The sequence below is a fragment of the Calypte anna genome, chromosome Z (genome assembly GCF_003957555.1).
Source record: "Calypte anna isolate BGI_N300 chromosome Z, bCalAnn1_v1.p, whole genome shotgun sequence".
Classification (NCBI taxonomy): Eukaryota; Metazoa; Chordata; class Aves; order Apodiformes; family Trochilidae; genus Calypte; species Calypte anna.
In genome coordinates, this window is record NC_044274.1 from 14,832,585 (window position 1) to 15,065,530 (window position 232,946).

The 232,946-nt window shown below is 38.9% G+C and overlaps 5 protein-coding genes across 11 annotated transcripts; 2 read left to right on the forward strand and 3 right to left on the reverse strand.

The window, feature by feature from the left end:
* Positions 1–93,158: 93,158 nt before the first annotated feature.
* PTGER4 (prostaglandin E receptor 4) lies at positions 93,159–104,099 on the forward strand. 3 transcript variants are annotated; one of them, XM_030467410.1, is made up of 4 exons: positions 93,159–93,221; positions 93,784–94,102; positions 94,223–94,638; positions 102,234–104,099. In XM_030467410.1, exons 1-4 carry the CDS (start codon positions 93,198–93,200, stop codon positions 102,825–102,827), a joined length of 1,353 nt encoding a protein of 450 aa, XP_030323270.1. In that variant the 5' UTR covers positions 93,159–93,197; the 3' UTR covers positions 102,828–104,099. The 3 variants fall into 3 exon arrangements, with proteins under 3 accessions (XP_030323270.1, XP_030323269.1, XP_030323268.1); XM_030467409.1 differs by having other exon boundaries at positions 93,159–93,302; positions 93,723–94,638; XM_030467408.1 differs by having other exon boundaries at positions 93,784–94,638.
* Positions 104,100–107,856: 3,757 nt separating this feature from the next.
* TTC33 (tetratricopeptide repeat domain 33) lies at positions 107,857–144,996 on the reverse strand. Of its 4 annotated transcripts, none has more exons than XM_030467778.1 (5): positions 144,960–144,996; positions 143,757–143,985; positions 126,955–127,036; positions 115,978–116,109; positions 107,857–110,611 (listed from the first exon to the last, which is right to left on the reverse strand). In XM_030467778.1, the coding sequence occupies exons 2-5, from the start codon at positions 143,975–143,977 to the stop codon at positions 110,261–110,263; spliced, it is 786 nt and encodes a 261-aa protein (XP_030323638.1). In that variant the 5' UTR covers positions 143,978–143,985; positions 144,960–144,996; the 3' UTR covers positions 107,857–110,260. The 4 variants fall into 4 exon arrangements, with proteins under 4 accessions (XP_030323638.1, XP_030323635.1, XP_030323636.1 ...); XM_030467775.1 differs by having other exon boundaries at positions 143,757–143,987; positions 144,904–144,990; XM_030467776.1 differs by having other exon boundaries at positions 144,901–144,990.
* Positions 144,997–146,396: 1,400 nt separating this feature from the next.
* On the reverse strand, positions 146,397–170,043 carry PRKAA1 (protein kinase AMP-activated catalytic subunit alpha 1). Of its 2 annotated transcripts, XM_030467234.1 has the most exons (9): positions 169,875–170,043; positions 163,743–163,884; positions 161,313–161,406; positions 159,483–159,627; positions 158,077–158,164; positions 156,818–157,042; positions 152,854–153,340; positions 152,306–152,432; positions 146,397–149,602 (listed from the first exon to the last, which is right to left on the reverse strand). In XM_030467234.1, exons 1-9 carry the CDS (start codon positions 170,002–170,004, stop codon positions 149,358–149,360), a joined length of 1,683 nt encoding a protein of 560 aa, XP_030323094.1. In that variant the 5' UTR covers positions 170,005–170,043; the 3' UTR covers positions 146,397–149,357. The 2 variants fall into 2 exon arrangements, with proteins under 2 accessions (XP_030323094.1, XP_030323095.1); XM_030467235.1 differs by lacking the exons at positions 159,483–159,627; positions 161,313–161,406; positions 163,743–163,884; positions 169,875–170,043 and adding an exon at positions 158,804–158,822.
* Positions 170,044–180,766: 10,723 nt separating this feature from the next.
* On the reverse strand, positions 180,767–182,971 carry RPL37 (ribosomal protein L37). Its single transcript, XM_030467670.1, has 4 exons — positions 182,869–182,971; positions 182,003–182,138; positions 181,665–181,749; positions 180,767–180,883 (listed from the first exon to the last, which is right to left on the reverse strand). Exons 1-4 carry the CDS (start codon positions 182,869–182,871, stop codon positions 180,814–180,816), a joined length of 294 nt encoding a protein of 97 aa, XP_030323530.1. The 5' UTR covers positions 182,872–182,971; the 3' UTR covers positions 180,767–180,813.
* A 16,300-nt stretch (positions 182,972–199,271) lies between these two features.
* Positions 199,272–222,622, forward strand: C7 (complement C7). Its single transcript, XM_008493470.2, has 18 exons — positions 199,272–199,481; positions 199,767–199,822; positions 200,457–200,532; positions 201,470–201,611; positions 202,425–202,566; positions 203,463–203,601; positions 204,882–205,016; positions 206,082–206,325; positions 206,972–207,085; positions 207,496–207,662; positions 208,642–208,870; positions 209,429–209,600; positions 209,944–210,031; positions 212,182–212,314; positions 213,307–213,498; positions 215,249–215,345; positions 219,108–219,292; positions 221,249–222,622. The coding sequence occupies exons 1-18, from the start codon at positions 199,476–199,478 to the stop codon at positions 221,434–221,436; spliced, it is 2,505 nt and encodes an 834-aa protein (XP_008491692.1). The 5' UTR covers positions 199,272–199,475; the 3' UTR covers positions 221,437–222,622.
* Positions 222,623–232,946: the final 10,324 nt, after the last annotated feature.

A 232,946-nucleotide genomic window follows, 5' to 3' on the forward strand; every position in this document is an offset into this window, starting at 1 on the left:
AAGATTATCATTAGGGTTACAGAGAATTGGCAGTAGCACAACTTCTGCACTGTCCTCAGCATTCTCACCATGATGGGCATGTTTAGACCTGAGCAAAAATCAGTCCCTTCATAAGCATCCCCAGAGAATCTCATGACCAGTCAGATGAGTGAAGAATAATGGAGAGTTTATAGACGTGGAGCAGACAAGATAAGGGAAACCAGGGAGCATGGCTCTGCTACTGCATGGGCTATCTGCAGTTCCAAAATACCATCATCCCCAAAGGGAGTACAGAGGAAGGAAGGGCTGACAGGCTCAGGACCACATTGTGCCATAGACAAGGACCCTCTCTAACCCCGGGGAAGCTGAGACTGTCTCCCTCAGGAGCCCTCTGGCATCACGCTCAGCAGTCTGAACTTGGACAGGATGGGAAGGAGGATTAGTCCCATTTGTTTGGCTCTAGACAACGTTAGAATAAATAGCTGCTCAGCCTTCGAACTAAAGCACAGATGTGCCTCAGCCAGTTTGTTATACACATCTGTTTCTATTCTCTTGTTTTGAATACAAACCAAAGCCTCTAGAAAGGAAAGATAAAGACTGCCCACAAAAAAAGCTATCTGTGACCTTTGTGGCATATTGACTGATCACTGAAAAACAAACAGCTCCATGAGCAACAGGAGCACAGATGAAACTTGATTCCCCACAGCTTTGTGTCCCATGTTTGCTTGCTAATGCCCTGACTCCAGCTCTTGTCCCTAGACTGTATTTACATTTATTTTCCTCTAGAGAAGAGACAGATGCTGTAACCTGGTGAGGCTGGAGCCAAGCAGTATGTATGGTCTATGCACAGCTAGGATAGCCCTGCAAACTGCACAAGGCCAGGTACCAGTGATTTTTAAATCTCTTCTCTACCAGGTATGTTTGAACCTGGTCAAAGACTAAGTTCTTGGAAACTAAAATACCAGAAGGACAGCACAAATGAACTGAACTCCCTTAGAAAATGGGATATGCTGCTGCAACCCACCTTTCATTGAAAGCACATCTTTGTGTTGTGTTAACAATGGGTGACTGTATTTTAACTGTCCCTAAGGACCTCATGAATTCCCATAGCTATGTCACACTCCTTTTCACAGCTGTGTTTTATGACAGAAAATACACATTTCTATAAACTGTATTGATACGGAGGACTGAAGTGTACTGATTATTTGCAGTGAAATAATTAATTTCTATGAAACCATTTACAACAAAAAATATTGTGGATAGTCTATATTACTTAATTTAGGAAGGACTATATAATGTTCACTCACACCAATTAGACATGTACACAGTAATTGAATTATTCAGAGAAAATCAGTATGATTGTGGTAACAAGAGAAATCTTCACTCTAAATCCCTGGTTCAAATTTGGCTCAGTGCTTGTTTATGCTGAACCATGACTATTCAGTCACTGAAGTTATTCTGTAACTCATGCAGGAAGAAAACTGGGATAGCAGATCAGTTATTTTCCCTTTAAAATCTGTAAATATGAGCCTGGAAGTTTTAGGCTATGCCCATGCAGCTGACATGCCAATGATGTCAGGAGCAATATCAGGGTTTAAACACAGGCTAATTTAATGTTTCTCAATCCTATAACAAAGCGATGTATGCAGCTTATGCTGTATGTCCATTCCGTGACTAAAGAAAGAATTTAATTCTTTAGGCCTGAGTCACGGAGCTTTATAATGCAGCAAGAAAAACATCACTTTTACATTCCCCAGACATCCTATTCTTTGGAGACAACTGTCAGGCAGACATCTCAGTAAGGAGGCAAGGCCATTGATGCTCTGGTAATTTCAAAGTTAAATATCTCTTAGCCATAGACCATGAGAAATACAGACATAGGAAGGATCCATGCCATGAGAAGAGGGAGACATAATATTTTGCTCATCTTTCCATCACTTTTTTTTTTTTTAATGTTGTAACATTCTGCCTTCTTTCTCTCCACCTCTTCCATATTCTCTTCCTCAAGTTAAACACCTAAGGTCATTCAGCTGTACCTTGTAAACCTGTAATCATTCTCATTGCTGTCCTTGGTAATTCTTTCAGAAAATCTTCTTTAACTGCAACAGTAGCAAGTAATAATGCTGCTGAGGCCTTAGTAAAACTGGGTGAAGTACAGGTACAGCTTATGCCTTGCTTTACATAGCCCAGTCTGGCCCTTGCTTTTTCACAGACACAATTTGATGTCTGTGTTTAGCTCAGGATCCAGTGAGACCCCCAGATGTAAAAAATCCAATTTCAGCAGTTGGTATCATCCTGATTATTAAAACCTAATTGTTTCATTTGTACTCACAAATTTGTGTCCAGATCTTTATGTCTATATGTCCTTTTTTTCAAGTACAGTTTGGATTGTGACCCAGTTCTGTAATCTGGCCACTTCTCAATGTTCTCCAGGAGCTCGTGACAAAAATCTTAAGCTGAAATAAAATCAATGCATGAAAAAAACCCAAAACTGTCCTAAGGAGAATCTTGAAAACATAATTTACCCCCACTGCAATTAAAAAGTCCATGAATTCTATTTTACTATGATTTGTGTCCCTGTTGTGATTTGAATAGCAAAGAATAGAAAACACAAGTTGAATAGCCTTTAACAAAAATTTCTATGATAAAAATGAACAAAAAAAATGTCTGAGATTCTTGACGCTACAAAACTGATGTGTCTGGAATAAGAAGCTATATGTAGAACAAATATTTTCTAAATTCAGCTTGGTTCCCTCATTCCAGGATGCTTGTTGGACAAGGCAGCTGGATAATACATGATTACTCAGTTCATAATCTGGCCCTGTTTTGTAAACAAATATAGAGAAATATGTTTGTAGGTTTTGATGGTTGCTGCTTAGCTACAGTTCATGGTCTGTCAATTGGAAATTTCTACAGGACCTCTGAAGAAACAGGCTGGCGGGTTTAGTACTAGACTGAGCAATAAAGACACCTGATTTCTTCCACTGGCTGATTTCAAGTTAATCTATTTTAGAAACACCCTGAAACCATTCAGAGCAGAGTTTTAGAGATGCTGAGCTGCTGTGAAAATATAGCAGTTATTGTGGATGTTTAGCTGGTTGAAAGGTTGAAAGTCTTCTTCAGTTTGTAGAAACTGAACCCAAATACTCAAACTTTGCATTTTTTTATGAAAGGGACTTACTGCAGATCACATAGAAGTAGCTGACATTTGGGTACTTTGAAAATGCTGGCCTTAACTCTCGAGATATTCTTCATCTTTAAAATAGGAAGAATGGACAAGGTCTGGTAATAATATCAACTATTCTCATAATTACTGAATGTGGCTATATAAATAAATCCAACTTCAAAGTGGGAGTTCTTCAAAAATTTTTTCTTGAAATAATTTAATTTATGAATACAGAGGTAGTGGTTGTAAAAAAAATGAGGAATCTAGAGAATTATTTTTTTTTTTATTTGACTAATATTTTGTACATAGCATCCCATTACAGTTCCACAGAACCTGCATGACTCTCTACAATATGAGAGCTTCTTATCATAAGAACTGAAAATGGAGATCAGCTGGGAAAACTGTAGAGTACTTCTGCCTTCAGCTAATATTTTATGCTGCCCAGAAGGCACTTCTTTCTTCCTAAGTTATTTTGGCACATGCTGCTTGCCCTCTAGTACATAAAATGCTCCTGGTTCGTGCAGTGTACTTGCTCTGATTTTCCAAACATTCCACTTTGTTTCCACATGATTATGACAAAAGTTACTCCATGGGCAAAAAAAGGTAAGCACTGCAAAGGAGAATATGCATCAAAGTGGAAAGACACACCAGACCTCTATAATTAGCACATTATTTGTGCCTCAGCTTCTCTGTATCCAGGCCCTAACTGTGTGGCACATGCTCTGCAGTCAACAGGAGGTTCACAAAAAACAGGCATGTTGCAGGAAGCCTTCTGCTTTTAAAATGTCCCTGAGACTATTTTCTGTCTGCAATAATTAGTCTTAAATTTATTCTTTTATTTTTCCCCTTTCCTCTTCTGCAGTTATCTTGAATACTGTTTTCTACCTGTGGAATTTATTTTAAGTTTAAAACCTTATTTTTTTACATACATATGAACACATGGAGTTGTCTCTGCCTCTTTCACTTCAGTATTTTCGTACTCATCTTTTCTTCAGAAGTAGCCACTCTTGTGCAATTCTGGTCATTCAAAATGAGGTCTACCTTACTTTATGCTGGCTCAGCATTGCTGAGGCGTTTTTGTTTATTTGTTTATTCTTATGTGTTTATTGGTTTTATTTGTTAACGTTATTTGTTCTAGGCAGCTGCTGAAGCTGCCATTACAGTCAAAGAAAGGAGGTGGATATCCAGTACCAACAATTCAGACCATGCTTGGAGAAATACATATAAAGTTTTGGGGGTAGATCACTCCCCTGAGAGCAAGCCTTCTGCACCTATAGTAAGAGAATTTCAGGACAAAAAGAAATAAGAAATAAGTAAGATGAACATTGCGTGGATTGCCAGGGACTTATCCTAATGCACAGGCTTTCTAGTGCAAGGATGCTTTGAAAGAAAGTATAGGAATGAAATTATTATAACCTTTAACACAGAACAATTAAACCATCTCTATAATGTTAATAATTCATACATATATAACAACTTCATCTGTGAATATATAGTTTTGCTAACCACCAAGCTGTGTATCACATTGTGATGTATAAGAGTAGCTGAAAATTTTCATAGAACAATTTGCAGGAAAATGATCAAATAATTATTTTCTTTTATTTTTGGAAAAATAGATGCTGCTGTTTTGAAGTGTAGGGGAAAATTTCAGATCTTTGTCAAAAATGTAATTTTATATATTTCCCTTTTCCTTCTCCCCAAAATCACTAAGAATAATTCTGCCTGGGCTCTGATTAAGTGTAAGCAGTGGATGGAAGGGACTGAAGTATCTACTTGTGTTGGAAGCAAGCAGAAGTCTGCTTGAAAAGAGTAATTTTTGTAAGGAACAATCAAGAAGCATGGTAGATGATTGCCTCATTAGGTTAAATTTTACAAAGGCTTCATCCATCAATATGTGTTTTAAAAAATCAGATTTATAGAATCCATTTTCATTGTTGAAACTCAAGAATTTGTTGAAAGCAAGCTTCTTGCTCAACAAATCCATTCTTAAATAGACAATCTAATGAACAGTGATCAGTAAGATTCTTTTTCACTTCTCTTCAATACTCTACAAACTAGTACCTTGACATTGTTATATAGGATGAAGAAAACAAAATACGGGACACCAAGATGAAGATACTTCTTCCATTCACCACTGACTGATTTCTAGTCATTTAAACCAAACACAGACTGAAGTTACAATTTATTTATACATGGGATGTTTTTTTCTGGTGTTTTTCACAAGGTTAACAATTTTCAGATCCCAGTAGGAATTAATAGTGTTTAGAACATGGTGATAGGAAAAGGATAAGGTGTTATGATGAGTGCTTTTCTAGTTGTAAATATGAAGGCAGTTTGCAGATAACAGCATTTACTACATTGTTTTACAGAATACCTAAAGGATATTATTGTCCTTAATGTAAACTAATTTTGTCACATGATAGTGTCACCTGGGGCTGTATTCTCATCCTCTGGATTTTTGCTTTTCAACCCTTCTATGAATTTATTTACATAAAATAGACATAGCAAAAAACTTCTGATCTCTCTTGTTTGCTGTTACCTAAAAGTAAAAGTGGTGTTAGTCATACCACTATCTAGGGACTGTCTAGGGTTTGTGAACATATCACACAAATCAAATCTTTTTGTTGGCATTTGGTTCAAGATTAGACCACATTATACATCCTCTACTATATTATGTGATATTACATTGTACATCCATTCTGCAGACTTCTTCAAAATCCACTTTTAAACCACAACAGCCTGTAAGGGAATGAATTGTACGTTGTGGATATAAGAGCACTGGAACATCATGAGTTTTTCATAGAGGGTTAACACCTACTGCAAAACAGTTCTTGTAGATTCAGAAACTTCATTTGAACAGAAACCTCTTCATATAGAAAAATAAATAAAATAAATAAGAAAAAAAAGGGGGGGGGGTGTATGCAATTTCCAGTAAGTAAGTGAACTAAGTGCCTTGAGGTGAACATCTTCCAGCTCAGCAAAGGCAGAGGACAATTCTCCTGCGGCAGCAGCTGAGGCAACAACCCGCTCACTCACACACCCACGCACGGGCAGACCTGGCGTGAGGCCTGGATAGCTATTCCAGAAGCATGCAGCCAACGGAGAGATAAAAGGATCCTGGCACTGCTTCCTCTACAATGGCTGTATCCTCAGCAATGACTTCATTTATGACCTCTTAAAGTGAGTTTAAAAGACAAATTAGCTTGGCAATCAAATTCTTCTCTGATGGCAAGGAGAAAAGAGACAAGCCAGTGCAGAAAAGTTGGTCTGTCTACCTGTCATTTCCCTGCACATTCGTGCAATTTTTTTGTCTTTCCCATCTCCCTGTGCAAGAATATAAGCTAGAAGCCCATCTAGAAGCCCCTAGGGTATAATTACTCCCACATTTTTTTGTTTACAGGAAAGCTTGTCCATAAGTATCTAGGCTTATCAGACATCCAAGACTTCTCTCAGTTCTGCACTTTACACCCAAGGGAAAGGGAAGCTTGACAGTGACTCACAGTGCCAGGCCTGCCCACACGTGGGCTGCTCAGATAAGCCAGCAGCCAGTCAAACCTGCTTGCCAGCTCTCCTGTGCCCAACTGCACAGAAATGCAATATCCAAAAATCTAGTCTCAAGTATTCAGCACTTGTGGTCCACACTTCTTTATTCAAGAACTTCCTAGCTATGACGGCTAAGTTTACACCTAGACATCACCTTGAACATTTAAAAATTGTCTCTTGAAGCAATAGGGAAAATATTACCCAGCACAGAGGGGACATCCAGGACTGGATATTTTTGTAGGCCCTTACTTCTTTTGGGTAAGGAATGTCTAGTGAAGTGTCATTAATACATGTTCTTCTGAAACATGTGACATTTCAAGTGTATTTCTAATATGTGCTTATAAATGTTTTTTAATGAGGCAACCTCACAGACCCAGAACTGATGCATTAGAGTAACTGCTTGGTCAAATGCCCTTACATGTCCACAAGGCTGACAGAATGCCTCTGTGCATTTGTTTTATTTGAAAGACTATCCACATCAACACTGTTTATTTTGTTAGTATACTGATTAAGAACACAATTTCATCTGCTCTTTTGATCAGCTAACTTCTTTGCTTTTTGGAGACCAAAAATGACACTGAAAGAGAGAACACAGTGAACTCCTTCTACAGCTGCTGTGATCATGGTGGTAATACAGCACACTTCCTTTGCACCATTGCCACTTCGTTTACTGAGAGCCTGCATCAAAAGGAAGAAGACAAGAACATATTCTACAGCCCTGGAGTCAATAAACTTCCATTCCTCAAATCAGCATCTGATTGAGGTATGTGTGTCTGGCTTAGAATGTCAATCAGACGTCATTGCTCAGTGTTTTTTCCTTATCAACTGACACCGCAAGGTCTGATGCACTTTGTCACAAACCACTGCTTAAAGAAACCACAGTGACAGGAAAAGCCACCTACAAATGCAATGCTTATTAAAATATGAACATAAAAATTGTACTCCTTTACATAGCTTAGAGATCAGTCAGAATGAAGCACTCACCACAATACTGCAAACATTTCATACATTATTATATTTTTACTTCTCCAGCAAGTAAACTAAGATATCACAGTAACAAGTGGCCTTTAGAAGGACTTCAGAAAAAGGCTTTAGGAGAAAAAGCAGGTAGGTGTTCATCAGCAAGTCCATCAGCAAGAACTTTGCCACACACCCCACTCACCGTTAAAATTAATCTTGTGACTTCCTGGAAGGGAAGCACTTTTCCAGGTTCTTTCTCCCATGCTTTTATGACACAAACCAACACCTAGCAGAAATGCTGCTAATCCATAGATTAGGCCTCAGGCATTGTAAATCTGAAGCAAAAAACAGACTGACTTGAGTTGCCAGAGCTGTCTGAATATGTCTGGGGGATTGGTACTCCTGCAACTATGCTGCAATATGTAAAATGGAAGAAAGAGTGTAGGTAAGACTGAAAAGAAGAACAATTGATAGTCTTCATTATCTGTCTCAGTTGTTTTTGTCAGAGGGTTTTTTTTCTGTGTCCACAGCAGAAAACATTCGAAGTGGAAAATGCCAGAAATGAAGAGGGGGTTGTAGAACTGAGGCGGTGAGGCTCAGAATAAATAGGGCAGGAAGCAATAGAGAGTAACAACATATGAAAATGCAGTAAATAAGGTAACAAAGTTCCAGTGGGGGAAGAGAACACACCCTGCCACCAGAATTTGGTTTTACTGGACCAAGCCTCTCAGTCCCAACAGAGGTGTCTGAGATGCCCATGAACTTTAGGGTGCAATAAGAACTTATCCAATTATTATCAGTAATAATAATAGTATTATTATTAGCTGATAATTGGCTGACCATTCCACCTTTCTGAGACATAATTTGAGCTCAGATTGTCTGTAAAAGAACACTTGTCTGTGTTTTTGACCATACTGTAGCTAACTTTTCTTTTATGTGCTAGCCCAGCACTTTAAGTTTCTGGCGAGTGTTTTTTTTTACCTTGCCTTGACCTTCATAGTAGAAGAACCAAAAAGCTTTCAAATAACAGTACTGTAAATATGCAAGAAAAAACAAGTTGCACAAAACATCTATATAGCCAAATATTATTGCCTATTCAAATGTCTGCAATTCTGTGCCATTGTAACACGCTACATCCACCAAAGATCTCAGCATAACTCTATTACTCTCGCATAATTCCCAACTCTGTATGATGTCAGACATCTCCACTTGGCTGAGTTTTGTCTTTAGAAACTTCCTAAAGATCTCTGCTTCACAGTGCTTAAAAAGAATTCCTGACAGTAGTCAGAACCACATTGCACATCAGTTTAGAAACAATGGAAGAAAGCAGTCAAAGGCCAAAAATCTTATTTCTGGGCAAATTGTCAAACATCCAGGTGAAACGAGGCCAGAATGCAAATGTTTTTACAAGATCTGTTTTCTAAGAAGCCATTTCTACTGTAAAGAAGGACTCTATCATCAAAAATTAATTGCAGTTTTCATGTCAGAATAAACCAAACAGAAACATAGAAAGAAACTGATTTTGGATACCACAGAACATGCTATCAGGACCTATATTATAGACTAGGGTTAAAAAAGTCATTTTTTCCCTTGATATCATTAAAAGAGCATCCAAGTCTTCAATGTTCTTGCTCCATTGCTGCTTAGACTCTGATATTTTTCTTTAATCACAAGATTAATCTTATGATTCCAACATATCGAAAATCCATGAAATTAAAATATTAACTGCATTTGCAATTGCTATAAAAGGTATTAATTATTTTTATTTGGGCATTAGATATGTCTACACTTAAATAATAATCTGCTTCATCTCAGTGTGATACATATGATTCTATAATTTTTTACTCAGTAATTCTGGAAACAAAGCCACTTAATTTACAGGTATTTATATAATGAATGTTAGATCAAAAACTTCAGCTGTAAAGCTCTTTTTCATTAAAGCAGATTAATTTAAACATGATTAAATCAATCTTGAATGAATAAAGTTTAACACACAGAACAAGTATGGTAGGCTTGTACTTCATTGTGCATGTCCAGAATCTGAAACAAACAGAATTAGTCCAATGTTGTTACACAGATATTAGCTTTGGTACCACAGTCCCTTAAAGTCAATTTATAACAATATAACTTCAGTGGACTTTGTATAGATTTATTCCAATGTAACAAATAGATAAGTTGCAGCATTAGTTAAGATAAAAATCCAGAGATGGAAACAGTTTGGAAATGGTCTGGCCGGACTCCTGTAAAGCCTTCAGCAAGTGCTCAGTCCCTCTGAGGTGCTGTCACCTTTACCTATCCCAGTGCATCCCCACACCATTTCTGTGCTCCCACACCAAAGCAAAAGAGAAGACTCTATATGAGTGCTGTAGGGACACGGGGAGCAGCAGTACCTTCTCCTCATGTAATTGTGGCTATGGGTCTCCCTGCCTAAAAGTTAGACATTGCAATCCCACTTCTCCAAGAAAGAGGACAAAAACAGACAACCAGAATCTCCATTCTGTAGATAGAGTGCAGTGTAAATCATAAAATACTATATAAATCAACAAGAACTATATATGAAAGTGAACCTAATGGCATTAGTAAGTATCAGTTTATGGATTGACGGAAGGTAATGATGGAGCTGTCCACTGAGGGCCTATAAATCTAAGTTTTTAGGCACTGTTGCTTTTATGATGGTAAATTAACTTATTCTTTTACTACGGTAAATTAACAAAATCCTTAGTATGTTACTACTTAATAATAATGCATTTTAATGATTATAGTAATTTTATAAGAAAAGTGAATTAATGTTGCCCCAGGAATATTGACAACTGCCATCCTACTTTAGAGGTTTGAGCCAGAAGATTTTCTGTGCCATATCGGCTGACAGTTGAAGAGATTTTTTCCTTAATAAGCTCTAGGATATGGATTTGAACTTTTCAAATACAGTGTTTTGGAAATTTCGGTAGTGCATTATTGACTTTTCAATTATATTCAGTTATCAATCATATATGAGACTGAAGTCCATCTCCCAACTCTTTAAAGCCGTAGCCAGAGATATCAACTTGTGCCTACTGAAAGTACATTTCCAAATGATTAATAACATGGACATCAGAGCGTACCCAAGGCTATGAGCTAAAAATAGTGGAAAATAAATGACTTTTTACTACAAGGATTGTAAAAATTTTAGAAGTTCACATGCTTTTTTTGAGTATCAGCATATCAAAAAGAAGTCAAGCTTTCTTCTAAATTTTTTTAACATAGATAAAACTGGGAGCAGCTGAATAGAACAGCTTGCATTTGTAGCATGCAATTAAGGTGTATGTCTCTGTTTTTGTTGTATGTCCTGATTTTTGAAAACTGGAATTTTTAGCCATGACTTGCTTCTACATTAGGTCCCATTTTACAACCAAAAATATTTAAATGTTTGTGCAGTCCAGAAGGGATCATGTAGCTGTTCTTTTACAATTCCATCCATTTATGGCTGCAACACTTTTATGTTGGGATATTACTCATAACTGAAGGATTTGGACTCAGACATAGTTTACCAAAATTCTTGGGATTACAAGAAACTTTACATTTTGCTTTGCATGTTGATCCTGACAATAAGTAAATATATATATATATATATATATATATGTGTGTGTGGGAGCATGCTAATCTCTATCAGCATGGCATGGACTTGGCATCATTATGAGACCTTCTCATCTCCATGCATCTGCTTTCATGGAAGTAATTTTTTATCAGAGGGATTATTTTTCACTAAAACTGCAGCTCTTTCTTAATTGTGTCATATCTGTATGCAAATGAAGTGTTGTAAAATGTGTGGATGCACAGGAATGCCTTTTCTGATGAAGCAACACCCCAGGTTAGAAACTTCCTTTTATGGTCAGAGGCATAATCACCTGTGAGGTGCCTGTTTGTGAAATGCCAGAGGAAAGGCACAAGATCATAGGGGTTCAGCTTGGGCTAGTAATCCTGCTATGTTGGAGGAGCCTCTTCCTCATCTGCAAAGAATGAGTCTGTAAAGTCAGAAAGAATCATAAAGGCTGAAAAGGGCCTCTAAGATTACCAAGTCCAACCATCAACCAAATATCACCACGTCCACTAAACTGGAATTGACACATTATGAAAATAATTTGTAAAGTAGAAGGGATGTTGCAGGAGGATGGTGCAGCCTTGCAGTCTAACAATCAGTGGTTTCTCTTTGTAGAGGGGAAACCTGGGTCTTGCTCCCTGCTCGCAGGATGACTGTGCAAAGGCACAAAATGTGTCCTGGAGCCCCAGGATCTTCCCTTCTTCCCTCTTCTAAGGGGTACTAAAGCCTACATTCAGCCCCTGTGCTTCACCAAGCCTGGTGAGAAATTACATTTTTATACTAATTCAAACATCTTTTTCTTCTGACTGTTCAACTACACTAACTAGCACATTTATGTTGTTTCTTTGCTGTGCTGCCAGACAAGCCTTCAAATCTTCAGCATTTAACCTCAACTCCCACTCTTCACTGTCAACATTTGTGAGCTAAAATATTTCTTCTGTCGCACTAGGCAGCCTAGAAGGCATAGCCTCACTGGAGGACTTATATTGCATACATGATTTGGTTATAAAATAAATCTGAATATTATTCCTTACTGCAAGAGTCTGCTCCATAGGATTACTTAAAAGTGTAGCTGCTATTGTTTCCAAACATAAGGAGCTGGCCTAAGTACCATTTAAAAGCTTTTGTCATCTTTTTATGAACTTAGTTTCAGTATTAAAAACTACCCCTCTTGTGTTAAAATAGGCCAAACCAGTGTGACGCGTTCTTGTGCCAGTTCATGGAACTTGTAGTTCTTGTTCCTTTGCCTGGGTTTGCACAGTTGCACTTTCCCTGCTCCCTGAGGGGTACAAGGATTTTGCAGCTCTTTGACTCATCATTAAGGAATGGTGGTGATTTCTGGAGAACTCCATCTTCCTACTTATCGCCACTGTGATGCAAGGAAGATCTGAAAGTGGAAAAGTTAACATGGTTGGCAGCAATGTCCTTGGTGATCCAATCTCATACTCAGAGGCACCAAGTGGTACTTGGGTATTCTTGCTCTTCTTCGTTCCACTCCCAAATCTAAAAGGAATTTGATATCTCAAAACAAAATTATCCATTTTTCTTTAAAACCAGAGAGAGATTCTCATGAACAGACAGACTTTTGGACCAGAAACAATGGTACATAAAACAAGGGGCCAGTGGCCCTCCCTAAACACTCAAAAAGAAAGGAAAAACCTGTTCTCAAATTCATATTGTAAGAGGTATCAGTTACATATGATATTATTTTTTGAATTGTTATTTTTATTATTATTTTCAGGATGTGTACATTCTGAGGCAAATAATACTGTCAGGAATTGTCAAGAATATTAATTCAGGGAAAGTAACAATAATTTTTTCTGTAAAAAAAATACTTAACTGTTGCTCTCTTCCAAGCTGATAATTATTTATTTCTTGAAAATTATGTTGCTAATTATTTTCCAGTGTAAAAAATTGAAGGACCTTACATCACATTTAGCTCAAAGGAGATTGGCTTTGTATAAGGAAAATGTTTGTCATATACCATAACAACACCCTATTTACAATGTCACACACTGTAAATACATGTATTTAAAACAAGCAGATTAATTTCTTCTTCATTCCTATCTGGTTCTGTAATATGCTGAATCTATTATGCACTAAAAAGTACCAGTAGACACATAAAATAAAGCATACGGGCTGTATTGATTCCTAATAACTCAAATATTCTCTGTACCTGAAAAACTAGAATGCAAATAGCCATGTACAGATCAAGCCTGCCAAGGGATAGATTTTAGCAAAAACCTGCAGATAAGATTTGAGAAATTAATCCAGTTTAAAACTGAAGACTTCTTCGATACTGTTCACCACTAGTAAATATTGTGCACTTACATGTTTTCAGAAACTGAAACGTAAAAGAAGCATCCAGACCCTTACAACAGGCATTATTCTACTGTTTGAATAAACATTTCCTTTTCTAACCACAGTCCATTCATTTATTCGCTTGTGCTCTTATTTCCTTTGGAATCTCTAACTGTTATGGAAAAATCCAGCTCTAAAAGGGAGGCATGAGGAAAAAATTACAAAGTTTCCACACAGAGCTCTGTCATTGGTATGGCATGTTGCAAACCTCTGGGTATCCCTAGAGCCACCACTGTCAGCAATATCAGCACTATCTGTGGTATTTATAGAATGCTGATCAGTATCTCAGCACCAAAGGAAATATTTTTTAAAAGATAGATAGAGTCAAAACCCACTCTGGTATCATCTTTGCAGTCAAGTCCTAAAATTTAAAGGCCTTCTCTCCCTCTTTCACTAATCTTTCACATCTCCTCTTTAATTTTTCACTTGAAACCTTTGGTAATACATTTATGGGGGAAAGATATGGGATTTGCCATTAGGTCTTGAAAGAAACTGTCTAGTATTTGTCTCAACTCCCCTGGCAGAGATGCAACAGAAAGCCCTATTTGGGACTTCATTGGCTAATTCAAGGCTGGGAGGTTTCTTCTCAAGGGAATTCAGCTCTCCCCATCACATTCAACAAAGTCAGCTTAAATACTTGCAAAGAGTAAATGTGTTTTGAAATGGTAATAATGTGGACTTTAAATCTACTTGTATATATGTGTTTGTGTGCTTTTTATGTTTCTTCATAGGGAACAAAAACTGCTTTCTCCAGCTTTCTCAAAACAATCTTCTTTTTCCCATGCACCACATCCTAAAAACAGCACAATATGCTGAACAATTACCTCACTCAGAAAAGTTCTCAAAAAGATAATAGAAATGCTTTTAGTGCAATTTGGCTTCCCAAAGGATATATCTACGTGGACAGACACTTTGCAAGGCAGGCAGGCCTTGAAACAAGATGAATCAGAAGGATCTAGAAAATATGATCCTTCCTCAACTGATCTCCATTATGCTGTTCCCTGCTCCTTACATATGGAATTTGCAGCATCATGGTCCAAGCAAATTTTTTGACCAATCTTTGCTATTGTTTTAACACGCTATTATTTTACAGTAAAATGCAAAGCAACAAGATTCCTTAAAAACGTCTTGTGATATTTTTGGTGCTAATACCAGTAATTACTGTCATGCCAAAGACTGTGATTATCATAATGTACTGAAACAACAGCACTGTTAAGAAAATATGTATTAGGATGTCCAATCTGATTTTCACCATGTGAAGATCAAAGCTCATGCAGAAGAACAGATACCTGCACCAGAATTATCTTAAAAGAATTGTGTATGTATGTATGTATGTAAGTACATGTATTTTATTTATTTATTTACTATACTTTAGCACTTATGTAGATTACCCAGAAAGACATTATGAATTTCTTGGCTTTGGATGGACAGCTCAGATTTTGGTGGAGGAGATGTGAAAGTGGTATCTCCACTGTGTTCTGAAGTTGAGAGTTATTTGCTACAATAGAAAAACACTCCTTGTTCAATAGGAAACTCAAAATTTTTTGACATTTTCTCACATGTCTAGTTAGATTGCGTTTTTTTAAAACCCGTGTTAAACCTAGAGGGAGCATTCTTACAAGCCCAGCTTGCAGCAGAAGAGGAGACAGTGATGCATCATCCTGCAGAAGTGGACTCACTCATCTCCTAAGCTCTTCTGAACAAACCCTTTGCTCCAGCATGACTCGGAGCACTGGCTTGTCAGTTATCTTTCCTGCTCTTGTCCTTCTGCAAATTGCTTTGCTGTGACTTTTGAAAGTTAGTAGTAAGGCTCTTGACTTGTTAAAGGGCTTCAGAAAATGCTTTGTGAATAATGGACTGCAGAAGGCTGCGACACACAGGAAACTTTTCCCATGTCTGATGGGAAGCATAGACTATTTCAGTGCTGAGGCCACTTCCAGTCTGATATTACTATTCCAGCTGAGACGCCATTAAACATAAACTTGATCTTGTCTGTACTACATGCTGACTAGTGATACTATCTTTTTAGCTGAAATAGGTTAGCTTTGCAATTCAAGGTCTTTTGTCTAAATAGATAAGTTCCCAGCAGCTGAAGGAGGCAGAGGTATTCTTTGAGGTCTGCAATCCATGGAAGATGGTGTGCTTCAGAAAACAGCATGCTTGCTTTGAAGCAAAAGCCCAATAATTCTGATCTGCAGTTTGTGTATCTTTTCTCAACCATGATAAAAAGAAATCTGTGTCATGTCTTATGCCCTTTGACCCCAAACTTCCCTTTTTTATTCACTGTTTATGACTATCTGAAACCTTAGTTGTCTTGCTCTACAAAGAACAATTTATGCAGTCCTTAGAAAGACCTATTGTTCAGGAGTTAGTGATAGTGTTTCCCACAACTGCCAGAACCATGTGCCATATTCTGCCCACAGAAGTTTTATTACTAGTAAAACAAAAGCACCACAGTCTCATCAAACAGATGGATCAAGCACAACCCACTTTAAATGAAAACACATAAACCAGGAAATCTGGGCTTTTTACAAGGCTGAGCTGTAAACTGATTTAGTAGAAACACATATCAAAGTTTAAAGATACAAACCATAAACATGTCCATAAATTCCAGAACAGTCTTTGATCTCAGCTGACAGCATTAGTATGTTTGGCATTGACTGCCTTCAAGAAAGAGCACCTTTCCCACTTGTCTCAGAATTGTGACCACTGTCAATACATCTAGCAATAGTAAATTAAAGTTATAAATGCCTGCTTGATTCTTTGTTTTTTCTGAGTGGAGTAATAATTAACTAGGCCTTTGGACTTGAAAATCTTAAAGAAATTTCCAAATGCCAGTTAGTGTCACCATGATCATAAAGAGATAATTTTTCCTTTTGATTCTTCTATGTGGGATGCATTTCCCTGTTCAGTCTCCACACTGACTCTTATTTGCCACCTGTATTAAGATGAGCAGAGGAGAGACAAGTGATTGGAATCTACACACAGGGTGATTCACAGCTTCTTGCCATGTGAGCAAGAAGTATGCTCAAAGTAGAAACAAAGTTTTCCATTTACAACTTTTAAAATCTGTTGTTAAAAACAACACACTGATAAAAGCACACTGCAAAAGTGCAAATCTGGATCAAAAACTGTGAAGAGATCTTCACATAAGAACATAAAAATCCTTTTTTTACCCCCAAAAAATGTGCAATTAGGGCTTTAAAATTAAATTTGGAGATTGCAGCAATTCAGGAAATTAGAAGAGTAACGTAACTCAAATCATTGGGAGAGGAGGGAAATCCACATTAAAACTAATTCTTCCCAATGTACACTTGCTATTTTTGTGAAAAAATGTTGTTTCAAAGGTTTTCTAAATGCAAAGAGATTTTTTTCCTCCATTGCTTGGATTACACACAGCATTTCTGGTAGATGGTCCAAGGCAGCAGCAGCTATGTCAGAAGCATAGGAGCACATCCATAAGTCAAGGTTGAATGTTCAAAAACTTCCTCCTTAAACAAGGCCACATGCACAGCATTTTAAAGAAAAACATGCTTGTGTTAACATTTTGAGTCAGAGATACCATTTGCACATGCTTCTGCTGAGATCTTCATGAAGATGAATTCTGCCAAAGTGAACAGCGCTTTCCTGGCCCCACTGCATTTAACTTCGATACAAAGCATTGCCAAAAATGGTAACAGCTCCAAGAGCTCTCATACATCACAGTGTAGAAAAGAGATCAGAAAAAGAAAACAGAGTCTAAAATTCTCCTGAATTAAACCTGGGAATAATTATGTGTGTGCGTCTTTAGAGATACCCTCAAAATTAACTTAGTCCTTCATGTATTCAAAAGACCAAACTACAGATGGTAAAGGATAACTTAATTGTAAAATGGGGTTTTTTACAATAAGTCTTCCCTGGTCACCACAAAACAACATGCTGAAGATTACAGAATATTTTAAAAAGGTCATCAGACAGTTCAGAGTAGGCAGAGTTCATCAAGTTTTAGGTGTGATGAATATAAGTTAAAGCTCTGACATTTTGCATCTCAGAATCCATGTTAGAAACTTCCACAGGTCATCTTCTATCAGCTTACTTCAGGTCTGACTTGTGATGAAACCAGTACAGAAACTTTTGTTTATTTTTTTATCCTCAGCAAGTACATTTGTCAAACTTGAGTAGAGACTGTAAGAGACAGCAGCACAGTATGTTAGCTTTCACAGCAGTTGGCAGAAGCCAGGATATTCATCTGCTGTAAAAGCAGTTCTACTGAAACCCTACAAGTTGCTACAAACAAGTCTGATTACAATATGAAGTTAATGTGAGGTCAGTCATGATCAACCGTAAACCTTGGCTGTTACTATGTCAAGGTAAATAGCAGTAAACTGTGTCTATATTAGACTTAATTTGAGGTTCAGCTAGTTAATCTTTCTCTAGCCTCATCCCGCAGTCCTACAATAGACCAACACTAACAGTCCATAGAAAACTTTTATGGGTTTGTGACATGCAAGCCAGCAATTTCACCTTGCTAGTATACAAATGCAAAACATGCTATTGTATTTTCTTTCAAGAGAACTAGTTACAATGAAAAGAAAAGAAAGAAAAAAAAAAAAAAAAAGAAAGAAAATGTAAGCAGTCATTTCTTCAAAGATAAGAATGAAGAGATCCCTGCAGAAAGCCCTATACATTTTCCTCAGCAGTTTCTAATTCTGTGCTACTGTTTGTAACACATTACCAAAAAGCCCAGGGGCATCAGATGAAATCCATTAGCATTTACTGTCCATTCAAACAGAGATTCAGGGACAGTTTCCAACTGGAGGGCCTGCTGATCTAAGCAGACATCACAGACAGAGTCTAGGGAGAAAGGAGACATTATTGCTGGAAGGTTAAGAGGAAAGCCCATCTAAATATTTTTAGGCTCTAAAACCTAATAACAAGTACACTTCTTGGATCTGCAAGTGCATATCTGTCCATAACTCCTATGTATCCACAAAAGCATGACAATAGGTGACTTGGCCAAAGTTGTAGAGTGTCTATAGGAGAACCAGTTGTGGCACCTTGATTTCGACAATGTCAGTCAGCCTGAATCATTTCATTGTCTTACTGTTTGTTGACATCTTTATCCAGCAATTAATTGTGTATTTTTATCACAGTACTGGAGTTAAGACCCATCTAGACTTTATCTTCAGAGAATCTTGTGTCTTCCCCTGGCCCCAGTCAGGGACACAGTACGCTAACGATTCCTTTTTCTACAAAAAGGTTGAAGATTCTCTGGATGATTTGGCCTCTTGAAAAGCTGGTTCTAGTTATGACTGTCAGAGATACTGAAAATCTAGTCTTTCATGTGTGAAATGACTTCCCTAGGAAAAGAGGGAATTTAGGATATGTACATGTTCACAGAGGACTAGGAGGATATTGTGGGGATTACAGACAAGTAGCCCAGGGGGGGAAAAAAAGAAATACCATGGTTCCTGGGCATCTAGTTTGTACTTTTCTCTGGTACGTGGACAAGAGGGTAAACTAATTCAAATTTAATAACTGTTCAAGTATAGCCTTAGGTAGCATTCAGGAAGCATTTTCCCAAGCACTCACTGGAAGCACTTCTGTTTCACTGGACAGCAAAATGAAGTACCAGTGCATGGTGAGAAGCACATTCTTCTTTGGGGCTGGGTGTCTAACACTCTTCTAAACTCTGTTCTAAGCAATGATCCAGACACAGAAGTGCCAAAAAATTGGGTTTTTTCAGAGTGTTGTGACAGGAGGAAAAGCCAAATACTACCAATCTTTAAAAAAAAAAAAAAACAACAAAACAAAACAAAAAAAACCTTTCCATGCTCAAGATCCTGAGATGGGATGGTCTTGAAGCCAGGTCTGGTTTCAATAGGGCTCCAAATAGAAGACAAAGTGTAGAATTAGTCCTGAATTTATGTTCTGATTGGCACCTAGCTGTCAGTGGTCAGTGTTTACAGATCATTCTTCAAAGGCACCAGAGTTAAGTGGTAGTCTGCAAAACCTTCCTTATAAACATTATCTACTTTTTTAGTCTTGAAGAGCTTACACTGAGTATCAGAAGGAGATGTTCCTCTAACATCTTTTGTACTTGTTTCTGCAATCTTGACCCCCAGGCCATTTGTTTCCCTGATGGTTTGCAGCATTACAATGGATCCACTGCAAGTGGTTTGATATGATATGCCCCAGCCACACCAATTCCTTGTAAATTCTGGAATGTCCTGTTCCCAGGAGTCGCTGGGGGAATGTATTGCTATCATCACATAACAGGACTCTCCAGGAGAGATAAGCCAGACTAAAGGGAACACAGATTCACTGGAAAATTACATTTTTGCATGAGGCCACTGCAGGAGGTCTGACGCAAGAGACTTTGAGACAGCTTAGGTCTCGAAATTTAAGAAGCAGTCAGAAAATATTTTGCCATATAGATGAGACTAGGGCACAGAAAACTCAAGGGCATTGCAGCACAGCCTGCATTTCTGCAGTTCCATGCAGAAAAACTACCACAAAGCCTAAAAGCTATTTTGCCATATTGCCAAATAGCCCTTTTTCCAGTAAAGTTAATTAGTTTTAATCAAGTATGATGCAGACCTGGCTATGCTTTCCAGTGGTTGGACTGGCTTTTTTTACTGCTGTCCTGCACAGAGTTGCATAGTAGGGTTGACATAGCCTAAGAATCCTGTTCTTTCTCAGGTGAGGCCTCTGCTACAATAAGCTTGTTCTCGAAGATGTTCTCAGAGAGGCTGCCAACAGATAAGTAAGGATGAGACCACTGCATGATTCATGTGTGAACCTTCCCACGATCACCTTATAAAGCAAGAGGATTAAGGACAGGAACTATGAATACAGTTCTGGTATGCATTCCCAATATCCTTGTTTGCCATACTGCTAGTTGTTCTTCTTACATGCCACACTCATCCCACACTGTTGTTAGGAGATTAAAGAGGTTTTTATTACCAATTAAATGTTAATAATGACCTGAGCCAGGCACAGTGTCAGCATTTATTATGCCCAATTGACACACTTCTGCCAGTATACATGCACATCTGCAAATGCACATGCTAGTCTAGGGAGGGTGTGGGCTAACACTGAAGATGATGTCACAATGAGAGACCAAATGTTGATAAAAAGGAAATAAACAACAATAACAAAAAAGCACTGAGTCCCCAGCTGATATCTTCATGCAGAGTTTTCACTCATTGTGAGGCTCTCAAGTGAATAGAGAATTTATGTAAAAAAAATAGTGCATGGACCAAATACTTCAGAATTCTTTATTCTCAATTACTGTTGTAGTATCAAAGAATCTTTTACTTTAAAAAAAAAAAACAAAACAAAGGCTTCAAAAAATTTACAGTTCATTTGAGTTTAATATGGCAGATGCACAGCAAACAACAAACCAAACACTATGTATAGTGAAAGACTATAATGCCAAAATAACTGAAGAATCTGCAGCCCAACAACACTCCCTCCTCACACACACACAGAATTTAGCCATATGTTTCAACACTTTCTTTTGGCTATCTCGCAGAAGCTTATGGATATTCTCAGGCACTTGGTTGTCCCCACACATTGTGCAGGGATCTTGAGTACATAAGTACTTGTCCATACAGAATATCACTGTGGGATCCAGATGCTGAAGAAGTAAGCTACTTGGCATCAGACCTGTGGTTATCTCAGTCTCATACTGGTTCTAGTCCAAAATTCTCAGATGCAGGAAAAGAACTTAGCACAGTTAAAGTCAGAAAAATTAATCTGAGTAATGCCTGCTTATACAGGTGATACAAAGAGCACAATATATCACCTAGAGATTTTAGAAGTCAAATGGAGTCTTTCCATTGAATTCAACAGGCATTGAATCCCAAATTCTGAGAAAAGAACATTGCTAGGTGTATTTTTAGCAAGTCTTTTCCTCTCTATTACTTAACACCATCATTAAAATCTGAACAATGACTGTGTTTTTATCAGTTTTATGCAGTGAAAAGTGGACTCCACACTTGCCAAATTAATTCTGGATTTACTGTAATGTCTCTCAAGGGTACACAGGTGGCATGACAGCTCAACTGAGTGTTACTTTTCACTTCCTTACACTGCCAGAAACAGGAAAAAATGCAAATCTGCTTACATTTTCAAAATAGTGAAGTAATCTAGCAGCACAACAAAAAGGATTTGGGAAGAAATAATTAGAAAAATAAAACACTCCATAGATTAATCTCTAATTAAGAGAGAGGTCGTTTCCTCTTTCAGTCATTATAAAATGATCAGACAACATCTACTCTTGTGCTTGTCCTTATTTGTGTACTGCTTTTAGAAGTGAAAGTCACTATTTCTGCTGCAATATTTGTCTTCTGGGTGGGGAAGTCCCCAGACTCGTGCTGATGATGCTGCTCTCTGACTGCTGGCTTTTTTGGGACACCATGCAATTAGATTCCTCTGGGGCTAGTTTAAGACTTTTTTATTTAGACTTACATCATAGGAATAGGTCATGAATGACCTTTGGAGATATGTGGTATGCCTCGCCATATGTTTTTCTATGCATAAGGACTGACTGCCATCCACTTCATCAGTTGTAGTCATTATGCTCAAGAGTTTTGCCTTAGGGCTAGGTGTGCTAGGTTTAAAAGACTTGACTGTCACACCTCAAGAGAACTGGCAGAGCACACCATTAGCTCATTCACTGCTTTTCCTTTCCTTTGCAAGCAATTTAGCCTGTATCTGGTAAACAGATACACGTTGTACCAAAGAATGTTGCAGTAACGTCTTTAGAGTCAATTCTGAACTACATTCCAGTTTAGAGCACAGAGTTCTGCAGAGCTGATTTAACAGTGTGATGAGAGGCTGATGGAGAAGACAGAAAGTAAAATATTAAGAGGAAGACAGGATAAAGAGTAAGGGGAGGAAGCTGAACCAGTTACAGTTACCAAAGTCAATAAAACATGTAGATGTACATCACTGAGTCACACTGAGAAAACAGCAGTTCCATACAGCGCAGACAATAAACTGCTCTTCATGACCATGGTTGTCCCAGCTTTTCCCTTCCTTTTACCTCTATGCACTCTTCATGTACCACTGCAGTCTTTGCCTTTTCTTTGTGTGATTCCAGTTGACATAGATAAGGAGAGAGAGCTTTTCCCTTCCTTTTACCTCTATGCACTCTTCATGTACCACTGCAGTCTTTGCCTTTTCTTTGTGTGATTCCAGTTGACATAGATAAGGAGAGACACAAAGCCAGGGTCATTCTGTCATTCTGCTTCATGTGTTAGTGTAGAGTGCACAGAACTCTCTATTGCACATGATTGTGCAATCTGTGCACTTACCTCCTCACCTATACAAACCAGTCCGTCCCATCAGATGTGCTTACTTTTACTGAAAGGTCTGGATGCCAGGAGATGCTGAGAGGCTACAGCTCCCAGTGTTCAGGCTGTGGGTGCTGTCAAGATGACGTTTTGCTCTTTCTGAAAATGGACTTTATCATCTTGCTTGCCTTCTGTTAACAGAGGAAACAATAGCACAGATTGTCTATCTAAGGGCAATAGATTTCATTAGAAACAGAAGTTCATGTTAAAGCTCTCCACTCAGCACTGCATTGTACCAAACTGCCTGGACAGACGAGCCAGGACAATCATCAGTGCTGTAACAAGATGTATAAAAACATATAAATAATTCGGCATATAAGAAAATATGTCATACACAATTAGCTTGGCTTTTGCACAAAGTTCTGCACCTGAGATGAATCACTTCAGTGCGTAATCTAGTAACATTCTCTCTTTTTACAGTTCTGTTACATAAATGCTTTCACAAGGTGTGGCTAAGCCAGGAACTCTGTGAGGGTTGAATGTCCAGGTGTCTTCAGCATGTTGTGCTCCACTGAGGTTGTATGCAAGTAAAAACAACACCTAGTATTCCAGCAAAGACTTATTTGCACTCAGTCAAACAATGGGATAATTAGAGAAAGTTAACATCAGCGTAATTTGAGTGTATAGAGCTTCTGTGTAGAGCTGGGCAGAGCCCTTTGAACAGAAAGCATGCCTGCATTGTGCAAGGGTGTACAAAGCAGAGATCCTGAGCTAGCACATACCCAAACTGGTCTGTCTACATGGCATAGCAGGGTGCCAGGTTACCAGCTTGTGCCTTGGAAGCAGGATAACAGCATCGGTGTGATACCACACCCAGGTAATGAGCTTGGCATCGCTGTGCTGACGTGGCCATCCTCCTCCAGATTCCAGGGCACCATTAGCTCAAGCATGGTTGCAACGTACTGTGTTGCACAGTAGGAATAGTGAGTTACATGGAGCTTTGGACCATGTGCAAAATGAGGCATTTGAGAGGGTCATGAAAAGTAGCTGCTCAAGTGTTGGAAGAACAACATGAAAATTAGAGCTGACTTTGAATGAAGAAAGACATCAATAGAAAGGGGAATTCTTAGGATGGGGAGATTTTAGGTCTGCATATGCCCATGTCAAATATCTGCACATACACAGCAGATAAGTAGTACCTGGCTTTATGCTGGTTTACCACACCAAGGAAAGCTTCATCTCCAAAGCAAAATTAAGTGAACCCATCAGTAAATCAGCATATTTTAAGACAGCTCATTTGAAGTCAAGCAGTAGGAGAAACTTACTCTTTGTTCCTTTCTCTGTTGCACATTCTGAAATAGAGTATTTGCAATGCTACCTCTTAAAAAATAAAAAATAAAAAAAAATTTAAAAATACCTCACAGATGATTTAAAATTTTACTTAATATGTCAGAGCTTTTGGGAACTTGAAACTTCTCATTCTTTCCTGACTAATGCAGAGAATCTTGGTTTTATGAAATCTAAGGCCTCTTACATCCTCCTACATGAACCTAATTCAAAATGCTGTGGCAAAAGATAATCTCACTGGTTAGGGTGGTTTTATAGGCTGATTAAAGCCATATTTAGATTATGGAGCATCCTTTATGTAAATGAATGCCAGTGCACACAATGAATGAATGTTGTAACACTTTGTAAAAATCTTGTTAGTCACTGCTAACCTGCAGCTACCTCTGGAACAAAACTATCAGGAGTATACACTGGAAGTTCCATATGAGAGGAGAAGTAAAAGGCCCCTCACCATTGGAGCTGGAAATCAGACAGCTTTTTTTTTTTTTTTTTTTTTTGGCTGCAAAGTAGTTAACACCTATAGTTATGGCAGAAATCATGACTTAATAGGTAGGGGCTGTGGTATACTTATCTTGGCTTAAAACCACCCCTTTGCATAGCATCACAAATAGCATGAAAACACCTCAAAACCCCAATTTTTGTCCTTATGTGTATAGGAATAAATTTACATATGGACTTAACTATCTCTTAAGAGACAACATAAGCTCATACCCTCAGTTCTCTTCTTTGCAAGCCACTTAGAACAATGAGAAACATCCAGTATTTCAGCAACTCTCATCCCGTCTTCAGCCCTGAAAATATATTGCTAGCAAAGAACTGAGGCACTCACGTGCCAAAATTACATTTTTACTGAGTGGGGATGGGCTGCTATCCTTTAGCTCTCTGAACCACCCCCCCAGACAACAAGTTATAGTCTCCATATCACTGCTGAACTTATATGCTGAACTGAGTCTGCTATAAGCAGGGATGTGAATAGCACAACATCACTGCATTTTCTCTGTTACTGAAATCAATGTCTCAGATTTGGAAGTCTTTTGCTACAAAATGTGAAAAAAACGAGAAGAATAGAATTAAAAGGTCACATTTCTGTCTACAGTGGGTCCTGTTTGTCACTTCTTACACTACTTCCTCCTGCCATCTATTTATAACTTCCTTGTATGAGCTGTCATACCACAAATTTATATGACCCAGTTAACATGTATACAATTGCTTCAAAGATTGCATTATTAACCATCATGGTTTTCTAGGTCATAAATTCAGATCTTATTTTTGTATTTGCCTTTGTTCTACTTAGGAAAATGACCAGACCACTTGAAGCACAGTGCGTAAAACACACAGATGCCTGTAATCTGGATTCTGCATAACTTGCAGTGTTTAAAGGAGCTTTCTGAGCTCTGCATTGCTTCCCTGTACATGGCTTCTCTGCCTTCTCACTTAAAATGCATAACTTAAGCAACGTTTTAAGGGCAAGATTGAAGCAACCAAAGGTAGCTGTAACCAAAGTAGAGGATGTGGGTCTTGTTATGTACTCAAGAAAATGTAAACAGCTGACAGATCTGGCAAATCCACATCTCTGCAATCAGGGGAAAACTTTAACGGAGAAAATTCTACTGTTGTCTGATTCTAGAGGTTCCTACAATGTTTCCATCATAAGTCACAGTGGCATCTTCTTGAGTTTCCTTTGAGACCCTGTAGAAACTCTACCTCATACATATTATTAAAACCCACTTTGAAAGCTCTGCTCAAAACACTATGTCATAGTGCTGTGGCTAGCAAAGCAAAAGGAGACACCATGTCCAAGTATACCTAGCATACAGAAAGGATAAAAGGGACAATTGTGTTAAGGCCTTAGAACATATGTCCTAAAGCCACTATATGTATTACTCGACAAGAGGTAACTTCATTGCAGCCGTAACTTCAGGCTGTCCAGTTGTTTTTTTACAGAACTCGTAACACTGTTCCCATCATGAACATCCAGCACACTCTTCCATTACAGGAGGAGATTTTACACTTTAGAAACTATTTCTTTACTGTAGATTTATCTCGTCTCGAGCATGGCAGTATTCAGCACAGCTGAAAATAGATGTTGGTCAGCAGTGCTCTGGTTACCCCAAGATAAACAGAAACTAAGCTCAGCCCAACTGCTCCAGGAAACAGGGTGTGAGCAGTGTCTGCTTTCTATTTCAGTGGTTCCCTCTGTCACAAGTTGACACATGCTGCTATGATTCAGTTTATGTCGCAGCCCCTGTGTGGGCCCTGGCAGAACAGGTAACTAACTTGGGAGACAAACTGAGCTGCATTAACAAGCATCCTTTACATAGAATGGAACATTCCGTATTGTACTGAACCATACCAGACATGTTGTGCAGCACAGATGCATCGTCTTTTGTCCAGAAACACATTCTCTTTGCCAATGACAGAGATTGTGACCACTGATGGGAATCACTGTATTAGCAGGTAGCATTTATTTATCTCATCTGCATTGCTGTCTTTGGTCCTACTGAGGAACCTTCTGACTCTAGATTAAGGGAACCAAAAAGAGCTTCAACATTACCAATTTATGGTCAAGTGCGTCAAAAACAAGCACAGCTCACAGCTTTGTGAAATAGGAGACTGAAATTCTAAACATAATAATACAATTAAACAGCATTGAGTATTTGACAACCTGACTGGAGACTGACTTGCTCCTACATGCCTACAAAGGACACCATTCATTTGGGAAGGCAAATATCAGCATTTCACTTGAAGCATGCTAGAATCTGATATTTAAACTTCTTTCCCACAGAAATACATTTACAAAGTCATTATAGTTGTGTTACACTATGGAGACCCACACAAACACACCCACAATCTCACCCAAGCACACAGAAAGAGCCATGGCATCCCATCTAAAACTGCCCTACTCTTTCAAGTCCTATTCTCAGCCTGGAACATACAGCAGAGCACACATCACCCTCTCTCCCAAACTAGGAAACAGGCTAGGAAAAGCTCCCAGAAAACTGAGCATGTTGTTGGTTTTCTTCACCAAGGGATGCCATGTTCAACCAGATTTTCCTCATAAGAAATCCACATGATCCTGATCACTATCAGCAGAGCAGATTAAAAACCAATATTATAAAAATAGAGTATTTTTACTTTATTCTATACTCATCAACTTATCCAGGTACTACATGACTCTTAGAAGAATAATATACCACTGTGTATTCAACCCATACGGGCTATGAATATTTTCAAACAAGTTTCTTGGGACTTTATTTTCTTAAATCTGTGAAGTGTGTCAGGACATGATTCCATTTGTCTACAAAAAATAAATCTGTACAACAGCATTTTCAAGATAATTAATTTCTTAGAATAGAAAGTCTTTTAGAAACATTAAGAAGGAACAGACCCATCCTTTACTACAAGCTTTTTCTGTTGTCCAAATGGCTTATTTTGCTTGTTTCAGTCCTGCTTTTATCCCATCTCCCAACATTAAGAAGTGTAATACCTGCTTCTGCTATTCATTTTATCTGTTATGATCTGTTTTGCTTGTTCCTTCCACAAACAAAACCACTTCCGTGAAATAAATATGATGCAGTTATTTTTTTGCATATTCTCCCGTAAGTGTCATTAACAGTATTTGCAGTATTTGAAAGCCTAGAGATCTTACAAGAGTGGATTTTTTTGAACATTCACAGAAAAGTTGAACTTAGAAATGTTCTGATTTTCTGATTACATTGGTCCAGTTCAGTCCTATTTTCAGCATTTGCATCTTTGCAAAGTCATGCTTTTGCAGCAGCAGAACTGCATAAAACTTCAAAATGAAAATATCTCGAGGCAGGATTTATTCCAACTTAAGTTTCAAAGACATGTTTCAAACTTTCCCCAAATGCTGCATTCTCTAAAAGGGTTTCTTTTTCCACAATAATAAGATAAAATTTTGCTAATTTTTTCCATAATCAAATGCAGTGGGTTACTTTTGCTTCCCATCTAGTCCTAATCAATAGAAAGTGCAGAACCATGCAAACACTAGCCACAGAGAAGCATGGTACTTGAAACAAATTAAGGTCAGGAATGCCTGACTCCTGATTCTGATGTTTCAAGCACAACATGAATGAATGAGATGAATATCCTGTATCAACTTACTTAGAGTCTCTCTAGCCCTCTGCTGAATATCTAAACTACATAATACTTTATGTTATATAATTTTTAATAATTACACTTCCATTAAAATGTTGAATTGTTACTTTAAGTTGGCTTTTGCAAAATAAGAACCAAGACTTGATTATATCACTGATGGTTGGTGCAAAACTTAACAGTACCCCTTTTGTGTCAGTGCTGCAAATATAATGAAGTCTCTTTCCAGCATACACATAACTAAAGTACACGCTTAGCTGAACAGCAAGAAAATATGATCACACTGAGATAACCCTGATGGAGCTGCCTCTGTATAAAAAGAGCCTTCTTGGAGTACACATGGGTGCAAGCTAAATTAATGCTAACGTTTCCAGAAAAGAAAGCTGCACCCATCCAACTAAACCATGTTTTATTCTGAGTTACTTAAAAAAAAAAAAAAAAAAAAAAAAAAGAAAGAAAATTATACTATTTTATTCAAATGTTAGTTGGTTTTTTAGTATTTTTTTTTAAGTACAGCAGAGCCCCCAGTGTCTGATATTACAATGATGTACAATGTATTTTTAGAAATCTTTAAACCTACATGTAGCAGAATGAGTTGTAGGTGATATCACTCAATTTTAATTTTTTATTTTTAAGAAGCAAAACAAAACATCACAGTGAAACACAATGAGGAGAGCACAAGTTACAGGAGTCTGAAATATGTTTGAGTGCAATAAATACCAGTTACAGCTTGAAGGGTTTCAGTCACTGGTACAGATTCAGGAATCATTAATGTGCTTATAAAACGTCACCAATGATTTGATATATTTTTTTTGCATGAAATGTTAACTATTATGCTTTGCTGATACAGTAAGAGGTACCTACATTTTTTAACCAAGTCATTCTGGTTAGTTCTCACAGAAATCACTATTTGGAAAAAAAGGAGAATTCAGTGAAAAACATTGTGAAATGCCACAGTTTCTGTCATTCCCTCGGAACTAAAAATCATGCAGACTGCTTGTAAAAGATTAAAAGCTCTTCTCATTTACACCAATAAAAGTTAGAAAATATTTGAAAGAGAAAGAAACAACTGAGATCATCTTCCCCCAGACTTTCATTAAAATGAAAGCCAAGTCAAGAAGCCTCCTCTTGATGCTTGCTAATTCCTGCTAAAAATATAAATGAAAAACAAAGGGAAAACAAATATGAATTATGTTAAAATTAGACTACCTAACATGCCCTGTTTATTCTTTGTCCATTAGACCAGTTAAAGACAGGAAAGAGAGACTTAGAATCTGATTTCTTCTTCACAATACAAATCAGCTTCTTTTTGTTGTCGGCTTTTGGGGATTTAGGTTTGGTATCTATCCTAGGCACACAGTGAGGTTCTTCTTCCAGACTTATATTCCAAACTTGACTGATAGTAAAAACAAGTTTCTGTACTTCAGCATGTATGGAATGAACCCATGCATGCAAAGCAAGGTCATGTTTTCTTTGAGGAAGGGAAAGTGTGGCACAGCCTTAGCACAAGTGCTGGTACATAGATCACCTGCCCAAGAAGAATGGACTCAAGTCTAGATCTGGGCCTCTGACAGCAGCAGGGCAAAGAGTCCCTGTGCAAAGCAACCCACTGCTGTATTACCCTTGTGAGTCAAGCAGACTCTTAAACATTTGAGCTTGGGCTTTAATGAACTTCTTGATTTATCGTGGGTTTGGTGTTTTTCCCCCATTTGCACAGTAGAAGGTGATTCTGCCTCTAACTAAAAGTGCAGGCTTTGTTTTGTTGCCTTTAACCAATGGCAATTTCTCCTGGACCTCTGCAGATTCACTTTTAAGCCTAAATTGTAAACTATAATAACAGGAATAATTAGAAAAATCATTTCTGTCTGCTACAGTGAAACAGAGTAAGGCATATTGTTCAGCTGTGCAATAAATACATAAAAATTTCCTCTATTGGTAGGTGGCATTGTCTATGTAGACATACACCACAGCAAATCTAGATGTGCTACAGCACTCACAGTGCAGAGCAGCAGCTAGCCAGACCTTGGTTCTTATTCTTGCTTCATATTTTTTAGATTAGGCAAGGCCCCAAGATTTCTTCGATCAGCATGCTGTGGTTTGGGCCCTACCCCAAATGACTAACATCTTGGTGGAACTATTTTCAGTCAAGGGATTATTTGTATACTCCCTCCTGAATACTGAGCCTACCACATCCACTTTGTGTCACAGCCCCAAACAAAAGGAACAGATCTGCTGCCAGCATTTCTCCTGTGATTTTTGCGTGAGCACCCCCATCTAAATTGCTGCCCACTCACTCTTCCTGGCACTGAGAAACTTCTCTGGGAATTTTACAGCCCTTGAAATGGCACCTTCACACACAAACCAAAAACAGCTTCTGTTTCCTCATGCCTTGTTTCCAACATCATCCCATTTTCTTGTTGTTTTTCTGGGAAGAACCCCCTTGGCTTTCCCCTGCTGCTGAAGTACTTAAGTAGTACATCAGAACTAAAGCCTCTTGTTAATAAGGTGGCAACACATTCAATCAGCAGCTGCACTGGTGCCATGGGTACACACACTGACTCAGGGGAAATAGGAAGAGTACTCTAAATCCTTCCCTGTCAGAAATAAAATTAATCCTTCACTGGACTCTGAACTATTAGGATATTCACTATTGTTCCCATAACATTTAACAGCAAATGGCTGCAGCCACACTGCTCTCCTTAGACTTCCAGCCATATGATGCACATGTATCCATGCTCAGTGAGCTGCTGTGTATCAGTCTGACTTTGAGGAACTTGTTCCTCCATTTGCATTGCAGAGGGAACCCAGGGCCATGTTCATCTTTGGACTCCACTGCAGAGATTCTGTGCCTCAACACCTGGCATTGTAAGACTCAGTATTGCAACACATAAATTCCTCTGTGTATTAAGACCTAAATTGCTGTACAACTCCTCAAGGCTAGAGCACTATGTTGGTAATATATTCAGAAACAATGACCAAATTTCTATGTCTGGCAAATACATTATAAAATTTCTTCTTGGGAAAGCAGTCTGAATTTTCACATAGAGAAGAAACCCTGGCACATTTTTACTCTCTGGGATTCGGAGCCATACACAGATTTTTCTTCTGGGCTTCAAGAAGGTAAGTGGACCAAAAGACGTTGTCTGCCCTCCTAAGTGGTATGAAGCAGTATGCAATGCATATGTTTATATGGGCAAGGCGTAGGCAAAGTAACATGCCTAGATTTAGAGCTGTGGGTGTTGTGTTATAGCAGTGTAACCTTGATGCACAGAGGTTTGGCTGAGGCAAATCTCTGCAGGGCACACTGTCAGTTACAGATCTCAGCTTTATGCACGTACCTCTCTCTCTTCAATATATGCAAAGCCTCAGAGTCTAACTCAGGTTTAGAATAAAAAGCGAAGTGTGGTGGCTTAAATTTCACCCTTTAACAGTAAAGGCACATAAACAGGCACATTAGTCACTCTTCACTCTCTGTGCAGACCAGGGAGTCAGCTAAGGGAACCAGCAGGAATCAATCAGATCCCAAGTGGGCTGAACTACCTTCTAGAGATGCTTGCTTTATGCCAATTAGACATGGAAGGCAAATTTAAGTAGGTTTCTATTTAGGATGCCTCAGATAAATTCATCCAGTTTAGACTGGATGAATCCAGGCCTAAGTGCTATATCAGGAGAAGGTGACGACACACTCAGCTCCAATGTGGACATGCAGAATGTTGAGCATCGTTTGTAAATTGGCACTCTGATGTCTTCTTCCATTCTGCAGTTCTGCACTCTAGACTTTGATTGCAATTTATCCCACTGCAACAGCTGCCAAGTCTACATCAAGATTGCCTTAATTAAAAGCAATTGTCTTAGATAAGGACAGGTAAAGACACATCACACAAAAGAGATCAGACAGAAGGAATAATCTTAAATATGTCCTAACTTAAAATTACCCTGAAAATTGCTAAGTGGGCTAAATATTGCAGATTTCATTTTTATTGTGCCTGTGATATGATGACAAAGTTTTAGTTCATAGCTCCTTGTCTGAGAAAAGCCACTCCAAATGCTTGGAGACATTTGTCCTTGATAAGCTTCTTTTTTGCTAGCTACTTGAAATTGCATTTAACTTAACATTACTCCTGTGTTTCACTCTGGCTAGCTTTCAAAAGCAATTGTAAGGGTTTAGTAACATTTCCTCTAACCAAACCAACATCGTTGCATGAATAACTGATTGTTCTCTTTTTCCTCCCCTGAAAGTTGTTTGCTCAATATAAACAAGCTTTTTTTTTTTTTTTTTTTTAAATACTCCCATAAGGAAAGCTAATTTGGCAAGGTTCTGCAGTGACTGTCTTGGAGATAGCCTGACCTTCCTTGAGTGAGCAATGCAAGCTAAATCTCCCGGGGTAAAGTAGTTACGTATGTACACAAACAGATGGAATTCAGGCATCTTGTGCACAGTTCATTTCTCACAGAGGATCAGGACCAGCTCTAGAGAAGGCAAAGACAGCCAGTTAGGGCAGCTTCCTGAGGGCAGTTGTAAAGCAGCCACCCTGTGCTGGAAAGGCAAAAATGATGATTCTGCTGCCACCAACAACTCCAAATGGAGATTTGATGAGAAACACAGAGACCTGTGCTGAAAGCAAGGTCTCCTTTCTCTTTTGCTTACACCTGTAGCAGCAAACGTAGCAAAACCAAAGATGATTTCACTCTCTCTGTCTTGGCTTTATTCCCTTATAAATAACAGGGGAGAAGCCTGAACAGAGCTTGCCATACCTTTGGGTGGCAAAGTTCAGCTGTGACCAGCCTGAGACATTTCAAGACAACGCTGCCTAGAATAAGTCCATTTATTTGGAGAAATGCAAGGAAAAATGAAGGGAGAAATGCAGGGAGAAATTAAGTTTGAAGAACTAGTCGAGAGCTCTAATCCAGAGCTAAATCGAACAAAATGAAAGAGATGAAAAATACATGGAAATCCTTTGGGAAGGTGTTCAATGAAATTCTACTTCTATGGACATGTGTTTCTCCAGAACATTTGGAGAATTTGTCTTGCTCTTGCTCGCTATTTCAGCTGCATGTTAGCCTAAATGTTACAATCATCTCCATCCATGCAGGTTCACTCACCTTAGAATGCTGTTGGCTGCCTTACTAAGCATGCTTAGGATATAGCTCCTGAATTATAGAAATAATACAAAGGTCTGTGCTCAACAGACATTTAGATTTTAAGATATGCAAAAGCAAGTTTCCATTAAATAGCTAACTGGATTAAAAGACAGTTTCTGTGAATAAATTCTTCTACCGAATCATGTTGGCTTTCATCAGCATGTGATAACATAACACATGGATCCTTGGAGAGCAGGGTGGCCAGGGAAAATCTTGCCAAAGCTCACTCACTCTATTACAAGAGAAATGTCAGTATTTCTAGGAGAAGGTTGAATGCAGAGATAACAGTTTTAGTACCAAAGCATTTTATGATAATGGAATGAAACACACACATAAACATTACATAGGTAAATATACCTTCATGTGAATGAGCAGACTTCAGGTTTACATGCATATGAACTGAATAAACATAACTTTATTACAGTTAACTGTAGTCTTCCTTAATCTCTTCTGTATTTGCTTATAATAACTTAGGTCCTAAGTACCATGTGAAAACAGCTTTCTTCCCATCTGGAGGTCCAACCCATCTCACAAAATATTATCAGTATGAAAGGTATTCACCCAGGATAAACTACTGTATTAGTTAACAGGGGACAGACTTCCAAAGACAACATGTCCTACCTACCTACCAACATGTCTATTTCATTTTTTGAAACAGGCAGATACTGTCAGTCAAGAAAATCTGGGGATCTCAATTTTCTCCTTCATGGAAAGATATTATATACTTACTAGAAAAATTCCAATATTGCTGGTTAGATTAGATACATCATATCAGCCATGCAGTGCTGACCCAAGGATTTTGCAGGAAGATAAATTATTTGAGGAGGGGGGTTGCTAATGCAGTTTCAGAGAGGGACTTACCAGTCTTACTGTAAGCCACATTATTTTCTTTAACATGAAGAGTTTTTTTTTTATTTTACTGCATTTTGATCTCAAGAGAACATGTAAATTATTAAATAATTTGCTTATTTAATTAGCTCTCTGACACCCCTTATCAACAGGAGAAGTCAAAACACTAATGGAAAGTAAATTACAAATCAAGAGATTAATATTTTGAAAAAGCATACCAAATCTGATTAAAAGCTCATTTGTACTCCAGTCACTAGAGATACAAAATACAGGATGAGAAGCTGAGGAAGGGGGCGTTGGTTTGTTTTTGTTGTTTTTTTAGTTAACAATTCTTTTAGACACTGCATATCAGCAGATCAAATTTATCCAAATTCATCAGCCTCATTGGTTATTGCTACAAAGAATGATAATGCATTTATTCTTCTTGGGTTTGAGCAGAATCAAAAGCAAGAGAGCAGAATACAGTGTCCAATTTTTTATTTATTGGCTTCTTCTAGAATCTGTTTGAAAGGATTTAGAATTTCTAACTGAATTAATTTTATATGTTTATATGTTAAACAATTATGCAAATAACAATTATTCTCTTGCAGCTCAGTCACATAGCCCACATTAAATGTATAAGACCAGCAATGTGTGAAAATTACTGTTATAAAAATCCAATAAATCAATCCATATAGCCCTTATTTAAACATATAAAAACAAGAAGTGACAGCTATCTTATTAAAATAATGTTATTTTCTGAGCAGCCTGGTATTCTTGTATGAGGGTACCTTACCAACTGAAGGTGCTGATTTTCAAGATACACTTTCTGAACAATCCCAGCTCACCTGTGTGAGTTATGTAGGGCATATCAATTTTCTCCTCACGTCCTCACTGTTCAGGAAAGAAAGACATCCAATTTGGTGGAAGAAGTTTTTATTTGTCTTTTCAGTTTCTTTAAACTTTCCTAAATGACTGTAGGTATCATTAAAGGTCTAATCATGTAATCTAAATAGATAGTAAAAGAGGTCATTGGTTCACTGAATTCTAAGAGCAAGCTTGGTTTGTTTACTTAAACCTAGGCTGACTTTCATATTAGCAACAAGACCATGCAATCCTGCGAACAGATAGCATGATATGTATGCACAAGTCTGAAACTGCAAGAAAATACCCTGTGTCTTTAAATATTAAGCAGTCTTGCTATCCTGATCTCAGAGTAAATTCAACCCTCTAAGCAACACCACCTGGCTAGTAAGTTATGTTCAACAACGTTTGCTCATAAAGTTTGCTGAAGCTGAGCTTGGTTCCCCACTTCCTTGTTTCTCAGGCCTTGACTTACCCATTTTCCCTACAGATGAAATACATCAACCAGCTGAAATGCTGGGCTACATCCTGAATCCATCTGAGATTTCTTAAGCAGCTTCTTGGCAAATGTAATGGAAGAGGAGAAAGAGATGGTGGTTGAAACATGGATTGGGAGAGAGTGTGGAGTGAGGGCAAGCAGCAAGATCAGACTGCAGAGTCTGCAGCAAAGAGTCAGATGAACTCCAGCAGCCCTACAGCTGGGGTGAAACATCTGCTGTACCTCTTTTCATCAAGGTCTGATGTGGCAAGTGTCCATGACCCAACTGATCATGTTTAGTTTTGCATAATAAAAACTGAACAAATTTCTTATTCAAATTGAAAGTCAGGACCTACAGCAGCTGACAGGATGATAAAAAAGATTCATTCAAATGGAATCATCTTCTGGCACTGCAGCTACAAACTCAACATAGTTTCTTTTTCCTTCTCCTCATAAATAACTTGTGAACCTGGATGAGAAAAAAGTTAACAGAGCTTTAGCAGTTCCAGGGAAACATATCTGCCTGTTATCCTCCCAGCCTTCTGTTTCCTGTTAAAAGTTTTCCAATTGTCATGAATCTAATGATCTACAGTGAAATAGAAATGTCTGCATTTACTAAAACCCAAGACAAGTTAAATAGCATGCCTCACAACCTAGCAAACCAGATTACTCTGAGGAAAGCAAACATGTTGACATAAGTCCAAATCACAACGTTATCAATTGCATTTCACTGCCACTCTGCAAAAGGCTTTGTTCATTACAACTTCACCTATGCCAGTGAAATCTGAAAGCTTTATCATGCCTTATTCACACTGGCACTGAGATCAGGGGAGCATCTCATGACATCATATAAAAAAACACCATGCTTCCCTGTCCTTCTCTAGTGACAAGTCACTTTATGAAAATATTGCCAAAAGCTGGTAATTCAGAGCCCATGATGATCACACGTGGATAATGACATATTGACATTTTTTCCTCCCCTCTTTCTGCTTTCACTCTCTTGAGAGCTAAAAATGTTCTTTTATGAAATGGGAGCTGAAACTCTAAATCTACATGATTCAAAACCAACACCTGCCAAAAAACGCATTTTAATATCATAAAACAATCTGCACAAATTACATGACATGTAAGATTATTAAGATTATTATCATAATTTTCTGTTACAATTAAAAAGGCAGCATAAGGCTTTGCAGTGACCAACCAACTCTTCTGAAAGAAATAAAAAATGTGTAACATGTTCATGAGTACTGAATAATGAGGCTGGTACTATAACTATATATGTTGGCTTGCATCCTTTGTACATGTGTACTCACCCAGTTTGACAGGCCTACTGGAGAAACAAGAGACACATTTAGGTAACAAACCACTTTGCAAGCACTGGAAAGTAACTATCAGACACCAGCTTACTTCCAAACTCTAACTCAATATTTGATCAGATTTGGAAGCCTAAACATGTAGGATGTTGAGACTTAGATTTAATAAAAACTAAATGCTAGTGGTTTTGATTTTCAGATACCTAACTTAATCTTTGCTAGGTCCATACAAATTAAGAAAAATAACGACCTCAGTCTGTCTGAACAACCAACAGAGAGGCAAACATATCTCTCCTGACTGAAGGCTGCTGAGTGGATTCACACTAGAAAGCACATGGGGCACAGTGACACCTGAAGCCATTAAAATATTCAGGAACACACCTATCCACAGGAAGGCAATATGGAGAGCAGAGATGCTGAGCTAATGGAAAGTCCTCTACTCACATGGCATCCTGCTTTATGAAGACTTGAATATGGAGGGTTGTGATGGCTCTGGCTGGGGTAAAGTTAATTTTCTTCATAGTAGATAGTATGGAGTTATTTTTTTATTTTTGCTGGGAACAGTCTTGACAATACAAGGATTTTTTAGCTATTGCTGAGAAGTGCTTACACAGCATCAAGGTCTTATCTGCTTCTCAAACCTAACCCTAACCCTAACCCTAACCCTAACCCTAACCCTAACCCTAAACCCACCAATGAGAAGGCTGCACAAGAAGCTAGGAGGGGACACAGTAGGGACAGGTACCCCAGTTGGCCAAAGGGATGTTTCACACCATATGACATCATGCTCAGCAATAAAAGTGGGGTGGAGTTTGGCAGGGAAAACCCTGCTGGCCGTCAGTCAGTTGGTGGTGAACAATTGTTTTCACCAGCATTACTTGTCTTTCTCAGATTTTATTTCACTCTATTTTATTTTTTTTTGCTTGCTTTTTTTTTAATTTCAATTATTAAACTGCCTTTATCTCAGCTCACAAGTTTTCTCATTTATATACTTCCAGTTCTCTCCCTCTTCCCACCAGAATGAGTATCTGTGTGGTGCTTAGCTGCCAGCTGCAGTTAAACCACAACAGAGTTCCCTTGTCCTGTGTATTTGCATGGGTGTGGGTTCAGGAGTTTGTTTTCTGAATGAAACCCAAGCACCAAGTTGTTGAGTGTCCTCTTCCTATTGACAATAGATGGAATCTCTTCTACATGAAGTAGGTGTAAATAAGTTTTATTCCATTCTGAAAGTTCCCCTATGGCACCTCCTTTCTCCATGAGTCACCTAAATGCTTCTGCACAGACATACCACTACCTGAGGTGCTGAGGGCCCTAAAGGCAGGTGTCACAGAGTACCAGAGGCTTCTGGTTGGATTGCCCTTTTAATAACAATAAAGTACACCACTAATAATGAATTCAAGATTTATTCGAGGATTTTTCTGCTTCTACTTAATACTTTCTGACTCAGAGTGCACAAGGAAAATAGACAAAAACTCTGTGTTACAAGGAGGAGAGGAGATCTTTTGGTGTACCCTATTGAGATTCTTCTGCAGTATCTGTAAAGTCTGGAGTAATATCATTTTTACACAGGAATCATTACCCATTATTCTAACAGCTCATAACTATAGCTTTCACAGTAGCTGTTCCAGTATGGACTTTACTGCACACTTGTCAAGGATATGCAAAGCTTCTTTCTGCTTCTGGACAGTTTTTATCATCAGGAAAGCTTTCACCCTCTAGCCTTACTTCAAAACTTACAGTGTGCAAACTGTACCTTCTGAAACAAACTCTTCCATTGAGTTCACTTAACAACACTTTCCTTATCGGGGCATGACCTTCCTCTATATCTCTGCTTTTTGCATCAAAACTGAACGTACTGTCCTGGCCCCTCTCTCCTTTTACACAAATATATGCATTTTTCATATTTTATATTTTATATTTTTTCATATTTTTATGAAACTTTCTGGAAAATTTTACAATAGTGAGAGTTAAATTATATGTGTTCCAAAAGACCTGGAAGAAATGCATACAGACTTTGAGAAAAAGAAAAATTGGCATTGACCATAAATAATGTGGATAAATTGCAATTCTCAACCATGTAAACTAAGAATACAGAAATTCTGTAAGAATTTTACCAGAAACTATAAGTTCTGCAGCATCTTTAAAATAATATTATAATAAAATAAAAAATTTTAAAATAAATAATTTTAAATAATACTGGAATAATTTATACCATCTCCCTCTTTGTTTTAAATTCTATTAATATGATTCAAGGTTGTTTTTCTGTTTTTTTATTTAGTACCAGTTTTAAGATTCAACAGTAATACACTTTTTATAGAAAACTATATTGTGCCATAATGTAAAAGTTCTTCCTGTTTTCCTCCAAAAAAACCAGTACAAAAGCTTCCATAAAATTAAAAGACAATTTTGAATTTCTTTTCTTTTTACATTTATGGAATCTCAAGTAGAAGAAGGACCAGAAGCTTTACTAGATAAAAATAAATAATTTCTGTAAATGGAGATAATTTAAATAAAACAAATAACTAATCAAAAATCAAACTTGCTTCGGAAAAAATCCCCTGTGAAAAATGCTCAACCCATTTCAAAGTAAATTATCAAATGCTTATTTGAGCTGGGTAACTTAGCATCTTGAGGAGTCTGAGTATCTTGTGAGATAATCAGCTGCAACAGAAACTCCAGATTTTGCAGGAAGTGCTCAGCTCCCATCTAGAGAAATGTCTTTCTATGATTAAACTTATGGTTTAATCTTGGGTTTTGTTGGTTTCGTTATTATTAAAGAAGAACTGGAGCAAGTCACTGGTGGCTTAAGGTGTAGTATTTGCTGTTTCTCTTTCCCAGATATAACACTTCTGTGAGGATTTAAGCCAGATAGCTATTATTTAAAGAAAGAAAAGTATTCACATTTCCTTATTATATGAGTGGTATAAAATCAACAGGAAAAGTATCTCTGGAGAGTTTAAAGTAGTCATGCTAGAAGTTGCTTAAGAACCCTTTAGAGCTGTAGATTTTGTAATAATCAGCTTACAGTCATTTAAAAATTCATCCTGCAAACTTTTGTGAGTATAAGCAACTCTTACTTATTTCAGCAAAGCCCTTGATGTCAATGGCCCTATGGACATGTATAAGGATTTACAGGATCAGGGCCATTGCTATCCTCTCTGTAACCCCAAATATAAAACAAATATTGTGCAATATTAAGTATAGCCAAAATGAAATAACATATTTTGTTGTGGCTTTTTTCTTTCTTTTTTTCCCCCCCCTTTTTTTTTTTTAATTTCTGATTTCAGTGGACATAGTTAGGCTTTAAAAGCTAAACCAAAAAGATTAAAGAAACTGCATTAAAGAAAGATGGAGTAAACATAATGATGTTTTGACACAGTCATCAACTTCCAGTTAATGAAAATCACTCACATCACTGAAGAAAATATCCAAAATGTCTCATTTTACAGTTGCTAAGCAAGAAGAGATATTGCCAAAATATAGAATTATTATTAGCATATGTTAGAAAATTACATTTTTTTCATGAAGGTTTTGTTTATTTGTTGTCAATTGTTGTTTTGGTTCTATTTGTCCATTTTATACAATCTGGGCCTTATTTCTATGTACAAAATAAACAAATTGCAGACTTATTTATGTATTAGCAAAATCTGAATCTGATATTATTTTTTCTTGAAGAGCAAATATTGATGTTAATAATCAATATGTGAAATAACCTTCTGGACAGCTCTAAATGTGTTCTGCAGAAGTATTATTGCATTGAGATATGTGTACCATTGGAGAATTTTAGGAAACATACATGCATTCAGAAGAGACAGTGGTCAACTCCTAGTGTACATCAGTAAATTCTATGCCAGAAATTTTAAAGATTACAGATTTCAGTCTATGTGGGGCCTTGTGCATATAACAATCCATTTCCCACAGACAAGGATGCTCATGGACCTGCTTGCTAGCAGAAGATGAGGTTCATGTGTGGAGGGCCACTGCTGCCTATGAGTTCTTGCTACCTTGAACAGTGAAATGCTTTAGTGTTTCAAATTAGTATGGCACTTATGAGCTACAGCTGCACTGTTTGCAATGCTCAAATTAAGTGCCAGTTAGTCTCCATCAGTACAGGCAAATTGGTTTAACTGCATGGTCTGCCAGAGAACTGGGGGAAGTAAGTCCAGATGATTAGAGGAAGTCACACAGAAATTGTGGCTGTGAAACAGAGAAGAAAATTAAACAGGAAATGAGCAGAATGCCTTCTTAATTGTATCTTAGTACCTTCTCCGTGCAGTATCTGGATGAGATACTTTTACTTGAAGTACTTTGAAAACTTTTAAAATTAATGGGTAATTTTGCAACTGTGAAGCAGTTCACTGCTCTCTGAAGTTTTTTTTTTTACTTCAGTTTAAAGATTATTAGTTTAAAGTTTCTGATTTAGTTTAGATATTGCCCAGGCTTTGGGGTTTTTCATCCACCACAGAAATGCAACCTGGCCTCAGCTGCCATCCTTCTATGTTGCAGTTATCTGTGGATGTCCTGGGCAATAGGACTTGATCAACTATCATTTGGGAAACTATAAGATCAAGCACTCAGTATGATCTGTTGCTCCTAAGCACAGATGAAGAGCAAGTACTTGCGATTCCCAAGAGGCACATTGCATACAATGTGTTCTGAAATTAATTTAATGCCACAAACATGGATGTATATATTGGTTGAGCCCTAATGCAAAAAATTAATCAAGAGAAAGTTTAATTAGCAACAACAGATATAACCCCTGCTTGTTACTTTAGACTGGGTGCCATTAGGGCACAAAACTGTATTGCCTCAATAAAGAGAGGAGTATTCTAATAAATTTGTTAAAATTTGTCTAGTTTTACATTATAGTAATTATACATTATAGTAATTAAACACAGAATTTATTCCTGCATACTATTTTAATTTACTTTACTTTAATTTAATTTAATTTAATCGCATACAATTTCAACTATCTCTACAACAGGAACAAAATTTAAAGTACATTTTTAATGAGTAAGAAGAAATCCTGCAAGACTAATAAAAGCACAAGTATTAGTTTTGCATATGCTATCAAAAAATTAATTAGAATCCATAACTAGAAGTACATCCTGTTACACAGCATTCTTGTATCCCCCACAGTCACTGGGGGATTCTTTCTGGATTCTTTCTTTATATTTGAATTGCCAAATAATATATTGTTTCCTAGTTGGGGTTTGCCAGACCTGTTGAAGTCCAGAATAATACTAGTATGACATGAATCTAGCAAGAACTAGGTTCAAAATAAACAAAGCCTATGAATCCTCACACAACAAGTAACTGCAAGGGTTGCTAAAAGGATGTTTAGGACACTGAAAGTTTAAATGGATTTAAGAGTCACCAGGCAGTTTTACGGTAATCTTAATGAAGATTACTACATAGAAATACATGTAGCTCATGAAGTCCCTGAGCTGAAAATGTCTGGAGGACGGCTCAATGGTAAGAAATAATATCAGATCTACCCACCTCATTCTTACACTTTTCTATCCTATACTTAACTTGTGGCCACTACTGGGACACAGCATACACTAAGTGAGTAGGTATCTCCTTCACAACTAAATCTTGTCTGTCTTGATTCTGAGAAACATTTAATAGATACTGTGGGGAAGATCCATACACTTTGTAAATGTAGCTCAAAGTAAAGTCAATATTTCCTCCTTTATCATGGACTGAAGAGTTCATCTTGCAGTCTAAACCAGATGCATTTCCTCCTGTGCCTAAGAGGAACTAATTTTCCCCACCAAGGCAATGCTCTAAATACGATGATGTAAAGATGTTCTCATGTGTAGCTTCCTTAATTCGCTTTGAATTTTCTCTGCCTTCTAAGAGCAAATTAAATATTCATTGATGCAGTAAAATTTAGTTCCACTCCCTGTTGCAATGTGTGTTTAATAAGCTTTTATGAAGCAGACAATTGGGATGCTAGGTTGTACAAGATCTCTCATTTTCCCTCTTTCATCAGTTATTAAAATTCTGTTGTGCACTATAACAGTGGATTTCCCCGGAGAGTGAGGTGCTGCAATGTCCAGCATTGCAACATCTAAGTCTGCTAGCTCTGAGTGACTATCAAGCCTGCTCACCAACATCAAGGAACATACCAGGATCAGCCTTGACACAGTACAGCTTGCTGCTGTCAAATCTTGTGCCTGTGTTGCTAGGAGCCTCAGTGGGTGTCACTGAGGCAAGAAGAAGATCCCAGATCTGCATTGGTTTTGGTTAATATAAGGAAAGAGTGAGTTCTGCAGAAGTTCTACACAGAAAGTTTAGACAACAGATGTGCGTGTTTCCCATAGCTTTCCCAGGCGTTCAGGAAAAGGAATGGCTGGAAAAAGCTGATCAACTTCCAAACTCAGCCCCATCACAGTACACTGCTTTCACCAGGCAGGGTTGTGTCCAGTCTAATAAATTACAACTCTTAGAGTAAAAATCAAACAAACAAACAAACAAACAACAACAACAACAAAAAGAACAACAGACACTAATGTTTTTGGGGATGCAGCATTCTAGGACCAAGTAATGCTACAGATGTCAGACTACCGTACCTGAACTGAGAAAAGAGCGTTTTTTTTCATTTAATTAAAACTAAATACTATCAAGATTTCCTCTGAATCAGACTCTAAGCCCTGAAGTGAAAAATTCAGTATATAAGGACTGTCTCATATAAGATTATCCCTAGGGATAAATCTTGTTTATGTGTTTTGTCCAAGAATAGATTATAGTGAATCACCAACTGAATATGAGTCAACAAAGCAATGCTCTTGCAAAAAAACAGACAAACACCATGCTCAGATGTTTATCCATAGATATTGCTTTCTGCTTTACTGATCACTTGTCAGACCTTTGATGGAATAATTCATTTAGTCCTCAGAAGAACCCTTCAAAAACACTGTCAACAACCTGCACAGGACCCACAAGAGAAGAATTAATATTATCAGTTATAAAAACAATGAGAATGAGAAAGGACAGAACTGGAATTATTTAACCTGTAATACATGCTGCAGATGAGAACAGTGTTTAAATACATACAAAGTTACAGGGGGAAAAAAAAAAAAAAAAAAAAAAAACCAAGCATATACATCTCTGTCAGAAACACTGGATAATCTCTCCTTGAGGTCCCAATGAATGATTTTCCAAAACTGAAAAATACATAGGAATTCCTGGAGAAAGAGCACAAGATTATTTCTTTTCCTTTGTATCTATGTGACAGTTTATCACTTTGCTATAAAAAAAAGAAACCATTTTGGTCACTGAATCTTGTTTTTTTTTTATGGGTTATAAGGCAGCTCCAACTGAGCTGGTAGGTTATTACACCTTGCTGAAGGGTAACAACTGGTTTTAAGTTTTTCCCATCACAAGAAAAAGTCATAGAAATCATAGTATCTCCCACCATCTGTAGGAGTATGATTTTTACCCCATTGGAAACAGTGCAAACAGTGTTTTTTGAGAAGTCATTCTCATGATGAGTCAGTGTGAAGCCAGACTAGACCATGTTTTCTTGAAGCCTAGCGTGATACCTTCTACCTCCTTCCTCCAACAGCCACTTAACAGGAGATGTGCAGCTGACATCACGTCTGTTGTGCACAGAGCAGAAAACAGCTATTTCTTCTTTCTATAAAGAGGGAAAAATACCAAAAAACAACCAAAACAAACAAACAAAACAAAACAAAAAAGTTAGCAAAAAAGAGATCCCTTTAACTCCTAGAGTTGAGAGTTTTATTTTCTATTGCCTTACATGTGCTGTTATCAAAGAGTCTGGAGTTACAAGGTCCCCAGGACTGAGTGGGGTAGGAAGCATTCTACAAAGAGTGTTCTTTCCCTGATCTTTCAGCTAGGTAAATGTTTACTGCTAATGCTTTTCTAGATAGAAAAGGTGCGGCACAGCCCAGACCTGCAGAGACTATCCTATCTACTTCTGTTCTGAAGAACTTGGGGCTGAAAGGAATGAGACACCACATGCTGCCTGGTCCTTTCGTGGGCAAAAATAGGCAAGTGAAAGGAGCTAATTGCATCCTCGTACTCACACTGAGCATCTTTTTAGGAGCTGGCACTGTCTAGACTTTACAGAGTTTCCAGCCTTATTCTGTGTCATACTTAATCGAAAACAAGAAAAATAACATTTGCAGATGGTTTTATATGATCAACAATATCTATTTTATGAGCTGTGAGGTTGATCTCACGTTTCCTCAGATGTGTCTTGTTAATTCCTGCCATACTGGATTGCACAAATCATACTGGATTGCTGGATCAGACAGAAAATGAAGTGGCTGCTGTAATTATGTGTAATACCTACATGGTTTTCCAGACATTCAACAGACTGAGAGCTTCAGCAACAGAATAGTACTGCCAAAACCAGGGGAATAAACATTCCAGAATGCTTTGGGTTTTTCTTTGAATCAGTGACAATTTCAGGAATAATAAAGGAAGCTGGAGACCCCTTGAGTTTTAGCTTTGTTTTAACAGCTTCCATAGGGAGATACTGTTTTCAGAAGTGGAGATACAGGGATCAACTGCACAAAAAGAACTCATCCACAGACAATTTGCTACTGCTTTGATGGCACTCCATTGCAAGGCCATCCAAAGGACCTTCCTGTACTACTGCTTCATAGAGATGCATTGACATATAGTGTTGGGAATCGTTTGTGCCATAGGCTCAAACAGCTCTGTGAGCAGTTTTACTCAGTAGTGCACTCATAGCAGGAGTGGTGATTTTTCATGAGTTTGTAAGTTGTCATTGAGGCATCTGCTGCAGAGGAGAATTCTTTCCCTCCATCTTGCTGTGTTCCACAGCATTTTCCTTGGACCAAAGCCATTTTACATGTTCTCTGTCCTACTTCTTGGGCCTTGCTCCAGAAGTGACCAGAAAGATCAGTTTTAGACACAGGAACACAGGATTATTACCACACAACACCTAATAGGCAATAATGGAACATATATCTGTGTATCCCAAATGTAAAGATATAGACCTGGCTGTAAAAGCAGATAAAAATTCAAGCCCGCCAGCATTTGTTTACAAAGCTGGTGTGTATACTATTCAGCCCAACATGGTCTGATTTACTAGCTGGAAAGAGCAGCACTGTCCTTTTCAAAAGACTTAATCAAATGAGTCAGAAGAGCAGATAATTATGAGACACACAAAGAACATCTTCCAGCTGAGACAAGCAAAGAAGCAATGACTCAAACACAGCACTCAGCAGGAGTATTTGCTACACAAAGCAGAAGTATAGTATGCCTGATATAGTAGCTTCAGCAGAATCAAAATTGAAAGTAAAAATTAAAATAAATTAATAATTTTTTTAAAAATAAAGACATTCTGAATGGATTCTGAGAGCTACAGTTCCACATTAGGAGTATGGTTCTTGTTATAAAGTGGATTCACAATGTGGCTCTTCCTGATAGTTGATTTACTAGAGTGACAAAGTTACAGCTTCTGAACTAGTCACCACTTGAGTTTCTGCAGGCTGTGGGAGTCCACGAAGTCTGAGGCACACACAACACCTCACTTGTGTCAGACTTTCTGCATCTCCTGCTCTAAATTCCAGCATGATACAGAAATTCTTAAGACAGCTTGAAACCATGAAGACTTTATATTTCATTATAAGAAAAAAAATGCAACATGGACATATACCCTTTATGTATGTTATACATCTACTATATGTACCATACAAGCATAAGGGTGTACTTGTAATATACAATATTTTAAGATGACACAAATATTTTATTGGAAAAAATACAATTAGCTTAGCTAGTTGTAAAATACAATCTCTTAGCTACAATCAATGGGAAAATGTTTGCATTTTAAATAAGGAGGAGGGGAAAGAAAATGAGAATTGAATTAATTATTAGGAAAATAAATAGTGGTTTTGACCATTTTTCTGCAGAAACTGCCTAATTTTAATCTCATCCACTTGACTGAGTCACAGGATTGAACTTAAGCATGTGCCGAACAGGAATTTAAATCACTGTAATGTCAAAATCCTGATTGACGTCATTTGTGAGAGTGCCTTTACTTACGTTGTCCAGAACTTGATACACTGTATTGATTCATTGTTCTGTGGCTGACTGTGTGACCCAGGCTTTGGCTGGGAAAATCATTACCGCTTCAAATATTTTCTTCTTCAGAATCTTTCCAAACAGGGACATATTCCCTATTTCTTGCCTTTTAGAGCTTACCCAAGGCTGCCTTCTTTAGTTTAAGCTGCTCTCCTTTCTATGTTGCTGTTGAGGGAGATTTAGTTTGACTGCAGTTTTTTTTAACATAAGTTAATAATTAATTAACTGGTGATTCTCCAGTGCTGATTGGATTAGGTCAAATGCCAGAATCTGTTGCTAATAGAACAATTCTTGAACAGCTCAGAGTGGAATACAGGTGTTAAACAAGAGCTCGATCATACAATCACCAGTTGTATGCTCAAAAATTAAACAGCTCCAGTGAACAATCTCAGGAAAGATTCACCTGCCTATCCTGTTATGGTCTGAGCTATTTCATGTAAGCTAGAGCTAGAGAGCAGTCCTAGCATTTCAATATACTCACACACATTTGTGCAACTTATTCATGTCAAATATTTATTCACAATACTCTGTAGAACAGTTTTCAAGCTAAAAGCACAGAATAAACTTCTAGAGTTCACATAAACTTGGACAATATAAACACTGAACAGTATACAGATCTATTATCTGCAATTTGATTTGCTGATAGGATAGACCAGAATGGATGTGAAAGAATTAGTAAGATATCTCATTATTATTACCTCTGCAAGATCTACAACTTCACGGTTTATTAAGGAGCAGATACGATTGTTTCTTTAAAACTCTGAAGCACATAGGAGAATTACCAACTCTTATTTTACCAAAAGATAACTAGCAGGTAGTTCTGCAGCATTTTGAAGTACTTCAGAGTGCCACTGAAGACTAGAAGTATTTCAGCAGTTACTGAAAAATACTGTGATTAAATTTTCAACTCATAAATCAGTAACATGACAAAGAAAGGAAGAAGATATAGATGCTTACAGATCACTGTAAGGACTAATATGAAAATAGTATTTAATTATATTAACTCCAGTTCTTCTTGTCCTGTATTAGGAAAATGAAGAAAAAATTAAGTAGGAGGAAGAGGACAATGAAATATGTAGTACAAAAATAGATTTCAGCCAGATTTAAATTCTTCCCATCTTGTGCAAACTGAACCTCAGAACTAGAGCTATTCCAGTTCATACTGAGGGTATTCTAGCACTTGACCTGTCAGTAAAACATATTCCTAAAACGAACTGCAGAGAATTTTGAATCAGCCCCAGTTAAAGAACAGTTGCAATGATGTGCAAAGGATCTTTTCGTCTTCCATTTGTATCTTTCGGGAAAAAAAAAACCAAACGCACACAAAAAAGCAAACAAAACAAGCAAACAAATATGCACACACAGTCTAGAAGTTATCCACGTCTCCCATTACATTTCATGCTTTTTTTCTGCCCAGACAAAATTGTGATGTGCCCAAAGAGTCTTCCAGCCAGGCAAAACCAAAACACGTGCATTAATGCTTGTACAGGAAAACCGGTTCAGTACTACTCTCTCTGAGGTCAGGGGATGATACAGCAGAAAAATACCCCATGAGTCTTATGCAACAGTGTCTCAGCTCGTTCAGGAATGAATCCAGCCAAAACCACATGTTCTACGTTCTCAGCCAATGAAACATCGTAAATGGGGGCAGTAACACATCAAGACTGCCAGGATGAACTAAAGACAAAAAATGCTCAAGGACCTAAGATATAGAAATGAGAGCACTTGACTTTCAAAACTGGTTTCTCTCAGTAGAGTATTAAAATATTAAAAGCAAAAATACTTTATTATTATTATTATTATTATGAGTTACTATGGGGATCTCAGAATTAAGCATACACATATAGGATAGCATTTAACCTCACAGGTCTGGGAAACATGCATCAATTTAATAACAGCTGTTTAAAGATATTTTATGCAGTTACAGTTACTGCAGTTACTTGCACTTGCTGATTTAAAAAATCAGCCAAACTACTAGAAACCGGACTTATGAAAGAATTACTTAATAATTCTTGAGGAATAAATCTTGTGAACTAATGCCAAGAACTTAGAAGATGACAGCCAGAACACATGGAATTAAACTATAGCCAAGGAACTTTTCAACTGATATATTTTTGACAACAATAGAGAGAAAATGTGAGATGATGCAAAATAAAATTCAAGTCTAAATAACAGAGTAGCAATGTTTATTTCTGAGGAGATTTCACTGATGGAAAGAAAAGTTCAAGATCATGGAAAGTTTGCCCTAGGTGCATTGACAAGGAAAGAGTGAAAGAGAAGAGCGACGAGCATTAAGTCTCTTTCCTAATGTGGTATGTCCATTTACTAAGAAAATAAAGACTACCACAAAATATATTATACACTGCTGAGTGTTTGACAGTGAGGCTTTCTTTAGCTGTGCAAAACTGAACACCTTCAATTCCAGATATTCTTTTCAAACTACTTCAGGAGCTAACTAAGGGATTTAAATTAGAGTGTTTGCTAGCATCTTTGGTGACATTTCACTTCTATGTTTTTGAAATTTTTCAAAACTACTTACATAAACAGCTATACATGTACATATTTGGATGCAGAAAATTGTGTATTTGTACATTTGATTTCTACAATTGATTTGGAGAGAAAATTGTATATTTCTGTCTGTAATGTTATGGGATTAACACAAAGTAACATCCACTAGACCGGGACTCAAGCAGTAAGTGCACTATGTAACCAGAGAGACATTTTCAGGCAATTCAGCCACCAGGATTTACTTTACCTTGTCGAATTCCATTTTGTATGAGAGCCTTCTACCCTCATGCCATCCCTGCATGCTGTAACACAAAGGGGTATGTTTGCTTAGTACCAACAGGCTTGTGTATACAATAGCCATGCATGTGAAGTTTCTTACAGCTGTTAGAAGAGACCTTTAAAACTGAAAATACTGTCAATTAAAATATGTATCCCATCTCTACATTGTATCTTTAGAGTGACCTGATCCTGAAAACCATGATGCAAGAGGATTTAAAATAAACTGCAAGCCACATAACATGTGCTAACAAGCTTCATATGTCATTAAAATGACATAATATAAACAAATGTTTAACACAATTGTAAATGACTACTCATAATTAAATACTTTTTAGGTTCTTAAGTATTAAAATGAAACTTTGTTGGTTAACTATAATATCTATTATACTAATTTTATCATTAAACAAGTTAGGAATCTCTGTTCCCCAGTTAGTATCTATACTGTGCCAATAGGGAGTCACACTATCTAAAACTGTGAAAAAGTGAACATCACCTAACAGAAACTTTTCTTCAGGAGTGTTAATCCAAAATTTGCAGAGGCCAGCAGGAGTCTTTCTGTTGCATCCGGTTAAATTGTTCTTCAGTGGTTTTCTACTTAAGCGGCATCTTTACATAGAGAAAATTATATACTGCATTTTCTATGCAGTCCTACAAGTTTTATTTTCACAGGCAAGCACTTCTTTAATACAGGTCTTGTTCACTTTCCACAGAAACACTTTGGTTGCCCTCGTTTGTAAATCTTGAAGAACTTGGATTCCTTGTGCATTAGGCATGAAAGGATTTATTTCCTGTATTCCTCCAAGAACACTTTTAATATTCTCCTCATATTGACTGTGTAGGCTTATTTGTTCTGTTACATTTTTACATTAATTACTGATTAATTTTTTGTTATTATCTGAACCCTCTGCTGCAATAGAAATTAATCTCATTTAAGATTCTATTCTAGCACATCTTCTCTTTTATGAGTTTCTTGTAATTAAAGACTAGTCCTTGGCTACTGGAGTACAGAATGAGAGATACAATGTGAAGTGATTTAAATTTCCCATAATTCTCTCTGATGCTGTCTTCTGTCAAATATTTGCTTTTCAACTAGGAAAAGTACAAGTTAATGGTTCAGAAATGGGGTTCTAGTATTTTTACCAAGAGTGTCAGAGTTAAAACATTGACATAAAAACATAATTGCAGTTAAAATTATGGAAGTATTACTAAAGTAATTTCTTTGTAGACTGTGTTAATCATTGATTTAACAAAATTAATGTTATTGTTCAGTAAACCAAAATATTTTCCTATCACATACTGAACAAATGTGACAGGAACTGTGTTTAGCTATAAGCACTTTAACTGTATACCAAATAATCATGGAATGCCTACAGTTGGTCAAGATATTAAAAATCACCCAGTTCTGCATGGGCAGGGACAACTTCCACTAGATCAGGTTGCTCAAGGCCCCATTCAACCTGGCCTTAACCAATTCCAGGGAGGGGATGGCCACAAGTTCCCTGTTCCAGCATCTCACCACCCTCACAGGAAAGACTTTTTTTCCTAATATCAAAACTAAATCTCTCCACTTCAGAGTTTGAATTTTGAAACCATTGGCCTTTATCCTGTCACTACACACCCATACAAAAAGCCCTACCCTAGCTTTCTCATAGGCCCCCTCCAGGTATTGGAAAGCTGCTATAAGGTCACCTTGGAGCCTTTTCCTCTCCAGCATGAACAATCCCAACTTCCTCAGCCTGTCTTCACACGGGGGGTGCTCCAAGCCTCTGATCATTTCAGTGGCTCTCTTCTGGACACACTCAAGGAGCTCCATGTCCTTCTTATGCTGGGGACTCCAGAACTGGACACAGGACTCCAGGTGGGATCTCAGAAAAGCAAAGCAGAAGGGGAGAATCACCTCCCTTGACCAGCTGTCTATGCTTCTTTTGATGCAGCTCAGGATATGACTGGCTTTCTGGGCTGCAAGTGCTCATATTAAGCTACTGGTCCACCATCACCCCCAAAATAATACATGCTTTTAACAGGGAAAATATTTATTTCACATAATGTGAAATCAACAACTTCTAACATATACTTTTTCCAATTCCTAAAGACAGATATTCATAATGAAAACTATAAATAAAGCTATAAATAATTATCAAATCTAACTAGTAACCAAACAAGAAAAAAAATTATATGCATAAACTTCCCAGTAATCCCTTATAAAGTATTCCTCTCTTTCTTCCTGCTTATTGAGATATTGTCTTGGTTCTTCTGTACTTACAATCCAGACTTCATTTTTCAGGATCATTAGCTAAACTTTTTGAAGTTTAACTCCTGAAAGTCTAGAGCACACAAATTCAACAAAGCAGGTTCACACACAGACAACTTTAAGCCCCTAATGATTCCCAGTATCGCTTGTTGGGATATCACACAAAACAAGTTGAGTTAAGGTTTTGGTCTTCCAGTTGAGCATGCGATAATACTGCTGACTCAAGTGCATCCACTCCTCCAAGGATCAAACCTGTAAGCAGTGTATCTACTTTAAAAGAGCCTGAACTATGTGGGAGTGGGCACCATCTTGTGATATTGGTTTTGATCATTACAATTTTTTTCTCACATGAAGAGAAAAACTTCTTCTATGTGAAGAAGTTTTGAGAAGAAGAAACTTCTTCACTTCATCTATGTGAAGGCCTCTTTAGTAAGATACCAGCATTCCTCTTTCACCTGGCATGATCAGCTGGTTTCTTCATGATATGTGTGGCCTTCCCAGTTATCTCTTATCTCTTCCATGGAGACACTGGGATTACACAGAAAAATGCCAGAGGTTATTAACCAATAAGAAAGGGTAAAAGAAGTTTAGAAGAGATTCCCTGCAGAGATACAGGAACATTTACATTATTTTTCTACAGAAGGTAAATATAACTCCTTGGATTTGATGCATGGTCCGAATTAGGACTTAGGTCTGTCTGGTGCTAAAGAAAGGACTAAATCTGAAATCCAACACTTAGACATATGGTGAAAAAGGCACAGTCTTCTAAGGCTTGACTTAATCTGAAGATTACCTCAGAAATTGTTTTATTTCCATACTCAGATGTAAAAAGAGGACATGGTTGTTGCTGCAATCATGCTTGAGGGTAGTGCATCAATCAAGAAGAAATTATAGGTTATCTTTTTTTAAGAACAAGATGCCAGTGATCTTCAAATGCCAATCTGAGGTGTGTGCAATTTTAATGGTTTGTGTCCTTACCTGGGAACAGAGAGCAATACTTCTCCACTGCTGAAGGCAACAGAAAATTGCAGAATCAGGGAAAGATCTATTTGGAGTTTGTTACAATATCACAAGTCTATTTAGGAGGATAAGAGGAAATTGCTTACTCATATTGAAAAACTGTGAAGGTAAAAAAATGGTGAAAGGTATCACTCTATTGGGAAAAATATGAAACTAAAAGTACTTTTTCACTCACATACTTATAAAAAAACTCTCGGTGAAAAGTTTCAATTGGTTTAGGCAACAGCATTTGCCTGTTGTTCAAACACAGAAAGATTTCTAGAATTAAATTTTTACTTAGTTTTGAATGATCTATCATTAAAAGTCAACTACATTCATTAAAATTTAAATTGTATTATCACTGTGGCAAATATAATCTGTGTCTCATTTTAGAATTGAGTCTTCTTAACACTTTCTTTCACTTTGGATTCAGTTTGTTCCTTGTGAACATCCTACCTTGGTGGCAAGGACTTATCCAAATGTGAAGTACTGAAGTGTTCCTTGGTGCCAGGCAGTGACCTTTCATTTTATTAAGAGGAAAATCACATTCACTCACAATTTTGCTCAAACATTATAGGTCGTATGTATGAAAATATTCAATTAAGTCATACCTAGTTCTTCGTTAATTTGACATCTTAGGCAAGCAGGTAATTATGCTCAAATAGTACAACAATTTATCTTTTGCTTGTGAGTTCTTGCCTTCAAAACCAAAAAGAAAATCTCAGGTAATCGAGAAAAAAACAGAAAGAGATAAAAGAAGTTATGGGGCAAATGAGGGAGCTATGTATGTTTTAGTAAGCATTTTGTTCATGTGGATTTGAGATGTGAATCTCAGAACAAAGTGACAGCTTGGGAATCCGATCCAGACAGTTCCCAACCTCTCATTGGAAAAAAACATTTAAAGTAACAATAGGGTAAATTACTTACTGGTATCTACAGAAAAGAATAATTTATCATTCAGACTTCTCCTACAATAATCCTATTGAAGAATCATATTCAACTTTTATAAAATGTGCCTTATAAAGACAAATGGCAAAAAGACGATTCCAACATCTCGTCAGTCTCCATGATTCACAATCTAATTTGAACAAGGCATGTCTCTTGATCAAGAAAAGCAAAAATTTAACTTCTTTGGATTAATTGGAAATCACTCAGTAAAGGTTAAATCTTCACAAAGGATGACAGAGGGTCTGAGACTTCTTTTTTAACATCAGTTTTTATAGAACTATAGGTATCTGATCCAGGACTTAATCCAGGAACTGACCCATTCTTCATTATGAAAACCAGCCCCTACCTTCCATTTCTCCTTTTGCAATGTGCAAAGCTCCTTAAGCTTTTCCTTCTACCACTCTGCTTTCACCCAAGAAATCTACTTTTTTTACCTTTTGCAATATTAATTATCTTTTCCCCTACACCTCCTTTCCCTTTACTTTTTCAGCTGCCTTGCAGAACGCTCAGTATGTGCTCTGTCGTCATTTCAGTTGTGGATAAGGCCTCATTGTTTTCCACTCAGACATCCAATTGCTTTCCAAAAACAGTTTGAATTTTCAGCCCTCCCAGTCTAATTTAGTATTAAACTTTCCCTTAATCACTGTCTTCATGTGGTTTTTCTCCTGTAGAAATTACTATTGTCAGGTCTCAGGAGAGCTCAGTCGTGCCACAGCACCTTTTTCAGCTTGCGTCACTAAGAGCATCATAGTCTGGAACCAGTTTTCCATCTTGCGGTTCACCCATTTTATTTCCTCTGCCCCCTCTGAATTCTCAGAAAGAAGTTTTTTTTTCTTTTCTTAACTGTGGGGCTTAAGGGATAACTATATTGCAGTTATTTGTGGCTTGGCTTTTTCTCTATTTCTCTCATTTTACAATGTCGCCCTCCCACCAGTTCAAACTTCTAAGGTAGTTAGTTCTCTCAAGTTACAAAGCCAAGAAAAAAAGAAAGAAAAATATTTTCTTCTTCTACTTTCTGTTCGCATTTAAAGCAATTAGAAGCACCAGTCTTGCCTTTGGCAGTTAAAGAGATGGAACTATATTGTAACTACCTTTGTTATTCTCAAGCACAAAAAAAATCAAAAGGACACAGCCATTTCTGTGAGGTTATGTATAAAGGCTAGCAGTGGACTAAGGTTTTTTCAGAGACATTTGTTCTACTCACTGAAATCAAGCTTATCTCCAGTGCTGGGACTGAATGCTCTTGTCTGCTGAATGCTGCATCATCTGCATAGGACATTCCCCATGTAAGAAGGTAGTAGAGAAATAAATATAAGCACGTAAAATTTTTAAAGATTTCTAAATCTTCACATACAATTGTTACTATTTATGGATTACATTTTGGTATTTTCACAAAAGTCAATTTAAAGACATTCTCCACCAAATACTAAAGCAGAGGCAAATTCTGTATCAGTGAACTCCATAGCTATACTGGTTTTTGTAAAACTCTTGAGCTCATAAGTTATGACACAATATGGTCTTTAAAGATAATGAACATAGTGCAAGTTTCATGTATGTCTGTTTCTTAAGAAAGAGTGATTTTAAGATTTTACTATAAAAATAGCTTTAATGCTTCTGAAAAACTAGTTTTAACTTGATAAAATGAAGTTACCTAGCTTCACAAAGTTCATGAAGATAATACTGTTTAGAAGTAATACAGCCTCAGCTGTTTTGGCAAAATTTCAGTATTATCAGAAATACTCATGTGATGAGAGATTGAGATGAACATAAAGCCTGTGGAAAGGAAATGCAAACACTAACTTCCGTAACACATCAGATGTCAGTTTTCAATCTAATGATAAATAACTAACTGTGGAATTATATTTATACATCTTGAAAGATTAAATATTGCCATACTCTTCTATTTTATTTTCCACTACAATTAACACAGTAGCTAACACAGCTACACTAGTTTAAGATGTCAAATAAGCTCAGTTTGTTACTCTATTTTAAACACTATTTAAGCGGTGTATTTTATGATGCATAGCAAGACAAATGTTCTCCCCATTTTTCTGAAGTGTGCAGTCCATTTGGTTGCACAGTTAAGAATTTAAATTTAAGGCCCTTAGAATGCTACCCACAAAGCAGACTCTCAGCTAGGCTTTATCCTTAGAAACACACACACCATGTATTTCATTTGCAGTGTTAAGCCCCTTTCAGACAATCACATTTCTTCCTCAGCTTCAATAAGGGTTGGACTTCATCCTTAAATATAATCAGTTACAGAAACTGGAGTCTATAATCTTGGCTAATATCAGGAAGAAAGTGTACATCAGTGGAATCATGGCAGACCCAACTTCTCTCTGTTGCTTCACAGTGAAGAAAACTACATGCACATCTCCTTCATGTACATTGTTGTCATTTCTTCCAGGAACAAAATACAGAGGACACAGCGACTGCCACACAATAAGTAAATATGAAAATTATGATTGTCTCATCCCCAAAGCTTCTTCTTTTTCATTTGCAATGCCTGAACTCTTTAAAATGCTCTTGAAATACTTTTCTCTGTTTTCTTCCTGAAGCATCAAATGATGGCTAGAAAACAGCGGACAGTTTTTCAGCCTGAAGATTATTTCCTAAATTTAGATGTGCTGTGAATTATAATAAATTTAAAAGCAAAACATAAGAACATATCTATCCATTATAAGGAATTATGCATACTAGAAGAGTGTTTCACCTTTTACAATTTGTATTCCTTGTTTATAAATTAATTTGTCAAAGTCAGAGGATGATATTCTCTCCTATAAGACACTGAAGTTTTCTAGAGACCTTCATACTAAGATGCCTGTGGCCTTTTCAGAAAGTTGTGAAAACTACTGGATGCAGGAAAGCTGTGAGGAAGTTTCAGAATCAATTATATCTGCTGTGGTATTGCTGCTTCTAACAGACAGGACAAACCTGGCACTTTGCGTCACTGTTTTTATTTCTTCTCATACTTCTCAATTTATGTTGGTGTAGGGGAACAGGGGAATAAAATAATCTTCCTTCGTGAAAACAAAATCTTTTATATTTTTGACATGCATGTTTTCCACTCCCATTCAACCTGTCTAAGAGATGTCGGTTTCATACTACCAATTATAAATCAAGGATTATTTCATGGTATTTAAAGTTTCCTTAAATTTTTTCAAAATTTAGAGCTGAAATGGATAATGGGTGTGCATTAATCATCATTCTGCAAGCTTTTCCATTGCCATATTATACCACATGGTCTACCTTTTTTTTTCAGACTGTACTCAACAGGCCCTTTTTATTGGCATATTTTGGTACTGCTCCTGAAATAAACTGAGCTGGTCCTTTTGCCCAGTATTCCTTGTAACACCAGAGAATTGGGAAAGAATGGAGATTCCTTTAGTTGACCACTATCTTATGCCAGACTAAAATGTTCATGCATTTACAGCATCAGTTTTCTATTCTGCTACATATTTTTAGATTTGGTACTAGCTAAACTACAGTTGTGAATTATACTTGCTTTATAAAAGCCATATATATATATATGTATGAAAGCAGAGCATTGGAGCAGGCAACCAAAGAAGGTGTGGCATCTCCACCCCTGCAGGTTTTTTAGACAGACAAAGAAAATCATTGCTCACATAATGTTAGTGATAGTATTCTTCTGAGTACAGCCTTTGACTAGAAACCTTCAGAGGTCCACTGAAATTTCAATGATCAACACTCTGAAGTACTGCCATAAAGCTGGTAAGTGCCCAGTCTATCAAAAAAATATATACAAGACTGTCTGTCTTTGTCTCTGTAGGCTGATAGTCTCAGCTTTTACCTCTGAAATTTTCTCTATCCTGCCAATGCAGGTTTTCAAAACACTTCATAGCTAGCAAAATGGAAAGTTGTTTATGATGGTGAGTGAACAAAATTGAGATTACTTTGAATTATATTGCCTTTTCCTGATATTTGAAAGGCTGGCAGGCAGAAAATTGGCTTCCTAACTTGGCCTTGTACTCTAACTAACCTGCTCTTACCTACTCCACACATAGCTAATTACCAGGTAGCTTCCTACTTATGAAAGCCCAGCCTTAAAAATGGGCTTAGGAAAAGGGACACTGAACACATCATTGCAAGAAGCCCGACAGAATATACCTTCAGTGGAAAAGTAATGACTCATCTACACAAGCAACAGCTGGTACATGCATATACAGAATGCAGTCTAATTCCATAAGGACCTCAGACTGTGCAGTGGGGAGTAAGGGGAATATGTGAAGAAAACAAAAATAATAGGTCCTGGATAGAACAGGATGCATAAAGGCAGAACAGCTGTAAGGCACTATTATTGCTTACAGAATATGCCACTGTAATGGATCTCCTTTTGTTTTGTACTTGAGGAAGTATTGGGTATTTCTAATTTAAAATGCAAGTGAGCCATGAGCTAGAAAAAAGGAGAGTTATTTAATGTTCTTAATTTAATTGTTTGGCTGAGGCAGAACCTTTCTCAGGTGGCAAGGCTATATTGCGTTACCCAGGAAGGCCTATGGAATGATGTTCATTAACAACCAGAAGCTCATCTTAGCCTCAGAGCCCTAAGACTCCAGCTAGCAGCTTGGAGCTCAGGGCTTAGATTTTTATCTTGATTGTTCTGTTGACAGAGGAATAACTTAAAGCATCTGAGCAATCTCAGTGAATTTAATGCAGGTACTCAGACTTTTCCTTAAATTGACTTATAAAAGAACTAAAGACCAAAACTCTGAGCATGCTAAGTATTGACATAAGACCCTTCCTCTAACAGTGCTGATAGACTTAACAGTGCTGTTTTCAAAATACCACTATGCCAATTTCTCTAGGAGATTTCTTGAATAAATACCTTACAAAGTTTATTCTGAGAATTTCCTATTTGTGGTATTTTTTTTGCAGTAAGCTTACTGGCACTCCATTTAGTTAAAGCAAACTCTTTACCTGTGCACGCACTTAGCAAATATCAAATCATACATTTCTGTAGATACAACTTAAACCCCGTGACTGCATGGGTCACGGACAGAATCCACCTTACATTTTTTTAGCTTCAGGATGCACCATTTCTACTAGTACTACATTTCTACTAGTATCTGTATATATCCAGTTTATAATCTGTAGATGTCATGAGCAGAAAAATTACAAAGTACATTTTGCAGAGCCCAGTCAAAGAGGTTTTAAGTAGCTTTTCACAAACTCTAGATTAATATGCTTAAAAGTTTCAAAATAATGATTTTGTTATCAATATCCACAGTTGGGAAAAAGGAGCTGCCACATTATAGGAACTTGTATTATTTAGGCTGATATTAATTTTTACCTTCTTTGAGTTCAGTATGCTTATACCACCTTTTAAACAATAAATCATGCAGAGCATTTTAAGACAACACTAAATCCCAGGAGCTCCAAGTTTATGTTTCATTACTCTCAGTTTGACTAAATGGATTGACATTGCTATGCACATATAATCCCAAGGAGCAGAATATATACTGAAATTAATGGTGAAATTTGTTATTAAGTGAAACTGCGTACAAGAAACAAATTTTAGTTGCAGCAGCAGAAAAACAAAAGCAAAAACCAAACAACTTCACCAAACAAACTAACAAAAAAACCCACAGCTGGTAATTAGGTAACTTTTCTTATTGGTAGTTTCCTGGTGATTTTAAGAACTATAGTAAAAACTGTCTACCTACCTATCTTCAAGCACCTACCACTAGGACCAGGTTGTTGAAAGCCCCATTCAGACTGGTCTTGAACAAGTCCAAGGATGAGCCATTCACAAGTTCCCTGGGCAACCTGTGCCAGTGCCTCACCACTCGCACAGTAAAGAAATTCTTATTTAACCTAAATCTGCCCTTCTTCAGCTTAAAACCATCACCTTTTGTAGCCCTTTCATGTACTGAAGGTCTCCAGATGGTCTCCTTGGAAAGTTCTCCAGGCTGAACAACCTTAAGTGTCTCAGCCTGTCTTCGTAGGAGATGAATGAAGTATCTCCTCAGACGCTTAGGTTTCTGCAGTAGCATTACCTGGGAACTACATACTGTAATAGTAGTATATAAGCAGCTATATTTATAATGGCCTGTTGTGGCTCACCACAATTTTTTTCCCCAAAAATAATAACACAAAAGATATTTAAAAGTCACAAAAAATATATTTAAAACTGTACATCTCTTCTTACCTGGTTAAATATAGTTTGGAAATATTAAAGGAAATACTTTTTTCTGATCTTCCTCCCACTCAAGAAACTGCATTATAAAGACCACTGTAAGACCTTTTAATGTCAGGTTAACACCTCTGCAAATTACTGGAAAAAGATAGTGACGAATTTATGCTACAGGAAGTATCTAGATTGCCTGAGCTGATAACCATCACATGTTCCAGCTGTATTTTATCTTTGGCCTCTTCTCAAATACTACAAACCAGAACTCAGATGGCTCTCTTGGACTTTTCATATATTTTACATAAAACATATTTCATAAAGATCAAACATTTCTTCTGTGAAAGTCAGGGAATTCCTATGCTTACTGCACTGGAACATTGTACTGCATTCTTAGAAATTAGACTATATAATTGCCAAAAAATATTCACCTTGATTGACTAACTCACCATCAGTCCTAAGTAATGATCTGATTTTAAATGATCTTACTTGTCCAGAATTTCTCATAAGAAGAGTAACAGTGGTATTATAAGCCCTTGGGGGAAAAAAGGTAGCTAAATAAGGAGTTTATGTATTGATCGTTTGTGGGCGTCAGTGTTTGTAGGTTTATAAACCTTTTGATTTCTGTAGCATTTTACAACAGCAGACAATCTAGCCTATGTGCTTTCTAAGGCAAAATTGGAAATCTCTCATAATTAACTCAGGAATCCATGTCCTATTATACTGGACTTAGTAACAAACAGTATAAATTATACTCTAGCAATACATGGTTGAAGAAAAGTTTACAGAGTATATTCAGTCTTCTACTTGTTTAACAAGTGGACTTATCATGAATGATGAGCCCTTCCAATATTTATTATTATAAATGTCACAGTAAGACACAGGAGTAACCCTGTCCCCAAGGAGTAAACCAGTTCTTCGGTTCTCTTTGGAAAAAAATGGTAAAATTAGTTTTTCCATCCCAGGAAACAACAGAACAGGAATGGACATATGCATTGTGTTCTACTAAAAAAAAAAAACAAAAAACAAACAACCCATGTTTCTTTGCTTATCTCTATGGACAACTGTTATGACATTCATTTTCGAGCACCCATAGACCTAAGGATTATCAAACTACAAGCACAGAAGTCAGATTTCCTTCTCAGGATAAATACAACCTAATTTTAAGGAAGCAGAGGGTCATTAAGATATTGAGAGAAATAAAGATGAGTGGAACAACCTAAGTTCATACTATTGTGTAATACAACATGAAGAGGATAAAATCCTACAAGTCTGATGATTCCAAAGTTATTTAGTTCTGTGCTTTTTTCAGAAAACTGTTATTGTCAGCTGCTGTTCAAACCAGTTACCCTCACTGGTTGGCTCAACAGGGACTTCACATCATTCTAAAATTTTAAGGACTTGTGTTCCTCTTGCCTGGTTAGAAGCAGGGCTACTGAAATAATTAGAATTAAATTAATGTGAAAGTTGGTAGATACAAAATGAGATTCACTCTACTTATTTAGACATTGGCCATTAACTCTCCCTTCAAATGTCAGATAGCTTTCAGTATGGAAAACAATCACTTGATATAAAGAATGAATATATCTGTGAGACTGCCCATACACCCCAGTGTAGGTAGATGCTGGAACTATGTGGGTGTATGTACTCATGAGCTTTATATCCCATTATTCATCTGTTAATCTTTTTATTAATTTGATTAAGCAACTTCCATCTCATACTTTTTGGCATGTGCTCAAAATACCTATACTTCCTTCAATTAAATGAGGAAACCAAACCTACTTACATAGATAAACTGTACCCTAGGCTTGACCCACTTAAGCAGCATCAGCTCAGTGGTTTTCCTTGTTTCACATTACAGCTACAATCAAACAGGAATGACACTGACAAGGTAAAACCTAACTACAGAATCCAAACAGGTACTCATTATATATGCATTTAAATATGAGTGATGCCTACTTAAGGAATGAGCTGAGAAATTAAATTCCTCTACAGGCTTGTTATTTTTCATGCAAAAGAAAGCCACTGTAGCGCTCAGGGAGAACTCAGGCTATTTGAATCCTATCAGCATTCTGGGAGAAAGACCATTTGCATAATGCATGTGACAGCAAGCTCCAGTCATTTTTCTCACATTAATTTTAAATAACTTTTACAGAAGCACATATTACTACTGAATATTCACCTTATACCAGCAAGGTGTTTAGCTGACATGTCAGGAACAAGAAGATAGGAACCTGTCAGTAATGCAAGTTAAAATTAGATTACTCATGGGCCAAAAAATGAGATTACCATCTCCTTTGCCTCTCTGTAAAACCACTACTCCTCAGCCTTCTTAAAGGCCTTTTTGTGTTAAAAAAGTAAGGTTATGAATGTCAATAATTTTCCACAAACTCGTCACATACATGCTGCCCAGGAAAGTGGTCACAGCACCAAGCCTGCCTGAGCTCAAGAAGCATTTGGATGACACTCTCAGACACATGGTGTGATTCCAGGGGTGCCCTACACAGGGACAGGAGTTGGACTTGATAATCCTCATGGGTACTTTCCAACTCAGACTCTGTACCTTTCTGCATTCACCACTGATGCCCCTTCTGTTTGTAGAAGACTGTTGCATTACCGTAGTATTTCAGAATTTGTCCTTCCTGGTTCTTCACAAAGCTGAACAGCATCCACAAGGGCTGCTTCTCCCAGTTTAGCAAGTCCATCTTCGCATGTGTTCTACACCCTATTTCCACACTGTCCTTGGTTATCACTCCAGTTTTTAGTATAAATTCTGAATTACCTGTTACCTGGATTTGCTGGTTGTCATTCCATGACCAGTAGTCTAGCATCACAACTGATATCAGTACAGATATCAATGAGCAGATCAGGAATTTTTTTCCCTCAGGAAGGAGAATTAATATTCCTGCACAAAACAAACATTTTTTCTGAACTGTTGGCTCATCCTCAGCCCCAGACCTTGTCATTCCACTTTCTGTACAGAAGGCTCCATTTGTTTAAGAGAGAAATTCTGCCTCATGTTTCCAAATTAGTCTTACAAGTATGAACATCTGTCTTAATGGGAGTAAAACAAAGGAAAAAGCACCCTCTGAGATGGATGGACATCTGAGCATAGTAGTGCAATAAAAAAAAAAAAATTGGCCAAAGAGTTGAACAGATGTTGTGTAAGCTATGCTTACAAGAAAAACTAAAACAGCAAAGGTATTTTCTTTTGGCATCATCATGAAACACATCATGGCAAAAAGTATGGAGCTGAAACAGAAATTGTTCAAACAGTTTTTTTATAGATATTTCTTATCTTTGAGGACTGTTGTAATGACATGGATTTCACATCCGAGTTTGCTCCTGTACCCTACATCTGAACTTTTCAGCATCTTCATCTTAAGCCCATGCACTGACATTTATGTTGGAATACATTGGTTAAAAAATACTCTTGGCTGAATTAATTTTGCACAAACAGAATGAAATAGCTGTTACACGTGACAGAATCAACCCTCTCCCAGGCAGCCACAGGATTTTATAGGATGATAAAAGGATTTCCCAGGTTAGGCAGAGAAATACATATTAATAAAGTCTGGAAAACACAGGCTGAATCAGGTATTAAAAGGAGCAGAGAGGTCCAAAAAGTATATATACACACACACACACATATATATATATACATATAGACAAAGCAGTGGCATGCAGAGAGAAGTGAAGTATCTCCACATGAGATAACTCCATTCCTGGAAGAAGTGTACTGCTCTGCCACAGTGTGTTGCAAGACAATGTTATAATTCATACCAAGGTGGTAACCACTGCTACTTTAATAACATCTTAGGTAACATCCTTAGATGTACCTTAAAGTGCCTTTGCTCAGCCATAATTACAGAAGGCTCTTAGTACAAAGGGAAGAGTTTTGAGACCACAATTTGACAAGGCTAGTTGCTAGAAGTTAGCTGTAGGAAAGGAAAATAGAGAGAGACCAGCAGACTTCATAAATCAGAGTCATCTCCTGAAAAATAAGTGTTGAATACTTTGGGTCACATCCTCAATAACTGTAAACTGGCACAGAGCCACTGAAATTTCAGAGCTATGCAAAACACCAGCAGTTGAGACATGGTCACAAAATTAAATTCAGTGCTGAGCAGTTACTTCTGAATGTGTTTACTTGTGCATTATGCACTGGACCCTCCTTTCTTAATTACAGTAATCACCTCTGTACCTGCCAAGATATGTTGCATAAGTATGTTCCTTAGGCATAAACATCTCATTTCAAAAAACATTGTCCTAAGGGTGAGAAATAAATACAGACAACCAAAATTCACAGATGTTCAAACTGGTGAAAAGTGGGAGAATTTTATCTTTGAAAAGGCATCTCTGTATATTTAGTGGGAGCTAATAGGTGATAAAAATCACCTTTATAGTTAACACAGTTAACAAGACTAGCAGGATACATTTAGAGAAAGGAGTGGAGACTTACGCACAGAAAACCAAGGAAGATGAAGCTGCTTTTCAGACACATCACCTGATTATGGAAGAGGAAAACAGATGGGAAATGTTACTACAAATGGGCTTATAAACAGCATATCATAATAAGCAAATCTGTACTGTGTAGCATGTGCAAAGGACAGCTAACCTATATTATCCATGCTGTAATAGCAATGCTTTGGGTGTAATACAGTTCTTACATACTTTTCATATCCTAGTGTTGTGAGCAAAGACATGTGCATGTCAGTCATAGCTGAAATGCAGGATATCAGAAGCTACCTAGCTGAGATTATGTATACACCACAAGCCCATGGAACAGATGGCAGAACCACAGTACAAACTTACCAAAAAAACCGACTACATATTTTTTAAAAAGTTAAATTTTATTATGTTGTGCTAATACAAATCATCTGATACTGCTACCAAAGGACTGCATGGTATTTAGACTGCATTTAAAAGACTTATTACAGCTTATGTACAGAAACTAGCTGGCTTGGAAATAGAATGATGACTGAGGTAGAGAACTACATTATGGTGGTTGGTCATTTTATGTTTATATAGCTTCCCAGACATATTTTGCATTGCGTGCTCAGCTCCACACTACCACAGTTATGTGGTTATCACCATCACAAATATTTAATTCAGGTTGGGCATGTTCATGTGAATTGCTGTCAGACTTAAGGCTTCAATGCAGATACTTCCACCTCCCAGTCCCCACAAGAAAGAAAAACAATTGATGAAACTTTAGAGCCTAGTCTAATTAACCTTTGCAATCCTAAAATCTGTGTCAATATCTGAGTGGCAGCAAAATACTAATTCTACCTTCTAATTCTTCTTTACACAAGTCATCAGAAGTTTCACACAGACTGAGCAGCTGGTAAAATTCTGGCTATGTTACAGACAGAATCTGACAAAAGAAGGACATAGGAAAGAATAATACATTAGTAAGTTGGAGGTAGGACATCCAATATTCTATATGAAAATGAGTTATTTGAGAAAAGTTACAAGAAATGCAATAGCAAAATCTACAGATGACACACAGTGTTGCAGATTAAATGCAGTGAGAACTATTAGAGGATCTTCACAAAGCTAGGCAAATGGAGAGCTATAAATAAAATTCATGCTCTTTAAACCAAAAATTACCTAACTTGAACATTTCTGGTTTTCAGTTGACTGTCATTCAACTATTATCACTTAGTTAACAATGCTGGTCACTGTGTAATAATCTCTCAAACAGCAAACAAAAAGCAACAATGTTCAAAGAAATATTGTAAAATCCTTGCAGAAAGCAGCACTGCATTGTCACCTGCAAGATAGTCATTAGTTCTCTTTACCTTGTTGCAAAAATTTAAAAATAAACAGCAAAAGTTCAGTAAAGTATTATACTTTTAGTTTCATCCTCAATGTGTGGTCCAGTTGACACCTTTGGCTGGGCAAGGGATAGTATTCATTTAGAATGAAATCAGAACACCTGTCACACAGACCTGTCATTCAGGATCACAGTAGTGTTCCTTCTTTGCTTCATTCCTTTAACTTTTTCCTGTGTACTGCGCTCCTCTGATGCCTCTCTACAAACTGTATCTTTGTTGTGCCATTCCTCCCTTGTCAAAACTCAATGTACTCCACAGACAGCTTGGTATTTGTGCTTGTAGACCTCTTACTTGAATTATAAAACAGGTTTAGCTCATTTGAGTCTAACTACAGTGAATGTCCAATGATTCTACAAATTCTGATGCTTCTTTAAAATTAGAAATCCAAAAATACACCACAATCTGTACCAGATAAAACCAGCATTCTGTTCCACAATTTACTGAATTCTCTTTAAAGTCAAACTTGATTATGTGGGACCTGTAAAATAATGGCCATATATTTTATATATTTCCTGCATTACTAAACTCAAATATAGCAGATGTGTCAAAACAGCAGATTTGGGGCATTCCTGCTCATTGACACACACAACGGTTTTGCTTGAAACAGCCTTCCTGAGAAAAGTTTATGTGATTACCTTTTTTGTCTCCGATCAACATTGAAAAAGAAAAATGTCAGCTGTGTCCAGCCTGTGGAGCTGCGTTTTACACAAGCTGAATATGAGCTGCAAATGGTACAGCATGGAACAAAAAAATTAGAGACCTAGATAGAGTAATCTGTAAAAGAAAGATTGAAGAGGTTTACCCTAAGGAAGAAAAGAGTGAAGGTGAAATTAAAAACAAAATACAGATATTCTGATTAAAATTTAAAAAAAAAAAAAAAAAAAAAAGAGAGAGAGAGAGAGAAGGAATAAATCTGCCCTTTGTGTCTTTGATGGACAGGCAAAGAAGCCATTCTTTTAAGTTTCTGGAGCCATGATTAGGTTTAAGTAACAGGACAGCCTACAACAGCTCAAAAAAACTTTGTAAGATTAACAATGGTTTAAGGTCTGAGACAAATGGTCAACACGTTAAGGTCTCAGACAAATGGTTTGAGAGCATCATGAGAGCTGTCTAAAAACAGCTTAGACAATGTGAATGACACATTTCTAGCCACATTTTTCCTTGTCCCCTGTAACTGTCACGTACTCTACTACTGAAAGAACTCTTGCCTCCCTTGAAAAATATGAGAAAGGGGTTACAGTCAGAGAAGTGGATTCACTCGGCAACAGTCTGAGAAACAAAGAGTTAATGTTATAAATCAACAGAGAGGAGAATGAACAAGCTGGTTGGTACTTAAAAAAAAATCAGGTTTTGAAAAAATCCCTTTCAAACTGTCATCAGAGAAACAGTATATTAAATAAGTGAGTTGTGAAGTATTGTCATAAATAAAAGTCAGCTAACACACAAAAATAAAGGAGAGGTAGTAAGTGGTTGGTTTTCTTTACTGAAAAACTTAGTTGATCAGTATAAGATCAAGATGTTTGCTTCTTTTTAAGTATAACTGGAACAGAACTCGAACAAAGGATGAGTAGTAGGCAAGAAAAAACTGCAGGTGCTTCAAAGTTAGTTAAGATGGTCAAGTCCAGACAGGACTGTGAGAAGTTTACAAGAGAAACCAAAGTAATCACCAAAATGGCAAATGAAACTCAGTGTTCGTATATACAAAATAACCCACATTGGACAGAATTAAAAAGGAAGCAAATACTTTCATCATCCTAAATTAACTGTGTGAACTTGGGAAAACAGTCTGGTATCACTGTAGAGAACTCATTAAAGACCTCAGCTCAATGCTGAGTTGTGGTAAAAAAGCAGACATGATGTTTTGAAGGATAAGGAATAGGATGGTGAATAATACAGAAAGTATTGTAATGCCATGATATAAATCAGTGGTAGAGTTTCATCTGGAATGCTGTATGTGCTTCTGATTACCCAGTCTCAAAAAGGCTACTGCAGGACTAGGCAGGATTTAGGAAAAAAAAGCAATGCAAATTATCAAAGGACTGGAAACCTCATGCAATAATCAGAGGGATGAAAAATAAAATTCTCTGCTTCTGAAAGAAACAGACCATCAATGAAAAATTAACACTGTGAGGAAGAGAGCGATCAAATGAATGTTTTCCTTCTTCCTGCTTTATGACACAAGAATAAAGTCAATGATTGACATAAAAACATTTTTTTCTAAAAAATGAGATATTTCATATTTAACACATAATTAATCTGTATAATGCAGAAATGTGATTAAAGCCAAGCATCCCTACTCAGTCATTTTCTTTCTATATGCCATGAAGCAATTTTTTTAAAAAAAAATTAAGAATTACAGAGTGCTGGCAAAATTTGGATAGAACAGTAAACCAATTAGGAATGAGGAGTTAGCCAAACCTAGGAGGCAGATAACTGTCTGTTTCACAAGCAGCTCTGTGTACTTCCTCAGCTACTTGGCAATGGCCAAATTAGACTGCAGCTTGCTGAACCTAATTAGCTAAAAACCAGCCTTACCATGGTCTCTTCTCTGTGTCTGTGAGGGATGAAGGAGGGATGTGCATTGTGCATCAGCAATGGGGACAGCTAAGAGAGAAGCTGCTAGGAAATGGCACACCACCACTGGAAACAAACAGGGAAAAACAGTTTGCAAGAGATTACAATTAGCCATTCATCAAAGGTGAATGTTAAAGTTGCTGATCATGTAAAGAACAATGATGTGCTGAACACAACTATAAAATCTAGATAAACATGGGGAAAGCAGCTTTACTAAAATAGAGATGTTAATGTGCAACTGGCAGAGGTAAAACCTGAGCAAGGAAGATCATTCTAGGCTTCTCATAGCATTAACCAACCTACCGAAAGGTGAAAGCACAATCATTATGCTTTGTTTAAAATACTGCTCTGCATGAAAGGAAAGGTATGCTGGCATAGACCTCAGAAAAGGCACACTTACAACCTTCAAAACTGAGGTATCCTGTTTTAATAAGGTGGGAAAACAGGAAATCAGACCAGAAAGTGGCCCTAGGAGGGACTGCAGTTTAAGGCTCCACAAAAAGACTTCTAGGTACAACTTTCAAGCACATTAACAGGACTTACACCTTTAGATCCCACCAATACTCAAAATAAATTGCTAATTGCATATGAAGCTTTACAAATTTCCGTGTGAAAGAACTCAGATTCCTTGGCTATATTTGTGGGGGGAGGTGGGGTGTGCATGCATGTGCATGTGTGTTCGTTTATACGTGCATTTATATGTAAGTATGTATTAAATGTGACCATTTATTTTGATGTATCTTGGCATTCTGACACTGACACAAACTGGCAATGAACCTATTTGGTTTCTACAGCTAAAGCACTTTAGACTGCAAAACAGAGAAGGCACAGCTTAAAAATGGATTTTGGGTAGTACCAGCTCCCAAAACATACCCAGAAATTTCTGGGAGAGAGACAGCTGGCCTGGGCCAGGGTGCAGTGGTGCTATTCTGGAAATGAAGCAGCAAAGACTCAGTTCTATTTCCAGGAAAATTCACGAGTACTGCTTGTTAGGCTAAAGCAACTCCTAGAGCCCTGTCTTTGATTACCAGCACCTCACCTGGGTTCTTCTTAATTTCATTGTTTTGGTTTTTCTTTACAACCTAGGAAACATCAAATACTTTTCATTAGTGTCCTTAGAATAAGAAAATCATAGAATTACCAAGACTGAAAAAGACCTTTAAGATCAAGTCCAACCATCTGCCCTACAACCCCTAATAACTGACCCATCCACTGTAGCACCTCATCTACCCATCCTTTGAACACCTCCAGGGACAGTGCCTCCACCACCTCCCTGGGCAGCCTGTTCCAATGTTTAACCGCTATTTCTGTGAATAAATTTTTTTCTAATATCCAACCTAATATAATATCCAACATAATAGAAGTCCCAAGTGGATACATATTTTTCCCTCTTGAAGCAAATCCCTCTCAGGCACTGACTTCACACAAAATGAAATGCATGGGACATCCAGGTGATGTCAGAGATGGTACATGGCAACAACATAAAAGCCATATATGGACATGGAGGCCAACCAACACCTTCTGCTGCGCAAGGACTTATGACAACATCACACTGCAGGATTTGCATGACTAAAATTAGGCAAAATATATTCTCCATGAAAGCAAAGCAAGGCAGTCTATAAGCAGTAGCCAGAGGCAGCTTCAGATGTGTCAATTCAGCTGTGTAAAGAATGTGCCAGTCTCACTGTTGGAACGGTTTCCACATTTAATATACAGAACGAGTCATTAAAAAATGAGGGAGAGTAACATGAAAAGGTGAGGCATATGGCACACAGTGTGCTACCACAGCATACCATATGTTCCAGACAATAATATGCATCAGAAAATCCATTTACACTTTCACTGCTGACAAGTACAGCTAATGCCAATTAACCTCTCTCTCCACCTCAGCCTCAACTTCTCTTTCAAGGTGAATTCCTGGCCAAAATGAATCAATGGGAAATTTGCCATAAAAGTTACCAGGAACAATATTTACATGTTCTGGATTCTGGAAGCGTCTATACTCTCCTAATTCAGATATGAATACTTATTACATCTTTCACACTGCTTGTTCCACCCCTGACATTTCTATCCTTGTTTTTTTGTAAAGAAAGCAAAGGCTGGAAAACACTCAACCACTCAGATTATTATCAGGAAGAAAAAAAAAAAAAAAAAAAAAAAAAAGATGGGCAGCTGGTTAAGAGGCAGAGTTCCTGTCCAGTAGAACATTTGATTTCTAGTTACAATCCTCCTTCCAGCTTTATGTTGAGTGGATGCCCCATGAAGTGAACAAGGTGAGACATAAACAGCAACACCAAACTCAGTAACTGAATGCCTGTGTAGCAAGAGTTCAAAGCTGACAACACATGTGAAAGATTTGCTCAGTGTAATGACAACTACATTTAGATGGTAGTCCTGCTTCACAAACACCAATCCAAACCTTGACTCAAAATTCCTTTGTAACAAGATTTGACCATAGATTACAAGTGACATCCCACTCCTTGAAAAGAAAACAAGTACTGCTAGTTCGTATGTCATAGCACTGGTATTCTAAAGGATTTATAGTGATTCCAAAAGTATATGAAAATTACAATATCCCATACCAGAGGGATGGTACAATTTGCTCTTCCAGATTCTATAGACTCATGACTGATTAATATTGATATTCAAGAGCCACACGCACCCTTTAAAGTATTCCAGTGCAACAGCAAATCACTTTGATGCATTACACCAGAAAGTACATCTGAGCTCACCCAAGAAAAAGGAAGAAAGATCATGTTTGAGTTTTAGTCTGTTTAAACTTTATGTTATGCATGTAAAGGCTCTGGATGAACACACAGCTGCCAAATGATGAAGTTGCCAATATGTACACACAATTCCTGACCTCAGCCAGTAAGTACATTATGCTGCACAGGAAAAAAACTAGCTTATGCCCCTCAGTGCAGGACAGTGCATTTTGCTAGAAATTACTGCTAAAATCCTCCTTTTGAACAAATTCTAGTCCATCTGACTCCTTCAAGGGCCATCTGTACAACACTTCTGAGGGTGAATAGTCCCACCGATGACACTAGTACTATTATAGTACTTTTCACTACAGAGAATGCTATGACTCAGTTTGGTCTGCCTTTTTATTACATTTAACCATGTGTCTTACTCACAGAAATACAATTTCATGAGTTTTAAGTTCATAAAGAGAAAAGTGCTTATTTTCTTGCAGTTAGTATGTAAAAGCCACAGGAAATCTACCCATTCCAAGATGATTTCACACATCTTCATCTTGGAAGATGAAGAAATATTTTTAACTCATTTCCTGTGTGAGATTCTGCTCTTTAGGGGAACATTAAGTGCTGATATTCAAAAGCAATCCACCTTCTGGGTGAAAAATCTTTAACAATCCACAGGTTTAGGTACATTCTCTAACCAGGAGTTAATTTTCTATTTACATCACAATATATATTTTTATAGACATAAAGAAATTTTAGTCTAGTCACTGCCAGTCATTAACTAAAACAAACCAAGAAACAAAAAAACAAACAAAAAACACAACAAAACCCTTCTGATGTTATTTTGTTCTTTCCAGCTTCTAAGAATGAAAAAACCTTGTTCTAAAACTTAATTAGTCTGGTGCCTCTGTACTTGGTTTTTGTTTCTATTATCCCATTTTCCTCATTGCATGAATAAATTCATGCTACATGATAATAAATAAGCTACATTTGCAATAAGACTGATGAAAAGACTTCTTGCTGAGAGTGAGGCAACCAGAGGGAAGATCCAAGGCTACAATGCACTTCCCAAGATGTAAAGTTATAAAAATTGTGTGATCTAATGCTCCAGTGTATAAATTAAAGTGGGGAAGGAATGAAGGGGAAATTAGATGTATTGACAGGGCTTTAACCTAGCAGAACCCACATGTGCTAGATTCATAAGCAACTCAAGTGACTTCAAAGATGCAAACACCAGCTATGTGTTGGCTGTTGAATCAAAAGCCTGCAAATTCAGACTGTCATTTCTTTTATTCACAAGAAACATTTGCTATAAAAGGAAAGTGGAACAAACAGCAAACCTGTCTAAGTCAAGTGCAAAGTTTGTATACTTAATGTTTGTCAGGCTTTATTTGGCAATCTTCTTTCCATAGTAGCTCTCCAAAATGAAACAAGAATTAAACAATGCTCATAGAAACAGTTGTTCTGTTAAATAACTCCTTTATTGCATTCATGTCACTCTTTTAATATTGGGACACTCATCCTCAGGCTGAGCCATTAAAAGAGAAAAAGATTAAAGCAACATAGCTGTCAAATGAAACAATAATCTAGTAATACCTAAACAGCACATTAAAAATGGGAAGAAAAAAAAAAACAGACAAAAACTAAGGAAAATCAACATCTCTACTAGATATAAATATGTGCAACATATGAGAGGTAATTTTGTTACCTCTCAAATCTCTACTAATGTTACCAGCCACAAATGGCATTTACCCAGTGTGGGAAATGGGTGAACAACACCCTAATGATGACTGAGCCCACCAAAGATAATCAATGAATGTCAATAGTTTAATTCTAAAACATCAACAAAAAGAGTTTCTTCTATGAAGCATTTTCCATACTTATCATGTACTAGAATGGCTTATAAACAAGAGAAGTGTCTATCAAGAATGTTGCCATGCAGCTTAAAGAGGATGAAATATATCTCTGGAATGTTCAGGTCCAGACCCAGACTAAACTATTTTCTTTATGTTCCACTCTAGCATTCTGTGCTGATGCGTAGTAAAATTCATTGTGAAGAAGAATTTTAAGATTATTCCCAAGAGGATGCTTATGTTGAAATCTTGGTCCCATGACAGTTAAAAGCTGTAGCTGCTGTTGCCTCAGTAAAACCAGGCTTTCAGACAATTTTTTGTAAAGGTATTTCTGCCTGTCATCAGAAACAGAAAGATAACATAGACAATGGCTGCTAACACATCATAAATAAACAAGAATATAATAGTTTCAAAAACTACAGTTTTGTGAAGTGTAGTTGCAGCTTCATAAACCTAATGAAGCCAGAAAACATCTATTTAACTATAAATGTATTTTGAGGTGAAAATATCAGTTGCTGGAACAACTCTTACTTTTCAATGAAAACACATATAAATTTTGTGAGGCACAAAATGGTAATACTTTCTGGGATCTAAGGTAATACTCTCTGGGATTTAATGCACTTAACTTCCTAAAAGGCATAGAATAAAGATTTTCTCTGCCAAAGAAACATCTGAGAAAATCCTTTTTTTCTTCAACAAAATAGAACAGCCACACACGTTTTAGTATCATTTGAACAAATGGATCATCAAATGGATGAAGCAATTCAGTATAAATGGCAACCATAAGCTGGCCCAAAGAATCAAACCAATTTATATTGAACAAGAATTCAGTTCTTGTAGATAAGTTGCTGAACATGTGGTTTTTGCAGGACCACTGTAAGTTTGTGAAGATTTTGGACAAGAAAGATTTGAATCAGGATTACCACAAGAGGTACAGTATTTAAGAGTGTTGTCTATTGATACTGAGATAATGTTTTGGTGAGATGTGTTTAATAACAGGACACTGGAAACAAAAACTATGAACAAATCATCGCTCTGTGCCTTGGCATAGTCCTCACAGTATTGTATCACTACAATTATTTTGACCTCACAGACTCATTTTCCATTTTTTCATTTTATTACCCAGTGCTTCAATGACATTTCTTTATTCTTTAGTACGGTGAAAACTGGAAGCTCTATAGTAGCTCTCTTCAATTCAAAAACATGCTTCTTTAAGCCTCTTTTTTCCTTTACTTTGTTTCTCCAGAATGAGCAGTGAAAATAAGAGCCAAAGCACACAGACAGTTTACCTCCATGGTAAAAAAACATCTGGCCAGAAGACATGTCTGTACAAAAAGTTCCCAGTCTATTCCCTTTCTGTTCCTTGGAAGAGGGTTGCAGTTCCAGACACTGATTAATGAGTAATATCTTGATAGTGCTTACAGTACAAAAAAGACAGGTTTTTAAGTAAAGGAATACTATATCATTGTTTTATTCAGTGATTGAAGCACCGTCACATTCTTACTATGATCATGAAAGTATTTTTTCCATTGAAAAAAAAGATAAATGTTCACAAACACTTCTTGGAAAAATATATTGTCGAAAACAAACCCACAACTTTTTCTTCCTATTTTGTTTCAAATGTTGCAGACTTCTAAAAGCTCCTAGAGAAAGGCTGAAAGAAAAAGTAACCAGCTGGGAAATTAAACCAAATTCAGTGAGGAAAAACGAGTACAAAACACAAAAAGATTGAAGGAGAAACATGAAGTGCAGATATCTGAACTAATCTAGTGTTTTCCCCCGTTATAGACAAAGACAGTAATACTGAAGGCACTGGATTCAACATCAGTTCTTTAAAAACAGAGCTCATTATGAAGTCTGACACAAATTTTCGAGCTGTTCATTTCATTTCATTACTCACATGGGTGAATTTTGCAGAATCAAACACATTCTCCACAATTTCATTGGAAGAAAACCTGAATTACTATAAAATCATATGATTTTTTACCACAGAATTTTTTAAAAGATAAATGAAATTACATAAAATAAGAGAGAAATCAATTAAACAGATTACCACAGATGCAGTGCTTTCTTTTGATTCAATTGAGTTTATTTGGCAATTCAGTGAAATCAGTTGTGTTAGTTTATAGAATAAAGTTGTAAGCAACAAGTGAGATTAATCAGCAGATGGAGAGTAAAACAAGATTCTTCTTTTGTTCTAGTCTGATTTACAGCTGCTTCATATTGTGAAAAGACATACTAGAGAATTACTGCATAACTGACTCCAAAACAGAAACATTGAGATTGACCCTTCACAAAGAATTCTAAGTATTAAAAAATAAAAAAGAAACCTCCCCAAATCAAACATAGAATTAAAAAAAAAATTTTTTTCTTTTAACATCTCATGCCTCACAGAGCAACAGCAAGTTTAGAAAATGTAATGGAAATTGATTTATAAATTTATGCTGTTTTCTTACAGATATCTGCCCATATCCTACCATAACTTCTCTTTTACATAATACAATTAAAACACAGGATTTGGGACCAGAAATAATCACACTTAATTTCCCATTTAGGAATAAAGCATATTGTTTCCATAAGTTATCAAGTTTCTTTTTCTGGTCAGAGAATGCAGACAGGCACTCTCAAAATACAATTCCTCATGCCTTCGTGGGATGTCTCTGTGGCACTCAAACTCTCAGCTGAACACTTCTACAGGCCTTTTTATGTTAATATTCACTGAGATCAGGAAACAGATTAAGGTGAAAATTATTCTCTAAACTCAAGTGAAAGCACTCCAGGCAACAGTCTTTCAGAAAAATAAAACCTGGCGTGAGTCAACAAACACCTATGGAAAAAAATCTGTATGTAGGAAAAAGGAGCCTGCACCTAGTTTAATTGAAAATGGTGATAAAACCATAGCTTAAAATAGAAGGCAGTTCCAGGTTGCCCCTTCATTAGAGAAGAAACCTAGACAGCACCATACAACTAGTGAAATCATACGAAACCTGCTTAAATATCCCTAATTTCATATAGTCTATAGGATATAATATGAGATTTTTTACCACAGTGCTTGTGGAGAAAGCTGTTTCTGGCATACCATTCAATTGCCTGAGCAAGGCTGCTTTGTAAACAGCATAGAGAGCTTCTGAATGTAATACACTTTTGTCCTTGCTGTTATTGCATTACTGCAGCCAGCTGGGTCCATCTTTAAAATTTCAGAAACCAAGATCATAAACTTCACGTGCAATTGAATCCCACCTCAGCTGCTAGATTAACAGTTTAATAAGACTTTATATTGCTTCTACAGAATTTATGCTTGTGGAACCTAAGAGCTGCAAAAAAAAAAAAAAGCACTTAATGACTACTGTATAGAATTTCTGAAGCCCTGATGATAAGTTGCTCCGTGACATTTTTTTTTTTGTTAAAACTTTAATTATGTTTATTATTATTAGTTCATAAATTTGAAAACCCTGAAAGCTGATCCTGCAGAGTGTCTAAGTACAATGAGGCAACCTCCACAGATTATTCTTAGCAAGTAACTCCATGCTTTTGGAAAAAAAAAATTACTACATACCAGGAAATACTGAAAATACTCTGCTACATCTTTAAGACTTCAAATTCTAAGTAATCTAAGACTTCTGAAAAGTTAAACTCTTCACTTAAAAAAACAAAAAACAAAACAAACAAACAAAAAAACTAAAAAAATGGTGGTTTCTTCTACTTAACACTACACCTAATAATACAGTGTCCCCAGAAAAAATCTTTTTTGTAAAGAGATTAGATTTAATATCACAGGTGAATGTATAGACTTTGGGTTTTTCTAAGACTGAGGATACATAAAAACACACAGAATAAAACCTTTCTGTAGAAATTTCCATTTCCATAATTTATGTATCAGTTAGGATTTGTTTAATATTTCCTAGAATGCTTGCAAAGCTTGAGATGACAGCTTCAGGTCTTCCAGATTTCTTATAGATGTTTAGCATTACCTCGGTGCAAAGCAGGTAATAGACAGGACATTATTCCTTACATGAATTTATCCTATAAACTGGTATGTGGCTCACTGCTGCAAGACCCGTTGTTCATGTGGTTACAGCTACATTTTGAGCTATTTTCATGTCTTTCCAGTAGTTAACTCACATTTTGAGACCTATTTCCATGAGCCAGTCTAATAACACAAAGACTAAATTACTTCTGTGTCCTATAGCTAACAAACTACAACTTCCTGGGCTTGTGCCACACTAACTCCTGGTTCTACCAACCAGACTCATAATACACCCCTGATCTCCTTTCTCTTTAATAGAAAAGAGATTTTAAAATCCCCACAATAAAACCACAAGTTATTTGGCTCGTATATCAATGAGTATGATGGTTGCTGAGAAGGCCTTGTAAATGTCAAGGACATACTGGTAGATTTGCAAGAGGACAAATTACCCTAAAGAGGGTTGTAGTGAGATGCAATTCAGTCTCTTCTCCCAGCTGCTGGCATGGATAGAAAAAAATGGCCTCAAGTTGAGCCAGGGGAAGTTTAGATTGGACACTAGGAAAAATTTATTTAATTAAACATTGAACAGGGCATTAGAACAGGATGTCCAAGAAAGTGGTGGAAACCCTGGTGGTGTTTAAACAAATGTGCAGATGTGACACTTCAGGACATGGTTTAGTTGGGACAGTGGTGTTGCTTTGACAGAAGGACTTAGGCTGATGGTAGGACTAGATGATTTTTGAGGTCTTTTCCAACTTTGCCAGACTGTCACCCTGACCTAAGTATTATACAAAATATATTATAATTGCTATCAATCCCCATGGTATAGATATGCATAGAGTCATTATCTGGGTGAAATTTCCATATTGGTAAGTTTATTATGATCTAACATCTACAAAGACAAAGGTCTGTCTTTCAGCAATCTAAAGCTGAAAGTTTTAAATTATCAATGTAAACCAACAAGTCAAAAGTTTCTGAACTGTAGATTTCAGCAAGACATCAAGTAAATCCTTTGTTAAAATTTTCTTAAAGCAAAATTTTCTTTAGCAAAAAGAAAGCACGGAAAAGGCTCAGGAACAAGTTGAAGACCAAACAGCAAGTGCTAGTTGAGAAACAAAGAGCAAGGGTAAGAGTACATAGTCCTTTTGAGAAGACATTCTACTAAGGTTTGATCTCCCTTCTTAGAAACTTGCAGCAGCATCATTTATTATGCTATTTAAGCACGGTTTACAAAGAATAGGAAAAAAACTACACACTTCTAATCCTGAGGTTATAATCTCCACAAGTAATCTGCCAAGTCTACTATGTCTACTGGAAATAACGCTACTTGGTTGATCATTTCCCTAAACTGTACATCTGCTGTCAGTCTAAATCTCTTGTGCAATATTTGAGCCTTCCAGTTACTGTAACAGCAATTTTATCTTTAGAAGGTTTCCTCTTCCTCTTAAAGACTGAAATTTGTTTTGCAATTCAGTTCATTTTATTTATAAATATTTAATTTTTCATTTGCCTTCTTAAAAATTGTTCTGAGTGGATAGTAACATGAATTTATTATGAAGTGAATTTATCTTTCTGTACCTCATTAGTGCTCAAGAGCCCTGCTGCCTCTACTAAGCATTCTGCTAAACAAACTTCTGAAGGCTAGATTCAAGTGCATGGAGGAAATATAGTGTAAATTCAGGATGTAGTCCTTATTTTATGCCCCTCTGTAATGTTTCTCAAAACCACATGCCCCACTGGAGTTCAGCAATGGCATTAAAACCAGTGATCTCGAGACAGGACATATGATCCAGTTCAGTTTTAACTCCCCTGTTCCATACACAAATTGCATTAACAATACTTCCACGAACAACCCAAAGTAGCAGTTTCAGGAGTTATGAATCACATCCAATATAAGATAAAGAGTGGAATAAGTCTTTAAAATGAAACAAGAAACTCTGTGTCAGGGCTTGTAGTTGTTATACAATGTTACTTTATACTAGATTAACATTACTTTCTATTAGGTTTGCTCCCTGTTCAGGTCCCTCTGAGATATGAATACAGCTGAATGAATCAGAGAGTAAAAATCAAATTTGTGGCTGCTTGAAAGAACCAGAAGTGAAGTATTGCAAGAAGAACACACAGAAAATTTATATAAAAGAAATTCAACCCCTAACATACAGCTTGTGGAGGAATAACTGGCAAAGAAATAGAAACTTTTATAGAATAGAATAGAAACTAGAATAGAAAAATAATAGAAACTTTTAGCCAATCTGTGCATCTCATCACAACAATGGCTGATAATACTTTCATCATATTGTCAATTAACCACAGTTAGCAAACATTCCAATAACATAAATATTCTGAAAACACCAGCTAGGAATAGCACTGCACAATTTCAGCCTATTTTGCATTACGTGTATGATAGAATCACAGAAAGTTCAGGGCTGGAAGGGACCTCGAAAGATCATTGAGTCCAACCCCCCCAGCCAGAGCAGGGTCACCTACAGCAGCTCACATGAGCAGCCTGTTCCAGTGCCCTATCACCCCCACAGTGAAAAAATCTTCCTAATATTTATATAGAACTGCCTGTGCTCCAGGTTATAACTGTTGTCCCTTGTCCTATTATTAGTCAACCCTGAGAAAAGCTTTACTCTGTCCTCCTGGCCACTCTCCCCTTACATATTTATAAACATTAATGTGGTCACCCCTCATTCTCCTCTTTTCCAAGCTGGAGAGCCCCAGCTCCCTCAGCCTTTCCTCATAAGGGAGATGTTCCATGCCCTTCACTATCTTGGTTGCTCTGTGCTGGACTCTTTCAAGCAGTTCCCTGTCCTTCTGGAACTGAGGGGCCCAGAACTGGACACAATATTCCAGATGCTGCCTCACCAGGGCAGAGTAGAGGCGGAGGAGAGCTCTCAACCCGCTGACCCCTTCCTGAACCTGTACCCCCCTTCTAATGCACCCCAGGATGCCATTGGTCTTGTTAGCCACAAGGGAACATTATTGGCTTGTAGTCAGCCTTCTCTCCATCAGCACCCCCAGGTCCCTTTTCCGTGTGCTGCTTTCCAACAGCTCAGTCCCCTGTGTATCACTACAATTTCAAAGAAACAGGTCACTATTGATGGAATTTTATTTGTCATTTTAAAACCTTTATGATGAAACTTTCCTGGCTGATTCTCAAAAACTCTCTGATCTCTTCCCTGCTGGGGGTAAATTAGAGAGAAGTTAGTAACTGGGCAATTCCAAGCATATCTGCATACATTTTCCATTTAAGACCAGCATTTTACATGGTACTAGTAGGTTCACAAAATGAATCACATTTTCTCATTAGTACTAAATTATTTGGGAGCTGGAGAGTAAAAAATGTAGAAGCATTTTCTTCTGATCTGACAGCTGAAAACAGAAAATCATTGCAATGCTAAACAACTTGACTACAGTAACTGAGTACATTAGTCTGAATGAAAACCATGTTACACTTACTGTTGTTGGGCTAATGCAGTATGGAGAGAAAAATTAAATAACACTACAAACATTTAACAAAAGTAATAAAAGAATAAGTGCCCCTTATTGTCTCTGCACAGCTAAAAGAGCTAGATAATATCTGTTCGGGCTGAATGCAAATGCATTACATTCTTACTTCAGTGGGAAAGCATTTAGTCAAAACTACCTCTACTGGCGCTATTAGAATGTCATGATGAACCATTTTCTTTAAAATGGACTAATACTAATATCTGTGTGTGCTGAGATAAAATGACTAGTATTTTGAAAAGTTCATGCTGGTCTACCAAAATAGATACTGCAGTTCTTCATATTACTAAAATGCCCATTAATCTCACACACTGTGACATTTCAGACATCTAAACATTTTTTCTGATTACTGTTACAATGGACTTATGACCAGATTTCATAGTTTATAAAATGTTAGTTATTGCTCTAACACATTCTCTTCTGATTCCCAGACAAAACACTATGCTTAGAACTGCCGGTAAGGTCCTGCAATCACAGACACACTTTTTCAAAATACTGGTCACTACAGATGCCTCTGGCATTTATGATTCCTAAGTAGGAACTACTCCAAAAATTCACAGCTGCAACCTGTGAATTATTAATTCACCTTTTTTTTTTTTTTTAACTATTTCTAGATACTAGACATTTACAGAAGTCACACATTTTATTACAGAAATTTCTGGTTTTATGTGGGGTTGTCTTAGATACTGAGTCTTACCAAGAACACTGTCACAATCTAAGCCTTCAGACACTGAAAACAAACTACTATGACCAGTTTAGCCTTCCTAACTATTTCTGGATTCTGCTAAAAAAATGTGGGTTGCAGTAAAGTGGTCAGTGTTATATGCTTAGTACATTAAAACTAAAATGTTACCAGATTGAAAACACAATTCAGCTGTCACCATAGATCTTTAAGAACCAGTAGTAGAGACAGGAGAAAAAAGTATTTTTTTCCTAATGATCATAATTATTACTAAAGAAATAGAATTAATTCTTATAATCCACATAGTTCCCAAACATTGGAAGAGTTCAGATAAGTGATGTGATTGGTACAGATAATTTCTATTATTTCAATCTTACACATTTTTGTAAGATACCTGATGACCCTTTGCTCTTTCAAAAGATAATTATAGATTACTATCTAAAAAAATAATCAACAAAAACTAGGATAATAATTCAGATAAAATAGATTTACTAGTTCCTGCAGGAAACAAAAATTTAACAGAAAAAACAATGATACTATCATTATCGCGTTAGTCAAGTTTGTTAATATGGTGTTAGAATGTGATGAGAACTAAAACTAGAGAAACTAGTCCTAGGATAATCAGCTTTGACTACATAAATGATGTAGCATTTTTAAAGGACCAGTTTTAAACATGGAATATAGCAAAAAGGAACTGAGCAATTCTTGCAAGAATAAATGGCAACATTTATGGAAATGTGAAGTGGTAGAAATAGAAGCTACAAATAGGAGGTTTGAGACATGCATACAACACTAAAAGGATCAAAGCAGGGAGATCAGCACAAGAAATTACACAGGATTTAAAAAATATCTTATATTTTCAGCATTGCTGTGCATGGCTAGATCTGTATAACTATACTATAGGTACAATTTAGCTCCTTTCTTTGGTGCCTAACTTCCAAAATTAGATACTCAGCATCACCACTGCTACTCAATCCTGAATATCAGCACACATAGCTGATATTGCTCAAGATAGCTCACATCTCCAGTGCCATCTTAATTTCAGTCAGTACCACTTCTGTTCATATCTACATATAGTTCCACATTCCTCAGCTTCCCTCAGATGTGACATTCTAATCAAGGACATCCTCAGAAAACCAGGCTGAAGACAGATAGCAAGACTAATGACAAGTATTCCCTGGAGCTAGGGCTTAAAACCCATGTCTCTGGACTCCCAGAGGTATGAGCTAATCTGTAAACTAATCTTCTTGTGCACACTCAATTAATATTTAATTATTCCATGCAAAGCAAAACACCTTCAAAAGGAGACACTTCAACCATCCATCCTCAGAGTATTTTATAGCCAGTAAACTTTCCTGGGAGATAGGAGACACTGACTACAGATCCCTCAGGCAGAGGAAGGAACCAAACACAAGCCTGCTGCCTCTTAACTGCTGAGGTAGCACATAGCATGCCTTGGGAGTGGCAAGTAAGGAGCAGAACAGAGCTTTTGAACAAAAAAGGCTCTATGGTTAATTTCAGGAAAGGGATCCTGAGCTGGAGACTTTGGTATCCCAGGACTTTTTTTTTGGTATCTGCAGGACTTTTCAAGATCTCTACCAAGCAGCTTGTTGGGATTTGCTATGTAACTCTCCTCTTCAGAGGGGCTGCCTAAGCAGCTAAACTTAATGATGTTAATTAACTGAGCACATAGGCACTGCACAGCTCAAAGGTGCAGCAACATGTGCTTTTCTATGTGAGAGTGGTGCCCACTAAGTTAGAGATCCAGAAGCACTGAGAGCATTTACTGTGATTAAACAAAGTCAGGAGGAAACAGAGTGAAATAAAAACTTATGAAGTTAAAAGCAGTGAAGTTCAGAGGGAAAGAAGTGAACAAACAAAACAAGTTTTTCTTCAACTCTACTTCTCCACATGGTCCCATTGTGCTCTTCTGCTCCTTAATTTCCAGCCTTATCACCAAACTTCCCACAATTTGTAAGCCAAACCATCTGTCTTCTTGAAAGCTACCATCTTTTAACAGGCTTAGAGATTATATCCCTTCTCTCATCACGCTAGTAAAATTAACATGATTAACCATTGATCATTAAAATCAAACATTCTATGTGTATATCTCTCTCTGAACATATTAAAATTTAGATTATTTGCAACACATTGTAATTTCCCCTAATTAGGGATGATACTGGGTTAGATGCTCAGCTGTGATACATATCAGTACTTTTCCAAGAAACTCTCTGATTTACATCATAGGAACACATTGCTTGCCTAATTAATATGCATCAGGACAGCATGTAGGAATGCTTTCCACATGGCATACATATCCACAAACTGAGTGATACATCACATACATTCCTTCCAGATCTGAGATGTCAGAGAGGGTGTCCCACAGCACTGCTATACTTGCACCTGTTCAGGTAGGTGTGGTTGAGGCATTACTGCAATAGGCATATTACAAACAGACATCCAGAAAGCAATTAAAAATGAGATAGCATAGACCTTTAAGATCTCCATAGGGTATTATCATCCAACAAGGAACATTGGTCCTTTGCATTGTTTTCATTTTTCTTTCTTGTCAGTGTGTTTAAGGGAGTTTCCCTTAACATAGAAACACTTGGTATAAAACCCGATTATGAAATGGCATTTTTTTCTGAAAACTGCCCAGACACTTACAGGATTAAACAATGCATCATGCAAGTGAAGTCTGTATAGATGGGAAGCACAGAGACAATTAACCATACTAAAACAAACTGTCCTAAAGTGTGATCTTTTACATGACATCTTGGCTGCTTCAATTTTCTTTCTTCCTTCTCAGATTATATAAGGACTGCAGCCACTCTATTTCCTAAATCCATCCTCAAGTTCCTCAATAATTCTTCCAGTTGAAACCAAATACAAAAACCCACAACAATAAAAACAGTTGTGAAGCACTATAGAGACACTGTAGGGCAGCTGACTCTTTTCATGCTCACTAACTCGAAAAAAAATCACGTAATGTTCCTTGGAAATCTTCAGACCTCAGCAAACAACCTTTCTAAAATTAATACAAGGCTCAGCAACACTGCACAAGATATCACAAGCCTGCATGATCACAGGTAATTACTCATCCTCAGTGTGATTTGAGTTTTCATCACAATACCAAAACTGTTACAGCTGCATACAGTAGCTTGTAGCAACTGTTTAGTCAAGAATACCTAGGTTATCTAAATGTCTCATCTGAAACGTGCACACATGTAAAATTCAGCTACAATTTAGAGATATACATTCTGAAATTACACAGAAAAGAGCAGCAGCAATGCCAAGGTATATAAACCTTTATCTTATGAAACGTTAGGATTCTTGTTGACATGTGGAAGTTCAGGCTGTTGCAATCAAAAGGCATGTTTTCAAGTCTAACATTTATAATTACACAAACATTCCCCCACCCTTAATGTCAAACACACTGAATGCCTTTCCGACAGTGAGAGGCTCTCCAGCTGGTGAAGAAAACAGCATCAAGAATTCAATTTTTATATTATTTAAAACTATTATTTATCTACATTTCTAAAGATAATAGAGCTCATTTTTGCTTCAGTCTGTTACTCTGCTGCAGCCAGATGCTAATAATGAATAGCCTATATAAATGCCAATGTATATATGAAGATTCACTTATAAACTGGTAAAAAATATTGCTAAGGTAAATGCATACCTTTAATTAATGGTGCATTGTGTATATCAAAATGCAGTGGTTCAGATTTTATTTATGCTTATTTAAAGTATATTAATTGCTATATATTCTCTACCTGTGGCAAGCTTACAGTCTTAATTAACCAGACATTAGCTTTTTGCAAGCTGCTTACCAGTGAAACAGTATAAAGTTCAAACTAAATACATTAAATCAACTATAAATGGGTCTAACTCCTCCAGATAAGACTATTTCCACTTTGCAAGGCAACAGTCAACTGAGATTGTAAGGGACAGGCAAGTAATGCTGACACTAATGCTTTGTGTGACTAGAAAAGCTGTCCCAGGCTCTTCTGCCTTCTTTGGCTGTCAGGCATTTAGACAACAGAAGCCTTGGATCAGTACTCAGGCCTGGTATTACTGTCTGTAAGTAAGATATGTAACCAAAGGGCCTACCCTCAGAGATTAATTTCCAAGGCTTCTTTTATAATCAGTGGAGAGCACAACATAGATCTTTAACTTATGCATATAAAAGCTTTTCTGTATTCCTTTGATCCTGTAGAATATCAGCTTAAAAGTGTAATCAAGGTAATTGGTTATACCTTTACTGCTCTAAAAACTTTAGTTACATTATTAATCCCTGGTAGTCTGGTGTGGTTTTCTAACCAATAAATAGAAACAATAGAATGCCATTTCTAAAGGCAAATGCAAAACTAGAAGAGGAAAAAAGGTTTTAACAGACAGACACAGATAGATTTGATTTCGATTTGCAGGCCTATCTAACTAAGACAAATATTTATTTTAATAAAGAAGTCCCATATACCACAGGGAAAACTCAGAGTGATCGTTACACCAAGATCAAACTGGGCATGAAATCACTTCCACAGACATGACTAAAACTAACCATGTTCCCAGGTTTCCTAAAGGAGTACTTCTTTTCCCTTTTTAATTTTTATTTCCAGGGGAAACTATACAGATATTCAAAATTAAAATATGCATCATGGTACTGACTAGATAAGGATTCTGGCTAAAGTGATAAATATTAGTTGTTGTTCTGTTATTTACTATTCAGTTAGGTGATTTAACAGTGGCTGTGTTGAAAATTTGTTCTGCCAGCTGCAAATTCCGCAGGGGCCCAAAGTAGCATGAGGTGCAGACTCAAACTTCATTTTATTCTGCTTTCAGATCACAACCTGCCTTTTCTTTCCACAACCAGTGGACCAAACTACTTTTTCTAGGATCTGGGTAGAAACGCAAATATCCACAAGGAGTTGAAATGCTGCTTTGAATGGAAACAGATTCTGAGTAACAGGGCTTCTCTGAATCATGGAAACAAACAAATGTGGATCCAAACAGCTATTCTCTCATCCTTTCAAAGATTAAGTGGCCACTGCACTCCTCATGCTCCCACAATCAGAAGAGCATCTGCTGTACTTCAGAACTGTACAGCCACAGAAGTTTATCAGAAGGACTCCTTCATGACAACTGATTCATAGTAAAATATCAGAGAACAGAACCTGGAAAGTGCATCCCCCTTGCCACCACATACAATCAGTACAACAGCAAGCAGACGTAGGCAGATACTGTCACAACAATCCACAAACATAGATCCTCCTTAACATCAGCTGCAGCAGCAGTGGGTGCATTGGCAGAAAGAAGGGTGAAAGATATCACCACCAGCAGAACTACTCTCAGCTTTGCACCAGGCTCTGAGTGGTGTGTCTCACTACTGCATCTGTGAGATCCTTGCATTAAGGAGCTAAAATAAGCCAAAACTGCATTATTCCAGATGTTAAAGAGTCTTTAAGAAACTCCAAATAAGTCATATGCTCTTCAGCTGGAGCAATTCTAGGCATTCAGCATAAAAAATGTTTTACTTTCTATATTCTTTACTAGCTGACAAATGAAAATCAATAAGCTCTTATGCATTTCAGGCTCCTAAGGGAACTGTTCTCAGCATAAGCAAACTGCAATAATTCTTAAAGGGCAAATGAAGCAGTGGGTAGCAGAACAGAAAACAGGACTACTGCTGAATTTGGCTGCCTTTTCCAGTTCTTAAGAACTGGAACCTAAGAACACACCTTAACTGTACAGCATGTTTCAGCATTGGTAAATCAGATGAGGTCAGTCTGTTTAAGTTAATTTTTATTTCTTATCTCAAATAAAAGGAAATGGGAATCATTACGTTACCTTTCCTTCAACACACCTAGCTTCCTAGAGGATAAACTACCCTCTGCTGGAATAACAGAGAATTTACAGGCAAGAAACTATTTCCTTAAAAACTTCTTACAGACCTTCTTAAAAGCATTCAGCTGCAAATACAGTTCGTCATTGGCTGCAGGCTTCCTAAAGCTGGGGTTTATTCCAGTGATTTTGCAGCCAGTGTCCTCTTAATGAAAGATAACTGGCTTGCCTAATTCATTAGTAATTGCCACCAAACTAGTCTTTTTTCAATAAGCTTAAATAGATTTTTCTAAAAACCAAGTTTTTTATTTACACAGAGTTATCCAACAGCTTGTTGGTTTGTATTCTTTTTCTTGCTCATCAAATCTTTCAGAATGCAAAGTTTAAGGTGATATAATTCACCTCATGCAAGATTTGATTAAATACAGTAGCTATATAGTGTCCAAATCTTTCCAAATAATTGCAATGGCAAGCATTTAGAAAAAAGAATATTTATAAAAAGGCTTATAAAAAGCCCAGCCTCAGCTCATTCCAACAGGCAGTGAAAAAGCCATTGCATTGCACTCCTAATTCTTAATCCATCCTGACAGCTGGAAACACTGTCAAGCCCAGCCCCAGAGTGGGCAGGATGGTACAAGAAGAAACTTCTACTAAACTTTCAGCTGATCATAATTCACATCTAGCTTCAAATCTCATGCCCAAGCCAGCCTTTTGCTGCAGAGAAAGCATACTGTCTCAACATATATTATAACTATATGCATTTCTGCATATATCCCATTTCTGCAGATAGTCCAAGTTCCTTCAGAAGAAAACAGATTTCACCTCAAGATAACGGAGTCTTCTTGCAGGATAGAAATGGAGAACACAGTTTGTGCAGAAGTAGTAAATTTTCCAGAGAAACTTCACTTGATTTTACAAGAAGGTGTTGCCAAAAAAAAAAAAACAAAAATTACAAGGAACAAAGGAATGTTACAAAACCATCTCATGAGTTAAACCACTTCCATGACTGTTAATCTGGCTGCAAAAATCACAGGTCCACTGATTTCATCACAGGTGCCTTTGGTACACAACTTTTAACACTTGATGAAAGTCTCAGCTTTCAAACAGAAATGCATAGCTCCAGTTCTGTCTTCAAAGCTACAAAACAGGACTGTTTAACACACTCCCAGGTCTCCTTTTCACCCCTCAAGAAAAAAATTAGTAAGAAGCCTGCTACTTTGTTGGAATTTCTGGCACACAAATACAACCTCTGGCTACAGACAGGATCCTCAAGAGCCTTCAGTTTTCCCATGGAAACTGCAGAACAGCTAGGCTCAAATAGGACCTGCTGGGTAACTGCTTCGTGTGCACTGCTGGGTTGTTTCTCCTTCCACCACAGCTGTGGTGGATTGATTACTGTGCCTCGTCACAACAAATTGAACCACCACACAAAGCCAAGAGCAGAAAGCTAAAACAATAAAAGAATCTCCAACTACTTTTACTTACAAAATATATTTTCTAGAGATTCCTTTGAAATCAACCCAGCAAATGTTATAAAAACATACTAGATTACTTCAGTGAAGGAGCTACAGCTTCTGCACAAGAAGAGTTTAATTCATAACACAGTTTTCCTGCATAGGATCTGATGTAACAGTCTACTGATGTTACATATCAGGTAAAACCTGATATAGCCAAAATTATTTTAAGGATTCTAAAACAAGAAAACTTTGACAACTAATTATTAGTGCTCTTCTATGAAATCCCTTTTTATGCTGTTGGCCTCCGACAGGCAAGTAAGAACTGCCAAAGCTAATAAGAGTACCAGAAAAAACCAACAGTTTTTGATGAAGCAACAGTTGATGAAGATGGAAAATTTAATCTATAATGCTCTAAAGAAATGGTTTGCAAAAAATAGAAGTATTTTAACTTTCATTCAAACTTCCTAACTGCTAAAATTGAACTACATACTGCTGCACCAACAAATGTGCCAGAGGAAAAAGTCATTCAGTATAATATAAAGATTAACAGCATTGTTGAAACAGGAAAAACCCCCAAACTTCAGTAGTGTGATTGACTAATACAGAACACATGACTGTGGAGTAAATTACAAAGCTGTGTTTTTTGGCATGATAGTGTCCTTTTGGAGTGCAGAGGTGCCTCACATGCTTGTGCACCACCAGATCTATCAGCAGTGGCAGTTCGCAGTTCTCTCCTGAACAGTCATACAGTGAGAAGAGCAGAAGGGAAGACTAACTGCTCTCAACCCCCAGAGAATTTCCCTGCCCAGTAAATCCCCCCATTCATCAAGATGTTTTATCAGGTACAATGGAAATTTGCCACAAGTACTAGTAATATTGCTAGTCATAGTAGTAGTAACCAGAACTCCTAAAACAAATTTTAAACTGTTGATATCTGCAGTGATTTTATATGAAAATATGTGGTCTAGAAAATATTACACTCTTTAAAATACAGTTTTATCTGCTTACAATGCTATTTCTACTGAATAGCCCACTGAATATTCTACAGAACTGAACAGTCTACAGAATAGCCCACTTAATGACACTTTTTCAACTTACTTATTGTATCTTTTTCTTTTTAATGATTAATTAAAGACTATAATGTAACATTTGGTGCAGTCTGTTTCCATCGTTTATTAATAATTATTTTATTTTGGCAGAGAGATCAGTCTAATGTTTCATTTTTTCCTGAAAAATGTTGTGTCAAAAGCATGACTACAGGACAAAAACTAAGAAAAAAAAAAAAAAGTTGATAAACTGCTGAGTACATCAAAAGTGTTACTGAACATCAAATATTTAATGGGACTTTAACATCCATACATTTTTCAGACCTGCAGCATGTGAAGAACAGTCTGAAATTTACAAAATTTTCTCTATATTGTATACCCACTTTTATTGCCTCTGAACACATAGCTCCTCCGGAAGCAAAGCAGGAAAACACCCCTCGATCGGCATGCCTGCATGGAAACTTTGGTGTTAAAATCACAGTTACATACAGCAGAAACACCTTTGTGTAGTTTATTTGTCTGTATTTCAGCTGCCCCTGAGCAGTGCAAGTAAGGTTTTGGAACCATTGGCTGGCTAAAGGATATCAGCTGACAGCTGAGCCATGCTGAATAAATGTAAACCTCTTACCACACCACAGAAGAAGAAAAAAAAATTCAAACATGCTAATTTAAATCTTTCACCAAGTTAGAAATATGACCACAGCTACTTAATTAATCAAGCTCTAGTAGTTGGGTATATTGGCTGTATTGCTATAGTTGGCTGCATTTCAGTGTTGATCTTATAAAAAAATAGCAATGTTAAAATCAGAAAAAGCTTATTCTGAAGCAATTAAAAGCTCATTCTAATGATTTTGTTTGTCCATGGTTTTTAACCTACTGTTTTTAAAGTCAGATGTTTTGTTTTGTTTATTTTTTTAATATCTGATTATCACACCAAAGCTTTCATTTTTTTCTTTGTGATATTTTGACTTCCCACTAAGTAGTTTTCACACAAATGGAAGTCCTTTGATATTTACTCAATGCTATGTGTGACATTGCTGCTATGACATCATGAGTACTCATGTTGCAAGTGGAATTTCTGCAGGTTCTCAGTTCTGCTTTAGGCCTCTCCTTTGTTCTGGAGTTGAGGGTTTTGGTATGATTTTGCTTCTAATCTTGACTGTGAGATCTAGATATCAGAACCACTTGTTCAAAGGGAAATTCCCAGAATTACTGAGTTGTTCTAATAACTCTGGTAGTTTTACAGAATTGGTAGATACAGTAAGCTTGTATGAAACTTCTGTCACAATTCAGTCATTGATTTCTACCATATTCTCTGTAGAACAATTTCACAAAACTGACCTCGCAGTCCTTGTACTCAAAACTATACTTCTACTGCTACTTCATTGACTTTCCTGGCTTTCCTGCATTTTTAATTAATTCCTTAAGTGGATCCATTATAAAATACTTCTTAGAGAATGAAAAATAGCATTCACTCCTTCACATACACACACATCTATACACACCCATGTATAGGACATGAGCACTCTCTACTACAGTTCAAATTTTCTGAAGACACACAATCTGTTACGAGAAGGTCAAAACACCTTGTGAGACTGCATCTGCAGGTAGGAAAAACAGTGAAAAAGAGGCAGCAACAAAAAAGCACAAAGCATTTCATCTGCTCTCAGTCATTAAAAACCTTTGTACCACTTCAGGGAAGAAAAGTGATCCTTTTTCCATACTAGTAATGACTGCTGCACCCGCTTTACTCCCACCTATATCCTCTAGTACCTGAGCACTCCTGAGTGTGTAGAAAGAGAGCACTGAGAAAGCATTTAAACTGCCTGAATTCAGAGTCTGTTCTGTACCTGGGTTAGCTTTCCTGGAATAGCTAGAACTGTTAAAAAGAAAAGAAAAAGTAACTTTGTGCTATGCTTTCCTCTGAAAGTATTTTAAAGTTTCTGATGTTTTTTTACAATTAGGCAAACCTAACTGAGCAACCGAAATTCCCACCTGTAGCTTTGTGTTTCTGACAGAATGATCTTCCAGTTTTGTGAAAGATAAAGAACTGTCAATACTAGCAAAACTTTAAAAAAAGTCTGTATATTTTCTCTGAGCATATCGAACAGCCACCACCATAATTTAGCTTTGCACACATAATTTCAGCACCAACTATTTTGCCTAAAAGTGAATTTTACTTTTCAAAGCAGCTAGATAACAACACTAAAAAACTGATAATTTTTTTTAATTGCCTTTTTCTTCCTGTTTATCCAGCATTGAAAATGGAAAGTTTTGGTTCTCTTTCCCATATTACATGCTTGGTGTCTCTCATACATTTTGTTCTGTCAGTAATTCTATTGTCTGTATGCTAGGATATTACTGTGACTTTACCGATTGCTATTAAGTCCGCAAGCATCACTTCCCCAGGCTTGAAAAATGAGGAGTGGAAGAGGGCAGTAAAACTGAAAAAAGATGAGGCTTTTCTAATACATTTTACCTTTATGTCAGAGGGTCTTGTAAGGATATAAAGGTCATGCTTAGGGATACAGATTTTGTGTCACTGGTAGCAACAGGGGACACCTGCTTGAGAACAGGCAGTAGATCAGCAGGATCTGGGAGTCCAATACAGTACAACGATGTGAAGTTTCATCCCTCACCCAACAGCACTAGCTCGGGTCAACAGTCCTTTCCCCACCAGCAGAAACAGCCATGTGTGTACCTGTTGTGTTGGTAGGTTTGGGGGGACATTTCAGGACCAGAGACTACACCAGTACCACTGCCTGGTGTCCACACAGGCTTCGATCGCATAAAAGTGACAGCTTACCGTCAAAACAAAGAAAGTTCTTGAAACAAACGTGGGAACACTTCCCTCGAACCTACACGCACGTTTCCTGTGTTCAGCAACCCCACTAAGAGAAGGCAGACACAGGCCGGGCAGCAGCAGACCTTCTCTTCAGCACCGGGAGGCACGGGTCGTGATCGCCTGATGCAAAGCGCCCGCTGCCAGCTGTCGCGCTGTGCTATCACCTGGCTCTACCTGTCCTTATCTTAGTGATAAGCGGCTCGGCCGCTGTCTCTGCTATCCGCAGTGTGGAAGGCTCCGGTGCAGCACCCCTGTCCTGCCCTAGGGCATGGGTATGACAGGAGCTCACTCCCAGCGAGGCCCGGACCCCGCGCTCCCATCCACTACAGACAAGGGACGGGCCGAGGTTGGCAAACGAGGTCTCCTGGCGGCGGGGGAGCAGACGGCCAAGCGGGGGTTGCGCGGCCAGGTGACGCGGCACGGCGGGACCCCCCGTCCCCTCACACACTTGCCCCACCACCGCCAAGGGCCGCACCCCCCGCCTGGTCCCGCAGGCAGCCCCGGGCGGAGTTGCCCGCGCCCGGCCCCACGCAACCTGCCCTCCCCGGCGCGGCCAATGGGGCGAGAGGGCGGGGAGGAGCGGCGGGAGCTGCCCGGGCCGCCTCCGCCCTCCGCGGCGAAACTCGGCGGGAGCGCGGCGAGGAGTTAGACGGAGCCAGCGCCCCAGACCGCACCGTACCGCCGCGCCGGCCGGCGGGAGGGGATGAGCGGCGGCTATCGCGCTCCGGTACATTGCCGCGCCGCCCCCGGGGATACCTGGAGCCGCCACCAGCCCTCCCACCGCCGCGCTGAGCCATACCCGGCGTAGGTGCGAGAGGAGGTGAGGCGGGTGCACTGCGCTCCGCTCCGCGTTCGGGCCGCCCCGATCCCCCTCCGGGCAGGGCGGAGGAGCGCTGCGGTCTGCGGGGAGAGCAGCGGCAGGAAGAGGCAGACTCGGCTCCTCGGGCTGCGGCCGGCCGCTGCCGGACGGAGCCTCGCTTCGGCTCTTTTTGCGACTTCTATAACAAAAATATACCACTTTTTTTCCCCTTGTTTTCTTTCCCGTTGTTGTTTTTTTTTTTTCCGTTTTTCTTCTTTTCCTGGTTTTTTTCCCCTTTTTTCCCCCTTGTTTTTGTTTTCCTTTGTTTTTTTTTTCTTGGTTTTATTTGTTTGTTTCTTTGCTTTGTTTTGCTTGCTTGTTTTTGGTTTTTTCCCTTATCCCTTACTTGAATATTTATTTTCACGCTAGGGTACCTTCTCCTTTCTCTTACTCTGCCTTTCTTTTCCAAACTGCTCTTACCTTCATTCAGTTCCCCAACAGCAGCGTGGGCACCATGTCCTTCGACCCCACCATCCTGACACCTGCAAACAGCTCTGCCAATGGGACCACCAGTGGGGCCGCGGGCGGGAAGTCCGTCACCATCCCCACTGTCATGTTCATCTTCGGTGTGGTGGGCAACCTCATAGCCATCGTGGTTCTCTGCAAGTCCAGGAAGGAGCAGAAGGAGACCACTTTCTACACCCTGGTCTGTGGACTGGCAGTCACTGATCTCTTGGGGACCTGCCTGGTGAGTCCAGTCACCATTGCCACATATTTACAGAACCGCTGGCCAGGAGGACAAGAACTATGTGAGTACAGCTCCTTCATCCTTCTCTTCTTTGGACTTTCTGGCCTCAGCATTATCTGTGCCATGTCTATAGAGAGGTACCTGGCCATCAACCATGCCTATTTCTACAACCATTATGTAGACAAGAAGCTGGCAGGGCTCACGCTGTTTGCCATCTATGCGTCCAACGTGCTGTTCTGTGCCCTCCCCAGCATGGGACTCGGCAGATCCACCTTGCAGTTCCCTGAAACTTGGTGTTTCATAGACTGGCGCACAACAGAAGCCACCCATGCAGCATATTCCTACATGTATGCCGGCTTCAGCTCCTTTCTGATTATGGTCACTGTGATCTGCAACATCCTGGTGTGCGTAGCTCTCATTCGCATGCACCGCCAGTTCATGCGACGCATGTCCTTGGGAACAGACACCACCTCTAGCCGTTTATCAGACTTTCGCAGGCGCCGGAGCTTCCGTCGAATGGCTGGAGCAGAGATCCAGATGGTTATTCTGCTCATTGCCACTTCCCTGGTGGTGGTCATCTGCTCCATTCCTTTGGTGGTGAGTAACGTTGTACAACCCTTCTTCTTTTCCATCACCCACACCACTGAGTCTTGTCTCCTACTAGTCTATGCTTGTGGGGCAGACTCCTGTTTAGCTGGTGCTGCAAACTGTTATAATAACTTAAAGGCTATTAACATACATGTGTGGTGATAGGAAGTTCTATCAATTTATATTTAGAAGAAAAGAAGCACACCTATCCCAAATCCCGGGCTCCTCTGATTTCTTAAAACACAGTGCCAATTCCCAATAAATTTTCCACTGTTCGTCTGGAATCCACACAGTAGAAGTCTTGCTGAGAGGTAAAGGCACTTTAAAGTTCAGTTCCAAAATTAATTTGTGATGAGTGAGGTTTGGGTCTGAACTGTGTTTCTGTATGTTTATTGTGTTTAAAAAATGTGCTCCCTGCTCTTGAAGGGCACAGAGGTTCTTGATGTTCAGAAGGAAGAGAGAGCTCAGTTCACTTGGCACCAGAAAAGTGCAGTGCTTCACACTGAGCTTCCCCCCTCTGAGGGATTCGTCTACCATGTCTGAGGTAATCCCCACACTCTTAAATCCCTCCAGCAGCTCCCCACTGTGAGAGCTGTAAACTCAGGGGAACCACCCAGTGGTGCAATTGTCAGTTACATGAGAGTTGGAGGAATCTGGCCCACATAACCTAGGGATCATACTAAAAAGACAGGCAACATAACCACAAACCATTTGCTAATTTTCTGAAATGGCTGATACAATTATTGTAATTGAATTGAACATGCAGGATTTTCTATAGGATTTCTATTCTAAGTCTTTCCTCCAAAGAAAAAAAAAAAAAAAACAACAACCCAGACCCACCAACTGGAGGCTTAGCTCTCACTTGCCACCCACTGTAATAAAAGTTGGCAAACTTCTGTCGCTCTCTGGTTCAGAGGCATAAAACAAACAGTTGGCTTGCATTATTTGCCACCTTCCAACATACAGCCCAGGAAGCCAAGCACTAGTTTTCAGACAGAAAGTGTTTTTAGATGCATTGTTTTAAGGGGGTTGTCAGCAGGGTGATCCCTCTGTGGTAGAGGGGCTAGAATGTGCGTCAATACTGCTGCCCAGATGGAGATGCAAAGCAAATAGCATATACCATGGCAAAGGAGGTTAGAGAAGTACATGTGAACAGGACTTTGGAGGTTAGGGAATCTGTCCCTCTGCATCACAGGAGCTGTAATTGCAAGGGTCAGGCCAGTTTTGCCACATTACTAACATAAACAGGAGCCAGTGAAGTGTGGCTCTGCTGTCGCCAAAGTCTGTCCTTTAGTGCTGTCACTTTGTGTTGCACCGTGGTGTGACCGAGCATAGTGCTGCATGTTCATTGCTTGACATCTGAAGGAAGCTGAGAGGTGCTGCCTGAGCTGCAGGCAGGGTGGCTTTGGGGGTGCACGTGCCTTAGATGAAAGAACCGAACTGTGCGCAGCCCGCCCCAAGTCCAGCTCCAGAGACTGTGGGGTAAGTGGCACCAGCAGACATCAGGTCACGGAGCAGCCAAAAGCCCAACATAGCAAGGACTGACAGTACTTAATGTGATTAAACTGTCATCATAGCAGTTACTGCACATAATAATACCGTATTCTACAAAGAGATGCTGGTAAATGCAGAGAATGCGCTCTGGGATTGAAATACTGTCTTGTAACATGATACAGGATATCAGCTGATGGAGTTCAGTGAGGTTTATAAAAAAGCCAAACCTTAACCTGTTGGAGAAACAGCTAAGGAAAGGCTTAGAAGGATGAAGGTAAACTGCAAAATGAAATTGTCCATATGGAGGTAGTCAGTCTTTTACAGAATATAAAAAGAAAAAACAAAATCAGGAGTGAGAGGCTACCAGAAAGGGATCTGGATTGTTGACAGTTAAATTAACAGAATTGGGTGTGGCAAAAAGTTTGTTATTTAAACAGTAGCTAGTGAAGAACTTATATATGGCAGAAGCTATTTGTGAAAGCACAGGTGATGAAGTTGGATAGCACTCTCAGACCTTGATTTCATTACTTTAAAAGGCAGTATTACTTTGGGAGTGTTCACAGAAGTTAGCTTTTCCCTGCTAAAGCAGCACATCTTTTCTCTATCTAAAGTTAGATAAGACACTGTCATTTCACTTAAATGTTTGACTAAGAAAAAAAAAGGAAGCTTTCTTTTAAAAAGCCAGCACAACCACAGATGTACACATCATCAGACTGTTCTCTGTGATTAAATTTCTTCACTAGTAAGTAGAGTTTACAAGTCATTTGCCTCCCACTGTGGGAATAAGCTATAGCCATATCTGCTTTTTTTGTGCCATATAGAGCCTTTATGCTATAAATCCCTGTAAAAAGCCACTAGCACAGACAGGTAAATAACTAATCCTGACATTTTCATGACTTGGAGGAATTTTAGGGAGCCCTCACTGAGCGAGAGGCTTTAACAGGACAGCCCGGCAGACATCAAGCACATGAAAGTGGTGGCAGCATCATGATTCAGATGCAGAAAGCTGGCTCAGAGGGGTGCTTTGTGGGAAACTGAAGTTTCCCGATGAGCTGATTCCTACTGATGATTTCAGCTGAATAAACCATCACTTAACTGGAAGCAAAGCAATATCTGAAAGAGAGACCTAGCCCTCTAATATTTTAGAGTTCATATTTTCACAACATAGTGAAACAGCAGACAGAGACAATTCAGCAAGCTGCCTTTATTATGGTTTGACAAAAATTTTCAAGTCTCAAAATATTAAACAGCCCTGGAATAAAAAGCAAAGGCTTGTCTTGATTTAAACAGTGGTTAAAGAACAGCAAGATGAGTCACAGAGAACAGCAGTTTTTAATAATGGGATGCTCCAGGACTCATTTCACAAGTCGGGTTGTTTAGTTTCTTAATGATTTATTTGTAAAATCACCAAAATCTTACAGTGCTAAAGTACTAGAACAAAATCAGAATGGATTATCTAAAGCAGAGAATGAACCTGACGATACTGATGGCTGATCAAATTTATTAAGGAAAGAAACACTGAATGAAAAACATTAGTGAAAGAAACTTTATATAAAACGTGGTATGTTCTTCATTTGCAGAAAGTGTTATGAAAGCCATGAAGAAGAATATGACAATAGTTTAAGAATGAAATGAGGAAAATACATAAATTATGTGTTTACTGTTGTCTGCACTCCACACTGGTTATCTCATCTTTTAAAATATTGTAAATTGTTAGAAAATGTATTTGGATGGAGATAAAGTAGAGACTAAGTTATATTAGGAGACATTTTGCTAAGAATAGAGTTGAAATCATTATCTGGCCTTTAAAAAAAATCAAGAATAAATGGGTATACACTAGGCAAAGTCTGTAATTCACTCAGCAGTCTGTCAGATACTGTCAGATCTGCTGACAGTAGTGATCTTTCACTTATCCTGGCCACTTAGATTACAGTGAAGTAAAAATAAAATGAAGTGTTTCAATGTGATTGACTGCATGAAATAAGGAGCTTATAACTTGATGCTTTATTGATCTAAAAGTTTGGAATTTCTTTTGGCTTGTTTTTTTTTTCAACTTTTTAATGATCAGGGATTGTCCACAGGCAACAGCAATGTAGCAGGCATGATTTTTTAGCAATGGAGTAGACACCAAGCCTTTCAAGGGCAAAGGTTATTGGCTTGTAGAGCTGAAAAACTTGTTCCTGCTTACTACCACATGGGTTTTAAATTTATCCTATCGGTATGTGGGGAGATTTTGAGGGCAGGTGGAAGCTATGAAGACAATTACCAGTGTGACTGTAATGATACAAGTCATTTCACAGTACTTCATAGGATTAGAAATCATGACTTGCGTCTGTAGCTACTAAAAAGGAAAAGCAGCACAAAGGACTCTGATCCAAATACCTATCACTGAGCATAAACTCAACATACCTTGGAGCTGTTCGCTTCTTAATAAAATTGCAAACAAACTGCTAGTATTTAGAAATACGTAATACATATCTTAGAAGATATGTTGCGGGAATTCTACAGCTACAATGCTAACATAGATAATTCATTCTTTTGAGATTTGAATTGCTCTAGTTCTCTTCTTTCTTTAATTAGAATTTCAAATTGCACAAACTCCAGCATCAGGTTATCCAGTTTAGCGGTGGATTCCACTTCCTTGGCACATACTTAGAAGCTGCAAAACAATATGCTTTATCATGCTACATCCTTCAGCAGAAGACTTGAAGGATGTATTTCTTGCTGTTCTTGTAGGTGATACAATAATCAATGGTGTTTCACCAGCATGTAAAGAAATTATAAAACTGGCATTCCAATGCAAATTAATTTTTAAATTACTATGATTAAAATGTAATCCCACCAATAGCTCTTAATTGATAGACACATTAGACCTTCAGGGGGCCTTCTAATAAAACACACGAGACCATTCTAGGAAGTAGAAACAGTTTTGTACAGTTTCCACTAATAGGTCCATTTTATGTATCTTCATCCTGTATGCAGTGTACCGGTAAAAAGGAAAAATCTACAGAGATAACAAAGCAAGCTGTGCTGTGCAATTAGCAGTTGTCCTTTTCAGTCACAGAGTCAGCATTTAAAGACATTTTTGTCTTTCCATAAAGTCTTCCAGGTAGACGGAGAAATGTGAAACAGGTACCTCAGTTTCATAGGCTGCTTATCAAAAGAACAATCCCGCTATTAAACCACTGATGTGTAACTATAGCTCCAAGTTTGAAAAAAAAAAAAAAAAGTCAGTCTCCAGAGTTGGACTGTGTACTTCTTCAGCTATCTTCAAAGAGTGCCTTCTGGTTCTGTGATCTGGATGAATTTATCAGCAAATGTTCCTCCCTGTCACACCTCTGATATTCCCGGTATCTGACTGCGTGTAGCTGTATGAGCTGCTGGAAAGCCTCCACTCCTACAGCGCTGTCCTTTGGACCCTTGGCTCTCAGGGCATATATTTATCCAGCCATCAACTCATCAAATATATAGACCAGCATAAAGAAACATTGTTATGACAGGTTAAGTCCTGTGGGGAAATTTGACTTTTGGCTGTTCATATATTTTACTTTTGTATACTTCCATATTTGACCTCTTGACAATGTCATGTCAACTCATTTTTCAGCCTTCCAGGTTCAGGAATCCCAACTGCCTTTCAGGTTCTGTGTGGGTGTCACGAACAGCAGCTTTACTTGCACATGCTCATAACTCGAGTCACAGAACTTTTCCTCACCTGCAAACTTAACCCATCGTTTCCCGTTTCAATTCATTACTCTCCTCTGAGATACAGGTGGTACCTTGACTTTCGTACAGGGTGCTATGACCGTGGGGCATCCGTGTGAGGGCTGACAACGGGATGTCCGTTCGGGATGCCGTGGGACGTCCGTGGAGGTGGCCGTGACTGTGGGACATCCGTGCCACCTAGTGGTGCCCTCAGGGAAAGCGTTCTCGAGTCAGTTATCACTCCCACCATCCTCCCTCACTCCTAGTAAATGGCGAGAGATTTTTAATTAAGGGCATTTTTTAAGGAATCATCAAGAAAAATAGTCAAATTGTAGGTAGTTAAAATTTTTGGCTTCTGGAGGGGCTGGTCTGTCAGACAGTGATACTTGGAAGTGTGTATGTCGCTAATGGATATTGAATAGGAGGCTAATATAAAATAAATAATTAAAAAAATTAGAATCAAAGAATCTGCTGAGTTGGAAAGGACACATGAGGATCATCAAGTCCAACTCCTGTCCCTGTGCAGGGCAGCCCCAGAATCACACCATGTGCCTGAGAGTGTCATCCAAATGCTTCTTGAGCTCAGGCAGGCTTGGTACTGTGACCACTGCCCTGGGGAGCTCGTTCCACAGCTGCAACTGCCCTCTGGGTGAAAAACCTTTTCCTAACATCTAACCTAACCCTCTCCTGATTCAGCTGCCTGTGGAATCATACTCTAAAGCAAGTCAAGCTTAGTAAAATAAAAATGCTGAAATAAAACCCTCTGAAGTACTTGAATTGCATGTTTGGCTTAAAAGAAAAATAAAGTAAATAAATCAGTTGTCAGAAAGACACATACAGTATTAGAAATCCCTAGAAGAGTAACTGGTAATAAGGCTTGGTTATTCCTGTATAAGTTCAAGATTTCACATATTTTGAATTCTGTGAGCGGGTTTTGTTACCCATAAACCTAGATAAAAATACTAAGACAGAAAATATCAGCAATTATTGATTTGACAGTAATTTTGAGAGAGACTGTATGCATAGGATTTCCAAAGAGGTACTGTGCATTATTTTAAATACACCTCATGGACAGCACATGGAGCTCAGCAACTGCTTTCTGACAAGCTGAATGCCACCACATTGCCCTGCTGCAGGAAAATTTCTCCAAATTGATTTTTTTTTTTTTTTACCAGATTTGTCTTGACACACAGAACTTCTAATAAAAAATACTTAAGAGGTCTGTTCTTGACTGCCTTCTCATCAATAACGTTCAACTAGCTCGGCAAGGCTTGATTATTTTTTGGAATCAAAGGCCATGATTTAAAAAACCCTTGATAATTATGCTACTGGATCAAAATAAGAAGACAATAAAGGGATTTATTATGACTCACCTTAAGGAATTGGAAAAAACCAATATCACAGGCTCTTCTAGCCCTTTCTGTAATTGGACACTGTGTATGCCTTGCTAAAATGGAGAGCAGCTATGTGAGACTGATCAGCATAACAAAATCGTATGTTTTCATCCTCCTTAGTGACATCGAAAACATGGCAATTGATTTCAAAGAATTGAACTGTGCATTATTCACAGTAGTATTTATAAAAGTAGCTGCTAACCAGGATAGGGGAGCAGTTACTGGTGTTACCTTGGATTCAAAGGAAGAACCTGAATGAGGGATTTCTGTGTAGAAGATAAGGACCTAATTAGTTTTAAATTTTATGCATGATAAACTAAAATTGCTATTTAATATAAACCTAATGCAGCTGCTCAACACCTTAAATTCTTGAATAATTCAGCAATATTATTGTGGTTTTGTAAGCAGGACCAAAATGCTGGCTCATGTAGGAGAGCACTCTGGTCCAGTGTTGCAGTCTTAACCTATTGGAAGACTCCTGGCTGGGGGACCTGTCCTTTTTTGGTTTTTCTTCTTTTTTTTTTTTTTTTAATTTTTTTCCCAAATCATGTTGCAACAAGCAACAGATGGCAGCAAATGCATTTCTAAACTTGGGAATCAACAGCTCTGGACTTGTTTCCAGAATTAAGTGTATTTGAATTATAATCTGTGTTCTGGCTTGGTTCTAAAAAAACAATTATTAGATCTTTGCTAGAGGAACAGGTAGTCCAGATCTCCTCAGTCAGATCTCTTTGCGGACAGTGTAAGACTCAAGGAGGGAAAGGAGACAAACAGCCATTCCTTCCTTGCTGATAACAAAGGTGGCCAATTTACAGCAGATAAAACTCTCTGATTTTTTTTGCGTTTTCCAAAAGTAAATCCATGGCTGCCAATCTGAGATCTGTGACTTTGCCACCCTCCTCTCTTGTTGAAGCTTGCAGTTACAAACCTGGATCTCTGCTTTGAAACGCAAACTTTGATTTCTTGATGGATTTGTATAATTGTGTCTTTCTCCTCCCCTATCTCCTTGGGTAGGTCCGTGTCTTTGTGAACCAGCTGTACCAGCCAGCGCAAGTGGAGGATCCAAAGCAAAACCCTGACCTGCAAGCCATCCGCATTGCCTCGGTGAACCCCATTTTGGATCCATGGATCTACATCCTGCTCCGCAAAACCGTGCTCAGCAAAGCCATTGAGAAAATCAAATGCCTCTTCTGCCGCATCGGAGGGGCTCGGAGGCAGCACTCGGGGGCCAATTTCAACTGCGTGGACGGCCACAGGACCTCCTCTGCCATGTCAAGTCAGTCACCCTCCTTCATCTCCCGTGAGCTGAGGGAGATCAGCAGCACCTCACAAACCCTGCTCTATCCTCCAGAGTTGAGTGAGAGCAGTACCGGGGGGCGCGTGCTGCTGCCCGGCCCCGGTGCCAGCTTGGCTCAGACTGACACCACATCCGTAAGGACACAGCGTAGCTCTGAGACCTCAGACTCCTCACAGGGGCAGGACTCTGAGAGCATCTCCCTGGTGAATGAGATTAGGTCTGGTGGCAGGGCCAGCTCTACATCCAAGGGCAGTCCTCTCCAGGTCACCTTCCCTACAGAGACATTGAATTTATCAGAAAAATGTATATAGATAGCTATGAAAGGCATCAACCTTTGGGGATACTTCCTGGTACATTGGAAAAAACTGGTGCAATAGATAGGTGTTCTGTGTATTCAAGGGGAGAGGGGTTCAGCTGTGCTCCAAAGGGCTATTTTTTGCTTGTTTTGTGATGGGTACATTTATTTTAGACTACTGAGGACTGTGTACAACTGACACTGCTCTTGGGGATATTTACATCAAAAATGGTACAAGGCAGGTCTATTGGGACTGGAAACATGAGCTGCCTTGTCTTGTTCTAGGACACAGGATAGCTACTGGGCCTCTGGAAATAGAAAGACCCACCATTTCATGTTTTCTTTCTTTCACTTTCCACATCTGGTAGAACTGTTTTATCTCCCCATGGTTGCTCAGCTATCAAGAGGTGTAGCTTTTGGTACCAGAGCTGAATGTGAGGCAGCTGCTACGAATGGACAGAGCTACTCTGAGAGCTGCCTGGGGAAGGGTTTTAAAGTGTCTCATTAAAGCATGAAAATGTGAATTTTTACCATTGTATATATATCAGGATTCAAAATATTGAAAAGTCTATTCTTCTCTGTGAGAAGGTTTTTTGTTAATACAAGGTATATAGAAATGATTGCCAGCTTCCTCTTCCCCCAGAATTTCCTGCTGATAAGATATTCTTGGTTTTAGATTTGTTGCCTATGCTAGATTCACAGCTGATGAGGTAATTCTCTAGGTGAGAATACATATGCACTTTCTGAGTGAAATGGGAATATGTATGCTTATTAAGAGAGAAAAAGAAAACATGTACTTTCAGTTAAAAATACTCATTTTCAGTATATGTAGATACTAAAAAGACAGATTTTATTTATGTGCTGAGAATGTAACATGTCTGCACCTCTCTGAGTACTTTGGCCCACGTTCTGCACACACTAAGGCACACACCTAACATCGCCTACCGGAGTTGTCCCTCTGCTGCCAGGGAGGCTCCTTACATGTAGACTTAAGGATATATAGAAGTGTTTTCAATATAAGGGCCGAACTTTCAACCCGTGGTTAATAGTCTTAATATTCACATTAGTCAAAGCATCACTGATGTAATAAAAGGCATTTTTTCATAATGTTTATTATTTTACTTTAAATAGTAAATAGACTTTCATGAGTGTGTAATCTGATACTCCATCAAATAGGTGTACAAAACCATGGAAGACTCTTCATTTAAAAGTATAGGTTATATAGAAACATATACTGGTTTTGCAGCTCTTGGAAATTGTTTGTTCCTAGAGTTTTAATGGCAAACACATCACCAAAAACAGCTGTTAACCACTGGTATAAAGGAGTTTTGTGTTTTATGTCATAAGGGTTAGATCTTGTTCCAGAGACACTGCTCATTAAAATAATGCTGTACAGGTATTTGGAGGATGTTTTGTCGAATACTAAGCATGTTACGCTGCTTGAAGTGTTTTCATGTGAAATGCTTTATTGTAATCTTGAGCCGTATGTTGATATCTTTAAGCAATTGTACTGACCAAAGTAATTTTGGAGATCACAATTAAATGGAAATGTTCTGCTTGATCTCAAAAGTTTATGAGTCTGCCTTCAGTTCCAACTCATCAACCATAACAAGCCTTCCATCTTGGAATGCTTTGCACTCAAATGCTGTCAAAACACATGTTCTGTAAGCCTCCAAAACAGCACAGCTTGATCATCATCATCAAGGGGCAGTCATCTTCAAAAATGTGCCTAAGACCACTGACACAGAAACATGAAAAATCAAGCAAAAGAGTACACTCAATTAAACCTCAAGCTTGCCCTATTACTTGCCTTCAACAGGGGAGCAGTTGAGGTTATTTGCCTTGATACATGACGTTAAATCTCTACTCACAAGTATTTGCACCAAGTGCCACCTTTCCACCAATGAAGCTGGAGAACAGTATTACTTAAGTTACTACTGCAGCTGCAGCTACAGATAAAAGATCTGCCTGAATTCTTTGCAATTAAACCACTTAAGTGTGTTGCTTACTAGTGACCAACAAATAGAATACATTCATCTCATATCACAAGACAGGAAACTACCTGGCAGAGCGGGATGGTGGGACTGCCACCTGTACCAACACTGGACCACACCTCTGTAGCTATCCCAAAGCAGCAGACCAATGTTATGGGTTCTGTACACAATGACAGAATTAAATACTTACAGTGTAGAACAACTATTTAAATAAGGAATGGCTAGGTTTAATTGTTTGGGGTTTTTAAAATTTATTATTTTATTAAACTTATAATTCCTATTTCCCACCAGTAATGATGAGAAATGTGGTCTAGAAAAGCTGAAAGCAAGAACAGACCTTTTTAAATAGCTAACCTACCTTCCCTAAGCAAACGCATACAGTAAGACTGAGGTGTTCCTCTTGCCCACAGCCTTGGTGTGTCAGCAGCAGACTGGACTTAAAGCAGGTATCACCAACACCAACTCCCTCAGTAATGGACTCAGGGATTCCCAGCCAGCCCACAGATAACAAAGTCTCCTGAGCAATGCTGGAATCATCTGCCACAACTCAATGGCAGATAAATGTACAGAAGGGAAGCACAACTGCTACCCAATTGTGAACACAGATGGCTAAAAGGACTGAGCACATGTGCCTTTATTTAGGGTCACAGACTGTAACATCATCTTCACCTGCCTGCCAATCTTGCACGACTTTGGCACTCTCCTCCATGCTGACCACAAAGCCATTATTGAATTCTTCCTCAGCCTTCTTAAGCATAATGAGCCTCATAAAATACAGGTACAAATTTTGCCACAGGGAAGAGGTTACTATCCTGATAGGTATGATGAGTAGTTTCCATATAATCAAAAGGGTTTCCCTCCTCACATATAATAGCTCCCTTCCACTCCCAACCCTCAGAGATCCAATATACACCTGAAACAGACTGTCCTCAACATCTGTATCCACTTTACCCAGCCTTCTGTGTTCACAGAAAATGCACTAATTGGCCATTCCAAAATTTCTCATACCAAAATTACATCTCCCTGATTCCATCCTGCCAGTCCTGTGACTGGCACTGCTACTCCCTCACTTTCAGAAGTCTGTCCTGCCCACACATCCCAGACCACCCCTTCACAGAACCCTTTCCATCCAGGGTAATGCCAAACCTCCCACCCCAATGCCATGCCCCAAACCGCAGCCCTAATGATTTAAGCCTCTGTATTTTGGTATGGATAATCTGCCCTCCACAGGCAGGATGGCAGCTAGTATATGCAGGAGACAATAATTTTTATAGACATTTGTAGATTAATTTGAATCTCTGATCAGTAATATAAAATAGTATTACTATTGGGCCTAGGACTGGGGCATATAGGCTATACTGACAAAGAGCTTGTACCATATGGTTGGGCTATAGGATCCTGTTTTAAATCAAGTTTACATCTGTGCTTTGCAACTAGTGCTGCCTAACCCAAAAGGGTGATATAGGCACAGTGCTTAAGCACTAAAAATCAATGTACTCCTCTGTCTTCTAATGGCACCAAACATCCTCCTAACCATGAAATTTGTTTAGTTCTGCTTCTAGACACAACTGCATATCTATTCTACTCATGGCAGATTTACTACATACCACCAGACCTTTGCACTCCTAAGCCTTGTCTAGACCTTCCACCTGTACCAGATCTGGAAACCAAATGAAGTCTAAATCACCTGCTTTCTGAACCCAGTCAACTCACTCCTCACCTCTAATCCTTCCCCTTGACCCTTTTACCCTCTTTACATGGTTCTAGAGTTGTAGCTCTTAGAACATCAGCCCTCAAAACCAGCCAGCCCATCTGGAAGGATCCAGCTATCATCCATGCTCTTAAGCTTCTCCTGCATCTCAGCTATCCCTGGCTGGAGATGCCACAGGCCAAGGACACCAGTCCTTGGGAACATGATGTTACCTTGATACCAACTTACAATAAGTACTGGGTACCTGCAATCTGTTAATAAACCAAGCCCACATGCTTCTGCTTTCCTGTACCCCATTCTTAATTATACTTATTACACAGCTATTATATGACATCAAAATAAACACCTGCTCTCAGCATTAGCTTTTACCTCCTTCACATTGGTTTTAGGATCTGGGGAACACTTACCTTGTATGGCCAGGTAAGTTTCCATTGCTACTTCTCTCATCTTGAACCCCAAACACCAATAGATATTCCAAGACAAATTTCAGGAACTAGAAATTTTTTCTTCTCCATAACAACTTTTAAAATCCAGTCTCTTATGGTATTATTAAATTAGAGCCACTGTTGTGTTACCTGATCCATACTTGTTTTAATTCTAGCTTTAATTGTAGTATTGTCAAAAAAGATTTATTCTCTCAGTATAATCCATGTTTAGTTTTTTAAGATACCTATCTGCCCTGTTTTATCATTTGAAGTTAGCTGCCAGTCAGTCACCTGCATCTTCCTTTGTAGTCAATGCAAATAATCAGGCACCCTGGGAGGCCAATTCAACTCGTTCTAAGATACTTATCTAGTACAAGGTATACAAATGACCATCTGAGGCCGTGCATATCTTTCCACTGCATATAAAGGGACTCAAAGGGAAAAACTGTATTTAAATGTTTAATTGTAGATTTTAAATTGAGTAAAATTAATCCACCTAACCTGCTTCTATTACCGGGATTTCTTCTTCAACGACATAGCAACACTTCATTTTAATAAATGATTCATATGGAAGGCAAATAGAAGCTACTGCAGCCACTGCCAGCAGTGATGATGAAGAGCCATAAAAAATAAATTCATGATGGTAAAGTGAGACTATGCTTCACAGACAGACACTGATGGCAATCCTTTGTATTCCTTTCATTTGGATACCTCAGAGATTTAAAAGCACAGATCAATACCTGTTACTAAACTTTTCTCTCTGAGGTATTTCTTTATTTTTTTTTACTATAATACTTTAACATGTTCAGCAGGGATAGAAGATGCCAACTGATTAAATGAGTAACATTCTGAATCGGCCAGTGTTCATCTTTATTTTTGTTATAACCAAAAGAATAAATAGGCATCACTACGCAGCAGAGAAGACAACATTTTATTAAAACAGATTGAAAAAAAATTCCCCAACATGCAAAACATGGCATGCTATACAAAAAACAATGTTTAAATCACTGATTATTTCACTTCTTTCCAGTTTGAAAAGAGCAGTGTAGTGAACTTAGCTGCTCCAGAGTGCTCTACAAGACTCTATGGTCCTGACAATATCTAGAATTCATAACATAATCTAATCAGAAGGGAAACACATTTAGTACAATGGATTGAAACAACCACCCCTCAAAGCTGCTACAGCCATTCTGCCAGGTGGTTTAGACACCCCTCCATTAGTCTGCCCAAGCAGTGCTGAAATCAATAGGAATTCTGTGAATCATTTCAGTGGAAAGAGATAAAGTGGTAACGCGGATCTCTGGAGGGAGCAAGGCAGTCATTCCCATACAAGTCAATAACAACACTGAAAAGTAAAAAGCGCAGAAGGAGAAAATGTGCTGGATTATAGCTGAGCTCCTTCAGAATGAAAACATACCTTACCACTTCTCACAGGTTTCGCTTTCTAGCCAGAAAATGTCTTTAAAGAAATCTGTCCAAATCCTTCTCATACTAACTCTTCCTACAGCTGAACAGATTGTGTTACTTAAGTTGTTAGGAAAAATATGATTAAAAAATTCCTCAACTGGGGCAATATAATCCATCTATCAACCAATATCTTAATCAAAGTCCTGTTCAGTAAGTATTTAGGATCTATTTCTGAACTGAGTAAACAAATAAAACTGTTGCATGGTGATGTTTTAGATTTCTTAATATATTTTATTCATTGTAATTATAATAATTTTGAATATGCAGGAGCCATTAACTGTAAATTTTTTGTGTCTGTGGGCAAGCAAGCAGAGATCTAAAAATTCACATCTATACAAAAATATATTCAGGAATAATCTTGCAAAAACTAGTGAAAACTTAATAAAAACATGACAATTAAGTTTTTCAAAGGGGTGATTAATTTCATCAGAGATTGTAAGTGTCCTCTTAAAAGAAGACATTCAACTGTAATTATAATTCGAGATAATTTTTCTACAATACACTTTCTATTGTGAAAATCTCTATACTTCTGAAGTGCATTATTTCCTGTAAAAACATGTTCTTTTCAAAATAGAAATCAGATACGAAAAATGCAATAGATAATTGATTTCAAAAGGTTTTTCTTGTCTACAAAACTGTTATTCTAAAATCAAGAAGAAATAATGTGTTCTCAATCCTGAATTCTCCAGGAATTTATTCCAGTCCTGTTAGGAGGTGACCATTTCTATCACATCTCCAAGACAATCAAAAGAGACTAGTCTCAGCACAGAGCACAAAGAAACATCCTGACTTTGTTTCCCTGAAGTGTTTACGTGAGGAACCAGTGACCACCTTCCTCCTAGGAATGATGAACATTAAATAAATCTTCTGTGTTGTGCCTCCAAGTAAGCGCAGTGTGAATACCCACCACAGCCCCCAAAAGGATAAAGAAGGAGCATCAGACAATGCTGACCTGAAAAACTAGTTCAATAAGAACATACTTTAAGTAGCAGAGCAGAAGAATTAGGAAAAACAAATGGGTTCCCTTTGTCATATTGGCTGCACTTGGACAGAAAAGGTAATATATCAAATAAAAATCTAATATAAAGATCTAATACCTATTTCCAACTCCCTCCATTTTACTTTTGGTGATGCCTGGCACCAGCACTCAATATAAGTAATGGCTTGTTATAGTCTCTGAATGTTTGTTATTCTGGTGAAACATTAGGTAATAACTAAGCATTCAGGGGCTTGTTTGGTATAGCATTTCCTTTCATCTAATCAGAAAGTATTTAACTCATTCACCAATGAAAGCAATGCAAAGCCTTCCATTGGTTTCATTCAGCTACAAATCAGATGCCAAGTCACAGACTCTCCCCAGAATAATCCCTCTCTGCTTCACAGGAAACTTCCTCATAAAAAAGTAATCTTAATGAAAATAAAGACTTCTGATAAAAGAGAACAGTTCACACTTTACGTAAAACTTAAATAATGTTAAAGAAGAAGAACTGAAACAGGTTTTTCTAAAATACCTTTTGCTTCTACAGTTTAAATGAGACCATATTAATGACTGGGAATATACAGACATTAGTTTGTAAAATTCTGAAAAACATAAAGATAAAAATAGTTGTTGAAATGCAGTTAAGCATTTAGCATTACAATTGTTCATAAGATTTTTAAAATCTTGGCTTTCCTCTCCAAAAATATGGATGGAACAACAATTCAGGTCAGTACTTTTTCGATTTACAAAAGAAATAAAAGTTCAATTCCTTAACTTCTGTAGGCTCTCCCAGTGTTTAAAAGCAAAACCATTGATCCCCATACAATAAATAACACTAGTTCTTAAAACAGCATGGCAACACATAAGATTGCCCTATCGGGCTCTGATGAAAAGGGTTTCATCAGGATTTGTAGGACAATTCTCTTTCTCAGTAACAGTCTCCACTGTGCCTGAAGCAGACACAATCACCACCGTTTTAGCTGCTGAAAGAGCTTTCTCCTTCTCTGCAATGGCAGCACAGACTGCCACTATTTCATCACTTTCAAAGTCGTAGTCTGGGACTGATTCTTGTGCAAGCTCATTTTCTTTTGCCAGTGCCTGCCCTGTCTCCATCTGTGTTGCCTTCTGTTGTTGATGTAGTTTTCTTGCCCAGGAAAGGTCCTCTTTCCACACTTCAGGGTTCATTGGAAAGATGTGTAAGGATACCTGGAAACTTCGGATTGCCTATAAACAGAGAAGGGAAGAAACAAGAATTGGAAACTTCACAGTCTACGCACTTCATCACACAAACCAACTGAGAAAAAATTATTTACATCATTCAAGCAGAAACAAAAGGGATTTTACTCCAGCCTGTCTTTAGTGGAATAATCCTCCCTTAGCTGTAAATTCACTAGCAATGTTACCAGAAAACAGCTATGCATTCCAGAGTCTGCAAGTACCAAGAATACATGAACTAAACAGGTATGTGGTGAGAAGCACAAAAATAACAGTTCACATGCCAAAAATAATATTGTTAATTAAGAAAGTAAAAGCAAATGTAATTTGTCATTGATGTTTTTCTGTCTTGCTTTTCTCCTATCATCAGATGTATGGGAAAGCAAAAGTAGATGGGGATAGTGTAAGGAAACACAGGAAAGGGATAATTAGGATTTGCAGTATCACTAATATTGCTGCTTTTAAATAAACATGTAGTCATTTCATGTACAGACTTCATACTACAGCAATCCTAGCCTTGTGATAAGCATTTTCTGTAACAGGCCTGTGGCCTAAGGTAGCAAACACACTGAGATAAACAGGCAAAAGTAGAAAAACTCCCAACTTGACGAATTGTTCTAAGAACAAACACCCATTGTACTGCTACAATACTGGAAAAATGCTAGACCAAGAAACCTAACAGTGTGGAATTTACAGTAACAGTGAAAAGGTCAAGGCTGTCTATGTACACAGAGGCATGTGTGTATTTCACATTTATGATTGTATGGTCAGTTACAGACTGGCCAACTGTGTAACCAAAATCTTGTGTGATTATCTACAGAAGCCTTCTTGTAAGGCTTTCTTGTAAGAAAACAGTAATGATACAGATTTGCATTTTACTTGAGAAAAGTTCTGGCAATAAAGACACTAAAGATTAATTCCATCCAGTATTGTAATGTGTAAACATTTACAGTACACAAATGAATTTGAAAAATGGCAATTTCGCCTGTCTTGATGGAATCTGCCAATTAATCCTTCTGCTGGCACCGAGTAATAGAAGGATTTCATACTATGCAAGCTCGGCAGACAAGAGATACAAATCAAATTACAGAAATGGTGATTATGCTATCAGTATTACTGTTGCTGTAATAATAGGCAGCCTTCTCTTTCTTCACAGACCTGTCTGCTTTTGCACCTGCAAGACACTGCAGATGCTCTGCAGAAGTCACTGCATCAGGCTGCTCTGCCACAGAGATCTGTACACCGTGCTTGTTGACTACATGCCTGGACATAACCCAGGATGATAGAGGGAACAAAAAATCGCTCATCCTACAAATAGACATATTTAGCCCAAGAAAGTAAAGCCTGAAGTGATACGAGTGCTCTTAATTTGTAAACCAGGAAAATCCAGAAAGACATTTACCATTCTATTACCAAATTATACTGCTAAAATTATTACAAGGAATTTTAAAATAATAATAAAACAAATGTGGCCCTAATTCCTCTTTCTAATGTAATTTGCATTTGGTTTAGCTCAAACTTTTAATTATATGGTATAAATCTTGAGAAGATGGATTTTATATCATGGTACAGCCTCAAAAGTTCTGAGCAGATGACACAGGTAAATAACAGGAGGCAGCAGCTATGTGGGAAATGCTTACAAGAACTGAGTGCCCTGGCTAGAAACATAGCAGAAAGGGCATTTAAACTTTTGGACACTTGCTTGCCCTTCTGCTTTCTTGACTGAAAATAACACCTCTGTGCATAAGATATTTTCATTAATTGAAAAAAAAAATCATTAGGTAGGTTATCAAAATATATTTATGGCATCCACTCTAGACTAGCTGGGGACTGCAGGTCTAACACAGGACCTTTGGGGAAGTTGATATTACTGGACAGTACCTGGTATTACCTATGATTGGGTAGGACTGTTAAAAGCTGTTGAAAAGATTTTAACACAACCCCACGTTAGCTGACAAAACATTTTGTTTCTCTCTTAGATAATACTTCCCAAATACTATGCAGTAGAATGCGTACATGGCTGGAGTATAGTTCAAGATGGAGTTGGCAGGACAGAAACACAAAAAAAGCTGTTTATTTCAAAAGAAATAAAAGGGCTGATTTGAGGATTCATATTGTCAAGGCTTGATTCCTTTTACAAAATGTAGTATCACACTTAAACACTGCTAAACCACTAACTGCTTAGTAGCAATACAGCAAACCACATCCTTCAAAACATCAAACAAAAACATGCACTTGTTCATATTCACATATCTGCAGTTTTGTAAATTTCAACACTACAGAGGCCCCCACCCCACAATAGGGTAAGCTTAAGTCACAGACTGACAGAAGGGATGAGATTGGCAAGGACCTTCTGAGGTCATGTGTGCCCACCCCTTGCTCAAGAAGGGCCACCTGGACCCAGCTGCCCATGTTGGATGGCTCATGAATTTCTCCAGGGTGGGAGAATCAGTCACTTGCAGTTGGTCTTTTTTTTTTTTTTTTTAAATGCTGATTTTTTAATTTTATTTTTTGTTAAGTTTGTTTAAAGGAAAGTGAGAGACTTGCTCTCTCTCATGGGAAGAATTTTCTCATGAGGGTATCAGTGTGAAATTGTTACTGCTCAAGCTGTCATCATGAATACAATCAATAAAGTTTTAAAAAACAAATATTTAGAATGAAATGAGAGAAATATTACAAGCCTGGCTACATTTCTACAGTATATACTTTCATGTTGCAAAGTGTACTTGGGTATGCATTTGCAGTTTGATATGTAGAATTTAAGGAATTTCTGCCTTTACAATAATAAAATTCTGCCTGATCACATTTAAGTATTACTGCTGAATTAACCTGTTAGTAAATTCAGAAAAAAAAATAACCAGCTTTTACAAAAGATAAAAAGAAGCTAATTCATCTCACTTCTTCTGTCACAAATTTGACAAAACCAAACCAGGTCTACCTTTGTTGGCAAGAAATTAATATATTATGCTGCAGATAATGTGAATTGGAAGCCTAATATTAGACCTGGGAAAACTGAAATTTAAAAAACAGTAAATTGGTTTTTTCCTAAAGAGAAATGCATCGTTCATTGTCAAGTAATAAAAATAGTTATAACAGGCCATTTGGCAGGATGTGGGTAGAGAAGACACACTTTTGCAGAAGAGAAATAAAACAAAGAAACAGAAGAAGCTGCTTGTGAGAAGGGTAGTAATTCCCAAATCACAAATATTACTGAAAAGTCCTGGCATTTATGTGTTGGCAACTTTTCTTTGTAAAAAATATAATGCAGTAAAATATTAGAAGAATCACAGTAATGAAAGACTAATGGAAAAAGGATAATTATGACTTAGATCACATGGTCTAAGAGCCTCCACAGGTTCAATAATTATGAAATCATTGAACCTTTTAAGACTCCTCCAATCGTAACCTTTTAAGATTCCTTTAAAATTGCTTAGTTCAAAAATTAATAGTAACATTATTTACAATTAGGAATAACTACCGAAGTTCTTTCTTTAGCAGGACGTATTTATCAGGATGTTCAATATGCCCTAAAGACAAAAAGGCCAAAAAGTACAAACAATCAGTACTAAAGCACCAGAGACAACAAAAGTAGCTTGCCTAGCCATGGGCTCCAAAAACATTCAGAGGGCAAACTAGCTGGTGATAACTGCTCCTCCCTCTACACAGAGAGTGAGGTCAATATAGCAATTACAGGAGCACCTTAGCAGTGTTTTTTCGAGTTTTTTTTTTGCTTTGATGCAAATCTCTGACATTCCCAGTTAAAATGCTTTGAAGTGCATCATGGAATCAGACTACATAAACTAGATTCCTTTCTGATTAAGGTTGACAACACAGTCCATGAGAGCACCTGAAGGGCTACTCTGAACTAAACCAAGATGAGTATATTGTGAACACTGGGTCCCCAGCACTCTTAACTCAAGATATCCACTCCTATTGGTATGACGGAACTTGCCAAGGTAGACAAAGCTGACAGGATTTGCTGAACACACCTGGTGTACACTTTGTATGAGCATACCAGTATCTATAATTCAACATTATGGTGACAAAAGACATTTTTTATAGAATAAGCAGCATCGGTTACCTAGTAAATAAAACTTTGAGTATTACATACTTCTAGAAAAACAACTTCAGAAAAAAAGAAAGAGATTTCTAAACAGGAAATCAGACTGGGAAGATCTAAACTTACCTATTTCAACACAACAGCAACAGAATGCCACCAGTTATCTAATGTAGGCATGCATAAATTTCTATTAAATATTTCATATTATGATATTATAAAACCATGAAGCAACACACTATTCATCTGCAATGCAGCTTTTGCTTAGGTGATTTTCATAATTATAATGTTGGGGCGGGGTTTCTTTTTTTTGTTTGGGTTTGTTTTAAATATTGTTCCTTACTATATTCTAAAAAGAAACTGGTTTTGCATGATCTGTTATCCTATCTCAAAAAAAAATAATTTTGTTTTATTTTTTAAAACTTTTGGTCCACACATTCTAACTTTGCAAAACACCCTAAGTGAATGACAATTTTTTTTGTATCAAAGCAACACTCAACTGTTTTATTAGAAATAAATACAATCAGTATCTCTTTTTATCTGAGAGTTCAAAGATTATTTTTCTAATGGTATCTGTGAATGTGTCTGAATTTGAAAGTTCATTCAGTATGTTACCAGACTAAGTAGCAGACAACTGTTACCTTATATAAGTTACATTATCTAAGTGAGGGTGATTTGACAGGGGGAAGACTCTCCCTTTGCATCACATCATGTAGCCAACCCAGCACCATTGTGTACAGCTGCAGCTAGAGAAAAGATGCCTTCCAGATACTGCAGCACATTCTTACCTTCTTCTGTCTTACTAAGCACAGAACCAACTTCAGTCAACATTTGTGGTCAAGAAACAGGTGAAAGCACAAATGAGTACACACTATTTGATGCACCTGAAGCATGAGTGTGGGAGATAGGGAAAACATCTTCTTAGCATGTTATTAGCAGACATGTATAAAGCTGAGTAATAGCTGGAACTACACAGGAACATAATCTTTAAACTACAGTGAGCTGTGCTGCAACAGCACAGTGTCTAGAACGTAGTATGTGCAGCTATCAACATAATTATTTTATTGCATCAGGTTACCACATAAATATTTAACACAAAAGGCTTCCACGAGCCCAGGAACAAAACCACACAGGATGCATCTGTGAAAAATAACAAAGTGAAGGACACACCGGGGATAAAAAGCAATCTCTAAATTGCCTACTTTCTAACCTGAAAGGATATTCAGCTATCTTGGTATTTCTGTACTTTCATTGTTTCACATACAGCTCAAAGGATGTGGGTACACATGTAGCATATTAATGTTGCCTGCTTTCTTACCAGTGCTATCTCTCCTAATCCAAGCTGTGCACGTCCCAAAGTCTGCCAGGCATCCCAAGAGCGTGGGTTTCGCTGGACAGCCATTTCTGCTGCATGCACTGCTGGGAACATTTCATGTAAAGACATCAGGACCTATGACAGAAAAATAAATACGAGGAACAAGAATAAGCAAAACTGAAAGCAGATTTAAATTTTCCATGATTACCCAAGCGACGTCCATTTTTTTCAGCAACTAAGGAAAGGTTCATCTCACCTAGAATTTTCTAGTTTATAAATTAGTTGTCTAATCTCAGATAGTCACCCAGACTCATTCCATAGTCCATGGAGAGAAACTCATATGCTAGGAGATGATTCATCTGAACTGTTTAAGCAACTCTATTAGGAGCAGATTGATTGCTTCTGAAGGTGTCCCTCCCTCTCCCTTGTCCCTACAAACCCCACACTCTTTAAAAGCACAACAATATGCTGAAGGACAAACATGGACAAGTAAACACTGTAAGTAACCAAGTATTGTTGAAAAACTCGATGGGTGTATTTTTTTCTTTTTTTACTAGAAGAACAGAATCTACCAAATGCAGTTGCAGTGCACAATAGAATTAAAGAAACAATCTTTGTAATGCAGCATGGAAACAACTTTTAACAAGGACTACTGTATTTGTACGGTAAGCATTCTGCAACAGCAAAGCCTAACTTAAACATGATGTCACCTGCACTACAGAACATGTAAGAAGTGGTTTCCAAATGTGAAAACTTCTTTTACTCAGCAATACAGGTTACTGCCAGCCTGCTACCATAGTATTCTATTCCTCACATTTAATCTCCATAACTAAGCCTTTAAATTATATTTAGCAACACATAACATGTCTCAAGTATTGCCTTATTTTTCCAAGACCACCATGAGACTGGCACATTACCTGAAGACCTGCATCACTCTGAGATCATGATTTCAGACACCCACATACTATGGTGATAGATACCAGTATAAGAAACAAATGACAACTGCATACTTACAGTATGATGAGAATGTCAACCACAAGAGTAAGACTCATATGTGGGCACCCACTTTCATCGTAACTGACCCACAAGCATGATGAATAATATTTGAACATATTAGGACTACTGCTGAAATGCAAAAATCCTTTATTTAACCTTACTGTTCTATGGTATGTTCAACAGACAAATATAAGTTTGGAGTGCAGGAGGAATCAAATGCAATAATATTCAATATTTGATTAACATAAACTTCTCAAACAGTACTGGGGTGAGTAAAAAAAAAAAAACTTTCTTCCAGAAAGTAATCCTGAGCCCAAGAAACAAAGGAAGCCTAACTTCCTATAAATCCCGTGAATCCATACTCCTGATGTTTTAGTAAGACTAAATTTTTTCTAAAGACTAGTCCTATGGCTTCTCTTTAATTCTATTTAGTAGGATGTGCACTGTAAATTACAAGTACACAATAATCTTTAAAAAACAACCCACAGCTGTACCTCATGTAATCTTCCTCAACAATTCTGACTGTGCCTTGTAAGCACATTTGTAATTGATATTACATATTTTTCTAAAACTTTCAGTTCAACTTTATTTTTTTGTGCGGTTTCTCTTACCCACAAGTCTTTGAATTGCACCAGATTTTTACTAGTGGATAGGTGCATATGCTGCCAAAGTTAAATTATTCTGCAACTATCAGCCAGCTTTTAATGTGTTTATTCTCACAAGAGCAAACAAATAAGTATACACTCATCTGAACATTTTTATGCATCCTGAGTATTCAGGTTTCTCTACCATTACTTTCTACTGTGACACAATTCCAAAACATCTATGTAAGTATTTAAGAAATCTTCTGCAGTTTTTAATTAATTTTACTGCTTTGTTACCCAACTGTGACCTCAATAATAAAAAACAATTATTCCACTTTCATCTACTAATCAGTGTCATGTTTACGAATTTAGAAAGCTGATTTCAAAATGCTTTTCCAGATCCTTGTGATAATTGCTGTATTCCAAGCAACTATGGCATTGGTTTCTCAAGGTACATACAAACCAATAAAACCTGAATGTATATGTACACTATCCAGCACAGGTGTTTTCTTCAGTTATTAATAAAATGACTCAGGTATACTTGCCAGTCATTGCAAAAGAATAAACTTATTAATGCACACTATTGCCTAAACTTTTTTTTTCATCTTAAGAGATAACAAAAATGAACAGACAATAGCAGCCATGATTTATCCTGATGGCCTCTGTCAAAATATGCATTTCTTATCCTGAACTAGCTTAACATATCAGTTAAAAAAAAAATAAATCATACTTCTAATTCCACAGACAGTGTATAATTCTTGTACAGCATATGCTTCAATGTTTATACATACTTGAACAAAATAATAATCTTGAGGTCTGCATGACAATACAAGATGTGAGGCTTGTTTTTGAGGATGCAATCACTGTGAAATACTACTTCATTGCATTTCAGATCTTCCTGCACAACTCATCAGTAGTTTAAACATACCTTGAACTGAACTCCTTGTCTCCTTCAGGATATCAGGTAGTGATAGGATGAGGGGGAACGGATACAAACAAGAGGTGGGTAGCTTTAGATTAGATTAGATATTGGGAAGTTCTTCACCATGAGGGCGGTGAGTCTCTGGAACAGGTTGCCCAGAGAGGTGGTGGAAGCCCCATCCCTGGAAATTTTTAAGCCCAGGCTGGACAGGGCTCTTAGCAACCTGATCTAGTGGGAGATGTCCCTGCCCGTGGCACGGGGGTTGGAACTAGGTGATGTTAAAGATCCCTTCCAGCCCTGAAAATTGTATAATTCCTTTCCAAATCATCTTATTTCCTTTCATCTGTCATGCTGTCATTACTGTGACAGTATAAATTTTAAGAATCTATATTATTTGTTTCCTTTCACTCACCTCGTTTTGAGTAGCATACTCTTATTCTATGTGCTCCTAGACAGCACCAGCATGATGGTCCATTTTTTCTGCCTTTGTTACCAAGATGGCCCCAGGTTTTCTTTCACTTCAGCCCATATGCTTGAAATATTTGAGCTCATCAGCAAACTATTATCTTTTTATACTCGCCTATCTTTTCAGGTATGCAACTGAAGCATGAATCTGGAAACCAGTAGCAGTTCCTACACCCAACCTGAGCAGCTGCTGCTGCTTTTACCTCTGCTCAGTTTTATCTCTTTGTCATCGTAATTCATTTTCTTTACAAGTTTGTTTACACTTAGACATATAACTTCAGTAGCTGTTTTGAAATAAACATTTGAAATTCTGTAGAAAGCAAAATGAACAGACAAATATCCTAAGGGCTCCTTCCAAAATAAGGATGTCCTTTAATTTGGTTGAATTACTTTCAAAAGAGTAAAGCAAACTCCTCTGCGTGGGGAGCTATTTGCAACCTCTATTGTGCTTGATGCAACAAATCCTTAACCCTCATTTAATCTTTTATGGACTACTTTAGTATAATTGACTCTACACTGCAAGCCATCCCCAACAACAATCCAAGCTGGCACACAATTACATTACTTTGTCAGTAACTTTGTAGAATATCTTCTTATTCAAGTTACATTCACACCTATATTAATGTGGTTTTGGTGAGGTCTTTTTGATAGCAGAGATAATTGTTATCCTCTGCTAGTTACTTCTTGCAAAATATTCAGATTACTAGTAAAAATAGAAGCAATGAAGCATTATTCTAAAAAGGTCACAAACCCTTGCAATACAGTTCTCAAATGGAACATCTCTTTTTTAAACACAAGTTTGCTTCTTAGAGTAGCTAGTTCAGGTGCACTAAGGTATTTTTCAACAATCAGACAAATAGCACAGTGTTTCACGGAGGAACTATGTGCCACTGAAAACTCAATTTAAATGTCTTCCTCATTGTTTTAGCACCAACTTAAATGGATTCAGGTAGTCACACATTGAGAAAAATGCACAAATATATCCTTGTCATTTGAGGGTAGGAAGACATTAAGCTTTGACTTAACAAAATTATGCTGCAGAAAGATTTCATAATTGAAACAATCCTAACAGCCAAATAGGTCTTTAATCTATTTTGAAAAAAGTTATGACAGAAAGTTATGACATTTTGCCAGCATTACTTGAGGTGAGGATGTATGCTCTGCTTATGAACACCCTTTTAACAGCTGACACACTAAGATTCTATTCTTTTCCTGTTGCTCTCACATTAGTTTGTCAGGCTAATTTTGTTTTGAAAACTTCATTAGCAGGATGGACTCAACTTTCATGACTAAGTAATCTCACTGCATATTTATTTCCCAATTGTAGTGATAACACTTCATTAGAAAACATTCATAAATTGATCAAACAATTCGGAAAAAAATATCTTACAATTCATAAAAACCATCTCCAGACTGTCATGCACTTATGTATTTAAAATTACTACAGAGGAATGTCTTGAAAAGATGTTCAGCAGTAGATTTGCAAAACTTCTTTTATTCCACCACAGACTTACCATTATCTCATTCATTAAATCAAAGAACATCCATGTCACTACAATGAGTTAGTTTTATAATAGGGCTATCTTAAAAAAAAAAAAAAAAAAAAAAAAAGAAAAAAAACCACCATATGACACAGATTAAGGATTAGAAGAAAACAGTGGCAAAAAAAGCAATTAAACACAGCAACTGTCATCAGGAGAAAGAACAGGTATTAAAAATCCAGGCAGTAGAATGACCCATCCTGCCCAACCCACAATATTTTGGAAGAGTTATGAAACTGAGTAATTCTTCGGTTTAGATGAGATCACTGGCTTGAAGGTGAATCACTATGTATATACACACTCAAATTCCAGTGAAACTGACCCAATTTCTTCTTCCATCCAGAAACTCATTTCGAAACACTGATGAATAAAGTATTTTTATAAGCAGTCCCACTTATCCATGCTATAAAACAACTATGGCTGCTCCAAACAGCAATGTTTTTTGTTACACGGATTTCTGGAATTTACACCAATGGTTTGAAGGAAAGCTATTTTCATTACATCCCACTTAAAAAAAGAAAAAAATTAAAAATAATCAGCAATTATCAGCTGATTTGTTATAAACTAAACTTAGGCTTGGGTGTCTGGTCACATCTTCAGAACCTTGAAACCTTTCTTAAGCAGGAACAGGGATGGGTGGAAGCTGATTTCTTGACTGAGTTAAAGATTAATAAAAGCTTTGAAGAGGGGAAATGGAATGATCAAATATGAGTATGAAGGATTTGGCCCATTTTTTTAATTAAAAAAAAAAAAAAAAGAAAAAAAAAAAGAAAGAGACATATATCTGAAATGCTAGTCCCTGTTCAATGAATGCAAACTGAGGGTTGTACAGATACTAGATCCTCAGACAACTGATGACAAACATCCAAAAAGCTTATTGACTGGAGATAAACCTGACTGGTTTTATTTATATTTACTTGTTACTACATATATCTATAAACAACTGTATTATGTACATTAGGAATCCTAATATAGTTGTACTGTGTGTTTGACAGTATTATATGAGACCTGAGGTGGAAGTATCACTGGATGAGCAGCACTAACCAAGTAAATTCTCCCTGCTTGTGTAGAATAGCAGAGTGCCTAATTTCACATAGAGTTTAGTAATACCTATGATAGAGCAAGTCCCTCCGTTTCTCTCTTCACCCAAGAAGGGTCCCACATGGTCCTGAATACAAACCTCAGACCCAAATTCAAAGAACTTCTCAAAAGCTTGTTCCTCAGTCTTTGTAATTCAAAGCAGCAATAAACTGATACAGTCAAATGTTTAAGAAACTTAGCCCACAATCAATTTCAGGCAGTCTTAGTGATTCATTAATAAAGGCAGTCTTCATATATTCCTTTAAATATACTTTAAAAATTAGTATCTCATGCTGGAATCAATGCTACGGTGTTGCTGTTGGGTTTTTAAGCTTTGGTGGTTTGGCTTTGTTTTGTTAACAAAAATAGAGATATTAAATGCTTGCATAAACATTTACTTGCCATTGCTCTTGCAACAGAGGAGCAGATTAGGCTAGTGACAGAATATCAAGTACATATACTGCAAAGAACAGTCCACCCCTAACCTCTCCATACACCATATTAATCTGCTTTTACATGGATCAAAGAGTAGCTGAGAGTAGTGGAAAAAATATCAACTTCTAAGGGTTTTTGAAGCAGTTGAGCAATTCTGAAATTCCTATGTTTTTCTGGAAACACAATTCTTGCAAGTGTCATTGACAACTGGGAACTCTAAATGCTATTTCTGCTCTTCAGATATGCTGAAAGACATTTGTCCTATATCTGTTAAAAACCAGATCTTTAAGAAATTATCACAAATATTTACAGACTCTACTGTGTGCATATTTAGCTGAGCTGCACATTAAACAATAGAGTATTCAGAATGTTAAGTCTGCTGCTAAGAAAGGAAATACTAATGAACTGGTAAGTTGCCACATCACACAGTATAAGATTATCTTAACAAATGTAACAGGATACTCAGATATTCAAGACCATGCAAAACTCCAGTCTTAATTCTCAAAAATCCAATCTTAATTCTCAAAAGAAATTACTTCCCCAGGAGACTTATCCTTGCAGAAAGAAAACTAGTATAGATGACAGTGTCTTCACATATCACAGTCATTTTTAACACAAATTATCTCCTCTAGTTTGCAATTCACATACCACAACAGGCATATTTTCAGAGGCCCAGTGCTGGTTGAGTCCTTGTTCAAGTTGGTGTTCAGTTCTTCCAAATCTGGGCTACCAAAACTTTCTCATTTAACTATACAATAGCAGCTGCAGTACCTGTTCTGGATTGTAATAGCATAGCCAGCTCTATGACATTATAATTTAAATATTATCCAAAGTATTTATTTAATTAATTAGATATTCCTATTTCGTCAAAAATAGATTTTTACAGCTCATTTTAGTGCCTTCAAAAGTAGAAGGCTACATTGCACAACACACTAATTAGCATCCAGTAAGCGTAAGTTATACTGCAAAAACCATATGTAATAGTAATTAACTGTCATTACTAGTAATTAAACATCTGTAAAAAGAAACTAACTAGTTTATTCTAAAGAGACGTTCCCAATCTAAAGATTAGATTTTTTTTTTAACACATTCAAGAAATAATTGTATAAATGCAAAATATTTTGTGCGTTAAATTTTCGTGTTCATTCACAGTGTAGCAAATATTATGCAACATCAAAAAGTGAAACCAAGAAGAACCCAAGAAGGGCAACTGCCCAGCACTGCTCTCCTCTTCAGGAAAGGAAGCAAAAGCATGATGGAAGCATAAGCCTGAGTTCCTTTATTATTTCAGCTATCATGACCCTACAATGGTTTCACTCAAATTTAATGCCTGCCATTTTACAAGATGAATCTAGAGTCACACAGCTGGTTTCTCACCTCCTCCTGGTCAGCATGAAAGCTGCATGACTTTTTTTTCCAACTCACCTTTGCCATTTAGCTGAAACACAGGCAGGGGGAGGCAGGATAACCAACCACCCCTCAGTATGAAGTATTGCAGATGCATCACTGATTGAAGAATGTTGTAGTCTGCATCCACCTGCATAAATCACTGCATCATAGTTCAGACTCTGGTAAACTAACATAATTCCCTGTTCCCCTTGAATTCCCACTCTGAAAATATTTAATTCTTTATTATATTTTCAATTAAATAGAGTACTTTTGGAGAGCTAGCTTAACTTCTGCATTCACATAAGACTATAAAAATGATCTGTTACAAGACAGCTGTTCACTAATTTGTCCAACTGAGCATAACAGTACTTTTCAACAGCTTTCTCCTGATTTTAAGAAAAAAAAACTTAATTGCAAAACAAGGCTCCTTGGCTACTTTAAAAAAAAATATCTGTGTTAAGAAGCCAGCACTTCCTTCAGAACTAAAAGAAATCATAATAAGTGGTTTGTTTATCACAGATTGAGATAATCTTAAAACTATAGTAAAAAAAATTCAAGGACCAATACCATTTTCACATCTTAGATGAATTTATTTCCTACTGGAGTTAAAAACTGAATATACAAATGAAAGGAAACAGCCTTTACAGAAACCATAGAACCATGGCTTGAATATGGGAAGCTGCTAATTAAAGATTTATTCTGTCTCTTCCAACAGTGCCCAATTAAGATCCATAACTCCTTGGCACATAGCTCTGCAGATGCTAAAAGGTTACATGACAGCAGAAAGCTATGAGACAGATTTGTTGAAGAAAAATCTTCCAAGCACTTCTAAACACTGTGAAGTCCTAGGACCAAAGTTTGCTGGAGGCTGGGAAATGTACCATGACTACACATGTTGTAACATTTATATGACTCCTTCCCATACATCAACTGTTGGAAGCTGTCAGGATACTAGGCTAGGACAGACAGATCTTTCATTTAAACTATCATTAATTTAAAGGCATCCAAACACAAGTAAATATTCAATGGAGGTTTACATATTTAAGATGTTTTGTTACCATAGAACTCTAGAGGTATGTATGAGTCAAGAACCTAAGTCATAAAGATCTGTTAATACTAATATAGTCTCTCTAATCCTAAGTATGTCCAAATTAAGAGAAAGGTTTTTTTTTTCTAAAAAGAAGTATTCCTGCTGGTTTAGAAGTTAGAAAGAAAGTGACTACCAATCTAGCTGGTGAGAAAGTGGGGAGCACAAATGTCTACTTCTCAGTACAGTGTAAGAAACAGAATGAGAGAAAAATTTAGCACTAGAAAAATTTAGTAATTTGCAGTAAAACAATTACTTTATCTTATTACCAACACTATTCAAATTAACAAACTAAGTCAGGAATAAACACTCCATATACACCCCTCTAAGTTTTTGCTTACATGTCTGTATCCTTTATATACATATTCTGTGTTGACAAAGCAATCCAACATACGCTTCTAAAATAATTCATGAAGTGTCCTGGTTTGGACCAGGATAAAGGTGATTTTCTGTCTTGTACTTTTGCTTTTAGCTAAGTTTCTTGTAAGTAGTTGCACTTGCAGAAATTAACAGCAAGTTTCTCAGACAGTGTGTGCTTCTAGGATTGATAACACTTGATGTTTATAGTTACTGCTAGAGACTGGTATGCAGAGCCAAGGACACTGCTCAGCTCTGAGAAAAACATTTTACCATCCAGGAGGATACAGGGGTCCCACCTGAGCCCTCCTTTAGGGAGGAACGGACAAGATAGATGCCAGAATTGACCAAACAGAGTATTCCATCCCATATACGTCACACTCAGTATAAATTTGAGGCATCACGAGGGCCGAGCCAGATCTTTTCCGGATTTCCTGATTTCCTGCTTCCCTTCCTTCACTCGGTATCCTGGAAGGATCCTGTCCGTTCGTCTGCCTGTGGTCCTGATCCGTGCCAGCCCATATCTGTGTGTTCCTGCCTCCGGTTCCCGACTGCTGCCGACTCCAGGAGTCCAGACTGGACTTTCCCAGGGCTGCCCTGCAGCCTCGATGGTGACGTGAGAGTTATTGGGGGAGAGGGGGGAGGAATGTGGTATCCATTTTCCTGTATATTTGTATATATTTAGTAATTTTACCTATTTATCATTACTGTTTCATTAAAGTTGTGTAGTTTAGTTTCCAACCTCTCTCCCTTATTCTCTCTCCTTTCTCTATCAAGGAGAGAGAGATTAATAGAGAGCGTCTGTTATTCGGTTTAATCGCCGGGCCAGTGTTAAACCGTGACATGAAGAAAAACCCTTAAAGCCATTAGGTATTTCTCAAACCAAAGACAAAACCAACTACAATCTAAACCTGCAGCTATATAAAATGAAGGCCTCCTTCAGCATTACTGTACTAAAATGTGCTTATGATACTTTGGCAGAATCAGCTTTCACAGCTTCATACTACTTCACAGGTAACATGACTATGAAGATGAGGAATTATCCAGGGGAAAAAAAAAAACAACAAAACACTCAGGACACCTTGGAAAATATTTGCTTCTTGGGGTTTGTTCTGCATTTTTGGGGCTTTAGATTTGTTGGGTTTTGGTCTGGGTCTTTTTTTTTTGGTTGGTTGGTTGGTTGGTTTGGTTTTTTGGGGAGCTTTGGGGGGAAGTTGTTTTTTATCCAGGAAAAGATTTACAATAATTATTTAAGAAGTACCAAGATTTTAATTCTCCTAACTTTAACCAATATATTTTTTCAGCCATTGTATGAGTAGCTACCTTCCTAAAAATATTTTTCCTGTTCTGATTTGTCCAGATGGTTGAAAGAAGCCATAATTCTCCTGTGGTCACTCTCAATCCTTAAAGTAAGTTTTGCAGAAGACCTTTTTTATTTAAAACAGGGAAAAAAAGTATGGGTTTTTGTACAGTTAAATACAGATGAAGACAAAAGCTTCCCAATGCAAAGAAAATAATGGATCCAGGCACTTCTGCAATCTAAGCCACACAAAACCACACCATAATTACAAGGTGACCTCATAACTTAAATGAGGCATTGATGGCTTCAAGTCTTTTTCCTCAAAAGAGCTTTAAGATAAGGGCTCAGATGAACAGACATCATAAGTATACTGTGCAGTGCTCTTTACCAAGACTATTTATCTATGTAATACTTACTAAAAAAACACTGGACCATGTTCTTTTGTACACAGTATCCCTGTTTAGTGTTGATAAGCATTAAGACAGCTCTTTAGAAAAAGCAAGCTGATTGTCAAATTTGCTCATCTATCACAGTGAAGCTCTCTTTGCTCCTCCCACTAGAATTCTTAAATATGTCTGTTGCTTTTTCCACATCGTTACATCATAAGTCGTGTCTTAACAAAGATACTGTTGATTGTCATTGCCTGTGATAACAGCATTATTTTATCCCTGTTAAAAGATACCCTGTTGTTTTTGGGAAAATGTAAAACCTGAACTGTGCTATAATACTCGCATAATAACTGCACAATGTTGAAGAGTATTTGTTCACAAGTTTGATCTTTTCTATTTTAATTTCTAAACTGATAAAGAATTGCCATGCTTTACCTGTGATTTCATCTCATAAAGAGTAGCATCTTCTGGAGTTAACTGAAGTGCTTCATCCCACTTGTGAATAGCTTCTCTGTACCTGTAGTTAAAACAACATTACAGTCACACTGTATTTAAATATATTATATATTTCTATTTATATCTTGACACTGTCCTAAATAAAGTGCCATAGTACCTCATTCATATTAATGATTTTTCTAACCACTTATCTGTAAGACATACAGATGTCTTGCATACAGACAGGCAGACAGTTCTGCTCTAAGGAACTGGCCTATCTGTTCTCCTGACCAGAAGGATGCTAACTACTACTGTACAGCTGGCCTTAAGCAAATGGCAATGCAATAACTTCAAACTAGAAATCCTGCACAAAGTCCAGTTCCCCTCATGGTTAAAATCATCCTTTGTCAGGCATAAAGAAACATAAAGTGCACCCAACACATCAATGTATGGGTTCATGGATGACCCATGCATGACCCTTTAAAATTTGTTTTCAGTCTGAAAAGGCTGAAACAGAGAAGCTGTCCTTCCGTATTTCTGTATTGTAAGACATTAAGACATCTGAGTAACCTGGATATATAAGAAGGAAGTTGAAAGTAAACAGCTATTTTGAAATCGCTTAACTTCATAACCTTCCCAGAAAAAAAAAATTTGGAACAGTTGACCAAAACCAATAAAAAACAGGTCTTTTGTCTTCAACAAATGTGAAATTTCGACAAATGCATACTAGGATATTGAACCATAACAAAGAACTGTAACAGAATATTAAAACCTTATTAGTTATAGGGGTGCAGTCTTTCAGCTTAAAGGTGGTCTCAGACTAACATTATCGAGCCTGTGGGATGCCACCTGTTCTGATTCAAAATCCTCCTGTGCTATACAGCTCCTATATTTGTATTAATTTCACTTCAAAGGTATGAAAACACTCTTAATCGACACACACACAGAAATTTTCATGTAGTATAGACTAAAGTAGTTTTTCACATACAGTTCATAAGGAAACAGTTTTTCTCTTCCCTTACTCCCTGTTCTACCTTCACAGTCCCTTCCCCATTTTTCAGTCCTCTAACTTGTGCTATGCTACAAGATTTTCCAGAGCAGTCACATGAAAATTTCAGAAAGTTCTGAACCAACCAAGAATAGAAAAGTAGATTGGAAAAGCAATGCAATTAAAGTCAGTATCTCATTATGATTCAGTTATTCTTACTTGTTTTTGTTATTATTATTTTGTAAATGACACCCATAACTACATTTAGCACTCAAACATGAAAGAATATTTCAACAAATTTTTACATTACCTCAAAGCTTAGCCACCAGTTAAGTATTTCTCATCTCAGATCATTCTCCATGGGCAGGTGATCACACTAAGGGAAACCTCATTTTTTTCTAACATCAGTAGAAGGTGGAAAACTATAATTTAGCTAGCAAGAACTACTTTTTTAGTAGTTCAGTTTTAGTAGTACAGTTTTGTTCAAGACCTAGCAAAGACCTAGCAAAGCTGTATATACATTGTAACCAAGCTTCTGAACACCAGTGATATATAGCATTTTTAAGAAAAGACTACCCTACCCCTTGCAGTGTTGAATGTACTTATGTGAGTACAGAGATACAGTACACTTAATTTTATCTATCCACAGTGATTTCAGTATAATACTACATCTCACTACCAAAAAATACACAATGATAATGATAACTTAATTAATTTTTTCTCTTCTTTATTGTGATGTAATAAAAAAGAATAAGTTACTGAGAATTGTATACATCTGGGATGGTTTCAGTGTAGAAGATTTGATGGATCTTACCACTTTTTATTTAACAGCATATGAAATCCCGTAACTTCCCTAAATTACTGAAAATGCTCTTTTCAGACGTGCTGCTGAACATATGGGAGCTGTAGAGACCTGGAACATTTTACTACAGCTTGTTAAACTTTGGAAATAAATATCTCATGCTTACTCTTCACTTTTTCAACACCACTTCTGGGAAAACATGATCACTTAAACTCTGCAACAAAATAAAGTGAACTCGTATTGCCATTAGAAATATTTAATTGGGGGCTTCTACATAAAAAGAAAAAAAAAAAAGAAACAAACCCTGTTCAAGTTACACGAATATCAGGTTTTAATCATAATACATTTATGTACACACATATACACATATATGTATAATACTAAAAAATATCCCTGTACATCACACAGGATCTAGAGCCTTATACTCCAACATCTTTGCTTGAATAGGGACAGACTGAGACAAGGCATGCTTAGAGTGACACTGAAAATATCTGAAGATACACTGAAGAGATGAGGTGGTTATCAAATTCACACAAAATGAGCAGTGTCAGGAGAAGGGATGAGGCAATGTAACTCCTGGTTACTCTTAAGTAGTTGGAGGGACACTCCTATGACCAGATGTTTCAAAAGGATAGGAAAAAATACTGTTAGTGCTAAGGAAGAAAAGAGAAAACATTTTAAAAAGAACATGGCTAACTGTGATATACTCATAGTAGAAGATGAACATGAGTGGTCCACGGACACTAGAAACACCAGAAAGAACAATTATAATCTACTGTGGGGGCAAATTCAGACTTTAGTGAAAAACAGACAAAGTCAGTAGAGAGTAATTATACAATGTACATAAAAAGGAATGAGGAATGAAGAAAAGAGAAAAAAACCCCAAAAAACCAGAATTTGACTACAGAACAGACTTCTCTTTTTAAGCTGGGAGATGATGCTGGGCTGTACTGAGGGGCAAAAAAAGGAAAAATAATAAAGGAGAATGAACATAATGTGGCTTAAACACAGAGAAGAATAACTATCTAAAAAGGCAGTTCTAACAAGAGCTGTTGACACAGAGGAAATAATGGCTGTAACAAGTCTTAGGAAGAGCAGCTGAGGAAATTAGGGCTGTTAAGTGTGAAGAAGAGGAGGCCAAGCAGAGACCTTATCACTGTCTACAACTACCTGAAAGGAGGTTATCGCAGAGTGTGGGGACCACCTCCCAAGAAACAAGTTATAGGATGAGAGGCAATGGCCTCAAGTTTCATCAGGGCAGGTTCAGATTGGAAATTCAAATCAAAGACACTGATACAAGTTTTACTATTCCTGAACTTGCCAGAACAAACTCTAATAACCTTACAAGTTTCAAGAGAGAAGTTAGTGTATGGTTTTAGTAAAATCAATTCACAATTTTACTACCCCAACAAAAGCTGCAAATTAATATAAATCAAGTATCAGATATTGCAACTTACAATATATCCATAGAGAAGCTACATATTTTTTACTGCTGACCAGAAGTTTTATATACAAGCTTTAGTTCCTCAAAATAGTTTCAGCAGCAGTTCCTCTGAAAGCAGCAAGGAAAAAAAAAAAAAAAAAAAAAGTAAAAGAAAAACTATTAAGCTGAATTTAAAGCAATTTTGACATAATGATCTGGTCCTGAGAATTACTTACTCAGATAGTCTTTAGAAACATAGTTGTACAGCTACAAGTACCATCTGGTTTTTTTTTAGTTAGGCTGGTATTTAATCCTTTTAACCTTTTAATTACTTGCCCACAGATAGCTGACAGCTCGCTCTCTCTTACTTCATGTTGTGTTCTTACTGGTTCTCAGAAATCACTCACAGAAACTAGGGCAAGAAGTTAAAAGCTGGCAAGAGTACTGAAAGAAAAGTATCACAAAAGATTTCTGGGAATCAGATACCAATATTTCTCTGTCTTTCTCCAAATGATCTAAGTGGCCAAATATGATGCTCAAGGGTAGAGTATGAACATGGCAAAACATTTTTGGAAGAAATGACACACAAAAAGCAATACTCTGCTTATATTCTACTCTGAGCAGTTCCACTGCACCCAGTTAACATATTCTTGTTATCTATATCAAATAATATCATTCCCCTGCATTTTCTTTTCTGCTATTACTTCTGATCTCTTTACAATGTTTGTTCATATTGACCCATAAGTAATAATATTCCAGAGCAATAATGACAGAAATTACACACAAAAACAGAGAGAAGGAGATAAAGACAGAGAACACACGTAGTTCTCCATGGCATTTTGAGACTTAAAGGGCAATTTTCATTTCTTTTTGATGAAAGTACCAGTAAGTTAAGAATGAAGGTCCTATAAAACTCCCCATAAAGATGAAATAATCAGAAGTACTGATGGAGAACTGTTCCAATAGAACAACTACTACAAAGTACCAATGCAAATACTAGTCAGCAAAAATCAAGTACCCTGATATAAGTGAAGCACAGACATGTAATAAACAGTTCCATCTACCCCCAAGGACATAGTATATACATATGCAGATTGTATAGAGACTGGATGTTACCATCCAGAACTGGAAGGATGGTTCTAAGACTTTAAAATCCAAGATCAATAACATACAAATAATAAACATACAATTTGAAAGAAGACTTCTGAGAACTCTGACTACCAGCACTGCAGGAACCAAGACTGGTGAGCTTGTGTTATGAGACAAAAATCCTCTGCAAAGGAGCAGATTAGACAAGTTTATACTTCAACTTCCACAGCACAGATAGTCATTTACAATGCTCTTACATTTCTACTGATAAGCAACCTCACAAGAACCAATTCAGATTGATGACTTTCATTGGCAGTGTGATTTTGCATGCACATAATAGTGATTATCAAAAGTAACAGCAAGAACTCATTTGAACTACCTTCTTCCATTTTCCCCATAGCACAGCATGAGAAGAAAAAAAAAAAGGAAAAAAATAAAAAAAATAATAAAAAAAAATAATAATTTAAAAAGCCCCACACAAACCTAGATTCAAAACCAGACAAATATTACAGATTTCTTTATCTAGATGAATTACTGGGGAGGACTATTTAAGCCACTGAGTTCACAGTATCCTATGCTTCTGAACCCTAAATTCTAACATTAATTCCTATTATTATTACTTAAATCCCATGCTCTACTTATCAGGGGACATTTACAGAGAATATTTTGAGTTCTGGAAGGACTCCCTTTCCCATTAAAGTACTCCCAGATTTGCAACACAGAAAAGTAAGCAATAATGTATGCAGCTGTAATGTACCTGTGAAACATAACATCTCTTCTGGAGGAGAAAAAAAGGAAGCAATCAAATGTTGATAGCTTCAAGAGTTCCATCTGGACTTTTATTCCAATTTTGATGAGTATTTAAAATGTCTCTCAATCTCAATTTAGTATCAGAATATGATGATCAAAACTAAACAACTTGTGCACCCTCATAATCAGTTAAAATATATACAGGAACTATAAATTACACAGGAAAAAAAAAAAGATAGGTTAAAGGTTTCTCCCATACTCTCCACATAATTTTTCAATTTGTCCATAAGAGAAAGATGGTCTAGCAAGAGACAAAATTTGTCTTCTATATTGGAAATTTTTTATTTCATTCTCAACATGTGGTACTACCCTGTAGAACACAAAGCTTTCCTATATTAAGTCCTCATTTAAGTCCGTTTTTGAAGTCTCAATAGTTGTCATCAAATTTGGACCAGAAATGACCTTTAAGACTGAAAAGTACTTCACTAGAGTACAATTCCATTTTAAAACATGAAATAGGTCCAGTAAAGTAAGTTACATGTGAGCAATACCAGGGAAAGTCAGCCTTCTGATAAACAGAAAAGTTTCACTGACAGCTCAAAGACAATTAGGAACATCTATGTCAACATCCAAATCCACTGAATGTTAATTTATCAGTGCCACAATAGCAAACTGCCCAGAAAAGGAAAGCTTGCATTACAGCTTCCACTCTATCAGAACTTCCTACAGAAAAGCCCTTGGCTACAGAACTCCTTTCAGTAAGTTTAAGGTATTTAGCAGGTGTCTGCCATCTTTAACAGTAAAGTTGGATTTTGAAGCCAGCTGAATACAAGCTGTTATTCATAAGCAACATCTCTTGTCCAGAAAATGTAGTTTTTAAAAAAATCTCAAGCTTTAAATGTATTCTTAATTTTTGCAGAAGTCAAAAAGCTTAAGCATGAGTCTGCTACATTAGATTTCTATTACAAGATGACAGGTTGAAGACAAAACAAAGTTATTTTAAGATCTGACATTTGGCTGCTAGAGGCAGTAATATTCCTGAGACTGGTGTGAAAACATTTCCCATACACACTAAGAGTGGCAGCTTGTAAAAAGTGTCAGTTTGAACTGGCTTCAAAATAGCAAACTTCAGTTCTTCATGGCTCCCCCCAGGGTAAAACAAAAACATGGGACTACTGCAAAGCAGTTCAAACCAAACTAGAGCTTTGGGTCGTGCTGACCTTGACTAAAATTGGCTTAACTGGTGATGGAATTGCAACCTTTGACTGGATACTTAACTTGAGAACTACCAAAGCTAGGTATCCTGTATACCAGCCCCTGCTTTCAATTAACTCAAGACTGATAAAATTTAACTATTTAGTCTACTTTGTGGACAACTGTTAACTCCTATGTAAATAAATGAACAGACCAAAAAGCAGTAGACAAAGACCTACAAGAAATTAGGGTAAAATTTCTAATATGATTTTTAATTGTATTAGAAAATACAATTAATTTGATGACCACATGTTACATACAAGACTTTCACCATTTTTCTTATAGTAATACACTATGTTGTGAAGTCAACTCTAATAACAATTAGCAGTCCTATAACACCAAATATTTCCTCGAAGAAAAAAAGTCTATGTATTGCTCTTGATTTTCCCCACCTACTATTTGAACTAAACCTTGAAAAGGCCTGACAGCCCACGATGCTGCTCCTAAAGAGTTTTTATTCAACCCTTTACTGACAAGCACCCTTTCGAGGTTAAGGTATCTGTTATTAACATATGCCATAAGACATGGACAGCATCATTAAAGAAACAAAAAAAAAAGTTGGCATTGTATTGAAACCAAAATCATTTAACAAAAAGCATTGCAATATCCTACATATCGGAAGTACATCTGAAATAAAAGCTGATGGGCAATTATGATCCCTTAAATTCAGATTGTTTTAATTTTAGAATATATGGTCAACAGGAACACATCATGTTCAGTGAGGATTGAGCAAGGGATACTGAATTGCTGTTTCAAAATTAACTTCCATAAATCATAAAGACAGTTAAAACACAAAGGAGGTGGAATGGAGTACCATCCTTGTCAACAATAACAGCTAGGCTTTGCTTAAGAGCAACTGAAAAATAGAATAAATTAGGAAACAATTTTTTTCCTCTATGGAGAAAACTAATATGAAAAAATAATTTCCAAATACAAATGTTTTATTATTAAAGTACAAGCAACTAGGAGTATTTAACTGTAGATCAAAAAAACTAACTTAAAAAAATCAAACACAATCATATTTTACAGTAGCCAACTCACAGTACGTCATGCCAGTAATACAGGGAATACTGGTCACTGTGACAGCTTCAGTAGGGCAACTATTGCCAGAGTCTGTCAAGCAAAGTATGTGGAGAAGGCCAGAAGTCATGTTTCTCCATGAAAATTGCCTAGATAATTAATCATAGAATCACAGAATTTTCAGGGTTGGAAGGGACCCTTAAGATCAGATAGTTTTAGCCCCCTTGACATGGGCAGGGACACTCAGAGCCCTGTCCAGCCTGGCCTTAAAACTTCCAGGGATGGGGTTTCCACCACCTCTCTGGGTAACCTGTTCCAGTGTCTCACCACCCTCATGGTGAAGAACTTCTTCCTAAAATCTAATCTAAATCTATCCCACTCCAATTTGAAGCCATTCCCCCTAGTCCTATCATTACCTGACATCCTAAGAAGTTCCTCACCATTTTTCTTGTAGCCTTCTTCAGATACTGGAAGGATACAGTAAAGTCTCAAAGCCTTCTACTCTTGAGACTGAGTAACACAAACTTCAGTCTGTATTCAAGGGTAGGGTGCTGCAGCTCTCTGATCACCATTGTGGCCCTTCTCTGGACACACTTCAGCACTTCCATGTCCCTCCTGCCCTGAGGAGAAGGACTTGGAGGTGATGGTGGACCAGAAGCTTAACGTGAGTCATCAATATGCGGCTGCAACCCAGAAAGCCAACCAGGTCCTGGGCTGCATCAAAAGAAGCACAGACACCAGGTCAAGGGAGGCAGTTCTCCCCCTCTATTCTGCTCTTGTGAGACACCACCTGGAGTACTGTGTCCTTATCTGGTGTCTCCAACATAAGGAGGACACAGACCTTGAACATGTTCAGAAGAGAGACAACAAAATGATCAGAGGGCTGGAGCACCTCCCCTATGTAGACAGGCTGAGGAAGTGAGAGCTGTTCAGCCTGGAGAAGAGGAGGCTCCAAGGTGACCTAGAGTCCTCCCAGTGCCTGAAGGGGGGCTACAAGAAAGCTGGGGCAAGACTTCTTGCACAGGTGTTTTGTGAGAGGTTTAAGGGGCAATGGTTTAAAATCTGAAGAGGGGAGATACTAGATCAGATATTAGGAGGAAACTCTTTACTGTGATGGTGTTAAGGCAATGGAGCAGGTTGCCCAGGGAAGCTGGGTATACCTCCTCCCTGGAAGTGTCCAAGGCCAGGTTGGATGGGGCCTTGAGCAACTTGATCTAGTGGGAAGTGTCCCTGCCAATGGCAGAGAGGTTGGAACTCACCTTTAAGGTCCCTTCCAACCCTGGGCATTCTATAAATCTCTGAATGAATGTAAATTTCCAGATTTTGCTAAGTTGTATTATAGCATGTATATAGAGACTAGAATTCTCTATATTTAAAAGCTATATTAAATATAAGAGCTGATAAATTAAGTTATGGGCGAAATCTTAGCCCAAGTCACAAACACATTAACATGCTAGATCAACTTCTGCATTAAAGCATTTACGTGAATCTCTAGCCACCACCCACCAGTACAGACCTGCTTACAGAAATTGGTTTCTGCAGGATTGTGATGGTGCTGGGTTTCTGCCAACATGTCCCTGCCCCAGCCAGTTTATAACAGTAACATGCAGCAACAGAAAAGGAACAAAGATGGTTTAGCAGATGAGCTCTGGAAACAAACAAGTCTACCGTGAGAGAAACCTGAAGTGGAGTACTTCAGCTCAACGCAACTCTTACAGGAAATGAGAGTGCACCAGATGCTCCCTGCTGTATGCATTTACTGTCACTCATGTCATATCAAGTGTTGCTGAGGAAAAGCAACTTAAAGGCTGCACAGCATATGTACACCATATTCAAATAAAAATCAGACTATCACAAGAAAAAGGTAGTAAAAGTTAAAAAGAGTAATTAAGTATCCCAGTTTATAATTTACCAGGCTATCAGACTACCTAATTTATAATTTACCAGGTACCTAACCCCGAGTACAGACATGAGGACAAGAAGTCTTCCTTGTATTGTGAAGAGACCTCAAACATACACAGGTTTGTATCTTGCCTGATGCCCCTGAGTGTCTAAAGCTATAGAGGATGATACACAGGCACCAATTAATATTATATGAGTGTATATATATATATATTTTCTTAAGTAGAAAATGTATTTCTACAGCTGTCCTGTGAATATTCCACTGTTTCTATTTACAAGTAGCTACTTACATAAATATGCACATCTTCAAATACAGACAGATATTACAATGTCACAATTCAACATCCTCATATACCAATAATTCTAAGAAAGAGATTCTCTCAAAATTATTCAAACTGCATACAGGTTAAGTACTCTACACTTCTGCTTGCAAACACTCTCAGAATTATCTTCACTAAATTAGTAACAGCTTCAAAACCAAACTCCAGTTTTGCCAAATAATAAATAAACAGTTGTTGGAAAATAATATTTGTCAAAACAAAAGGAACACAGATAAATTAACAATAAATGGTAATTTAAACAAAAGGAACTGTTTAAAACAAATACTCTTTAGAGAACATCCTCTTCAATGAGAAAAGACAATTATATGCATCACCAGGAACAACGATTCTGACAGTAAGTAGGAAAAACAATAAAGCTAGCAATAAAAATTAAAAGACAAAAAACAGTGTGCTACTTTACATGGCAGTTTATGGGAGGATGTTAAACGCAGTAAAATTATCTGCTTTTTTTTTTTTTTCATTCTGTAGAAAGGTTATGAGGCCTGCAAAACAAACTATATGTTCTGACTAATAAGAGAGAAGCTGCAACATGTGCGTTTCCCCAAAATGGAGGTAAAAGTCCATACTTGTTCAGTCTTTTCTGCTTCAACTTATCTGTTCTGCACTCTAGAGCTAGAGTTTGTAACACCCTTTGCCTTACACATGATCTGCTCATTAAAATGAGTCTTTCTCATGAAAGCTAAGAGTAATAAAGCTATACATATTTATATATACATGATACAGAGTGAAAAGCTAAACACTGAAACACATTATGACGTGATCAGGTATTTTGACTACAAGTCATGAGCATTTCAAGCCCCTTTTTGTACTATGCAATTTAAATTACGAGTGATAAACCTACTTTTCTCTGCATTTCTCTTAGAAAACACTCAACCTAATCAAAGATAATAGTTACTGAGATTAAAAATTTTCAATTTATTTGAAGAACACTGGTATTGGTCATTCATCCTGAAACGACATAAGCACTATGTGGAATAGCTAAACATACCTGGCTTGCAAATTACATCCAAGACAACAAAATCAAACAGCTGTTTTTCAGCCTTGGAGGAACAGTAGGAGTACTTAACACATTCTCCTAGTTTTCTTATAAGCATTTCTCAGTTATTTTCTCTACATTAAATTACAAAATCCAACTGTGTAAGGCTTTTAGATCATGCTTACGGAATGAGTCAACATTCATAATGCCATATAGCAGCAGCCTAACAGAACTTCAGACTTTACTCCAAAAGCTAGGTAGATTAGTAAACTCCCAGATTATCTACTGAATTAATCCTTTTAATTTTCTAACTTTCAAACTACATCTTTGTTTTAAATTAGGTCAGTTATCAGAGAGAGATGGGAACAAGGCAGAGCAAAGACTGCCCTTCTTTTTCTATCTCTCTCTTAATACAGAAAGCATTTCAACAAAGATTTATGGACTAGTGAAACAAAATTAAAAATAAATTCAAGAAACAGAAAGAAGTTTCCCACCCACCAAGAAATGTTTCCTAGCAGCAACCTGTACAGCCAAATTAAAAGCCTCCTGAACATTCCTTCTGTATTCTAAATGCATCTGTATTTTAATAGGATAAAATTAAAGAATGGCCAAGATTGGAATGGACGTCTGCAGATCATTTAATCCAATTACTGTGCTTAAAGCTGAGTCTGCTAAAGGAGGTTGCCCAAGTTATAGTCCAACTGTGTTCTGTGTATCAACAAGGATGGGAAGTCCACACACTATACTCTGGTCAATCTGTTATCTCACAGGTTGGCCCAGCATGATTTCCCCTGTGCTAAACCATGACACCTATTCCCAATAACCTTCTTGTGCCTCCTGCGTTTCAAACTCATTTACGGAATTCTTTGCTACATTCCCTTCCCAAGGGCTGATTTGAGGTTGGTGGGCCTATATCCCTGAATCCTCCTTCTTACCCTTAGTGAAGATTAGAAGTGATTTTGCTTACTAAAAGCTCTCAGGAACCACTACCAGCACTGTTAAATATGAAGATCAGTATGTCTTTACAGTTACATGAACCAACTCTCTCAACACTCACAGACATGCCCCATAGGGTCTCTTGAACTTGTGTATGTCAGATTTGTCTTGACATTTCATAGTGTAACCTTCTTCCATCAAGGCTAAACCGACCTTGATCTAACCTTTTGCTCTGGTCTAATGGGCCTGGGGATCCTCAATGCAAGCCTCATCAGCAAAGCATATTAGAGTCTCCATGGTCTTCCTGGGTCACATGACTCTGCTCCCACCTCTAGTATATTTCCATTTTATGTCTGGATTTTGTCCATGCAGAACTTTTACCACATTTTCTTGATTTCCTGCATATCAAGATGAGCCAATCTTAAGCCTGGAGGATAACCTGATCAGGTATTACTCTTCTCCTCCACCTGCTTAATATGCTATTATTTATAAGTTAACTTAAATACAGCAATAAACACACTTTGCAGTTAAAAGAATGTACATCTCATTATTTGACACTTAACACCTTACAGCATATAATGAAAAAACCAGACTTGATTCCAGATTATATAGCTAAACAACCAAACTACACCTGTTGAAGCTATGCTACTATATTAGCATCTGGGAAAAAAAAAAGTCCCAACTGCTATAATGTAGATTAAGTAGCATTTTACAGAAGTTCAATATAAAAAAATAATAATTAGGAAATTAAAATATCAAAAATTAATGCCTCTACAAAAAAATTCATTAAAATCAACCCGTTATCTGATATGCTCATAGTACTCTGACATGTCCTTATTTCATTTGCTGTTGCAAAAGAAAGAGTAGAACCTTATTAACCACTATAGTTTACACATCAAGTGACAAAGTGACATCAACTATTTATTTTAACATAGCTGAATCTCTATAAACTCAGTGAAAACCGGTGTTCCAGTTGAAACTATGATCACTATCAGCAGCTGCCAGCAGCTGCCTCAGCAATAGAGATCTTTCAGTGCAATACGGAGGAGTTAATACATGACATCAGAAGCAAGACCAGGATTAACTTTTATGTAGCAAAACTGTAAAATTAAATGTAATTCAGTAAGAATTTAAACCCAGTACTGTTTACTTGTAAATGAAAAGTATTCAGAGAAGCAATCTTTGCACACCTTCAGGGTAAATTGAGAAGAACTCTACCTCCACCTACTGGACCAGCTACAAAAGCATCTGAAGTTTGGTAGCAGCTTTAGTTTGCTTTGTTTTGAGGGTGTGGTTGGTTAGTTTTTCATGTAAAATCAATTTCTAGACTAAAATATTCTCCACTCTTTCAATCAACAGATAATATTATGGCTTCCTACGTTTACTTAATTGCCCACACATCAAAGGAGCACACAAACATATCACTTCTTCTACATATCCACCTTTTTGTCATCTTCTGACAGCAAGATCACTCACCCACTCATCACTCTAAGCGTCTGTTGGTCAAGTGTTGGTCAACTTTTCTCTTCAGCATCATTTTTCTACTGTGTGTGTCTCAGTCTCAGCTTAACAGGTTCATACACACACATTATAGCACGTACAAATACTCCTCAGACAGCTGCCACAAGGCTGAAAACCCATACGCATACACCTCCAAAACCATTCACCCATGGCACTCCTGAGTTTGCCACTGGAAAGAAAAAGGCTGTACAAATTCTGATCCTCAAGAAGCCCATTATTCCTTTCCCATAGAAGCACCAAGACTCTTCAGAAGCACAAGTCAGTCACAGAATCACAGAACTACTGAAGCTAAAGGAACCTCTAGAGATCACCTAGATTAACTCTCCCCCTAAAGCAGGATCATCTGGAGCACATTACACAGGACTGCATCCAGGCATGTTTTTGGTATCTCCAGAGAAGGGACAGCAACTCCCTGAGCAACCTGTTCCAGTGCCCTGGCACCCTCAGAGAAAAAAAATTTTTTCTTATGTTTGAATACAACTTCTGATGTTCCAGCTTGTGCCTGTTGCCCTTCATTCGGTCACTGGGAACACCTGGGAATAGGCTGGCTCCATCTTTCTTGCACCCACACCTGAGATATTTGTAGACAATTACAAGGTCTCCTTCCAGTCTTCTCTTCTCCAGGCTAAAGAGTCCCAGCTCTCTCGGCCTTTCTGCAGAAGAAAGATGCTCCAGTCCCCCAGTCACTATTCTCTGTCTCTCTTGATGTGGGGAGCCCAGAACTGGATGCAGTATTCATTCCATCTGGAGCCTCACCAGGGCAGAACAGAGGTGGAGAATGGCCTCCCTCAACCCACTGGCCACACTCTTCTTTGTGAAGCCCAGGATTCCCTTGGCCTTCCTGGCAGCAAAGGCACACTGCTGGCTCACAGATACTTTACTTATCCCCCACATCCTTCCCCTCCAAACTGCTTTCTGGAAGGTCCACCCCTAGCCTATATTCGTCCTTCAGGTCCTTCCTCCCCAGGACCCTACACTTCCTCTTATTAAACCTCACCAGGTTCTTCTCTGCCCAGCTCTGCAGCCTGTACAGGTCACTCTGGATGGCAGCACAGCCCTTTGCAGTGTCAGTCTCCCCTCCCATCTCAGTATCAATCATGGACCTGCTGAGGACACACTCTGTCCCCTTGTTAATGAACAACACCAGACCAAGCACTGACCCCTATGAGACTATGATGGTTACAGGCCTCCAACTGGACCCTGCTCCACTGATCACCACCCTCTGAGCTCTGTCACACAGTCAGCTCTCAATGTACATCACTGTCCACCCATGCAGCCCACACTTCTTGAGTTTCCTAAGGAGGATGTTAAGGGAGGCAACAGCAAAAGCCTTGTTGAAGTCAAGGTAGACAACATCCACTGCTCCCCCCTCATCTAGACAGCCAGTAATGACACCACAGAAGGCAATCTGGTTGATCAAGCATTATTTCCCTTGAGTGAACCCATGCTGACTTCTCCCAATGACATTCTTTGCTTTCACATGTTTTGTCATGACAACCAGAATTATTTTTTCCAATACCCTGCCAGAACAGAGGTGAGACTAACCAGTCTGTAGCTCCCTGGGTCCTCCTTCTTGCCTTTTTTGAAGACTGGAGTGACAGTAGCCCTCCTGCAGTCTTCAGGCACCTCGTATTCTCCACAACTCTCAAAGATGATGGGGAATAGTCTAGCAGCAACATCTGCCAGTTCTCAGGACTTGTGGATGCATCCCATCAGGGCCCATGGATTTATGGACATCATAGTCAGACCTCGCTTATCCACAGAAACCGGACTTCCTCTATAGATAGAGACTAACAAAACCATCGTGGAGGTGAAACACCATCACTGCTTCGCTTCCCCTTACCAGAAAAACAAGCTAATGAACTAACCAAGGAAAAAAGTGATAATCACTATTCTGGTTTAGGAACAGTGGGTGTCCTTATAAAATTCATCTTTCATCATACTGATTTTGCCATGCACATTACCTTGCAGCCTCTTTTCCACAAAAACTGGAAGTTGAATTAATTAACTTCCGATCTTTGCATTATTTAGCCTCTTTTCTTTTTAAACATGTTTTCTTTTAGGATACCCTTCTTCATTCCACAACTAACACTAAGGTAATTACCTTAGTTAGCCTCTAGTGCTCAGTCTTTGGATTTTTCTGAGTTTGCTCAGTGGAACAGATATCATCCATTCCCCAAGAATGGTTAAAAGTCCAACTCAAACTTTTCTTTAACTGTTATTACACTTTGGTATTTCAAGTAAAGAATCTACTCTAAGTATTTAATTAATTACATGCTCACGTTAAATACATGTTCATGTTACACAAATATATATTCAAGAAATAGAGCATGTAAGTCAAACACAATTACAGCAACCATTTTTCAACAAAGAGAATAAAACATTCCTTTCACTTTACTTCCTCAAAGTTACCTGCAATGGTATCTCAACTATTCCACCTGTTAAATAAATAAAAGCTTTCCACTTCGAGTTTACCCTCTAATCTATGTGAAATCTTTTTTTAAAGAGAAGATCTGCCTTAAAGTTATGTAGTCTGACAGCAGCATACAAACATCATTGTCCAAAAAGTACAGTGTGCTAGAGTAACTGGTTGAGACAATAATTTCAAGTTCAAATTTCTGCTAAGCCTCAGATAAAAGAGCATTAATACAAAAGACTGTGAAAAACCTCCCAAAAGCTGCATTTCATTTCTTATTACTTGTTTCTCATACTTGTTTAAAGTCATTCAGTATTTCTATATTTTTATTTACTTACTGTATTTTTATTTACTTTATTTCCTTATTTACTGTATTTTTATTTACTTACTATTTTTTAAATCAGACCAGACCAAACACACTCCTGGTTTTGTTCTTATGATGTATAAATTATGTCATAAATAATTTAAAACTTCTGAGTTTTTCTCTCCTCCATGCTACACAGGGAACACTTTTCTGGGACAAAATGTCGTAACAGAAAAAATTTCACAGCACTGGACTGCATACTGACTTACTGTGGAATTGTTTCTACCAGGAAATTAATGTTACATCTTCTCTGAGACAATGAATAAAGATGAGATGCTGACCTAAATAAAGTCGGATGCAGATTTAGATATCAAGCACTCAGAAGATTTTAAGGGGACTATTCCTGGAAATCTTTTGTCCCCCTTCAGAGAAGACTTAGCAAAATGATGTAATTACTATGTAATTTATAGTTTCTCTTTTCCTCTTCTAACCCTCTCCTACTACAAAGGTACTTTCTTATAAAGCATAATAGGACAATCTTCGCAATATTCTTCCAAAAACTCAGTACTGCTGTCAGATGTTCACGGCAGCTACCTGAGCGAGACCTTCAGAAAGCACTAGAGAGATCAACTGCACATTAGCTGCTCTGCAGTATTTGCCTAGATATTTCATACCTGCAATAATAAAATTTGAATAATAAGAGAAAAGACACATTTACAATAGAGGAAAAGTGACCAGAGCAGCTAAAGCATTAGTTATGGTGCGGCTTATCTGTATCTTATTTACACTTCCAACTTTCGGCTCCTATTAGATTCTTGTCTCCCTCCTCGTATCATTTTTTGTTATATGAACACACAAAAATGAGATGCAATACACACTTCATTTCACTGCTGCCAGCACCATCAAAGGAAACAACAGTCAGTACCAGATGGTAAAGGTAAAATGAAACAAATAGTCAGGTTTTTTAATATTAAAAATGTGAACGTAGCTGCTAGAAAATTACCTAGTGTTTTCCAAATGCACTGAGATATCATTTAACATTTATTCAGTCAATGAAAAAGCGTAAGATAACATTAGTACCTTTTATTTTCAGCCAAGCTTGCACCTTCATCCTTCAGTTTCTTGCTCTTCTTCACACAGTCTTCCAAGAGGACTTCCTTCTTTCTCTTAGTTGCATGTACCCAGTTAGCATCATCTTCATCAGTCAGATCCTTGTCATCAGCAGCTTCTGCTTCGAATTGCTGAGACGTAGCTTTTGAAACCTTCTCACCAATCTTTCTCTTCCACCCAAAAGAAGCCATTTGGAGAACTAGAGAAAAATGTATTTTCAGTAGTTAGGTACACTAGCTTTTTAGCATAAGATCACAGAATAATTTTCATTTAAAAAAACCTTTAAGACCATCAAGATTTTTAAGTATTTTAGACCTTTATATGCTTCCAGGGATGGTGACTCTACCACTTCCCTGGGCAGCCTGTTCTGCTGCCAAAGATTCACTGAAGAAATTTTTCACAATATCCTGTCTAAATCTCCCCTGTTGCAACCTGAGGACATCTCTCACCAACTGGGAGATATGCCACAGGTTACAGATGTGATTTTTTTCTAACATTTTCCTGTACAATTATTTTTCAAAGCTGACTCAATCCCAAAAGATTCGTAGAAATAAAAATACACCTCAACCATAAACCCGTGACAGGCTGCCACTCCTCTGCACAAATTCTGCCCATCAACTTCGCCAGAGGTGTCAAGCAGGCAACTACAATTATTAAGCTCATCTGGAAGATGTTTTCTAGCAGGCAAAAAAAACCAAACAAACAAACAAACAAAAAAACCAAACATGCGCTCTAACACATCAGAAAATCCCGTAACGTTGAAGCCATTACACCAGAGACCAGACAAAAGCAGAAAGGATACGGCTCGGCCCCAGGAGCTACCTCTGGGAGCTGCAGGAGCTGTGCACGCTTCTGCTGCGCAGCGCTGAATGCCTCCAGCCCGGCCGCCCGCGGAGAAGTCGCCCGGCAGGGCTGCTCCCCAGCCAGCCCCGGGACGAGAGCCGCCGGCGGGGTACGGCCCGCCGCTCCCCCCGCCCGGCAGCGAGGCCCAGCACAGCTGACGGGGAGGCGGGAGGAGCCGGTAGGGCTGACAGAGCTCCGCCTCCCCGCGGAGTGGGCCCCGCCACCGCCCCGCACCCCACCGTGGTTGGAGCCCCGGGCGGGAGACCGCTACCTTGCCGCCCTCCGCCCGGTGATTCTCCGTTCCGGTGGAAGCCGAAAGACCCCACAAACCTTCACATCAGCCGCAGGGAAGCGGAAGGGCGGGGTTGCTGGAAGGGAAGGAAGGGCACAGGCACAGGCGCCTCTCCCGGCGCCAGCAACCTCTGTGGCCGCCGGGAGCTGTAGTTCCCCCGGCAGGGCCTCCCGCCCCGTCAGCGCAGAGTGCATCGGCAGCAGCTCGGTAGAGGAACCACAGGTGCGAGGCGGGCAACAGGCAATTCCGTGGCCAGCACCTCCTCCTGGTGATGGAGCAGGGCAGCTGGAGGGCGGGAAGGGCAGCTGCGTGCTGCCACAGTTCGACGAGCACCGTCCCCTCCTTGTGGAGGCAGCTCCGGGCAGGAAATTCTGCATGGAAAAAGGACCAAGGCTTAAAATGCTTGGGGTGTTTTTTTTCCTAAAAGGAAGAAAAATGTAAGACCATTCATGGAACAAGTATCTCCATAATTAATAATCGTCATAATTAGTATCTTCATCAGTGATCAGGGTTTGGGGATTGAGTTCACCCTCAAGTCAGTTTGAAGGAAGTGGTATCTACCTAAGGGCAGGTGGACTCGGCGGAAGGTCTCGGACAGCCTGGATTGATGAGCTCAGGACAGTGGTATGAGGTTCAACAAAAACAAGTGCTGGGTCACAACAACCTATAGCAATGCTACAGGCTAGGGGAAAAGTGGCTGGAAACCTTGCCAGTGGAAAAGGACCCAAAAGTGATGATCCAAACCCAGCTGAACACTAGCCAGCAGTGTGCCCAGGGGTGGTCAAGAAAGCCAACAGCATCCTGCCTTGTATCAGAAATAGTGTGGCCAGCAGTTATTATACCCCTGTATTCAGCACTAGCGAGGCCATATTTTGAATCCTGTGTTCAATTTATCCTGTGCCATCCACCAGGGGATGTTCAGATTGGGTATAAAGAAAAATTTCTTCACTGCAAGAGCGGTCAGGCAATTTTGAACAGACTGCCCTAGAAAGTGACGGAGTCACTGTGCCTGGAGGTGTTAAAACAATGTGTAGATGTGGGACTTTAGGACATGGTTTAGTTGGCATGGTGGTGCTGGGTTGACAGTTGGACTTCATCTTAGCAGCCTTTTACAGCCTCAGTTATCCCATAAAATACCAAGGCAAAAGAACTGCCCACAGTGCGTGAAAAGAGTAGAATGGAAGATGGCAGAGACAGCCAGTCACCACAGGATAGTGCAAATGGGTTTTATACCAGGTATTCAGTGTCCCTTACACCTCAAATTCCTTTTTGCAGGAAGGTTTACGGGATGTGGGGGCCAATGGTCAGCCAGGGCCAGGCCTGCCCAACTGGAAGTTCTGCAGGAATTTGTTCAGCAGTCTTGCTGCTTATTCTAAAGTTGTTATTCTTTAAAAACAAGTGCCAAGAGTCCAGGTCTTGTTAATTTTTAACATAGGTAACTCTAAAAGACATTATGGACACAATTTCAAACAAGGTTGCTCAGTATTTCATGTTTACTTAGCTTTAAGTTTTCAAAGTTTAAAAAGTTACACAGTTATAAACAAGCATTTTTGCCATTCAGCTTTGTCAAAAGAAAAACATAGGAAGTAGGCACATCTTTGTTAAAGAACAGGACTTCAAACCTTACAGTGATCATCAACTGGTAAAATAAAATTTATTTCCAAATTTGTATTAAACACTCCTATCAAGACAAACATGAAAGGTCTTTTATTTTAAATATTGCACCACCAAGATGAATTTTTATCCATTACCAAGTGAGTATATTGCACATGGACACATCAGGTTCATCCATGTTTTTAAAAAAAAAGAAATAAAAAAGCAAGATAATTCAATGCACTCCAAAGGGAGCAATCATAAGAATACAGAATAACATACTTGACCGATTTGTGTATTTGCATAAGCTGCCTCTTAACAACCCCGACAGCTTGCTTGGTGAACTTTTGTCTCACGACCTATTGGCAAATACTAGTGTGATGCTAAAAAAGGGTCCGCAAGATCAGTAGGAACATGTGAAGAAAGCCATTTCAATAGCAAGATCTACAAAGCATAGGAAAGTCACACAAGAGACAACTGTTCTGGGTTTAACTAGGTTGTCAGTCCCCTTTTTCCCTTCCCCACCCCCTACAAAAATCTCCATTCAATCAGAAAACTTTTGGCCAAAACCGATTTATTATGCCAATAAAATTTATTTAAAACTACACTTCTGTCAGAAACTTACGTTAACCTCCAGATACCAAGACAAAGTAAAAATCGTGGTTGTATTAATGCACAATAGGGCCAAAATAGCATATAAAAATTAAAAGCTGTTTGCACCCTGACTCCTTGCATTCGTGGTCAGCATTACAAGTTTCCAAACCAGAAGCAGATACCATTTATAAAATACTTAGTTGAACATATGCAAGAGTGATCCAAACCAATTCCAAATGAGGAATTACTACAATTAAAAAAACTGTGCGTTTGTTATACTTGTACAAGTGCAATATTTAACAATTTCAAAATAAAAGGGTAAGAAGAATAAACTCACTGAATTTATTCAGTACATCAAAACTAATTCTTACAAGACTAGAGACAGGACTCAAAAGTATGGTTTGCAGCTGGCCCCTCATGTTGACCTCAGTCTTGGGAGTTTAAACCCAAAGGTCTATCTATGGAAAATCTTCCACTTTGAGATACAACAGCACAACCTCGCATTACAGGGACCATGTGTGACACATGAGGATAAAGAACTGAAGTCGTAACGTGTACCCACATACTAGACAGAACACACCTTTGCCCAATTCAGAACGCAGTTACAGCAGTTCTAGGGCTTAAAAGCAGCTTTATGTTTCTTCAGTTTCTGTGCATGTTTGTAACAGATGAATTTCTGGACTGAAGCCAGTTAGCCTGGATTAAACTGGTTTTTTATCTGTAGCTAGCAGTTTTCTGTGTATGAAATCTCAAGTCACTGGCAAAAATCCCCATTAGTTTTTAGAGTCCAGATTTCACTGTTTATAGTAATGCCTTGATTTCCAGTCTCTCCCTAGGAGAGCAACCATTGAAACCAATAAGGTCATGAATATTATTTCGAAGAGAACATAAATTCTTGAATGCAAAACTAAACACTTTATGACATACAGTTTACTGCTTATGCCTATTAGTGCTAAATGAAAATGGAGCTGTAGCTAATTTTATGCTATTTACAAGAGACTAAATGTTTCTGTGCAAGTACCAGCTGTGATTTTAAGATATCAGTATCAATTTTATTCCTGAAACACTGCAAAAAACATAAATGCAAAAGGATTTGTTATTGACAACTGCCATCAACTGTCAAGTTTTTCGGTATTAGCACTGAAGTTGTCATGATCAATTTTCAGTGCTCATCCAAGAAGCTGGACTATTTAACCTCACAATTAATTCATATAGCAAGGTTTGTTACAAAGGTTGCCTGGCAAAACCTAACCTATATACATAATCGAAAAGTGAATTGCATATAGTTTATGCTAAGTTAACGTGTGGTAAACAGCTGCATAAAGCCTTAACATGTTTTTTTAAAAACTGCCAATTTCAGAATCTGGAAGACGGTGCAACAGCCCTTAGGCTGTGCACTTAATTGCATGCATATGTTTCAAAGGAAAATGATTCTCAGCCTGCAGTAGCAGTGAGGAGCTGTGTGCTGCTACCACACCAAGCTATATGCACAGCTCGGGAGCTTGCTGATAGTTTTTCAAAGAGCAACATTTTGCTTCAGCCACCAGGGTGCCAAGTCTTCTCAGCATTAAGTCTCTTGTCACTGTTGTAGACTCAACAACTGTTCTACATCCATCCTACAGAATTTCACCCTTAGTGCAGTATGGAGCACCTACATGCATTTCCAAGTGGTTGGGTTTGCATGCATTTAATTAAATACATCGCTTGTTAAAAGCAGTACATTGTAACACATTAAACTATTCTTTACCATTTACTGTCAAATGAGAGGGGAGAAACACAGCAGTTTTAACACATTACTGCTAGAAGATGCTAACAGTTCTGAACAAGTGAGGCACAATTGTAGATAGTGACCAACAAGTCATACTTTGGTCACTGAACTAGTAAGTGTACGTTTACTTACATTGCATCAGCTCTACATATTAGCAGTGAAAAACCCAGGAAGGTTTATCTAACTTAAATGTTATATGCAGCCTAATGTGCACTCAATGTAAAATGTTATGAACTCTGCCCCTAAGGCATGTGATTTCCTGTACCTGTATCATGCTAGTGGGCAGCAGAAAATCAGAATTCACGCCAGCTTCAAAATAATACACATTAACTGCCCATAATCATTTCAATCCGTGTGCAAATTGCATTCTGTGGCTAGCTTTTACAGCGCCTTAGTTAATTTAACTTGATTATAACTGGAAGCATCTGACTATGACTTAGGCATGCTTATTGCTGTAAAAGAAATAAGCCCATCTTCAAAATTATTGTGCAAGTATCTTAATAAGGTTTGCACACATCTCAAAAAATTCTATTGTATGACTCCCTGGTCTTGGAGTTAAGTCAGCTGTAGAGGAGTCAAGCGAAGAGCTCACTGACGAGGTAAGCGACGTGTCTGCAGATTTTCCTTGTGCATCAGCATCTGAATCCTTTTGACATGATCTATAGTTGCTCACAGAACCTGATCTCTGTGGAGTTGCAGTTCCAGACTTTGTTTCAGTAATTTCCTCTAGGAGACAAGGGGGGAGAGAAGGAAAATCAGTTATAAGAACAGCAAACATCTCTTCTCTCTCACATTTCTAAGTCTTCTTTTTTAAATCTTGAATCTTAATTCATAAAAAGCATTGGCAAATTGTATATAGTTGATACTAAATAAATGCACAGAAGCATACATCCTCATGCAAACTATCCCTGAACTGTGCTCCTGAACCATTTAGATCTGGCTTATGCTAGTACTCGCCATATTTTTCATGAAGTAATTTAAGCAGCTAGTAGTTCAATTTACTTAAAACAAAACCAGGATAGCATCATAAGATTAAATAAAACAGCTTGAACATTTAAATACATGCTTCCTTCTAGCATCTACTTAATTTTGTTTTCTTTGCATTTGGTTATCTTTTCTGATTTGCATTTTTATTGCAATTAATTGACACCGTAATTGCTAGCATCTACGTTCATTTATTCTTCATTTTCAGAAGTTTATTTCTAAGATGGAAGCATTTCCTCCTCATACTGAAGATAATCTGCTGAAGTATTAAATCCTTAACATTAGTTTGACTCACAACTGCACCAGAATTTCCAGGAGAAATTAGTGAAAACAGGAAAGACTGCTTTATGACATGAAAGCAACTTGAAACTACAGTTTGGCAAGACAAAGTTAGATACGGTGGAGGGAAAGGGAAGGCAAATCAACTTCACTATAGGAAGAAGTGGCAAATCCATGCCCTTGCACCGAACATCCTCAAGACCTGAACCCAGGACTGCAACAGGCTCTCCTGCCCAAGCTGCACAGCCCTAAGCAGCCGTCTCTACTCCAACAGGGAGGGCATTTGTCCTATATTGCAGTTAGTCAGTAGAGGAATGTTATTAGATCCCTGTATCAAGTACCACATATGCTAAACAAGCACCTGCACTGTGTGAGGGAATGTGCCAGGAACTGCACTGCCAAGTCAGATCACATTAAACTGTCATAAGACACAGCCTTTGCCATCCTATACTGTAATCCAGCCACACTCCCCGCCGAATTCTTTTTCCATGCCATATTTTATGTCCTAAGCATGTCAGCTATACCACTGGCTGTAGGCAATTCTGCTTTAGAGTTCTATGCCCATAAACAAGCATTGCAGCTGGTCTCTATTAGTTCCCTCATTCATTTTCAGGAAAGGATCCAACTGGGACTTGTATGTTGTGTTACCATCAATCTATAAAATAGATTCTGCTACAGATCAGACCAGCAGTTTTCAAGACTTACTGCAAGCATACAGTTCCTAACTCCAATTTTATGTGCCACTAAGACTGGTGGGTTCACTCTCTCTGGCACTTAATTCAGAGTAATGGGGAAGAGAATTAGTAGGGTGAAGTGAGAAAACTCATGGGTAGATATGAACGTAGTTCAATAAAAGGAACAAAAAGGAGGAGGGGGGGAGGAAGAAAGTGATTCAAAAGCAACCACTCACCACCTCTCCAAAGCAGACTGATGCACAGGCAGCTTTAAGGCTACTTTACCCAAATGCCCAATTTCATCATTTTCTCTGCTAAGCATAATATTACAAAGCCCTTTTGTCAATCTGTCTCATCATAGAATCATAGAATTAGCTGGGTTGGAAGGGACCTCAGAGATCATCTAGTCCAACCCTTGACCCACCGGAGCAGTTGCTAGACCATGGCACTGAGTGCCACATCCAGTCTTTTTTTAAATGTCTCCAGGGACGGAGAATCTACCACCTCACCGGGCAGTCCATTCCATAGCCTGATCACCCTCTCCATGAAGAAATTCTTTCTAATATCTAACCTAAACCTCCCCTGGCACAACTTAAGACTGTGTCCTCTTGTCTTGTTGAAGGTTGTCTGTGAAAAGAGTCCAGTTCCCACCTCGCTACAGCCTCCTTTCAGGTAGTTGTAGACAGCAATGAGGTCTCCCCTGAGCCCCCTCTTCTTCAGGCTGAACAGCCCCAGCTCTCTCAGCCTCTCCTCATAGGGCCTGTGCTCGAGTCCCTTCACCAGCCTGGTTGCCCTCCTTTGGACCTGTTCCAGGACCTCTACATCATCTGTTAAGGCTGTGTCCCCTCCCAGGTTTTTGTTCACCCCTGCCTGGCATACTCATTGGGTGCAATAGGGTAGGGAAAAAGACTACATTCTATGCAAGCACCGTTCAGCAAGAACAGGAACACTGGTGTGTTACCAACAGCCTTTCTAGTCACAGATCCAAAACACAGCACCATGTAGGCTGCAAAGAAAAAAATTAACTCCATCACAGGCAGACCCAGTACAGCAATGTACAGTCCAAGTCCAATTTAAACGCCTAGATGCCAAGCTCTAACCTCACTAGGAGTTACATGATTACTTCAGACCTAAATTAATGTTGGAATGTGGGGGTGAGGCTCCAAAGACACTTCAGGTTGGTCCAAATCTCACTGCGTACAGCCCTGTCCTCTTTGCACTAGTGGTATTAATGCTTGTGCAGACACAAATGGAGCTCTTCAGGAGCTGGTACAGCTAAAAAAGCTGTTATTTAAGGGATGAAGCAGCTAACCATCTGAGCACAGAAATGCTAGATCAGGAAGTAATATAGAAACACTAGTACAGATCTAGATTGGTGGAAACTAATAAAGGACAACAGTCACTTCACTTCTAAGTAAGTAAATTAAGACATGCTTGCATTCAGATTTTTTTCCCCATACTACTCCATTAATTTATGTAAATCTTCACATACCATCAATGCTACGGAAGTCCAGTAAGTATGTCCTGCTGTCGACCTGATACAACTGTAGACTCATTTTGGAGTATGCACTTGTTACTGGATTCTTCCTTCGAACACGAAGGTAGTAGGGATTTACAACCTAGTAAAGAAGAGATTTGGGTTAGTTACCAGAATTACTTGAGAAGCACAGCATATTGCTTTTGTCATTTCAATTCACTGGTATTAAGTGATTTCAAGCTTACCCATTGGAGTTTTGATTGGGGTTTTAAGGAGGGGGGAGAAGGGGGCTGGTTTTGATATGTGTATTTTTAGCCAACAGAAAAACATTCCTACAGCTCCAACAGAAAAGTCAGATAGGCTAGCAACACAAACACAAACCTTCCTGTCAACACAAACAGCCTTCCCCAAAACCCCTCCTGCACAGCAAGCACAAGCAGTCAGCATAGGCATGACATTATTTCCCATCACAGGAGAACTCAGTTTCCAACTTCAAGCCTATGTAACTACGGTGCAAACAAAAATTTACTGTTGTGTGCTGTGAAGATCCTTTATTCTATTACCTTCCATTCATAATCCAGTTGTTTAATTGCTCGACAGACTTCAGCCATGATATCATTTGGTCGACTCTGACTCCGTATCCCCAAATGCCACTTAGCTCTTCTCACACCTTGGTGTTTTGACTTCTGGGGATTGAGCTCATCCAGAGTATGACGAGGACGGGGTGTTTCGGCAACCAAGAATGGCACCCTTTCAGGATGAGGGCGAGACAGGTGGTGATCATCAAGAAAAGAATCGGGTGGGCTTGTAGCCAAGTAGAAATCTTTGGCCTCATTCATTATTCTTCTATTATCAATAATGAGGTGATAAGCAACTGCTAAAGGGTCCTGATGATTTCGGCTGTATAGACAACTTAGCACTTCCTCTTCAGTGCATTCAAACTTTTCACACACTTCTTTTAAGGCTTCATCATCAATCATGGTAGAGCTATATGATGGATCTTCAGGAAACAAGTATTTTGGAAGGTCCTGCTTAAACCACTCATGTTCCCTAGATTTAAAAATAAACAAAGTCTGACTGTATGTATGTAAAGCAAATATTTTAAAATTCTTTTAAAAATAAAAAATTTTAGTCTGCACACACAAAAAAAATTACAGTTGCCAGTCCAGGTACCCTTCTGTACAGCTCAATAAAGCAGTGCTTTATGGAAACTAATACCCCCCCACATATTTTGCTAGACATTTTACAGGAGAGTGGAAAATATCCTCTTTCCTTTAAATGTTTCAACTACCCAAGCTCCAAAACTAACTTTGTACCTCAACCACCTGCGTTTCATATAAATGGTGTATTTTTTTTACTGCTGCTAGGCTAGTTTTGAGAACTTTTCAACTGAAATTCTTACACTTACACACTTCAGTTGTCCATCCCCGCATACACACATAATAACACATAATAAAACTAAGAAATGCTGATGCTGAATAATCACAGAATGGCTTGTGTTGGAAGGGGCCTTAAAGATCATCTAGTTCCAGCTCCCCATGCCATGGGCAGGGATACCTCCTACTAGACCGGGTGAATTGCTGCCCCATCCAACCTGGCCTTTAACACTTCCAGGGAGGGGGCATCCATAACTTTCCTGGGCAACCTGTGCCAGTGTCACATCAGCCACACAGTGAAGAATTTCTTCCTAAAATATAACCTGGAACTACCCTCTTCCAGCTTAAAAGCATCCCCCATCCTCCTATTACTACATTCCCATGCAAAAAATCCTTTTCCAGATACTGAATTATCTGGATACTGAATAACTTCTTCAGTCATGGTTTGCTTAGGGAAAACCCGTTTGCTTAGGGATTTTGCAAGATCTTCCTTGAAGGGATAGAGCTGTCTTTCACACTTGACAGGAGTCTCTTAAGAGTAAGGACTCCTGCCCCTTTCCCTTCCAATCCTGTTATCAATGACCTTACCTATAGGAAAGGATTCCAGCTGCAGGCTTCATTACCCTCTAATTCCAGACTTTAGGCCACAATATCCCACCACTGGAGTAACCAGCTAAGAATCTGCCCACCTGGCTCATGGCTGAAAACCTTTTGCTTGTCTCACAGCTCACTTAGGGACAGGGATTGGGTGGTTTTATTTTCTTCCTCATCCTATTCTGACGACTGCTGCACTGCAGACCAGGCTGCCTCTTCTCATTCTTTCTCCTGCTCCCTCTTAGAAGCTTCTTCATCCCTTATTAAACAAGCCAACTTCCACTTTATTGTTTCTCTAGAGTTACTGTGGCAACTGGTACAGTTAAAGGCCAGGTCTCTGGCTTAGCCAAGCATCTGTTTCAGATGCAGAGACCCTTTCTGCTCCTTTAAGGTGCTGAGCAGCTTTGAACATTGTTAAGTAGGTGCAGGCCAGGACCGAGCACAGTGCGGTAAGTTGTGCCTTTCATATAACCAGGGCATTTTTATTTATTTTTTTTAATTCGCATTTTCAAACATTCTTTCACTTCATAGCACCCCACACTTGCTACAGAGGGAAGTCATAGACAATGAGAGGTGACCATGGGTGGCTGTCCAGATACCTGCCCATATTCTCCCACGTGCCTTGTCACCCAAAACCACACTGCCATGGGGCCTGGGTGATATTCCCAAATACCTTGTTAACCTTTGAAAAAGCCAAAACAATATTTCTGGAGGAGTAACAATATTTTGACTCCCCAGGGATGTTCACCATACTGAGTAACTATAACAAAGGAAAAAACATCACAGAAGGTGGTGGTGGTAAAGATGCCATTTTTTTATTTCCTCCACCAGGAAAGGACTAGGACAAAAATAAGGGTAATTGCTATCTCCATGAGATGGTTCCAGAAGTAAAGTAACAGCTTCAATGCAGAGCTCAGATAACAAAATAAACTCAAGACCAGTGTTTTAATAATAAATGTCCCAGACAAAACATCACTAAGCACTACAGAGCGCTGCAAACTATGAAAGACAAAATGTGTCTTTAACACACAAAGGACATGTGGCACAGAGCACATAAACTAGTCAAGGACAGATAAATTATTACCATAACCAGAAGGGATGTTCTACCATAGTGGGCCCACCTCAGTTTCTCTTTAATACTTCTTTGTCTCTTTGTCTCATACTATCTCTCAGCTTCACTGCTCTTAGCCTTTAACTTGGAGTTAAACATCCACATTTTAACACTATTTTCTGTATAAATCCAAAATATGGCCCTGCACAATCTACACTGAATTTAACTCTTTCCCACCCAAAACCAGTACAGTGGATCAAACTCTAATCAGTGTGATCCTGAGAATTTGCCTCCGCACTAATATGGCAAGCACAGTACACTTTTATTGAAGCAACCAGTTAATTTGGAAGCAGAAAAATCTTCCCCCATACCGTTAAAAAGCAAATCCCTAATTGGGTAACTGAATCCAGCAGAACATTGTTACTATTCCTGGCAGCGGGCCTCTCCACTATTACGCACACACCATTCCTCCTAGAAGAATTCAGGTATCTGATTAAACTGAGTTTGTTCTTTTAATTGTGAGATGATGTCTTATGGCTAACAGCTCTGTAATTAACATTTTCAACATCTTTTTCACATCACTTCTCTGGCAGACTTATTTAACATGACTGATAACAGTTCCTCTCCACTCTAGTTTTACAAAGTGTAGACTTCTGTGAGGAAGTGCTTCCCAGTGCAAAGTAACAAGGGACAGGCGAACCACTTTTGTTCTATGGAAAAAACATGAAAACATGCATGCTTCTAATTTCCAACTCCAAAAGATGCATTTTCACTAAGGTAGTTAATCAGAGATCTCTTACAGCATTTTGCAAGGGAAACAGGAAAACGTATTTTAGCTGCTACACCAAGTACAGCTTTATCAGATACCAACTGTGGTGGGGTTTGGGTTGTTTTGTTTTTTTTTTTTGACCCACTGTACACTTAACAGAATCACTTCAGGACTTCCTCTTGAAACCTATTGCCCAGGACAGCTACCTGTACTTACAAACTTGAAGTTTAATTAATGCAATAATTATCACTCATACACAGATTCATGCACAGGTTTCGAAGCTAGCAACTGATAGCCTTCACAGATGATGTTACAATGTATGATTAAAATTTTAATAGAAACAGTAGTTATCAGATTAAAGAGCTGTAATGTCCTCTCAGATATCTACAGTATAGAACAGTATTTCTTAACAGTAAAGATTTTTTGCCCAGAAAACTCAGTATAGTGTTGGGTTTTGCAAACCATCCTACAAGTAAAGGGCTTTGCTATAGCAGTCTTAGACCTAGAGTTTATGAAATTTTCTATAAGCAATGTGTATAATTTATTTTATTGTGACCTCCAATAGATACTTCACTGATCACTGGAGATCAGAATCAGAGCTCAAGCCAAATCACCAGAACCTGCAGTTTTCATCTCAGTCTACAAAACAGACAAAATGCAGGAATGATTTCTCTGTTCTGAGCATTTGCACCAAGATTTTAATTCCAGTATCCTGTGAAAAACAGTTATTGTTTTACCTAATGTCTCTGATTGTTGCTCTCTTCATTGGATCCACTTGCAGCATGTGCTTCAAAAGACTAATTACAGATGGATTCAGGTACTGAGGAGTATAAAAGATACCATCACATATCTTCTTAAAAAGGGTTGGCACATGATCATCATCAAATGGAAGTGTTCCACATAACAAAGCATAGAGAATAACCCCACTGCTCCAAATATCTACTTCTGGACCTGCATATAACCTAGGAAAAAGTTAGCTATTAGTGATTTGTGTTTAATGCATTCAAGTATTTTTTCTCTACTTTCTTACACACTATCACAGTAAATAACAGGGTATGAACTTGAGACAATTGATCTGCAAGTACTACATCAGTTCTATGCCATGCCTCCCTTTACTTTAGTCTGCTTCTCCTTCAAATATATAACAGGGCACAAGTACATGGCTTTCCTCTCTTATTGTATAACAACAATCCACAAATGCAATTTATGACAACAGCAGACTGAAAGAAACTTGCACCTACTCCTAAGAAAGATCACATTTTACATTGTTATTACTACTATAAGCAGAATATGAGCAAAACCATCTATCCTCCAAATCTGGGATGCTGAAACATTTAAATCCATATAACCCAGAATCATAATTGGAAAGAACCTAGGTATACAGAATTATCTAGTTCCAAGACCCCTGCATTGTCTAACAGGAATCAGACCAGGTTGCTCAAAGCCCCATCCAACGTGGCCTTGAACGCTTCCAGGAATGAGGCAGTCACAACTTCTCTCATTGTCCCATTGAAGAATTCCTTCCTAATGTCTTACCTAAATCAACCTTTCTACTTTGAAGTCATTCTCCCTCTTCATGCCCTCAAAAAAATATCCCTGTCCAGCTTTTCTGTAGGCCCCAGCAGGCCCAAATAGTTGTCATGTATTCTTTGCTACTGTCTGAATAAAAAAAGACATTTGGCCTCCAAACAAGAGGCAATATTAGAGTGGGTATCCAAGTATAGAGATTTTTAAGCCAATTCAGGCACATAGAATACATTGTGAATTTGGGACATCAGACATCATCTCGACCTTACAATAACTATTCAAAGCTAGTTCATAGAAGCCTCAAATGCTCATGAAAAGTTAAAGAAAATTAAAGAAATTAAAGTCCAGCCCACAGTTTCTCAGCATCAAGCCTGAGGGATGTCCATTGTATTTGTTCTGTAGCCTTCAGAATAAAGCAGCAACTTGACTGAAGTACATGCACATACGTATGCAATATAAAAGAAACTACCTTCCTGAAATTACTTCTGGAGCAGCGTAGTTAGGGGAACCACAGCTTGTTCTTAAAAATTCTCCATCTGACATCATATTTGATAGACCTGAAAGTGTGCAAGAACAACTATTAAAAATCCAGAAAGCAGAATTATTTCACACTGTATGTATATCACACCTAGAACAAATCACTAGTAATGCAAATTAGTGTTAATTGAATGTCAAAATAGAATTTCAGCCAACTGTGGCACTCAGTTAATCACACCTAGTTTCCTTAGTCTAGGCTGCATGATCAACACTACCATAAGGCAGAGAATTCAGTCTCCAAGAGGAATTGTGCCCTTTTATGGGGACAGGTGCAAGATGAAAGAGTACAACTTGGCTGGCTTTCAGATTCTAATACACAAAAGATTTTTTTAAGCACTTGTTTACCACAGCTAGACATGATAAACTGAGTGCTACAGCTTTGCTGCCACTTAAGTAGCAGGACTGTATTTTTTATAAGTAACTGTACTTTGTTTCTCCTTCACCAAGTAAGCCATTTCACCACAAGTATTTTCTACACACAAAAAACTCAGTATGATTTCCAGTGCCCACATACATAAACACCATACTTTGAAAATATACTTGGAACACTCAGCATTGCCTTGTACCTCTCATCAGAGAACTCCAAGTGCTTTACAAGGGCATGTATTATCCATTATGCCTACAATGGATATATCACAATGACACAGCAGTATGGATACCTTATTATCTTTACAAGGTCAAGTTTCCTGATTCAGGTAGTTCCAAGAGCTAGATGCCAGTCTTCTCAGCAGCTATGTTGCAAATATATAGTAACAACATTAAACTGAGTTTAAGCAGGTATACAGAAAAATCACAAAGTTTAAAAAACTTACCTGTTCTTGTTTTACCTTTAATGCTCTTATTACCTTTTTTTCAACCACATCTTTATGGAGTTTTTAAAGTAAATTTACAGTAGTTTCATAGAGGAGTACATAGGAGTTTATTTTAGTATAGCAATGTGATTCTTAAATATGAACTGCCCTTGCACTGTACCTTCAAGAGAGCTAAGCAACTCCATGTTAAAGATGGTGAAACAGACAATATGAGCAAACTTCAAAGTGGAAAGTTCAGGAACTAAGTCTGTTTAGGATTTCAAATAAAGCATTTTTAAGCAAAACCAAACAAGTCAGTCCACAATTTCAGACAGACACAGAAAATACTTTAAAAAAAGCTTGAGAGGAAAACAAGTTCTATATATATGCAAGAATCACATTTTGGTTTTCATTCATACTCTTCAGGCTCTTCTATTGTGTCCCATGACCAGAATATTCAAGTACACACATTTCATACTTCCTGGAGTATTTAAAAACATGTAAATAACACCAAAAATGTGACCAGAGATGAGAGAGCAATGCTTACCGAAGTCAGCTATTTTGGCATTCATGTGTGCATCAAGCAGCACATTTTCAGGCTTCAGATCTCTATGTACTACCATATGCCTGTGGCAGTAATCCACACCAGAAAGGATTTGCTGGAACAGACGTCTGCTTTCCTTCTCATCAAGCTGAGACACACAAAGGTGTTAAACAATTAAGCAGCGCAGATAATAACTTGGTTTTCATTTATATGAATTAAAGGAAATCCTCCCATGACCTTAAATTATCATTTATAGTCTTGACATTTTATACAGCAGATTATCAGAACTTAAAGTAGAGTGCTTCATAGCTTGCACATTTGTTTGTACTATGGCTTTAAAATGGACTAAAATAAAACATCACCACTGAATAAGTCACTGAAACTTCCCAGTCACACTTCTGAAATTGGTTAGTAAATACTCAGTAAGCAGAAACATTACCATCCATTAACTCATTCTAATATTATAACTGATTAAACTTTTACATTTAAGCACAGTGTAAGATTTAAGCTGAACAAAGCTGCTGACACACAGCACAAAACCAGTAAATTTCAGATACTACTTATGCTATAAGCACAGATGGTATGTCACAGTTATCACCAAACAGACTTAGCTGAGTATTTCCTACAAACATCCCATGTCCAAGTTTGTTCCAAAACTAACTAAATGTATTCTAGCTATCTAGATCACTTGCTGAATGACTTCAGTTTTCACAGAAACAGTTCTACTAGTGTAAGACTAGATAAGAGGCACAATGGTAGTTTTTCTGAAATGCATTATACTGAAGAAATAGTTTTCAGCTAATGCATTTTGTACACAAAAATTGTAAATTAGTATTGAGAGGAAAAATGCCATGTCAAATATATACATAAAGATCTGAAACATCTGTTAACATATAACCATTTTTACTTCCAGAATAAGATGTAGACATAAAGTATATTTATTTGCTAACAGAAAAATTAACGCTTAATACATAAAATCAAACCTTCATTTAACAGGTTGTTTACCAGTACCCTCTGTTCCAGCCCCAGCAATGTCATCAGCATAATTAACACCATTTCATGAGGAAAGCTGCTACTACCCTGTGACCCAGGGAGTCAGGTACTAGTTCCTTTTCCCTTATTATCAGGCCCTGAACATCCTATGAACCAAGCAGACCAATGACACAGATTCCTTATTCACCTCCCTACTGGCCTCAAGATTTCTGTGTGCCAGGCTGATTACTCCCTTCCTTGCTAGCATCAAAGGTCCCAGGCACCCAGCCAGCCAAGTGTCCTTGAGATCCCCTCTCTAGAGACCAGGGAAGTGTAACAGCACACAGGGTACTATCCATAAAATCAAGTAGTTAAAAGTCACAAGTAAGCAACCAGAACAGCTGCTGGACAGCAATCCCTGTGACCCTCCTACTGGCTGAGAACACCCCAATTGTCCTCTGCTTCCTCCAAGGACTGACTAAGTGACTCATATTCTCTCATACAATTCAAGTCTAGATTGTGGTTATACTGATACAGCAAACCATGTATTAAGATTTGACCCAATCTGCAGAGGCTCTAGGTGATTAAGAAATATGAAGTTCTGTTATCAGTTCCATATTACATGACTTATAAATTGTACTACACTGATTTTGCTTGTAGAAATACTGTACCACTCTAATCAAATTCTGTACCACACTAAACACAATATCCGTTTGAGAAAATAAACCTTTCATTGTATCACTCTGCTATGCATCCTGAAGAAGAACCTGTCTGCCCCATAAGTGTTGGGTGACACAGGAATGTTACAAAAGCAGTAACAAAATTTAAGTCAACGATTTAGAGATTTGGACTACTTCTTACCCTTCCATTTTTACAGATATAATCAAACAGTTCTCCTCCTGAAACATATTCCATCACCATGAAAATGTCAGTTGGTGTACTGATGACCTGGTACCTGATGAGAGAAGGTTATGTTAGTCCACACACTCAGAAAAAGATACTAATCAGTTAAAAACAAAGTTGTCCAAAGAGGTAGATAAATAAAGTACACTTTTACCAGCAGACAGCTTGCTGCAGTGAGGAAGGAATTCAAAAGGACTTTTCTAATGTCTAAAAAATACACACTTTTCAACCATAACATGCATAGAACCTGACTTGCCATAAATGAAGTGTTTCTAAGACTAAAAAACAAAAGCCTTTAATAAACATGAATATTATCTTTTACAAGGAGACCTACATTTGCCATCAGTATTTAAAAATAATAACATTTTGGTTATTTTTTTATCATTCTACTTTAATTAAGTTTCAAAAAGCAACTTTGACACTTTGGAGTTTATGGCTGGAATGCCCATTTAATAAATTTTGATTTTATCCTACGTACCCGTAACTAAGAGGCTATTTAATCTTTTTTTCCTTTGCAGCAGTCATAAATGACAAAATTTTAATGAACTGAGAAAACATACACTTGTAACACTTCAGCCAAAATTCAGATATTATGTTGAGAAGACAGGAGCAACTGGATGAAAATGAATGTTTCGTGGCACTACACAAGCATACAAATATGTGACTTGTAATATATAACTGAATTCACATGTATACTACAGAACTGCACCACTCTTCAAATAATCTGTTCTGAGACAAAAAGGAAAACAGATGTGCTTTAGCTTGCTGATACAAATTATTCCTGAATTACATAAGCAGCAATGAACTCAGACAATCTAGTATACATGAGCACATACATGTGTATGTATCTATTGTAAAAGCGTAGTACTACAGTGTAGCATTTTAATGTTCTTCTGATGCATTTATCAACTGTTATCAAAATGAGATATTCAAAGTCAGTCCTACCTAACATATTCTACTTCAAGATTTTATCTTTACTAATTTTCTCTCTAATAACTTGGTTAGAACTACCATATGTACTTAAACATCAATAAAATTCTGAAGCCGTGGCTAAAGCACTAGATATTCCATTGTAATCCTCTTAATCCATAAATTACAGCCCTTCTTGTCTGTAGTATGGTCATTTTTCTGGTTATGGAAGAGAAGGTATTGGAATAGTTATATAACCTAGAACACAAATATGGGTAGCAAATCACATAGAACAGACTACCAGAAAGCAAAACCAGGCAATTTTATGTTGGAAAACAAGGTGCTTTCTTTTGCTGGATGCCAAAACCCACAAGAAGATATGCTCTAAAAGAATCTGTTTCAAGTGTAGTACACAAAGAAAAACTTACTGAGACAGTCTTGCAATTGTACATACTATTAGGGTAATGTATGATATTTTTCATAAAGCACAGCAGTGTTCCAAACTAGATGTTGCCTAATTTGTAACATTAAGATGAAGAAATCTGTTTATCTTTATCCCAAACACCGTGAGCTTCTATCTAGCAGGTCCCCAGTCCAGTTTCTTAGGGCATGAGCAGCATGACCCTAAATTACCAGCAAGTCTACTTGCACAACAGTGTTAATCATATCTCAATTATCTCAAGTGCTATTTACACACAGGCTAATAAGCTTTCTGCTTTAGAAATACAGGCTGATTGGGGATCCATCAATTTCTCCACCACTTCCTACATCTTGTCCCTTCTCTCAACATTCGGGTGAAAAACTTCTCTCCACAACTACCTGAGAAAGAGATTGTCATCTGAAACCTGCTGAGCTAACTTAATAGTCTAGCAGAACCACAAGTACACATTCCTGTTCCACCCCTTTTCACAGTCAGAAAACACTTCCTGTTTTCTTTTGGCTACGGGTTTATCCTACAGACTCACTCATGAACTCTAACTGGCAGCACTTGCAAGTTTCCAGACTAGGTAGCTCAACAGTCTTCTGAAAGCTAACTCACTGAAGAACTTCCTTAATCGACCTTACAAAATACATCTTAGTTTCAGGATAAGCACTGATACCAAACTTAAGGGAGTGCACAGCACTGACATCTGTCAGTGGCAGCAGGGTCTTAAGACAACAATGACAATTAAAAAAACTAACACCAATACCACAGTTAAGACAGTGGATGCTACTAAAAATATCTACCATGCCCTTATTATCTATATACCAGTCCAAAGAATTTGTGAGCAAAGATCTAATGGAAGGTCTCCTGGCTGCAGAAAACAGTACTGTGAAAAAACATTATTGTGAAAAAACATTACAGAGAACACTGAAAACAACTGGTTACTTTCTTGACAATACGCTACTAATGCTATTGCTCTTTAAGCATATTTTCAGATCAGTAACAGCAGAAATATTATTGCTTAAATACACTTGATTATAGTAAGCAAAACTTACAGCTTTATTATATGAGGATGCCGGAACAGTTTGAGGTTTTGAATCTCCCTGCGGATTTTTCCAACAACATCAAGGCTGCGAATCTTCTGTCGATTCAGGATCTTCACTGCAACTTTATGCCCGGTTAATTCGTGTTTGCCAACTGCAAGGAACAAGAAAAGTTTTGGTTAGGGTTTGGTTAGTTCAATGGCTCCATAAAGATAATAATTTGCACATTTTGACTGCAGCTAAGAAACAAGATATTAGCTTTGCACAAATCTCCTTTGTCTTTGGAGAGGTTGAAAACCATCACTTCTTTTACCCTACTCCAACTTCTCCCACAATTCCGTAATTAGATTAAAGTATTCCATCACTGCAAATTGCAGACCATTTTCTCTCCCTGTATAAGTCACACACAAGCTTCTGGCTCACTTGATAACCCCTTCAACCATGTTCTCCTACAGCTCTTCTACATTCACCTGCAAGGATTGCACTCACTGAAGAAATCACTACTATCTTTCCTTTGCCTGTGTCAGCAAATGCTCTGAATTACCAGTTTAATTGAAAATTAATTACTCAACTGTCCTTGGAGCAGTCTGACCCTATGTAAGCTCCACACTCTGCAGTAGGCACTTGAGCTTTACTATGTAAAATCAGTGGCAAAAGCGACAGGAAATGCACAAAATAAAACCCAAAAGTAATAAGAAGCAACGCAAACACAAAACCTCATACATTCCTCAATTTATTTCCTCCTTCTAGGAATGTCATTTTTCATTCAGAAGAACTCAAAATTGCACAGTATTTACTAGACAATTACCCGTCTTAGAGTCCTTAATTCTGAAAGTGTTATTGAAGTAGCTGCAAAAAAGCTGCTAAGAGCATTTTCCTTAAAGCCAACATTGGATCTCAGATAAACCACAGAGAACAAGTATCTCTCCCTCTAAAAGGCTTCCCCATCTGCACTGGTTTCTGCATGCAGTGATTACAACTACAACACTTTCATCTGCCACTAATATGATTCCTACTTTTGAAGATAAGCCATATTCCAGGTACACGTACATGTTTCACCCCTGTCCAGTTGAATGGACATTCTTGACAGACCACTATGCGCATGACTCACTCATTTGGGTGCCTCTCCTCACATAAAGATTTAAGTCAACCTGTAGACTTCAAGCTTTATTTAAATATATTGATGGAAAGCTTTGATAAACAGCAGAAAAATCTCTCTGTACTCAACAGATAATTTTCATAGAATTAGCAAACACCTATCAATCTGCAGATCTCACTTCCAACACAAGACTTCCCTGCTGCCTTGTGGCTCTATATTTGAGTGAGAATTCCTAAATGGAAGGCAGAAATAAGAAGCAACAGAGTAATTATTCTCTCAACAAAAAAATAGCACTGTGTAAAATAAGGCAGTTTGTCCAAATATCTGTTGAGAAGTAGCCAAGCAGATTAGTCCATCCCAATGAGGTGACGAGATGCTCCCACTGTAAGGAGAAGAAACCACATACCCCAATTCAAAGAAGCTTTTGCCTAAAAATGGCCACAATAACCAACATACTGGACAGGCATATTTGCACTGCAGAAGAACATATGAAGTCCAAATCCAACACAAATTCTAGACAGATCTCAAAGCATTCATAAGCAAGTGCCTAGAACTGTAAGTAAAATCATGTCACCTACGAGAACTATCTGCTTTCAGCCTCATCTACAATTAAGGCAATCACATCTTTTTTTTTCTTCAGTTTCAATGTAACTGAAGTTTTAAAGGATGCCAACAAATTATATCACCTACATTCTACTAAGGAGTAATGAAACATTAACACGTTAGAACAGCAACTATTCCATTTGAATACTAAAATTTCTTCCTATCAATAAGATGAACTGAATTAAACCAGAAGTATTAGGAAAAAATCTTTAGTCAGTAAGATAAAATGTAACATTAATTCTGGCTGGTAGAAAACAGCTTCTTAAAAACTTATGGAAAATCAGTTACACAAAAATTTGAAGCTTCCTTTGCTTTACAACGTACACTTAAGATGATGTTTAATTTAGTAAGTAGCATATATATTTGAGCAGCTCTATAGACCAGCTTATAAATACTCAGCTCTGATGTGCACTGTATTATATTATCCTTTTTCACCCACTTTGTTTCATTTCTGATTTGTTAGTTCTAGCTTAGATGAAAATTGGCATTTCATTAGAACGCAGAAAACCAAAAGTAATTTATTAGTCACAATCTACGTTCAATATGCAAGGCACATAAGGGTAGTTTTTCAAAACATGTTTTTCATTCAAATTAAACAGTGCAGCTGACTGAAACCAATTCTAGCTGTCAAAGCTTCCAAGATTGCTAGCCCTTGACTTTATCCATTGACTGGGAGAAAACAAAATTTTCTGTTTCTTCAATTCTGCTTGCCAACTTTGAATAAATTATTGTAATGAAAACATACCGTGGTTTTCTGCAGGTGCAGAAAGACCCCCAAAGGCCTGTTTACTTGCTTAAGAAATTTAAAACTGAATTGCTGTTTTCTTCACTGGTTTTTGCCTATCTTTTAAAATTCAATTTATTATAACGAATCCAGCTTTTCTAAGATGAGTTTTCAATAAGCATGTACTTTATGAAACAGAATTGTTTGCATGCATATAGTTCAAGGAATCTGTTATCAGGAAACCAGCAGACATTAACTGGTAACAGACTGCTGGCTACTTTTGAATTTGGCATAAAAACAGAACTGACAGCAAGACCTCAGATAAGATCATGTAGGAAAGTAAGAAGCCTGTGTTATCTTTCAGAAAGCTCCTCTATATTACCTCGACAGAAGTTTTACCCATAGAAAGGAAGGTTTACAAATTAGAAGTAATCAAAATAAATTTACGTTACTCAACCTGATCCTCAACCAGCTACCAGTCCATCAAAACCACTGCAAAAAGAAGTTCACTTTGCAGATCTGTTTTTCTTTACTCTCTGACAGATACCAATTGCCTTGGCTGTGCCTAACACAAAGATTTCCAAGACAGAGACAAAGGCTCAAAGCAGTGCCTTCTTCTAACTGTTAAAGTGCAGGATCAAGCAGTGTCTAAACTCAGTTCAGAAAGAAAACTGATTGCAAGGCCATCCAGGGTAAGAACAACATCCTTATGAAATACAGGTACCAATCATGAAGTCTGAAGGAAAAAAAGCACAACAACCCTATGTTGCAGTTAACAAACATTTCTGCAATAGGCAAAGAAAAAGACACAACCCCAAAGCTCAGAGAAAAGTATGAGCTAAACATGTTTTCGCTAACAGAAACAAAAACAAACAATCAAAACAACAACAAAAAAAGGCTAATGCTGTTCAAAGCCACAGTGCTGCACAACATTAGATAGTGAACTCATCTTCACTGTCCATTTCCAGGACTCTTACTGCCTGGCCAAGAAGATCTATTTACATCAGTTTTGCAGTGCTCACAGACCAGTGCTGTTAAACCTAGTCCTACAGACTTGAACAGTTATTGTATAGTTACAGCCTAAACTAGTACCCCTAATTTTCTCAATACAAATAATTGGAAATCTGACTACTCTTTTTTTTTTTTTTTTTTTTTTTTATGAAAACTAACTTTGTTTTAAAAAAAAAAAATCTGGAAATAAAAGTTTGCATTTGGTTCTAGCAGGAAACATCAGCAGTGTGATTTTAAAAAACAAAACAATTCAAAACCAGGGATAGCTGTTTTACTCTGAATCCTGGTAAAGTTTAAATAAGACTCCTTCTCACACAATTGTGAGAGTACTCTATTCTACCCTACCCCACAACTTTCCACTTCTGTGGCATCTCAGCTTTGCTTAATGATGGCTAGAAACAGCCACCTCCTCCATACTGCTCAGCTGAGGCACAGACAAGCAAACTGAGCCAGCCAGTGCTTAATTCAGGCTAGCACATACAGCACAGCAGTTAAACTGGGAGAGAAAAAAAAAAAAAACAAAAAACCACAAACCAGTAGCAGCTATGTGTGAGGGTAGAAGGCTAACCAGCAGGGTGGATTTATCTCACAACTTCCTTGACAGCAGGAGAGCTTTAACCATTACTAAGCACATACTGGTTTTCTAGTTCAATTTTTTTGAGCTGCCACTGCTGTTAAAATTAAAGATCCACTTTCAAGAGTCCTGACCCTCCTCATCATGTGAGCCCTAAGTAAATAAGTAAATTTATAAAATGAACATGTTAGTTTTTCACTTTATTGTCAATTGATGAAACAAAAGCAGCAGAGAAGGAAAATTATGAGTATTACAGAAAATCCATTCAGAAATCTGGTATTAAATGGAGAAAACATGCTTGACCACTGCATCATAGGTAAAGTAACTCTTATTAAGTACAGCTAAAGTAAGAGAAAGCTAACATAGTACACCATTTAGGGATAAGAAAAAAAACAAAAAAATAAAAAACCCCCACAAACTATCACATGTAGTTTGTGTATGCAAACAGAGCATTAGCACATGAACACTAAGCCTCGCTTCCAAATTCAAAATAAATGCCCCAGGTACTTTATGGAAGGTATTTGCTATGCAGAATGATGCTGCATTTCACTACAAGGTGACTTCTCCCCTACCTTTAACAAAAAAAATGTGTTCATACATGCATGTGTGTACTCCTAATGGGATCAACGGTCACAAAACAGCATAAAAGAAGATCTAACATCAGTCAAAAAAGGCAGGCAGAAGGATATTACAGAAATAAAGCAATAACAAAACTGAGAACTTTTTTTTTTTCAATTAAGTGACTCGATCTAACTGTTTCACGAAGTATTAACAGGAGTAGCATTCACTAATGTACCAAAATCCTAACAGTAGATCCCCAAATTGGCAATCTTTTACACTTTCAACTTCTGATATATTTTTGCCAATACAGACAAGAACAGCAGCAGTAGTGCAACAGCACTCCTTGAAATTTAAGAGCATGTTAGAACACCTAACATATGGCAACCTTATTTTTCTGCAGTGCACTGAGGAAAAAAAGATTTTTGACTCGTCTCCTCCCTTCGACCACGCAGTCACCCAGGGAGGAAACAGAATCTGTTTTCTGCCGTGTATCATTTTCTCTCAAGATAAGGAGATGCTAAGTTCCCAAGGAAAAGAATGGTACTCCAGATGCAATCCACCGCTCCCTCCGTGGCTGTTAATTAATATTCTAAACTACATGCGGTGCAGAGATTCACAAAGACTAAAATAAATAACAGCTACTTTATTATCTAAGTAGACTTCTAAGGTGTGGCATTTCCTGACAATGCTTCGAGAGAACCATGAAGTAACAAAACGCAGAGCTTGTAAAGAGCTGGTGAAACTCTGGTGACTGTTAGTTTCCACTTAGTTTCCTAAGTTTCATATTTTTGTATTTATGTCTCTTCACAGCGAATATTGCTTTCCTCCTAAGGACACCAAGCGCGAGCACTTGTGTAGCAAAAACACAGCGTTACAAACAGCTCAAGCATTAAGAGCCCCCTTTCATAACCCAACCGGTGCTACTTTCAATAAAGGCAGCATCGTTGACTTCCACCAATTATTTCTGTACACACAGACGAGAAAACCGCTTCCCCCCCGCCCAAGCCACCGCCACTTCCCCCTGCGGGGCTGCAGACCCGCCCCCGCCACCCCTCTCGCAGGACTCCCGCTCGCAGGACTCCCACCGCCGTTTCCACACCGCCCCACTCGGCCGGCGGCCCCCGCCTGTCCCACACCGCGGCCAAGCCCAGGCCCCGCTGAGGGCCCGACAGACGCCTTCCTGCGGCTGCTCCGGGCCGTTACCCGAGACCCCCCTCCCTCCGCCCGCCACAGCTCGGTGACTCAGCCGGCCCGGCGGGAAGGGCCGGGACAGCAGCTCAGGTTTCCCGGCGTCGCCCCCGGCGAAGCTCGCTCAGCCCGCCGCAGCGATCAGGGCGGGAGGCGGAGCAGGGGACGAGCCCGCGCAGAGGCGTAGGCGGCCCGGCAGTCCCCCCACACCCCCCGGCCTCGCAACCCCAGCAGATCAGCCGCCGTGAGAGGACCGCAGGCGGCTGCGAGAGGGGAGGACCCCGCCGCTCCCCCCGAGCCGCCCGCCCAGCGTGCTGCCCCCGCAGCCCGGCTGAGCCGTGCCGCTCCCCGGGGCAGGCGGCGGCCCCGGTGCCCGGCGCTCACCCTTGACTTTGCCGAAGGTACCGACGCCGAGCGTGTCCCCCAGGATGTAGTGCCCGATCTTCACCCGCCCGTGCTCATGCTTCTGTTTATCCGCCGCCGCCATCTTGAGCCAAGGGCCGAGTCTGCGCATAGTGCCCGCCCGCGCAGGGCCGGGCCCAAGCGCCGGCGAGGGAGGAGCAACCACAGAGTGCCCGCCCGTACCGAAAACCGGAAGCGAACGCTGAGTTACCGCCTTCCCTCCCCCCCGAGAAGAAACCATTGCTGTTCGGGGAGGGGGAAGAGCGGGCTCTGCCCTCCGGCGTTGACAGGGGTGCAGCTGCTGCAGCGGGGAGAGGCGAGGGGACGGGATGGGGAGAAACAGCCCCCGAGGGCTGCCGGGAGGAGTAAGGAATCGGGAGGCAGCCCCGTTCTTCCACACCCACCCGAGGAACTGAAGGGATTCACCCGGGTTTCGGGACCGGAGGAAAAGGCCGGCGCAGAGTTCGCTCCTCAGCGGCCATGGCGGGAAGGAGACGTAGCGGGAGGTGTCGCTGCCCATGGAGCGTGGTTCAACTAAAAGCCCTTCCTACCAAAAACATTCTATGGTTCTGTTCTATGATTATATGAGATGCATTGAGTGTTGCAAGCTAATAAGGTTAAGTCAGTAGCTGGCTATGTCTTCCCAAGAAAGTCACGGAGAGGTTCATCTTGAGTTCAGGTTCATCTGCCATGGCAAGTGCAGGACAGCCAGGGGATCGGGCCCAGCCGGCATGAGTTCAGGAGTGGCAGGTCCTGCTTGACCAGCCTAGTCTCATTCTATGACCATGGTGATCCTCCTGGTGGATGAAGGGAAGGCTGTGAACATTGACTGCCTGGGCTTCATTAGAGCTTTTGACAGCATCTCCCACAGAAGTCTTCTAGAGAGGTTGGCAGCTCATAGCATAGACAGATGTATTCTTCACTGGGTTAAAAACTGGCTATATGGCCAGGCCCAGGGAGCTGTGCTGAGTGAAGTTAAATCCAGCTGGCAGCCTGTCACTAGTGCTTGATCCCCAGGGCTCAGTTTTGGGGCTGGTCCTGTTCAGCAGCTTTATCAATGGTCTAGATAAGGGGATTGAGGGCTTCCCCAGTATGTTTGCAGGTGACACCAGGTTTGGTAGGAGTGTTCATCAGCTTGAGGGTAGGAAGGTTCTGCAGAGGGAACTGGACAGGTTGGATTGCAGGCCAGTTGTATGAGGTTTAACAAGGCCAACTGCTGGGTCCTCCATTTCAGTCACAACAACTCCAGGAAATGCTACAGATTTGGAGAGGAGTAACTGGAAAGCTATCCAGGACCTTGGGGTGTTGGTCAACACCTGGCTGAATATGGCCATCAGTGTGCCAAGATGGCCAGGAGGGCCAACAGCATCCTGGCTTGTATCACAAATAGTGTGACCAGCAGGACTAAGGCAGTGATAGTGCCTCTGTACTCAGCATTGCTGAGGCTGCACCTTGAGTGCTGTGTTCAGTTCTGGCCCACTCACAGCAAGAAAGACATTGAGGTGCTAGAGCAAGTTCAGAGAAGGTCAACCAAGCTGGTGAAGTGTCTGGAGAACAAGTCCTGTGAGAAGAGGCTGAGGGAATCGGGAATGTTTAGTTTGGAGAAGTGGAGGCTGAGAGATCTCAGTGCTGTCTACAGCTAACTGAAAGGAAGTTGCTGGGGAGTGGGTGCTGGCCTCTTATCACAAATAAGTAACAGTAAGACTAGAGGAAATGGCCTGAAGTTGCACCAGGGGAGGTTAAGACTATCTTTGTATTAGGGAGAACTTTTTAAGGAGTCAAGTGCTTGAATGGGCTACCCAAGAAGGTTCATGGAGTCACCAGCCCTGGAGGTATTCAGAAACCACATAGATGAGTCACTTCAGGACATGCTTTAGTGGGCATGGTAGTTTTTTCTTCCTGGGTTGACAGTTGGACTTGGTGATCTGGGAGGTCTTTTCCAACTGTGACAATTTTGTGGAGAAGGAATTTTGGAAGGAGGAAGGAATTTTGCCTATTTGTCTGGCTGATATGGAGAGAGATGTCATAAGCTTGGAAACATCAAGTCCTAAGTGTCCCACAGAAAACACATGAGATGGAAAGAAGGCAGAGTCAGCACAGAAAGTTAACCAGCTCTGTTATTAGATCACAGAATCACAGGAAGTTTGGGGCTAGAAGGGACCTTGAAAGATCATCGAGTCCAACTCCCCTGCCAGAGCAGGGTCACTTACATCAAGTCACATAGGAATGCGTCCAGGCAGGTAAACAGTGGTGTACACACCTCACCAGTGCCAGCTCCAGTGGTCCAGACATACCAGAAACCATAAAGCACTGGTTGCAGTCTCCATTTGGCTGGGAGGGCACTCTCACCATGCTAGACAGACAGGCTGCTCTGTGGCACACTCTCCTGGCTGTTCTGCTGCATATAAGGAAACAAGTTTTATATTCATGACAATAAATTTAAATGCATGTCCTTAGTAGTGCTTTAGAAGCCAATCTAATTTTAATTTAATCAGGAGTCTCAGGAATCAGAAGTTGCATTGCTGTCAGTGGAATCAAGCAGATGTCTCTTTCAAGAAAGAAAAACAATCAAAGTGGTCCCAGCTTTATCACAGAAATAACAGGCAGTCACGGTTCTGCAGGTGCCTTCTCTAAGAAGCAGCACTATGAAGTAGGATAATGTTCTTTTAACTTACCTTGAATTGTCCTCAAATAGTCAAGGGCTTTGAAGTGGGATGAGATGTCCTTGAGAAATGAAAGACATCAACAGAATGTCATTTGGCATAATTTTAAGCAAGGAGGCTTAGGTTCAAACAACCTGCTTCAGCTCAGGAAAAGTAGGTCCTGGTTCCACCCCTGGAGCTGCTACATAACCAAAAAAACTTTCCTTCTCTGCTTTGGATTCCTCACCTGTTGATATTGGCCCTAATAGATAACCTTTATTGGCTCTTTCAGACAAAGAATCATGCTATTTTTTTACAAGAATCAAGTGGTATTTTTAGGGAAGCCTGAGCTACTTCAATTCTGCTCCTCCTTCAGTTAGTCTGCAAAAGTTGGTTCTGCCAAGTTATCATGTCTTGGTCAATATTAAAAGACCAGAGAGGAGCTAGAGGCGGGCAAAGGACAAAAATCAACATCTAGGAGGAGTAGAAGAATGCTTTTCTAATGTTCAGCTAGGCCCTGTGTCCCTCAGGAAGGTCTGACATGTCAGCGTAGCTGGTCTGCAGCCTACTGGCAGTTTGAAAATACATTTTCTCTCTTATTTTTTCCCTCAGGAAGCACTGTTAAGCTTCAGGTGGATACTGGCAACAAATCTCTTTTTAAAAAGCTGATGTGAAACTGTGATACGGTTTCTCTGCAGTAGGCTCAGATTTCTAGACCTTTCAGGCTGTTGAACTCTTGCAGTTTGTACTCAGTCTAGTTGAATCTTTCAGAAGGGAGATTTCTTATTTTAGGTGCACATGTGTGAGTGTTACTAGTGAAACAAAGGCTTCCTTGTAAAATTTGATAGATCTATTGCCCACTGAAGCAGAGAACATTTTCAGTCAAAGGAACAACAATGATTACGTGATTTATTCTTTCATACAAACGACTGAATATTCACTCTGTCAGCTACAGTGACCATTAGTGAATTCATTCATTCATTCACTCATTCATTTGTTCCTTGAGTTAATAATAGATTATCTTTGCCAGATATTTAATACCAGTGCCATACAAATCATTAGACAAGTAGCAATGCAGGGACTTAAAAATACTTAATGGGACAGCTAAGAAAGACTGCCTGTAAAATAAAAACAGTAAATGAGAGCTTACATTACATTTACCACCCCCGGGTCCCGTGTTTTCCACAGCTTCTCATGACACCTGCCAAAGAGGCATTTGCAGCCATCTTTTCCTGAGGAGCAGCTCTTAAAAGAAAGCACAATAGAGATGTTACTAAGGCATTGTCCATTTCCAGCTTGGTTGTGCTAGTTATCAAGCTCTTCTGCAACAAGATGGTGTACATGTGTATATGACATGTTACTGCTCGTTTGTCTGTTCTTCAGGTAGCTTATTGCAGATCAGTTTCTGCAATGGGTATCCCTTTTGTTGGATTAGCATGACTGTGAACCAGAAGAAATTGTGGTCTGCCAAGAAATGGTGGACACTAAGGCCTATAATCATGGTACTGCAAGAAGTAAAAGTAAAAATCATCTCTTTACCAGGTTCAAAATAAAGTTACATATTAATTAACCAGCCTGAAGTAATTGTTAACAAGCTTTGCTAAAATGCCTGCTGTTTTTACCCATCTGTAAAAGGTGACATTTCATAATTAAAATTTCATTATTAACATCAGTAGAAGATGAAATGAGATGAGGCATTTTGCTAAAAATATTTTACATTCCAAGCATACGTATATTTATGCTTTGTGAAGAACAAAGATTAAAACACATAACTTTGTGCTCTTTTTGGGAAAAAACATTCATTGTTAGTTGTTGTGTATGAAATTATTAGATTGATAGCCACATCTTCCAAATAGCCTCCCTGGGGAACTGTGAGAAAATGTAAACAATATTGCCAGAAAACAAGCAAACATCCTTAGGGATCAGAACTTGGGCGAGTTCAGCTCAGTTTATTTGTCAACAATCCAGATGCAGTTGAATGCACCGTTAACAAGTTTGCAGATGATGCCAAACTGACAGCTGCTGTTTGCTCTCATGAGGGAAAAGAGGCCTTGCAGAGGGATCTGCACAGAATAGAGCATTTGGCTATGATTAATGGGATGAAGTTTCACAAGTCAAAATGTCAGATCCTGTACCTGGGATGGAGTAATGCTGGGCAGAAGTATAAAATGAGAGAGGAGTGGCTGGAGATCAGCCCTGCAGAAAGGGGTCTGGGGGTGCTGCTCAGCAGCAGACTCAAGACAAGCCAACAGTGTGTCCTTGAAACCAGAAGAGCAAACCCCATCCTGAGGTGCCTCAAACACAGTCTGACCAGCCAGTCAAAAGAGGTAATTTTCCTGGGGTATTCAGTACTGGTGCAGCCTCTTCTCCTTAATATTCAGGACATGTGGGAATTGTTCAAAGTGTATCCAGGCAGGTCTAGACTGGACATTAAGAAGTGTTTCTTTACCAAGAGGGTGGTTAAACACTGGAACAAGCTTCCTAGAGAGGTGGTCTATGTCCCAAGCCTGTCAGTGTTTAAGGGGCATTTGGTCAATGCCCTTTAAAAACATACTTTATCTTTTGGTCAGCAGTGAAGTGGCCAGGCAGCTGGACTAGATGATCATTGTAGGTCCCTTCTAACTAAAACAGTCTGTGTTGAAGTACACATTGAAGTGCAGAGTTCAGTTTGTTAATTGAGCAACAATTAGAGGATAGTGCAGCTCTTGCAGATGGGAAAGCTGATAACCTTGTTATACAGAACCATTAAACAAATACCCAGCAGCTGTTAGCCATCTTTTACTGGAGTTACTATTTAAGAAACTTAAACACTGAAGGTCAATTCTCTTACAGAGAAATGTGCAAAAGCACGAATTTCCTTTTGAATTTTAAGCTTCTCACTTGCATGTGCTTGTGTTACCCATGAATTATTCTTCAGAGCATGAGATTGATCTACAGATTTCCCTGACTTCTTCTGGTTATATTTGAATTATTGACTTACACTGTGTATCATCTCTGCATCTGACTGCATGGGTCCTGCTTAAACAGCAATGCTAACAGAGTGTCTTCTGTTGTCATCTCCTGGCAGATCACCTAGGCAGGACTTGCAATACAGCATGTCCAAGCACCACCATGGCATCCCATTCTCTAGCTCACCTCACACGTGGCTCTTAGAGAGAAGAGCCTCAGACCTTGTTGATGACTGTCAGCACCTGCTTGGCCTGCAAAGCATCCGTCATGTATTCGGGAAGACTAAAGGGAGCAAAAGATGAAAGGCCCAGAAATTCCTCCCATAATTTTACTTTTTCCCTGCTCAGGGCTTTGGCCCCTTTTTTTTTTTTTTGGTTGGTTGGTTGGTTGGTTGGTTGTTTTAACCTCATGTCCTCCAGGGTGGTCTGCCTTCCACTTCCCCCACTTCCCCAGAATGAAAAGATCTCCATCCACTAGAGAGCAGGCAGAGAGGCAGGCACTGAAAAGAGCACTGCCAGGTCAGTTGCCAGCCTCCAATAGTCATAGAAGCATAGAATGGTCTGGGTTGGAAGGGACCTTAAATATCATCTAGTTCCATCTCCCTTGCTATGGGCAGGGACATCTCTCGTAGACTAGATTACTCAAAGTTCTGTCCAATGTGGCCTTCAATGCATTCAGGGACAGAGAATCCGCAAGTTTCCAGAGCTCAGTCTGCGCCACAAAACTGTCTCTCCAAGTGCATTCACTATTGCCATAGGCAGTTCAAGTCATGCCCATACCTTTTGAATATTCCTTCCCATAGGTAACCTCAAGACCTGGAGGAAACCGTGGCACAGAGCACCTAACAGGGGACAAAAGGAGCTGGTTTTCTCTCTGAGGAACCAGCAGCTTATGGTTCTTGGCCACTGCTGCATGGAAGAGGACAGATGACAGATCCAGGCCATAAGTGGCTGCTGGCTCTGGTCTCCCAGGAAGGGATCATCATCACAGACAAGCTGAGACCCATATAATGCTGGAAATGTGTGTGAGAGCTGCAGGCAAGAATGGTCCATTTTGACATCCTCAAGCAATGGATAGTCACATCACTGAGCAACCAATTCCCTTGTCACTAATGGATGGACTGTGACATCTCCAAGGGATATGCTGACCATGCATCCCTCCCTGCTTATATCCAGATGCCCAGTCTAACCCAGCTGGCTTGTGCCTGCACCTCAGGTGAGCGAGTACATGGGGTTGCAGTATTGAGTGAGGCTGGTGCTGAGGTCGGTCTTAGGGAGTTCTTCACTGCAGCTTTCAATGCCTGACCCAAGATCCACTGGGGTCTGGCCCTGAATGGTTCAGATAGCAGAGGCACCCAGGAAGTATACTTGTAGCAGCAGAGGAAGCCTCATACTTGAATCCTCAGAGGTTTTTCTTCTTGAGGGGCCTAAAGAGTTTTTCCGTCCCTCTCTGGACTGGCAAATGAACGTGGCCCCTCTCTTCAACTCTGACACCCACTGCTACAGTACCTGTGAGAAGGAGCAGCTCAACACCTCCAGCTCCCCCCTGCCCACTGCAGCACATGGAAAGCATGGGCAGAGAGCTGGAGAACTGCTGCCCAATATGCCTGGACAGCTGGGAGGAGCCCACGTAGGTGCTGCTGTGTCTCCACTGATTCTGTTACCTGTGAACTATGTGGCTGGCTGAGAGCAAGCATGACTGCCTTCTCTGCAAGAGGATGGTGAGCTCCATCTTGCACTCAATGCAGGTGGATGGAAACTTTGAGGAGCATGTCATCCCACCTCCTGCAGCACTGTCATTCATTATCTGCCTGACAGGAGGAATTCCAAGACACTCAGCAGCCCACAGCCTCTGTCACTCTGCAGCACCCCAGCCACCAGTCATGGGGATATTTCCTGAGGCTCTAGTGGGCAAATTCTATACCTATGTCCAGGCATCCATCCTTTGCATGTCCCCCACTCTTCTCTATCCCGTGCATCTCTTAGAGGATGCCCAAGAAGCAGTGGCAGCACAGAACCTCATCATATCCAGTTTGCACTACTTCGGCTTAGATGAGGGGGTTCAGATCCTGTTGCTGACCCCCTTGGGCAGACAGTCAAGGAACTTTGTCCACCATTTTGTTGACACCATCATGCAGTTGTGCAGCAGGAAGGCCTGACATCAAATGGGCCTTGGGGACATCCATGCTGCTGAAGGGCAAGAGCTGGAAGCTTCAGCTGGAAGGAGGATCTGGGGAAATACAGGCCTGTCAGCCTGACCTTGGTGCCCACAAAATTATGGAGTATCTTGAGTATCTGTATATGACCAGGTGATCTGCCTAGTGGATGACCGGAAGGATGTGGATATCGTCTACTTGGAGTTTAATAAACCTTTTGTGACTGTCTCCTACAGCATTTTCCTCAAAATGCTGGAGGCTCATGGCATAGACAGGTGTACTCTTCACTGGGTTAAAACCTGGCTATGTGGCCTGGCCCAGAGAGTCGCAGTCAAGAGAGTTAAATCCAGTTGGCGACCAGTGGTGTTTCCCAGGACTGTTTTGAGACCAGTCTTGTTGAGTATTTTGATTAATGATACAGATGAGGCAATTGAGGGCTTCCTTAGTAAGTTTGAAGACAACACCAAGTTGGGTGGGATTGTTGATCTGCTCAAGAGTAGAAAGGTTCTGCAAAGGAACCTGGACAGACTGGATCAGTGGGCCAAGGACAGTTGTATGAGTTTTAACAAGGCCAAGTGCACCTTAAGTACTGTGTTCAGTTCTGGGCCCCTCACTACAAGAAAGACATTGAGCTGCCAGAGTGAGTTCAGAGAAGGTCAACCAAGCTGGTGAAGGTTCTGGAGAACAGGTCCTATTGGAGAGCTTGATGGAATTGGGAATGTTCAGTTTGGAGGAGGCTGAGAGGGGACCTTATTTCTCACTACAACTAACTGAAAGGAAGTTGTTGAGAGGTAGGTGCTGGCCTCAAGTAAATAATGATGGGACCAGAGGAAATGGCCTGTAATTACATGAGGAGAGGTTAAGACTAGATATGAAGAAGAATTCCTTTACTGAGAAAGCAGTTAGGCATTGAAATGAGCTGCCCAGGGAGGTGGTGGAGTCACGAGTTCTGGAAGTATTCAGGAACCATGTAAATGAGGCACATCAGGACATGCTCTACAGGGCATGGTGATACAGATCACAGAATGTTAGAGAATGGAAGGGAAAAAATAATGTACAATCCCCAAATATATTTTACTTATTTTACTGGGGGCAGATGTTGATGCTTGGATGCAGTGATCTTAAAGGTCTTTTCCAGCTGTGACAATTCTGATTCTGTGTGACCCTACTGCCTCCTGAAGGGAACCTCCTGCTCCCAACCTAGCCCTTTGGGGGTGGGGGTGTGTCCCAGCAGCCCCCTCAGCACCTCTGTTCCAACACACAAGGAGCAAGAACAGCAACAAGACAAAGAGAAGGCTGGGCCCAGATCTTCCACGTCCAGCCAGGGCAGCTGATGCTCTCGAGACTCCCCAGGCAAGCACCAGAGGAAGGCTGGCAGCCCTGAAGACCCCTCCTAGCCCAACAGGAAGCCATTGGTGACAATGGGAAGGTGCCTTAGGAGCTGGCCAACCCACAGCAGGGCCAGCACCTGAGGCTCAGCCTGATCCCTGACAGATCCTAGCACTCACACTTATTTTGAAATAAAAGAAAGAAAGACTTTAAAACTGCAGGAAAAAGTAGCAGTGGTGGTGGCAGTTTTCAAAGTTACTGCAAGCCACTGCATTTCTGTCAGTCACCTCATTATGTTGTGTGTTACAGAAATGCAGAGCACTTGCCTTTGTAGTAAGTACTGAGTGGGCCAGCCCAACAGCCTGCTCAGAACAGAAATCCCTCATCACATTACATAATGACCTTGAGACTTGACAAAGCACAGGCTTTTATTCCTACCCACAGTAAGAACACCTCCTGTCCCACTTTATCACTGCTCCACCAACCAGTAGAGCCTCACTGGCCTCTGTTAAGATGTTTTGAGAGCTATTTTTACTGAGGGTAACATCAAAGACACTTCACAACATTTCAGTTGCACTCCTGAGCCCTGGGAACACGTGGATGTGAAGTGTATTATAACAACTTCACCATCACTTACTTCCAGACTTTTCCAGAAGGACCAGGTGAAAGCAGAGTGAGAATAGCATTCCTGTTAAATGCCAAGAGAACAGCTGGGCAAGATTTCTGCTTAGGAACAGCCCAAGTAGATACAGTCAAGTTATCAAAAATATTAACATAATTCATGTAGAAATATATGAAAAAATGCAGTCAGGCACACTCCCAATCTCAACTGTGGCTGGAAATTTGTTCAGTAATTTGCATAAGTCACTGTTAACTGCTGATGCCTCAGAACTGAGGAAGTACTGACACTGCTTCTGGAAATTCACACCAGGACAAAAAGAATTGCAAGTTAAAAAGAGCCTCAGAAACTTAAAAGTAACAGAAACCTTGGTCTCAGTACTTTTCTTCAGCACATCTGAAAATCCTCTAAACCCTTGCAGTGATCAGTGCAGTTCCCCAAACTGTCACATCTGATCATAGCAGTTTGAAAGCCACCCAAGCAGCCCAATAGCACACCACACAAGGTATAAATTAATCAGGCACCCCTCCACAGTTCACAGGTACCCCCAAATGATGTACTTCCTTATCACTACCTACGATATACTGCTTACAGCCCAGCAGTTAACTCAGATCTTTCTGTGCAGATCTTTCTGTTCCCACATCAACTGCCAGGCTGCTTAACTTCTGACATACAGCAGATCTCCAATCCCTGTCTGGCAGCAGAAACACTCCAGACACGGGAGTTCCTTTTTGCCCAAGAAGCAATGAGCCAGTGAATGAGCAGTACTTTTGGCAATGCTTCAAACATCAGAGAACAATGAAAAATGGCCATTTCGCTCTGGGGGCAGCAAATTCTCCCAGTACAGCATGTGGAGCCATTATTAATAAGTTACCATCTGTGAATTAAGTTCTGACTCTCCATGTTAGGGTGCAATGAAACTCAAGAGGCAAATAGGACAGGTCTATACTAATATTCCACTTCTCTAGCAGGTGAGCTTTATTGAAGAATACACAAAAACCTCTTTTTAAATTCAGTGCACCCTGAGGTCCTTGTCAAGGCAGAGGTGCTATTGAATGAGAAGTCAATTTAAGGTTTTAATGAATTGCTTCAGCACATACCATCAAGAAACTGTGTGTAAAAATATGTAGTTTCAGGAATCCCATATTTCACCGAAGTAAAACATGTATGACACATGTGGCAAATTTTTCTGGATAAGACCATTTATTTTAACAAACAGATGAGTCTTTATGATGAACTGGAGGCTGCAACAGCTGCTCTCTTCGGCTTCGGTGTGGTCCCCTCACGGAATCCATTCCTACAAGCAGAAATAGTTAGAAAAGCTGATTGCTACTCCAAGTTTTTTCTGACATTTTTCAGATCAAGTTCACCAGCTTTTTACAGCATATCTTTACAGCATATCTTAGTAATTCAATCTAATCATTACAGAGCTTATGTCTGACACTTAATAAAGAGTATCAGTAAGTTTGGGACAAGCAGATTGGTCTCAGCTCTCTTCTGCTAAAGCACATTCCGCTTTCCTCACTTTCAGGAAGGACATTTCTGCCTCAGTAACACCCAGAGGAAAGCAGATGCAAGCTGCACAGAGGAAGGGATTTTCTGGCTGCTGCCAGGAAAGACTGCACTCAAAAAACTGCAAAACTAACAGCTAAACAAATCCTTCAGCTAATGAACTTAAAAGACTTCTCTACTTTTCACTGTGAAATCCAGTCTACATTTGTATGACAAAACTCTTTTATTACTTGGTATTCTTAATCCAGCTTTCTAATGTATTAGGCCAGAAGCTACAGATTTGTCTTTTACAAAACCCAAAACTTCAGAGTAAACGACAATTTAAAGAAGCAGTGCTACACAAATTTTTTTTCTTGAAATGTGGGCATTTCATTACAATAGCTGGTGTTTTGTACTACCTACACTTAGCAAAAACATAAGACTGCTATATATCCTATTTATTAAGAGTAGACAAGGCTTTTTTTATTCCTCAAAGGACCATATAACATTAAATGTACTAAACACATATAAATAGTGAGAAGTTTTATCATTAAGTGATATACATTCAAGGCTTCAAGACACTATACCTGAATCGCCTGTAGACCTTTTTCAGGTGCCTCATGCGACCAGTACCAGTGGTGTTGCGTCTCTTCGCCTTTGCACTCCAGTTATCTAAAACACATAAGTTAATTACTTGGTCAGAAACTGCATTTGCATAGATGCGAAAAATAATTATAAATTAAAACCATTTCTATGTAGTGATATTGCATGTTAGCTAAAATACAGTTAAGACAATTATTGAAAAAAAAGCTCTTAACACTGCAAGATGAGACAGTATTCCTCCTTAACTGGGTAAAAGTCAGGTTACTGAAGAACGTAAAGAAAGCTTTTTTAAAACTCAACAGTTATAAGGTTTGTTACTTACACTTTCTCTTACGCTTTGCAGGGTAGCCACATTTCCCACAGGTGGATTTCTGCAAATGGTATGCCTTGGACCCACATCGACGACACAAGGTGTGCGTCTTATTTCGTCGCTTACCGAATGACGATGTACCCTTCGTCTGAAAAGTATTTTAAGACATGGCATGTTGGAAATATCACTAGCGCTTACCAGTCACATAACGAATAACCTCTTCTAAAAACCACCTACACATCCTAGAAGTCAACTAAAACCAACAGATGCACACTGAAACTCTGAAACACCAAATCGTTTCCGACGACAAGCAGCTTCCATTTTCAGAAATCATTTCCTTGCGCCTCTCGTCGCCATATTTGCTTATCACTACCCCACCATCCCTCCCCGTGCTGAAATGTAGCAGAGCGGTTATCTCAGCTCCCTTCCCTTCTCCTCCAAATTCATAAACCATCAACACTAAACTGCTCTTCCCTCTACACGGCTAATTCTCCTCACACTCACCGCAGAAGGGTCTAGCTACTCCTTTTTCTACGTTATCCATACGACTGTCTGAGGGACAGCAAGGGAGAGACGAGACCGACCCGGCCCGCAAGTAAGCACGGAGACGGCCCCGGAGGCGCCCGCACGGCCTCCCACCCCACCTCGACTCCGCCGCCCGGGCTCAGGTTCCGCGCTACCGGGCCAGCAGCGAGGGCTGCCGCCAACCCCTCAGGCCGCGGCCCCGCAGCAGCCTCCCCGCCGCGCCCTCCCGCCGACGACCCTGGCTACAAGAGTGCGTAGGGCCGTCCCACTCTCCACAGAACGCCAGCGGCCCCGGAGGGCCCGGCGCGGCTGCAGATTGCGGCGGATACCCCGAGCCCACCCCGAGCGCTCACCATCTTCCCCGGCCACCAGCACCAAAGAGACCGAGCTCCGCCCCGCTTCCGCTACAACCCGGACAGCGCTTCCGGGGGCGGCCCAGCAGAGCACAGGCCGGTCCGGCTCGGACGCTTACCACCCCGCCCCAAGGCCCAAGGAGTTCTGCAGCGTCTGGGCCTTTTCGGGCGCTGCTCGGCCTTTTGAACGAACCGGCCCGCTGAAGGGTTCGGTGTGGCGGCTGAGACTCTCAGGAGCGGGGCCCTGAGCACTGGGTTTTCTCCGGTGACACCACCCCAGAACTGGCGGGCGAGATCTTAGGCCGGGGTCCGGCTGCTCCTGGCAGTACCGGCTGGGGGGTTATCTGCGCCGAAGATGTCTGCCAGGGAACGAAAGTGTTTGATGCGCGGAGCTGCCCTGCTGGCGTGAAGTGTAGCGAGTTGAACCCGTATAACACGGAGCCCACGTTACAGAAAAAGAGATCCTCCCGTGGTCCCCAGAGCTGTGAGGCTGTCTGATGCATTTTCACCTCTGGGAAAGGAGACTTGTACAGTTGTTTTAACATTAATTTATTTGTTTTCCGAGCGTGGCGGCTTGCTGAATTAATTTGGTGCCAATTTATGTGCTGCTAAGGTTGAGGGGGGGGGCCGAAACACCTTTTTTTACTTCAGCTGTGTTCTTTCTATACACACAGAGGTGAGGCCCAGAATCAGCTCTTTCATTTTGGTTGGTAATTCTTAGCTTTGAAACAACACCTAAGCAGAGGTATATGCAGTTTACCTCATCTTAAAATCCAGGTACCTAGGTCAATCCAAGGACCTGCTGTAAAGGAGAGAGATGAGTGTTTCCAAAGGGTAAATGATAGGATGTTAAATTAGGTGTATAAAGTGGGCTGGGAAAATCATCCTTGGGAGGGAAAGCTTAGTCCATTAAGTCTAACAGGAGCTGAGAAAGCCCCTTTAGGCTAGATTTATAGGTAGCTGAATTTAGGTAAAATCAATTTTGCCCTGGCTAATGAAAATATTTTTATAGCAGTTCTGTCTTGCTTGCAATCAAAGCAGAGAATTTATTGTCCTGTAGTTAGAATACCATACAGAAAAAAACAAAACACAACTAGCTTGAATAGCATGAATACATCCCACAGGCTGGACTGGAGTTATATGTCTCCCAGCAACCTTGCTTTATGTCTTTTAACTTGTGCCTCCTCTTTCCATCTTAGAAGTCTGGAGTATGCTGTGAAGACATTGGACAGATGCCATGGCAACAGCCTCCAAAGGATTGGCTGCTTGCAGGGGTATTCTGCTGGAGCTATTATTCTTGCCCTTTGTGGGATAAAAATAATCATGTTCATTTACATGTCTTCAGACCTATTACACAAGAAAGATACATAGTATCATCATGCAGTTGCCTCTAGTGTTCAGGAACACTGGATACTTTTCAGGTAATGAGCAGAGCTGTGGCTGACTTAGTACCATCTCAGAAGCTTTTAGACCCCATGGGGGTTGTGGATGAGGACAGATCTCACCACTTGTAGTGAATGTTGGCGTGCTGAAGACCCACACATGTATGTATTGGCAGCTGCCAGAGTGGCACCAGCCTCAGTTCAGCACTGGTTGTTTTTTTCCTTTCTGCTTCGATGCATAGGAAGTAGTCCAAAATTTAGGAGATGTGTCTGGATTTCAGCGCTGGTACAGGAAACAGCAGTCTCTGCAGTCAGTGTTTTCTGGGCACTTGTGGTCCAGCCATGTCCAGTGATGGGAGAAACTTTGTCATGTCAGCAAGCACTGATACTATTAAGTTTCTGTCTTAGGGTTTACTGAGGCAAGTACCTTTCTGTATCTTATAAAATGTTCTGCAGCTTCTCCATCACATCGGAATTGAAAAACGGAAGCAAAATGCAACACAGGATGTGCCCATACATTTTAATTTTCAGTCCTCTGGGATTACAAGTCCCTCTAACTCAAGCTGTTTGCATTCAAGCCCCACAGACTTTCCTGACCTCCTTGCTTTGACCTAGTACTTGCTGGGCAAGTGGAAGAATCTCCCACGTCTAGTCCTTCTCACAACTAAAGCAGTGTAGTCTTGATTAGACCAGCTCAGGGGGAGGGAAAATAAAACCAGGGCTAGTTAGGTAGTAGAGAGAAAGGTGGGTATGAGTATCAAATAACTTCCATGGCGGTTTTTTTTGCACAGGTTTGGTGTCATGCTACTACATCATACAGTCACCAGGGTGCAGTACAGCCACACAGTCCCCTGTGTCCATGGTGGGATTTGTTTCATGTCCTGATTTGATCCAGGGCAACAAATTTTCTTTCTCATAATTTCAGTTTTCAATTAAGTCTCTTAAGTAGCTGCACTTGCTGGAATTAACAGTATGTTTCTCAGTTTCTGCTTCTAGGACAGATAACAATGTTTTAATTGAGTTATGGTTATGGTTAGAGAATGTTATGCAGAACCAAGGCTGGTGCTTGGTTCTGAGAAACAGCTTATTCTCTGGAAACAAAAAGGCAATAAAGGGGTCACATTGCAACTTTTCTCTGGGGAGGAGCACACCAGGCAGGTGACCAGAATTGACCAAACTAAGTATTCCATTCTGTAGGCATCATTTATCCACAGCAAGCATTCTGAAACAATGCAGTGCATTTGGCTTTGATCCCAAACCAAGTATTCTTGTATCCATGCTCCCATGCATACAGCTTTCATCTGCTGAAAAGAACTTGTGTGGCAAGGACAGGACAGATATCCAAGCAATTTCTGTCTGATATGGCATTGCTTATTTGTGCACAGGTGTAGCATCCTGTACATGATGTATAGGAATACTGTAGATTCAGGCTTCATTTATAATACAAGCTGGTGTATTACTTGATACCATTTATTATCAGAAATGCCTTTCAGTATCCTCTTGGATCCCTTTGACCTAAGTACAAGCGTCTCATGAAGATGACAGAACTAGGGAATTAAAGGGCAACATTTTGAAGTGAGTTATTTTGGATGCTTTTGTTTCTGGTTGTCATCTTGATTTGCAGAGACAGAGACCTTGCTTGGAATTAGTGAGGAAGACACTCCACTGAATAGCTGTTGCCAAGCAGTCACAAGAAACATAATTATTTGTATAGTACCCAGATTCTTTTAGGTGTGAAAACTTTCGTGTATGAATTTGAACCAGAAACTTTGGTCACCACAAGATGACTGTATAGTTCAACTAAAAGTTTTCTCCTAAAGAAGTCAGTAAAAAGAGTAACAGTAAATTAAGTTAATAAGTTAAAACCAATATTATCTGCACAGTTCTTAAATCTCTGTGACAATAACAGAAAATATGAGCAAACAGCAATGCTTATGAAAAAGTTATTGAATCCTGCTGAGAAAATAATGATTATAACACATGACTTTCTAAGATGAAAATGAATAGAATTAAATAAAGCAGCTGTCATTAACTTAGAAAAATTGCTTGCTAAAATATAATAGGAATTATATAAAATTATAAAGGTCTTTGTATAACAGAGCTTATACAGTGTGTATAAAATACCTTTGATACCATTCTTCTTATAGCCTGTCCATAATGGGAAGGCAAGAGATCGTTTTTCACAGTTACATACACTTTCCATTTATTGAGACCCTTTCATAAAAAACAGTACAAAATATGACCTCAGATGTAGCACACAGAAGTCAGTACTGAAATTTAATAATAAAAATCAGCTATTTGAACTCACAGTAAAGAGAGCCTCTGAGTGTTTTTCCAAATACTGAATTAGAAAGTTTCATAGTCAGTCATCCCTTCTATTTATGATGATATGAATAGGTTCATACTGATGATCACATACTCTGTCTTCTACAGTGCTCATAAGCAGTCGGCTTATGAATGTTACATTAGAAGAGCAATGTTATTTTGTTACTGCTGTTTAGCATTGTACAGAGAGACCAGACAGTAATACTGGCAAATGCTTGGGGGGTGGCACTTACACTTGGTAGATCATGGTTGAAGCATGGCTGTCACCACAAAGAGAAGGAGCAATCACTCCCCATTCATTTCCTCAGCTGCCTTTAATCTTTACCTTAAGATATCTGAGCATGATCCTGGATTCTTCCTCACCAGAAAACCTGCTAAAACCTTTCTTTATTGTTCCATCTGGTTAGGGCAACAGGGGCAGCATACCTCTGTTCAGCAGAGTTAGCTGTGAACCAGGAACACACATTTTGCACAGTGCAACAGCATATTCAGAGCTTTAAAATTTTTCTAGGTTTTGCGGTTGGAGGGTGTTTGTTTTGGTTGGGTTTTTTTTTTTTTGTTTGCTTGTTAGGCGTTTTTTTAGTGCTTATGTTGCTTTAGTGCAACATTACAGGGTTGTTGTGCATTGTTACCCAAAAGCAGTCCATCTCAGAAGCTGTTTCACTGGCTAGCCTCACACACAGCAGAGATAATTGCATGGCAATTTGTGCTGAACACTAGCAGAGGTGCACAGAAGATGGTCACAAGTTCCATTACAAGGTGACACTCGTTTTCTGCTTCTCAGTTGTGTAGCAGCTAAATATGCTTGCCTTGTGAGTATTATTTTGATAAAAAACAAACTGTTGATGTTGTTTTGCTTGATACTGTTGTCTTAAACATTTGTTGCATTTGTTCCCCTACAAGCCTAGGGGAAAAATTGTCACTGGAGATTGGACAAAAAGCATTTGAACCACTGCAGTTGGGAATTGTAGTCAGCAACAGACCAGGTGGAAATGCCCAGCTTCTAACCGTATTACCCTTACATTGAAGCAGAAAATGTGTTAGCAACATTTTTTGCAACATTTTATACCAGTACAAGCCACAAAGCATTGGACTTACTTTTTCTTCAGATGGTTCTGAAGTATTTGAAAAAAGACTGAACAAATGTCTGTCTGAAATGGCTTAGGATCTGGCATGAAATGGTAGTGGATCTGGCAGCAAGTGAGGCACATAAACTGGATGATATTCTGAGATTCCTCCCAACCCTAATTTTGTGATGCTGTGATTTTATAAGTGGATTAATTATCATAGAATCATACAATCAGATGCGTTGGAAAGGACTCTGAGATCATCAGTTCCAGCCATTGATTACCACTGGGGTTACCAGACCATCATGGCACTGAGTGCCACATTCAGTCTCTTTTTAAAAAATTCCAGGGTTGCAGAATCCACCACCTTCCTGGGCAGCCTATTCCAATGCCTGATCTGTAAAGAATTTTGTCCTAATATCCAAACTAAGCCTCCCCTGGCAGAGCTCAAGTCCATGCCCTCTTGTCTTACTGGAAGCTATTTGGGAGAAGAGGCCAACCCCCTGTAGCTCCAACCTCCTTTCAGAGAGTTGTAGAGAGTGATGAGGTCTCCTCTGAGCCTTCTCTTCTCCAGACTGAACACTCCCAGCTCCCTCAGCCCTTCCTCACAGGACTTGTGCTGGATCCCTTCACAGCCTCCTTGCTCTTCTCTCAATCTCCTTCCTGACCTGAGGGGCCCAGAACTGGACACAATACTCAAGCTTTGGCCTCACTGGGGCTGAGTACAGGGGCAGAATCCCTTCCCTGGACCTGTTGGCCACACTGTTCCTGATACAGGCCAGGATGCCATTGGCCTTCTTGGCCACCTGGGCACACTGCTGTGTCATGTTCAGCTTCCTGTCAATCCAGACTCCCAGGTCCCTTTCTGCCTGGCTGCTCTCAGCCACTCTGTGCCCAGCCTGGAGCTCCCCATGGGGTTGTTGTGGCCAAAGTGGGCCATCAGCCCAACTCTCCAGCCTGTCCAGGTCCCTCTGCAGAGCTCTCCCGCCCTCCAGCTGATCCACACTTTCCCCCTCAACTTTGTGTCATCTGCAAATTTGCCAATGGTGGACTCAGTCCCCTCATCCAAATCATCAATGAAGATACTAAACAGAACCGGGCCCAACACTGATCCCTGGGGGACACCACTGGTGAGTGAGCGCCAATTGGATCAGCACTGTTCAGCACCACTCTCTGGGGGCCTCCAGCAGTTCCTAACCCAGCACAGAGTGCTCCTGTCTGAGCCCTGGGCTGACAGCTTATCCAGGAGAATGCTATGGGAGACGGTGTCAAAGGCCTTGCTGAAATCCAGGTAGACTCCATCCACAGCCTTCCCCTCATCCTCCAGGCGGTCACCTGATGATAAAAGGAGATCAGATTGGTCAGACAGGACCTGCCCTTCCTAACCCAGTGCTGGCTGGTCCATCCTGTAGGAGCTGTGTGATTGCCCCCAGGATGATCTGCTCCATAACCCTGCCAGGCACTGAGGTCAGGCTGACAGGCCGGAGTTTCCTGGGTCCTCCGTTTGTCCCTTTCTGTGGATTGGCGTGACATTCGCCAACTTCCAATCACCTGGGACCTCCCCAGTGAGCCAGGACTTTTGATAAATGATGGAGAGTGGCTTGGTGAGCTCTTCCCCAGCTCTCTCATCACCCTGGGGTGGATCCTGTCTGGTCCCGTAGACTTGTGAGGATCCAAGTGGCTCAGCAGGTCACAAATTGTTCCCTCCAGGATTACGGGGGAGCCATTCAGCTTCTTATTTCCCTCAGTAAGGCCCAGAAGCAGCTGTCCTCATGACAACCTGTCTTACTGTCGAAAACTGAAGTAAAGAAGGTGTTAAATAGCTCAGCCTTTTCCTCCTCTTTGGTAACTGTTTCCCCCCGTGTCCAACAAAGAATGGAGGTTTTCCATAACCCTCTCTTTACTTTTGATGTATCTGCAGAAGGACTTTTCGTTGTCCTTAACAGAAGTGGCAAGCTAATTTTCTTTCTACATGACCTAACTATATTCCTAAATCCTTTCTGTGTAGCAAGCCTTTTTTTCCATGGTTTGTATACTCTCTTTTTTATCCTAATTTCCTCCAAAATTTCCCTGTTCAGACAGGCCGATTGTCCTCCCTACCAGCTTGACTATCAGCACACTGGGACATCATAACTGGTAGCTCTTAATTCTCTGGCTGTCAGGTTCTCAGACAAACGTGTGACCAACTTTATACTTGGAGAAAATGGTCAGATCTTCATGAATCTACCTTCAAATGTTGTCTGCTTTTGCTGTTATGATGATTGGTCAAATACAAGCATGCCTTGTGTTGACAAGCCTGAATTTTAAACATCCATTCTTCCTCAGGGTAATGTAGGTCTCTGACTTGTTTTTTTCAGAATATTCTAAAGAACATTGCATCCAAAAGATTTATTCCTGAACAAAAGAAGAACACATTTTGCCCAGTCTGTGTATGTGTTTCTCTGTGCAGGCATATACACATACACATGGATGGTACACATCTAGCAGTATTAGCAATTTTTTCCTTTTTTATTTACAAAACAAAACCAAAAAATCCCCCCCCCCAAAAAAAAAAAAAAAATTGTCTGATTCATAGCTAGACACAACTTTTTATGTCTGAAATTTTCTAACTTGGAAGTCAAGTGTCTAAACATAATTTCCAATATAAATTCTATTATACTTTCAAATATTCTGGTCTGAATGACACAAGGGCTTAGTCTTTGGTAAAGAAAAATCATTATACCTGGTTGGAAAAAAACCTTTCTTGCAGAAATATTGGAGTAAAAGTCTTTGCAAGAAGATCAGGAAAGGAAGCCATCTTAAATTTAAACTTAGATTCACAGGAGTTGGCTATCTTACCCTCTCAATTTTTTCACTTTCTGTGTGAAATTACACACTTGCCTAGGTATATCTCTGCCATCACATTCCCTTCTTGTCTTAGTCAGCTATGCTTCAAGTGTGTATGTGAATAATTTTAATCCTTACCAAATGGAGAAATGGAGGGAGAATGGAGGGAGAAAGGTATGCCTTTTAGCGCCTTCTGTCTCCAAAGGCCAGCAGGATATTCAGTTTTACAAGACCCATCCGGTTTTGGCACCTATTAGTGGTAAAAGCACTGGTACAGCATCTACATGGTACATGGTGCACTACTTTTTTCAATGTTTCATGGAGGCTGTAATTAGAAGTTTCCAAGTGTGTGAATCAATACAAAGCTGTGCATAAAATGTTAGGTAAACAGGAGGTGTATGATTTTCTTTCAGAAATAGGCATATACTTCTCAGAAGTACTTCCTCTTCACACTGGAACATAGGAACACATCCAAAATCCACATGGATGAGTTCCTGTGTGATCGGCTGTAGGTAACCCTGTGCTGGTAGCAGGGTTGGACTCAGTCTTCTGAGGTGCCTTCCAACCCTTAACTTTGGCATTTTTGTGATACAATTCAAGTTTTGCTTTAGTTCTAAAATTCAAGGAAAAATACATATGCTGCAGTAAAGTGGAAGGTCACAGAAAAAAAATATTGGAGAAAACTGTGGCACTCACATTTGGTCTGAAAAACATTAAATATACCAAATATATTATTTGTTATTTATTTATTTTATCGCACATTTCACTTGAAGAATTTTCATTTACCTTGCTCTAGGACTACCACAAATCACTATTGTACTTGATCACTCTGTCCCTTACCTAGAAATAAGATTATAAGCTCACATTAAAGTAGAAAAACTCATTACTTGCATATCACTCCTTGTCCTGTAAGGAATTGTAAGGTTTGCCTTTAATATTCAGATGTAAAACATAAAACTGCAAGAAAAAAAGGCTTTGGAGTGGAAGGAGTAGAAAAATGTAAGTTTTTTATTTATCAAAGATAAATTCTGTTTCCCCAGTGAAAATAAGTTTGCCTTCCTTCATCAAAATCACGATTGCATTTTACTTCATTTCCACCAGCTGAGAACCTTCCGAAAATGCACCTTTGCTTAACAAAGGTCAGCTCAACTCTGCAGTTACAAATGGTATTTTCTGTTTATTTTGGAATATGTTTTCCCTATATCAGGCGTTTTCAGCATGGTATTTCCTGGAACTGAGACACACTGGCTCCATCAGGGGATTCCCATTACACCCAGGCACAATTTTCCTTCTTACACTATTGCACTTTAATAAAAATAAAGGACAAAACAGTGCCTGGTCTTATTAGTGGGGAGAGACGTGACCCAGAAAAGAAATTGACCTTTTTGAACTTTTTCTTATCTGACTACAACCCACAATACTGTGTCTGCAAGACCGAGACTAGATTAGCATGTGCTGCACAGTCTTCTGGATTGAAGGCTGTGTGTGCACCACTGTCTGCACTTACTGGTCTGCCTGGTGAGGCCACAGATGTGCAGGAAAGGTTTTCCAAAATGTTCAGTTAGGTAGCTATCTCCGACTGCTATGACTGAAGCTACATCTTGGCACCTGACTGTCTCTGAAAGGCTGCCTCTGGATGAAGCAGGGCAAACTCAGCTTCACTGGCATTTGGGCATATAGTGGAGAATGTTCCCGTACTTACAGTTTTAGATTTGATTTATCATTTTAGTTAGTACTTGTAAACTAATTGCTGCATATATTCGGGAGAGATGCAGTGTAAAAAGTGGCTGCTTTAGAGGGGAGAAAGACCTGAGTAAATGTTGCACTGTAAAAAGGTCACAAAACTGTGATGAGTCCAAGCCTACTTATTCTGTTTTACTGTATTTTAACAACAGGATGAAATGTGGTGATCCCTGAAGCAACAGTATTTGTAATTTACTTTTTCTTCTGAGTCTCTCAACCATTTTACAAGTTTGTTAGTGACTCCATTTAAAACTGACCACCAACATTTCTCAAGGTATCTTTCTCAGGACTGATCATCTTTTTTTTTTTGGCAATATTTTCCTGCCCTGCCTTCATCACTGCCTCATAAGACATAATATATAGTAAACAATAAATAGGCAGAAGTCTGTGTCTGTCTTTACATGAGACCACACAAAGAACAAAACAGAAGGCTTCCTCATCTGTTTTATAACAAGCCTTAAAACCTGCATTCTCTCCCTGGAATAATCAGTGCTTATCTCCTTTTCTTTTCTTTTCTTTTCTTTTCTTTTCTTTTCTTTTCTTTTCTTTTCTTTTCTTTTCTTTTCTTTTCTTTTCTTTTCTTTTCTTTTCTTTTCTTTTCTTTTCTTTTCTTTTCTTTTCTTTTCTTTTCTTTCTTTTCTTTTCTTTTCTTTTCTTTTCTTTTCTTTCTTTTCTTTTCTTTTCTTTTCTTTTCTTTTCTTTTCTTTTCTTTTCTTTTCTTTTCTTTTCTTTTCTTTTCTTTTCTTTTCTTTTCTTTTCTTTTCTTTTCTTTTCTTTTCTTTTCTTTTTTCTTTTTCCTTTTTTTGATAATTTATAAAGATCTCAAAGACATTTGCATACTCTGAAAAGGCTGGACATTGCTTTTTGCTTAATATTTTTCCTACATGTTAATTTTTCTACAGAAACTCTGTCCTACTAGAAACACCACACTTAAAATCCCTCTCATGATGGTCATTCAACCAAATAAGCAGAGAATGGGCTGTGTTTACTGGCTAATTAAAAACAAGTGCCATCCCCAGATATGCAGATTCTTTCAAAAATACTTAGTGATATGTTCTCCACTATAGGATAAAAATATTTCTGATTTAGACAACTCCAAATCAACCTTTTCCATGCTAATCAAAATTGGCACATAATGGTAATTACATTGCATACTAGGCAGAAATGGTTTGAGAATTTTCTATCTGGAAATAATAAAGTAAATCATTAATACAGAGCTGTGTGTTCACTCACACACAAAAACAAACAAACAAAAAAACAAACCCAAGAGCAAGCCCTGTGCTTCAGTGCTGTTCCTTCAAACTGAACTGCAAATACAGTTGGAAACTAGAATAACTTGTAAAAAGCACATTGCAATAAGTTTAAGGGCTTACAAGGTTGTTGTAGAAGCAACTAATCTTGAGCACACCTAAATTTCTCTGTAGCTCAGGTGAATCTCTGCAACTAAATCAGCTTTTTCTTAAAACTGGTATGTGTTTTCATTGATTATAGTTTGATGGTAGTTGCATGAAGAGCCATCCCAGAACAGGGTGGCCAAAAGTCAGCACTGTGTAATTTCTGTTTCTACACAATGCTCTGCATCTCCTTTGTCTCTGAAAGTTTGCAAAAGCTTACTTCATTTGCTGACCTTGGGTTATGGCTGAGAGATATGTAAAAGCTCATTTCAGAAAGTTTCTTGGTAGCAGTTAGGGTTAATTAATGACTTCTTGAGTAAGCTGGCAAAATTTAATGAGTTTCAGGTCATCCTAAAAATATTATAGTTCAAAAAGATGTCCTAGTAAGGTCTGTTTCTTGGATGTACTGCCTTCATTTTCTTCCCTAACCCTCCTTTGTTGCAGAGGAATCTTTGTTCTTGCTTAAAAACATTTTCAGGGTTTAATTTTAAAATACTGAGAAATATTCAAGGGAAACTAATGGACTTTGATGAAAAATTTTTATTCAAAGTTTTCTTCTTGAAGAAGTTTAGTTTTCCAACTAGTTACAATAATAATTCTAAAATATAATGCACATACACCACTGATTCAGAAAGAACCAGAAATATAAAAGCATGGGCAAGGTTGCTCGTGGCTCTGCTGATGCAAATCCCTTGCCCACCTCTTGGGCCACTTGGTACTTTGTGTGACCCCCCCTTAGGCCACATAGCAACATGAGGCAAGGCAGGTATGGACTGCAAACAGCAGTGTACCAGAGCTTTTTGACATCTCTCTGACCCGCCTTGTCCCTGCTCCCTCTCTATGCCCAGGATAACAATGGTATCTGTATTGCAAAAAGTGGACTGAAGCATTGGCACACCCAGCTGCTGCTCTCACTTTGATCATCTGGAGAGGCATCAGCTAGTCACCGTCTAATAGGCTTAAGAGGTCTGTAGTTGGGCAGTGGCCCAAAAAGGGGAGATACCAGAACTACAGAATTTATCAAGTTCTGTGTATGCACAATGGGTGGAAAAGTACTGGGTTATTCACATCCAAGTTGGGCCAGCATGGAAAAGTACCTGACAGAAGTACATTTTTTTGAACTTTATGATCAGTGATTCCATGGGAGACCCTTTGAACTCTCCTGGATGAGAGTGGGCTGTGACCAGCATCTCAGCTGAGCTGGGACACCTCTCAGACACAAACTCCTCAAGGACCATTTTCTGACAAAGCAAACAGAAGGCCAGGGAGATTTTATCCTCCTCAAGTCTCACCACCTCTTCAAGGTATACTGATGCATTTTCTGTCTTCCAGGAAGAAATGAAATTGGGAGACTGGTAAACAGCCGGCTGAATATGAGCTGGCAGGGTGCCCAGGTGGCCAAGAAGGCCAATAGCATCCTGGCTTATATCAGGATCAGTGTGGCCAGCAGGAGGAGGGAAGTGATTGTGCCCCTGTAGTCAGCTCTGGTGAGGGTGCACCTCCAGTACTGTGTTCAGTTCTGGGCCCCTCACTACAAGAAAGACATTGAAGTGCTGGAGCAAGTTCAGAGAAGGGCAACCAAGATGATGAAGGGTCTGGAGAACAACCCTGTGAAAAAAGGCTGAGAATTGGGAATGTCTAATTTGGAGAAGAGGAGGCTGAGATGAGGCATTATTGATCTCTAGAGCTGCCTGAAAGGAAGTTGCTGGGGAGTGGGTGCTGGCCTCTTCTCTAAAGTAAATAAAGGAGGACATGGCCTGAAGTTGCACCAGGGGAAGTTAATACTAGGTATGAGAAAGAGTTTCTTTACTGAGAGAGCATTTAGGCATTGGAATGGGCTGCCCAGGGAGATAGTGGAGTCACCATGCCTGGAAGTACTTAAAAACCATATAGGCCAGGCCCTTCAGAACATGCTCTAGTGGGTGATACAGATATTGATATACTCTTATTTGGGGGATGTTGACAGTTGGATGTGGTGATCTTTGAACTGGGACATTTCTGTGATTTTGAGTATTTACTCCATACTTGAGGCAAATTTTCGTTATAGACTGGCCTCTTTACTTATCGATGTGTTTGAATACACACATTTGCATTCATGAGAGTAGGTGTCTGTATTTCACTGGGCCCAAATATTTCCGTCTGTGCCTGTATGTTTTTGTGCATGCCTATTATAGTATAGTTTAGGATACCTTGGAGGAAGTTAGTCTGAATCTTGGCATTCTCAAATCTCTAATTAAATAGGTGATATAACATATTCTACTGAATCACTTAATCATTAGATTGGGCAATGACTTAGTGTTGCTAAAATTCAGTCTTTCAATTAACTAACTTTGAATCATTGCTAAATCATAACAGTGTCAAAATATTTCATACATGACAGTGATTTTTGGTGTTTTGCTCACTCTACAAAGAACAATAAGGAGAGGCTATTTTGAAAAGCACAAAGACACCAGACTAAAAGAGATCATCAGCTCACGAAACTGCTGTCTCAGGCAGTCATATAAAGCTGCTTATGAATTTATTAAATAGTATGAATTAAATTCGTAGCTAAACAATGTAGATGAGTAAAAAAAAAAAGTAAACAAAACCACAGTTTATTGGATATGTGTGTAAAAATTGAGCTTGGTGGTCTCTTAGGATCAATTGATTGGAACAGGTCCTGCGATCCTCAGTGTGATTCAATCTCTGATGAGATTTATACGCTGCATGTGGTTTTGTTGTATGATTTTTCAATGGTGCCTCCACTTTAGCCAGTTTCATGTGACTCTTTCTGTGTTGGTTTATTTAGTGTTAAAATCATAAGACCAGATCTTTGGTTCATGAAATACGTCTATTTTGCATATGTGTCAGCCTGACTGTTGCTGGGCAGGGCTGTGAGGGCGTTTAGATTACAGACATAGTACCTCTGCTTCTGCATATCTGACAGGTGAGCTCTCAGAAGAACTTGGGCAGAAGCTCTGACCCCTGTGAGCTCCCTGGACATGATTTTCATGTTGAGAAGAACTCAGAGTGGACCTAAACCTGTCCTCAATCCTCAATGACAAAAGCCGTTGAAAACCTCACTCCCATTTAGTATTCAAATTTTGGTTGCAGCCACCTCCAAAGACACGTAATCTGAACCTTTGCAGTTTTTCCAACCCGAAAGTGGGATGTCTCAGAGAAGCAGGTAACAGTAATGGTAGGAATGAAAAATAAATATCAATCTTTAATTAATATTTACATCAGGCTTGTCTAGGCAACTAATCACTAGATAGGATGATTAATTCAGATGCCATTGTTCTGTGTAGGAGAGTCCTTTGAAGCACTGAGCAGTAGAGGGGTCTACATCTGCTTGTCTAGGGTGAGCAGGAACCAGAAGAGTTCTGCAAGATGGTGGTTCACCTGCACTTGAGCAGCTGCTGGGACTGGCTGTGCCTTCAAGCTTAGGGCTCTCCTACCTTCCTCCCTCCACCACCTTTCTCCCATGTTTTTCTTCCATGGCTGCGTATTTTTACTCTCTCCATGCATCTGTTCCCTAGCAGACTTTTCTGGGAAATGATCTAACTCATTAAAACATTAAACACCACCCACATTTTTTTTTCTAGATTTATTTTCTGTCATTGCAATGAATTAAATTGGCTCACAGGGAGGGCTGAAGTATGCCAGCTATGCAGAGGGAACACATGGTGAGAATTGGAAGTGAAAGGAGGGGAAGATGTGGAAAAAACAGGATGGTAACTCAGCATTAGGGGGAATTTCAAGCTGCTAATTTTTTTCAGCATATCTTGTATCCGAAGATCAGAACCTAACTCTAAAGAACAGTAATTATTTGCTTGCACAGTGATGACCTTTGTGTACACACAGGCAGAAATGTCTCTGCTGTAGACAAGTCTGATTTATTACCCGTACACTATTGAAGCTCCCTGAATTTTGAATTATAAATACACAAGCTCTGCTCTTCCAACCCGTTTTCAAACCAGGACGCTCACAGCCCTTGTTTGTTTGGCATAGTTTCTGCAGAGTGTGGCTTCCAGTACTTAAGGCAAAGGCAATGTCCTTCTACAAAATCTCTGAGGGAGAATCATTTGCATTACAGTTAGCACAACACTAATGATATTTGACTTGTTTCATAGAGAAACATCTCAAGTCATTGTCATTAATTCTTGAAAGGTGACAAATACATTAAAAGCAAAACAGGCAATTAAAATGCTTAAAAAAAAAAAAAAAAAAAAGGTGAGATGGCATTAGCAAACAGAAACAAAGAAAAAAAATTCTCCTGGTCAATTTCACAATTTAAAACCAGAATGACAAGATGTTCTTTCCCCACTCAGTTGTCACAGGATCCTTGGCATTTGCAGCAGTCACAGAACACAGGCTGTCTTTAGAGCTATAATACATAATGAACTTGGACAATGAAGACACAAGACTATTTAAAGCTTGGTAAACTATTGAGTAACTTTAGCATCAATCCTATAAAAGGCTAGAAGTCTACAGGGAAATATCGCTGATATATTCTGGCTGACCTTAGTGTGAAGTAGAATGCAGACAATACCATTTCTTGCTGTCTCCACACCAGGCAGGATATCATTAACCCAAAAAGTGAAGAATTGCATTAATCATTCTTGTGCTGGAATGCTAGATTTATCATTTGGTGCAGGACAAGAATTGCCTTGCCATACAGCTAACCCCTTTTTACTCTCAAACCTGCCTAGAACACTGTTTTTAAGCCTAAGGACAGTTAATTTCAGAATGAACAGTAGAAGATTTAGCAAGAACTTAGAGTTGCTATGATAAAACACATTCCTAACTAAATGGTTAGTAGATTATTGTCATATTTCCTAATAGTGAAAGGAAATTAGCCCCATCTTCTCTGTAAATAGTACTCTGTATCTCAATACCATGAAGTCAGGGGAATTAACTGGGGACCTTCCTCATCTGTGTTTTTTATTATAGTTCATGTCATTGAAGTGCCACTCAGTGAGAAGAGAACTATGCTAGGTGATTCCTAGTCTCTTGTTTCAAAAATTGCAGTGTTTTTATAATACATCTCTGCGTAGTCTTAAGTATCAATAACACACAAATAAAAAAAATTATCTGAGTAATCTAGAGCCTAAATGGTTAGAAGAAAAAAGTTACTCTAAGTAGTCTGTGATGTGGAAGAAATATCAATTATTCACAGGTCCTCTGTATTAGAGGACACTAACATGCATTCACTGCAAACCAATAAAGTGCCACAGGACCTGTGGACTTGCAGTCCTAGGAGTGAAACAGATCGAGCTCTAACCTGGCTGTGTATGATCTTGGAAGGTCTTGCATAGGCATGATCATGACAGAATTGGCCAAAACTTTCATTCAGATCTGTAAGCTGGATTTTCAGTCCATGAACTGATACACAAACATCAGCATGACTGCAGAAGTGGAGACAAAAGGTTCATTAACAAAATTAAACCTTAGCAATATCAGCTCAACTCTAAAGCAGCTCTTCCTTCTGAAGCTTACATCTCAGCTGTGGTGTAGTGTACATGCCTGGGATCTCTGAAAAGTTGTCTTCTGAGGAAAGAAGCTGTCAGAGAGAAGATAAGGAAAAGATAATTGTTCTTCCAGTAACGTCTCTTTTTACTTCGTGCCAGGCCCAATCAGCACATCCAAGCTTTGATTTATATGTATTAAAAACTCTGAGCAGCTCCCAAAGCAGGCTGTGTCCCTGGAGAGGACTAGATGGGTTAAAAGTTTTTGGCAATATTCAGCCTTTTTAGGGAAAGAAAAGCAGTATACTAAGGCAGAGTGAGAAGAGACAACAGCAGACAGACTGACTGACTCCTTTGGCTGCTGAACTGATTGGAAGTACATTTTCTGTGGTAATTTCTGGATATCTGCATACTTCATCTAACATGAAGGTAAGACAATTGCTTACTTGATTTGTACTGATGATGTGAATATGGCAAGTGCAATGAAATATTAATTTGTATGGAGAAATACTTAACTGAAAATGTAATTAGGTAGTATTGCAAGAGAAAAAAAAAACTGAAAAAACCCCAGCTTTCACAACAAAGCTGGGGAAAATCAGTGTGATGCTTTGTTTCTTCAGCTAACCAATACAAAGATTGGAGAAAATTAGAACAGCTGCATGAGCTAACAGAAAAAGCAGAAAAGTGAAGTTTCCCTTTGCTTCTCTATTTCAGGTGCTGATGATTTTTCTGCTGCTGGAAGTTTCAAATTTATTTTCCATTTTTTCCAGGTGAATATTTCATTTGCAAATTACATGCTGAAGACTAAGCTTGTATAGTTTAACAGACAGCTTCTCAGAGTGCATGCCGTGGGGCAGGGCTTAAAGTGTCCTTCAGATATGTTTACAGGGAGAGGAGACACTATTTGGTGGCACACATCTGCAAAATACAGTATAACTTACCTCTAGCCAGCCCCAATTCCAGGAGGACATAGCACCCTTAGTGCCTCCCATGGGCAAACTGGCTACTTAAGAGCTGCCACAGGAAGGTCAGCTGCACACCATGGCACACAGAACCCCTGGCAGCTCCCTGCCTGTCTACAGATGTGGTCTGGCATCTCTACACTTTGCAATGTGAAGCTGATCTACTATTGCTGCAGAAAGTCCTTGCTGCTCTACAGGCTAGGTGAATGTACCTGTTACTTCTTTTCAGTGACCATAAAGCCTCAGACATCATTCTTTCACATGAAAAGCAAATTCAAGTGTTTTAGAGGGAGCCTGGTTGTTATTGAAGCCTTGACTTGCTGGTTAGGAAAGTTTAACACTAGTGCTTATGTACTTATAGATGGAAAGCTATGATTATTTTCCTCTCTCTCTCTCTCTCTCTCTTTTTTTTTTTTTAATGTAAAAAATACTACTGAAGCAGCACTTCCCCTCCAGCCCATTGTCAATGGAATTCTTTTGGCCCTTGGTCTGAGTGTGATGGCTGTACTCAAAAACAGGTATAGACAGACACAACCTTTTCTGCAACTTTCATGACTTCACCAACATACGCTTATTCCCAGTAATTAAGGACCTTCTGTATCTGTAAAACTCTAGACCAGGTGTCAGACAAAAGCCCCAGCAAAATAAGAAAGCTGAAGAACAAAGAACTCAGAAGGAACAATCCCCAATCTGTCCCAGATATGTTCCCTTTCAAGGCTATGATATTCATTCATGTTGTAAAATAATTTGTGCAGTTTTTATTTTGGTGATGGTTTAAAAAAATACAATGGAACTATTTGGTAAATTGATACATTCTCTAAAGATGCTGGTTTGTGCCAATTCTGTGATTTTTCATTAGTGGAGCCACATCTCAAGGAAAGAAAACTTGACTGCAACATAGCATCTTCAATGAAAATAAGTTGATGACTGCAACTTTATGTATGTGCAAGATGGTTTTGATTTTCCTTCCTTTTACTTTGATGTTGCATCTGTCAGGGAGGGATTAGTCAAAGTTAAAGATGTGTCATGAGACAGTACTTTCTCTTTTTAGAAGCAAAAGTAGCCCACTCGATGTTGGATATTATAATCTTCCTTAATGACATTGTTTACTTTGAAGAACTTCAGCAAATTCTTATCGCCCATAATTGGTCATATTAAAATAGTGAAACAAAACTGAAATTTGTCAGCAGCTATCTCTTGGTTTCAATTACAGGTTGTTACAAAGCAGCCAAGCTTATGGATCAGTGTAAAGACCCTATAGAGAGAATAGTTTTCTTCTTATAAATTTAAGAGTTTATTACACTATTGTATTAATACCTAGTGTGGTTGTTCTGAGAAAAAATAGTGAATGTTTCTTTTCCTTAGAACAGTAGAATGGTATCATTGTCTTTACACCAGTAAACTATTCCTACTTTGTCTTTGGATTTTCTGAGATCTCCCTTGATTTGCATTCAGATTCGAAGACGGACAGTAGCCATTTATGGACAGTATGGGGGAAACCCCTGCTCTGGGGATGCCTTTGAAACAAGGCCATGCACCCCTACAAGGGGATGCCCAACAGAGGATGGCTGTGGTGATCGGTTCAGGTGTTTCTCAGGTACGATCCAAGATCATTTTCACTATTTTCTGGTCATAAAGTTAAGAAGGTAATCCGGTTATATTTGAACCTTAGTAAATGGGCAATGACTTCGCTGAACACTTGACCTGCAGACTAATTTGATTTAGGAGTACGTTTCTTTTTTTCCAGCCTCAATTATGCATTTTTAATTTAATCTGGAGTGTTGCAAGCCTTGCAGGTAATATACTGTAGCCCTGTCAGCCTCTTTAAGTCCTTCTGCCTTATTAATTTGACCAAGAGTACAGTTTTTTCATTATAAGAAGGTAAATAAGGAATGCAACCTCAGATCTGACTGTTTGAAGCTGTTCTAGGCTATATCCAAATATCTTGGAAATCAACTGGTCATGGAAATAAACAGTTCCCAAAATAGTCCTCACATACAAGCATCTTACATTATCTTCACAAAAAAAGCACATTGTCTCAGGTGGTAGATATTTATCACAAAAGAACATGATAAACATGTTTTGGTGCTACGAAAAAGATAATCACAGTTTATCAGAAGTGATAGGGTCAAATTATGAAAGCTCAGGAAATAAATCTAGAATTCAACGTTTTTATTAGCATATCATAAGCCTTGGATGGCTGCAGTTCCCTCAAGTATACTATACATTATTTCTTTATGTCTACATTTACTGTTGTTTCATAAGCCCTCCTGGGCACAGGCAGTTCATCATGGGAGTGAAGCAGCTAATTAATGTAGTAGGTAAGTGGGATTTTTGCTCTGACTTCAAGTGATTTATTTTTAAATGAACTAACACCTCCTTTCCCCATGCATTTTTTTTTCTGATTTAGGTCGATGTATTAGCAGATATCTTGTGTGCAATGGAGATCAGGATTGTGAGGAAGATGGTGCAGATGAAGATCGATGTGAGGAGAAGATGACTGTATGCGATACTGATAAAACTCCTCCAAACTCAGAACTTACAGGAACAGGGTAATGTCCTGAGCCAGGCTCAGTAATTTGGCGACAAATCTATTGGCCTTTTTTTTGTATTTACAGGCTCTGGCTGCTTGTAAATACAAGATAGCCTTCCTGGGCCTGTGGTAAAAGGTCCCATATGCAAAAGTGTACAGGCTCTTTGATCTGAAGCACAGAATAAAGCTTTTTTATCTTTTGTTCCTATTGACAAGTTCCTACTGAAAAATATCTTTTAAGATATGAAATGAAATGTCAACCCATAACACATGATCATTAGTGTGGAAAAAATGAGACAGCAATGTTTATTCTTTTTTGTTGATTGCTTTTGCATCTGTGGGTCCATATGGATTCATGTTTATATATCCTGCCTGCAACCTAGAAAGATAGTTATTTTCATTTTCTTTAGTATAGTTATATCACTTCTTATGTGCTATAACTCAGATATTTAAAAAATGCCCCAAACCATTTTTGAATAGATGCTTTTGTTTATCTGTTGCATTAGTTGCTGGAAAAATAATAAAAAATAAAATTAATATATATAATTCACATATATAAAATTAATATCTAATGATAACAATAATTCATATCTATAAAATGTGTATCTAGTGATAAAATTAATATCTGTCACTTGTAAGAGATTTTAATGTCTTAACATTAAGAGATATTGATATCTATTTCATTGACAAATCAAGAGCAGTATTTTGCTATCCATATTGTAGCATACTATGCACACTGCAGTTCTGCAGGTATAGAAGTCTGTCCATCAATATCCCCTTTTCTTGGGAAAATCAGCTTATGACCTTCAGCCACAGATACAACACTCAGTTACAAAGGCTGTGGAATTCTTGCTTACTGCAAAGTAATGTGCTACATGTCTGTCTTAATGGTGTTTCTTGTTTTTCATCTCTTAGCTTTGATGCCACTACTGGTGAGACCAGGGGAAGAGTCATTCATACAAAAAGTTTTGGAGGACAATGCAGAAAGGTCTTTAGTGGTGATGGGAGAGAATACTACAGGTTAAGTGAAAGTATTCTTGCTTATACTTTCCAGGTATGTTTCCATTAAATGCAGATTTATATTTAGAGTAATGATTAAAACTAGAAGAATCATAGAATGGTTTGGATTGAAGGGACCTTAAAGATCATCTAGTTTCAACCACCTTGCCTGGGAATGGCACCATCCACTAGACCAGTTTGCTCAAAGCCCCATCCAACTTCCAGGGAGGTAGCATCCAGGACTTCTCTGAGCAACTTGTTCTAGTTTCTCACCACACTTACAGTGAAGAATTCCTTCTTAATATCTAATTTAAATTTACCCTTATCCAGTTTGAAGCCGTTGATGCAAAGCTTGAAGAGTCTTTCGGCAGGTAGATTTCCCTAAATGTAGGTGAATGACACCTGTTCAGTCTCTGCACTTATTTTAAAATACAAACTAGTGTATATCTTTCTAGAATGAAAGGAAGAAAAACAACTTATGACTCCTTGAATGTGATTTCTAATTCCTATACAGCTAGACTGAATACAAAACCATCTCTTTAGCATAAGTAGTGACCTGAATCACCCTAAGAAAAGTTATGGTCATAAACAGGTGATGTCTTTTGTGGAGATCTTGCAGAGATCTACTTTGTTGGAAGACACTGTCTCTGATATGTGCTTTGTCTGACTTTTATCAAAAGAATGGTTGGTCTGGAGAACAAGTTCTATGAGGAGCAGATAAGGGAACTGGCACTGTCTAGAGAGGAGAAGGCTGAGGGGAGACATTACTCTTTACAACTCCCTGAAAGGAGATTGTAGGCAGGTGAGGGTCAGTTTCTTCTCCCAAGTAGCAAGTGCTAGAATAAGATGAAATGGCCTCAAGTTTTGTCAGGGGAGGTTTAGATTGTATATTAGGAAAAATCTATTCACTGAAAGTGCTATCAAACACTGAACAGGCTTCCAAAGAAGGGGATTGAATCACCAGTCTGGAGGTGTTTAAAAGATAAGTAGATGTGGTGTTTAGAGACATGGTTTAGTACTGGATGCAGTAGAGTTAGTTTAGTGGTTGCACTCTGGGGTCTAAAAGGTCTTTTCTGAACAAAATGATTCTATGAATGCCAAGCAATCCTTATGGTGCTTTAATTCATAACAAAAACATACAAATATATAAGAAAAAAAGTATATAAAGCTTTTCCAATAATATTCAGTGCTTTTTATAAAATCTGAAATTGGTTCAGCCTGAAAAAATACATTGGATTTTTTGCATTAGGAAGGATTTGCTCTTCCTCTATCGGCTATCATTTTTAAAACCCTTAATGAAGTTCTTTATTCAGAATTCTGTCTTTCATCATCTAGGTTCACGTTCAGAATGATTTCAGTTATGAGTTTTTCAACAGTAGCTGGTCTTATATGAAACACATGGAGAGGTCTGAAAAGTCAAACAGTGGACACCATTATTCACAGAACAAAATTCAGCAACACAGTCAAAAGGTATGCAAAAGCTGTCATTGTGGCTTAGTGTTTTGCATAAGCATTTTCATAATTTTAAAATTATAATATTTCTTCTATTCAAATATTTTTGACACAAAGTGCATAAAAAAAAATCACACCAAACCTTTGTGAAAGATCAGTTAAGAAGAGCTAGCTGCTGTTTTTACTTCCACCATTTTACCTCTTTATTAGCAATTTTTAAAAAAATTATTTTACCAGCTGTTTTCCTCTTATTGGATGAAGAAGAGCATTGGCTTCTTATGACCGATCAAACTTTTTAATTTTTTTCTAATTATTTGTAGCCTTTTTGTTTTTTCCTATTACCTCAGTTAGTATCTTGGACCCCCTCCTCAAAAAAAAAAAAAAAAAAAAAGAATAATTCTGTAATTAAAATTAATTTATTTTATAACGCATTTTCCAGTAATAGAACTCCATTAGGAGAGAGATTCTCAGTTATGAAAAATAGGCTCTATCTCACAGCAGATAAAATCAAGTAAAAAATGTATACATTTTATGGCCTTCCAACTGACAGAGGACAAACTCATTTTAGGACACTAACAGTGACATGTTTTGAGACTTAGCATAACAGAGTTCAAATGCAACTCTGAGAGGCTGAGGTGAACAGTATTGTACAGGCATATAGGAGTTCATAATTCCACAGCATCCTCTGATTGTCTAGAGCAGCTACAAAGAAAGGTTTCTCTAAACAAAACACAGGGCAAAGAAGACCCTCTAGTGCCTTTGATTTACTTCCAGACAAGGCTTGTTAACCTGCTACTGCCAGGCTTCTAGCTCTGGAAAATGCCATTAGCTTTGAGGAGTGGTACACTAGCTTTCAGGTACACAGGAGCAAAAGAAAGATGTTGCAGCACTCATAAATAAAGGTTCAAAAGATATTTTCTAATTTCAGGATATTATTTTTTGTATTCACTGAGTTGCTTAGGCATCTTTAATAGATCTGTAAAGCTACTGGTTAGTAGCCAATGTAACATGAAAGTCATCTGGCCAGTAGCAACCACCCTGATAGTGACATGGAATGTGACTGATGTATTTTCCTGCCCTCAGAGTAAGCAGCTAATGGTAGTGGAGAACAGCGTGGAGGTTGCGCAGTTTATTAACAACCAGCCTGACTTTCTCACTCTTGCGGAGCCCTTCTGGAAGGAACTGGCCAACCTTCCAGTTGTCTACGAGTACAACGTCTACCGAAGACTTATTGAACTATTTGGGACTCATTTCTTAAGTTCTGGATCTCTAGGAGGACATTACAAAGTTATTTTTTATATGGATACTGACAAAATGAAAGCTGAAGGTAGAGTACATGTTAGACTACATAGAGTATATGTTACAAGAAACAAAGTGTGGTAGCAAGAGTAAAAAATAATTTGCTTGTTCTAGCTTATATAAAATCAAGATACTTTTACTAGTCATCCCATCCTCTTTGTGGTCAAAAGAAAGATCAGAAACAATGCTCAAACCACATTTGGTTCCAGATCCACATCTGTGACCTGCAGTGCTCTGTGCAGCGAAGATTTGATCATAGGTTCAGCACCTCCTCAGGCTTAATTTGAATTCTAGTGCCAAGCTAAGTGTCAAATAATGTTAAAGCTTAACAGTTGCTCAGAGATGAAGATTGCGTAAAACTGTGTAAACCTGAATAAATTACAAACAGAGCAAATACCTGAGTAACATGTATGATGGTGCTCAGTGGGGAGCAGTGCTGTGGATTTAGGGACTGCTGAGAAAAGAGATAAAAGAAACAATAAACTTTCCAGATTCACCTTCCATTTCTCAGCCTCCATCCATGGGCATTAGAAACATGTGAACCTTCCCACATGACATGCTAATTACCTGCCTTCTAATTTAGGCATAAAACTTCATAACTTTGCAAATCAATGGGAAACTTTGAAATGAATGCAACACAGTTTATATGTACAGAGTTGTTAATGCATCTGCAGGTGTGAGCCTAACAGACATGTATGAATGCACCACATCAGGCTGGAATGCTTTGATTGTGAAAAAGAAGACAGTAAAGTGCTCCAAACTGGATGAACTTCTACAGACTTCCTCAGGTAAATGTTCAACAGTTGTCATGTCTCCAGCTTTCATCTTCTCCTGAATAGCTGTCAAAATGAGGAGCAGGCAATGACAGTTTTGTTGAACTCAATTTTAACTGAACACTGAACCCAGAAACCACATGCCTGGTTTAAAAGGCTCTCGTCAACACTCATTGTTCATTCATTATGCTTTGCCAGTAACTAGTACATTTCTGGACACTCTAATTCAGTGCTGTCAAGACATCTGCAAGACCAGATACTTCACATGTACTTCAGTGTAGGAGCTCTTGGTCCAGGCACAGGTGGTTAATATACACTAATGACTCCACTGCTTGCTAACATTGTTTTTACATGTATTGTTTCTATTTCTGTTTGTTAATATAGCAATCCTGGTATTTTCTGTATTTCCCATCCTGAATCTACAGGAAGCAGTGGTAATAAGATCAAAGGAGAACCATACATAGAAGGAGGAAGCCCCAGTGCTGTTGCTGGCCTTAGTTATTTAGAGCTGAATAATCCTGCAGGGAACAGTCAGAAATACTCCTTTTGGGCCAGATCAGTGACAGACTATCCCAGAGTAATTAAGCAGAAGGTAAGATTTATTTCCTGAAGAAGAGATGAGCAGATGGGATTACCTCAAAGGGACAAATGATTAAGCTATAGCTGGTGATTAATCAGTCTGCAATAATTTTGTTTACATATCACTTAATAAAAAAGAGTTCAGAGGAAGAAAATGCTGTGAAGCTAGTGTGATTAGCTGCATCAAGAATCCATGTCTTTTGACACATCAATACCTAAAATCTTACCAGCCTTCAGTGATTTTAATGGAGTTCTGCTTAAGAATGGAGGGTCTCCCTGTCATTGAATAAAGCCTAGATTTGAGGCTGCCCCTTTCCTGACATATATATTGTTGGGTCTCTGTGGCTTCCACTCAGATTGCCAACTTCTGGGTATCCCTTTTATCCCTTCTCTTCTCTGTATCTGGAAGTTTAGCATAACTGGAGATTCTGGAAGGCAGATGAAGCTGGGCATGACTGTATTCACTGCTCCCTTGTCTAAATCCCATTTGGGAAATGCCCACATACTGAAGAAATCTTCTGGTATAAACCTAAAAGATTTTTCTCAGGAAGTTTTCAATTAAATGTAAAAGCACAGAATATTGTAAAATAGACAATAGAAATACAAAATGTTCTTTCTTATTGTTACCTTCAATCACTGCTTAATGAGGTACCATAATGAGTTGTTTAAATGTCCAGATTTTTATTCTGCAAACAGCTGGGTGGTCAGCTTTACACTTTTATCTCAGTGTTAATCTTATAGCTCAGATATCCTTAACCATGACTGATATAACACTAGGTTTAAGTGATGTTGTTAAGAAGAGCTGACTTTTCAGAAAAAGACTAATGAAATACTGACATAAGATTTTAGTTAGCTAGATAGCAAATTAGAGCATCTGTCAACTCCTGTGTGCAGAAGCATACATCAAATTATTTTGCATGATGAAATGTGCTTATAAACTCTCGTATCCCAATTATAACTATTTAATACAAGTATTTCCCCTCTGTCTGCAGCTAACACCATTATATGAGCTGGTGAAAGAAGTACCCTGCTCCACAGTCAAAAAGCATTTCCTAAAACAAGCCATTGAAGAATATATGGCTGAAAATGATCCCTGCAAATGTCAGCCTTGCCAGAATGGTGGTGAGGCAGCCGTGGAAGGAACTCGGTGTGTATGCTACTGCAAGCCTTACACATTTGGAGCAGCTTGTGAGCTGGGAACTCTTGTACAGGATCAGACAGGTCAGCACTCTTTAACCTTGCAAGAGTTTAGAAGTGGCAAAGTTTGCTATCCTGCCTCCTGTCTTTCTCACTGCACAGCCTGTCTGGGGGACCGATGTGCAGTCGCTGCTTGGGTCAGATATTGCAGCAGACATACAGCATGGGGAAAGTCATGAGTCTCGAGTTAATGTGTCCAAACAGTGCTTAGCAAAGAATTGTTTTTATTTTTGTTATAAAATGCAGTGGAAAGTAGTGGCTTCTCAAAGCATAACATTTTATATATAAGTATATGTACTAAATGAATATCGATAACTTCAAACATTTTTGCTTTTCAATTTTATAATCAGTTGTATCTTACAGCTATTTTTATGTTCTCTCACTTCGGATGCACATGGGCTGATAGAATTATCCTTATGTTAGAGGCAAGTTTGGGAAACTTTAGATTTAGAAAGATTAGATCATTGCAATCTAGAATTCTCTGTAAAAATGCAGTTTGGACCACCACGATGTGTGAACAGCCTGTGCCTTTAAACCACCAGCAGAGTCATTTAATGTAACATATTCCCAAATGTTTCATAGGTGGTATTGATGGACAGTGGAGCTGCTGGTCTTCCTGGAGTCCTTGTTCAGAAGGAAGGAAATCAAGGAGTCGAGCCTGCAACAACCCCTCCCCACGTGGTGGTGGGAAAGCCTGCATAGGAGAGCAGCATGAAAGCAGACCATGTGAAGATGAAGAGTTGCAGCATTTTCGGTAAGCAGGAAAAAAAAAACAAAACTCAAAACATTTGGAGCATGACTGCAGGAAGATTTTAAAATTTATTTCTGAACGGTGCATAAACATTCATATTTAAGTTGAAACAAAATGAAATTCAGAATCTGATAAAAGGTAAGAGTAGAAAGTGGGGTAAAAGCCAATAAACTTGATACCATTCTAGAGCACGCTCTCAGATAGCATGGCAGTGCATAATTTAACTGTAACTGTGATGTAAATGGAATGCATAATAGTATTGAATATGGGCTTCATGGCAAGTGTATAATTTTGGAAGGAAGAGAGGCTAAAATAAAACTAAATCTTACTTTTGTTTGCTCCATAGTTTGATTGAACCACACTGCTTTGATTTATCCTTAACCCCTAAAGAATTCTGTTTACCTCCTCCTTTCTTGGAAAATGGATTTGTTCAAGTAAGTTATTTCTCTATTATCTGTCCTGTTTCTACCTGCAACGTCTCTATTGCAGTTAATACAGATACTCACTTGCAAATTTGTGTTTATCTTGGTAAACTTAGTATTAGAGCTACTGTAGAGCAAATCTCTCTGCATATGTTCCTGGCTGAAGTTTAGTTGACAATAGCCAAGATTTCTTACTAAAAATAAAAGAAAAACAGAAATGCCGCACCCCCAAAACTAGAACAAAATCTTTGCACTTCTGGACCACTGTACCTACAGAGAAAAATAATCTACTTGTTCTTTACCCTAAACACACATTAAAAATTTTGAGCCATATGAATTACATATTAAGGCACAGAAAACTAGAGGAAAACCAGTACAAAAAGGGCATCCAGATGCAAGGTCATCCAGAAAAATTATGAACAGCTTTTAGGAATCTTCACTCCATACCCTGTAACTTACCAGTGCATTTTCTTGGTGTGTTGAAACTATGATCTGGCAAGGTATTTGGCTAACTGTAACTTGGGCCTGTTTAATGTGGAATACTAAATTCCTCCCTTGGAAGAATGGATTATGTCTTCTCTGTGTTATGGGACTGTCTAAAGATTTATTTCTCTGTAAACAGATAAAAGATTTAGCTAAAATTCCACTAGCTGCATTCCACAACTACAACTTGAGGCAATATCCGAAGTTTTGTGCTCCTTCTTTTGCCAGCTAATTTTTCTTTTTTTAAAGTAATCAATAGTTGTTTCACATGTTGATATCTTTGGTTCACAAAATAAAGGTAAAACCCTGCAATTTGTGGACTAATATCAATTTTTCATAAGATCTCTCCGTAGAATAGGATGGGATGTAAAATGAGGAAAGACCTGTGTCCTCAAGCCCGTCTTTTCTTAGTGACCATATCATATTAACCTTTAGCAAGCCGATAACATAGAATCACAGAATCATTTTGGTTGGAAAAGATTATTAAGATCATTGATTCCAGACATTAACCTAATTCTGCTGAGTCTGGTACTAAATCATGTCCCTAAGCACCACATCTACTCATCTTTTAAACACTTCCAGGGATGGTGATTCGACCACCTAACCTGAGCAGCCCACTCTTAATACTTGAGAATATTTTCAGTGAAGAAATTCTTCCTAATATCCAATCTAAGTCTCCCCTGGAAAAACTTGAGGCCATTCCTCAGTTGTGCTGTCAGTACTAACATGGGAGAAGAGACCAACACCCACGTGGCTACAAACTCCTTTCAGGTAGTTGTAGACAGCAATAAGGTCTCCTCTCAGCCTCCTTTTCTGCAGGCTAAACAAAACCAGTTCTCTCAGACACTCATCATAAGGCTTCTTCTCCAGACCCTTTACCAGCTTGGTTGCTCTTTTCTGAACTTGATTCATCACCTCAATGTCTTTCTTTTAGTGAGGGGCCCAGACCTGAACACATCACTTGAAGTGCAGCCTCACCAGTGCTGAATACAGGGACACAATCACTTGACTTCTGCTGGCCACATTATTCCTGATATGGGCCAGGATGCTGTTGGTCTTGGCCACCTGGGCAAACTGCCAGCTCATTTTCAGCCATCTGTCAAACAGCAGAGCAGCTTTCCAGCCACTCCTCTCCAAGCCTGTAGCATTGCCTGGGGTTGTTGTGACCCATTTGTAGGACCTGGCTCATGGCCTGTTGAACCTAACATGCCATCCTAAGAATTAGCAAATCCATATACTCTCCACTCATCCCCCTGGAAGTCTGTCTAAGAGTTTATGTTCCCCCTCTAATGCTTGATAACAGCCATATTTATAATCAGTTTATACACTGTCAGAAGACCGCTTCTGTGTTCATACTCAAGAGAGCATACCATCACTGAATTGCCACTGCCAGACTCCTGTCACAGGGTACCTTCAACTCTAACCCTCCCTTTGCTAAGTTAAGTTAGCCTGCATGCTCTCTATTCCACCAATTTATTCACATCATCATGTCCATTTTGATCATGTTTACTGACTACTGATAACCAGATGTGTTCTCAGTATTCCAGACACTCTCATAAGTTACAGTAATACTTCTCTCTGTCCTCAGCTACTGCATTCCAGAACCAAAAGGGAGTTCAGTGCTGCTGGTTGATTTTAAACTATAATATCCAAGATTTCGGTTGCTCCTTTTCTTTCAGAATGCTGAAAACTCATACCCTGTTGGGAAAAGCATTGTTTATGCTTGCAGACATGGATATGCTCTTGTTGGTGATCCTGTTGCTAAGTGTGGAAGTAATCTACAGTGGCAAGTTGGAGACAGACATTGCCAGGGTATGTCTAACTGCTACTTGTATTTAAATACAACTCCATTCCTGAATTCCAATGAAACATCTCTGAAATACACACCTGCATTTCCCAGTTCTGTACACATAATTAGATCTAAACTGGCTTTTATTTTCAATCTAGATATTGTAATTCTGACATAAAACATGCCCCTAAACTTGCTTTATGGAAGTCTGGAAATGAGGGAGATAAATTCCAGTCCAGGAATTACTTCCTGTGGAGACAAGCCTTATTGCTTAATTCAGTCCTGTGACTATATTCAAGGACTACAGGGATGAATCTATGACAAAGGCCAACTGAGGAAAAGGTACAATGTGCAGCACTGGGCAGCTACGAAGTTCTCAAATAACTGTCTTGTCATAAGAGCACAACTCCAGTGATGACTTTATGTTGTGGCTGGTCTTTTCACCTCACTCTTTTCTTCTAGCCCAATCATTAACCATTAGGGATTCTTTTTTGCACTGCACAGTTTACTTGTGAGCCAGCTTAAAGTGTGATCTGGTAGACTTGGGAATTTTCAGACCTATAGTTCAATTCTACCCTTTCCTCCTTCCAAATGATGGCCAACAAAGGCTAATCCAGGCTGTTTAAATACCATTCTTTGTATATCAGTACATGGTCTCCCAGGGTCCTGTGTGTATGATCTGTCTCTAGGATGTTACTTTCTGGTACGAACTAACTAAGATACTACTTTTTAGTAGTATCATGGAGTCTAAAAACATGGGTCCTAAGAACAGAGAAGCTCTCTTCAGTTTAGGGCTGGATCTGCAGGTGGTAGAAGCTATTGTCAGCCTGTCCTTGGTATTGCATGTGTTTGGCTGATGTAACAGGAGTATGTTGTGCTAACATGGTGGATATGTTTCTACAAGAAAATCAGCTACCCTTTAGGTTTTTTTGGAATTTAAGAGAAGATAAAATATGAAACTTTTTTCTGCAATCCACTGACTCACTGTGGCTATCTCAAATGTTTCATTCCTTAGAAACTGCCTGTCTCCTGCCCATCCTGGAGGGGGGTTTGCAAGGAGAGCCATGGAAACCTGTGTATGAGATTGGTGAGAGAATAACTCTGTCCTGTCCACATGGTATGCACTTAGAAGGGGCACAGTCCATTTTATGTGAGCCCAGTCTCAAGTGGTCTCCTGACATGAAAGCTATCCAGTGCAAGAGACCAGGTAAGCCATTGCTGTTCTCCAAATGCAGTGCAAGAGTGTCTTTCCTGGACAGACTATTGATGATGTAGATAAGGTATAGACAGATCTATAGATGATGTAGTGGTAGACAAACATACTGGCATTAAGTTCACCAACAGAAAATATGGAAAACTTGAGTGTGAAATTTCTGCGGGGGGTTCAAACAAGATTTCTCAAGACATTTCTTCTGAGGTTTCCATACTGCTTTTTGCTTCTCACTGCCCTATTGCTATGAAGTCTTGCCACTAACAGTATTTTAAGAGATTGTCTAGCATGTATGCTACATATTGTGCCACACAACTATATACTTAATTTTCCACCCATTTGAGCTGTACCTTTCTATCTGGAAGGTGTTCAGCAAACCTCAGCCTCTCATGGCAGAGAAGGGCAGGGCTTGGATGACTCCTTTTGATTACCTAAGCATCACACAGCTGATCTGAAGTAAATCTCCAGGAAATGGAAGCAGGAAGGAAATGCCGCTTCAGGTTCATGATAACAGCTCTTTAACCTCTGTGTTGCTACTGTCAGGCACTGACAGAGAGGAAAATGGGCTGTAGGATACAGCAACTCTGTCCAAGACATCTTTTCCATCTGTGGAAGGCAGACAAGGCTTCCTATTGTGCACTCCTATGTTGCTATCCAAGCAGCTTGTTCCTTCAGGCCAGACACAACCTCACCCAAGTCACAGATGTTCTGATATTTCTGAGCAGACCCTTGCTAGGGACTAACAGCCACTGCTGTAGAATACTAGGCATGTCTTCTATTTTCATGTCAGCTTTTGCCTTATCAGCCATCTGTGGCCTGAGGTCACCTGGTCTGAGGGAAGAGGTGGGTGGCGGTAAGGCTTAGACCTCAAAAGGCATCAGTCCAGTGAGATTCACAGCACAGATCTACTGTCCGGTCACATTCACATGCATGAAGATTGAAGTAGGAATAACATAGCTGTACATAAAAGAGCTCACTGTTGCTGAACTGCTGAAGTACCCGTGCTGAAGTTGCCAGTTACTTCTTAGGCTTAGTCTCAGTGACCAGTTTCCATTGGCTTTTGTTACATCATGTACTCAAAATCCAATAAAAATTAGAACCAGTTTCAAATACTTCCATCTCTAGACATAGATTATGCCTGCCTCAGCACTGCATTCATACAAATGTTAAAAACAACAAAAAAAGAATATTAATTAGCTTACAATAAAGAAATAGAACAACAGTTAAAAAACCCAAGGAATATGATATAATAATGTTAAAAAATAAGTTATGTGTTCACAGACACAGTGGAATAAATAGCTTTTGATAGTATTGACAGCAGTAGTGTCAGTAACAGTCAAATACATAATCACAGAATCATAGTAAATTAGGGGTTGGAAGGGATCATCGAGTCCAACCCCCTTGCCAGAGCAGGGTCACCTGCAGCAAGTCACACAGGAACACATCCAGGTGGGTTTTGAGTGTCTCCAGGGAAGAAGACTCCACAACCTGCCTGGGCAGCCGAATGTTTAAGCTTGAACATGGTACCTCTCCTTCCCTCCGGCTTATGACCCATGGATAAATTCCTGAACAGTAACTTCACACAGTGTATTGTATCTTTTACAGAACATGCAGGATGTGGCGTTATGTCATGGTTATGTAGTTCAGTGCTTTTTTAACTCACCTGATAGGATAATTTCAGAGTAGACCTTTAACAGCCCTTGTTTTGCTGACCCTTCAAAGCAGTGTCTGTGTTCTTCTACTTTAGTACCCAGTGTGAAACCAGAAGTGACAGAGCCTAAATGTCAGCCATGGGAGAAAGTGCATCAGTCACAATGTGTGTGCAAAATGCCCTATGAGTGTGGGTAAGTTCAGACTGAATTCAGCAGCGATTTTCTCACTCTGTTTAAGACCAATTAAATCTGTTAAGCCTTCAGTCCATGACAGATGAGAAAGCTTTACTCATAGGAGAAGGAGATATTTTATTTTGCTTCACAGCTCAATCAATGACCTGTTCATTACTTACCTGCCTTGTCAGAGCTGTCAGTGGGTTTATCAGCAATGGAATTTGGTTAGATGACAGATGGTGAAGGGATAATTTCAGCTTCACTTGATCTGTGAAGTAAATGGAAAAAAGATAAAACGATATTTTTAAGATTTAAAAGGTTTTGGAAAAGTTAAAACACAGGCCTTTGGGACATTAACCATCAAAGCAGTGATCTAGTGAAATAAAGCAGATTTCTTTTTCCAGCTGAGAGACTGGATTTATAAGAGATACAATAATCTAATCTTCCATTTACACAGCAGTTTGCACAGACTAGTCACGCCACCTTTCCTGACCTTGTAACATGCAGACCAGAGTTTATTGTTTCCTGTTTGATTACCTATATACTGCAATAAGCAATGTGGGAGAAAGTAAGCAAATTAGAAACTCTCTCATGAAGGTGACAGCACCAAACCACACTAGTAACAAGGGCTGTATGGTGCTGGTGGTCAGATGTACCAAAGAGCTCAGCAATCCAGCATCTGGCCTGGTTTCCCAGACTAGATGAAGTTTCCTGTTAAGTCATCAAAATAGGTGTGAGCTATATGAAACCTGACCAGGAGCTAAGCATCAGGAGCTGAGCAGTTTGGAAACTCTAGCATAACAAACCAAAGTTCTCCTGTCTTTATTTAGTAGACAGAAGAAATTTATGCCATCTCAAATTTTTTTCAAGATAGCAGAACTTCTCAGAGGAGTAAGTGTATTTCCCTTCAGCTCCACAGTTCAAGAGTTCTCTACATGGTGACTCTGGTTCCAAGTCAAAATTACCACCCTTAGAACATCTCAAAAATGGTGAGCTTAGTTCAGTGTTTTGGCAGCCCACTGGAAACTTCTCTAGGATCTATGGCAGTTGTTTGCATGCAGACATAAGTGCCAGGTTTGTAACAACTCTGTTAAGACCCTATTCATGTCCTTAAATGCCCAAATATTTAAAATAATCTGGTCCTACTCTTTTTGTCACAATACTCATTAAAGTCAGGCAACAACCAGTCCTTTGGTTCACAGGTATGTTGAGGTTATTTGCAAGATGAGAGGAGTCCACGGTACTAGACAAGGCCATGGGCAGAGTCACAATAACCTTGGAAGTTAAATTAATTACATTCAATTATGCATTCAGGCTTCAGTTATAACTAATCTACTACTTGCCTGTTCATATTTTTTATAATTATGTTCAAAATGGCAGGAAAATAGATAACAGTCATTTCTGTTACCTGATGCCATCTTTTCATTCTGTCTTGAAATAACACATCTAATAATAGAAGGATAAATCATCAGCTGCCAATGTAATCTGCCAGCCTGTTGAGGCTACAGGACTAAGGCATATAAATAGATATCAGCCCTTCCTCAGGGAGCATAAGTAACTTGGCTTATTCTCCTGTGGCAGTGACTTTCAGCAGCAGTCTCTGCTCAGAAGAGAGATAGAAACAACAAATCACATGGAAATTCAGGGATGCTATGGTTTCAGACACTTCTTACATCATTTAATTTTCCAAGTGACTAGGAACTGCTACCACCCAGGACAGCATTAGAACCTCAGAGCAGGTCGGTGAGACATAATTTGTCACTCATGGCATGGTGCCCAGTCCTCAGGGACTGATCCTGAGCACCAGAGCTACTATACTGCTAAGGCAGCTTCTAGTAGAGCCTTAGTGAGGTCCAACTCACATACTATACCCAAGCACAGCACAGAAATTACTAGGGTCAGGATAGTTCCTAACAAATTCCAGACACTTCTTTCTCTGGATCATACTATGCTCTTCCAAATGTAAGATGGCATATGAAGATTAAGTTTTTCTTACACCTCTGTCTGTAATGATAATTTTTGCATTTTAAATCAGTGCACCAGTAACTCATTATCTGTGCAGCAGCCAGATAAGCAAACGGTATCATGCAGACAAATGGGATATGCTGCTTGTTGCTGCATATCCATTGGGCTGTCCTCTTCTTGTGCCTCAGAATTAGAGGGTTAATCTTATTCTTTATGTTAAACAGGAGCACTAAACATCCCCTTACTAGGGATTTAGTGGCTGGTATTTTGACTAGCAGCTAAGGGACCCATTATTGTTGAGGATGCCAGCTAAATTATGAGATGTAATACAGTTAATTGTCTTTGAAGACATTATCAATTGCAGGTAGATGCAGCAAAGTTTTAAAGCTCAGCTGGTGAGCTCTATAAAATTTCAAGTATCTGAAAGGTGCACTAGATTACAAGTAGTTTAAACTTTCTGTAAAGTCAGCTCTTTTAAGAGGCTACAGAATCATCTCTGAAGGAACTATTTCCAAAACTTGGAGCCAGTGCTTTTCCTCAAGACTTTATTTATAGGTGTACCAAAACCCAGTTCCTAATTCCAAGGGAAAAAAAAAAAGAATTAACACTTTTGAGTCAGTACTTTATTAGTTGATCTTACCTTCTCCAAGGTCATCTTCCCCACTCTAACAAGCCAGTGATTATTACCCACCCTTCAGGCATCCTCATGGAGCTCATTAGGGCTATTGGCTGTTCCTTATCAGCCTCTCTGCCCAGGTTGACCATCAGGTCTGACCCACTGAAACCTTCTGTGGGAGTGTTTGTAATCTAAAAAGCAGAAATTCTGCTGAAAATAAGCTTTTAGAGCCATATTTCAAAGTTTTTAATTTCTTGGGATCATGACTGCTCTCCCATACTCTTCACAGCACCTGATCTGAGGGTGGTAAGCACATCCAGGAGAGGACAAGCCTGCTTTGTAGAGGCCTTTTTTTCAGTTCATGCCACAGAGATGCCACTGATTGCATTGAGAACAAGCAGAGAAGTCTGGGATTGCGGTTTAAATCCAGAAAGAATGGATGGGCTTTCTCCTCCCCTCCTACACTAAAATGAAACACAAATGATACCAGTTTCCTGGGATGATCCCCAAAGTACACACTGTTTAAGGCTGTCAAAAAATTGTTATTACTACTTTTACAGACTAATTCTTATGGGTGTTACAATATCCAAATTTTAAGAAATAAACAAGCAAATTCCCTGGATAAATAAAACAGGTTGCTAATGACATTTTTGTGGAGAAGTTAGTGTGTTTCCAGAAATATCTTTTGACTTTGATGTTGGGTTATAACATTTTATTCAGTAAAAGCTGAGGCTTCTCTAGGAGAGCAAAGAAAAGATCTTTATGTGTATTCTAATGCTTATAATTAAGAAATACTTTAAAATATTTTAAGATACTTGCATGTGTGTGTATCTGAAATTTTTCTCTTTATGTACTTAGGTGCATACATGTGTAATATTTTGGAGATTAATTGAGATCTAGACTCTTTTTAACTGAAGTCTTGTGTTCACTGCTTCTAAGGTCACTGGCAAACCCCCAGAAATATCCCTATACTTCAGAGGGTATGGGTCCTGACTCTGCTGAGTTGCAGGATCCTGTGGAAAAGGAAGACATCTGTATTGTTCACATGTCTGTATCTCCATTTCCCTTGCTACACTCTTAGGCGATACTTAAGTGAATGGGCAAATTGGAACCTGAGTATTTTCCACTCTTTCAGCTCTACTTATGAGGTACCAAAATAAAACACATTTAAATCGTGCTAACCCTGCTTTTGCTTACAGTCCTTCCCTGGACACCTGTGCTACAGATCAAAGAACCAAGAGAAACACATCTTTAACTGTTTGCAAGATGCATGCCTTGGAGTGCATGGGCAGAAAATATTCTCTTACTAATGCAGAAAACTGCAAAATATCCCAGCGGTCTGAAATATCATGTGGATCATGCCGTTCCTGGGAAAAATGTGATGGTAAGACGTTCTTCATGATTGTAAGCAATATTGTTTATGTGACCAAAATGAAATCTTTATACCCCATTACACATTAACTGTAGCTCTGTCCTGATATGGTATCTCCACACTGTCCCAGAAGCAACAGGCACTGCCAAGCAGGTTCAGACCATCAGCCCAGTGTCTGGTGGCCAAATATGGCAGGACATAATAAGAAAATGCACTGTCTACAGGAAAAGCTTGTTCCTGGTCCCTGTTAGGTGGGTTAACATGTTGGTCTTCAGAAAGTTTTGGGTAAAACCCTTGCTCTACTGTTTTTTCACTGTATACACCTGTTTTAAATTCCTTAACATAGTAAATCTGCCCACAGGGATGTCTAATATATTCCTGAAATTTTCAAAGCAGTCTCCCCAACAGCCTCTTATGGCAAGGAATTGAATGTCTTATTCTACACTGTCTAGGAAAAACACTTGCTTTTGTTTGAACTTTACTGCCTATGCCTGGTTCCTCTTGTTTATGATTCTCTTATTTATTATCATCTTTGCTAAGAAAATAGTCCCAGCCTTTTGCAAGCTGCCTGCACAGATTTCACCGTGGAAATATTTTAATTCCCTGATCTATTTTTCCTGTGTCCCACACTACTTTGCATTTAATGGACGACTGGCAGAAATGGGAAGATAAAGAAGCAAATTAGATTTCCAGAAGTACCCTAGATAGAGGCACAGTTGTCATATTTAGAAAATAAAAAAGATTACTTGATAGGAATTCATCTGTTTTGTCTAGCAGGGTTGAAATGACAAAAATAAATCATAAAAAAAGATAAAACTGGGTGGTGCTTCAGCAGATACAAACACAGGCAAAAAACCCCAAACAAACAAGCAAAAACTTACAAACAAACCTCCCAAGAAATCTAAAACAAAACAACAACAACAACAAAGAAACCACAAAATAAAATCCAAAACACTGAAGCAAAGACACAGTTACGAAAAATAAATTTCAGATGAGACCTTTTTATCTGATTATTTAGCTGTTGTCACTGATAGAGCTACACCCATTTATTTGTAGTAGATCCTCTGATCTTACTGAAACAGCCTGTATGTAAACAGGCTATAAGTGTCTGAATGATGTGGTTGTTAATGTCCCGGTCAGATCTGTCATCTTACATCCCGTCAGACTCTGGAGCAGTACACGCACACACCCGTTCAAGAGAACTGTGTCAGAGAAGTCTCTGAGAACAGCATCTCAGGCATATTAAGTAAGGTTTTCCCATGAGCACAACCGATCTCTCTGAGACAGTGCAGTGTACTGAGACGGTGCACCACTTCTTTCCACTTCTGTTTTTTCAGTTTAATCTGAGTATCATCTAATGTTAATTCTGGTTAGAAAAAGAATCAAAGAGACATCAAATCATAGAGTGGTTGGGGTTGGAAGGGATCTTTAAAGGTCATATAGTCCAGACCCCCTGCAATCAGCAGGGACATCATCAGGTTGCTCAGAGCTTCATCCAACTTAGCCTTGAATGTTTCCAGGGTTTGGGCATCTACTGCTTCCTCAGGCTACCTGTCCCAGTGCTTTGCCACCCTCATCATAGAAAAATTCTGCTTTACATAGACTGTAAATTGACCTTCCTTAAGTTTACAATTATTACTCCTCATACTGTCACTGCATACCCTACTAAAAAGTCTGTGTTGTTCTTACAAAACATCCTTTAAGTACTGACAAGTTTCAGTAAGGTCTCACTGGAGCCTTCTGTTCTCCACTCTGAAAAATCCCAACTTTCTCAGCCTGTCCAGGGGATTTATCCCTCTGATAATTTTTCTGGCCTCTATAGCCACTCTAACAGGTCCATGCCTTTCTTGGACTGAGCACCCTCCATGAAAATGCTGTCAATCTCACAGTTTTGCTGGAAACATTTCAGTCTGTTTTTTGTTGAGTCAGATGCCAACCTGAGTGGTTTTCCTTTGTGCTTTTGCTTAGTGCAATCCAACATCTGTGTTTGTGATGAAGACAGGCTGTGCGATGAGGGAGGCATCCAGATCTGTGCAGAAGTGAGCGGCTCTGCTGCCCATCGGACCATGACTGAGTGTGAGGTTGGGAAGCTCAAATGCCAGGGAGAAACTGTCACCCTTGTCGGCATAAGGCCCTGTGACATGCCAAGCAAATAAGATATGTTACAGTTCATTTACTCATTGCCATGGGATATGTCAAAATGTGTCATCTCCTGGGTAGGACGTTTTTCAAACCTTACCTCATCAAATGTAATCTTGGCCTTGAAGCTCACTGCAGCTGATCACAGTGTGTGTATCAGTTCTGGCTGGCTTTCAGTGAGGGCCTGAGGCTTTCTGTAAGGCAGAGCAGCACTCACTGCTATTACTCATGGCAGGGCTCTTGCTTAGACCCCAGACTTAGCTCTGGCAACTTTACTACACATTTCCATCAGAATTTTAAAATATTGCTGAAGTTCAATTGCCAAATAGCATTTATAATGATTGAATACCACATCTAACACCATAAATACATTTTTCATTAACATATGCATGCACTGAGTATATTTACATTGGAAAAAAAAAAGCTTTCCAGAGTAAGAAGTGTGATTCTTCTCTTTTAATAAAGTAGCTCCTTCCTACTGTGCCTTATTCAGTTGAACAAATGGTATACATAGCACTGAACCTGTCATTGAGCCTGAGGCTCTTAAAGGTCAAAACAATGTGCATTAATAGTAAAGCCAGCTATTAATGAGAGGCCTTCTATTCTCACAGCTCCCTGTACACAGAACCACTTCATGAAAAAATCACTATTTCACATTGTCATAACTTGATATCATTATGAGCTACATTTGTAAGTACATCTAACTCAGTTGCATGTGTCACATGAATTTATGTTTGTGCCAAGACTAGTATGCTTCCAAGCCATTGCACAAGGAGGTCTTCCACCACAACAAAACTTTCTCAAAAGCATCGATTAGGGAAAGTGTATCTTCACAGAATATGGAATATGGAGACAGAAATGGAGACACTCCACATGCAGGACCCTCTGGAGACAATCTCCTGGACAATCTCCTAAGACTGTTCCTAAATAAAAGAAGCCTCTTACACTTTTTCTTTACACAGCTAAGCATGCGGTTATGTATAGACAGACAGTGAGATTTTTGCTTAGATATGGCTTACATTGCAAGCCTGTTCAGGTACCTGTCCAGACAGTCTGATCCATTCTGACTGTTCTCAAATGAAAACAAGGACAAAGGGCTAAATGGGAAGTAGATCATCAAGTGCAGAACTATCAGCAGGAAGCCTGTATGCTCTTTAAAAAACAGTTTTTATTTCTTACTATCAATAAATACCTACTAAAAAACATCTCTCTTGGCTGTCGTGTTTGTACCTGTAGCTTCCTCACATACACTCTACCCTCAGCTGGAAATCTGTGCTTTCTGTGATGCTGGCAATGAGGATTAAGCCAGTCCACAAGGATTAAACCAGAATAGGAGCAGACTTTCCCTTGAAGACTCCCTCTCCTGGAGGCAGCTATGTTGGAGGGAAATGTAGCCATCACACTGACTGAAAGGACTTCCTGACCTTTATATTCTTTGGAACTTAATGACACTCTGTGTGTTTGAGCAAATTACAGAGTTTTGCCAACAGCTTATAGATGAAAAAAAAAAAATAGAAGAAAAGCCAAAATAATTTAATCAATTGTTTGCTCTGTGTTATTTGCTCAGGAGTAGCATGTCTGGAGAGCAGCCAGATGTTTCCCTTTGGTTAATCCCAACTCTCTTGTCTAATTTCTAGCTTTTTAATTGGAGCAACTGGCCCAAAATATTGTTGGACCATGAGTCCACTGGGTAGCAATAGCTTCCATAGCTGATGGAAGTAAGAGAAGATACTCTTCCTCTATCCAATTGCCTTTTTTAAAATGATAGGTAGTATAGAATCGTTGCTTTTGGGACATCTAACCTTCTCTTATGTGTTGCTAAAAGGTAAACAACAGGTTCCAATAGTACTGAAGAGGCAACACAGGTAGATAGACTCCTGCTCTAATGGCTCTGTGACAGTCTCCCTTTCTGAAAAATGGCAAGATGGAAAAGGAAGAGGATGCACCCGAAGTAAAGCTGGAAAAGACACAGCAGGACTGGCACAGAGCAGTAATGGTTAATGTTAAACATAACACATGGAGCATTCCCAAGCAGAATGGTCAAGTAGCTAGCAGGATCATGGAAAAGAATAAAACTCTTCTGATATACTTCCACAGAACCACACATTCACAGAATTGTTGAGGCTGGAAAAGACCTCTGAAATCATCCAGTCCAGCCTATGACCTGATATCACCACATCAGCTAGACCATGGCACTGAATGCCCCATCTAACCTTTCCCTAAACACCTTCAAGGATGGTGACTCCACCACTTCCCTAGGCAGTCCATTCCAACACCTGATCTCTCCTTCTGTGAGGAAATGCTTCCTGATATCCAATTTAAACCTTCCCTGGTACAGCTTCAGGCCATGCCCTCTCATCCTGTCACAAGTTTCCTGGGAGAAGAGCCCGACCCCCACCTGACTACAGCTTCCCTTCAGGGAGTTCCCCCATTGAGTCTCCTCTCCTCCAGGCTAAATAACCCCAGCTCTCTCATCACCTCCTTACAGGACTTTCCTCCTAGTCCCTTCACCAGCCTCGTTGCTCTAACTGCTAGAAGCAAATTATGACTGAAGAGTGACAGACATTTTGTCTTACAGTGACATGGGAGAAGCTCTCCAGCTTCCTCCTAGATGGGAGCCTAATTTCATGGAAAAGATTTGGGATCAGTGGGCATCTGGAGACTAACTGAAGGAGAGGAAGTGATGTCCTCTAACCTGCTGCTGTTAAAGAACTGCTAGAGACTATAAATCCCTTTGTGATTGTCACAGCTCCTTGAGCTCACCCCTCAGACACATAGGTATCCTCTACCTTTCAGAGTGAGAGGCACATGAGATGGGAGACTGTGGTTCCTGAAGAACTCCCTGATCTTAATCCATGGGCAGGGTCCTCTCAGGTAACTATGGATAAGCAGTTTAGTGCCCTGCCTAAATCAAAACATCACTAAATAAAACAAAAATGTGTTGAAGAACGCATAACTTAAAGATATTAAAAAGTGTGTAAACAATGTTGACAGGATATATTACTGGCCACCACTGTGAAGGGCCTTTTCTTTGCTGTTGATGTCTTCTTTACATAGGTTTGGTCAGGTGCACTTCCACTATTCCACCCTTCTTCTTGTACGGCTTCACCTGCTGTTTTGCCTTCCTTGCCACATCATGACCTGATGAAACATGATTGCAGTTTCGCTGGGGACAGGTCTTTAAACCTAATGATTTTTCCTGCTGCTTTCAACCTGGGAGCTGTTGCATTATTTCCTTGCTTTCTCTCCAGCCCCAATAGTAACTTAATCAATAACTGCCTGCCCTGGTTCTGCCAACACCTAAAGCCATTGCACCACTGTAACATTATTCACAAAATGAGTACAGATCAGCTCCCTTTCCACCACACTGTGGCTCTGCTGCATTGCTCTGTGCAATGAGCCTCCACTGTAACTAGAAGCGGAGCCATTATTGCATACAAGGGGAGTCACAGGGAAATAATGTAATTGATTTCTTTCTCTCTCTGCAGAAAAACACAGAAGAGTTGTCTCTGGCCAGCAGAAGAATGCTGCTAGCACTCCAGATCTTCTGGACAAATGTGGGAGACATACTAATTGCTCAGGACTCAGCCTCCAGGTCCTTCTCTCCTGTGTATCTTCCTCAGGCATCTGTTTTCATTTCTTCAGATCGGGGGCCAGAGGGTAGAGTCCTGCCTCACAGCAGCCAAGGGGAAACTCTCAACTCACTTTAGTACTTCTGCAAATGTGTTTTTATTGCATTCAAGCCTCTAAATATGTTCATTGTGAATATACAGAATAAAATTACACCATAGGGGAGAAGTGACAAACAGCTTCAAATGATACTTTTGAAAAGAATGATAGTTTAACAAGACTAGGTTAGCAGCTTCTGTTAAAGAAAAGTCATGCTTTTGTATTTAATTGTTGACAGCAACTACTCTGGGACTTTTACAGTAATTGTAGTATTTGCTTCCTGAATAATTATGCAATGTATGATGATAACTGAACTTCCTTGTACTACAGACCATTTTGAAATAAGGCAACCAGCAATCAGAAGCAATGTTTTTGTGTTTTGAGAACTACTGCTTGAGTGATCAAATCCTATGCTGAGGAGAGCTATATAAGTACTGCCACATGCATAAAGCAAATTAAAACATTTTACAAGTATTATGAGTCCAGGCACATGTTGCAGTAAAGTCTGCTGCAAATCCTCTCCTAATAGAAAAGGATGCCATGACTGGCATTTCTCAAGTGAGAATGAATTTCTTCGAATCATCACCCAGGACATATACTTGCTGGTATCTCCCTGAAAACAGTATTGACATTTATGTTATAGCATTGCTCCCAGCACACAAATAATAGATACTGTCTTTCTTCCTGAAGCTCCAGCCAAGTTGCAGACTTCTTCTAATCCTTGATACAGTCACTGAAACAATAGCAAGAGGTATTGTGACCCTCAGCGTGGGAGTTTAGGGGCATTTTCTGTGAGATGGTTGGCTTGTTTTGTTTTGTTTTGTTTTGTTTTTCCTCTACATTGTTTCCTCTGCCAGATTTTATGGAAGCTTATCAATTGTTCCAAGAAGGCCAGATTCCCCTATGTCCCATAGGTGGCCTTAGGCTGTGCATATTTACTGTCTCTTCTCTTTAAGCTGTCTAGGCACAAGATGGCCTCATCTGGGAGCCAGGTACCTGCACTGGGGTAATACAGTGGTTGCACTAATAAGCTCTGCAGAGATCAGGGTGGAATAACTGGCGCACAGGGCAGTGCTTTGAGAATTCAGACAAGTTTTAGGCCGAGAAATGGTACAGATACAGAGCTATGACCAGCAGTGCCAGCCACAACTGCATCTGGTAAGGACTTACTAGAGCTGTTTTGCTGCTTTTCTCAAGGTGATTCTTATTATCTATGTGTCCTGTTGATATTAGAAAGAGAGGAGCAATATCATAAGGCTAAAATGTAAGCCTAAATCCTGACACTAGGTTTGTACTACAGGGACAAGAACAGCAGCTGTCTGCAGCCAAAATGGGGACTGCAACATCCGTGGCTGTATCAGTGATGGGAACATGTGTTAACCAGTGCTAAAGCATTCTCAGTCCCTCCAGTAAATGTGTGGTTTTGCACATGTGTGCAGACACATACCTGTGCTCATGCCCAAATGCAATTATCAAGCCAGTACAGAATGCAGCTGCTACCCAGCTTTTTCTTGGCAGGGTTCTAGTTCTTGGCAGGTCAGCCAAGAAAAATCCCACATTTACGGGAAAATCCACTGTTGTTCTCACCCTGTTATACTGTAAATAAAAGAGTTGCACAACAAGTGTTGACACAGTAACTCTCAGAGGAATTTCACAGGCAAAACAACCATGTGTTCACAGATGCGAAGAAAATAACCAGGGATTTCACATGTACTATTTAAGAACCGACTCCCTAGTGAACTAAACCAAAGCTTTGATCCTATGGTCATGAATCATCACCTGGTACTATCAGCTGTTGTACTGTGCAGGTGTAATTTAAGAGAATGTGAAAGAACAAACATATAGAACACATAAATTGTTGCTTGAGATTTTGGCAAATACAGAAAAAGATCTTAGTTTCTTAAAATTTCCCAGCCACAGATCCCAAATGACTGAAACAGTACTGCCAAATTTCAGTTATACTTCAAAAACTGGGACATTTCTCTGGCCCTGAACAGTTACCCTTTGGACTCTTTTCTGTCCCTAGTGCATGCTAGAGAATTTCAAAACAGACATAGGCATGTGAATAAAGTAAATCACGTCTAGATATTCCTGGGAAAGAGCTAATGCCCAGTGCTCATAACAGTAAATAAAACTGGACAGGACTCACTTTACAGTCCCAGAGGCAAAGGAGTATAGGTCACTTCACATACAGACAGCTAATCCCCTGCCATAAAAACTGCTGTCTTGCTGGAAACAGTAGCTGGCCCATGGAAGTGATTAAATTGGGCACTAGGTGCTTCTTCTAGGAGGACTAGCTATCACAGACTAAATCCAGCTTAAATAATTCAACAGTGAGGATAATCATGTGCCCTGTCCTGACACCCACAATCTGCCAATCCTTCATTTAGGCAACACAGACACAACCAGGTTGCTTGACAGAGGACAGAAATGGCTGCAGTATTATGGGTGACCCCATTGTGCTGCTTCTCAGAACACAGGACTGAAAATGCACCCCCACAAAATACCCTAAACTTGCATGTGGAATGAAATCTTAAGTGAACTACTTTATACTGGAGCAGTTCTCAGTTCCAGAAATTTAGATCACTGCTAGGTTCACCTCTAAAATGCCATTTTTTTTTTTGTTAATTTTTATTTGTTGGATGATCACTGTTAATAGCAATAGCTCCCACAATGGTTTCATAAGAGTAGTATGTATTTGCTAGACTCATCTCTGTGTTCCAGATCTCTGCAAATGAAATCAGGAAGTCATGACATGCAATACAAAGCTTTGTAACCAGCAGTCACAGAACTTACATGAATTCAAGGGATAACTGTTGAATTCAGATTTGAAAGCATGAGACCTAAGTCAAAGCATTTGAAAGTTATACTTAATGCATTAGCCAGTGGTAGCAGGTGTCCTACCTGCAGGACAGTTTCCTTTCAATGCTCACTGAAGACTTTATTTTTCAATAATTTATCTTAATGTCCTCATTACAGGGACCAGGATACTGAAGGAGGGGTTATTGGTCATGTAGACATTTTCAACCACATACTGACAATGTGGCTTCATTCTCTTCTATCTGCAGCTTTGACAAGGACACAGATGTCTCCAGACCTGTCACTATCAAAAGAGAAAAAACTAAAAATGAAGCAGAAAAAAACCTCTGTTCCCAAATTTGATAAAAGACAGTTCACCTCTGCCTCCTGAAATCTAAAGCACATATTTTGAATCTAAGAGCCCGAGAGGTCTGTGTCATGGCTTTTTGTCCCTGTGCCTGTGGTGGTCCTTGGATAGGTTTTTTTGGTTTTTTTTGTCATTTGTTTGTTTTGCTTGTTGGTTTTTTGTTTGTTTTTATTATTTTGTTTTGTTTGTTTTGGTTTTTTGTTTGGTTTTGGTTTTTTTCCATAGATACTTTTCCTGGTTAACTAAGGCCACTGTTTTTCTGTAATGCAATCTAGCACTACCTGTCACACGTTCAGGTTTCTTATCACATCACCCTTACCTGTAAATATGCCTCACTTTTAAAAGGTTATTTTAAAACACGATTTTCAGGCCTTCTAGGTAATTTTTGCTCATGCAGTAATAATCTCAAGGAATGGAAACACTAAACTTACTCATAAATCCTTACAGTCTTCAGCTGTAATCATACAGATGTGTAGGGTACATCCTGCCTTGTCCAAACTTCAGCTACCCCTTGAGCTCCCCTGAGAAGGATCAGGAGGTGGCAGGCAGCAAACATTGAAGCTCCCAAGAGGAGAATCAGTGGGCTTCAGTGTATTGTGAACATCATTTGTGGAAACTAGCACTGCACTGAAGCCTACCCCAGAGTGGCTAGCAGCATATTCAGTGACTCATATCTGGACACAGAATGTAGCAATGGCACTTATGCTATCTGCTTACTATAACCTGCATCACTCTGATTACATGCACATTGTGAACTTTAATTGTGGAAATTAGGAAAAAAAAATTCAAGCATTTTCAACAAGTTTAGTCTGACAGCTTATATAAGTTTCAGCGGTCTCTAGACAAGATGAAATTCCAGGAACCAATCTTCTGATTTCTACTCTTCTGTTAATTACATCTGTCTCTGGTGTAGGTAATCTGAAGCTATGGATCAACTGCTTTGCAGTGCCAAGTCAGAAAGCCTTCCTGAGATAAAAGCAAACAGACAGCAAGCAGAGGAAATTACAGATAATCAGCTTTATTATCTCCCTGAGTGGTTTTTAACACATGGGTCACATTGACCAGGGCAGCATTTGTCAAGACCTTCTTGTTCATCAGGGGCCTGAAATTACCAATTGGTACCCAGTTACTCGCAATCACTTCTGTGTGATAGCTTTTGGAGTTGATTTGTCTGAAAAGTAAGATATTACCATGGTAAAACCTAGCATCTCTCTGAGCTGTGCTATTTACTCTATTCTCACAGAGAGTTCAAATAGAAGAAGGAGGTTTTTAATACTTTAGCAAGCTCCCAGAAGCAGAGAGCAGTAGAGGGAGAGAGTCCCCAGCAACTATGTTTTATGCCCAATGAAGGAAATGTCATTATAAGTTTTCAGCTGCTGACACATCTATGATTTACAGCTATATCTTCTTTACCTTCCCATCAGGGTGCTGCAGAGGCTGGGGGCTACCTAGCCCCTCCAAGGCATCAGGCAGCATCTGGCAGTACACAGATGCCACCCACACCCAGGGATCCAGACAGCCCCAGCCTGGGCACCCGCCTGGGGACTGGGCCAGCCCAGGGCCAGACCTGGACATTGGCTCATGGGCAGGGATCCATATCAGCAAGATCTGATGGGCAGGGCATAATGGCTCAGGAGGCTAAGTCCTGGACCATGGGTAGGCTGGGCGAGGCACCAGAAGTGTGACTGGTGCCCGCAGACACTGATGCTTGATATACTTTACGTAGTCTAGGGAAATTAAGTTGTCACTTAAGGATGATTCTGGGTGAAAGGCTCTGCTGCTCTGCAAGTTATGGGAGGTTGAAGAGCTGTGACTCCCAACTGAGAATGTAAGGGGGCTCTAGGGAGGGCTATTAAAAAAAAAAAAAAAGTTTGTATCTAACCTAGTCACCCCCTAACTCCCTTCAGACTCAACAGAGGAAGACAGGTACCTTTAGGGCATGACTCATCTGGATGTTGTTAGACATCCACCTTAGAAAACAGAAATTCTGTCCTCTGAGGGACTGTTTCTCTCCTCCACTGACTAAAAGGACAGCCAAAGATTATTAGCTTTGATGCAGACATACACCTCTAAGGCCACCTCAGTGCCAGTAGCCAGGGAGAACATATCAGTGTACTCAAACCTCTCCGTGTTGGAAATCTTGATGCCTCATCACACATGGACACACAGAGCCTTGGGAGCTTGCTGAATATACCCCTTAGAGTAAAATTAACACCTATGAGCAGGGCCTTTATTAGGTCTAATTGAGTTTTTAGCTTATAAACAATGATATTTTGTCATCTTTTTTTCCTGTAACATTCCACCAGCAGAGTTGAGTCAGTTCTGTTACAGATATAGCTCTGTCTGGTTCTGTGATTCTGTTTTCTGAAGCAATTAACCAAAGTCTACTGCTCAGGGATCCCTAGGTGAGAAGAAATATTCTATGACTTTTGCTCCAAATACATAAGCTGAATACACTGAGCTGGAGCTATCATGATTGCCACAAGTTATACTGCTGAGGGAGATGCATCCCTGCACTCCCTAAAGTCCAAACATATGAATGCATTGGGCAGCTGTGAGTTCTGCAGGAACCCAGAGAGAAAAACTAGCAACATAGCCTATGTTTATCACTCACTGGGAAAGTGACTGGAGAAAAAGCTCTGGTATCCACATTCTACTGTGCTCACTGCATCTAACAACTTTGCATTCAACAGTCACAGTCATATTTTGCACCAAATTCTCAAGTCAAGAGATGTTTAACTCTTTCATAGCAGATGAAATAGAGACTTCAGGACTTAAGCATTTAATACAAGAGGTTATCTTTCATAGTTGTATAAAACAGGAAATTCCTTTCATAGGAAACAGTAAATGCTACAAGTAAGCAGGTGCCCATTAGTGAAAATTTAGTGGTTACTATTTAAATTATATATCTGCCTTATCTTCAAACCTTTGAAGCAAACTCTAGATTACCACTTTCTGAGGCTGAATAAGGATAACACTGCAACAGACACTATATGTATATTCTGTTTATATTTATTCAGTTCTCTTCTATATTTGGAAAATTTTTGCATTCTATATAAAATTGCAATGACTATTTATACAGAAGCCCACCAGATCAGCCGCTAATTGTCCAGCCATTGATGCAGCTGTCTCACTGGGACAGTGTATTCTGTATATACTTCACATCCACTTGTGATAGTGAAAAATCAGATAAAATGAGATGTTATATGGAACATTGAATCAGTGGGAAGTTTCATTATTTTCATTTGGATAATGCCTCCTCTCTGATGTTAAAAACAAATAGATGGGATTTTTCTGTGCAGCAGGGAACCTGCTGTCCCTTGAGAATTGTCAAGGTCTTTGTGATTCTGATTACCTTGACAAATTCAGTTCAGGTTTGTTTGACCTTCCACAATTATAATTTATGACCCATGACAATGATCAGTCAAGCCAGATTGTATTAGTTAGAGCTTAAGATGGCAAAGAGGGGACAGTATTGCCCACCACCAGTGAACAAGAAAACTCTATCATTACCTAATATAAGGCAACACAGAAGAAGAAGAGGAGAAGAGGAGAGGAGAGGAGAGGAGAGGAGAGGAGAGGAGAGGAGAGGAGAGGAGAGGAGAGGAGAGGAGAGGAGAGGAGAGGAGAGGAGAGGAGAGGAGAGGAGAGGAGAGGAGAGGAGAGGAGAGGAGAGGAGAGGAGAGGAGAGGAGAGGAGAGGAGAGGAGAGAAAAGAGAAGAGAAGAGAAGAGAAGAGAAGAGAAGAGAAGAGAAGAGAAGAGAAGAGAAGAGAAGAGAAGAGAAGAGAAGAGAAGAGAAGAGAAGAGAAGAGAAGAGAAGAGGAGAGAAGAGAAGAGAAGAGAAGAGAAGAGAAGAGAAGAGAAGAGAAGAGAAGAGAAGAGAAGAGAAGAGAAGAGAAGAGAAGAGAAGAGAAGAGAAGAGAAGAGAAGAGAAGAGAAGAGAAGAGAAGAGAAGAGAGGAGAAGAGCTTATCCAAGATAAATAGATGTTACAGGAAATATTAAAGAGCTGTAATCTTTGATATGAGAGATAGGGACCCATGTGACAGAGCACAGCAACAAACCCAAAGTCCTCATGACTGCAACCATGACATTGCTGAAGCCAACAGCAAAACTCTCACTAATTTCAGCAAACTGAAGATTTCCTCTGGATTCAGTTTATGGGTGAATAACCACCTTATTAGTGAGTGGCAGATGATGTCTCTACTGTGTGCTATAATGCTCAACTGTAAAACAGAAACTATGTGAGTTATTACCACCAGCAGGAGAGAACAATGCAAGGCATAATGTGAGCACTCACAGAGCACCTAAGCACTCTGAAACCAGAGGTACTGGAGAAATGGGGGGCAGCCAGAGACATCTGTGCTGCCTTCTGTTTGCCAGGAAATAAATTAACCTGATAATTTATTATGGAGATAAGTGCTAGGGGACAAAAGAAATTCTTCCTATCAGAAGCATTGCTAGACGGTCACACTGAAATCAGAGTTCTGGATTGAAAAGCTAGTATTAAGGGTAGAACTTCAGAAGCAAGAAATCTTCATTGATCATTGAGGGAGCAAAAGGTACATATAGCCATTTTGAGTAATTATTCCCTCAGAGAACACAACCAGCAAGAAGAAATAAGGACAGAAAAAACATTCCAGCGTTCCTCATGGTAGCCTTCTTCATGGCCCCATTAGGTATCAGAGGGAA

What these genes read in the sequence shown, in the direction of transcription:
- PTGER4 (XM_030467408.1), top strand. Translation starts at nt 93,198, where the DNA reads ATGAGCGGCGGCTATCGCGCTCCG. An exon ending in GCGGCGGCTATCGCGCTCCG is followed by an intron (nt 93,222 to 93,783) that starts GTACATTGCCGC and finishes ACCTTCATTCAG; the next exon opens with TTCCCCAACAGCAGCGTGGG. An exon ending in TCTGCTCCATTCCTTTGGTG is followed by an intron (nt 94,639 to 102,233) that starts GTGAGTAACGTT and finishes CTCCTTGGGTAG; the next exon opens with GTCCGTGTCTTTGTGAACCA.
- TTC33 (XM_030467778.1), bottom strand. Translation starts at nt 143,977, where the DNA reads ATGGCTTCTTTTGGGTGGAAGAGAAAGATTGGTGAGAAGGTTTCAAAA. An exon ending in TTTATGAGATGAAATCACAG is followed by an intron (nt 116,110 to 126,954) that starts GTAAAGCATGGC and finishes TTTCTGTCATAG; the next exon opens with GTCCTGATGTCTTTACATGA. An exon ending in GATTAGGAGAGATAGCACTG is followed by an intron (nt 110,612 to 115,977) that starts GTAAGAAAGCAG and finishes CTCTGTTTATAG; the next exon opens with GCAATCCGAAGTTTCCAGGT.
- PRKAA1 (XM_030467234.1), bottom strand. Translation starts at nt 170,004, where the DNA reads ATGCGCAGACTCGGCCCTTGGCTCAAGATGGCGGCGGCGGATAAACAG. An exon ending in TGCCAAAATAGCTGACTTCG is followed by an intron (nt 158,165 to 159,482) that starts GTAAGCATTGCT and finishes GCACACTTTCAG; the next exon opens with GTCTATCAAATATGATGTCA. An exon ending in AACTGGATTATGAATGGAAG is followed by an intron (nt 152,433 to 152,853) that starts GTAATAGAATAA and finishes CTTCTTTACTAG; the next exon opens with GTTGTAAATCCCTACTACCT.
- RPL37 (XM_030467670.1), bottom strand. An exon ending in TGCAAAGCGTAAGAGAAAGT is followed by an intron (nt 181,750 to 182,002) that starts GTAAGTAACAAA and finishes TATGTGTTTTAG; the next exon opens with ATAACTGGAGTGCAAAGGCG. An exon ending in AAGGTCTACAGGCGATTCAG is followed by an intron (nt 180,884 to 181,664) that starts GTATAGTGTCTT and finishes TTCTGCTTGTAG; the next exon opens with GAATGGATTCCGTGAGGGGA.
- C7 (XM_008493470.2), top strand. An exon ending in TTCAGCAACACAGTCAAAAG is followed by an intron (nt 205,017 to 206,081) that starts GTATGCAAAAGC and finishes TCCTGCCCTCAG; the next exon opens with AGTAAGCAGCTAATGGTAGT. An exon ending in CCAGAGTAATTAAGCAGAAG is followed by an intron (nt 207,663 to 208,641) that starts GTAAGATTTATT and finishes CTCTGTCTGCAG; the next exon opens with CTAACACCATTATATGAGCT.